Below are 244,979 nucleotides of genomic sequence, written 5' to 3'. Positions count from 1 at the left end.
GATCTGCCATCTCCAGCTTACTTAACTCTGCCAGGCCCAAAACCCACCGGCCCTTGCCAGGGGACAGAGTCCACAGTCACCGGAGTCCCTGCAGTCTGCTGGGAGATAGGAAGGGAGAACTGTCTCCACCCTTCTGCTTTTCCTTGGTTAGGGGCTGTGGGAGCCCTGCAGCGGGGTTGCTTGGGTGCCAAGTGCCGCAGGGACAAATCTTGGAAGGGATAGGCGTGCCCACGGGCCTGCCCTCCGCGACTGACTGTCCCGGGTCTCAGAGCAGCCTCGCCATTTAGCTTTTGCAGCCCCACGCTTGTGGTTCACATGGGCTTGAGTGTTTGTGACCCAAGCGTGAGCTCGGTTTGGGTTTTCTGGGAGCCTCCTGGGCCCCATGTGAACACAGGGATGCTACTGGCTGGCGGGCAGGAATCGCGTGTCCAACTTCTTCCTCGGTGCTGGAGAAGCTCACGTCCAGTGTGCCAGTTCTGTGGCCGTATCACCACCTTGTGAGAGGAGTTAACCCTCAGTCAGGGTGGTATCAGGATTTCTTACCTGTTTCTCTGTGCTTTCCGGTATTTTCCAAAATTGTGCAAGAGTTATATGTTTTATTTTTTTTTAAGTAAGCAAACATTTATTTAAAAATGTAAAAACTAACATGTAGAGGGGGAGGTGCAAGCAGGGCTTTCCCACGGGCCTCCTGACCAGGCATTCCCCCACCTCACAGCTCTGTCTCATGGTGGGACGTGGGGGGCGGGCTTTTGAGGCCAGTCAGAGACCTGGAAGCTGTGGGCGGCAGGGAGAGCAAGGTCCCTGGCTGAGTCGGAGCCTGGAGCCTGGTGTGCCTGGCCCCCCTTCACATCCGGGCCCCCCAGCGCGGCGGGAGAGGGACCCCTGGGAGGTGTGTGTCAAGGTCAGGCCAGGACAAAGCACTCCCTAGGCCGGCCTCAGAAAGAACAGGCCAGCCCGCTAATGGCCGGGGACGTCCATTCTCTGGAGACTGGCTGAGGAGCTACAGCCAGGGTTTCTCCCCAGAGAGTCTTCCCAGCCGCCTTGCCCTTGTGGCCTGGCAATAACGAGTCAGGCCTTCCTCGGATTCCTTCAGTGTGCCCTGGGAAGGCAGGACGTGGAGACTCAGGCCCACACTCACTGGCCCATCGATTTAAGGGCATGAGAGATGAGGGTGGAGGAGAAGCAGAGGAGCAAGCCAGGGCCAGGCCAGGCTCTGTTTTCAGGGAGGTGACTCACTCACAGTCAGTGGACAGCCTGGACTGGGTGTGAACTCAGAGCTGCGAGTTTGGAACTAGAACTGTCAGTGAAACCTTCCCAGAAATGGGTTGCAGGTGGGTGTAGAGGCAATGAGAACTGAAGGATGGGTATAGTTGTATGGGGGGGGTGGGGACAAGAGGGTAAGATCTCCCACTGCTCTGTGCCCTGGGAAGGCCAACACTCTATTCTTAGAAAGAAGCATATTTTAATGAAGAAGTTGAAACCATACTCAAACCCTTGACTTCTGCACGACCAAAAAACAAACTGTGAGTTACCTGAAATTGTAATAATAGCTAAGGCAGCTAATATATATATATATAACCTTGCTCTCCTTTAGGCATGATCTATAAGGTTCTTTTTTTTTGGCATGGGCAGGCACCAGGATTTGAACTCAGGTCTCCAGCATGGCAGGTGAGAACTCTGCCACTGAACCACAGTCTCCCCACCCTCTTAGGTATGATCTAAATTCCTTTGTACCTGTCGTATTTAATCCTATTTAATCCTCACAAAACCTTCCTGTTATACATGTCTGAGGGACTGAGGCACAGAGGGCTTAGGCCAGGGGCCCAAGGTCACAGAGCTAGTAAATGGCAGACCTGAGATTTGAGCCTACCTGAGTGATATTTCTAAGAAACTGCAGACTTCTCCCACAGGAAAGTACTGTAACATGGTGTTTAAATCAGACTCCTAACCCAGACTGCTTGGGTTCAAATCTCAGCCTCAGGGCTGACTATGAAATGGGAACCTGGGGTGGGATGCGTCAGCTCCCCTCCCCCAACAGTCCTTCCTCCGAATTTCCGAGCCCACCTGGCCATTAGCCACCAGCTCCTCCTGCTGCTCTTCCAAGACGGCTATTTGTGGAGTAAGAGTTGTAATTTCACTCAAAAAACCTTCTTCTTTCCTTAGGAAGGATAATGGTCTCAAACCCGGTGATAATAGGAGGTATTTGTGCAGAGAACCTTGTCTCCTCATGCAATCTGCGAATATTCTCTTTGGTGTGTACAGAGAATATTGACAAAGGAAATTCAAATTGTCCTGCTTTCCCTCCCGGCTGCACAGTGAGAAGGGGAAATTGGATTTTGAACATGGCATGAATACTGTCACAGGTGTCCCCAAATATTGACTCAGTGAAGGCTTTTATATCATATGCACATGGTGGGGGCTCAATAGAAAGTGGTCGAAGCCAGGTTGCCCGGGTTAGAAGCCTGTCTGTCGCGTTCTGGCTGCGTGACCTTGGGCTCTTTGGGTCACCACTACCTTTTCGGTCAAGGGGAGGTAATGGTAATACTTATTATAGATAGGACTACCCTCTCAGATTGCTTTGAGGATTACAGCAGGTAATCAGTGCTGTGTTAGACCAGTGCTGGCCCATAGGACACTCCAACCAAAGACCAGCTGCTGCAGGCAGTGGCTTTATGTGGGAAAGTGAGTGGAAAATGTGGCCGGATGGAGGAAGTCGCACTGGCCACCCTGCAGACCTGGCCTCCTCCCAACCACAATTGGCATTGATCTTTCGCAGATTTTTGCATCATAGTGAAAGTCTAGTGACAATTGGTCACGTAATACACAGAATCAGAGAACTTTGCAAGTGACATCAGAAAAGATCTTCTTAAATATGGAAGCCAAGACCCAGAGGGGAAGGGCTTGCTCAGGTTTTCAGAGCTGTGGCCCCATCACAGCTCTGATGTGAGTTCCTTTAGGTGGGAGGCTGCACAGCTGCTCCAGGGTGTTTTCTCTATTGAAGGCTGCTGGTCCTTTGAATAGAACCAACGGATTGCCTTTAGGAAGAAGGAAACACAACTCCAGTTAGCAAGTTTGTCACTGAGGTGCTAGAATTCACTACTATGGAGAAACAGCAGCCATCAGTTTAATGGTCAGAACTCCTAGCCGTGCAACTGATTAACCATGGGGATACTTGCTCTCACTGCTTTATGTTCTAGCCATTGGTGACTGAACAATATGCATTTTCCAGATTATTAGAACCACAGTGATGATATTGCAGGACCCAGAGACACCTCTCTGTTCAGTTCACAAAGTGGCAAAGCAACACCCAGAGAAATAGTATTTGCTTCCTAACTACTTACTGTAGATTTAAAACTGAAACCCAGAATTGCTGACTTCCCAATGGAGATGCCAGCTGTGAGGAAACAGTTCTCTCTCACAAAGCTTCTGCCTAGTGATTTTCTCAGCAGCCATGTTTGAAAAATATTTCGTGAAGTAAAGGTCCTCTACACAGAAAATTACAAAATATTGTTTAAAGAAATTAAAGAAGATCTAAACTAAGATGGAAAAACATTCCATACTCATGGGTAGGAAGGTTGAATGTCTTCAGATATCTATCTTACCTAAATTGATCTATAGATTCAATGCAATGCCAATCAAAATTCCAGCAACCTATTTGAAGACTTGGAAAAGCTAGTTATCAAATTCATTTGGAAGGGAAAGAAACCTCAAATAGCTAAGGATAGTCTAAAAGACAAGAGCAGAGGGGGAGGATTAACATTTCCTGACTTAAAGCTTATTACAAAGCCACAGTCATCAAAACAGCATGATACTGGAGCAAAAATAGAAGTATTTGTCAATGGAACTGAATTGAGAGTGTGGAGATTGACCACCAAATTTACAGTGAATTGATCTTCAACAAGGCCCTCAAATCTACTGTTTGGGGACAGAATAGTCTTTCCAATAAATGGGCTTGGGAAAACTGGATATCAATAGTCAAGAGAATCAAAGAGGAACCATGTCTTACACCTTACACAAAAATGAATTCAAAATGGATTAAAGACCTACATATAAGAGCTGGTACTATAAAACTCCTGGAAGAAAACATAAGGAAACATCTTCAAGACCTTGTAATAGGAGGTATTTTCCTGAACGTTATACCCAAAGCACGAGCAGTGAAAGAAAAAACAGATAAATGGGAGTTCCTCAGAATCAAAAGCTTTTGTGCCTCAAAGGATTTTGTCAAAAAGATGAAGAGGCAGCCAACTCAATGGGAGAAAATATTTGGAAACCATACATCAGATAAAAGTTTGATACCCTGTGTACATAAAGATATTATATAATTCAACAACAAAAGCATAAATAACCCAATTATAAAATGGACAAAAGATAAGAATAGACATTTTTTTCTGAAGAACAAATAAAAATGGCCAAAAAGCACATGAAAAGTTGCTCATCTTATTTAGCTATAAGGGAAATGCAAATTAAAACTACAATGAGATATCATCTTATACCTGTAAGAATGGCTGCCATTAAACAAACAGGAAACTACAAATATTGGAGGAGATGTGGAGGAATTGTAACAATTATTCACTGATGGTGGAAATGTATAATGGTACAGCCACTAGAGAATACAGTTTGGTGGCTCCTCAGAAAATGAAACACCAAGTTGCCCTATGACTTGGCAATACCACTACTTGGTCTATACCCAGAAGAGCTGAAAGAAGTGACATGAACAGACATTGCACACTCTGTTCGTAGTGGCACATAATGATTGCTTCACACTCACTACAAGATGGAAGCGATCCAAGTGCCCATCAACAGAGTGGCTAAACAAAATGTGATATATGCATACGATGTAATACTATGCAGCAAGGGGAAATGAGGTCCCAAAGTATGTAACAATGTGCATGAACCCAGGACATAATGCTGTGTAAAATAAGCCAGACACAAGAGGATAGACACTATATAATCACAATATTTTGACCCTGGTAAAGATGACAATGTCAAGGCTCAGGAGAGCCAAACAAGTTGCTCTGAATAATAGGTCAAGAAGTGATTGGCTCCTAGACAGAAAGGGAGAGCAGCTGCCTCTGATATTTTGCTCTCGTATGACCTGGATGAAGATTTGGGGGATAGATGGGGAATGTGGCAGTCTCCTGCCCACCTTCCCCTCCCTCCTTCCATCTTCTTCTCTCTCTCCTTTTCTCTTTTTCTTTCTCTGTCTCTCTTTCTCTTTTTCTTCCCAAAAATAAAATCACAAGAAAAATAAAGTAACAAATAGCACACATCAAAACAAAACAAAACAAAACAAAACTAGTGCCTGAGTCCCGCCCAGAGATTCTGATTTAGTTTGTCCAGGTTGTGTTGGGCACCAGTGGTCTAAAGTTTAGACGATAGTTGGGTAAGTAGATCATTTAAGATGGGAACCCATAGGTACCAGGAGGAATGTACAGGAATGCTTACAGCAGCATTGTTTACAAAAGTTCAAAATTAGAAAAAATTTAAATGTCCTTCAGTAGGAGAATGGATAAAACATAGGTTCACTCAGTAGAATACTATACAACAGAAAAAAAGTGAACGAAATGGTCTACAAACACCAACATGAATATTTCTCAGATAATGTTTGGCAAAAAAGCAAGGTTCTGAGTGACAGGTACAGTAAACATTTATATAAAATGTACATACATGCAATATTTATATACACGCGTGAAAAAATATTTCATAAAGTCCCGCAACTCTGTCCCTTGGAGAGGTGTGTTCCCCACCCCCCCACAAAGACTCAGGAAAGATGATTTGATGCTTATTCTGAATTAGGACGTACAGACAGGGGTGAGAGCTGACCCCTGGGTGAAGGTGAGGATAAGCAGATAGTCTCCTTTGTCTGGTGTGTGACCTGAGACCCAAACACTCGTTAGAGGAGCCAACCCAGGGCCACTCACATGGGCATCCCAGATGAGCCTAGTTTGTGAGCTGTTTGCTCCCTATAGTAAGTACAGAAATTGAGAGTATATGTTTAGAAAACTTTATAGCAATTGACAAAGCAATTTTATGCTTGCTGATTCTAATAATAATAAATGCAAACATATATTTGTATGCCTTTGCATTTTATTTCATTTTTTCTTGTAATTTCTTTTTACTGTATTTCCCCATAGTATTGATTCACAATCAATTGATGATAATAAGAAAAAAAAATAACGATCTTTCGCCATAGATGGAGTTTGAGAAGCTCTGCTGCCTGGGTTCCTCTTCTATCGATTCTTAGGCAATTGATCAAGGCTGTAGCCAGATGGTTCTGATTTGCAGTAAGGGATGCATCAGCATCTCCTGAAATTTTTTAGAAATGCAAATTCTAGGGCCACACCCCCGACTCATTGAATCAGAAGCTTTGATGTTCTGCCATTTGTGTTTTCAAAGCCCTTGAGGTTATTTTGACACATGCTCAAATTTAAGAACCAATGCCCTAGACTCATTTCCTCAAGGTCAGGAAATGACCTTGTCATTTTGTCTCCCAGAACTGCTCAGGTCCAGACCTAATAGGCACAGAGATGCAGTGTCTACTATGAACATCTACTGCAGCCCAGATAGAGCCTCCAACTGCTCCAACCCCTTCCCCACCCAGTCCCACCCCATCCCGCCTCGTCCAGACAGAGCACCCAAGCTTCTGGCAGAAGAGGAGGAGCAGAAATCTCTACTTCAATAGAGAAGACATCCTCTCTTCCTTCTCCCATCTCTGATGAGTAATCCAACATTGCATATTTTTTAGTTTTTCATCACTCTTTCATTCATTTGTTTATTTTTTGGACCAAAGCATTTTGAGCACTGTCTGCATGCCAGGTGCCATGCTAGGTACTGGGTGGGGTAACAGAGGTGAAGAGAAGATGCAGATGGACAGGGGATAAAAGGGAGGTGGGCAGTGCTCCTTCCTGGGCCTGGTTCTGGCCCTGCCTCCATGAGGGACTCTAGGCAAGTTGTGCTCCACCTCTTGGGGCTCATTTTCTTAATCTATTAAATGGGTGAAGTTTAGACAAGAGGACCACTTAGGACCCTCCTTCTAGCTCTAGCTCTAATGATGCAGATTCTAAAGGAGGCTTGGGCTGAGCCAGAGGGCTAGGTCTGTAGGCATATGGCACGTTCTTAATCATTATTGAATGAGTGGATGAATGAATGGGTAGAAAAATCGATGGATGATCTAATGAAAGAATACATGAATGTACTGATGAGTCAACAAGGGGACATGCAGATGAGTGTGGGGCAGGAGATATGGCATGTGTGGGTGGGTGTGTCTAATTGATGGGGACCTCACAGAGCAGTTTGTCCAGAGTCTCGTTATTCTCCTCCTTCTTTTGGGAGCTTTACTAAGCACCTAATTCAGTCACTGAGCATCTCCTGTACAAATGGGCATGACCGTATTTAAGTTCGCTTAACCTTGTGGGGCACCAGGGCAGTGCAAACTACAGCAAGAATGAGATTCACCTTCCTGCTTATCCCATGGGCAAAACTGAAGGTTAATAAATCTTCTGCTGACGGTGGGGAAGAACACATCGAGGGTCTCGGGGGCAGAAAGCTGCTTAGTTGGGAGGGAAGTAGAGCAATATCTACTAAAGCACAACATTCTTGTGTATCCTCCAGTTCAGTGATCCCACTTCTGGATTTGCACCCCAGAGAAATGCTCACACATGGTACGCAAAAAGACATGTGAAAGAATGTCTTCTGCAGTTCTTCCTGTTACTGTGAAACTTTGGAAACAAATCATAATCCATTAATAAGGGCACAGCATATCCCTGCTCTGAAGCACGAGGCAGCCTTTAGCATAACTGATATACGTGTACACGATAAGTGACACACGTAGATACACATAAAGGACACAGACGTCCCAGCACTGAACCATCTCTAAGGCATATTGCTAGGTGAAGAGAACATTTGTACAGTATGTTAGTCGTTGTATTAGTTAGGGTTCTCTAGAGAAACAGAATCAACAGGGAACACTCGCAAACATGAAATTTATAAATGTGTCTCACGCGACCACAGGAACGCAAAGAGTCCAAAATCCACAGAGCAGGCTGTGAAGCCAACGATTCCGAGGGAGGGTCTGGATGAACTCCACAGGAGAGGCTCACCAGCTGAAAAAGGAAGAGGCTGTCTCTTCTTAATCCTCCTTATAAGGCTTTCAGTGATTAGATTAAGCATCAATCATTGCAGAAGACATGCCCCTTTGGCTGATTACAAATGAAATCAGCTGTGGATATAGCTGACATGATCATGATTTAATTCTATGAAATGTCCTCATCGCAACAGACAAGCCAGCACTTGCCCAGCCACCACTTGGCCAAGTTGACATATGAACCTGACCATGACAGTCGTGTAAACAATCCCACAAAACACGGAAATGTAAACATTTCAAACTAAATGCAAAGTCAAAGATATGGAAAGGCACTCAGGAAACTGATAAAACGTGTTCTCTGGGAGGCACTCGGGATTGGAAGGCCAAGAATGGAGTTTATCTCCCTTATTTGTATTTTTTAATCATGGCAATGTATTGGTATATTTCTTCAGTTATGAAAACGAAGTTTTAAAGTAAGTGTTTATGAACAAACTGCTCTGGGAGGTCCCAGACTCCTGACTGAGCTGGCTAGGAGGGATGCTTAGAGGAGCCAGGGGAAGGGGCAGGGCTAGGAAGGTGTTTCTGGAAACATACAGTCATATAACCAGCCAGAGACAAAGCTGGGACTTGAGCCCAAGGCCTTCTCCTCCTCTCCACAGGAGGCTCTTGGCCTAACTGGGTTTCCCTCAGTATTGGAACTGTCTTTCTCCAAACTCAGCAAATGAACAACTTGGAGTATAAATTTTTTGAGAAATTTCTGTCATTCCAAGCTCTCACTTTTCACTCTCCAAAACGTGGAAACCAAATTGCTTCAGACAATTCACCTTTCTTTACTATCAGAATTCTATCTGAACTCAGGAAACCAGTAGATGTGGGTAGTGAGGATCGTGTCTATTATCTGTTGTTATATAACAAACCACCCCAAAACACAGTGGTCAAAACAACAATAATCATTTACTTGCTCATGCTTTTGCAGTTTCGGGGAGGGCTCAAGGAGCCCAGCCCAGCCCTGCTCCATGAGCTGTCGCTGGGAACAATCATGAAGTCTTCTTCATTCACATGTCTGGAGCTGGCTGGGCTGGCTGGATCAGCTGGGGCCGGGGTGGGCATTTCTCTCTCTCTCTGTTTCCTCTCCATGTGGCTTAGCTCAGATTTTCTCATAGTAGGGTGGCTCCAAGGTAGTGAAATATCTTACTATGTACCTGGCTTCCCGCAGAGAACAAAAGATGGTATGGCCTTCTTAATGCTTGCATGTGGAAGTTCCAAAATGTCATAGACACCTTATCCATTGGCTAAAGTAGTCACAGAACCAGCTAAAATTCAAGGAGAGGGGAAATGGAATCCACCTTCTCATTGGGGAGTTGCAAGGGCCCACTGCAAAAGAGCATGTGGGCTGAGAGAGACTGTTGTGACGTATTTTCAAAAAACAATCTGCTGCACAATTGAAATCATCTCAAAACAGGTTGAAAATAAAGAAGTCAATTTTTATAGGGATGTAGGGTGTCTCAGAGAACACCAGGCCAGGAATTACAGCCTAAGAAAGGTCTGGATTTGGAAAACCCATTAGTAACCTGGGTTGCTTCTCTCTTGGCCTCCCTAGATGTGGTGGATCAAATTGTGTACCCCAATTTAGATATGTTCTCAGCCTTGGTCCACATTTCTATGGATGTGGACCCGCTGTAAGTAGGATCTTTTGATGATGTTATTTTAAGTTAAAATATGGCCCCATTGAATGAGGTTGGGTCTTACTCTGGATTACTTGAGTTCTTTATAAGCAGAACAAATTCACACCTAGTGAGAAAAACCCATGGGGAGGAGGAAGCCGGAACCATAAAGAGAAAGGAGGAGAGAACATCACCATGTAACACATGGCAGAGATGCAAACCAAGGAACCCCAAGGACTGTGGCAAGTCAAAATGCCACAAACCCTAGAAGGGAGCAAGCCTTCCTGCTTTGGAAACCATGAGCCAAAATAAATTCTTGTTGTTTAGCCAACCCATTGTGTGGTATCTGTCTTAGAATACCTGGATTTGCCTGGAAATTGAGACATGAGAGACTATTATCTCTCTTAGGATTTGTTCGGCTCTCCCCGCAGGCCAGCATTCTGTGCTTTTCTAAGCTCATGGACTGCCCCCATGTCCTCAACTACCTCACATTTTGCTGAATCCCAATTCCAAACTCCAGAAAATCTGATTGGTACAGGCTGTGCCAGGTATTGTCCCAAATGCCAAAAGTGAAGCTCAGAGACTCTGAAGGAGTTGCCCAGAGTTGGTGAGTTGGGACATCTGGGATCTGACTCCAGAGCAAGGCTCCTTCCAGGCTGCCTCTGAGTGCTCCCACCCTTTTTCCTTCTCCCTCCCCCAGGTCTGTCAAGCACACCCCTCTGCAGCCCAGTGGGGCTGGATCCAGCCACCAGGCCTCCTAATCATCAGCCTCCTTTGTTCCCCGTTTGGAGGGGGCGACGTTCTGCCACCTGGGGTGGAAGGACAGGTAGAACTGTAATTAATCCAGCTTGCAGAGCTCCAAGCACCCTGGTGGGCTTTCTGCCTTGCTGCTCCAGTTCTGGCGTGGGCTGAGGACTTGGAGCTTGCGAGGCCTGTGTAGAAGGTGGCAGGCAGTGATGCTTGCCCCCACGTCGCAGTTCTCCTTGGTGAAGGCAAGCCGTCTTGCTGGTGGCTCTGATGAGATGGCTCCCATACCTTTCTGGGGGAAGCAGATTGGAGGTCCAGCTGCTCTGCTGGGATGGGACTCCCCAGGGCCACATTTGACATTGCACCCTACCCTACAGCTTATGTAAAAACCTGGCCCACAGATACCTATATGGCTTTCCCGGCCCTGCCCAGGGGCTAGCCTGCTTGAGGAGATCCCTGTGCCCAGACCCCTCATTCTCCCTGCAAGGCCTTGGCAGGTTTTGCTCCCAGCTTGGAATATCTCAACTCCAGTTCTATATAAGGACATCCTCTTCACGCTCCAAGTCTGAAGCAAAGACCACTTCCCCCATGATGCTTTTTCAGGCTTCCTTGTGAGCTCTTTCTACTCCCATTTGGACATCTGCTTCCTTTTGATGTGGGTCACTGGTATTTTGGATGCTAGCAGCAAGACCTGGCACATCCTCATTGTACATCAAACATCAGACAGCTATTTATTTATTGAGTGCCTAGGAGGTGCCAGGCTCTGATCTAGTGCTGCAGAAGAGAAGAGACAAAATTCCCTGCCCTCGTGGAGCTGAGTTCCTGCTGTGGGAGGAAAGCGATGGACAAGATGAGTGAGTCAAATGCATGGTAAGTCGTACAGAAACAAGTGCTAGGGGGTAAAATAAAGCAGGGTGAGTGGTTATGGTGCTAGGGATGGGGCAGGATGGCAGAGTTTAAAAGAGACAAGGAAGGTGGTGGGATAGTGAGACATGAGTGTGTCTGGAGGAAGAGCCTGGCAGGGAGCAGGTGCTAAGGGACTGGGCCTGGAACATTCCTGACACATTTGAGGTCCATACAGTGTGGCAAGAAGAGTGAGCAAGGGCAAGGAAGGGAGAAGGTGGGGCCAGGGAAGAAACGAGGCTCGGTCCTCTGAGGCCCTGTGGGCCATCGGAAGGCCTTGGACTGTTACTCTGAGTGAGATGGGAGCAACTGAAGGGTTGCCACTGTTATCTTACTGTCATTAATGAAGAAAAGTGCAGGATAAGTGATCATGAAATTGATCATTATTTATATTGATCATTAATATTCTTTTTCATTCTTCTCATGTAGCAACCACTGTGTTAAGTATTCACCACTGTCCCATGAGTTGGTAATGTCATTATCTCCATTTACAAATGAGGAAATTAAGACTCTAGGTGATTTAGTAACTTGCCCAAATTACATAGTTTTCAAGTCATAAATAAGGGATTTTAAACTAGTTAAATTGATTAGGTAACTTGAGTCTTCACTCAGGACCACCAATTACAGTGCCTTGAATTATAAAACAAGTGCTCATGGAATCCCAACAAGATGTCACACTGTTCTGTTCAGTACCAAGATGAGGGAATGTAGCACAAACACTGACCTTACTCAGCATCCTTCAGATGAGGATCCATCCATTCATCCATCCATCTATCCATCCTTCCATCCACCCAGCCACCCACCCATCCATTTACTCTTTTTTTTCTATATTGGAGAAGTTGTGGGTTTGTAAAATAAACATGCATAAAATACGGGATTCCCATACACAACCTCACAGCCAACACAAAAATATGGGGTGCTGTTCTAGTTTGCTAGCTGCTGGAATGCAATGCACCAGAAATGGAATGGCTTTTAAAAAGGGGAAATAATTTGCCAGTTTACTATTCTAAGACTGAGAAAATGTCCCAATTAAAGCAAGTCTATAAAAATATCCAAATTAAGGCACCAACAAGAGGTTACCTTCACTCAAGAAAGGCCGATGATGTTCAGGGTTACTCTCTCAACTGGGAAGAGCATATGGTGAACATGGCGACATCTTCTAGATTCCTCTCTAGGCCTCTTACTTCATGAAGCTCCCCCAGGGGCATTCTCCTTCGTCTCCAGAGGTTGCTAGCTGGTGGATTCTGTAGTTCTTATGTCTCTGCTGCTTTCGTCATTCTCATCGCTCTCTCATGGGTTTAAAAAGGGACTCTCTTCAAAATGCTTCCTCTTTTAAAGGATTCCAGTAAACTAATCAAGACCTACCTGGGACAGGCAGAGCCACATATTTGTGGTGATAATCTAATCAAGTTTCCAACATGCAGTCTTGAATAGGGTTTAAAGAAGTGGTTGCTCCCACAAGATTGGATCAGGATTAAAACAGGGCTTTTATAGGGCACATAAATCCTTTTAAACCAGCACAAGTGCTTCAGGAATTTGCATGTCATCGTTGCTCAGGGGCCATGTTAATCTTTTCTGTATCATTCCAATTTTAGTATATGTATTGCCTAAGTGAGAACCATCCATCCTCCTGCCCCCTCCCTCCCAGCCATCCTTCCACCTAGCCACACATCCATTCACTCACTCTTCTCTCCCTTCCTTTATTCATCCATTCATCCATCTATCTATACACTCATCCATCCCTCCATGCCCTCTTCTCTCCCTCCTTGTCTTACTCACGCCTTTTTTAACCCCTCCCTCTTCCTATTCACCCTCCCTCTCACCCATCCATTCAGCATTCACTCCTGTATGCTTAGGCTTATGAGGGACCAGGGCCCCTCAGTTGATTCCTGTTGTCATTTCTTTATTCAGTGGAGAAGGGCAGCAGAAACTGGAGAAGAGTCTCAGATTCCACTCCAGCTCTAACCTAACCAGCCCTGTGACCTCTCTGGGCCTCAGTGTCTCTGCCTGTCTCAGACAGGGTCAGACTTAGAGTTCCCTGCCCACTCTCGGTGTTCTGGCTGTAGGATATGCTCTTATGCAGCAGGGGAGGTAAGCCCCAGGACTGCTTTGCTACTTGCAGATAGATAGTACCTGAGGAGGACCATCTGCATAGGTGGCTCCAGCTCCTTCTGGAGGCCCAGGTGGGAGGTGGTGCTTTGTTGTACCCAACAAAGGACTCCTTGTTCTGCCCTGTGCATGGGGAAGCATGAACCTGTTCCCTGCCACTTTCCCTTGTGTGACCCTGGGTGGGGACCCTGAGCCCAATGCCATAGAAACCAGGCCCAGTGAGGAGGGGAGCTTCACTTCCGCCCCTCATCCCATCCATGCCTGGAGAGCTCAGCCTTGCCCATGGGCTGATATGAGTATGGGGCTCCCCACCTAAGCAGAGATGGGACCTGGAGAGGGCAGAAGGGGCTGCTTCTCATCCAAGTGGGGTGTGTGTGTGTGTGTGTGTGTGTGTGTGTGTGTGCAGTTCTGCGTATTAAGGACAGAATTATGGATTTGTGGAAGAAGAACAAGATACTGCCCCGACCTCCAAGCCCAGCTCACTGCACTGTGCTGTCCTTCAAATCCATGCTCACCTTCCACCTCCTTGGAGAAGTTCAATATGAAACAGCCAGAAGGGTGAGGAAGCGTCACACACCTCCAGACACATGTGCAGTCAGACCTGCACGTGCACCCACACACAGACACACAAGCGTACAGGGTGTACACACGTGCCTGCCTCTCCCTGGGCAGGGCACACCCTCTCTCTGCCAGCATCTCTGAACCAGACCATGCCTGTTGGTGTCTCCTTGCCCTCTCCTCCTGCCCCATCCTTCTGCTCTGGCTCAGTCATCTCTTCTTTGCTCAAAGATAATCTCTTAGGGCACTGGTCCCCCATTGTGGTAGCAGAACAATGCCCTCCAAAGATGTCCCCGTCCTGATCCCTGGAACCCATTAGGTTACATGGCAGAGGAGAATGAAGGTTGTAGATGGAGTTAAGTTGCTTATCAGATGACCTTCAAATAGGGAGATTATCCTGGATTATCCAGGTGGACCCAATGAATCCAAAGGGTCCTTAAAAATGGAAGAGGGAGAAGCAGATAGATGGCAGTGAGAGAAGGACCCTACCCAGTGTTGCTGGCTTTGAAGATGGAGGAGGGGGCCATGAGCCAAGGAATATGGGTGGTTTCTGGGAGCTAGAGGGGGCAAGAAGATGGTTTTTCCTCCAGAAGGAACACAACCCTGCCAAACCCCCACCAAGCTTGACTTTAGCCTGGTGAGACCCATTTTGGATTTCTAACCTCCAGAACAGTAATATAATAACTTTGTGTTGTTTTAAGCCACTGAGTTTGTGTCAACTTGTTATAGCACAGTGGGAAACTCATATCTCCATATCACTTAGGTGGTCCCTTTCTCCCTTGTCACTCTGCTTTGTATCACCCGTTCACCCGCTGATGATTAGCTGCAGAGCCATTATTATTATTTTTTAAATTGTGGCAACATATACATAACACAAAATTTGCCATTCTAACTATTTTTAAGTGTATGATTCAATGGCATTAATTACATGTACAAATGTTGTGCTACTACCATCACTAACTTCTATTCCTAAAATCTTTTCATCTCCCCAGATACTCTTAACCCTTTAAGCAACAACTTGGGATTCCCCCTCCCCACAGTCCCTGGTAACCTCAAATCTACTTTCTGTCTCTGTGAATTTGCTTATTCTAACTGCTTCATATAAGTGGAATCATACTATATCTGTCCTTCTGTGTCTGGCTTATTCCACTTAGCTGAATCCTTTTGGACTTTAGCCACACTGGAGTATGTGTCAGAATTCCATTCCTTTTTATGCCTGAGTAATATTCCATGGTAATGTTATAACACATTTTCTTTATTCTTCCATCTGTCGTTAGACACGTGGGTTATGTCTTCCTTTGTGCAGGACCACTCTTAACCCATTAATGGACAATCTGCAAAACCACACCATCTGCTCTGGCCAGCTATATGGCCCTGGAAATGCCCCTTGCCCTTTCTGATCCTCTATCCTCCCGTCCATACAGTAGGGACTGGGTGAAGGGCCCTTCAGCACCAGCATCTCAGGGTCCTGGAGTTCTCTTGAAGCAAGGGGTGACATGTGGGAGGGGGGAAGCCTGGTGGGTCAGGCTGGGGCCTGTCTCACAACAGCCTCATCCTTGGGGAACAGTCACTCCAGTGTCAGAGGCCATTAGGGATGCCCCTTTTCTGCTTCCATACAAACCCCCTGCAAGCTGGGCTGCGCCCCTGCTGGGTGTGAGCCTGGCTGGTGCTATCATTTAAAGTGGGCAAACTTTTGGGCTCAATTCACAGGCCACAAAGCTTCAAATGGTCAGAGATCCTTCAGAAGACCAGGAATTTCCCCTGGGCCATTCCCCTCTTCTTTCCTGCCTCTACCCACTTGCAGCAGAGGCTGGAGTAGCACTTTACATCCCTCCAGCTTGGGCCTTACTAATCTGACATCTGCAACTCTCTGAGGGCTTTTGCAGGCAGTCAAAGCCAAACCATCCTCAGCCTGCCAGGCCACAGGCCAGAGGGGTGATGATTTATGGAGCTGCCATCGGCTGTGACCCGCAGCGGTTGGTGTATAACGCCACCCTGCCTCACCTTGCAGGTTGGGGAGCTGGGAGGAGTGAGTTCCAGTCTGGCTGTCAGCGTTCCCCAGCTGGACGAAGCTCCACACACCATTTCCTGACTTCCTTCCCTACACCCACAGGATGCTTGCTGGGATGCAGTGAGCCACTTTCCCTCGTTATCCTTACCTGGCCCAGCTTGGAGCAGTAGAAGCAAGGCATTCCTGCTCTCCTCTCTCTTCCTCCTCTGCTGGTTCCCCTCTGCCGCCCTCTTGTTGCTGGAGACCCTGAGCGAGCCTCTTCCCTCCTCTGTGCAGCGGGGCTGGTGCTTCCCATTGATTGGCCCCTGCCCTGCATTCCCTGGCACCCAGCAGCCCAGGCTGGAATGGAGAGGGACCAACTGGCCCTGTGGGGCTGAGGGCAGGGCCCTGTCTCATGGGCTGGGTTAGCAGCAGAAACCACCTTTCTTTACCTGGGGCCTGCTCAGATTCCGGGACCAGGGCTGACTCCCCACTCACCTCTGAGGTGGTGAAAGAGCTGATTGCTCTGATTCAGCCTCCTGGAAAGGAGAGGGGAGGAGAACAAGCGGAAAGAAATGGGACATTAGGGAAGACTGGCCCCAACTTCCGTCCTGCCCTAGTCCCTCTCTACTCTCAACCTGATTCTACCCAGATATAGTCCATATTTCCTACTTCTGGGTTCCAGGGGCAGAGAAGAGTTGAAAGCTGTGGGAAATGCAAATACAAAGGCCGACAAGTGAGGCCGAGCATGGCGAATCCAGAAGCCATTGGGTTACCGGGTTGGCATGCTGCACTGGGGGGTTTGGAATGTGAAAGCAATGGGGAGCCACGGAGGGCTTTATACAAGAGCAAGAGAGGCTCAAATCCTTGTCCGATCATCCTGGGATCAGACTCGCTTTCTCAAGGACCGTGATGGGCTTGCAGCAGGCTGGGAGGCCCTGGGAGGGGAGAATGTTCAGATGGTTCTGGATGCCCCCAGCCTGTCTAGGTGTGAAGGTGCAAGAACAAAACAGGTGCCTCACCTGGCACCCAGCCTGCCCAAGGGTGGTGAATGGTCTATTCTGTCTGCTCCAAAATTAGGAGCTGGGCTCAGGACTTGTGCCTCAGGGTGAGCTTCAGCCTGAGGGTAAGGGGTCTGTGAACCAGAAACCCCAGACAGGAGGCCCTGTTCCTTCCCCAAGCGCAGGAGATCCCGTGTTAGAGAATGGAAAATCAGGCCTTCACTCTATGGCTTCCTAGCTGTGTGACCTTGGGCAAGTTATTTACCATCTCTGGGTCATTTTCTTGTCTATAAAATGGAATTATAATGGAATCAGCTCATAGCACTGTGATGAGGACTAAATGAGATACATGCACTGTAAAGGTTACTCTTTACTTCCCCATTGGCAGGCTGCAGTGATTCATGGAGCTTTTCCTTGGAAAGGCTTTCCAGGGACTTGGAGCCCCTCAGTAAAAATCCACCATGAAAAGCTTTTCACGAAAACTCCTCTTTCTGAGGCCCAGGTTCTAGGAGGAAGGAAGCCTGGGCCAGGCAAGCACTGAGCAACAGCCGAGTCCCAGACAGCTGGGCACAGCCCTGCACCCACCACGGTCAGCCCCCGGATTGTCAGTGGCTCCCAACTGCCTGAAGAGTAAGTCCAAGCTCCTTCCGCAGAGGGGCTGGCACATACACAGGCCTGGGGCGAGAGCTGGTGTGACCCGGTAGGAACTGTGCGTCCCCAGGAGTGAGGCTGCGGGAACAGAGTCTCACTGTGAGGGACTTTTTGGGTCCCCTGCTTGTCCCACTAATGCCAGTAGCACACCCCAGGCGTTTTGATGGTGAAAGACAAGCCGCCTGGTGGGGGCAGTGGCCCTCCCCGGTTAGAACCACTGATGGGAACTGGGACTGGGGTTGGGTAGTGGCTGGACACAGGGAGGAGCCGGGGGCCTGAGATGGAGTGACAGCAGCCCAGAGCTGGGCCCTCGGACTGTCCCCCACCCCCACCCCAGGACAGCAGCAGTGGCCTGGCGGCTCCCACAGGGCTGCACTTCTCAGGTCCTCCCTCTTCCCTCCCACAGCTGCTCCATCCCCCCCATCCCCCTACCCCTTCTCTCCCCTTCCACTGCCACTGAGGGTCTTTGTGTTGGCCGTCAGAGAGGGAACAGTGCAAGGACACCCGGGAGGCCCGCGACATTTCTACATTTGGGGTTTTGTTACCTGTTTATGTGTGAGCCTATTTAAACTTAATTTTTTAAAAAACAATTTCAAATTATGGAAGAGTTGCAAGGAAAGTTCAAAGAACTCCCAAAAACTCTTAACTGGGAATCACCAACTGTTAATGTTTCGCCCTAGATGTGTTTTCCTTCGCTCGCCTTCTCTCTCTCTCTCTTAGTACATTGCTCCCTTTAAACTTAAATTCTTGCCTGTGGACTTCCTAAAAACAAGGATGTCCTCTTACATAAATGCAGTGCAACTGTTAAGATCAAGAAATACAACACTGATACGGGGCTGTTACTTACTCCCTGCGTTACATATTCAAAATTTTGCCAATTATCTCAATAATATCCTTTATAGCTCTCGCCCCTCCCTTACTCCCCAGGCCTGGTCCAAGATCTGATCCAGGGTTGTGTGCTGCATTTCCTTGTTGTGTTTCTTTATTCTCCTTTAATTGGGAACAGTCCCGCAGCCCTTCCTGGTCTTCAGTGACCTGACACATTTGTAGGGTCTGGGTCAGTTATTTCCTAGGTTGTCCCTTCACTTGGAATTGTCTGATGCTCTCTCATGATGAGATTAAGAAATGGACTCATTCCTTTTTTTTTAAACTTAACTTCTAATTTTAGACTATTTTAGTTTTACAGAAAAATTACAGAGATTGTACAGTTCCCACATGCCCTACACCAGTTCCCTTACTAAGATCTTACGTTAGAATTCTACATTGCCACAAGTGATGAACCAATATCAACACATTACTTCTGTATGAATACAAGTTCATATTTTATTCAGGAAAATAAGCCACTTCTAAAAGTAAAAATGATTAATTGCTTAAGTTTTCGACTCTAAGAAATTAAGGAAGTCTCTTGTAAGTGGTTTTGGTGTCTTGCAGATTACATTTTGAAGCTCTGCTTCATCATTTAGTTTATTGATACAGTCATTCATTCACTCGAGAAGTGTTTATTGAACACCTATCGTTTGCCGGGCACTGTTCTAGGCTTTCTGGAATTTGACAGTGAATAAAAGACAAAATCCTTGCCCTTGTAGAAGGGACACTCTGGCGTTGATGTTGTGGGGTTGGGGTGGAGGTGCTGGGGCTTCCCTTCTAACGTGGGCGCAGGCCACTCACCAGCTGTGAAGTTCAACACATTTTTTACTTTCACCAACTTTTAGTTGCCTGGTTTGTAAAATCAGGTAACTCAAATGTAAAAGCAGGTAACTCAAATGGGGAGTGAGTAAATAAAGGCACATGGTACATGCTTCATAAATGACAGCGGTTACCGCCACGACCCTCGATTACCCACCACCAGAAGTTGAAAACAAAGTTTGTGCATCAGTCCTTCCTGGGCAGGTGGCTGGGGAGCAATGCCAGGTGATCAGACTCCAGCTCCCCTGAGGCTGGCTGGGGACACAGATTCTAGAAGTTTCTGTCCCTTTAAGCAGATGAGAAGGGAGAGTAAATTTTCTCCCAGCTCAGAACACTTAAACCAACACGCTTTTATGCTTCCACGAAGGTCTCAACTCTTCTGCCCACTCTGCCTGTGAGTCCATTGTCTCCTGAAGAGTTGAATAATGGGTACCGGGAATTGGTTTTGGTTGCTGGACTGGGAAGGTCATGGGCTCTGGGGACAGAGGGCATTGCGTGAGGGACACACGTGGCAAGGTGGCTGGGAGGGTGGTGAGAGGTTTCTTTCTGGCATGTGTGAGAGAGCGAGAGACAGAGAGAGGGGGACTTCAGCCTCCTTCTCCCTGGGTGTCTGCCGGGACTGTACAGGGTGCCACTGTTCTCTGGATGATTTGGCCACAGGCCGTAGAGCAAAGTATTTTGCTGACCATCACCCAGCAGCAGTGGGGCCTCAGGAAGGCTGAACAGGGGCACTGGGCTGGGCATTCCTGCCCTAAGCCGGGTCATCTCCCCCTGGAAGTCAGGTCACCTACCCCAGTGGGCAGGATGGAGTCTTCTACGCCCAAGTCAGCAATTGGGCCACCATCATGAGTGGCCCTGGGCAAGGGCCCCTGGGCAGTGTTCTGCTCAGGGGCAGGAACCTGGACCCTTGAGCCAGGGCTCCTGGTAGGGGTCACAAAAATGGACGCTCCACCCTGAGAAAAACGCTGTCCAGGGCTGACAAGTTTGGGATTTCAACAGATGCCACTCAGCCTGGCTCTCTGTTGATATTTTTAAGATGCATAATGTAATTCCACCTTGAGTTTGCATAGCCATTTTCCTTTTGAAGCCTCAGTACATCAATCCATTCAAATGCCAGCCCCTCTTCCCTCAGTGTGGAGCCTCCAAAGCCTGCTTCTGGGTCTCCACATGGGTAGACTGAGGCCCCACAAGACCAGGGGCCCCTCAGAAAGTCAGAGACGCTTGACCATCACGGGGCCCTTTAAAGTAGCCTGTACAGGCAGTCCTGCCCTCCACCACATTCACCAGCGTGGCTCTGAGCGAAGTGCCCTGGAACAGGCCGGGCCTGAGGCCAGAGGAGAGGCAGCAGTGGCTGTGCGGTGGCTGTGTGGTGGCGCGTGAGTGTGACCAGCCGAGATGGGCCACCAGCGTCTCTTTCAAGGAACCTGGCAGCTTCCGCGCAGCCTGAAGGCTTGAGTCATGCAAACTGCTGGATTTAGTTTTAATTTATTTGCAGATGAATATCCTTCCCTGGAGGCAGGAGGAGGGGGAGCATACAATCTCTTTTTAATTATTTGGGGCGTTATTTACAAAGCCGTCTGAGCGGAGGCTAAGACCCAGAGTGATTCTGAGCCTCCAGTGAGTTCCTTTCCACCTGCTTTTCCACATAACAAACTACAGAAATTACTGAGGGCCCAGACTGGTCCCAACAGTGTCCCCGCCCCTGCTGCCGTCTGGACACCCCAGCTCTTTCCTGCCCCACCCCCACGCGCGCGCCTCTGAGCCCTCACTTCAGCCCGAGCCTCAGGAACCCAGCTTGTGCCACCTGTGGAGTGCAGTCCCCGCACGGTCGCCATGGGACTGGTGGCCTGACGCTCACGCATGGATGCCTATGTCCCCGGGGTTACCTGGATTCCGGGCTTACTACCTTTGGGGAACCTTGAACCGTGAATCACATCATAACACTCCTCTGCTCAAGCACCAACAGTGGCTCCCATGTCACTCGGAGTAAGTCAGGGCCTTACAGTGGCCTGCAAGCTGGCCACACATACACATACGCACACACTCACACTCTCATCCTCACATCCCCACAGTCAGACATGTACCCACACACACTCATCCCATGACTTGCACAACACAAATCCTCACATATTCTCACACACTCGCTCACTCACACTCCCCCTCACGTACACTCCCCCTCACTCCCTCTTTCACTCTGCCACACAGGCACTGGCCCCCTGGCCATTCCTGGCACTGGCCAGCCACGGTCCCACCTCAGGGCCTTGACCCTGGCAACTCCCTCTGCTTAGAAGGACTTCCCCAGGCTCCCTCTCCCCCTGCCTCCTGCGACACCTCCTCAAGGCCTTCCCCAGCCTCCCAACAGTGGGTGCCCGTGGGCCCACCCAGATCCTGGTTCTCCCAGCTGCCATGCACATGAGCTCTGAACAGTTTGCAGCTGCCCTCTTCTCTAGACGTTGCCCTTGCAGAATGAAAGCTGCCTAGCTTGGGAGATCACTCTACCTTCCCCCTTCTACCCTTGGGGCAGCCCATAGCCAGCGACTGCCTGACATGGGGTGCAGAGGGCTTCTAGCCGAGCCGGACTCCGTGGTGCAGGCCACACCTCAGAGCTCGCCCTGGGACCAGGATGCAGGTACACTCCAGCTAGGCCGCAGCCTCCCCCAGCCTTTCCCCTGCTCTGTCCTGCACCCTCACTCCCCTTCTGTCAGCGTGCCCTCAAGACTCCATTTGTACAAGAATCCTCATCTCTGGCTCTGCTTCTAGGGAACTGGATCTAAAACTCTCTATATAAAACTGCACATCCCATTCTTCACCTACATTCCCCATCTCCACTTCCTTTAGGGCTTCCTGCTTTGTTTTCCCTAACTTATCACCTCCTAATATATCATTTCACTTATTTCTTTTGCTTGCTGTCACTTCCTCCCTACTTACAAGGAAGGCTCCTACTTAAAAAGATAAGAGCTTCATCTGTATTGTTTTCTGTGTTCACTGTCTGCAAACAATAGGCACTCGATAAGTGCATGGAGTAGGAATCACTTACAGCTGTGAGTGCTGTGGTCAGCAGAGAAAGGTGCCCCTGCCCAGAGGAGGGCTCAGGAATGCCTTCCTGGGTTGGGCAGGACGGGAACTGGTGTTGAAAACTGGATAGGGTTTAGATACAGGAGGAAGAAAGGGATACGGATATGAGCCCAGGCATGGGGGTGGGACAGCCTGCAGGGCACCCGGAGAACCAGGGAGTCACCAGTGGAGGAGGGGGGAGCTGCAGGGGAGGACCTGGACTTCAGCTTCTGTCCTGCAGCAAAGTCCTCCATGCTGAAAGCTGCACAGATGCTTGGGTGGGTTCTTTTCCTTAAGATCACCTTTGTCACAGCAGTAGGGGAGTTCTTGGAATTAGGAAGGAATTTTCTTAGAAGAGAGACCCAAATTCTTCCATACCAGCCCCTCCGCTCCCTGCATCCTTCCCCAGACCTGGGATAACCCCAGCTGTCAGCGCCACTTGTCATCAAGGACCCGCCGTGTACCTGGTGCCAGGCTGTGCACATTCACTCATCCCTCATTGAATCCTCACCCCAACCCAGCGGCGTGGCAGTGTATTATCACTCACCTTCTCTAGATGCCAAAACTGAAGGCATCAGTTGTGATACTTGGACGACAGAGCCAGGACTCAAACCTAAGACTGTCTGTCTGCCACCTTCCTGTCCCCTACAACCTGCTATACAGAGGCATCATCTGTGAGCCACCGGCACTTGTCTGCCAGCCCATCCCGCTTTGTATGGCCTGCTGCATCTGCAGTCAGGCACGGCTTGGGTCAACACCTGGCCAGCCACATACTGGACAGCCTGAGGCAGGTTCCTTAACCTCTCTGAACCTCAGCTCTCACACTTGTAAAGTGGGAATAATTTTCATCACTCAACAACTATTTACCGAGCACCATGTGCTGTGCACTGCGGCAGGCACTAAGGGTACAGCAGCAAAGCCAGACATATTCTTTGCCCTCAGGGAGTGTGTGGTCTAGTGGGAATGGCTAATAGGAACCAACAATTCCAAATCATTAAATAATGACAAGAGCATAAAATACAGCACCTCTCAGCTTTGTTCTGTGCATCACATGGCTTGAGGGAGCTGCAAACCATCTTAACATACAGACCTCAGTATGGTTAAGTGTTTTGACTCTTGCAAACCTGTCCCTGGAAGCAGAGTAAAGTCAAGAGGTGAGTGGAAGAAGAAGCAGAGGCTCCGCCCTGGAACGAGGACCCAGGAAAAGGGAATATTCGAGCAGTAGGAACTGCTGAGGATGGCCTCACTGGAAATGACTGGACATTTATTCCAGCTTCCTGGCCGGCTTGATGTACCGGGGCTTCAAAAAGAAAAAGGAAAATAGCTAGGCAAATTCAAGGTGAAATTACATTATGCATCCTGATGTTCCAGCTTCCTACCTATTTTGTTTCTTTGGTGTGAATGGGGAAACTGAGGCAAGGAACGTGCCCAGGACTTGTCTGGCCAAATGGCTCCAGCCCTCGGTGCCTGGCCCTCCCGCCATGCTTGGTACTGTGGTGGTGGGGGGTGGGGACGACACACCTCCAATCGCTGAGAGTCTTGAGAGGACAGACTCCTTTCTCTTGTATGAAGCTGCAAGGTGTGGAGAAGCCTTGGAATGAGTGGCCTGAGGTCCTCAGAGGAAATCCCATCCAGCACCTTAGCTTTACTGCCTGCAGCTCAAAAAGGAATAACATCCATGGCCACACAGGGGATGCCAGGTCCAGCTGAACCTAGAACCCAGGTCCCCTGGATCCTGGCGAAGGCTCTGCCGCGCATGGCTCCTCTGAGAATGCCTTCTCTGAGCCTCGGCTTTCCTATTCCCAAATGGGCTGGTTGAGCCCATGAGCTCCAGGGGCCTGCATAGGAGCCCCTATTTCCTGTCAGCTCTTGGGAAGGGTAGGGCCGAGGGCTGACCCATTCCTGGCGACTCCTGTCTGCCTGCCCCATGACTGCGGGATTCCTGTCACACATTCTCATCTTCCTGCTATGCAATGCAGGAGAGTGCGGCTTATTTGGCTGTCTCAGAGCCAAATAGCTGTGCTCTCTTAATAGACTTCTAGAAGCTTTCTCCCTTCGCTGCTGTGGTAGAAAAGATTTCCTTCTCTATAGTGTGGAAGGAGAAAACAAGCAGTTATGCCTTTTATGTCTTTTGAGATCTAAAATGGGCACTGTAACTCAGGGGAGAGACAGAGCGGGTGTTTTCCCAGTCAGCAGAATTGACAGCCAGAATCTTTCTCAGCTCTGGAAGTTATCATTATGAAGAAAAGCATTGCTTTCTTCTCAACTTAACAGGTAGTCCATTTGAGATCTGACAACAGCAGGAAATGGATTTCTCAATTCCAGCCTGTGTGATATGCAGGCTCTGTCGGGTCTTAGCTGGACCGAGCTCTCCAGCACGGGGGTGCCTTGGCGAGGTGTTTCCTTCCTGACATGCCCAGGCCACCCTCCTGCTGCACACCCATTTCTCTTGCCCACCCAGGCTCAGGCCCATTGCCTCCACCAGAAAGTCTTCTACGTCCCTCTTTCAAAGCCTACGGAGAAGTGCTCTGCCTGTCGTTGCTCTTGGCCCTCCCCTTCCCCTCCCCTGGCCTGGGAGACCCTCCTTATTTATTCTGACCCAACCTGCTTCTCCAGCCTCCCATTTCCCAGCAGCCTGGCCTTCTGGGTGGGTGCTACACCACTGCTCCTACTACCTTCCCACCTGTCCCTCTGCCTGGATCATGTGCTCCCTCTCCCACCCTGAACCCCCAACTCCTTGCCTTTCCCCTCTGCCCACTGAAACCCCTCCACACCCACAGCAGCCTCTCCAGGAGCTCTGCTGACTCTCCCAGCTAGCTGTGCTCACTTTCCCTCTCTCCTGGTCTTTGTCCTGACCAGGTTCTCCTCCCCATCCCTGGACTCCAGAGACAACCAGCTGGATCTGGGTCAAAGTCCACACCCACAGCATATTCCCCAGCTGGGATATCCTGGTCTTCAGGCTGCTGCCCGGATGCAGGAACCCCTTCACCATCCCTGCAAGAGGTTACTCAGTCTCTGCTTGCACACCCCTCAGGGATGGAGACACCCTAATTCACTTGCCTGTTCACTCACTCGCTCACGCACCTGCCTAAGTTCCCAGGCATCCCTGACACTGCGGAAAACTTTGTGCATGGGGAAACTGAGTCAAGCCCCCCTCTGGGGGTGCATTGGTAGTTCAGTGATAGAATTCCTGCCAGCCATGCAGAAGGTGAGGATTGGATTCCCAGCCCATGCACCCAAAACCCAAAACCCAAACCAGGAAACGTGAACCAAATTCCCTAAGCTATACATATCACATTTCTGCCTCTGTGTGTATATGTATAGATACAGAAATACATATGTGTAGGGAGAGGCACTTTAAAAAAATGAAATACTCAGCTGCCACGCCATCATGAAAACTAACACAATTAACAGTCTCATATATTTAAAATAATAAAAAAAGAAAGCCTGCTTCTGCCTTCCTCTCATCTATTCCACCACTGGGGCTGCAACTCCGTCCAGAGAGCACCGTCCCGCCCTGCCCCGCGGCTGCCCTTCGAGTGTGAGGGTGTCGCTTCCACCAGAGACCTTGAGGTCTAACAGTCACCTCCAAGGCTTGGGCCTCCTCCTGTCCCCTCAGACACCCCGACACCAGGGATCACAGTCTGGGGTGGGAGGTCCACCCGCTGGGAGAGCAGGCAGGTGGGCGTTGCCTTCACAGCCACGCCAGGGCAGGCTTTCCGGGAAGCCCCTCACCACCCTTTCCCTTTGCTCAACTCCTCCAGTGCTCTGGGCTGCAGGGAGACCGGGGTCTCCCCGACTTACCTGTCCTGTCTGCCAGAGCTCAGGACATGCCCACAGGTGGAGAGAGGCAGGCGGGGAGCAGGTCTTCATTACCTGTGTACATGCAGGGCGCCCCGTGACCCCACAAAGCCCACCTGCCATCACCCAGGTGTGCGGGGAAGGGGTCCTCGCAGCTTATCCATGCCCAGTCCCTAACTTGCTCTGAAGGAATCAGAAAACCAGATCATACTCTGGTTTGCTCCAGGCTAGATTCTCACCACACTAAAGACCAAATCTGGGAAAGAATCGGCCAGCCTTGTACATCCTAGCTCCTGGAGGTTTCCAGAATGTTCAGGTTCTATGAACCTGTAGGTTGTATTCTAAGACTCTCATCAAGTCTCCATGAATACTCGACACTCCCAAGTCTGGATTCCGGATTCAATAATTCCCAGACTGTAAGCTATTCTTCTTTATCTCCAGCTCCTCCTTTTTTTTTTGTGGCAGTGCTGGTTGTGGGGGATGGACGGGGGGAGATGTCAGTGTGTGTGATCAGAGAGGTCAATGGTCACTGCGAGGCCGTCTGACCAGTCAGCGGATGGAAGAGGCCCCTGGCTGCTGGCACGGTAATGACCAGCAGAGAGACATCCCCACCTTGCCCGGCCCACTCAGTCCACCCAGCCTGGCTGGGTTTTATCCCCTACTCATGCCTGGGCTTCTTCTCCTTTACCCTCTCCATGAAGTCTAGAGCTCAGCTGGCCTGGTTTCCTCAGCCCATACTCCAAGCCCTTTCCCCTCCTTCTTTCTTTGTGCTTGTACCATTTTGGAAATCTATAATGCCTTCTTTGTCTTCCCTCTTCCGGATCCAGCTCTGTGCTATCCCCATCCCACCAGAAGAAGCTCCCCCTGAACACCTTGGGGCACCCCAACCCCCACTTATCACCTTGGGGCACCCCCAAGCCCCCACTGACCTCCTCGGGGGCTCCCCCAGCCTCCATTCACTTTTGTGGGGCTCCCCCAGCCTCACTGACCCCCCAGTTCTGAGAGTTGGAACCCACCCTCCATCCCTTCTCTTGAAGAGCCAGTGTGTGAGCCCCAATTCCCCACCAGGATGGAGGTCCTCCTCGGTGCTCAGTGAGCCTGTGCTGGATTAAAGGGAAATGGTCACAACGTAGCGAACACTTCACAGTGCTTACCTTGGGCCAAGTGCCCTGCTGAGTGCTCAATACATATGAACTCACTTAATTTTTCACAGGAAAAAATCCTCATCTCATTTTGTATATGATGAAACAGGCAAAAAGAGGTTATGTAGCTTACCCATGGTCACACATATAACACGTTAGAGTCTACTCTCTACTGTCTCCTGGGCCATAGCCATGGGAAGGACAGTTGACGGCTGTGGTCTCCGGAGACCCTTCCTGGAGCAAGGGCATGGAGGCCAGTGACAATTTGTTGATTGGACAATGGCTACCTGAGGGGCACACTCTCTGTGCAGCGTTCCTGAGTTGACACTGCTGTGTTCCCACTGCATTGTGGATTCTGCATAAGCAGAAATAATTAAGACTTGACCTTTACCTGGAAGGTCACAGATTTGGGGGAGAAATAAGATGATATGTCTTGCAAATTTACATGGTGCTAAGGGGTAGTGAAGAAGAAGATGGAGTCACCTCAGTTTCTCCTGGGCTACGAGGGAAGAGAAAGATATTGTCAGTATATGGCTGTGAGCAAGGCCAAGGGTATGCACAGCAGAGCAAATAGCACGTGCAAAGGCCCTGAGGCAGGGAGGGCTGAGATTCAGGACACAATAAATTCAGTGTAGCTGGAGTGTTTGGGGTATGCATATGGGACGTGACTGCTGGAAAAATTTGGAGGCTTCCCTGTAATCTGCCAGTCAGAAATGTATGGGGAAGGGTGGAGGTCCCTTCCCCTCCCTTCCCAAATTTCAGCCTTCTCTGCCGAGGCTCAACTTTTCCTTTCCTGGATTTCCTGACATTTTGAGCCCTGATTTGGCTCCAGTGGGACAGAACCTGTTTCTTGCTGGTGCCAGGGCCAAGGAGAGGGCAGCTACATACAGAGGAGGGCCGAGGACATCCTGGAAGGGGTGGGCTGGATGCCTGGGAGGAAGGTGTGTGTGTGGACATGGGGCCCCAGTTCAGGCCTGGCAGACGGCTCAGTGCCTCTAGAGCCAGGGGCACGAGGAGCAGGGCAGGGGGCATGGCAGCTGAGCCCAGCCCGGGGAAATCGCTTGGCCTGTGCAGGGTGCACATGGCAGGGGAGGACTGTCCTTGAAGCTCCAGAATCTTCTCAGGGCAGATGAGACCCTGGAATGCAGGGGACAGGCCTGGAGGGGACCAGTGATGGAGGGACTGAGGGAATGAGTCACTGGGGCAGACAGAGAGATGTTGAGACCAAGGGTAAGACTGCAACAGAGAGTGAGCGGGCAAGAGTCCAAAGAGGCAGAGGAGAGAGAGAGTACAAGAGGCAGAAGGAGAAGAGAGTTGGAGAAACAGAGACAGGGATGGAAGACAGACAGAGAAATAGAGAAGGACAGAGTGACAGGAACATCACAGTCGTCACAGCCCCCGTGCTGAGTGCTCAGTGCCTGCCGGGCGCTGCATACAGCGCTTCTTCCATGTGCGCCTTACAGAAAATGGGGAGAAGGCTGGGGCAGAAGGACAGAATAAAACAACCTCAAGGATAGAAGGACCCAGAGAGGCCCAGCGGGGACAGACCTGAGCAGAGAGCTGAGTGGTTAGGTGTGGTGTCTGAGGTTTCTGTGTGCTTTAGCCTGTGGGGATGTTGGGGCTGGAGCAGGTTGGCCCCGGAGCTGAGAGGAGAGAGAACAGTGCTTGGGGAAGGGATCCCTCACAGGGATCTGTCAGACGAGATTGCCTGTCTCGGAAGGAAAGAAGCAAGGCTCTGGATCTGGGGCTGGGGGCCAAGGGCCTGCAGCAGGAGGGTGCCAGCAGGGGACTGGAGCTCTGTGCACTGCACCAAGGAAGGGTACGAGTACCCCAAACACATGGAATGAGGCTCAGAGGGGAAGTGACTTTCCTAAGGTTATACCACTGTCACTGGTGGAATAAGGACTTGAACTCAGGCCCCCCGGTGCCCAGGGCAGACCCTGTGCCTCAAGCCTTCTGCTTCACAGATAACTTTTTCCAGAAGCAGGGGAATGAATGACCCAGGCATACAGTGGGAAGCTTCCTGTGGGGGCACCGAGCCCGCCTCCTGCCCGCCTTTCCCTCTACTGCTAGGACCCTGGGGCTGCCCAAGTCTTCCTTTGGCCCTCTCCTTGACTTTGTTCCTCAGCATCTTTGCAATTCTCTTTTCTGCCTTGGAATTCCCCGGGCCCTGCCTGTTGAACTTTATGGTCCAGGTCAACTGGCACCTTTTCTAAGGCTCCTCCTGGCTCTCCCTCCAGCCTAGCCTGATTGCTCCTACCCGTCTCACTCTCTGTTGCCTGTACCCCTAGCGTGCCCAGGTGGGCAGCTTGGCGATTCCATGCCCTCCAGCCTCCTCTGTTTAGGTCTGGGAACCCTGGGGAGCCCATGAACCCACATGGGCCCTCACAGTGGTCCCCTGGGTTATGTCTTCCCAGTCATCCCCCAGCAAATTCAGAGCCACCCATCCAAGTAAGTAACCGGTTGCACAGAGATTCCCAGAGCCTTCCCTGGGAAAAGCTGGGGAGCAGGGTCTCCATTACCTGGGACATGGTGCATGGCCAATCAGGTCCGTGCCCGGGGACTGGACATTTCCCCTCCATTCATGTCAATTTTTTTCTCCCATTTTAATTGTACAGTTCAGCAATATTTATTACATTCACAAATGTGCTAACATCACCATCCATTACCAAAAATTTTTCATCACCTCAAACAGAAATTCTGTATCCATTAAGCATTAACTCCCCATTTCTCCCTCTCCCTGCCTTTGGTAACCTGTAATCTACTTTCTGTCTCTATGAATTTGCCAACTCTAGATATTTCGTATAAATGACATCATACAATTTTTTTTGTATCTGGCTTCTTTCCCTCAGCATAATGCTTTCAAGATTCATCCATTTTGTAATACATAGTAGAGCTTCAGTCCTCTTGACAGCTGAGTGATGTTCTTTGGTGTGGTTATACCTCATGTTGTTTATCTGTTCATCTGTTGGTGGACATTTGGGCTGTTTCCATCTTTTGGCTATTGTGAATGATGCTCCAGTGAACACTGGTGGACAAGTACCTGTTTGAGTCTCTGCTTTCAGCTCTCTAGGCAGTGATTCCAGCAGGAAAATGGTATCAGGCAAGGTGGAAAATCCAGTAACCCCAAGCTCTCCAGGGCCTCTCTCCCTTCCAGACCACACGACCTTTCATGGGGATTCATTCCAGTACTCTGAATTTCTGCAGGGTCTAAAGGTAAAAGGGCAGAGGTATAATTTTCCAGCTCTACAGGGCTCTGAAAAAACCTAGTCCCATCATTAAGGATTTCCCACCAATACCAGGAAACTCTGCAGGGATCAGGCTCCTGAGGGCAAAGCTTGGACCCATGCAGGTCCTCCAACATCCTCCAAGCATGGCAGATTGAAGAAGCTACTGTTACTGAAGAATCAGGTCTGAACAATTTCAGATATGGGAAGCTCCGGGGTTCTAGGAAGTGTGAGAGGCAACAAAGAAGTTTGCACAGATCTAAATTATGTAGAGAGAAATAAGAATTGGACAGGGGTATGTTTTCTCAGGTTTTTATCAGGGTGAAGTGAGGGACTCTACCCTAAAGTATGGTTGTATAGGTTGTGCACTGCACAGATTTCTTAGCCCAGGTGGCATGTGGAAGCTGAAATGCTGCCTATGCTCTTTTCACCAGTCATGTGCCAGGTGTGGGGCCACGTCTGCTCAGAGGAAGGGAGGCATACCTTTTTCTAATTTTCACAAAGGCTTCATAGGATTGTGTGTGTGTGTGTGTGTGTGTTTGTGTGTGTGTGCGCGCGCAGCTCCAGTAGATTTATCTGACCTCTGACTGGAACCAGGTCCTAAGTAGCAGTGGAAGAATTGCTTCCTGATTCCAGACCGCACCCAGAAGTGCAGATTAGGCCTGAGACCTGGAGAAATAAAAAAGTCATTACGATAAAATCCCCTAAATCTGTGAATATCTTACCTTACATGACAAAACAGATTTTGCAGATGTAAATTAAGGATTTTGAGATGAAGCGATTTTCCTAGATTATCTGGTTGGGCTATTCACATCAATTTTTAATTATACTATTCTGAGTCTGTAGAACATTGTCATGGTTCTAAGAGTCAGAACTGTACCAAATGGTGCACTCAGAGAAGTGTCCCTCCTCCACCCTACCACCCACCCCAACCCTGTGGGCGACCTAAGTCTCTCATGGTCCCTCTTGGGTTTCCTTTTCTTTCCCCCCTCCTGGATTTCCTTTTGCACAAATAGATGCACGTCTATTGCCTATCTCCCTGTCGTTCTTACATGGAAAGTAGTGACTATAGACATTTTTTTGCACATAGCCTTTTTTTTTCCCAATGTAGAAATACATCCTGGGGGAAGATGGCTGAACAGGATTAGCTGAGTTCACCCCCTGTCCTGTGGAAGGAGAGAAGGGACAGAGAAAAAAAGACGGGCACTGCAGTTCCAGGGTGTGCGTCACCAGAGAAGATCTTCTACATTATACAGGGAGGTTCTGGATGAAAAAAAATGGAGAAATGGAAACGATGAGAGCAGGCTGAGCGAGCTTGGGCGTGGCCCCTCCAGGGGCAAATGGTAGCGCGTGGGGAAGTGTGGGTCCAAAGGAGCGGACTGTCCCCACGCGCCAGGCCCCCCCTCAGCTAGCTCGGGAGATCTCTCCATGCAGCTCCACGGCCGGGAGCTCCTGCGGGGCACTCGGAGCTCGCCTCGCGCCCACCCTGCTCTGCGCAGGGACCAGCCGCCAGGCATTTTTCAGGCTGCCTCTGGGCAGGGGATGCTGAAATACCCAGCCCCACAGCCCAGAGTCATCCCAAGCAGACTCCTGGGGCCACCAGACCCATCGGATCCATAAGTGGAGTCTCTGCTGAGGTGCCCATTTCTCAGCCCCCAGCCGCAGGGGGCTCTCTGCGCGCACGGAGGTCAGCGGACCTGACCGGAGTTGCACCGGCTTACCCGGTGGTCTGGGTGAGGCGGGCCTGAGGGGAAAAGGAGGCCCCAGAGCGCCATCTGCTGGGAAGCCCTCGGTAGAGTCGTATCTCCTTGAGATCAGGGCCTTGGTTTGGCAGGAAATTACTGACAAACCAAGTGTAAAAGGGGACCTTCAAGGCAAACCTAAACAAATACAAAACCTTAGACGAGTGAAGGTAACCAACTTGCAAAACAGCCTTATTAAGATAATCAAATGCCCTGAACAGAACAAGAAAATCACAAAGCACATGAAGATTCAGGCAGATATGGCCCAGACAAATGACCAAATTAAAACACTGGAGGGGACATGGAATTTGGAACAACTAATCAATAATGTTCATAAGAACTTAAAGAATATCAGAAAGACACTGGAAGAGCACAAGAAGAATTTGAAAGAATAGACAGAAAATTAGCAGATCTCACAGAGATGAAAGATACTGTAGCCCAAATTAAAAATATACTAGAGACAAACATCAGTAGATTTGAACAGGCAGAAGAAAAAATAAGTGAGTTAGAAGACAGGAAAATTGAACTCAAGCACAAAAGAACAAATGGCAAGAAAGATGGAAAAAATGGAACGAGATTTCAGGGAAATAATTGACAACATGAAGAGCACAAATGTAAGAATCATCAGTGTCCTAGAAGAAGAAGAGAAAAGGGCTCTGGAGTTTAGTTGAAGAGATAATGGGAGAAAATTTCCCAACTCTTATATAAGATATAAATATGTAAATCAAAGGAGCCCAACAAACCCAAAATAGAATAATCCAAATAGACCTACTCCAAGACACGCATTAATCAGATTGTCAAATGTTGAAGAGAAGTAGAAAGTCCTGAAAGCAGCAAGAGAAAAGCGATTCGCTATATACTAGGGAAACCACTGAGTTCAGACTACTCGATAGGCACCATGGAGGGGAGAAGGCAGTGATGTGATACAGTTAAGATCCTGAATAAGGCTTCCCACAGAACCCACAGAGGGGGCCACGCGGTGCCAGGACTGCTCTTGCTGCAGCGTCAACGTGATGCTTACCTGATTGTGGAGGAAAACACGGAGGAAGACAGTTGTCTGCTGAAGCTGTTGACAATGCAGTCACTGGAGTTCATGAAGTTGAAAGATGTGGTTATAGATTTTACCAAGGAATAATGGGCCCTGCTGGACACATCCCAGATAAAGTTGTTCAGAGATGTGATGCTAGAGAATACCTGTCATCTTCTCTCAGTAGGATATCAGGTCTGTAGAACAGATATACCTCCCATGTTATGTCAAGGAGAGGAGCTGTGGAAAAAAGGAGTTGGATTTTTCCAAATGCAGAATTCAGCCAGGGAAGGTGGTCTTAAAAAAGTGAAATGCGAACCACGCAATATATCTGGAGGAAACACACATCTACCATCCTGTCATCGAAGCAGAATTCTCATACTCAAAAGAAAGGCATTTTATGTAGTGAATTACCTGAAGAGTTTACTCACAGTTCCAAAGCGGCTCAACATGTATTAACTCACAAGGAAAGGAAACCCTACTTCAGCCAGAGAATGCACATTGTGGAGAAACCTATTGAATGTCATGTATGTGGGAAAACCTTCACTCTGTGCTCTAGCCTTAGAGTACATGAGAGAATTCATACTGGAGAGAAACCTTATGAATGTAATCTATGTGGGAAAGCCTATAGAGATTTTTCATCCTTGAGAGTACATGAAAGGACTCACACTGGAGAGGAACCCTATAAAAGCCTTCATTGAAAGTTCTTCCCTCAGAAAACATGGGAGAATTCATAAGGAGAGAAACCTTATGAATGTCAGCTATGTGGTAAATGCTTCACCAGGTGTTCTGGCTTTAGAAAACATGAGAAAATTCACAAGAGAAAGAGACCATAAAAATATCACATATGTGAGGAAATCCTAGTTTATTTTGTAAACTTATACAACATGAGAATTCTAACTGGAGTGAAACCCTATAAATGCCATATATATGAAAGGCGTCAGTCAAAGTACAGACATTAGATTAACTCGCACCATAAATATTTTGAATATGGAAGAGATTTCCACCCTTGAATTATCCTTTAAACATGCTAGAGAACTCACATTGAAGAACAAACATTTGCAATAAATCTAAGAGAGGTTTTAGTCATCCTGACTACTTCCTCAATATGGGCCAGGTCATACTGGAGAGAATATCAATGTCACCTTTACAGCAAAGCATTTCATAAGAGAATCTGATGATACAATGTGAGAGAACTTATGATATACATTTAATGTAAGTGGAAGTGTCTTCATCCATTGCCCCACCTGACAGTCAGGATCTTACCAGAGTATAAAGCCCCTTTAGAAAGCCCCAGATAATTACTGCTGTAGATGATATTCTTGAAAAGTCATGCAAAATGATTTATTCACCCACCAGCATTTGTAGGGTAAGTGAAAATTCATGCCATATAAAACTCTTTCTGGATTCATAATTGAAGGCGTGTCTTCAGTGATCATTTGTTTCTTTGACATTAATATTCTTATATAGAGGAAACAATCCTAAAGTCATTTTAGAAACATGTGCATCTTGATTATGCATTAGAAGATTTGTAATGGAAATGAAATACTTCACGTGCCCTTTAGCACAAAATTCAGCAAGGAGTCAAGATTTTGAAAAAGAATTACTATTGACATTATGTAGCACTCTTATGTAAGCTTCAGTTAGACATTACTACCTATCATAACTTGCCAAACCCCAACAAAAACCATTCCAACCAATCCTAAAGAATACCTAAGGCAATATATAAGATTCTACAAATGTTCCATGCATTAGGATAACTTTCCAGAAAACTACAACCCTCAGATGGGTCCCTGGACCAGATAAGTCCTGAAATGCAGAAGTGTCAGCCTCTCCAGAACATTGGCTAGTTCCATCCCCCTTATTCCATATTATCAACAGCCCCTTCCAACATGAAAAAGTTAGAATGGGCATGGCCCAAAGACCCGTAAAGAGTGGGATAGAAAGATTAAAGGTGATAGTGGAGTTAAACAGAGAAGGTAGCGTTTAACAAACGAATTTAATTGCTGAATCATTAAACTGATATTTCTTTTAGTCTCCAGTATCTTAGAGCAGCTAAAAGAAAAAAATTAAAGTTGTGGAATTGTAACCCATACCCAAACTCATAAATCTGTTCTACAACTAATTGTTGTGCTGTGCTTGAAATTTGTTGCATTTTTGTATATATGCAATTTTTCACAAAAATGAAAAGCAAAGTTTATTGTGATGATAAAGAAAAATATTTATTCCTTTTAGCTTTCTATATTTTGAAGCAGCTCTGAGATGATGGTATGGTAGTCCATGAAAAACTCTGGGATCTGTCCTGTAGCTACTTGTTAAAGAGTGCTTTGAAAACTTGATTTTCTCTTTCTTTGCTTTGTATATATGCTCTATTATACAATAAAAAAAGTTAAAACAAAAAAACGAGAAATGATCCATCTATATGCTACTTATAAGAGATTCATCTTAGATCTGAGGTTACAAATAGATTCAAAGTGAAAGGATGGAAAAAGATATTCTATGCAAGCTATAACAAAAAGAAAGCAGGAGTAACTATATTAATATCAAATAAAATAGACTTTAAATGTAAAGACGTCATAAGAGACAAGGAAGGACACTACATATTAATAAAAGGGGCAATTCACCAAAAGAAATAACAGTCATAAATGTTTATGCTCCCAATCAAGGAGCTCCAAAGTACATGAGGAGAACATTGGCAAAACTGAAGGGAGCAATACATGTTTCAACAATAATAGTGGGGGACTTCAATACACCATTCTCTTCTATAGACAGAACAACCAGAGTATCAACAAAGAAATAGAAAACTTAAACAAGGTGATAAACTAATTAGTCCTAATAGCCATAGCCATATATTAGGACTAATTAGTAGCCATATATTAGGACTAATTAGTCCAAAGCACCAGGGTATATATTCTTTTCTAGTGCACGTAGAACATTCTCCAGGATAGATCATATGCTGGGACATAAAACAAGTGTTTATAAAAACTCTATTAAGATTGAAATTATTCAAAGCACTTTCTCTGATCACAATGCAATGAAGTTGGAAATTAATAACCAGCAAAGATCCAGAAGTTTCACAAATACATGGAGATCAAACAACACATTCTTAAGTAATCAGTGGGTCAAAGAAGAAATTGCTAGAGAAATCAGTAAATATCTGGAGATGAATGAAAATTGTAATACAACATATCAGAACTTATGGCATGTGGCAAAGGTAGTGCTGAGAGGAAAATTTATTGCCCTAAATGCTTATATTAAAAAAGAAGAAAGCAAAAATCAAGGACTTAACTGCTCACCTGGAGGAACTAGAGAAAGAACAGCAAACTAACCCCAGAGCAAAAAAAGAGAAGAGAAATAACAAAGATTGACACAAAAATAAATGAACTGGAGAGAAAAAAAATAGAAAGAATCCACAAAACCAAAAGTTGTTTCTTAGAGAAAATAAAATTGAGGGACCCGTAGCTAGACTGACAAAGAAAAAAATAGAAAGAAAAAAAAAGAGAGATGTAAATAAACAAAATCAGAAATGAGAGGGTTGGTTTGTTACAGGGGACTCTGAATTTAAAAAAAAAACATGTTAAGAGAATAAGACTATGAGCAGCTAGACACCAAAACACTAGATAACCGAGATGAAATGGACAAATTCCTAGAAACACATGAACAACCTGCACTGACTCCAGAAGTAATAGAAGAGCTCAATAAACCAATTACAAATAAAGAAATCATCAATTAGTCTTTTCTACAAAGAAAAGCCCAGGACCAGATGGTTTCACAGGGGAATTTTATCAAACATTCCAAAGAGAACACCAATCTTGCCAAAACTTTTCCAAAAATTTTGAGGAAAAAGGAACCCTACCTAAATCGTTTTATGAAGTTAACATCACTCTAATGCCAAAACCAGATAAAGATGCTACAAGAATGGAAAACTATAGGTTAATCTCCCCAATGAATGAAGATGCAAAAATTCTTAACAAAATATGAGCAAATCTAATCCAATGACACATTAAAATAACTACACATCACAACCAAGTGGGGTTTATACCAGGAATGCTAGGGTGGTTCAACACAAGAAAATCAATGTAATATGGCATACTAACAAATCAAATGGAAAAAAATCTCATGAGCATATTGATTGATAATCAGAGACTCAACTTAGATACGTATAATTTGGACAAAATTATATCTGTATAACCCTGACAAAATTCAACATCTTTTTCTGATAAAAACACTTCAAAACATGGGAACCAAAGGAAACTTCCTCAATATCATAAAGGGCATGTATGAAAAACTCATATCCAGCATAATACTTAATGGTGGGAGATTGAAAGCATTCTGCTTAAGAAAGGATGCCCATTGTCACCACTATTATTCAACATTGTACTAGAAGTTCTAGCTAGAGTGATCAAGCAGGAGAAAGGAATAAAAGGCATTCAAATAGGAAAGGAAAAGAAGTAAAACTTTCATTATTTACTAATGACATGATCTTATACTTGGAAAATCCTGATGAACCCAATGTGGTTGAACTTAAAAATGTAAGGGACAGACAGAAGGGAAGGTAGTTCATTAGTGGGGCTATAAGTAACATTGCCATATTGAAGGTGAATAAGATTGAAAGGAGTTGTATAGTCATGTATCCCATTGATTGACTCTACAATTATATATAAGCTCTTGCACAAACTACTTCATAGATTTGATTCTATTGACAAAGAGTCAACAATAGAGGGTATGGGGGGAAAGTAACAGTGCATGATATGGCCTATGGTTAACAGGAAGACATCAACAGTACCATGGCAATACCAGGTCTACATAATTGGGGTGGAGGGACAAGTGATAAGGGGAAGTTTAGATTTGATATTTGGTGAGGCTGTGTTTACTGGTTCTTTATCTTTTCAGACCAATGAAAATTGTCTAAAATTGAGAGTGCTGATGATTGTACAACAAAGTGAGGATACTGTAAAACATGGACTTTTTATTTTGGACATTATCCATGATGCCCAATAGATGGAGGGGGATAAAGGGTACAATGACAGAGAAGCAGGAAGGTGAGTTGTGATGTATACACGTGAGTGACTACAAAAAAGAACAAAGCCATGAACAGGCAACAAAGTGAATGAAACTTGGGGACATTATGTTGTGCAAAATAAGCCAGAAACAAAACAACAAATATGTTATGGATCTCTTTTAGAAAATACAAGAAAATTGGAGCCTGGATTGGAAGCTCTTACAGCAGTCGCATTTAGTCCAGAGTTGTAAGTGTATTTCTAGATTCTTAGATGCCAGGCTATATGCATATAAGCTGATATTTCCCTGGAATTTTGGGTACCTCTGTGATACCTAAGACTCAGAGTTGGAGTTCTGCAGCTCTGAAAGTCAGCATTGCTACATACAACTGTTAAATGAACTGAAAAAAGAGATCAGGCTTCAATTAGAGATAAAAACGAAGCCAATTTGGTAGGGACTAAGGTAAATTAGAACAAGGGCAAAGGATGATATTGTATGTATTTTAGAGCTTCACCTATTGCATGAGACCAAAGGAAGAGAGGTTTATTGTGTCTAGAATCTAAATCTTCTGTAACACACAATCTAAATCAACCTCCCTGGGTAGGTCATTTAAACAGCCCAAACACAAGGAGCCCAGAATGGGAGTGAAGCCTTGTAATTTTGTATGGCTTAATATAATACCTGGATACATCCCAGACTATGGATAGCTGATAATTTAAAAAGTATTGGCTGTGGGATTAACAATGCCATCCTGACCAAAAGAGGGAAAAGAAGTGTAACAAATGAGGTATTGGTGGTTGAGCGAGTTGAAATAGAGTTGAGAAGCTACACTGTAGGTCACTCTTATGGAAGCTTCAATTAGACATTGCTACTTATCATAACTTGCTGAACCCCAAGCAAATCCATTCCTGCCAATCCTGAAGAATATCTAGGGCATTATACAAGGTTCTACAAAGTTTCCATGCAGTAGGGGAACTCTCCAAACCTACGGCCTCCAGATGGGTCCCTGGACCAGATAAGTCCTAAAATGCTCAGGGGCCAGCCCTTCTAGAATATCAGCTATATCCATTCCCTGTCCCATGTTATCAACAACCCTTTCAAACATGGTGGAGGGTGGGGGGACTGGGATGGGCATGGCCCAGATACCCCTGGGGAGTGGAAGAGGGATCGGGGGTGATGGTGGAGTTGTACAGAGAGGGTCGATTTGACAGGTGAATATGAGTGCTGAATCATTATACTGATGTTTCTTTTGGCCTCTGGTGCCTTAGAGCAGCTGGAGGCGAGAGCCTGGAATTGTGGAATTGTGACCTGTGCTGGACTCTGAAGTCTGTTCTACAGCCAAGTGTTGAGATGTAGTTTGAAATTTATTGCTTTTGTGTATATATGTTATTTAAAGAGAAAGAGGAGTATAACAGAGAAGATAGGATTTAACAAATAGGTATGATTTCCGAATCATTATATTGATATTTCTGTTAGTCTCCAGTGTCTTGGAAAAGCTAGAAGGAAAAATGAAAAATCTGGAAACTGTGACCCATACCAAACTTTAAAATCTGTTCTATAACTACTTGTTAAAATGTGCTTGGAAATTTATTGCTTCTTTGTATACATGCTATATTTCACAATTAAAAAAACAGTATTGGTACAGTCCCTTGAGGGACTAGAGAAAATATGTGGAACTACTAAACTTTCCCACCTGGGAACCCCCTGGTTCTCTCTCAAACATGAGGGACTCCCAAGAACATAGGCCAAGCCCTTGATTCTGAGGTTTGCCCTAATGGAACTTATTTTTGTAGTGGAGAAGCTAAGACTACCCATAATTATGCCTAAGAGTTGCTTCTAGGAAACTTCTTTTGTTGCTGAGATGTGGGCTTTCTCTAAGCCCAACTCTGCAAGGAAAATCATTGGCCTCCCCCCTTTCATGGAATATTACTCCCATGGATGAGCCTGGCCCTGGCACCTTGGGATCAACAATGCCTACCTGACCAAAAGGGGGAAAAGAATGGTAATAAAATAAGGTATTGGTGGCTAAGAGCGTTCAAATGGAGTCAAGAAGCTATTCTGGAGGCTACTCTCATGCAGGCTTTAGCTAGATATTGGTGTTTATCATGGTTTCCCAAACCCCAACCAATGTCATTCCTGTTAACCCTAAAGAATATCTAGGGCTTTAGCTGAGTTCTACAAAAGTTACACACACTAAATTTACTTTTCAGAAACTTAAAACCTTCAGATGGTTCCCAGGCCAGGTATTTCCTGAAACCCAGAGGTACCCATCTCTCCAAGAATATCAATCCAATTCCATTCCCCTACCCCATATTGTTGATACCCCTTTTCCACATGAAAAAGTTAAAATGGGCATAGTTCAAATATTCCTAAAGATTTGGACAAGGATCAAAGGAGAAGGAGGAATTATAACAGAGAAGTTAGGAGTTAACAAATGATTATGACTACTGAATCATTACATTGATATTTCTGTTTAGTCTCCAGTGTCTTTTTTTATTAATTAAAGAATAAAAAGAAATTAACACAACATTTAGAAATCATTCCATTCTACATATGCAATCAGTAATTCTTAACATCATCACATAGATGCATGATCATCATTTCTTAGTACATTTCCATTGATTTAGGAAAAGAACTAGCAAAACAACAGAAAAAGATATAGAATGTTAATATACAGAAAAAAATAAAAAAATAATAATAGTTAAAAAAAAAAGAAAAGGAAAAAGAAAAAAAAGACAAACAAACAAACAGACAGACAAAAAAAAAAAAAAACACCTATAGCTCAGATGCAGCTTCATTCAGTGTTTTAACATGATTACTTTACAATTAGGTATTATTGTGCTGTCCATTTTTGAGTTTTTGTATCTAGTCCTGTTGCACAGTCTGTATCCCTTCAGCTCCAATTACCCATTATCTTACCCTGTTTCTAACTCCTGCTGGACTCTTACCAATGACATATTCCAAGTTTATTCTCGAATGTCGGTTCACATCAGTGGGACCATACTGATGGTTTTTGGCTAGACTCACTCAGCATAATGTTCTCTAGGTCCATCCATGTTATTACATGCTTCATAAGTTTATTCTGTCTTAAAGCTGCATAATATTCCATCGTATGTATATACCACAGTTTGTTTAGCCACTCGTCTGTTGATGGACATTTTGGCTGTTTCCATCTCTTTGCAATTGTAAATAACGCTGCTATAAACATTGGTGTGCAAATGTCCGTTTGTGTCTTTGCCCTTAAGTCCTTTGAGTAGATACCTAGCAATGGTATTGCTGGGTCGTATGGCAATTCTATATTCAGCTTTTTGAGGAACCGCCAAACTGCCTTCCACAGTGGTTGCACCATTTGACATTCCCACCAACAGTGGATAAGTGTGCCTCTTTCTCCGCATCCTCTCCAGCACTTGTCATTTTCTGTTTTGTTGATAATGGCCATTCTGGTGGGTGTGAGATGATATCTCATTGTGGTTTTGATTTGCATTTCTCTAATGGCCAGGGACATTGAGCATCTCTTCATGTGCCTTTTGGCCATTTGTATTTCCTCTTCTGGTAGGTGTCTGTTCAAGTCTTTTTCCCATTTTGTAATTGGGTTGGCTGTCTTTTTGTTGTTGAGTTGGACAATCTCTTTATAAATTCTGGATACTAGACCTTTATCTGATATGTCGTTTCCAAATATTGTCTCCCATTGTGTAGGCTGTCTTTCTACTTTCTTGATGAAGTTCTTTGATGCACAAAAGTGTTTAATTTTGAGAAGCTCCCATTTATTTATTTCCTTCTTCAGTGCTCTTGCTTTAGGTGTAAGGTCCATAAAACCGCCTCCAATTGTAAGTTTCATAAGATATCTCCCTACATTTTCCTCTAACTGTTTTATGGTCTTAGACTTAATGTTTAGATCTTTGATCCATTTTGAGTTAACTTTTGTATAGGATGTGAGATACGAGTCTTCTTTCATTCTTTTGCATATGGATATCCAATTCTCTAGGCACCATTTATTGAAGAGACTGTTCTGTCCCAGGTGAGTTGGCTTGACTGCCTTATCAAAGATCAAATGTCCATAGATGAGAGGGTCTATATCTGAGCACTCTATTCGATTCCATTGGTCGATATATCTACCTTTATGCCAATACCATGCTGTTTTGACCACTGTAGCTTCATAATATGCCTTAAAGACTGGCAGCGCGAGACCTCCAGCTTCGTTTTTTTTCCTCAAGATGTTTTTAGCAATTTGGGGCACTCTGCCCTTCCAGATAAATTTGCTTATTGGTTTTTCGATTTCTGAAAAATAAGTTGTTGGGATTTTGATTGGTATTGCATTGAATCTGTATATCAATTTAGGTAGGATTGACATCTTAACTATATTTAGTCTTCCAATCCATGAACACGGTATGCCCTTCCATCTATTTAGATCTTCTGTGATTTCTTTTAACAGTTTTTTTGTAGTTTTCTTTATATAGGTTTTTTGTCTCTTTAGTTAAATTTATTCCTAAGTATTTTATTCTTTTAGTTGCAATTGTAAATGGGATTCGTTTCTTGATTTCCCCCTCAGCTTGTTCATTACTAGTGTATAGAAACACTACAGATTTTTGAATGTTGATCTTGTAACCTGCTACTTTGCTGTACTCATTTATTAGCTCTAGTAGTTTTGTTGTGGATTTTTCCGGGTTTTCGACGTATAGTATCATATCGTCTGCAAACAGTGATAATTTTACTTCTTCCTTTCCAATTTTGATGTCTTGTATTTCTTTTTCTTGTCTAATTGCTCTGGCTAGAACCTCCAACACAATGTTGAATAATAGTGGTGATGATGGGCATCCTTGTCTTGTTCCTGATCTTAGGGGGAAAGCTTTCAATTTTTCCCCATTGAGGATGATATTAGCTGTGGGTTTTTCATATATTCCCTCTATCATTTTAAGGAAGGTCCCTTGTATTCCTATCCTTTGAAGTGTTTTCAACAGGAAAGGATGTTGAATCTTGTCAAATGCCTTCTCTGCATCAATTGAGATGATCATGTGATTTTTCTGCTTTGATTTGTTGATATGGTGTATTACATTAATTGATTTTCTTATGTTGAACCATCCTTGCATACCTGGGATGAATCCTACTTGGTCATGATGTATAATTCTTTTAATGTGATGTTGGATACGATTTGCTAGAATTTTGTTGAGGATTTTTGCATCTATATTCATTAGAGAGATTGATCTGTAGTTTTCTTTTTTTTGTAATATCTTTGCCTGGTTTTGGTATGAGGATGATGTTGGCTTCGTAGAATGAATTAGGTAGTTTTCCCTCCACTTCGATTTTTTTGAAGAGTTTGAGGAGAGTTAGTACTAATTCTTTCTGGAATGTTTGATAGAATTCACATGTGAAGCCATCTGGCCCTGGACTTTTCTTTTTAGGAAGCTTTTGAATGACTGATTCAATTTCTTTACTTGTGATTGGTTTGTTGAGGTCATCTATTTCTTCTTGAGTCAAAGTTGGTTGCTCATGTCTTTCCAGGAACCCGTCCATTTCATCTAAATTGTTGTATTTATTAGCGTAAAGTTGTTCATAGTATCCTGTTATTACCTCCTTTATTTCTGTGAGGTCAGTAGTTATGTCTCCTCTTCCATTTCTGATCTTATTTATTTGCATCCTCTCTCTTCTTCTTTTTGTCAATCTTGCTAAGGGCCCATCAATCTTATTGATTTTCTCATAGAACCAACTTCTGGTCTAATTGATTTTCTCTATTGTTTTCATGTTTTCAGTTGCATTTATTTCTGCTCTAATCTTTGTTATTTCTTTCCTTTTGCTTGCTTTGGGATTAGTTTGCTGTTCTTTCTCCAGTTCTTCCAAGTGGACAGTTAATTACTGAATTTTTGCCTTTCTTCTTTTCTGATATAGGCATTTAGGGCAATAAATTTCCCTCTTATCACTGCCTTTGCTGCGTCCCATAAGTTTTGATATGTTGTGTTTTCATTTTCATTCGCCTCGAGGTATTTACTAATTTCTCTTGCAATTTCTTCCTTGACCCACTCGTTGTTTAACAGTGTGTTGTTCAGCCTCCACGTATTTGTGAATTTTCTGGCACTCCACCTATTATTGATTTCCAACTTCATTCCTTTATGATCCAAGAAAGTGTTGTGTATGATTTCAATCTTTTTAAATTTGTTAAGACTTGCTTTGTGACCCAGCATATGGTCTATTTTTGAGAATGATCCATGAGCACTTGAGAAAAAGGTGTATCCTGCTGTTGTGGGATGTAATGTCCTATAAATGTCTGTTAAGTCTAGCTCATTTATAGTAATATTCAGATTCTCTATTTCTTTACTGATCCTCTGTCTAGATGTTCTGTCCATTGATGAGAGTGTGGAATTGAAGTCTCCAACTATTATGGTGTATGTGTCTATTTCCCTTTTCAGTGTTTGCAGTGTATTCCTCACATTCGGGGCATTCTGGTTCGGTGCATAAATATTTATGATTATTATGTCTTCTTGTTTAATTGTTCCTTTTATTAGTAGATAGTGTCCTTCTTTGTCTCTTTTAACTGTTTTACATTTGAAGTCTAATTTGTTGGATATTAGTATAGCTACTCCTGCTCTTTTCTGGTTGTTATTTGCATGAAATATCTTTTCCCAACCTTTCACTTTCAACCTATGTTTATCTTTGGGTCTAAGATGTGTTTCCTGTAGACAGCCTATAGAAGGATCCTGTTTTTTAATCCATTCTGCCAGTCTATGCCTTTTGATTGGGGAATTCAGTCCATTAACATTTAGTGTTATTACTGTTTGGGTAATACTTTCCTCAACCATTTTGCCTTTTGTATTATATGCATCATATCTGGTTTTCCTTCTTTCTACACTCTTCTCCATACCTCTCTCGTCTGTCTTTTCGTATCTGACTCTAGTGCTCCCTTTAGTATTTCTTGCAGAGCTGGTCTCTTGGTCACAAATTCTCTCAGCGACTTTTTGTCTGAGAATGTTTTAATTTCTCCCTCATTTTTTTTTTTTTTTTTTTAAAGGAAAGACAGAGAGAAGGAAGGAAGGATAGAAGGAAGGAAGGAAGGAAGAAAGGGAAACATTTTTAAACATTTTCTGGTTTTATTGTATTCTGTTTCTCCGTTTTTGTTACATGGGCTGGGGCCGGGAATCGAACCGAGGTCCTCCGGCATAGCAGGCAAGCACCTTGCCTGCTGAGCCACCGCGGCCCGCCCTCTCCCTCATTTTTGAAGGACAATTTTGCTGGATATAGAAGTCTTGGTTGGCAGTTTTTCTCTTTTAGTAATTTTAATATATCATCCCACTGTCTTCTAGCTTCCATGGTTTCTGCTGAGAAATCTACACATAGTCTTATTGGGTTTCCCTTGTATGTGATGGATTGTTTTTCTCTTGCTGCTTTCAAGATCCTCTCTTTCTCTTTGACCTCTGACATTCTAACTAGTAAGTGTCTTGGAGAATGCCTGTTTGGGTCTATTCTCTTTGGGGTGCGCTGCACTTCTTGGATTTGTAATTTCAGGTCTTTCATAAGAGTTGGGAAATTCTCAGTGATAATTTATTCCATTAGTTTTTCTCCTCATTTTCCCTTCTCTTCTCCTTCTGGGACACCCACAACACGTATATTTATGCACTTCATATTGTCCTTCAGTTCCCTGATGTTCAAATTTTTCCATTCTTTTCCCTATAGTTTCTGTTTCTTTTTGGAATTCAGGTGTTCCATCCTCCAAATCACTAATTCTATCTTCTGTCTCTTTAAATCTGTCATTGTAGGTATCCATTGTTTTTTCCATCTTTTCTACTTTGTCATTCACTTCCATAAGTTCTGTGATTTGTTTTTTCAGTTTTTCTATTTCTTCTTTTTGTTCAACCCACGTCTTCTTCATGTCCTCCCTCAATTTATTGATTTCATTTTTGAAGAGGTTTTCCATTTCTGTTCGTATATTCAGCATTAGTTGTCTCAGCTCCTGTATCTCATTTGAACTATTGGTTTGTTCCTTTGACTGGGCCATATTTTCAATTTTCTGAGGGTGATCCGTTATCTTCTGCTGGCGTCTGGGCATTTAATCAGATTTCCCTGGGTGTTGGACCCAACAGGTTGAAGGATTTTTCTGTGAAATCTCTGGGTTCTGTTTTTCTTATCCTGCCCAGTAGGTGGCTCTCGTGGCACTCATTTGTCTGCGGGTCCCACCAGTAAAAGGTGCTGTGGGTCCTTTAACTTTGGAAAACTCTCACCGTGGGGGAGGTTCGCCAGCCGAAGCGGCTTGGAGGAGTGCCAATTTGAATCTCCCAGCCGGCCTGGGGATCCGAACGCGGGGAAGGTCACCGGCCGCCGCATCCCGGGAGAGCACCTGTCCAAATCTCCCAGCTGGGCCCGGGGCGCCAAGCATGGCGGAAGGGCACCAGCTGCCGTGGCCCGGGTGAGTGCACCATTCCCAGCCGGACTGGGAAGCCACGTGTTTGGAAAGGACCCCGGTCACCGTTCTCCGCAGCCTGGGGATCTCTGATCCAATTCTCCCAGCTGGTCCGGGGGGCCACATGTGGGGTAGGGGTGGCGCCAGCCACCACGGCTTGAGGGGACCGCCTGTCCAATTCTCCCAGCCGGCCCGGGAAGGAGGGAGGGAGGGACTCCGGCCGCCTGCCGCCCCAGCCCGGGGAAGCCTGCGCCCCTTGGCGATCTCACCGGAGCGGGTTCTCCCAGCCAGTCAGCCGTTCCAGAATGGGGTACGCTGTCTTTTTGATCTCTGTCATGGCTCCGGGAGCTGTTCTGTATCGTTTCTACTCCCCTAGTAGCTGTTCTGGAGGAGGAACTAAGACCTGCGCATCTTACTAAGCCGCCATCTTCTCCGGAAGTCTCCAGTGTCTTTAAGCAGCTAGAAGGAAAATTCTGAAGTTGTAGAACTGTAACCCATACTAAACTTTGAAATCTGTTCTCTAACTACTTGTTAAAAACATTCTTTAAAATTTATTGCTTTTTTTGTATATGTATTGCACAATAAATATGTTTATATATATATATATATATATATATATATATATATATATATCCTGGAAGTCACTCCCAACAGTTCTTCCTTTCTTAGCTGCCTGGTCCTTCACTGTGTGGCTGTTCCACAGTTTAGCCATCATTCCCCTCTGGGCATTCAGGTTGTTTCTGTTCATGAGGATACTTCTAGGTCACCCTCTTTTCAAATGCTCCAGCCTTTGACTTTGTTGATGGAGCCCTCACAGCTGGGCTTTAGAGCTTATGGCAGAAAAAGCCAAAAAGACAAAAGGCTGTTAGCTTTCATAGCATGTGCACATTCTTAGTCTGCTTCAAAGATTTCCTACCACTGACACCCACCTCCCACATCCTCTCCTCTCTTGCTTAAACTCCTACTATTTGGATGTAGTCTATACACCCTATGGGAAGGGCACAAAAAATGTCAAGATTGGTGATTCAAAGGATACAAGGCAGGGGCATTTGCCCATTGGTTCTCTGTTCCCATTGTTTAGAATCACTTCAATAGATCTTAAACCCCATACCTCTGGGCTAAGCCTATAGTGAGCATGGGTGGAGGGAGAGTTGCTGCAGTTTCAGAGAGAATCCTGAGGTGGAAAAGTGAAGAGACATGCACCTGCAGACACAGTCTGTCAGCAGGCACAGAACTGTCAGCACAGTGCAGCAGAGTAGGGTCTAGGGCTGTGATGGCTAGTACTGACAGTGAGGGCAAGCAAACTGGTCTCATTTTATGGTTCATCTTCTATCTCCCAGAGAACAGTGTGGGTGTTTTTAAAGGTTTTCTTCTCCCTAGACCATCTGTTTCCTCCATATTGCTTCCTCTACCTATTAGGCTTTTCTTATATGTATGGCGATCCTCAGCTGTCCACTCAAACTTGGAGTGGTGCACTACAATGTTCATCAGACACTCTGTCCTCATAGGGAGCCAATTTGGTGGGGCTATTTGTTTCTTGAATCATTTTTCTTGGATAGATTGGATTCTCCGGAGATAACTTTTCTATTTTCCTGCCAGGGAATAAAACCCCTAGCTCCCAGGAGTAAGGGAGGATGGCTGGGGCAACAGTGTATTTAGCATTAAATCTTCAGTTAATCCTTTTATTTCCAGGAGAGTGCCTCTATCCTCAACTGTGCCTGGTGGTCCTCAGTTCAGACCCCCTCTCTAAGGAACATATCTCCAGTTCTGGGTGGAATGGGCAAGAAGCACCTGTGGTACTGGGATGATGGGTGAGGCATGAGTGCCTGGCTGCTTCTTAAATGGCTGTCAACAGTCCTCTTGTTTTGAATCCACCGTCACCTCTCACTCCCATGCTTTCCAGAAGTAGCCAGTCCAATCTCAGAAGCTCCCTAAAGTAAATTAGGTTCTTTATCAACTCTTACCACTGTGGAATCACAGTGTGGCTTTCCTACATCTGCTGTTAATCACCACTCATCAGTCGGCTTTCCAGCTTTCAAAATGTTGTTGTGATTGTCTCTTCTCCCATTTGTCCCTGTGGATTTATGTGGGTTTTGTGTGTGTGCGTGTGCATGGGCAGGCACTGGGGAATGAATGGATTTATGGCTTTAAAATAATGTTTCCTTCCATTTTTAGAGGGGTTTCAGGAGGGGCAGTGCTAAAACATGTCCAATCTGCCATCTTTGATTGAAAAGTCCATCTGTTTTTCAGATATTTTAAATAACTCACTCCTAAATTAGAGGCTTTGAGCCAAAAAATAATTTATTATTGCTCACGATTCTGTGAATTGGCTGAGCAGTACTGCTGGTCAGGGCTGCTTTGGTTACTCTCCGCGTTGAGTTGGTGTCCTGGCTGGTGATCCAGTGTGTCCCCGCTCACACGTCTGGCCATCAGCTGTCAGCTGTGGCAGTGGGCATCATATGGCCATCACTATCCAGCCAGTCAGCCTGGGATTTCCCATATGGGGTGCCCAAGAGCAGCAAGAGACAGAACAAATCTCAGTGTGCAAGCACTTTCCAAGTCTCTGCTTGCATCACTTTTGCTAATGTTGCACTGGGTAAAGCAAGTTTCATGGCCTAGCCTGGATTCAAGGTTGGGGATGGGGGGAGGGGGAGAATCGTCTCTACCACTTGATGGGAAGAACGGCAAAGTCAATTTAAAGACATATGGCCACTGAGAAGGGAAAAATTGTGGCCGTTTTTGTAATCTATCCTACTCTGGTACATCCTTTGTGAATTCTTAATGTTTCTTCCTGAAGCACTAAGTTGTTTGATGATGACCCATTTGAAATCCATTTGAAATGTAAAGAAGAAAATAAAGCCTTTAGATTTTGTGGCTTCAAGAACCTCTTAGCAAAGGGTGAAAGCTGTAGCAGCAAGAAGTCAATAATGATATGTTTCACTTATTTAATTCATTTATTCAGCATATACTTTTTGAGTATCTACTATGTGCTGGGCACTGGGGATACAGATATGAACTGGGGAGACGAGTTCCTAGCACTGTTAGAATTTATATTCCAGTGCAGAAAGCATATGGAGACAGCAAATGAATCCTATGTAACATAAAGGAAATAAAGGGGGGTACACAATAGTGAATGAACAGGGAAAGGAGGGTGTGTCATTGTCAAGTTCATGTGTCAACTTGATCAGTGGTGGTTCCCAGTCATCTGGCTGGGCGAGCACTGGCCTGTCTGTGAGGATATGTCTGAATATGAGGATATTTCATGGATTTAAGTCATGACCACGTTGGCTGCATCTACAGTTGATTGTGTTTGTAATCAGCTAAGGGGAGTGTCTTCTACAATGAGTGATAATTAATCTAATCACTGGAAGGCTTTTAAGGAAGATTCAGAAGAGACAGTTGTTCTTCCTGCTTCTACTGATGAGCCTCTCCTGTGGATTTCATCCAGACTCTTTGTTGGAGTCACCAGCTTCATAGACTGCTGTACAGATTTGGACTCTTCCATCCCCACGGGTTCTCCAGCCAGCTTCTCCTGAGAGTTCGTTGTGGACTTCATTGGAGTTAGCAGCTTGTTGCCTGCCCTACAGACCTTGGATTCTACATTCCCATGGTTACGTGAAACACTTATATCTACGGATATCTCTTGCTGATTCTGTTTTCATAGAGAACCCTAGCTCATACAAGTTGGAAGGAGGGAGAATCTACTCTAGGTAGGCAGGGCAGGTTCAGGCATTGTTTGAGCTGAGATGTGGAGCAAAAGGTGGTGGTGAGAGGGGCCTCCCTCCCTCTTTCCTCCTCCCCTCTTTGCTTCCTGGCTTCACCTCTTGATTTCTAAATGGTGCTTCTCAAACTCCAATGCACGTGAGGATCAACCTGGGGATCTTGCTAAAAGATCAGGCTCTGATCCAGCAGTTCTGCACTGGGGCCTAAGATTCTGCATTTCTAACAGGCTCTGGTGATGTCAGTGCTATTGGTCTGTGGACCACACTTTACATGGCAAAAGCCTTGATGGAGCACTGACCCTTCTCAGACCCAGAAATTCCAAATTCAGGAAAGGGCATGAGATGGAGGTGGGTGGAGGGAGAAGGAAAAAAGGCTCTGATCTCATTTTGCCTCCAGAGCAGCCTGGGACACTCAGCCAACTCAGTTGTCTGCCCCACCCTTGAAAGGGGAGTGAGTATGACAGCATCACATTCCCCTCATGAGGAACACAGAATTGATGTTTGTGGGATTGTGGGCCCCATTTTCAGAGGGGGACAGTGAGCCCAGGGAAAAGAAAGGGCTCACCCAAGAGCACAGTGAGTGAGGGTGTTTTAGTTTGTTAAGGCTGGCAGAATGCAATATATTAGAAACAGAACAGCATTTTTTTTTGGCATGGGCAAGAACTGGGAATCAAACCTGGGTCTCCGGCATGACAGGCAAGAATTCTGCTATCAAGCCACTGTCGTACTGCTCAGAATGGCTTTTAAAAAGGGAATTTATTAAGTTGCGATTTCATTGTTCTAAGACTGTGAAAATGTCCAAATTAAGGCACCAACAAGAGGTTACCTTCACTGAGGAAAGGTTGATGCCATCCTGAACACCTCTGTCAGCTGGGAGTCCATGTGGCTGGCATCTGCTGGGGTCTTTGGCTTCTGGACACCTCTCATCTGGAAAGGCACATGGCAATGTCTGCTAGCTTTCTCTTCCTGCTTCTTTAATGGTTTCCCGGGGGTGTTTTCTTTCATCTCCAAAGGTCTCTGGCTCTGTGGGCTCTGTTGACTCTAAAACTTTTTCCAAAATGGTTTCCTCTTAAAGGGCGCCAGTAAGCAAACCCCACCTTGAATGGGTGGAGACATGTTTCCATAGAAACACCTTGTCAAAAGTAACCACCTACAATTGGGTGGGCCACATTTCCATGGAAAAAATAAAAATGCTCCCACCCAGAAAGTCTCCCTGGTGGCATGGGAGATGACTTCCAGGGATGAGTCTGTCCCTAGCACCATGAGATCAAAAATGCCATCATGACCAAAAGAGGGAAAAGAAGTGTAACTAACAAGGTGTCAATGGCTGAGAGAGTTCAAATGGAGTAGAGAAGCTACTCTGGAGGTTGCTCTTATACAAGCTTCAGTTAGACCTTGCTACCTATCATAACATGCCAAACCCCAACCAGAACCATTCCAACTAATCCTAAAAAATACCTAGGGCAATATACAAGATTCTACAAATATTCCATGCACTAGGGTAACTTTCCAGAAACCTACAACCTCCAGATGAGTCCCTGGACCAGATAAGTTCAGAAACCTAGAAGGCCCAGCCTCTCTAGAACATCAGCTAGTTCCATTTCCCTATCCCATATTTTGGGCAGTGCCTTCCAACATGAAAAAGTTAGACTGGCCATAGCCCAAGTACCCCTAAAGAGTGAGAGAAAGATCAAAGGTGATGGTGGAGTTATACAGAAAAGGTAGGGTTTAACAAATGAATATGATTGCTAAATCATTAAATTGATATTTCTTTTAGTTTCCAGTATCTTAGAGCAGCTAGAAATAAAAACCTAAAATTGTGGAATTGTAACCCATACCAAACTCTGAAATCTGTTTTACAACTAATTGTTGTCCTGTGCTTTGAAATTTATTGCTTTTTTTGTATATATGTTATTTTTAGCAAAAAAGAAAAAGAAAAGCCGATTGTGATGATAAAAAAATTTATTTCTTTTAGCCTTCTATATTTTGGAGCAGCTAGAAGGAAAAATCTGAGATGATGGTATGATAGCCCATGACAAACTCTGGGATCTGTCCTGTAACTACTTGTTGAAGAGTGCTTTGAGAACTATTGCTTTTTCCTTTCTTTGCTTTGTATATATGTTATATTATACAATGAAAAAGTTAAAAAAAAAAAAAAGAGATCCCCCCCAGCAATATTGAATGAGGATTAAAGAACAAGGCTTTTCTGGGGTGCAGGACAGTTTCAAACCAGCACAGAGGGTAACAGAACCAAGACTAGATACCATGTCTCTTACTCATTCCTTTTTGTAAAAACATTTATTGAAATAAAAACAAAAACAAACAAACACAAAGAACCATTTATTGAATACCTGCTCTGCAGTAGCCTCTGCACACAAAGCTTATACCCACTGTCTCCAAGGAGCTCACTGGTTGGTGGAGAAGACACAAACCTACATAAAATGCTGGGGCTCGGAGGCAGAAGGACAAGTTAGGGGTCAGGGTGGTGATGGGACTATGAGAGCCGCTGGGTGGATCTGAGAGCTGTTTAGGAGGCAGCTCAAGAGGCCTGAGTGAGTGGGGCTGGGGACAGAGGATGAGAGAGGAAGGAGACATGATGACACCCTGGTGCCCAGTTTGGGAGGGCGACATGGTAGGAGAAGCAGATTTGAGCAGAGACAGGGAATTTGGCTTTGGGCCTGCTAAGTTTGAGGGGCTGAGGGCCAGGCAAATGGAGGAGGTAGACCCTGTAGTCAGAGGGCAGGAGAGTGAGCAGGGCTGAAATAGAGGTGCGGGTTGCTCCATGGATGAGCTAGAAGGAATGAGGGATTCTTGGACTGCTCCCAATCACGCACTAGTAGAGGCAGTGCAGAAGGATCTGTCTGTGATGATGCAGAAGGTCTTTCCAATTCATTCAGGGTCTCAGGACCTAAAGACCTGCTCTGCCAGGTGTCGTGAGTCTGTCTACACCTTGACATTTTATTGTACCCCTCAGTCACCCTCCCCCAACTAGGATGAAGCCCAGGTTGGGGGTAAGTGGAGAGGAGGTTCCCCGTCTCTGGACCTTTGTTACCCAGAAAGGTTCTTGAATCAGCAACATCACCATCATCTGGGAATATGCTAGAAATGCATATTCTCTGCCTACCCTAGAACTACTGAATTGGATTCATAAGTACATTAAAATTAGAGAAGCATTGGTGTAGGTCAGTGTTTCCCAATCATGGCTTCACGTTGCAATGGCCTGGAGAGCTTTATGAACTGTCTCTGTCTGGATCCCACCCCCAGGGTTTCTGATTTAATGAGTCTGGAGTGAGGCCCAGGAATCAGGAGGAGGACTGGCCCATCACTGACCTTAGGAGAGTCTCGTGAGCACGCAGGGTGAGGGCCGCTGCCCGAGGCCCTGCCCAGCCTTGACTAGAGTCGGGACTGCTGAAGGTGAGTGGGCTTGTGCAGGTCACTTTGCATCTTTGCGCCTCAAGTTGGAAAAAAAGTCTTGTCCCATCTGCCTAGGAGGGGCTCTGAGGAGGGCAGGCATGGTGGGAGGGCTCTGGAGCGGACCAGGGCCCCTGCCCTTGGAGAGCTGGCTGGCAGGCATTTGGGTGTCTGAGCCTGGAATCCACAGGGATGCCTGGGGGCTGCCTCGGCTCAGCAGCAGCAAACTTTCCCCGGCTACCTCCTACCTGCCAGGCCCAGAAAGGGAGCTGCTGAGGAAGGTGGGGGCAGGGATGGGGGCAGTACTTTCCCAGGGGGTTCCATCTAGTGGTGGAGCCATAAAAGACCAGAGGGGGAGAGTCCCCTTGCTTTGCCTCCAGGTGAGAGGTGGCTGTCGTGGTCTCTGAGCAGAGTGCTGGACTCCTCCCGCTCTTGCCTGGAGATAGGAGCTGGAGAAATTAGGGGTATGTCCAGGCACCCCATTACCGCAGGGAAAACTCAGAATTCAGGATGCATCCCCTACTGCCTTGCTATTCAGTGTTGGTCCTTGGACCAGAAGCAGCAGTGTCCCTTGGGAGCTTGTTGGAAACGCAGACTCTCGGGCCCACAAGACATCTATTAGATCAGAATTTGCATTTTAACAAGATTCCCCAAGTGATTTGCATACACAGCGAAGTTTGGGAAGCCCTAGTTTACTGAGCCCTAGCTGAAATGCAGTGTACAGACAGATTCACAGAGACAGGAGGGTCCAGGGCTCCTCCACTGGGTGTGACCTGGCAGAACCTAGAGAGTGAAAAGGTGATCTGAGCAAGGATCCTTCTCTTGATGCCTCCTGCCATCTCTCACTGCAGGCTGCTTCCTGACCTGCACTGCCTTCTGGTGGCCATTAGCAGTCATTGCTGACTGACATTGCCCAATCTCTGCAGCCAGGATCCTAGATCCAGGAATGAAACTTGTCTGTTGCTGATGGTGGAAGCAGAAGGACTGATCTTTCAATGATATCTGATACAGGGCTCAGGGATCCTCCAAATCATGATGGAAGCAGTATGGAAAACACTGGATTTTAGTCATAGGATGGCAAATGGGGGCTATAACCTTTCTGCACATCGCTTCTCCTCCCTGTGTGCCTCCTTTCCAAGGTGGAGCACGGGCTGGGGGAGAGAGCAAGGACATGCAGGCTGGAGGTGGCTGGCCTAGGGAGCCCTGTGTGGTGGTCACAAGATACAAGAAGGGGTCTCATCCCTCCTGCAGAGGGGCCAGGCTGCCCAGATCCACCTCCTCCAGCCAATGGGGACTTTCGTACCTGTGGCAGGTGCTCCTGGCACCTCTTCCCTGTACCCTCCGCATGCTGGCCTAGCTTCCAACAGCCAGCACTTGCAAGTCTTTGTCTTCAGCAATGCACCTTGCCTAGGTAAAGGAAGTTTAGTCCTCACCCCCCTCTATTTGGGCATTCAGGTTGTTTCCAGTAATGAGGTTACTTCTTGGTCACCCTTTCTCCAAATGCTCTGGCCTTTAGTTGAAAACGCCACAGAGTTAGTTTCCCCAGGAGCAGCACACCCCCGTGATGATGGGAGCTGGTGGACTGGTACCCCAGCTCCTACGGTGGGTAACTTGGAGGCACTTGGTCTGTCTACACTGGCCCCCAGACGTCCCTAGCAGGATTGAGCCCCAGTTGCCACCATGAGCTTGACAACACACCCTTAGTGCTGCCTTCTCCTCTCTGATTTCCTTCCCCACTCCTCTATGGGTGCTTTCTAGGATCACCTCCCCAATAAACTATTTGCACTCAAGTCCTTGTGTCAGCATCTGCTACAGGGCAGATCCAAACCAAGACAGGATCTAACTAAGCCACCTTGTTTTCATGATTGTGGTAGTTATATTCAGTTGTCAACTTGGCCAGGTGAAGGCACCTAGTTTTGTTGCTGTGGATATGAGCCAATGGTACGTGAACCTCATCTGTTGCTGATTTACATCTGCAGTCGGCTAGGAGGCATGCCTGCTGCAATGAATGACATTTGACTTAATTGTCTGGAGCTTAAATGAGAGCGCTCAACATAGCACAGCCCAAGCAGCTCAGTATACCTCATCTCAGCACTCGCAGCTCAGCCCAGGCCTTTGGTGATACAGAAAGAAGTCACCCTGGGGAAAGTTGTTGGAACCCAGAGGCCTGGAGAGAAGGACAGCAGAGATCACCCTGTGCCTTCCCACATAAGAAAGAACCTCAATTGAAAGTTAGCTGCCTTTCCTCTGAAGAACTAGCAAAATAAATCCCCTTTTATTAAAAGCCAGTCCATCCCTGGTGTGTTGCATTCTGGCAGCTAGCAAACTAGAACAATGATCTTTGGTTAGAGATGTGGGGGACAGATCCCCAGACTGGGTGCTTTTCACCTGTGACTTTGGGATTAAGTAATAGGAAGGCAGAGTTGGAGTTAAGGGTAGACCTGCTTTTAGGGGGGGCAGTGGAGTAAGATTCTAGGATGTGGGCCATGGCTTCTGCTCTGGAACAGGCCCTATTCTGCCAGTTTGGCCTCCAGCCCCGGGGCCCTTGCTGGTGAGCCCAAAGCAGATGGCCTAGCTGATGGAGTGGGGCTTGGAGGAGCTGAGGGGGCAGAAGTCATACTGCAGCACCCGGCAGGCTGCCTCCCGCATGCCTGTCTCCAGGTGGGGCCTGAAACACATCTCGGAATCTACCATCTCATGCTGGCAGCACAAGGCTGCCATGGTGCCAGGTGCCCATTTGGTTTGGGCAGGCCAGCTAGTCCTCCCGTGGTGGCCTGGTAAGTGTCTGTGTCAGGACAGGCCAGCACTGAGTTGGCCTGGGTGGGCCCTGGTGGGTGGGGTTTGGTAATGTCTCACAGAGTGGGGTCTCCTTCCGCTACCTGCTCCTTTGGAGGTCCCAGAGAGCGAGGGGATGATGCTGAATGTGACCCCCTGCCCTGCCGCCATCCAACATACCTCTTGTGGACAAGGCCTGTCATTTAACCTGCTCAGCAACTCTGAGGGAGTCACTATTGCCTCCATTATACAGACGAGAAAACTGAAGCCCAGAGAGGGTAATTGACTTGCTCAAGTTCACACAGCAGGTGGTCAACAGAATGGGGCTTGACATTGTATTGCTCCTGGCTTCTTGAAACTCTTTCTAACTTGGCTTATTGGGCTGTCACTCTCTCATGGCTCTCACTTTTTGCCCTTTGCCCTGAAAAGCCTCCTTTGCTTCTCCCTGACCTGAGAACACTGCAGAGCCCCAGGTTCAGCTCTGCACACTTTCTCCCCCCTGTACACTCAGCTGTCCCACCAAAACCTCCCAGACTTAGGTCTCCCCAGAGTCCTGGGCCAGCACATCCAGCTGTCCACCTGGCATCTCCACTTCGAAATTAGACATTCAGTTCCAGCCACGGTGCCCGAGTAGAGAAGTCTCCACCTGCTACCCTAAACCTGCTCCTCCCGGCAGCTTTTCCTGCCCATCATAGCAGCCCCACCCTTTCCGTGACTCTGGCCCTCCCCTCTCACACTTCACATCCAAACCAACGGCAAAGGCCGCTGGCTCTCCTTGCGGTGACTCCGGACTCCAGCCACGGCCCGCCCTCTGCTCCTCGCACCCTGGTGAGGCCCCTCGGGATGTGCCCTCAACCACCCTCTCGGATGGCCGACTCACTCCTGCTCACTTCTGCTCCACACCCGCTGACCTCCTCTCTGTCCTCAAGGTACAGCCAGCTCATACCCACCAGGGGCCTTTGTCCCCACTGCTTCCCTGCCTGACACTCTCTTTCCTCAGACCTTCTCCCTCACTTCACCCCAGAGGCTGCCCCAGGGCCCCTGCTCAGAGAGGCCTTCCCTGACCATCGGCCTAACACAGCACCTACTGTGTGCTAGACCCAACCCAGCGGAAGCTTTGCTCTAAAACACCTCCGTCTGAATCTATAGCTGCATACTACCCTTGCCTGTCTAACCCCCACACTTGCTGGGCTGGCTTGAAGCTGTTCTGTACCCCAGAAAAGGCCACGTTCTTTCATCCATCCCTGAGGGTGCAGACCTGCTGTGAGTGGGACCCTGTGATTAGGTTGTTTCAGCTGAGATGTGACCCTTCTCACACAAGATGGGTCTTAATCCTTTATGGAGTTCTTTATGAGAGGATGAAAGGCAGGAAAGGCTGAGAGAGCTTAGAGACCAAAGCTCCAGAGGAGCTAAGGAAGGACCTACAGAGAAAATCCACTGGAATCAGAGATGAAGATACATTGTACATCTCTGGGATATTGCATCCCAGAAGCTTTAGCAAACGGAGATACCTACCTATACTTGTACCTACACCTGCACCTGCACCTGCACCTACACCTGCACCTGCACCTGCACCTACACCTGCACCTGCAACTGCACCTGCACCTGTGCCTGCACCTACACCTGCACCTGTGCCTACACCTGCACCTACACCTGCACCTACACCTGCACCTACACCTGCACCTGTGCCTGCACCTACACCTGCACCTGCAACTGCACCTGCACCTGTGCCTGCACCTACACCTGCACCTGTGCCTATACCTGCACCTACACCTGCACCTACACCTGCACTTACACCTGCACCTGTGCCTACACCTGCACCTGCACTTGCGCCTGTGCCTATACCTCCATCTCTCCCACCAGGATATGAGCTCCTTGGGGAAGACTGTGTGGCTCACTGCGCTGTGGAGCCTTATGTGGCTCACTGATTGATTGATGGCATCATGAATGACCAGGTAGGGTGGAGTCCAAGGCTCCCGGGCTTAGGAACCCTCTTGCTGCCCCTCCCTACAGCTGGGTTAGGGCCTTATGGTCCCAGTGTAGGGCAGGAATCATAAACTCTGCCTTTGTCCTGGCTCTAATGTGGACTAAAAGGCCACTTTCTGGGTCAGGTCCTCAGTTTCGTCATCTGTCCTGCTGGACTCCTGTGTGGGTTCAGTGGATACATTCACTCTGTGTGCACCAGGATGGGGACGGTGCCCATGCGGGAACAGTGCTGATGGCAGGTGGGGACTTGGTCACTGTGCTGAGGAGACAAGTGGGGGAGATTCCATGCAGCCTGTGCCCTTCCACAGTAAGAGCAAAGGAGAAGCCAAACCACTCGTATTCAGAGGTGAGTGAGTTCTGTGTGGGCTGGAGCAATCAGGGAAGACTTCCAGGAGGAGGTGGGACTGAAGCTGTCCTTCTGGGTTGGTGGGCTATGAAGAAGCAGAGAGGAGGGTTGTGCAGACAGCAGGGGGAGCACAGCCAACCCTAGGTTGAGAGGTGGGGCTGACTCAGAGGGAAAAGGATGTGGGCTGATGAGATCCATACTAGTCAGGAAGAGAGTGCAGGTAATGGGGTCAGGCAGGCCAGTGGGCCTGGGCTCTATCCCTTGGAGGATGTGGCAGTGGTGGGGGTGGGGACAGCTTGGGGGGTACCTGCCTCCCTGTGGCTCACACACACATACTCACACACACACACACACACACACACACACACGTATCACATGGCTGGGGACCAGCAGTAGGACCCTGGGCTCCTCCCTCAGTCACTTCTGGGGCTCCCTGAGAATGTAGACCATAACGCCCTCTCCACTCCTGCAGAAAATGGCATCAGCCAGGCCTGGGGCAGCCAGGCCTCCCACCTCCGTGCTATGAAGAAGAACCCCCGGCCATGCCCTGCCCTGGGGAGGTGGCACAGAGGAGACCTCATCCTGCCTTCAGGTAGCTCCCAGGGTGTGGGTAGAGACCAGACCTAACACCTGGGGCTGGGGCAGGGTTGGTGGTAAGCAGCAGATGGCGGGTGGGCCTGGCCTGGCACACACACCAGGTCCCTTTTATTTCCCCTAGGGTTGCTATCAGGGGCCTGGAAGGATAAATTGTGCCCTTTGGAAAGGCTTCAGACAGATTTTCCAGCACAAACTGGTTTATTTCCAATGGCCTTCTAACTCTGGGTTTAAAACAACTTGGGAAGTGACATTGTCTCAGCTGCAGGGAAGGACAGAGCATCAGGTGAGGACTGAGAACCGAGCCAGTGGGTTTGTAACTGGCCTCAGCCAATTAGGGAGGGTAGGAGCTTTGGCGAGGGGGAAATGATCTTTGCCGCTGAAATGAAGTGTCCTCTTCCTCCTCTCCCTGCTTCCTCCCTGCTCCATTCTCCACTGAAACCACCTGTCCATCTCTTGAGGCCCAGTTCTAATGACCCTGCTTCAGCAGGTCTTCTCAGATTCTTGGAGAGAGCAGTAAGCATCCTTTCCTCTGTATCATTGTGGACATTGCTTGCTATAACTTTCTTGGCACTGGTAACATAATGTGGGCAAGTTTTGCAGAGTGACTGAGTAACCCCTAGAATTGTGCAGTACACACCCTGTGCAACTGTGCATGGCATCCCTGAATCACTTGAGGTGTACTATTGCATTTGCTATTGACTGTCTGACTCAGACTGGGCACCTTTCCCAGCCTCAGTCTCCCCTTGAGTGCACCGAGGAAATTGGGCAAAAGTCTCTGCTGGCTCCCCCTCCTCTAATTCCTTAAGCAGGGAGCAGGGATTTGTAACCTGGGCTTTGCAGTTTGACTTCGGGTATCCATGAACTCTCTCAATTTTGTGTAAAAACGTATGAGCAGTTGTGTGTGTGTGTGTGTGTGTGTGTGTGTGTGTGTGTATTCCTCCCACCACTTCAAGAGGATCCACAGCTTTTTTTTCTATCAGGTTTTATAGGGATTCATGACCCCTGAAGGCTACAAGGCAGCTTAAAGTCCTCTTGGTAGGGGAGGCAGGGGCAGGTCAGAGGGCAGGCCGCGTGCTTGCGTCTGTTCTCTGATTTCCTCTCCAGCATGAGCCTGTGAGCCAGGTGACTCTGGGCTTCCCTTTCCCGATCTATAGGTGGAGAAACTGAGGCCGAGTGTCATAGATTCCGGTCCTGCTCTCTGGCCTGCAGAACCCATGCTCGGGTCCCTGGAGCTGGCAGCTAGCCGAGGCCCTTCTGGGTTAGCGTTGGCAGCTGAGACTCAGCCTCTGTGGCCTCCTTTCCGGGGCAGTGGCCCGGGAGGATGGGTCCCCCTGCCCCATTCAGCTGTTCTTTCCTCTGGTGGAGCCCCACACTCACCCCGAGTGGAAACCAGCCATGGGGAGAGGTTTGGAAGAGGTTTCCAGGTTGAATTTCACAATCTCATTTTGGGCCACACTGCCTGAGTGGATGGTGTAGCAGATCATTAAGTGATCTTGGGGGCCGGACTGTTTCTCGTGGCCCCTTCCCCCTGCGTGCAGCACTCATTCTTGCTGTCCCCTGCCCTGTGGTCTGTGACCCACCTGGCTTTCCCAGCCTCTGACCCCTGGGAATTTCACACTCTCCCTGGACCAGGCCGTCCCCCTGTGGGGAAGCTCAGCCCCTGCCCAGCTGGGTTATGTGGCTGGTAACTCATCAAGAACACGAGAAAGCCTCAAGTCCCAGCACAGGCCTTGCAGGGTGTTCTAAGTTCCCAGGCCGTGTGGGGGTGGGCAGTGTAGGACCTGCTGGGTGGGGGCAGGAGAACACGCAGTGGACAGAGACCCAGGATGGAGAGAGACTGGCAGGCAGAGAGATAGAGAGCTGAGGGGGCATAGAGAGAAACAGAGACTGGGACAGAGAGACAAAGAGTCTACCTACCATGGGTCAGGGCATCTGCACTCTTGGGGTTTGGTGGGAAAACAACCAGAGCAGGAAGTCCCTTTAGGGTGGGGAAGCAGGACTCAGATTTCAAGATTTCATGACCAAGGTCACTGAGCTTGTTCTTGGAAACAGTTCATCCTTAACTCAGTTAACTATTCCCACATGTCTTTGATCCTGTTTACTCCATCCATTGCTCATCAGTCCTTTCTTCTTTGACTAGGGCAGAAGTAAACTTAGACAGGTCGCCTGAAAAATCATCACTGTGATGGGAATCCCTGGGTTTGGACAAATCACTTAAAATGTTGCCCTCCACGAAGAGGCACATGATAAAATTCGTGTAGGACTTATTGCCCACACACAAGTGAGCACGAGAAAAGCTGGGGCCATCTAGGACAGAGGGGCTGCACCAGTGTCGGCATCCTGGTGGTGATATGATAGCGTGAACTTGCAAGCTGTTACCTTTGGGGGAAGCGGTAAAGGGTCCATGGGATCTCTCTGCATTATTTATTATAACTGCATGTGAATCTAGGATAAACTCAAAATAAAAAAGTTTCATTAAAAAAATTACTCTGGGGGGCGGGCCGCGGTGGCTCAGCGGGCAAAGTGCTTGCCTGCTATGCCGGAGGACCTCGGTTCGATTCCCGGCCCCAGCCCATGTAACAAAAACGGAGAAACAGAATACAATAAAACAAGAAAATGTTTAAAAATGTTTCCCTTTCTTCCTTCCTTCTATCCTTCCTTCCTTCTCTCTGTCTTTCCTTAAAAAAAAAAAAAAATTACTCTGGGCGGGCCACGGTGGCTCAGCAGGTAAGAATGCTTGCCTGCCAAGCCCGAGGACCCAGGTTCGATTCCCGGTGCCTGCCCATGTTAAAAAAAAGGAAAAAAAAATTACTCTATCTCTTTCCAAAATTTACTCACGAGCAAAGAGATTTCAGGCAGCAAAGTCTAGTATGTTTTGCAAGTGGGCAGGCCTGGGGCCTCGGCTGGCAGTGCTCGGCCTCTCTCACAGGGGCTATAAAGAGGACAGTGAAGGAAGTCACCTTGGAAAGGCCTTGAGACCTCAGTACTAGCGTGCACCAGGCTCCCTCTCTCTCTTTCAACAATGGGAAAGGTGGATAGATAGTCACATGCCCCCTTAGACCAGAGGGGATGGAGGCGAAGTGCGTCACACAAGGTGGCCCTGGCAGAAGAAATGGGATCCAGGTTAGCATCCAAGGCCCTGGGCCCAAAGCCCAAAGGCCAGCTCGCAACCTCATCCTCTACTCATCAAACTACACTGTTCTCCCACCCTCGTGCACCTGTGTCTCTGCACCTCGTTGAGCTAAACTCTGCTCAAACGTCTCCAGGAACTTGCCCAGTGAAGACATTGGTGGCATCATAAATGGAAGTCTATGCCCCTTAGTGGTGCTGCACAAATGTTCATGCCCAGGAACAGCCTGGGGACCCGGCTAAGAAGCAGATGCTGCTTCTGAGTCTATCTGAGATTCTCCTTTGCTAAAGAGCTTCCAGGGAATGATGGAAGCAGCTTCCTTTGCTCCTACTACTTCAAATCAAAGACAGTTAACTTTTTCCATTGTATAACGTACATCCAAGGCAAAGAAAGGAGAAAGCAATAGTTTTCAAAGCACTCTTCAACAGGTAGTTATAGGACAGATCCCAGAGTTTGTCATGGGCTACCATTTCATCATCTCAGGTTTTTCCTTCTAGCTGCTCCAGAATATAGGAGGCAGCTATATATTTCTTTATTCGAAGGAATAAATATTTTTTATCATCATAATAGACTTTTTTCTTTTTTGTGAAAAATAACATATATGCAAAAAAGCAATAAATTTCCAAGCACAGGACAACAATTGGTTGTAGAACAGATTTGTGAGTTTGGTATGGGTTACAAATCCACAATTTAAAGTTTTTATTTCTAGCTGCTCTAAGATCTGGAAACTAAAAGAAATATCAGTATAATGATTCAGCAATCATGCTTATTTGTTAAACCCTACCTTCTCTGTATAACTCCATCATCACCTTTGATCTTTCTCCCAATCTTTAGGGGTATTTGGGCTATGGCCATTCTAACTTTTTCATGTTGGAAGAGGTTGTCAGTAATATGGGATAGGGAGATGGGACTAGCTGATGTTCTGGAGAGGATGGCCCCTCTAGGTTTCAGGACTTATCTGGTCCAAGGATCCAACTGGAGGTTGTAGGTTTCTGGTAAGTTACCTTAGTGCATGGAACCTTTGTAGAATCTTATATACTGCCTTAGGCGTCCTTTAGGATTGGCTGGAATGGTTTTGGCGGGGGTTAGGCAAGTTATGATAGGTAGCAATGTCTAACTGAAGTTTGTGTAAAAGTGACCTCCAGAGTAGTCTCTCGATTCTATCTGAAGTCTTTCAGCCACTGATACTCTATTTGTTACATTTCTTTTCCCCCTTTTGGTCAGGATGGCATTGTTGATCCCACAGTGAGGCCAGACTCATCCCTGGGAGTCATCTCCCGAGCAGCCAGGGAGACTTTCACCCTGGGATAACTTTCACCACGTAGCGGGGAGGGCAATGATCTCATTTGCAAAGTTGGGTTTAGAGAGAGAGAGGCCACATCAAAGACCGTTAACTTTTAAATTTCGGAGTTGGTATTTATGGGAAAACATTTCAATTGGAACATAAACTCGAATCAATCTTTCATCATAATTTTTGTAATTTTATTGTATCAAATGCAACTTCCCCCTTTTTTGAGATCAATAGAGCCTGTACTTTCAATTTGATGAGGAAAGGGTAGTTTGTCTAATAAATCGTCATCACACCACTGCCTATCCAGTTGGAAAAAATTAAAATCAGACCTCTTATTACAAATGCTCTTATACATTGCTAGTGGGAATGTAAAAGGATACAGCCACTGGAGAAGCCAGTTTGGTTCAGAAAATTGAGCATAGAATTACCATATGATCTGGCAATTTTATTCCTAGGTCTGTACCCAAGAGAACTGAAAACAAGGATTTGAACAGACATTTGTACGCACCAATATTCAGAGTAGCATTATTCACCATTGCTGAAAGGTGGAAACAACCTAAATGTCCATCAGCAGATGAAAGGATAAATAAAATGTGGAATTTTCATACAACGGAATATTATTCAACCACTAAAAGGAATGAAATTATGATACATATGACAACATAGACAAACCTTGATAGCATTATTCGAAAGAAGTCGGACACAAAAGTACAGATATTGTATGATTCCACTTACATGAAATATCTAGAATAAGTAAATGCATCAAGACAGAAAGTAGATTAGAGGCTTCCAGGGGCTGGGGGAAGAGGAGGTCAGGAAGTTATTGGTTCAAGGGTAAAGGCTTTTCTGTTTTGGGTGATCAAAAAAGCTTTGGTATGGATAGTGGTGATGACTACACAACATTGTGAATGCAGTTAATGCAATTGAATTGTATATATAAAAAGGATTAAAATGGTAATTTTTATGTTATATATGTTACCACAATAAAATCAAAAGCAAGAAATGAATTGCATGTTAAAATCCAATGAAATAGGGTGCACAGATGGTTCAGTGGTGGAATGCTTGCCTTTCATACTGGAGACCTGGGTTCCAGTCCAGGACCATGCACCCAAAAAGAAATCCAATGAAATAAATTGTAGAGGGATTAAAGCAATTGGCAACATTGGGTGCTTTATAATTGTCTTTTTTTTTTTTTTTTATGCAGCAACTTTCTCATGCAAAAACAGCTTCTGAAATGCTTTCGCAGAGCTATAGCCTTAGTGTGTGCTCTGTGCCTGCTTTCCTCTCCAGCACTGGGTCAGCATCATTTTCCATGTGGTATTAAAACATACGGAAATCCCAGCTTTTGATGAGTGCCTGAGAGAACACAGAAAGGCTCAAAACTAAGGTTTACTTACCTGCTGCCTGAGTGATTGACAAGTAGAATTGCAGTTTCTCACTGTTGTAAATAGCGTTGCAATCAACATCTTTGTGCATCACACTTTTTGTATATTTTGGACTCTGTCCTTCGACTGGCTTCTTGGGAATAGGATGACTGGGTCAAAGTTTTAAAATTTTTGGTACAAATTAACAAGCTATTTTTGCAAAAGGAAAAAAGTGTCTTTTGCCTTTTAATTTTTTAGGAAAAATGTTGACTTAATTTTTTTCTCTAATAAAATGTATTGATTTTTTCCTCTGGACTTTCATCTAAGCTTAGGAAGTCCTTTCTTATCCAGAAATGTCATAACTATTCAATTGTGATAGCTTCTGGGATTGAGTTTTTTTAACTAGAAAATCTGTTTTAATTAGTCATTAAAATTGATATCATAATACTTAAGGTACATAGAACTGGAGTAATGACAACCATGCTTCATCATGGTCACCATTGGTCCACGTTGCCATGATTTAATATTAATTACATGAAAATATACTAGTCCCAGGACTTGAATATTACCTGTACCTTATATATTAGTCAGGGTTCTCCAGACATAGATATCAAAAAATAAGATAAATAATAATACCTGTTGGTGAGGTAGAGGAGAGGCAAATGGATGAAATGAAGGAGAAATACATATATCTCTATCTATCTATCTATCCATCTATCGAGATATTATGAGGAACTGGATCATACAAGCTTGGATGCTGGCAAGTCTGAAAGCTGTAGGGCATGCTGCAAGCTGGAAATTCCAGTAAAGGGGATTCTGAAGTCTGGCAAGTACGTATTCCCCAGGGGAAGCTGACTGAAGTGGAGGCAGACATTCTGATTTCTGAAATCCTCAGTTCTGGCTTTTAAGACCTCTAGCTGATTGGATGAGGAGATTCCCCAAACTACAGAAGGAAACCTGCTTTACTGATTGTAGATGCAACCAAGTGATTATAGATGCAAACTGATTTATGAAATATACTCACAGTTACAACCAAGCCAGTGCTTGCCTGACTAAACAATTGGACACATAACCTAGCCAACTTGATGCAAGGAATTATTCACCATAACTTGTATTTACCAATGAACTCCTCCTGTATTTCATTCACTTGTCTTTCCTCCTCCCCACCAACAGGAACATTTTATGTATTATTCATCCTATTTTTCATTAAAAATTTTTAATTGAATTTTTAAATTAAATATGCCATTAAAACCATTTTTTAAAGTGTTCAATTCTGTGGCCTCAGTTACTTTTAAGCCATGACCACCTTTCAATGCTAAAGTTTTTCCGTCACCAAACAGAAACTCTTTACACATTAGGGAATTTCCACTCCCACCCACCTCCCAGCCCCTGGTAACCTCTAATCTACTTTCTGTCTTTGTCTCCATGACTGATTCCTAAAAAGATATCTAACCTTTATTTTGGTGTTTGGTGTGAGATGAGGCACAGATGGACTGCTTGCAACTGATTTACCAGAGAAAAGAGTCTTGTTTATAATTGCAAGTTTCACTTTCTGGACTTATCTCTTCATAGGGCAAGGAGGAAGAGAAAGAGCAGATGTATCAGAGAGTGTGGGGAATGCTGAGGAGGTAATTTTTCTAATCTCAAGAAGGAGATTGACTGTTTTCATAAGTGGTTGATTTTTCAAGTGTCCTTTTATCCTTGAGAGGTAGCTAGGAACTGGCTCATTTGCTTGAAATAAAGGCAGAAATCCCCTAAAAGGGAAATTTCCTTCAGCTATTCAAAAACCACACCATAGAAAGATGCTTAAAACGACGTGGACTTTCTTAAAAGACACTGAAGCTGGCCTGCCATGAACAAAAAAAAGCTGTCAAATTGATGAATACAAATGGCAAGATAATGGTACTTAACTGGGGTGTAGTTTTGCCCCTCACTAGACATTTGGCAACATCTGGTTATTCCAACCAGGGTAGGTGCTGCTGGCATCTGGTGGGTAGAGGCAGGCATGCTACTAAACATGCAACAAGGACAGTTCAGCCCCCATTAGGAAGCATACAGCCTGAAATGTCAATGGTGTCTTACATTTGTAGGAGACTTGACTATGAGCAGACTACATAGTGGCGTGAGGAACCCCGACCGGGCCAGAGGCAGGCTGTGCACTGGGGCCAAGAGAACAGAAGTAGTGGAGGGACAAATTGCAGTCAGAGGGTGGAGGCACTGGAATGCCAGGGGCACTCCTATTCATTTCTCTGGATGGCAGTAGCCCTGGAGGCCCTGAGTTGGGAAGGGCCACCTCTGTCCCTCTCAAGGCCATCCAGCTGCAGCAGGGTTGATGGTTTGGGGTAGATGGTATCCCCCGGAGCATGCATCCATGCCCACAACTCAATTCCACAAATGATGTTGGGTATCTCCCATTAGCTTCTCTCTATCCACTCTCCTGCCTTCCCCATCCTATCCCAGGAGGCTGACCTACAGGGCCTAGAGGGCCGGCTGCCTCACCCTCTGGATTTCGGTTGGTTCTGGCGGGATGCTGGAGGCAGGGAGAGTCCTGGGCATTTGCTCCTCCAGCGCCTTTGCTGTGGCTGCTGCAGGAGGTGCTCTCCACACAGCTCTGTCTCTGCTTCCAGAGACCCTTCTCTTTGGCAAAGGGGCAATGAGGGCCCCTCCTCGCCACTAGCCCCAAGTAACTTTGTCTTCCCTCAGCACTGCCCACACATTTGCTAATTCCATCTCCTTAAATCATGCAGCAGCCATGGGCTGGCTCCACCGGCCCAGGCCTCCTAGGAGGCTGCGCAAGTTCCAGCTCCCATTCCCCATTGAACCCAGGCCCCGAGGGCGGCTGCCGGGTGTTCCAGCCTCCAAGCAGGCCCCAGTCTGTCGGCCTCGCTCCGTGTAAGGGCCAGAATTGTTTGTTTGCTTAAACCAGAACAAGGCATTCTTGTCCTTCCTGCTTCCAGGGCAGGAGGCCTAGACCTCGAGGGTAGCAGATTCATTTCGCCTGGTTTGCAGCCAAGTGAGAGGCGTTTTCTGGTGCCAAAAATAAAATAAAATAAAAAGGAGGCTGAGCTTTTCTGTCTGTGAGAGGTTCTACAGCCGGCTCCCATTTTAAAGGGAAGAAAACTGAGGCCCGGGGGTTGACTTAGCCACGACCACATGACGAGTTAGCAGCCAAGAAGCCAGGACTCCTCTGAGAGTTTATCCTTCAGGACTCGCCCTCGTGGAGGACACCCAGATGTGCTCTGATTCCCTCACAGTGGGTCTGCACAGTGGAGCAGAGTGAGTGTCCTATCCTGCCCTGGGTCTGAACTCTGTCCCGCAGGAGGGCCACCAAGGGACTGTGCACTCAGGGCCCGGCAGTGGGGACCAGGGAGTGAAGGCAGCTCTCAGAGCCGGTGAAGTGGGCAGGTGGACGGGGAGGCTGAGGCCTGAGAACTGAGAGGAGAAGCCAGGAATGGGCTCCATCAACACCCCCGGTGGACATGGACCTGTCCCCCAGGAAGCAGGACCCGGGGCTGTGGCCTCAGCTGTGAGGCTCTGGGCTTGGAGGGATTTCAGTCACGACGGATGCATCAGTGTGGCTGCCGGGGTGAGGTCCCTTCCCTCCGGCCCAGACCAGGCGGGGCCGGCGTGGGAGGAGTGAGGGGGAGCTCAGGATTCTGGGGGGTGGAGTCTGGAGCACCCGGAGCTCTCATAAGACCGGGGCAGGAGGAGGGGGCACACAGAGCCATTATGGAGGGCAGCTTCACAGGGGGAGATGAGTACCAGAAGTACTTCCTGCCCAGGGACTACTTGGCCACCTTCTACAGCTTCGACCAAGGCCCCTTGCCCGAGGCTGAGATGCTGAAGTTTAACCTGGAGTGTCTCCACAAGACCTTTGGCCCCGGTGAGCGGAGGGTGCACCTGTGTGGGGGACAAGGAGAAGGTGTCCGGCTCAGCTGGCTGGACTGGAAGCCTGGTCTCCCAGGGTTAGCGGGGCGGTGGGGGTGAGACGGGAGAGGTGAGGTAGGGGAGTGGGGTTTGGGTCACCACTCTGTTTGGGCCAGTTATGCAGGAGGTTAGGTCTGCCCCCCATAGCTCAGGAGCTATGTGCTGGGCCAGAGATCAGGATATGCATGCAGGGGCTGGGAAGAGCACAGAACTCTGCATTGTCCCAAGTGCTCGCCATTAGACCCTAACGGGGTGGGGCAGGAAGGCTCTCAAGGTCATCTAGTTCAGTCCTGTCCTAGTACGAGGCCCCTGAGACCCAGGGCAAAGAGGAGGAGGATGGCAAGGTCAGAGCCGCCCCACACCAAGAGAGCGTATCCCAGATGTGGCTAGGGCACGTATCTGGGAAAGCCCCATGTGGGAGTTGGAGTGCTGGGTGGGGTCTCAGTTCTGCCCCAGACTTGCTGGCAAGGCCCACAGTCTCCAAGGGCCTCAGAGGAACCATCTGTAAAATGGAGAGCAGCATCGGCCTGCCTCCTGTGATATGACCCTTCCCCATCGGCTGTGCCTCCCGGGCTCTCTGGTCATGCCCTCACTCTGAATACTAGACTGGGGAGCAGCCAAGGTGGGCCTCATGTGAGGAGGATGGGACGGGTTAGAGAGGGGCCTGAGCTTGGTGGACCAGGCCAGCTGGGGAGGCAGAAATCAGAGAGCAATCCGGCCTGCTGTGACCCCAAAGGCCAGGAGATGGAAAGTTGGAAGTCACACTTCATTCCAGCTTCCAGGCCACCCACAGCACACCCCCAAGGCCAGCTTCCCAGGTTATCAACTTCTCAGACCCCTTCTTCCTGTTCCCGCCTGCCCCCACCCAAAGGAACCCATCCAGGGGAGGCTCCCAGTCAGCTTTAAAGGGCCACAGCCCCAGAGATCTTTCTCTGAATGCTCCAGCCAGAATCCTCTCCAGAGCCAGCCTGCGATCCATGTGTCTGTCCAGCAGGGACTGTGGTTACACTTTTGGCTGAAAGATATTGGGCTAACTGTTTTTGAACCTTTCTCAGACTCAGTTTTCAAATCTGTAAAATGGAAATACAAACAGTAGTCACTGCTGGTTCTGAGAGTCAATGGAAGCTAATGCATATGTAATCCTTTGTGCTGTGCCTGGCATGTGGGAAACGGTCAGTCCCTGATAACGGTCACCCCTGGTGATGCTTCTGGGCGGGACCAGGTGTTCTCCTCCTTGCACCTCAGCTTGTCCTGGGGCTCCTGTCTTTCCTTTTCCTGCCCCTCACCCAGCCTCAGGGAACTTTTCCCTCCCACAGGGGGCCTCAAAGGGGAGACCCTGATCGATATTGGCTCGGGCCCGACCATCTACCAGGTCCTCGCTGCCTGTGAGTCCTTCAGGGACATCACGCTTTCAGACTTCACTGACCGCAACAGGGCGGAACTGGAGAAGTGGCTGCAGAAGGACCCGGGGGCCTATGACTGGTCCCCGGCGGTGAAATTCGCCTGTGAGCTGGAAGGGGACAGGTAAGGGGTTGTCCTTGGGGTCTGGAAATCAGACCCTCTTTTCAGAAGGCTCTCTGGCCTCTCTGCTATCCCTGACTTACCCGGGGCAGCAAGCACTGCCATCGTGGGGCCAGATGCCTTGGCGTGGGCATGTTTGGGGGGCATGTTTCTGATTACGTGCTGAGATGTGATACAGCCAGGCCTGACCAGACAAGAGACCCATCCTTCCTTCCCTCCTTCCAGTCTGTCTGTCTGTCTCTGTCTATCATGTATTATGCATCATCTATGTCTCTCCATCATTATCATCTGTATCTCTCCATCTCTTTCCTTCTTCCTCATATCATTGACATATAGTGATAGAACCCACCGCACAATCTGAGTATTCAAATACAATAAAGACTTATTTGTGTTTCCTCCCTATTCCTTGCTTCCCCCATGTGAAGTAATCACTAATCTGAATTTTATATTTATCACTCTCCTGCTTTTTAAAAAAACTTAATCATGTATTTATGGATATCTAAATAGTCTATTGTTTAGTTTTAGTACCCTTCAAACTTTATAACAGAGTAGTTGGCTCTGCTTTATCATCTAGTGTTTTCTTTCTTATCAGGCAACATTACATTTTTAAAGATATACACCTTCATATATTATCTGTAGATAATTCATTAATTCATCCACCCATCCAATAGTGTTTATTGCAAACACAGATGGTGTCTATCCATCCCAGAGGTCATCAGGAGAGGAACCACCAGGAATCAGAGAGAGAGAAGCTTCCTGGCTCCGTGCTGGTCACGGGGGTGGGGGGGGGGGTGGGGGAGGGTGGCGCTGAGGGCTGCATTGGGGAGCCTGACAAGCCTTGGCCGAGCACTGCCTTGTCTCTGCAGCGGCCGGTGGCAGGAGAAGGAGGAGAAGCTGCGGGCCGCGGTGAAACGCGTGCTCAAGTGTGACGCCAACCTGGGCAACCCGCTGGCTCCGGCCACGCTGCCGCCCGCCGACTGCGTGCTCACACTGCTGGCCATGGAGTGCGCCTGCCGCAGCCTCGGCGCCTACCGCGCCGCGCTGCGCAACCTCTCCTCGCTGCTCAAGCCGGGCGGCCACCTGGTGACCACGGTCACGCTGGGGCTCTCCTTCTACATGGTGGGGGAGCGCGAGTTCTCCTGCGTGGTCCTGGAGAAGGAGGAGGTGGAGCAGGCTGTCCTGGACGCTGGCTTCGACATCGAGCAACTCCTGCACACTTCCCAGAGCTACTCGGTCGCCAGCGCTGCCAACCGCGGGGTCTGCTATGTCGTGGCCCGCAAGAGGTCTGGGCCCTGAGCTGGGGTGGGGGTCAGGCTGCCGGGGGTCTGGCCCAGCTCTGAGGCCCCGGTCCAGCTATATGCTGTGGAGAGCGGTTAGGATCTGGTCAGGCCGGGAAGCCCCTGCTTCCGATACCAGTATTCCATCTGCTCAAAGTCTAAGATTTAACATCCTCATTTTAGAATTCTTAGTTTCCCATGTATCTTATTCTAGGATCCTAGAAATGGAATATTCCATTTTCTAGTACACCAAGGCTCACAGCTTTTCTCAGATGCTGACTCTCATGCTTTCAGCATTTTTATTCAGAATTTTACAGACAAGGATCCCTCCAGCAGGGGTGGGTTGGAAAACGTTTACCAGTCAGTTAAAAAACTATATATATAAATATATACTGATTTGGGGCAATTGCCCATTTCTGTGGTGCAGATACTGCCATGGTTGATTTCAAGTTACCAATGGTTGAATGACCAATTCATCCAATTCCTGAAAACTCCAGCACGCCACTGCCTCCCAGACCAATCATGGCAGATTTAGCAAAAAAAAAAATATTGCATGAGACATACTTATCCTAAAAAATTATTTATCATTTATCAGAAATTCACATTTACTGGATGTCCTATATTCTATCTAATGATGCTATTCCAGAACCCATCACCCAGCCCCAGAGTGGGAAGAGGCTTAGCCCAAGAGTCAGTGCTGTAGGTAGCACAGGAGGGGCCTTTGTGCATATTAAGAAAAGGCACTCCCAGAGCTGGACACATGACTGTGCTGATTGAGGAAAGATGTTCTCTCTCCCTCTGGGATAAGAACAAGCTGCCCTTTCTGGTCAGATCAAGTAGAGAAAAGTGTCCTTTCCTCAAGACCACTCCCTGGGCACCTATCAGCTCTCCTCCTGTCTCTCTAACCAGCACCTTTGTGCAGGGCACAGCCTGCACACCTGGATACAGAAACCCTGATAAGCATCAGAATGCTTGGTTCTGGTTTCAGTCATGCCATTCATTCTCTGGGAGACCTTGGACGAGTCTTTTTACTTCTCTGGGCCTCACTTCCCCTATCTGTGAAGTGGGAGGAGTGGGACTTTTAATTTGACAGTCTACAAAAGAGTTCTAGGAGTAGGAAGTCACTGATGTAAAAGTACTCTGAAAAGCAAAAGGTTTTGTACAAATTGACCTATTGACATTATTTCCTTATAAGATCAGAGCTGGAATGGCCCTTTAAAATTACCTAGTCCAATCCCTTTGTTTTACATTCCAGGAAGCTGAGGTACTGAGAGGGTAAGTGACTTACCCAGAGACACACAGCAAATTGGAGACATGTTGGGGTAAGACCCCAGATTTTCTGACTCCACTATATGACCCCCTGGCTTGGAAGGGCATGGGGAGCTCCCCTTTCCGTTGGGTCTGTCCCACTCATATTAGCCCCAGTGACACAAGTCCTAGCAATATACCTTTGTCAAGTCACATTTTACCCTAGGGAGAGTCTGAACCCCATCTCTTCTCCAAATATGTGTTTAAGTGGCATCTTCTCTGGGCTTAGCTGGAGAGTCAGCAAATTTGTGTAAGTTTCAGGAAGCACTTAAGGAAATGGAGTGTCTAATGGACTAGGAGGCCCTAAGAATCCGTGTCCAGGGACAGGGGAGAGATAAGGGCTAAAATGACGTCTTTTAAAGAAAATGGACCTTGGTAAGCAGGATGTTTTGAGCCCAAATGAAGTTTCTGCTTAGGTGGCCAAAATGGGGACAGTTTCTACAGGGCAGCAGACAGACAGTACTCAGGAGGAAGGTAGCTACAGGATCTCACATGATCTGCGCTGACACAGGCAGAAGACAGATAATTCAAACCAGAGATTTTGCTCCTTGGGAGGCTCAAAGTGAAAAGCCGGCTGGCTGTCTTGGGGGAAAAGGGTGTGGGGGAAATCTGCAGGGGCTTGTGAGAGCTGCTTGGCTCCTTAAACTGGGCTAGCTGGGCTGAGTGACTGTGCTCTATAACTGCCATTTAAGGCAGTTTGTACTCCTCACATGCTTTAATAAAACACTTTGTTTCACCTTAACCAGTGGGTAGAACCTGTGATTTGCTGATTTGCCTTTAGATTCTCTGAAGAAAAAAAGCCCTATTGTGGTTAGACAAAGGAGCCTTCTGTTTGGGAGCAGGAGAGATAGATTTGGGCCTTTTGTTGACTGCTTTTGTGCAGTAATTCACTAAACTGCTACCTCCTGAGAATGATGGGCTAGGTCTCCTGGGGAATTAGTTGAAGTACAAACAATACCAAACCGAATCATGGTGGCTTTACCATTTTTTTGTCTAACTTCCCATATAACAGTGCCAAGTATTTGTTCAGTAACTCAATGGTAATAGAGCTAGCATCATTGCACTTAACTTGACCTTTCCTCATGGTCACAAGGTGGCTGCTATAGCACCAGCATCATGCCTAGGTTCAAGGCAAGGAGAAACAGGGGAAAGGGGACTTCATCAGTGATCTGTGTCTCTATTTTCAGGAAAGCAAAAGCCACTCCAGGAGCCTCTTAGCAGGCTTCAATTGTGTCTTATGCCTCTTCACTGTGCTACAAGGCAGACTGGCTAATGAAGTGTGTTACTTGTCTAGTCTGGGTAGTGGAGGTGGGCTGAGGCGAAGTAGGTTGGTGTGAGCGACCAGCCTCATACTTACATGAGGAATAGAGCTGGTCCCACCCTTTATTCCTTCACTCCCAAACTAGTTCTCTGGAGCCCTCTCTGCCCCCTCCATTCTGTTCTCTGGGCAGCATCAGGAAGTCCATGGGTTTGGCAGGAACAAGAAACCAGGAGACTCCACAGGTCAATATCATTAGCCTTCTGGCAGATGTCTTCCCCTCCAATCAAAGGGCACCCCTCCCACCCCGGATTGGAGGAAGTATCTTCATCTCTAAACAAAGAGTAGGTACCTCGAATGTAGCTTGGCCCACCAGGCTCCTGGGACTCAACTGGACATGAAAAGAGCTTCTCTGTACCCACCCTCACTCTAAGGCCTATTTCATTAATTCCTTAGTGGGATCTACAGGGAGTTGGGTGAGAGCCTGCTCCTAGAAGTCAGTGACTTCCACCCACATTCCCAGTATCCTCTGTCCATGGGGGGACACCTGCTTCTTGGATGGTTGGTTGCACCCATCCCCAAACCCTTGAGAAGAAAGGGGTTCCCCAGCTCTCTTTGGACCCACCTGGGTGCATTTTATCCCTCATGACCTCTCTTTGTGGGCGGTTGGGGTTTGGGATCTTCCTTGCCTTGTCTCCTTCTCCCCAATGACTCCATTTAAGCCTTTGAGATGTCCTGCATGCATTCTGCAGATCTTCTACTGGCCCTTTCTGGGGTGCTCACTACACCAGGAATGAATTCCTTTAGTGCCTGCCCTGGAGGAGGGGATAGATAATAAATGCAGAAATCATATACTAATATTAATAGCTAACACCCTCGTAGTACTTATTACATACCAGGCACTTTTAAAAACAAGTAAAAGTCATTTAACTCTCACAACAGCCCTGTGCTGAAGGTGTAATATTTACTCCCCTTTTACCGATGAGGAAGCTGAGGCATGGACATTAAAGGACTTTCTCAAATCTGCACAGCTCCAAAGCAGCTGAACAGGCTTATGAACCCAGGCAGTGTAGCTCAAGGGCCTGGGCACTTACCCTGTAACTGCACTGTCATCTCACAGAATGCCGGAATGGCTACCTCAGCCTGGGGCAGTTCGGGAAGGCGTCAAGGATGGGACTGTTGAGCTGGGTTCTAAGATGGGATGGTCCACTACAGTCCACAGGGGAGAAGAGGGCTTGCCATTCTTGGCAGAGGGGAAGAAAGCAGAGGGTGTTATGGCTGATTAGGACTCATCCGCACTTCACAGACATAGACCCTCTGGGTCTGAAGTGAACATGAACAAGAAAACAGAAGACACAGGCTGTTGGGTAGAGAATCTCGGGAGATTTTCTTTCAAATGTAATTTTATTGAGATATGTTCATACGCAATACAATCCATCCAAAGTATACAAACAATGGCTCACAGTATCTTCACGTGGTTGTGCATACATCAGCATGACCAATCTTAGAACATTTGCATTACTTGGATAAAGAAAGAAAAAGAAAAAAGAAAACTCCAAACATTCCATATCCCTTATCCCCACCCCGTTATTGACCCCTAGTATTGTATTCTACCCAGTTTAAAGACTTACAAGATAAGTTGACTAGACAGTGTGGTGTTGCCAGAGACAGATAGATAGATCAGTTCATGGGAGTTTTTTATTGCTCAAGTGCCTCCTATCCCTGCACCACTTTCTGGGAATCAAGTAACCGTCTTGGAGAGAGGCTTCCACAAAGACTCCATAGGCTCCAAAAGAAAATGAGCTTCCCAATCTCCTCCCAACACATGACTGTAACACCCACACCCTTTTTGGTGGAGGTGGTGGGTTGAGCCGGGAAGAGAAAGAAGAAACTTCCTGGAGAGGCTTACTTGTTGCCATTTGTCCTTTGCTGGTGAGCACATCTTTGCACACTCTTGGCAAATGGTAATGCTTAGACTCTATCTGAAAAACCAAGGAGTGTTCACATCTGCTACCCCATGCTCGTCTCAAATCCCCCAATTCATTCATTTCCCTAGAGCTCTGAATAAACCCAATCAGAGGACATGACTAATTCCTGGAGGCATTTTCATGTGTTTATCTAGGAAGGAAAGGAACAAATGTTGGTTCCTCTATAACCATCTCATCAGCTCACATGTCAGCATAAAGGACACAGAGAAGTTTCCCCTAGGCAACAGCCTCTTCTTGTGGGGAATGATATTAGGACTTAATACACAGACATAGAAATGGGTCAGGCCTAGATCTTTTGTGGGATTAGCATCTGGGGGGCTCTGAGCTCTGGGCATGTCTGAGCTCACACACAGCTGTGCAGTGCTTTCAGGAAGTGTATGGGGTCATCATCATTTAAACTCCTAAAAGAAACACCAGAGGTGTAGAAACATGCCATGTTGAAATCTCGGACCATCTTGAAATCTTGGAGAGATTGTTGGTTGTCCTCCCATGTCCATTATCTCCTTCTTCATGGTATTAGAATTTTTACCTGGGCACATGGCCACCCCAAACAAGACTTACATTCCCCAGCCTTCTTTGCAGCACGTGAGACAAGTGACTAAGCTCTGAACAAAGAGAGAAGAGTTTTGTGTTAGCTTCTGGAAATATCCCCTAAGAGTCATGGATTTTGTGCCTTTTATTCTTCCTCTTTTACTGAATGATCCTGCTATCTGGAAATGTGGAGGCTACCATCTTGGACTATGAGACCAAAGCCACATTTGATACAGAAATAAGACAGAAGAAAACTGGAGCCCTAATGGCGTGGAACATCATGTGAGCCCTGAGATAGAAATAAATGTCGATCTTGTAGGCCGTTGCTGTTGCTGTAGTTGTTATTGTGGCAGGAATGTGGCAGAGGTGGTACGGTGTCTCTTGCAGTGCGTCACATAAGGAAGTATGGGATGTCAGTTTGTCCTCTTGCTGGTGAATGGTGACTTTCACTTGGCTGACATGTGTCAGGCAACTTTCTCCACTGGAGAGTGATTATTGTCCCCTTTCATAATTATCTGAGGGAGAGATACTTTGAGACTAGAGAAATATCCTGGCCTTTCTGTATTAGTTTAAGTTGCTGGGATGCAATATACCAGAAATGAAATGGCTTTTATAAAGGGAATTTAATAAGTTACAAGTTTACAGTTCTAGCGCTGAGAACATGTCCAGACTAAGGCACCAACAAGAGTTTACCTTCACTTAAGAAAGACTGATTGTCATCTGGAACACCTCTGTCAGCTGGAAAGACATGTGGCTGGCATCTGCTGGTCTCTTGCTCAAGGTACTGTTGCTGCCAGCTTCTGATGGAAGTGGTTTCCTCTCTAAGTGTCTGTGGACCTTCACTTAGCTCCTCTGGGACACAACTCTGGATTCTGGCTTGCTTAGCATCTCATGGGAAGGCACATGGCGACATCTGCTGGGCTTTACCTATGTCTGGGTGTCTGTCTTTCTCTCTCTGTCAGCACTCCAAGTGTCTCCAAACACCTGTGTCTCTGTCAGCTCTGAAGCAACTGTTCCTACAACATCTGCATCTGATATATTTCTTTCTGCAATATACCAGAAAGAAACCTCGGCTCTGAGGTTTCTTCAAAATGTTTCCCCTTTTAAAGGACCCCAATAAACTAATCAAGAATTGGCAGTCACATTCCATTTAATCAAAAGGTCACACCCATAACTGGGTGCTTTACATCTCCGTGGAGATAATCTAAACAAAAGTTTCCACCCTACAGTATTGAATCAGGATTAAAAGAAATGGCTGTCCCCGTGGGATTGGGTCAGGATTAAAACATGGCTTTTCTGGGGTACATAGTAACTTCAAACTGGCACACCTTCAAATTTGCAACCCCTAGTTTTAGCACCCCATGGATATTCTTGCCTGAATCAATGATTATTAGGCTGTTTGACAAATGGTGATTTTCAAATTCTGCCATTCGTCTCACATTTATTAGTTGGTGTTCCGATGTAAGGAAGCACTTTCCCCTTTCTGTAATTTATTTATTTACATGTATATATGAATTCATGGATTCTTATTTTATTCAGTGGTCTATAGTCTATAGTTACTTTCATTACTTACTTTGATGCTCAGATTTGGTCAGTAGGAGGCCCTTTAAGCTGGCTGCTGTGTTCTTTTTACATACCTCTATCATACTCTGAGCACTTCCTTATAAGTCATTCTTATTTGGAGTTTTCTGTTATTTTCAACCAAACCTAAGGCAAACCAATATAATCAGGAATGGGAATTTAAAAAAAGGACTACGGGATCTAGAGATACCTTCTTTGGCTCTGGCCCTACAGGCCCAGCACTTTGTCTGCCTGGGGCACGAGGTGGTCCATTAAGTAACCACCTCTAAGCTGGAGTTGAACTGGGGAAGCACTGATTGCTGCTTGCCGCAAAGCAGCCTCGTTTTTTGCAAAGGACCCAGGGAGAAAAGAAATCCTGCAACTACTCCCAAGCACTGCCTTGCAGCTGAGGGTCAATCACACTGTATTTAGGAAGTAAAAGGAAAGATCCCTATGACCATCAGTTCAGGTGCATGGGAGATGGAATATTCAGACTGCCAAGCTGGAAGAAGGTACCCAAGTCAGCCCCTTGGAACAAGCAGCCCAAGTTTTGTCCAGAGTGTGGACAAAGAAATCAGAGAACCAGGAGAGGGTGAAAGCAAGAAGCAGTAGTTCAAAAGTTGTTGTTTTAGTTTGCAAAAGCTGCCGGAATGCAATATATCAGAAATGGAATGGCTTTCAAAAAGGGAATTTATTAAGTTGCAAGTTTTCAGTTCTATGGCTGTGAAAATGTCCAAATTAAGGCAACCTTAGAAGGACATCTTAAGTCCAAACTGTAAAAGGGAATTTTATAAAGCTTAACAGTAGCTAATTTTTCCTGCTTAATTTAGCTATTTACATATATTTTAGCTTCTGAAATATCCAGCAAAAGCATTTGTGTCATTTTATATTCACGGCTATGCATTTAGTGTGAGTTAAGAATTATAAAGAAAAGAATTATGGGCCCCATCAGGCTGAAGATAAACAATCCTGGCGCCAAGGTTACTTGTTGTAAAACTGTTAAGAAATGCTTATTGTAAAACTGTTCTTATCTGCTTTTTTGCAAAACAGCACCTGTGACCCATGCTCAACCCCCACCCCCCTCATCTTACCCTTTAAAAAGCTTTTGCAGACTTAGGTTCGGGGCTCTCTGTTCCTGCGTGTTCAGCGAGCCCCACACATGTGTGGAAAATAAACCCCTTGCGTGTTGCATGAGAGAACGTCTCTTGGAGTCCTCCTTTGCGTGGCAAAATTCTCAAATTCTTACACAAACAAAGAGCCGATGAAGTTTGGGGTTTCTCTTTCAGCTGGGAGGGTACATGGTAATGTCTGCCAGCTTTCTCGCCTCATTTTAGAAGGCTTCCATGGGGGTGTTTTCCTTTGCTCCAAAAGTACCTTGAATAAGTGCTGTGTGGGCTCTGATGGTTCTCTTGGCTCTGAGCTTTTTTTAAAAAATGGTTTCCTCTTAAAGGGCTCTAGTACCCACCTTGAATGGTTAGAGATGCATCTCCATGGAAACAATAAAAAAGATCCCACCCAGCAATATTGAATGAGAATTAGAGAACTTGACTTTTCTGGAGTACACCACAGATTCAAACCGGCACAGTTGTGAACAGCAGGAGGCCTCCCCAGAGCATTTTTTTTAAATCAGGGCATCTATAGAAGATGGTAACATTCAGGAAGCATGTTGAGTAAAGGGAAAAGGCTGCTCATGGCAGTGGGAGCCTGTTTTCTCCTGCCAGAGGTCTCCACCCAGCTGCCCTGAGTCCTGAGGAGATAGTAATCTCCTCAGCACATATATAACCACTTTGCAGCACATTGCTGTGGAAATTCCTACTGGGAAGTTCTGGCCTAGCAAATCCTGGAGGAAGAGGTCAGTGCTCCGTAATTGGGCATTCACTCAGGCCTAGAGGCATGTATTATTCAGGGTGGAAGTTAAGTTGCCGAAACAAAAGACACCCCCATGCACTATGAAAAAAAATCAGCAAAGCCCAAGCCAGATGAAAGTGTTTTTCTCTTACTTGAATAGTCTGAATTTCCAGGACACCAAGTGACTCTGCTCTATGCAGCCATTCAGGGATTCAGGTTTCTTTCATCTTATTTGTCATCCCCAAGTGTTGCCTGCTCAAACTTGAGTATGCATTGGAATAAGCTGGAGGTATTGTAAACAGGTATTGCTGGGCCCCACCCTCAGAATTTCTGATCCAGTAGATCTGACCCTGGGGCTGAGAATTTGCATTTGAGAATCCAAATAAGTACTCAGGATATGCTAATCCTGTTGTTTTGGAGACTGTATTAATTTGTTAATCAGAATGCAATACCAAAAATGCGTTGGCTTACATAAAGGGAATTTATTGTTACAAATTTTTAGTTTCAAGGCCATAAAAATGGCCAAACTAAGGCATCCATTAAAAGATACCTTGACCCAGTAAAGGCTGATGTCTGTCACATGGGAAGGCACATAGCTGGTGTCTGCTGGTCCTTATTCCTGGTTCTGTTGCTTCCAGCTTCTAATGCCAGGTTTCCTCTCTAAGCATCTATGAGCTTTCACTTAGCTGCTCCGAGGCAAAACTCTGGGTTCCAGCTTGTGTAGCATCTCATGGGAAGGCCAATGGCGATGTCTGCTCTCTTTTGGTAGTCCAAACATCTCCAAATGTCTGTATCTCTGTTGGCTCTGATGCAACCATTTTCTAAGTGTCTCTGTCGGCTCTGCATCTGAGGTTTCTCCAAAATGTTTCCCCTTTTAAAGGACTTCCATAACCTAACCAAGACCCACCTGGAATGGGTGGGGTCACATCTCCATCAAAACAAAAGGCCATATCCACAAGTGATTGGGTCACTCTCCATGGAAACAATCTAATCAAAGGTTTTCACCCTACAATATTAAATCAAGATTAAGGTCCCACAAGATTGGATCAGGAAAAACGACATGGATTTTCTGGGGTGTAGAACAGCTTCAAACTGGCACAGGGACCACACTTTGAGAATCACTGTCCTAGGGTCTTGCCTTTGTCTTGACCTTCATAGCACATGCCCACAGGCACAGTTGTGCAGTGACTTAAAGGAGAAGAAACAGTATGGAAGAGAGAGGGCCTAGTTTTACAGTGCTGACCCTCTCATTCCATTGGTGACAACTTAGTTCATGGCCACATTCAAATTCAAGGGAGCCTGGAGAAATAGGGTGGCTGGGATGCCATTTTCTCAGTCCAAATATATTACTATGAATGAAGGAGAGAATGGATTTTGGTGGACAGTCAGTGGACTTCACACTTTGTGGGAAATTCACATTCATTTACAGGACCTGGACCAGAATTTTCATGCAGAAATGCTTTCTTGGGGCCTATTACGCTCTATGCTTTCCAAAGAGTGTCATCATATTGTCTCAATCAGGAATTGCTCACAGCTATGTTGGGGCTCTGCGTTCTGCACTTGATAGTGAAAATGCCAGGGTATGGAGCAACTGCCAAGCATATCAGCCTGGAGCAAAGGGACAACTTTACCTGGGAGGTGCCTAAGAAGATTTGGCCAATGACTTTCCAGAGCTGTTCCAAGGTGAGGGTACAGGGACATGGGTTGGGGGTTCAGGAAGGATTATGTATCTCTCTTGGTTAAAGTAGACACAGTCTTAAAATCCTATCTTGTACCTCTGCTTCCACCTCAACTTCTGCCTCGACCGTTTCTGTTGAACAGACCTGCACCTACAACTGAACTCCATCATTCCTAACAGGGAGGATGCTTGAATATGCTTTGGGCCAAGCAAAAGGCCAAGAGCCTCCCTGGGTCGTGGCTGACCCACCTCATTTTGCTGGGGCCCAGTTGGGACTGGGTCTTCCCTCCATCTCCAGCCTCCCATGGGTGGCCATGTGGATGCAGCTTGGGAGGAGAGACTGGGAGGTGGCCAATGAGTTAGGACCACGTGAAGAGTGTGTGGACGAGTTGTTCCTTCATGCTGCCAAGGACAGTGGCCAGGCTGGACCCCTTATTCTGACCTCTGAAGATTGTGGCCAGACAGCTGGGAAAGTCTGGGAGTCACATCATTAGTAGGACTTTCACGGTGTCCTTCCAACTCAACTGGTCCAGACATGTTGCACTTGTTCAGATCCATGATCCCACTTCTCCAACCTGGAGGCCAGTCCCTGGGAAGACATGGTTATGGGAACAACAATGTATATCCCTGTTCTCAGGACCCCTCTGACATAGATAAAAGGCTCAGCCTTGCCCTGATCTTCGGGATTGCTAGTTGGAGGGGGAGCTATTCAGTCATTTCTCTTCCAGGCACATCCTGGAGGAGGCAATCCGTGACCCTCACATCCTTCACAGAACGTCACAAGCTGCAGGCCAAACCTCCGTGTTCTAAATTCTATTCCATGCCTGGGGCATCTGCTGCCAGAACCAAATGGGAAACCAGGCAATCCAGGAGGCTCCGTAAGCCCTTGTGGTTACACTCGCAGATGTAGGAGCTCACAGATTCATAGATGTATATCCTATACAATGATGAATATGGTTTTACACACACACACACACACACACACACACACACAGTCCTTTCTCTTCTCTATGAAAGCTGTGTTATGAAGCAAGGTGATCTAAATTGTCACTACGATGTAAAGACCATTGAATTTCTTTCTCCTTCCATCCTCTCCAACCTCTTCTTTCTTCCCTCCCTTCCTTCTGAACCTTAGGGGAACAGAATTAATTAAAAATAAACCTTGGGGGTGCATGGGTAGTTCAGTGGTAGAATGCTTGCCTGCCATGTGGGAGACCTGGGTTTGATTCCTGGCCGTGCACTCCCCCCAACAACAAAAAAAAATGCAACAAATGGTGCTGCAATAATGTGAGAGTCACACGGAAAAAGAATGAACTGCAGTCCCTGCCATACAGTGTACGAGAAAAAGAGAAATAGAGTTTCATGATGTCATCTAGTTATTTGTTCCTACAAGGCCATCTTTCATTAACTAATGAATCAATAAAAAATATAACAAACGCTTAATAAGCAAATACTCTAACGCGAACCTGACAATTACTTTTATTTACTGTGCAGCCCTCCCTTCCCCTGTACTCTTGTTTCTCCCTCCGGAGGGATCCACTGTTCTGAATTATGTGGTCTTCATTTCTTTGCTTTCAGTTTTATAAAGCTTTACTGCAGCTATATATATCCTAAAAGTTATGGCTGTTTTTTTTTTTGGTTTGTTTTTACATATTAAGATAGTGTACTATTTATTATCTTTTGGGAGTTACCTTTGCCCTCACACTTCTGTTGCTAAGATTCAGAGAGAAGTTCACTGAGTTTCTGAGATGCAAATGAAGTGATTATCAATTACCAGTGAGGCTAAAGCTCATCTTGACTAAAGCTGGCTTCAGGTGGATGTGTGTCTCCCTGAAATTGTATTTCCTGGGTACTGGGTAAGCATGCAGTATAGTTTTTGTTTATTCAGTGGGTTTCATGAGTTTATCTGTGTTCTATGGAACTTGTAAAAGTCCTGTTTTTTTCTTTTTAAAATGATTATAACTATTTATAGTGATCATCTTTATTTTTCTGACATTGTTATTTGCATGCCTGGCTTGTTAATTTTAACTGTTATTTATGAAAAACCCAAGTGCCGTTCATATTCCTATGGGAGGGTGGGGCTCCCTTACAATGCTCTGCGGATACTCCAGGTCCCAGGAACACAAGTAGAGAAATCAGGGGGACTTTCCAGGGATCTGTGGAAAAGAGTGGGACCTGGGATGTCATCCAGGCTCTCCTCCAGATTCCTGGCAGGACACTGTTTGCCAGGACGCCAACTGTTCCCTTTCACTAGACAAGTTAAGGTTATTGTATCCCTGGGGCCAGCAATGTTTCTGGAAAAAGAATGCATTCCTGTGCTTCTCTTGCTTGACCATTCCGTTCCAAAGTGCTAAAAAAAGTTTCACAGTCATGAAAGTGTAACACACATATACATGTGCATTTAATATATTTTACCTGGTTTGCCAGTTGTTGCAATTGTCTAACTGGTCTCCCTGCTTCCATACTTCCTGCCCCTCTGCAGTCTATTCTCAGCACAAAAGCCAGAGCAATCCTGTCAAAACCTAAGGCAGATCTCCTTTCTTCTCTGCTCAAAAACCTTCACCAGATTCAGAGTGAAAGCCCTTATGATGACCACAGGTCTGCATAGTTGGGTGTCCTGTTGCCTCTCTGAGGCTTGCCTCCTACGACTCTTTCCTCACTCCCTCTGCCACCCCTGGTCTCCCTATTCTGCAAACACTCAGGCTTGTTGCTGCTTCAGGGCCTTTGTACTTGCTGTTCCTCTGTCTGGGTGCTCTTCCTCCGAGTGTCTGCATAGCTCATATCTTCCCTTCCTTCAGAGTTTTGCAGACATCAACCTCTAAGGGGGACTTTGCCTGATCACCTTTTTAAAAATTGTAATTTCTGCTCCCCATCAAAAGCCCTCCTGTAGTTCTGCTTTTTTTTTAAACCTATGACATTTTAAAACAAAATGCTATGCTTTGTGTTTTCTATGTTTTACTCATTAAAAAAAATCTATCTCCCTATTCCCCAGCCCTCCTTACACTCCTCCCTCTACAATACTCAACCCCCAGCACCCATCACACCTGGCACATGGTAAGGGCTCACTGAATAAATGAATGAATGAGTTCTTGTTCTTTGCCTTCATTTTACTCTGATCTGCCTCCATGGAGGGAAATCTCTCTTTCTCCTGGCATACTACATAACATCTACTATCTGTACACAAACTCTCGTACTAAATATAAATATGTCTTGTTATTCTCGTATTAAACATCTGTTACTGTGTCTTCACGGCTGGAGCATGAGGTCCCTGGGGTTGAGCATCATGCCATCTCCCTCTGCAGCTCTGCTTTCCCATTGTACACAAAGGCTCTACCTCTCACGGCACTAAGTGTTCAAAAAAGTCTTCTCAAAGAGTCAGTGAGCATCGAGATTATGATGCAATCCTCATGTCACAGCAATTTCCTCGAGAGCCTGTACGATGTGTTGAGATCCCTTCCTAAGCATGGTCCGTGAGACTCAAGTGATCTGTGATGATTTTAGGTGGCGCACAGATGAATGCAGTTCATTTCTCTGATTATGTGTCTATTTGAATGGGTAATAAAAATATAACAAGCACATCAAACCCCAAATTTTGTCATTATTACTCCTTGGAAACACTTTTATTTTAAAATAAATTTAAAAGCTTGCAATAAAAGCATTAAACTGTTGAAAGAAAACAACACATAAGTAACAGTTTAGGTGATGTGCAGCTGTAGAAAAGATTGTGGATCATTGCACTGCGGCAGCTGTAGAAAAGATTGTGGATCATTGCACTGCGGCAAAGATCACTCAGATGACTGAATCCCAGCTTTGCCAGTCCTTAGCCATGTGGGTCTTCAGCAAAATCTTAATCTTTCAATCTCATTGTCTTATTTTAAAGAATAATAACCACTCTGCCTGGATTTGTAAAGATTGGAGATTTGATAATGTGGGTAAAATGCTTGATGCGCATTATGGGAAAGCAGGCACCAAGGGGGAGAGTGACCACTCCTTAATTTCAGCTCCCTGTCCTGGCTTCCTTGCCCCACGCTGTCCAGGCCAAGTTCAGCCCGCACTGGTGAGCCCCCGACTAGGCTCAGCTGCGGTCCGGAGTGGGGACCTCCAGGGGCCACTACTTCTGTGGGTTTATTCCACCAGGAATGAAAGGGCAGGTATTCTTCTCATCTGACGTCTTGGGGCAATGGAGACTCTGATGGGAACAGTGACTTGTTCCAGGCCGTCCAGGAGGTAAGGGGCCGAACCGGCAACTGGCCTCTGCTTCCCTGCGCCGGCCGGGCTCGGGGCTCTGGCTCTCAGAAGTGAGTTGAGAGGAGGCTCCTCCCCGCTCCTCCCGCCAGGCCGGACCGCGGGCTCCCAGGGAAGGGGAGGAGTCTCGCCGGCTCTGATGACAGGGTCGCCACGGCAACGCGGCCATACTGGCCCCAACGGACTGAGGGGCCGCAGGCTGTAGGGCTGCCCGCCCGCCTCGTGGGCAGAGCCGGCAGCATGGACAACCTCTTTGTGGAGGAGGTGGCCGCCTCCCTGGTGAGGGAGTTCCTCAGCAGAAAGGTAACTCCTCGCCCCTCCAGAGCGCTGGACGGTTTTTCTGATTTGGGGGAGGGTGTGTGTGTGTGTGTGTGTGTGGCAGGGAGGAGACGGGGGGAATGTCCTGGAACCTTTGCATCTTTGGGGAGGGACAGCTTTCCCCTTCTGCTTCCCGTCCCAGAGATGCCCCAACAAAAGCGCCCGTTTCCTGAGACAGGGAAAACTACATTTCCCAGGAGCCATTTCTGTCATCGGGCATTTCCTGCAAAGCGGGGCAGGGCTGCCGTGCCAGCTGCCCTCCAAGAAGCACCTTCTTTCCCGGCGGGCAGCGGCTCCTGGGCTCGTGGTGGTGGTGCTGGTGCTCTCCCCATTTTCTCTAATGCCTAAATGAATTCTCAGCTCTGGCATGCAGGCCTCAGCCTCCGCCTGGCTGCGGGGATTCCTGGCTATCCCATCCCAAGAAATACCCCATTAGTAGTGAACTTCCCTCGCAAAGGAACCCAAAAGGCTAAAAATAAAGGTTCTTTAAGGTCGAACTCCTCAGTCATTTTACTCAACAGTGGGATTTCAGCCATTTTGCTAGTTAAAAAAATAAGTTTTCCTATTGTTTTGTCAGAAGAGTTTTTGAGTGGTCAAAAGTCGGGGAGGTCCTTAGCTCATTGGTTCCTGCAGCAGTGGATGTGGGGAAGGGAGGTTGAAGCACCTCCAGGGAGAGCGCCCATTTATTCATTCAACTGGCAGTGGTAGAAGGCTTGCTGTGCGCTGTGTGTTCTGTATTTCCTCCCTGTGTCGTGCTGGGCTGAGGCGAGGAACACTTCTCTGGGATGAAAACACACACAATGTACAAATCTTAGGGCAGAAGAAAGGGGAAGGGTTTTGGAGTCAGGCGGTGGAACTTCAAATAACTGCTATGAGTTAGCAATGTGCGCTTGTGCTCTCCTCACGGCCCCTGAGCGCCAAGGTACCTTTTGCAGGTTTAGAATGAGGTTTTCTAATAGTCCCTGTGCAGCTCCCAAGCATAGCGTCTAGCCCATAGTAGGTGTTTGACTTTGTGTTTTCCCCGTCTCTGATATGCTGCTGTTTGGTTGTTATTTATTTATATACATATTTTTAAAAGTTAATGTGAGTGGCATCATATTCTCTGCATTGTTCTTATGGCTTTTTGTCCTTCCAGCACAAAATCCTGGCCATGTTTTGTATATGAAGGCCACCTTTTGGGGCTGGCCACCACTGTCAGGTCTTTTACATTTGGTTCCCCAAGCAGAATTCAGAGAGGGCTTCCTTGTGCCTTTCCTTTCTTGGCTACAAATGAAATCCTGAGCCCTTGCCCTGGCAGGCAAATATCCATTATACCTTGACCCAACTTCCCACCCCACTCTCATTTCCAGCTTCTCCCGTGTGCTTTCCCGCTCCACCCAAGGCCCACCCCAAGCTCCATTTCCTTTAAGAGGTCTTCTTGGAAACACCAATTGGATTTACTGGGTCCTCTTTTCTGAGCCTCTCTCATTGGTGCTTATATTGTAGTTATTAATATATGTGCCCATCTCAGCTGCTAGACAGAACCACAGAGCTGACCCAAACTGGATGGGATCTTGGAAATCTTCAGGTTCACTTGGCATCCTCTCCCTCTCATTTACCATCTGGGCACACTAAGGCCGTGAGGGTAATAGGGAGCTGCCACAGTCACTTAGAAGATAGTGGGGAGCTAGGGCTACACCCCTGGTCCATCTCTGTTCTTATCGCTTTTTCCTCCAGGGCGGAGAGGAAGTGTTCCCGACACTCTTTGCCCAGGAGGGTGCTTATTCCTTGAGCTTCTTCTTGGTTCTGGGTGCCCTGTTCATTATCTCAAATCCTCTAACAGTCCTGAAAATAGTATAATTATTCTCATTTCATGTAAGAATATCAAAAGACTAGGAGGTGGAGAAACTTGCCTAGGTTGAGTAGGTCTAATCATGTCACACTCCTGCTCAAAACCCTCTACCACTTCTGTCATAATAAGAATAAAATCCAAAGGAAGGCCTTACCATGGCCCACACTGCCCTGTGTGGCCTGGCTCTCAGCTGCCCCTCGGACCTCATCTGCCACCACTGTCTCCTCTGCCTACCACCCTCCAGCCCCTAGTCTCCTGGCAATGTCCGTGTCCACCAAGGGGACTCTCCCTGTGTCTCAGCCACACTGGTCCAGGCCCCTCTCCTGCAGGGTCCATTCTACCTCTGCCTTCCTTTCCCATGGTCATGTCCTTAGCAAAACTGCACCTTTTCCATAATCTCCATTCCAAGCAACTCACCTGTCCACATTTCCAACCTTTCCCCTTCAGTGGCCCAACAAAAGCAATTCTTCAACATCACCCCCATCTGAACCCCAATGTTCCTACCAACTTTTCACAGTCCCTCAGCCCCATTGTTGTCTTTCCCTCTTCTTACCAATCCATCATTATAACATGGCCTCCTCTCCCTTCATCATACCCACCACGTCTGGTTGAATTCTAACTCAACCTATTCCATGCCACACCCACAGAGGTGGATGGGGCTGGAGAAAGACCAATGACTCTGGTGACTGATCTCACTCTAAATTTGTATCCACCCAGCCCCAGTGATTCCTGCCAATTTGATCACATCTCTCCACCAGGGTCACTCTTATCCTGGAAGACCATTCACACTTTCTCTCTTAAACTTTCTCTCTTACCTCATGAGAAAACTTCAACAGGCTCCCACACCCCACTTAATAACCTTCCTGGGCCTGAACCATTCGTTCTGCACCCCCCGCCCCCCACATGGTTACTTTGAATGAGTTCTCTATTCTCTTGAGCCAAGCCCACCCCTCTACATGTGCCTGTACCTTCAGTGAGCTCAAGGACACTGCAGCAGTTATCACCATCTCTTTCTGTTGCAGCATTTGGTTTTCCTCCTCTCCTGGAAATATCAGTATGTATATATATATATATATATATATATATATATATATATATATATATATATATATATATATATATATATATATATATATATACATACTTCCCCCAAAATACCACCTCAATCCTCAAACACTGTCTGCTTCTAGTCTATTTTTCTTCCTCCTTTAATGGCAAACCCTATGAAAGAGCTATGTATTCTTTGATTCTAATTCCACCCCCTCCCCTTTCTCAAACCTACTCTAATCAGGCTTTTCTCCTCACCTATCCATGGAAATAGCACCTGTCAAGGCCACCAAGACCTTTAAGTTTTCAGTACTTGTCTTTGATCTAATGACTGAGTTCCTTCTTGGAAACTTTCTATGTGTCTGCCAGGAGACCACCTCCTTCTGGTTTCCCTCCTGCCTCTCTGGTTGCCCCTTTCCAGACTCTTTGTTGGTTCCTCCTCTTTTCCCTGACCTGTGAATGTTGATGGACTCAAGGACTCAGTCTATGGACTTATCTCTTTGCCATTCATTCTCTAGGCACCTCTGCCAGTCTTACGGATTTCATTACAATTCCCAGATTTCTGGTTCTAGCTTAGGCTTCTCCATAAATACTTAATTTTTTTCCAATTGCCTATTCTTCATCTCTACTTGAATTTCTAATAAGCTTCTCAAATGTAACATGTCCAAGACTCAATTCTTGATTTGCTATACCTCCTGCAACCTTGCCAACACCAGTAAGGTTGGCATCTCCTCCCTGCCAGTTGCTCAAGCATCTCCACCCTTCCAATTCCAAGCTAAACACTTTGGAATCACTCTTGGCTTTTTTCCCGTGTTAGGCATGGAAAAAACATCCAGTCCATCAGCAAATGTGCAGCCTTTCCTGTCATAGCATATAGAAAACATAGCCACTGTCACCCTGGTCCATCTTTCAAGTGAATTATTCAAAAGACTTCTAACTGGTTTCTGCTTTATCCCTTGCCTTCTGCAATCTATTCTTAACTAGCAACCAAGTGATCTTTAGAAATATATGTCAGTATCTGATGCTTCACTTCTCATGCCCTCCATTGGCTCCCTGTTTCATAAAAACTTGACCAGGCCATTCATAACCACGTTCCTGGTGACCTCTCTCACCTCATTGTGTACCACCTTTCCCTGGACATGTAACTCTAGCTGCACTGGCCTCCTTGTGACTGCCTCAGGGCCTTTGCACTTGCTCTTCCCGGCCTGGGACACTTCCCCCAAGTGTCACTCCGGCATGCTCCCTCACTTCCCTCAAGTCTCTACTTTAATGCCACTTAATCAATGAAGGCTTTCCTGAGTACCTTTTATAAAGTAGCAGCCCTTCCCCGTATTCCTTCCTGGCACCTTCTGTCACCTTATTCTGCTATATTTTTCCCATAGAATATTATACTTATTGTCTTTTCACTCATAGAATGTAAGCCCCATGAAGGCAGTGACTTTGATCAAGTCATATCTCTGTCTCTAGCAGCCCAGGTAGTGCCGAGCACATAGTAGGTGGTTTGTTCTCTTCATTTTACAGTTGGAGAAACTGGAAAATAGGAATGACCACTATTGCTTTTTCAGTGGGTGATTATCTGAAAATGTGCCCTTCATCTTTGTCTCCCTCCTCTGTTTTATTAGTAGTGCATATAGCATCTGCCATACTATATATTCACCCATTTGTGTACAGTGTGCTTCCCCAGCAGAATGTCATCTCCATAAGAGTAGGGCTTTATGTTATTCCTTCTTTATCTCCAGCATCTAGAACAGATCCTGGCACATAGTGAGTGCACAGAAAATGTTTGTTGAGAGAATGAAGATTAGGTAGGCTGAGTTAGACTGAAGACTGTCTATGTGCATCACAATCCTAGGAGAGTTTTAAATGTACCAAGACTTGCTGATTTAAATTACTGAAAGATGTACGGAGTTATCTAGCAAAGGAAGACCCTCATTATATGCTGTTCCATGTCATGGCTAAGTCCAGATGAAAAGCAGGTGGTTGCTTTTGAGCCCTGCTGTTCCTTCCAATAGACTCTCTTAATGCACCCAGGCACCCTTCCCTTCCTTTCTCCTACACAAAGTTTCCCCTCTCTAAGGCTTCATTTTTGCTCACTTTGGTTGTAGGCTCCTTTCTTACCTCTTATTTCCCAAATTGACCTGCCTACCTAAATTCATGGTAGGTGGCAGGTTTTGTTTTGTCTTCTTTTTTTTTCTTCCCAGCAGTTAGAGCCTCTATAAAATTGTGAACATGAATGCTAGGGAAGAAGTTGAGGCCGTGGAGGTTGGAATCCATCAAGAGGCAGGAACTGCCTTAACACTAGGCTCAACTTTTTGGGAGCATCTTGTCTCCTCCAGCCCTGTTGCATTTGATGGTCAGGACGGCCTGGGAGGTGGGCTGGCAACAGCTGTTGTTGTTTTTCAAGTGAAGAGCCAGGCTGTTAGGAGAAGGTCTGACTTGCCCAGGTTCCCACAGCCAGCATGTCTTGGTCTTCTGGGAGGTCAGTGTTGAATCTGGAAAGCAGCTTCATTGGGGACTCAGCAAATATTTATTATGTGCTTCCGGTGGGCTGAGACCCAGAATCCTGGACTCACAGGCTGGCATGGTCACCCATCTCGGCTATTTGATTCCACTTGGTTCCCTTGGGTAAATCAACCCTGTTTCCTGCTTTCCCCATCTAAGAAATGAAGGGCATGGATATTGGCCTTTTGCTTATTTTTTTCTTTTGCTTATTTTTCAAGCATCATAGACTGTGACCTGAAATCTAGGGCCAAACCCAGAGTTTCTGACCTGACTTTGGATGAGCTCCCTACCCGAACTTCACTTTCCTTATGTGTAAAATGGGGTAACAATTCCAGCCTTACCTTAGCCCACAGGTTCCTAGAAGAATCAGGATGATAATTGTTGTGAAGGTGATGCCAAAGTAAAAGTTATGTAAAAATAAACTTTTAAGTCAATATCCTTGTGCGTAAGACAGGATGAGAATTGCCATAACTAACACAAATAGTCTTTTGTTTATACTCTGCATTAGAGAACTGTAGGTTTTGATTTGAAATGGTTGAGGATGATTCCGGTTTCTTCCCTCAGGGCTTAAAGAAGACATGTTTGGTCATGGACCAGGAGCGCCCACGTTCTGATCTCAGCATAAACAGCAGAAATGATCTGCGCAAGGTTCTGCATCTTGAATTTCTCTACAAAGAGAACAAGGTATGTGTGTTTAAGGTGTCGTGTGGCATTCTGGAACTGAGTTTGGTGGTTTCAAAACACGCATGGGCCCTGCCAGCCCATCAGAGACGTGGCAGGGAGGCTTGGGGAATTCTTGCTTGCTGTGTCTGTGGTCGGGGAGAAACAGGCCAGGCCAAGGGCTGACAAATACCAAGTGTGAGTTGGTTTTCTAGCATTTGTCAGACTGGGGCCCTGTCATTGACAGTACGTGTACGGATGTGCGTGTGTGTGTGTGTGTGTGTGTGTGCGCGCGAATGCGCCAAGCTCATTTTGAACTAGAGCCTCTGATTGAGCTCAGCCTTAGCAGTTATTCTCTGAGCTCTCTCCTTCCCCCACGAGGCTATTTTTAGTAAGACTGCACTTAAGAATATAAGGTTCAGCTATACTAAAATTTTCCATTCCCTGCCTGTGTAAGATTTTCCTTCTACAGTTCTAAGTTACACCTTATTCTTATGTCCACTAGTGACATGTAATTCAGGCAGAGGGGGGCTTGGGTTGAACTAACCCATGTGTCTTGGAGTTAAGACAGTAAATGGAATGGCCCTTTATGGGACTGGGTGGGGGTGGGGAGGGCCATTCCCTGATTCCCTGGGCTTGCTCCCTATACCCACTGTTATAGACTCTCGTCCACCCTATAGTTCTCCTTTGCTGTGCCTATCAAGTTTGTAATGCGGTATCTGTGTGATTGTTTTACTCGTATCTGCCTTCCCCAGTACCTTGGATGCAGAGGGAGGCCGAGATGGTGTCTGATGTACTTGTTATTGAATCCCCATATCTATTGCATCCCCACCAGATGGTGCCTGATGACATTGTAAATATGTAGTGTCCTTGTGGAATAAATGGATCAGTGAAGGAATATATGAGTGCATGGAGCTATACTTCTAAACTAGTGGCTTTTTCTCTAAAGAGATTTACGAATGGGCTCTCCAGCAGATGTTGCTTTGCAATTGGACAGTGTCAGGTATTGGAAAGAAGCTGCTGTTTAGTAGTTTAGTATTCATCACAATTTTTTTCTTCCTAAAAAGCAATAAATGATTTGAAGAAGTGCAATATGAAAACAAAGATGGGAAGCTTCTCTTTTGAAGGTGGGTGAAGAGGTCCTGCCTTCTTAGCCCACCTCACTTACCCCTGTGGCAGCCCTTCAGGACCCAGCTAAGCAGTGTTTAAACCACTGACATAGTGGGAACCCCACCAGCAAGTGCTGTGAGCCAGAGAAAAGTAGCATGTCCAAGGTCTGTAAGAAATAAAAAGTGGAGTTACATACCAAAATAAACAATACAATAGTCCTGACATTTATAATTACCCATATAGTTTCTGGTTTCTTTTACCAGAGTTCTTTATTTGTCTGTGCTGCTTTGATCCACTGTCTAGTGTCCTTTCCTTTCAGTATGAAGAACTCCCTTTAGCATTGTTTGTAGGCAGGTCTGGTGGTGATAAACTCCCTCAGCTTCTCTTTATCTGGGAATATCTTAATCTTGCTTTCATTTTTGAAAGACAGTCTTTCCGAATATAAAACTCCTGTGGCAATTGTTTTCTTTCAGCACTTCATATATTTCATTGCACTGCCTTCTTGTCTCCTTGGTTTTCAAAGATAAATCAGAGCTTAATCTTTTTTGGCACTCTATTGTACATAACACATTGCTTTTCTATGGATGCTTTCAGAACTCTCTCTCTTGTCCTTGGCATTTGACAGTTTGACTACTATGTGTCTGGGCATGGTTCTCTTTGAGCTTATACTGCTTGGGGTTCATTGGGTATCTTAAATTTGCATATTCATATCACTCATTAAATTTGGGAGATTTTGTGACATTATTTCTTTGAATATTCCTTCTAACTCTTTTTCTCTTTCTCCTCCTTCTGGGAATGTATGTTGGTATGCTCAATAGTTTCCCACTTCTCTGTTTGCCTTTTAAAATTATGTTTTATTTTTGCTTGTTAGCTTGAATCATTTCTATTACCTTGTATTTACGATTACCGATTCTTCTGCCAGCTTCAATCTGCTATTAAAACCCTCTTGGGAGCTTTTCATTTCAGTGAATGTGCCATCAAACTCCAGTTTTTCGGATTAGTTTCTTTTAAAAACTTCTGTTTATTCCCTCACTGTTTTCCTCAGATCCCTTTGTTCTTTCATTGTGTTTTCCCTTGTCTCCTGGAGCATACTGAAGGTTTATAAAAAAGGCCTTGTCCAGTATGTCCAAAGTCTGGTCTTCTTTGCTGATAGTTTCTGGATTTTTATCTTGTTCCTTTGGCTGGGCCATCATTTCCTGTTTCTTTGTCTCTTAATCTTTTGTTGCACAATACATTTTAATATTTTAAAATGTTAACTCTGGAATTTAGTCCCTAGGCTGACTACTCTTTAAGTTTGTATCAACCTAGTGATACGGCAGAGATTTCCTTGAGTGCTAGGAGCTGAGAAAAACAAACCAAGGCAAAAAGCACCTCTCACAGTCTTTGAATATTGGTTCTACTTTACCTGAAATTCTTCAGAGTTCAGGACTCCTGTCAAGTAGGTCAGGCTGAGGCTGGTATTGAATGCCCCCTCTACTCCTTATGTAATAGATTTTCTCCCTCTCTTGGGGTGCTCTATTGTATGGTTTAATTCAGTAATCCTTTGCCCCAAGCTGGTTTAACTTAATATATTTACACACCAAACAATCCATCCAAAGTATACAATCATCATATAGTTGTGCGTTATCACCACAATCAATTCTAGACCATTTTCATTATTCCAAAAAAAAGGAATAAAAAAAAATCCTCAAATATCTCATACCCCTTATCACTCCTATTTTTTTAACAGTTGTATTCACACACCATACAATCCATCCTAAGTGCACAACCAGTGGCTCTTGGTATATTCACATAGTTATGCATTCATCACCACTTTCAATATGAAAATATTCTTATTTCTTCTAAAATAGAAAAAATAATCCCATATTCCTTATGTCCCCCTACTATTGCCATTTAGCCTTGGTATAGTGCCTTTGTTACAATAAATGAAAGATATTGCAATATTACAGTTCACTATAGAGCTTAGTTTACATTAATTGTATTTTCCCCATATAACCCTCTATTATTGACACTTGTAATAGTGACATGTTTGTTCTAGTTCATGTAAGAATGTTCTTATATTTATACAATTAATCACCAACATTGTGCACTTTAGGTTTCACTAAGTTATACAGTTCCAGTTCTTATCCTCTAGCTTTCCTTCCGGTGACGTACACGACTCTAGCCTTCCTCGTCAAACATCCTCACTCTCAGCTTTGCTAGTTACCCTTATAGTAATGCGCTAACCCTGGAGCATCTTACATTGCCATATTGGTCGACTGGCCCTAAATCTCTTATTGAAAGAAAAGATGGAAAGGCTGGAACGACTAATTTATTTCTATTCTGCACGAGTATATAGCATTTCCCCCTACCCCCCCAACCCTCTTCATAGTAAACTACATTTAGACTTAGACAAAATAGTGTTATTGGTCTCATACTAAAAACTAAAAGCATCCCCTGATTTTAACTCTCTGAAAGATCTGAATTTGGTCATAACTCCTTTGGCTGTGGGTCTTGGTCTCAGAGTTCTGCTGCATAGATAAGGGGAATAGAAAAGGGGGGGGCATTGATGGCCCGAGGGTCTCCTACGTGGAGACCCTTTGTCCGGTGCTCTATCGCCTGAGGGCAAAGTACTGAATGACCTGTGTCTGACCACAGCTTAGCAGGGCCTGGGTATCTCCAGGTAGTGGGGGTTGGAAATTGCCCTGAGGCCGGCCTGTGGATTAGTAGTTGGGTAGCTGTGTCAGTCCAAATCACTTAGGGGAGTTCTAAAAGAAATCAAGGCTTCCTCCTTTGGGATCCAGGCTTAGTAAATTTCATTAGGGTCGGGAATTCTGGTATTTTAAATAAGATCTCCAAAGGTAATATTTGGTGCAGTTAGGGATTGAAAAAAATACTGATACCATTTATTTCCAGTTACTACTAAAGAAATTTATTCTATCTTTTTTTTTTTTTTATAAGGTTGGGGTGTAAACTACATCAGCCCTGACTGCCTCTCTCTGTTCTCTATGGTAACCTTCTGGTGCTGTGGTCAGTTTTACCCTGGCATCCAGTGTTAAATGCGAGCACACAAACTAAGAAAATTTCCAGGCCCCAAATACTTCTAAACTTGTAGAGTTAGTAATCCGTAAAAGTGTAATTTTTTTGGATGAAAGTTTATGTATTTTATAAAGTTATTTCTAGGAGAAAAAAGGGAAAATTTGCTTGGGTATTCCTCTGTTAATATTGCATTTATAATTGTTCATGAGTTGTCTGAGTCACGTATTGTCTGCTAGTTCTTTTAGGGTAGAGGTTGTATCCTTAAATCTGTGTCCCTAACTAACATATGCCTGGCATATAATAGAGACTCAATAAATGTCTGATCGAAGGATGTATGAAGGGGTGACAAGTTGATAAACATATCAGAGAATTGGAATAATTGTCTTTTGTACCTTGACCTATGCCAATACATACAATTAATGATTTTTTTTTTCTTCCCAATGATAGGCAAAGGAAAATCCTCTAAAAACAAACCTTGAACTCATTACCAGATACTTTCTGGACCATTTTGGAAATACTGTTAACAATTTCACTTTAGCAACACCAATTCCTGCACTCTCAATTCCAAAGAAAAATAATAAGTTGCCATTGAGAAGCTCAGAGACCACGCTGGTAAATATATATGACCTTTCAGATGAAGATGCTGGATGGAGAATGTCATTGTCAGAAACAAGCAAAGCCAGGTAGCCATTCCCAGTTATTTTTTTTATATTAGTTTCCTATTGCTGCTATAACAAATTACTATAAATTTAGTGACTTAAAACAACAAGAATTTAATATCTTAGAGTTCTAGAGGTGAGCAGGCCACTGAACAGTATCTGGCTTAAAGTCAAGGTGTCAGCAGGGCTGGTGATTTCTGAAGACCCTAGAGTTGAATGTGCTTCCTTGCCTTTTCCATCTTCTAGAGGCTGCTGACATTCCTTGGCTCATGTACCTTTTTTGGCGTTATTCTACCTCTTGCTTCTTTTGTCACATCTGTTATTCTTTCTGTTCCTCCTGCCTCCTTCTTCTGAGGACCCTGGAATTACACCAAGCCCACCTGGGATAATTCTGGATAATCTCCTCATCTCAAAGTCCTTAACTCAGGCACACCTGCAGAGTTCCATCTGCAGGTTAGGTGACATATGCTCAGGTTCTGGGGATTTAGGATGTGGACATCTTGGGGCCATCATGCAGCTCACCACACTGTGCCTAAACTTCTGGTCGTGGAGTACTTGTTTTTCTCTAGTACTTATGATTCAAAATATTTATTTTAAATTCCATGATTTGCAAGGTTCAGGGGCTTGTTTGTCTGTATTTGCTTAAAAACAAGTAGAGAATTCTAAAAGATATTGAAACACTGTAGAGATGGAAAAATCTAAAATGAAACAAAACAAAACAATGGGTTTTGGAATTCTTAGGAGGAAAATGAATTGGCCACCAAAGGAGTGGCACTCCCATCTCTGTTGGAAAGCTGTTTCTTGCTTGAGCATGTCCAAAGCTTAGGGTTAAGCTGCCAAAGAGGGGGATGTCAATTAAAAAAAAAATTATTCAAGACTTAAGAAGTGAGAGGAAATGAGGGTGCTGTGAAGAAGGCGGCCCCTCCTTCAAAGGCACATACTGCCTGCTGAGAAGTTAAGTATTCCTGATTCAGTAACAGCCTGCAATATAGTGGCTGAACCTCCTGTACTTTACCCAGTTAGCCAAGCTCCAAACTTGGGTGTTGTCCTTGTCTTTTCCTGCTCTGTGATTTTTCTATATCTTTAAGTCCTGTCATCTCTTCATCCTTAATGAGGCTCCATTCTTTCTTTTTATTGTTTTAAAAACCCTGATTGTGGTAACATAAATAACATAAAATTTGCCATTTTAACCATTTTTAAGCATGCACTGAATTGAAGGGCATTGGTTGGATTCATAATGATGTGCAGCCAACACCAGATACCAAATGCTGGACTCAGGCCTTCCTCTGCCTTACCCCGCTGCCTCAGGCCAGCCTCTCATCCTTTCTCCTGGAAAACTCCCACAGGTGTTTCACTGGTCTCCAGACCTCCAGTAATCTCCTCACAACCACCCTCCACCTAAGATCCTGTGAAAATCTGGCCTTGCTGCCTCCCTGCTGAATGGCCTTCTGATGTTCCCTTTAACTTCCAGGATAAAATCCAAACTCCTGAGGATAACCCATAAAATTCCTTCTGTGAGTCAGCCCCTACTGCTGACCCAAATATGTCCACTTTTACAGGCCTTGGTGCTAGTGCCGGAACCCACACCAGACTATCTCCTACCTACTCATTCTTTCAGACTCAGGCGCTGCTTGCCCCGGAAACCCTTTTAATCTCCCCAGACTGATTCCAGACCCTTCCCCAGTCATAGCACACATGATGCCTCTCTCATGTGTGACCCAGTGTCTGTTTGGCATACGGTAGGTATCAATTCCCGTTTATGCCAGAGTCCGCTAGTAGGAAATACTGGCCTGAGTCAGAGCAGGGCTGGGTTCCCAGTTATGTCAGGTAAGACCCCTTTTGCTTGGGTCTCTTGCTTTTTCTCTTTGGCTTTCTTTCTCTTTCTCTCTCATTCTCTCCCAATGCTTCTTGCTTGTTCTCACTCACTGCTGCTCACCTTCTTTTCTCTCTCTTACTCACTTACTTGGTTTCTCTCACTCACTCACCCTCTCTTTTCTCTTTCAATACCAAGCCTCCCAAGAAAAACAGCCATTAGCATGCTGCCTTCATCCCTCACTTCACAGTAAGGGGGAGGGAGCCAAGGTTGTTGCTTTTTTTTTTTTTTTGTATGCTGTAGGGCGGGGTCACATTTCATTCTTTTTCCATGTGAGTATTCCCTTATTGCAGCACCATTTGTTGAATTTTTTTGTTTGCTTTTTGTTTGTTAGTTTACTTGTTTGTTTTGTTTTTGGGGGATGTGCATGGGCCGGGAATTGAACCCGGGTCTCCGGCATGGCAGGCAGAACCCTACCACTGAGCTACCCTCACACCCTCACCCCCACCCCCACCCCCCTTTTCCCCGGTTGCTGCATTTTTAATGTACCCCTCTTGATGGCATGGAGTGAGGCTGACTGCCGCAGACTTGGGGCTGTATGGAAGGGCTGCAGTTTGCCTTCATCACTCAGGTCCAGAAGAGCCAAATGTTCCTTACTTGAGGTGTTGAAGGTCCTACTAAGGATCCTCAGGGAAGAAGGATCCCGGATTTCATTTGCTTGCTTTGTAGGCTGGATTTGCCCTGCATTTTCTAGTTTTTATTTTTAATGATACTACACTGGGTCTGGTTGGAAATCATGTATTTTGGTAATTTACTATGAGTGCCTTTTGAATTTTGAATTTATGATTGCTGTTACTGATTCCTTGGGGAAATTGGTTTTAATGGAAATATTCCTTTTTTTTTTTCAGACATGACAATCTTGATGGGGATGCACTTGGTAATTTTGTGTCATCCAAAAGGCTCCCATACAAAAGTAAGCCCTTACAGACTGTCCCAGGTGAAAGCCCACCCTTGGCTCCTGCCTGGGAGAAGTTGGAAGATCATAAATCACCAGAACCTTCCTTGGATATGAAGAAGATGGGAGAGAAGACCAGGTCAAAGTCAGGCCTGATTGTCCGAGGCATGATGGCTGGGCCCACTGCCAGCTCTCCACAGGTGAGGAGGTTGCCCTTTCTGTGGCGATGAGAGTGGAGAGGGAGCATGGCGCAGGGCTTAAGATGTCACCTTGGGTACCCCACAAGGCAGCTGAAGCAGAGGGAGTCTGTGTGGTAGCATGGGAAGAGCCTGCCCCTGTATTCTTCCTACCTCTGCTATAGATTCACTGTGGAACCTGGGACCTCTCCTTCCTTGATCTCGGTTTACCCATCTTGTCAACATGCTAGATGGGCTGAGGGCTCCCTTAGGGTCCTTCCATCTCTGGTGCACTATGGTTTTTGTCATCCTTTGCCAAGTGAGGAGGCATCTACTCAGCTTTGTCACCTCCATTCAGAAGTGGAGGATCTGCCCAAGACTAGAGAAATATTTTTATTTTTTAAAACATGAGAGTTAAAAGCAAAAGAACCCTCAATCTTTATAGTTTCATTTATTTTGCTTTTTCAGTTCTCTTTCAGGAAAAGCATTATGAATATCTGATATCATAGTTTTATAATCTCCCTTAAGGAGAGACCATGGTAAGATTGCATTGGGCATGGAAATTAAACCCAATGGGAGAACAAATGTAAAAGGAGTTGACAAAAATGAACAACAACAAAGTTGTTATTTACAACACAAAAATCAAACTCAAGGTGTGGTATCATTCAAGCCGGGAGCCTGAGTGCACACACAGCAGGGAGCCTGTGTCTGGGGCTGGACACCCGCAGCCTCCTCTACGTACTGTGTGTTTAGACATTGGTTGTGGCTTTAGATGCCTGCACTACCCTCCCAATTTTTTTTGAACTAGAACAATCTTCTCCATGTCTGCCTTGATCTCGTGGCATCTTTAGTCAAGGATTCTGTTTCTCTGGGCTGTGGTCTGTTGTTAGTCCAGCTGTGTAAGGTCTGCCTTGCTCTGGGATTTCATGACTCTCAGATGATACTGCAGTCTGGGAGTCCACCCTACTTGAAAAAGAACATGCAAAAACTGGACCACGTCCAGAGGAAAGGGACAAGAAAGGTGAATAGTTTGGAGGAAATTGCAAAATATAGAGATGTTTAATCTTGGAAGAGAAGGCTTGTTGAAGGCTTGTGGGGAAGGGTATAAGACATTTCTTCAAATGTGGAGGTGGAAATGGCTTGGTCCTAGGATGGCAACTGTGGCTTCTAGTAGCCTCTTGCCACTCCCTGATGGGATGCCTGTTCAGACAATAATTATCAATGATGTAAAGCACAAACAAAAGCTTTTTGGGCCCTCAATTTCAAGAGCCAAAAGAGATTATAAGACCCAGAAGTTTAAGAATCACTGATCTAGTTGAAACTCCCAAGCAGTGCCACCCCTACCCCCAGCAGGGAGTGCATCTAGACTCCCTTTACTATAACCAGTAATGTCTCATCCCTTCAAAAAGGTCCTATTCCACTGATGAGAAGGCTCTGACTCCCTGAGAGCTCCTTATACCACCTCCCCCACTGGCCCCAGCTGTGCTCTCTGGAGACACCAGGCAAGTCTAAACCATTCAACTCAACAAAGCCTCAGTGAACACCCACATAGCACACACATGACAGAGTCCCCACTCTCAGGAGGATGACATCTCACATGCTGCTCCAGTCCATCCATTTGATAGTAACTGTCTAAGATGTCCTTGTGGTTCTGAAGCCACATCAGGCTTGGTAGGAAAAAGAGCACCAAGATGAACTAGCAGTGTCTGAACAGGCATCCCATCAGGGAGTCCTTTAGAATCTGGCTTATTTTACTCAGCATTATGTCTTCAAACTTCGTCCATGTCGTCATATGCTTCCAGACCTTATTTTGTCTTACTGCTGATATATATATATATATATATAAACATTGGTGTGCAAATGTCTGTGTATTGGTATTGCTGGGTCATAGGGCAACTCAGTATTTAATTTTCTGAAGAATCACCAAACTGTTTTCCACTGTGGCTGCACCATTATACATTTGCACCAACAGTGAGTAAGTATTCCAGTTTCTCTACATCCTCTCCAATGTTTGTAGTTTTCTGTTTGTTTAATAGCAGCCATTGTTATAGGTGTGAGGTGATATCTCATTGTTGTCTTGATTTGCATGTCCCTTATAGTTAATAAAAATGAGCATCTCTTCATGTGTTTTTAGCCATTTGTATTTTCTCTTTGGAAACATGTCTATTCATATCCTCTGCTCATTTTATAACAGGGTTGTTTGTTCTTTTGTTTTTGAGCTGTATAATTTCTTTATGTATACAGGTATCAAAGCTTTATCCAATATGTGCTTTCCAAATATTTTCTCCCATTGAGTTGGCTGCCTTTGCACATTTTTGACAGTCCTTTGAGGCTCAGAAGCTCTTGATATTAAAGAGTTCCCAAATATCTATTTTTTCTTTTGCTGCTTGTTCTTTAGGTATAAAATTTAAGAAGCTACTTCCTATTATTAGATCTTGAAGATGTTTCCTTGAATTTTCTTCTAGAAGTTTTATGGTATTGGCTCTTACATTTAGGTCTTTCATCCATTTTGAATTAATTTTTTGATGCATTTTTTTAATTATTTGATTACAAATTTAATTAACTACATTTTATAATTAAAATACAAATACAAATTTAATACAATTGATCTTTTAGAATACATGAAACAGGAGCAGGTAAAATGTGCAAAAATATATAAAATATAGACCTTATTACAGTTAAATTTAAAGTGTAAAATTAAAGTGTAAAAGAAAAACTTAAATTTTAAAGCTTAAAAACACCGACATCAAATGTTCAATTAAGTTCTTAATCACCTATAAATTTGATCTTTACTTTCCAAAGCTTACAGTAATGTTGTATTTATTTTGATCATTTCTTAGAGTTACATTAATTTTATAATACACAAAAGGAAAAAGAATACTTTCTCATACCAGTCAAATTTAAAGGATAATTTTCATGATGGATTTGTAATAAGGACAGGACATAGAGTCAGCTTCCAAGGCTATTCAAGCTAAAGCTTGTTGCCCATTACTCCATGGGACTTTATGAGTTTATACTTTCTTCATTGATTTTTACTTTCCTGCAAATAATGTAGTCTCCTATTTTTCTTTGGCTAGCTTCATGTAACTTTATTTCCTATCATTGTAATTGATCAGGCCTATTAGCTTTATTGAAATACACACATGCATTATTAGTATAGTCAGCAACATAATATTATCATTAGGAATAGTTGTGATATTAGGATATTATAATTGTTAAGGTCTTAGAAGAGTCAAATCTCAGGAGGCAAGGGAAAGACTCTTTGAAGACAGGATTTCTCTCTAAGAAAAGTTTCTAATTCAGCATTTCACAAAGTAGAGTTGGACTTTCTTTCTCCCTGGTGACCACATGTGACCTCAGCATTCACTGAGCATTTCTGTTCTGGATAGAGTTCTTATTTGGGGGTAGGGGAGGAAGCTATCTGATTTGCCCATTTTTCCTTTTAGTTACCTATCTCTCTCTATACAGAGAAAACTATGCAGCTACACTTAAACAGACATATGCTTAATAAAGAAAAATAAATTTATGTCAGCACTCCTTTCTTTCATAGTTGGGTATTTTTTCATATTCTTTATATTAACTTTTATTTCTCTGAGAATCAATATGGATTCTACTAATTCACTAATTTCTACAGGCTAAGTAGTGTACTGATTAGCTCTAATAATTATTTTATTATTTGGATTATATTCTTATTCAAATTGAAATTCATTTATATATATCTCGTAAATGATCCATTTAAAATTATTTTTACCTTCTCATAATAAGCTTGTAAATAAGGCCTAAGTTTCCTGTCCTCAATAATGATATATAAATTTGATGCCTAAATATGATATGAGACATAAATGTGGTATATAAATGTGATAAATGAATATGATTTAACATAAATTAAAAATATGACATTCCCAGTATTATAATAATAGTATACAATGTTATCATACATCAGTAATATGGACATATCAGTTATTTAGTCAATATTCCATAGCCTAATAGGAACTGTACAATCAGCACATTTCCTGAATAGAAGTAGGATTGAATGATATACATATGTTTTATAAAATATTAACATAAAGCTTAATATGGCTAATGAATGAGGTTAAGGAGAGTCACTTAGGGAACTGGTGAGAGAAAAGAGATGGGAACTCAAACCTTCCCCACCTTGGGCTCTTGTCTTCAAATCACAGTGTCAGAAATGAAGACTGTTCACATGTGCTTAAATTCTCAGGTATGAGAATACAAAAACTGGTTTAGAAAGATGAGAAAAAAGACAGAAACTGAGAGCTATGACTTGTCTCCACTACTCATAGCAAAAAGGTAGAACCCTTTCCTCTCCCAATTCATATGTTTACCATGTTCAGTCTTTGTGGAGAAGCTATGACAATCTGGAAATAGCGTGATTCAGCGGACACAGCAGGATGTTGGGGAAGTGAGAAATAGAATATGACCTTTCATTGAGAATGAGAAATGAATGGATGTGACCAATAACTGGATGTTGTTGAAAGCAAAACCATTCTTGTTTCAGCTCAGCACCATCTCTTTATTTGACCTTGAGTGGGTACTTTAACTTTGTTGGTCCTCAGTTCATTATGTCTAATGATGGTACTGAAGCCATTTGATAATTCAACAAATATGCTCTGATTATCTTCCCTATACCAGTTACCATTCTAAGCACTGAGAATACAATGGTAAAGAACAGACACTACCATGTCATCATGGTGTTTAGAGTCAGTGAAAAGATGGGAACTAAAAATTATAACAGACTGTGTGACTTCTGAGCTGTGATCCTTTGACATCAAAATTACTTAAACCTACAGTAGAGAGTTTTGTGATGCAATAAATGATAAAAGGCCCCTTTGCTGTAAATCTCGAGAGTACCTATTAACCTTTTGTTGTTTTGTTTATAATCTGTACATTACTAATGTATTTACTTTCCTTACCCTCAGTTTCTCAAATGGAGATGGATTAAATGGTGAACTTTACGGGGGGATAAGCAACACTATATCTGCTGGAAAATAACAAATGCCCCAGGTTCATCTCCTAGTCCTCCAGGGAGTAAAAATGAAGGAAAATAATCAAGCAACTTAGTAAAGTACCTTTGGGAAACTCTTCCATCATACCCTGGAAATGTGAATAGAATTATGTTTAGGTTAAATAGCATGCTCTGGATAGCTTCATTTAAAATCTTGACTGTTCTAGTCTTACACTTATTACATATAGACCCACTTGCTATGGAAGAAACTGTTTGCAATTATTTTTGAGGTTGGAGGATAGAACTCTTTGTACATAGATTCTCCCAACATGTTTGTATCATTTAGTATAACTTTCATCTCTCAGTGAGTTTTCATATTCAGTGTTCTTGCTTGTAAACTGAATGTTCTGATCACCTGAAAGAATGATGGATCTTTGCAACTCTGAAGCTGGAAACTCAAGAGCAAAATATAGGGGAGAGACTTTAAAGCACACACTTACTCCTCTGAGCATAAAATCAATAAAGTTTGCATTGATTTACACAGTTTTCAAACAACTGGGCATAGTCAACACTGATATTGCTACTCCTAGCAAACAGGCACTTCAATAACTTTTTCATTTTATTCAAAAAATATTAGAATTTGAACTTAATTACAGTGTAAAATTAATGCATCTATGGTTTGTGATTAAGGTATTTAAAGTTATTTTTCCATCAACAGAAACACAATTGTACAACATTTATAATAAGAAGCGATTCATTTATTTTTGTCTAGCAAAAAAAATCTGGGAACTGATTATCCATTTATTCCAGATATGGTATATTCAGCCCTTGTGTTCTTAGCTCAAATGACTGTCTAGATTTTTGTTCTAAAATCAAAGCTGCCAGGCATTGGTCTTGTTTAGAGTGGTAAATTTGCCTGCCTTACATGGTGAAGAGTGAAGTCCCACCTTTGGTAGCTCATCATACAAGTTATCATCATGGCCAGTATATGTGATAATGTGAAGTTTAATGTGACATTTGTCAGTATCTCCAAACAGGGCTATTGGTGAGAGATTTTTCATTCATGTACTTATGGATGGCTAAAAGAAATTCTTGTCTTGCTAGGGTCTCCTTACATTGCCCCTCCTTGCATATATAAGGTTTAGAAGGAAATCCAGAATATACAGTAATAATGTACCCAATTGCAAAACTCAGTGTAATATCATTTCCAGAAAACACTCCCACAGACATGAATCACTTTTATAATGGTATAAAGTTTTGAAAGATGAACTTTTCTCAGGGTCTGATTTTGAGAGCCCCAAGAAAAGGGAAGCATACAGCCAGATAACCAACTCCAGCTATTGATTGGAATACCTGGAATGCTGGGGTCAAGCTCTGAGAACAACTATTACTCTTTAAGCAGCCAATAAATGAAAGCAACCAGTATTCTCCTTTTTCATTCCATGCCTATGCAGGGGCAGAAAATGTTTGAAAGAGAGAAAAAGTAACTAATCAGGCAGTAGGGATAATTCCCTAAAAAGGGATGTTCTCCAAGAAAAAGGTGCAGGGCCCAGTGCAAGTGGTGACTGTCATTCAGATAATTTAGACTCAGGGGCTAGGATATAAGCAAAGTTTTCAACCTACAAAGTACAAAGCTTGGCCTCTGTTCTAGTTTGCTAGCTGCCAGAATGCAATATACCAGAAATGGTATGGCTTTCCTAAAAAGGGGATTTAATAAGTTGCTATTTTTCAGTTCTAAGGCCATGAGAATGTCCAAATTAAAGCCAGTCTACAAAAATGTCCAAATTAAGGCACTAACAAAAGGTTACCTTCACTCAAGAAAGGCTGATGAAGTTCATGTTTTCTCTCTCAACTGGAAGGGCACATGGCAAACATGGCAATGTCTGCAAGATTTCTTTCCAGGCTTCTTGTTTCGTGATGCTCTCTCAGGGTTGTATTCCCTCTTCATCTCCAAAGGTCTCTGGTTACATGGGCTCTGGCTCTCATCATTCTCATGACTGTTATGGTTGTTCTCCAATCATTCTGAAGCTTTCTCTTTTAAAGGATTCCAGTAAACTAATCAAGACCTACCTGGAATGGGTGGTGGTCACTGTCCCTTAAATGTATTCAACTTTAGTTTGTTGAGTGCATCAACATAATCCTTTAGTTTGTTGATCAATAAAATATGTAATAAAGGATGCAGAATTCAGAAAATACATTACAGTGGTCTTGGGTGCATGGGTGGTTCAGTGGTAGAATGCTTGCTCTCCATGCAGGAGACCTGGGTTCAATTCCCGGACCATGTACCTTTTCTTTATAATCAGATAATTTTTCTTTGAGTATTTTCCCCCTCTATGCCGTACTTCATGATATCAGATATTTCTTCATGTAGATGTAAACTGTCCCTGAATATAATCTATGTCGCACCTTGAATTATGTTCACATCAGCAAGTTCTCCTGTAGCTTGTGCAGGTGCTATACCTGGTAATTTCCCTGATCATACCTCATGGTACCTTTCCTCCTAGAGACTGGGTCATACTCTCTGTCTTTGTAGTTTTCTGAATCTCTCTTGGGTTAGTAAGGGTTCCCTGGTGACTGCTGCAGCCTCTGGGATGGCTTCTGGTTGGGGGATGGGTGGGGGCAGCGAGGGGAGCATGGGGACAACAAGGGGGTGGGTGGGGGAGCTGCGGACCCAGGTGCAGTTCCAGGGAGAGGCAGAGGGAACTGGGGTCCCTGGGGGCCGGGGCTGCAGTGAAGGGTCAGCAGAAGCCTCGTGGTTGAGGTCTCTGGCATCGAGGCCATTTGAACTGCTGCATTATGGGAGTTTGACCTCCACCATGGCCACCCCACCACCTCCATGTTCTTGAATTAATTTTTATATAGGGTGTAAGGTAGAGGGGTTGTCTTTCATTCTTTTGGATATTGATATTCAACTCTCCCATGTCCAATCATTGAAAAGATTATTCTGTTCCAGTTCAGTGGATTTGGGGGTCTTATCGAACATCAGTTGTCCGTAGATTTGGTGATCTGTTTGTGCACACTTGATTCGATTCCATTGGCTGAAATGTCTCTCTTTCTGCCAGTACCAGGCTGTTTTGACCAATGTGGCTTTATAGTAAGCTCTAAAGTCAGGAAGTGATAGTCCTCCAGTTCAGCTCTTCTCTTTTAGGATATCTTAACCATTTGGGGTCTCTTTCCCTTCCAGATAAATTTGGTAACTAACTTTTCCAAGTCTTTGAAGTAGGTTGTTGGGATTTTGATTGGTACTGCATTGAATCTGTTGGTCAGTTTGCTTGGAATTGACATCTTAATGACATTCAATCTTGCTATACATGAGCATGGAATATCTTCCCATCTATTTAGGTAATTTTTTATTTCTTCTACTAATGTTTCATAGTTTTCTGTGTACAAGTCCTTTATATTACTAGTTAGGCTTATTCCTAGATACCTGATTCTTCTGGTCATGATTTTGAATGGGATTTTTTCCTTAATTTTCTCCTCAGATGGGTCATTACTTGTATATAGAAACATTACTGATTTTTATATATTAATCTAGTATCCTGTTACTTTGCTGAGTGTGTTTATTAGCTCAAATAGCTTTGTTGTAGTTTTCTCAGAGTTTTCTAAGTATGGGATCTTGTCATCTGCAAATAATGAAAGTCTTACTTCTTCCTTTCCTATTTGAATGCCTTTTATTTCTTTGTCCTGTCTAATCGCTCCAGCTCAGACTTCTATACAATGTTGAATAATAGAAATGCTTTTAATCTCTCACCATTAAGTATGATGTTGGCTATGAGTTTTTCATATATGCCCTTTATGATACTGAGGAAATTTCCTGCGATTCCTACCTTTTGAAGTGTTTTTATCAGAAAAGTATGCTGAATTTTGTTTAATGTTTTTTCAGCATCAATTGATAGGATCATGTAACTTTTCCTTTTCGATTTGTTAATGTGCTGTATTACACTGATTGATTTTCTTGTGTTGAACCACCCTTGCATTCCTGGTATTAACTCAACTTGGTCTTGGTGTATAGTTCTTTTAAGGTGTCTTTGGATATGATTTGCTAGTATTTTGTTGAGAATTTTTGTGTCTATGTTCATTAGGGAGATTGGTCTGTAGTTTTCCTTTCTTGTATCCTCTTTATCCAGTTTTGGTATTAGAGTGATGTTAGCTTCATGAAATGAATTAGGTATCATTCCTTTTTCCTCAATTTCTTTGGAAGACTTTGAGCAGGACTGATGTTAGTTCTTTTTGGAATGTTTGATAAAATTCACTTGTGAAGGCATCTGACCCTGGGATTTTCTTTGTAGGAAGAATTTTGATGACTGATTGAATCTCTTTACTTGTGATTAGTTTGCTGAGATCTCTTTCTTCTTGAGTCAGTGTAGTTTGTTCATTTCTTTCTAGATATTTGTCTAGTTTTGTTTATAGTATTCTCTTATGATTTTTAACAGTTCTTCAGGATTCATGATAATGACATGTCTTTCATTTCTAGTTTTGTTTATTTGTGGCCTCTTTCTTTTTTTCTTTGTCAGTGTAGCTAGGGGTCCATTGATTTTATTGACTTTCCCCAAAGAGCCAACTTTTGCTTTTGTTGATTCTTTCTATTGTTTTGTTGTTGTTATTGTTCTCCAGTTCATTTAACTCTGCTTTAATCTTTGTTATTTCTCTTTTATTTGCTTAGGGGTTAGTTTGCTGTTCTTTCTCTAATTTCTCCAAGTGAGCAGTTGAGCCGTCAATTTTTAATCACTCTTGTTTTTAAATATAGGCATTTAGGGCAATACATTTTCCTCTCAGCTCTGCCTTTGATGCATCCTATAAGTTTTGGTATGTTGTATTCTCATTCTCATTCATCTCCAGATATTTAGTGATTTCTCCAGCAATTTCTTCTTTGACCCACTAATTATTTAAAAGTGTGATGTTTAATCTCCATGTATTGGTGAAAGCTCTGGTTCTTTGGTAATTGTGATTTTCCATTTTAACTCTGTTGTAGTCAGATAAAGTGCTTTGGATAATTTCAATTTTATTAAATTTATAAAGACTTATTTTGCTTTTCTGCAACAGTTGACAGTTTGATTAGTATGTCTCTTGGAGTGGCCCTATTTGAATTTATTCTATTTCGGGTTCATTGTGCATCTTCTATTTGCATATTTATGTCTTTTATAAGGATCAGGAAGTATTCCCTGATTATATCTTCAATTAACCTTCCCCAGCTTTTACTCTTTTCTTCTTTTGGGACACCAGTGATTCTTATATTTATGTGCTTTTTGTTATCCATCATTTCCCTCAGATACAGTTCCATCTTTTCCATCTTTTTTGCTATTTATTCTTTTGTGCACTCTAGTTCCACTGTTCTGTCTTCTAGCTCACTTATGCTTCCTTCTGCTTCTTCAAATCTGTTATCATGTGTCTCTAGTATATTTCTGATTTGGTCCATTGTATCTTTCATCTCTGTGAGATCTGCCATTTTTCTATTTAATCTTTCAAATTCTTTTTTATGCTCTTCTAGTGTCTTCCTGATATCCATTATGTCTTTATCAATATCTTTGACTAGTTGTTCCATATTCTGTGTCACCTTTGGTGTTTTGATTTGGTCATTACCTAGGCCATTTCTGCTTGGACCGTCACATGTTTTGTGATTTTCTGTTGTGTTTGGGGCATTTGATTATCTTAATAAGGTAATTTTGCCAGTTGGTTTCCTTCACTTGTCTAACATTTTATACTTACTTGGTTTTGCATTGAAGGTTCCCCTTTGTACTTAGTTTATCAGTAATTCCCAACCAAACCAAGGCCCAGATCTCATGTAGGGGATATAATTCTACTTGAGGGTCTAGTAAAAGCTAGGTAGGGGTGCACAGCTATTTCAGTGGCAGAATGCCATTGGCCACATGGGAGACCTGGGATTGATTCCTGGCCCATGTACCCCCCCAAAAATCCCACACCTCAGCAGTAGTAGGTGCCGAAGTCAGAAGGAGATACCCCAAGATATATTTGGAATGAAATTGGACTGGTGCCCACAGAAGGGAAAGAAAATAAATAAATGAGAAACAAAAAATAAAAAATCAAGAAAATATATTTAAATAAAAAAGAAATAGAAAATAAAAAATATTAATAAAACTAATAATAAAAAATACAGAAAAAATATATTAAAAAAAATACAAAACCTTGGCAGATAGGGAGTTTGCCAGACTACTCCTACTGCTTCTTCCCAGCAGGTAGCACTCATGAGGCACCTTCTCCCTTCAGGCCTGCCTGCCCCTTCCTGACTGTAGTGGCCAGCTGGGAAGATGGTACGTGGCAGTGGGACAGCTGGTCCCAGTGTATGGGTCAGGTGAGCCGATTGCTGCACCTGGGTGTGTAGCTGATTCAGGGCCCAGCACCCAGTGGATCTGCTGTCCACTGTGCCCAACAGAATGAGTATTGATGGCACCCAGCTTGGCAACTGCTCCCAGCACCTGGAGGCACAGCTTTTCACGATGGCTGGCTGTGCACGCCTCTAGGCCTCCCATGGGTGCTGCCAGCTTTGGTGCTGCACAGGGAGGTTTCCCATCCAGCAGCTGGGGCAGGCTGGAGCAGAGGGATGGTCAGTTGCCTCCAATCTGCACTTCTTACATGCCACCACCCACCCCTGGTGGGGGTCCCAGCTAATCAGACCCACCCTGCTCTCCTGTCCTGATCTCCCTGTCACTTACCTTCCTTTGATCACTCACCCCCCAAGACTGCAGTCTCCGTCATTTTTTTATGGTGATTTTATTTTATTTAAAATATTTTTTAAATACCAAAAACACCAAACAAATGCAAACATTCATAACCTTTGATCATTCCATTCTACATATATAATCAGTAATTCACAATATCATCATGTAGTTGCATATTCATGATCATGATCATTTCTTGGAATATTTGCATCTATTTAGAAAAAGAAATAAAAAGAAAACAGAAAAAAATTCATACATACCATACCCGCCACCACTCCTCCTCACGATCACCACCATTTCAATCTAAATTTATTTTAACATTTGTACCCCTTATTATTCATCTTTATACCATATGTTTTACTCGTCCGTTGATAAGATAAAAGGAGCATCAGACTCAAGATTTTCACAATCACACAGTCACATTGTGAAAGCTATATCATTATACAATCATCTTCAAGAAACATGGCTACTGGAACACAGCTCTACATTTTCAGGCAGTTCCCTCCAGCCTCCCCATTACATCTTGACTAACAAGGTGATATCTATTTAATGCATAAGAATAACCTCCAGGATAACCTCTCGACTCTGTTTGGAATCTTTTAGCCATTGACACTTTATTTTGTCTCATTTCACTCTTCCCCCTTTTGGTTGAGAAGGTTTTCTCAATCTCCTGATGCTGAGGCTCTGTTCATTCTAGGGGTTTTCTCAATCCCTTGATGCTGAGTCTCAGCTCGTTCTAGGATTTCTGTCCCACATTGCCAGGAAGGTCCACACCCCTGGGAGCCATGTCCCATGTAGACAAGGGGAGGGTGGTGAGTTTGCTTGTTGTGTTGACTGGAGAGAGAGGCCACATCTGAGTAACAAAAGAAGTTCTCTTGGGGGTAACTTTTAGGCCTAATTTTAAGTAGGCTTGACCTATCCTTTGTGGGGTTGAGTTTCATATGAACAACCCCCAAGATTGGGGACTCAGCCTATAGCTTTGATTGTCTGCACTGCTTGTGAGAATATCAAGAATTCAACTAGGATAAGTTGAATTTTTCCCCTTTCTCACCATTCCCCGAAGGAGACTTTGCAAATACTTTTTTATTCACTGTTCAAATCACTTTGGGATTTATCAGGGCATCACTCTGGACAAACCAACAAAATCTCATGTCCTGCTCAAGATTCCATGTCTCTGTCATTTTTTCCCTGTCCCCTATCTTGTTTTACGGAGCAGGGATGAATCCAGCCTACACTACCGTACCATCTCCCAGAAGTCTGGAATATTGTTTTTTGAAACTCCCCAAAACTCAACAAGTGACAGTTTCTTAATGTGGACTCTGAAACCTTATCAACTAATTTTTCATACTTCATCAACTTCCATTGGGCTGTCTTGCACTTTGAATGACTCTTTGATTCCAGTATAATTTAGTAACATGATGCACTGGTCATTTGGAAAAGACTGATTTACTGAGTTATGCAGATTTTCTATATGCCGACACAGTTCATTTTACAATATTAAAAAAATCACATTTGTTGATGTTACCTCTCAGCTCATCAGAAAATATTTTAAGTATTAGGAAGCCCTTTCTTTATTAGTGACAGATATAGGTTTTCCAAAATTGTAATTTTTATCTAAAAACTTATCTTGACAAATGATTAACATCAGTTTGTTTCCCTTGAAGTAACAGGCTCAATCTCTTTCCAGGAAAATGTTCACCAAATACCCAATTGCAAAAAGCCATAGCTTGTTTGTCAGTTGTTCTTGCAAGTAAAAGTTGGGCTCCATGAAAACATAGCTAATTCAGCTCACAACTGAGAGAATCACACAAGTACTTTTTCTCAAGATACTGTAATACTTCTGAACCCAGCAGAGTGCTTTATATATACCTCCTATTTTGTCACAAAGAATATGTGCTATTAGTTGGGCTTTAATAAAATTAATATTTTTTTATGCTCCAGTGAAGACATTCCTGAGTGAACTTAGCATCTCATTATTTATTTATTTTTATTGCACGTGTGTGTCAGTGAAGAATACAATGAGCACTGCTGAAAGTTTGGTTCTACTATCTTGATTTGTGCTAACGGTCAGCAGTGTTTCCCAGTTCTGCTTTTGCACCATCAGTGCAGATGTCATCACAGTGAAAAATGCACATCATATCATAATATTATGATAAAAATAGTTTTGAACCTCCTAAAAAGGTTTGGGGACCCCAGGGGTCAGTGGGCCACCCTGGACCAGGTAATGCTAGGACCCTGTCTTAAGGTGAGATTCTGATCATTAAGTACATGTAGATGGGACCCCTTCTTAACTGGGATGTGAGCAAGCTGCCTATGCTTTACTCCTAAGAGAATTGTTGTAAACCTCTCCTTTTGGTAATTGTTTTGAGAGATATAGTTTTCTCCTGGGATATGTGAATCCTTTTAAGGACATTGAAGGATGGATTGTTGTAGAATTTTCCCAGATTTTCTGGAAGGTATTTTTTGAGCCTTTGAGCCTTGAGAACAGAGTCTGTTCTCACCAAGGATAAGGTGAGGGGCTGGGTTCCTTTTGGCCAGAAGTTTGAGTCTTCTTGGGTGGTGACTAATGTCTTCCATCTTTTGTGGCAGGGGATGCTCTGGGTAGCTTTTCGAGGAAGTTTTTTTTTTTTTTTGGTGCCAGTAATTTCCACTAGGCCAGAATGCAATAAAATTAGCTTTTCTTGTTCTAGCTCAGACTTTGCCACTCAGCCCTTGATTATTTCTGGAAATGCTGAGAGGTCTGGAATTTTAAATGAAGGAAAAACCCAGCAGCTTTGTTTTTGTTCACCCCTCCACTGACAGGTAACAATATGAGTTCCCATTTTATCAGTTAATACACTGATAGTAAGAGAAAAAATTTCAGCTAATGCCTTTGGAATTTCTTCATTTCCAAAACTAAGCAAGTCTTCAGCACATCCTTGGTATAGGTCACTGGGCTAAGAGGTCTGAGAACACTAGAGACAGTGAGAAATTGCCTCTGCCGTTTCTGATCTACAGGCAGGAAGGGATTAAGACTGTATGTAAGCAGCCGAGGAGCAAATAAGCATAGCACCTGCTAGCCTTTGTTGAGTGCTGCCATGGTGCCTGGCTCTGTGCTGCTCCTTACACTGTTCTCCCATTGAGTCCTCACCACGATTTTGTGGGCAACAGATAGTAAAGGTCCATAATCCCTCATCTAAAACCTTTGGGCTAGATGTGAATTCAGATTTTATTTTGTTTTTAGAAAAGAAATACAGTCTGTAAGCCATATATAATGTAGTGCCTGCAGTCGGGTTTAGGACAGCACCCTATAGCCAAACACATTAGCATTTCTACATCTAAACTGTATTGTAGCATTTCTACAATCTAAACTCAACTGTAAATCTAAAATCAACAGTAAATAAAAAGAATTTGCTGCAGGATTCCAGAAGGAAATTTCACATTCAGAGGTTTTGGGATTTAGAAATGACAGATAGCAGATTGTGGATTGGTTGTATTAGGGGTGAGAGAAATGAGGAACAGAGAAGATAACTTGCCACATGTAACACAGCTGGAAGGGGTGCTGAAATTAGACCAGCATCTGACTCAGGAGCTACAGTTTTCCCTGCTCCCTGAGCCTACTGTCTGCGAGGGGTGTGGGGAGAAAGGCTGGATGGCTTTGGCAGGTAGAGTGCGTGGAAGCAGCAGTGGGATGCTCACATTTAAGGATCACCCAAAAGGATAAGTAAAATCCAAACAGAAGGAGTTGGGGGCGGGGAGAAGACGTTCCTTGGGGGGGGGGGAGGGGAATATCATGGGCAACTGCTTGAGGCAGGATGTGGTATTTTTCCATCTTCCCTAGAAGGGATCCTCACTGCTTGTCATCCTTGCCCCTTTCAGGATTCCTTCCGCAAACGCTCTCTGAGGCGGTCCCCGGCCTTGAGCAGCAGGACCCAGTCCCAAGAGGAAGAGAGTCAGAAGGTGCCTGAGCTCTCTACGTGCTCCCCCATCTGTCCAGCACCACAGGAGGTCCTGGCCACGAGCAATGGCTCTCCCTCCAGGAACCCAGTGGGTCAGCTTAGAGAACTGGCCATGGAAAAGCAGAAAACCGTTCCCAGCAGCCCGCCCCACCTGCCAAGCAAAGGACTGCCCCAGTGGGAGAGGACCTGGTTGAAAGACCCTTCAGAGGACGGCCCAGCAGTGAATAGTGGCACAGAGGCAGACAGGGTACCCTTGAAGTTCTACTTGACTGGAGGGAATTCCAGGATTACGCAGGAGAGACTGGAAAGGGTGTTCAAACAGCAGGGAAGCCAGCCCCTGGCCCTCAGGTGAGCTTGCAGTACTAAGGTGATGGCTTTTCAAAAAGAACCCTTACCTCTCACATGTGTCTGGTCCCTCTTGGCTCCTGAGGGGCCTTCCCAGATTCTCTCATGGTCTCTCATGGCCCCTTTGCCAGGGGCAAGATGGAGCCCAAACTCTCAAACCAAAGAAGCTATAGGGGAGGTTTCCTTGAGCCTTCTCACTTCTCAAAATTGAAGAAGTCTTTAGCAGATGGTCCCAAAGCTAACTTGCAGCAACATGGTCAGGCTGATGTGGCCTAAGAGATGTCTCCTGTGGAAAATCAGAGGGTGAGGGGCTCGTGGCTCCCACGTGGTGGCGAGTCAGCTCTCACAAGGCTCCCTTTGGGCAATATTTTCTTCCTTTTTACATCTATCCTTATTCTTTCTCCTTTTGTTCTTTTACATAGTTTTGATGAGTCGTACATTGGTTGATTTTTCTTGAAAAAATGTCATTAGAGAAGTTGTGAATTTACAAAACAATAGTGTTTAAAGTACAAGATTCTCATATACCACCCCATTACCAATACCTTGCATTGGTATGGAACATTTGTTACCATTGATGATAGCATTAAAAAAATAATTGTACTATTTTCTTTAACTGTAGTTACCTTGTTACAATTGATGAAAGATTGTTAAATAGTACTATTAAGTATCACCCATAGTTTCCATTAGTTGTATTTTTTCCATATACCACTCTATTGTTAACACTGTGTATTAATGCCATACATTTGCTATAGTTCATGAAAGAGCATTCTTATACTTGTACTAATTATATCCATTGTCTATAATAGGGTTCACTGTGTTATACAGTCCTATGTTTTATCATTTAATTTTTGTTCTAGTCACATATATGGCCTAAAGTTTCCCCTTTTAACTACATTACCTGTATATTCAGTGCTGTTAGTTACACTCACAATATTGTGCTACCATTACCACCATCCATTTCCAAACCTTTACAATCAACCTTAATAGAAATTCTGTACAAATTAAGCATAAAGTCCTCATTCTTGTAAAACCAAATTCTAGATTTTAACTTTATGAGTTTGCTTATTAGAATTAGTTCATATCAGTGAGATCATAGAATATTTGTCCTTTTGTGTCTGGCTTATTTCACTCAACCTAATGCCCTCATTGTTCATCCATGTTGTTGCATGCATGAGGACTTCATTCCTTTTTATGGCTGAATAATATTCCATTATATGTGTATACTACATTTGGTTTATTCATTCGTCTGTTGATGGACGCTTGGGTTGCCTTCATCTTTTGGCAATTGTGAATTATGCTGCTGTGAACATCAGTGTGCAACTATCTGAGTCTCCACTTTCAATTCTTCTGGGTATATATCTAGTAATTCTACACTTAGCTTTCTGAGGAACCACCAAACTTTCTACTACAGTGGCTGTACCATTCAACATTCCCACAAGCAATGTTTCTCTATGTATGCTGTATGGTGGGTAACATTTCATTATTTTTCTATGTGAGTATCCCATTATTGCAGCACCATTTGTTGAATTTTGTTTGTTTGTTTTTGTGGAAGTGCGTGGACCGGGAATCACACCTGGGTCTCCCATATAGCAGGCGAGAATTCTACCTCTGCAGTAATGTTTTTTTATAGTAACCATTCTAGTGGGTATGAAATGATATCTCATTGTGGATTTTTGATTTACATTTCCCTAATAGCTAGTGATGTCAAGCATTTTTGTTTCATAAGCTTTTTAGCTGTTTGTATGTCTCCATTGGAGAAATTTCTATTCAAGACCTTTGCCATTTTAAATTGGGTTATCTTCTTATTTTGAGTTGTAGGATCTTAAAAATATATTTTGGATACTAAACCCTTATTGGATATATGGTTTCCAAATGTTTTCTCCCATCAAGTAAGTTGTCTTTTCACCTTCATGACAAAGTCCTTTGAGGCACAAAAGTTTTAAATTTTGAGGTGAACCCATTTGTCTATTTTTTCTTTCATTGCTTGTGCTTTGGGTGTAAAGTCTAGGAAACCATGGCCTAGCACAAGATCCTGAAGATGCTTCCTTACATTTTCTTCTAGGATTTTTATAGTATTCGTTCTTATATTTAGGTATCTGATCCATTTTGAATTAATTTTTATATATGATGTGAGACAGGGGTCCCCTTTATTCTTTTGCATTTGTATACCCAATTTACCCAGCACCATTTGTTGAAGAGACTATTCTTTTCCAATTGAGTGGACTTGGTTGTTGTGTTAATCAGGGTTCTCTAGAGAAACAGAACCAACAGGAGAGATCTGTAAATATGAGATTTATAAAGGTGTCTCATGCAGCCGTGGGAATGAAAGAGTCTAAAATCCATAGGGCAAGCTATGAAATAGGCATCTCTGATGAAGGGTTTGGATGAACTCCACAGGAGAGGCCTGCTGGCTGAAGAAGCAGTGAAAGAGTCTCTCTTCTTCCTTAAAAACCTTCAACTGATTGGATTATATTGCTGTGGGAGGTATGCCTTAGTTGATCACAGATGTAATCAGCCACAAATGCAGTAAAATGATGATTTAATCAGCCAGCCACAAATTGTCCTTGTAGCAATGGTCAGGCCAGTGCTTGCCTGACCAAACCACTGGGCATAATTATCTGGCCAGGTTGACATCAGAACCTAACTATTACAGCAGTCTTGTAAAAAATAAATTGGCCATAGATTTGAGGGTCTAATTCTGAACTTTCAATTCAATTCCATTGTCAATATATCTATCCTAAAGCAAATACCATACTGTTTTGATGACTGTAACTTTGTAATGTATTTTAAAGTCAGAAAGTGTGACTCCTCCAAGTTTGTTCCTCTTTTTCAAGATGTTTTTGGCTATTATGAGCTTGTTAGCCATCCAATAAATTTGATGGTTGGCTTTTCCATTTCTGCAACATGGAATTTCGATTAGGAATGCATTGAATCTGTAAATCATTTTGGGTGGATTTGACATATGAATGACATTTAGTCTTTCAATCCATGATCACAGAATGTTTTCCATTTATTTAGAGCTTCTGTGATTTCCTTTAGCAATGTTTTGCAGTTTTCTGGGAATAATTTCTTTACTTCCTCGGTTAAATTTATTCCTAGATATTTGATTCTTTTAGTTGCTATTGTATATTTAATACTTTCAATTGCTATTGTAAATGGAATTTTTCTTGATTTCCTCCTCAGATTGCTCATCACTAGTGTATTGAAACACCACTGATTTGTGGGTGTTGATCTTGCACCCTATCACTTTGCTATACTCATTTATTAGCTCTAGTAGCTTTGCTGTAGATTTTTTGGGATTTTCTACATATGGTATCATGTCATCTGCAAACAGTGAGAATTTTACTTCTTTCTTTCCAATTTGGGTACCTTTTATTTTTTTTTCTTGTCTAATTGCTTTGGGTAGAACGTCCAGCACAATGTTGAATAACAATGGTGACAGTGGGCATCCTTGTTTTATTCCTCATCTTAGAGGGAAATGATTCAGTTTCTCCTCATTGAGGATGATGTTAGCTGTGATTTTTTCTGTTTTTTTCATATATTCCCTTTATCATGTTATGAAAGTCCCTCCTATTCTTATTATTTGAAGCATGTTTATTAAGAAAGGATGTTGAATTTTGTCAAATGCCTTTTTTGCATCAATTGAGATGATTATGTGGTTTTTCCAACTTGACTTATTGAGATAGTATATTACATTAATTGATTTTCTTGTGTTGAATCAGCCTTTCCTACTTGGAATAAATCCCACTTGGTCATGGTGTATAATTCTTTTAATGTGCTGCTGGATTCCATTTGCAAGTGTTTTGTTGAGGATTTTTGCATTGTATATTCATTGAAGAGATTCATTTTTAATTTCCTTTCTTGTAGTATCTTTGTCTGACTATGGTATTAGGGTGATGTTGGCTTCATAGAATGAGTTAGGTAGCTTTCCCTCCTCATTTTTTTCTTTTTTTGAAAAGTTTGAGCAGGATTGGCACTAATTTTTTCTAAAATGTTTGGTAGAATTCACATGTGAAGCCACCTAATCCTGGACTTTTCTTTTTTGGGAACTTCTTTTCTTTTTTTCTTGTTTTTGAGATTACATGAGTACATTTATTTGAAAACATCTATGTACCTGTCCTTTATATGACAGGAGGGACAATCATTTCTCTATAGCCGGAAGTGGAGATCAGTCTTTTGTAAAGATATAATGGTAAGAACACTGTTACTGAATCAAGTGACCACACTGACTCCTATTTACCAGGTTTGTGACTTGGTCCAGATAATTTAGTCTCTCTGAATTCATTTTCTCATTTATAAAACTTATAAAATGGAGACAACATTATTGACCTATCAAGTTTCTGTAGGGGTTAAGTGAGATAACCTCTATGTAAATGCTGAGAATATTCTTGCATAAAATAGTTTCTCAATAATATTTACTGAAACTGAGTGAGCAATGAGCTTTATTGTAGACTTGCATTATAGTTAGAGGATATTGACCACTCCAAAATGAATGGATAAATAAACTAATGTATTTACTATGCTATCTGAATAGAGTGAGCATATCAGAAAGCTCTGCAGTACCTTCAGGAGCACAACTTTTGCATGAACTAGAGAAGTGAGTGCTCTTCTAGAGGACCCTGGAGATCTGAAGGCTTATTGTTTTGCTCCAGTAGAGTACAAATAATCTCTAAAAGGCCTCTGCACTAAGATCATCCAGAAAGTGCCTTATCTTTCTGGGTGATATCCAGTGATTTCTTGGGTCAAAAATTTCAATAGGCACTGAATCCCAAGCATCTTCCAGATAGCCATTTGTCTATGGCTCCTCTTTAATTCATACTGCAAAGTCTTTTCTGTAACCCACTTCTTACCTGACCCAATAATTTTAGTTATACCCTATAACATGTTACTAACCTTCCAAAGACTGTGAGAAAGAGTTTCACTAATTTTTATCACAGACCTGCAAGGACACGGTTCCTTTGTGATCTTTGGTTCTTTATAAACTAAAAAGGAATGGTAATTTAATGCAGTCTGACTGGGTTTTTAATATAATTTATCTCATTTAATTCTCTCAATCATCCTATGAAATAGGTCACCACCATTTTATAGAAAAGACAGACTCAGAGAGATAAGTAATTTTCCAAGTTCACACACTTTATTGTTCAAATTCATTTCTTTTGATGAAAACCTAATGCTCTTTCTATGATAGAAAAGTTAACCTAGATCTTGCACAAGTCCTGGAGGTCCATCTCAGCCTCTTAGAACAATACTACCTTTAAACAGAATGAGGGCAGGCTGTTTATCATTTGGTCAACTGCATCTATGACAAATTTTTGTTTATAACAGTCTGGAAGTTTGGAAAATGTGCCCTTTTGGAGGCTAGTGACTTTACAAAGATGAGTAAGCTCAGAAGAGGAGGTGGTAGTATTGAAAGAAAAACCACATCTATCTTCAAAATACCCTAAACTCCTTGAGTAGGGGAAAATGGTTGAGAAATCAGGACAGGTAGATCCAGTACAACAGGCAGTATGCTGAGTGATCTTGGAACCAAGAGAATTGCTTGGGAATAGATTTAGGGACTAGATGGAACAAGGAAGCTGGAGCCATACATCTTATACCACTGGGTCTGGGGCTTGGTTAAGTGTCTTCCATACTTCTCATTGTTATTTCCAAACAATTATCCTTCTCTCCTTAAGTCCCCAACTATACTGTCCATACTCTCTGTTGCCATCACTACTATCCCCTGGGCCATTCCTTCCCATCTCTTGAGGGTTTTAGCTCCTGGCTCACAGTCACTCTCTTCAGCACTAATCGGCACTAGTGTTGTCATAATCTATGGTGACTTCAATATCCACATAGACCATGCCTCTAATGCTCTAGTCTCAGTTCCTTCACTATCTACCTCATCCACCTGCTCCCATTGGTATCCTGTTACCTATTACTATAGCCTCTTCATCATTCCAATTTTCAAAATTCAGTACCATCTATGTTTCCAGGAATTCTTTCAAGTTTTCCAGTGGAAACTTGATTCCATTGATCCTGTTACCTTTTCACTGTCTCTCAACCCATTCATGTAGGCTTTTGGGGGCTTCTTGATGACTGATTCAATCTCTTTACTTGTGATTGGTTTGTCGAGGTTGTCTATTTAGTCTTGAGTAAATGCTGATTGTTCACTCCTTTTTAGTAAGTTGTCCATTTTATCTGTGTTGTCTAGTTTATTAGCATATAGTTGCTCATAGTATCCTTTCATTACCTACTTTATTTCTGTGGGGTCAGTGTTTATGTCCCATCTTCCATTTCTGATTTTATTTACATCCTCTCTCTCTCTTTTTTTTTTTCAGCCTAGCTAAAGATTCATCAATGCTATTGATTTTTTCAAAGAACCAACATCTGGTTTTGTTGATTTTCTCTATTGTTTTCATATTCTCAATTTCATTTATTTCTGCTCTGATGTTCGTTATTTCTTTCCTTTTGTTTACTTTGTGATTAATTTGCTGTTCTTTCTCTAATTCTTCCAAGTGAACAGTTAATTCCTCAATTTTTCCTTTTTCTTCTTTTTTTTTGTTGTTTTCTTTATCTTTTTTTCCTTTTTTTGATATAGACATTTAAGGCAATAAATTTCCCTCTCAGCACTGCCTTACCTGTGTCACATAAATTTTGACATGTTGTGTTTCATTTTCATTTACTTTGAGATATTTACTCATTTGTCTTGTAATTTCTTCCTTGACCCTCTGGTTGTTTAAGAATATGTTGTTTAGCTTCCATATATTTGTGAATTTTCTTGCCCTCTGCCTGTTATTGATTTCCAGCTTTGTTCCATTATGATATGAGAAAGTGTTTTGTATAATTTCAACATTTTTAAAGTTATTGAGACTTGCTTTGTGACTCAGGATATGGTCTATCCTTGAGAATACACATGAGCATTGATAAAAATGTGTATCCTGCTGTTGTGGAGTATAATGTTTTGTTAATGTTGCTTAAGTCTAGTTAATTTATCATATTATTCAAAATTCTTTTTCCTAATTGATCATTTGTCTAGATGTTCTATGCATTGATGAAAGTGGGGAATTGAAGTCTCCAACTATTATGGTAGAAGTGTCTACTTATCCATTCAGTGTTATCAGTGTTTGCCTCATGTATTTTGGAGCACTCTAGTTCAGGGCATAAGTATGATTGTTATGTCTTCTTTTTGAATTATTCCTTTTATTAATACATACTGTCCTTCTTTGTCTCTTTTAACTGTTTTACACGTGAAGTATAATTTGTCAGATATTAGTATAGCTAGCTCTGCTCTTTTCTTGCATGAAACATCTTTCCCCAACCTTTCACTTTCAACCTATTTTTGTCTTTGGGTCTAAAGTAAGTCTCCTTTAGACAGCATATAGATGGGCCCTGTTTTTCAATCCACTCTGCTAGTGGACAATCCACTTTGTCTTTTTGATTGGGGAGTTTATCGATTAATATTCAGTGTTATTACTGTAAAGGCAGTACTTTCTTCTACCATTTTGCCTTTTGGATTTTATGTCATATCTAATTTTTTTTCTCTTTTTACCTTTATTGATAGTCTTCATTTCTACACTCTTCTCCAGACCTCTTTCTTCTGTCTTTTCTTATCTACCTGTAGTACTCCCTTTAGCATTTCTTGCAGAGCCAGTCTCTTAGTCACAAATTCTCTCAGTAATTATTTGCCTGAAAATATTTTAATCTCTCCCTCTTTTTTTCTTTTTTTCTTTTTTTAATACATGGGCAGGCACCGGGAAATGAACCTGGGTCCTCTGGCATGACAGGCAAGCATTCTTGCCTGCAGAGCCACCGTGGCCCTCTCCCTCATTTTTGAAGGACAGTTTTGCTGTTTCACCTATTTCAGACTGGTAAACATTATTTATCCAGTAACTGATGTCCCCCAGCAGTTGTTCTATACAGTTCCTGGCTATTTACTAGCTGCTCTGGAGGACAAACTAAATCCCATACCTCACCATGCTGCCATCCAGCTCCTTATTGCCCCTTACTGATTTAAAAAAAAAAAAGTTTTTATTGAGAAATCTTCACACACATACAGTCCATATAAGGTATATAATCAGTGGCTCAAATCATCACATAGTTACGTATTCACCACCATGATCATTTATAGAATATTTGCATCACTCCAGAAAAAGAAATAAAAAGAAAAAAGAAAAATCTTATACATCCCATACCCCTTACCCCTCCTTCCATTGACCACTAGTATTTCAATCTACCCAATTTTTTACTCTTTGTCCCCCTATTATTAATTTATTTTAATCCTTATTTTTTTACTCATCTGTCCATACTCTGGATAAAAAGGAGCATCAGACACAGAATTTTCACAATCACATGGTCATGTTATAAAAGCTATGTCATTATACAGTAGTCTTCAATAATCAAGGCTACTGGAACACAGCTCAACAATTTCAGGTACTACCCTCCAGCCACTTAAACACACCATAAACTAAAAAGGGATGTCTATATAATGCATAAGAATAACCTCCAGGTTAACCTCTCGACTCTGTTTGAAATCTCTCAGCCACTGAAACTTTATTTTGTCTCATTTCTCTCTTCCCCCTTTTGGTCAAGAAGGCTTTCTCAATCCCTTAATGTCAGGTCCCGGCTCATCTTAGAAGTCATGTGCCATGTTGCCAGGAAGATTTACACCCCTGGGAGTTATGTCCCACATAGGGAGGAGGGCAGTGAGTCACCTGCTGATTTGGCTTAGAGAGAGAGTAACAAAAAAAGGTTCTCTGGGGGTAACTTAGGCATAATTATAAGTAGGCCTATCTTTTCCTTTGCAGGAATACATTTCATAGGGGCGAACCCCAAGATCGAGGACTCAACCTATTGAATTGGTTGTCCCCACTGTTTTCAGGATATCAGGATTTCGCCAAATGGGGAATTTGAATATTTCCTTCTTTCTCCCCAGCTCCCTTAACGACTGATTGATACATATTGATTTTGTACCCCACTGTTTTGATGAATTCATTTATTAGCTCTCATAACTTTATTCTTGATTTTTGGGGAATTTTCTATATATAGGATCATGTTATAGGCAAATAGTGAAGATTTTACTTCTTCTTTTCCAGTTTAGATGCCTTTAATTTCTCTTTCTTACCTAACTTCTCTGGCTAGAATATCCAGTACAACATTAAATAACAGTGGGCAGTGGGCATTCTTGTTTTGTTCTAGATCTCAGAGGGAAAACTTTCAGTCTTTTACCATAGAGGATGATGTTAGCTGTGGCTTTTTCATGTATAGCATTTATCATCATGTTGAGAAAGTTTCTTTCTATTCTTAGTTTTCTAAGTGTTTTTTACCAAGAAGGAGCATAGATTCTGTCAAATGCTTTTTCTTTCTCAAACAAGATCATCATGTGGTATTTTTTTTTCATTTTGTTAATGTGGTGTATTACAATAATTGATTTTCTTATGTTGAACAATCCTTTTACACTTAGGGTAAAATCATGTGTATAATTTTTTAATGTGCCATTATATTTGATTTGCAAGTATTTTGTTGTGGATATTTGCATGTATTTTTATAAGAGTAATTGCTCTGTAATTTTCTTATCTTGTATTGTCTTTATCTGGTTTAGTATTTGGGTGATGTTGGCCTTATAGAATGAGTTAGGTAGTGTTGCCTCCTGTTTAATGTTTTAGAACAGTTTGAGCAGGATTGCTATTAATTCTTGGAATGATTGGTAGAATTCATCTGCAAAGCCATCTGATCCTGGTATTTGATGACTAATTCAGTCTCTTTACTTGTAATTGATCTGTTGAGGTTCTTCTATTTCTTCTAGAGTCATGTATTCATGTGTCATTGTTCATGTGTTTCTAGGAATTTGTCCATTTCATCTAGGTTGTCTACTTTGTTGGCACACAGTTGTTCATAGTATCCTCTTATTATCCTTTTTAGTTTTGAGGGGTGAGTAGTGATTCTCCCCTTTCATTTCTGATTTTATTTATTTGCATCTTCTCTCTTTTTTGTTGTCAGTGTAGCTAAGGGTTTGTCAATTTTATTGATCTTTTCAAAGAACCAACTTTTGGTTTTGTTAATTCTCTCTGTTTTTTAATTCTCAATTTCATTTATTTCTGCTCTGTTCTTTGTTATTTCTTTGCTTGCTTTGGGCTTAGTGTGCTGTTTTTTCTTTTCTTTTTTTTCCCTTTAGTTCCTCCAGGTATGCAGTTAGGTCTTTGATTTTAATACTCTTCTTCTTCTTCTTTTTTTACATGGGTAGGCACAGGGAATCGAACCCAGGTTTCCAGCATGGTAGGTGAGAACTCTGCCACTGAGCCATTGTTGCCCACCCTCTTCTTTTTTTAATGTAAGCATTTAGAGCTATAAATTTCCCCCTCAGTACTGCCTTTGCTGCACTCCATAAGTTTTGATATGTTGTTCTCATTTTCATTCATCTCAAGATATTTACTGATTTCCCTAGCAATTTCTTATTTGACCTACTGATTGTTTAAGAGTATGTTTTTAACTTCTATATATTTGTGGATTTTCTAGTTCTCTTCCTGTTATTTATTTCTAGCTTTATTCCATTTTTAAATTTATTGAGACTTGTTTTGTGACCCAACATGTGGATTATCTTGGAGAATAATCCATGTGCACTTGAGAAGACTGTACATCCTGCTGTTTTGGTGTACAATGTTCTGTATATGTCTGTTAGGTCTAGTTCATTTATCATATTATTCCAGTCCTTTATCCTTATTGATCTTCTGTCTTGACGTTCTATCTATTGATGAGAATGGTAGATATAGTGAAGTCTCCAATTGTTATTGTAGAGGTATCTATTTCTCTCTTCAGTTTTTGCCTCATGCATTTTGGGGTACCGTGGTTTTGGTTCATAAATATTTATGATTGTTATTTTTGTTGATGGAGTGCCCCTTTTATTAATATATAGTATTATTTGTCTTCTGTCTTAAAGTCTATGTTGCCTTATATTAGTATAGCTACCCCACCTCTGTTTTGGTTACTTTGGAATATCTTTTTCCAACTTTTCACTTTCAACCTATTTGTGTCTCTGGGTCTAAGGTGAGTCTCTTGTAAACAACATATAGTTGGGTCGTGCTTCTTTATCCATTCTGCCAATCTTTATTTTGACTGTGGTTTAATCCATTAATATTCAGCATTATTTCTATAAAGGCAGTACTTAAATCAGCCATTTTGTCCTTTGTTTTTTTTTTTTTTTTTTTTTTGGGTGCCTGGTGTGGGAATTGAACCTGGGTCTCTTACATGGAAGGCGAGCATTCTACCACTGAACCACCTATGCACCCTGTCCTTTGGTTTTTGTATGTTATATCTTTTTTTTTCTTTTTGCATGGGCAGGCACTGGGAATTGAACCCTGGTCTCCAACATGGCAGGTGAGAACTCTGCCACTGTGCCATCATGCCCACCCTATATGTCATATCTTTTTTTGTTTCTCTTTTACTTCATTGCAACTTCCTTTTCTTTATCTTTTCTTTGTGATGTATCTGAATGATCCCTTTCTCACTTCCGTTTCTGTATATTACTACATCTATAACCTACTAATTTGAAATGATACCAACTTAGTTTCAATAGCACACATATTCTCTGAATCTTTATTTGTTCACAGTACTCCAAGCCACTCTCTGCTGTCTTTTCCTTTCAACTGGTAGAGGATGCTTTTTGTGGATGAATTCTCGATTTGTTTATCTGTGAATATTTTAAACTCTCCCTCTTTTTTTTTTTACATGGTCAGGCACAAGGAATTCTACCTCGGTTTTGAAGGACAGTTTTGCCAGATAAAGAATTTTTGGCTGTCAGTTTTTCCTCTTTAAGTACCTTAAATATATCATACCACTGCCTTCTTGTTCCATGGTTTCTAATGAGAAATTGGAAATTTTACTTGTTAAGGATACCCTGTATGTGATGCGCAGAATTTTCTCTTTATCTTTGGCATTTGGCATTCTGAGTAATTTGTGTCTCAGGGCAGTTCTATTAGGATTTATTCTATTTCAAGTATGTTCTGCTTCTTGAACATGTATATTTTATGTCTATTCTAAGAATTGGGACATTTTCAGGCATCATTTCCTCAGATAAATTCTTTCTGCCTCTTTTCCCTTTTCTTCTCCTTCTGGGACACCAATGACACATATGTTTGTGTGCTTCATGCTGTCACTGAAATTCCTGAGAAACTGCTCAGTTTTTTCTCTTCTTTTCTTGATCTATTCTTCTGATTGTATGATTTAGATTGTCCTGCCTTCTAGATCACTGATTCTTTCCTTTGCCTGTTCAAATCTGCTGTTGTACGTCTCTAGTGTATTTTTAATTTCTACTTTTTTCCTTTTTATCCCCATAATGTCTGTTATGTCTCTTTTTGTATTTTCAAATTCTTCTTTATGCTTACCCACTGTCTTTCTTAATATTCTTTCTCTCATTATTTTCCTTCATCTGTTTGAATTGATTTAAAAGATTTGTTTGAACTTCTTTGATTTGTTGTTCCAAATTCTATGTTTCCTTTGTTCCCTTGACTGAGCTTTATCTTCTTGTTTCTTAATATAACTTGCAATTTTTGCTTACATCTAGGTAGGCATCTGCTTATCTTGATGAATTAACGCTGAAGATCAGTTTCTCCTTCTTATCTAGGGTTTTATTGTTGGTTGGTTTTGTGTTGAGGCTCTTCTTTGGTGCTTAGTCAAGCTTATTCTGGACCTTTAGAATAGTCTAAGTTTAACCAATCAGATTTTATCAGCTCTTTTTCATCTGACCTTGCCCTGGATATGTGATACAATTTATAAGATTGCACATTTTGTGCAGTTGTTTCACCTCCTCTGTATTAGTATAATCAACTTTTTTTTGCATGTGATTTGTACTTTTGAAGTTTTATTTATTAAGTTCTTTCATGCCCTTAGGTTTCAAAGATATTCTCCTGTGTGTTTTTTCTATTAACTTCATAGTTTAGCATTGACACTGAGGTATTTAATATTTGCATATACTCTTGAATTAAAATGTCTTTTGCATTTGTTAGGATGAAAAGATCCACTTTTATTTTTCTCCATATAGTAAGACACCATCTATCCTGCAGTCTTTGCCAGATACCTCTGTGAAGCCACCTTAATTCTTTACTAAGTTCCCGCATAGACATGTCTCTGAACTCTTTGTTCTATTTCATTGGGTTGTTTTTTTTTTTGAGCCAAAACACCCACAACCACACTTTTTATTTTTAATTTTTTTTGTTACCATACGTCTTTAGCTATGGCAGAGTGTCTTGATTGGGCCAGTCCGCCTTCCTAACCCTTTCATTTGGTGTTGACATAGCTAAATACAGTCCTTTATTCTTTCTATAGGCCTTGTTTCTGTTCACCCAACATGCCCGGCTTGTTCCTACGTGAAGGAGAAATAGCTTGTCCTCCTGCTGTGAAGGCCTTGCTCCCAGATGGTCTCATGACTCTCTCTTTCTTATCAACCAGAGGTTCTGCCCCCAGAGTGGTTTTCTCTGACTACCTTCATCCTCCCCCCTCACCTCTGTCATTTTATTATCTTCACAGGGCTTGCATTACCTGAAATTTTATTTCTGTATCTATTATTTGTCCCAGCCACAACAGAATATAAGTTTCATGAGAGCAGAAACTTAACATTTTTTGTACCTAGAAGAGTATCTGGTACCTAGTAGGCACTCAGTGAATATTCTTTAAAAATTACTTATAGAAACATCAGTCACAACATGGTCCATTGACTTTTCAGATGGGCTTATTTAGTACAACAGTGTTCTTAGTATTTTAGGTAAATTTAGTCTTTTAATTCTCATAAAAGTTCTATTAGGGAAATACTATTATAATCCCCATCTTACAGATGAGGGAACAACTTCAGAGAAGTTACTTTATTTGCTCAACTTTGTATACCTTACAAGAGGCAGAGCAGGGATTTGAACCCAGGAACCTAGCTCCATTTATTCATTTAAATAATGAATAAATGGTCTTACCTCTCTCCTTGAGTAGAAATCTTTCCCGTAGTTTCTAGATGGTATTGGTCTTGAACTCCTCCACTGCTGGGGAACTCACTGGTTCCTAGGACTTTTTTTTTTGCGTGATTCTAACTGTTAGAAAACTCTTCACACCAAGTTAAAATCTCCTTGCCTATAGTTTGACTTTTTATTTTGCCCTCCAATGCACTATAGCAGGGAACAATGTCTCAAATCTAATGAATGGGAGAATTGTTGGGCTTCAGGATCTGTAGAAGATGATGGGTTGATTAGAAAGAGGAGTGGCTGGAGAGTCAGGAGGCCTGGGTTCTAGATCTGGCTCTGCCCTCACTCACTGGCTGGCTCTGAGTTGGTCATTTCTTTCTGGGCTTGTGTCCCTGACTGCCAAATGCAGCCCCTGGGGAGATGATTTCCAAGTATGCTTCCAGTTCATGCATGCTGCTGGTCTGTGATCCTTACTTCCAGCATGATTCTGGCCCCTCCGCTTCAACCATCGGTTATTTACCGAGAATCCACTGTTGTCAGGGTACTGAGGAAGTAGGGCACATGGGCTGAAGGATCTGGTGATCTGGACTGTCCTCTATAACTGCCATGACCTTGGACCAGTTATTGAAATCTTGGAAGATGACATGAAGTTTGTCTTATAGGAAGGGTGGTGGGTAGGGATGCTTCCCCCATACCAGACAAAGCATCACCAGAGGTGTCGAATGTGTATTCAGCAGTGTTGCTCTTGATATTGGTCAATCAAAAATATTTCTGGGACCTTTCTTTTAGCTGCTGCTCTTCTCTATGTGTTGGGCACCACACCAAGCACCATTTTATATGATCTCATTTGGTCTTTATAGTAATTTGATGAGACAGATATTATTGTTGGTTTTAATTTTTTTTGGAGGGGTGGGTGTCTTATTAAATAGTATTCTCCTCTTCCTGAGATCTGAAAATATTGATAAACAAAGGATATCCGGTTGGTTGGGTCTAAAGTATATGTCATCTCTGTGACTGATCAAGGTGAAGGTAGAGAAGAGAGCGGGTCCTTGCTGTGATGACTGTGAGCCAGAAGTAGGCATGGGTCCATACCTCCTGGCTGGTGGGGTTGGCCCAGGGTGGTTCTCCTCACAGGGCCTCCTGGTGGGGAGGAGCCAGCCCCCGGAAGCACCACTCACACCCAAGAGAAAAAGGAGTGGAGCTGAGCTGAGCTGAGTATCCCCTTTTTATTTCTTAATTACCACCAAACTTACCAGTCAGATCAGTCACACTTCCTGCCCTGGGGCAGAGTGAGTAACAGAGCAGGGAATGGACAAGATGGGCACAGCAGTAGAGGCGCTCTCCAGACTCCCAGAAAACACCCCCCCCAGCAGTTACTATCCTAATTTCACAGATGAGGAAACTAACAGGTTCAGAAAACCTAAGACACCTGTCAAGGTTCTGGATGGATGCAGGTCCAAGGCTTGCAGCTGGGCAAATGGCGTCTGCCCTGGCTTTCAACCTTCTCTCATCCCCTCAGCCAGGGCACACAGTGCTCAACTGTCCTCAGCACTTGGAACCAGCACCAAAGTAATCCCAGTTGATAAACCCATCACGCTCCTTGCCCCCCTCACCTCTTGGATTCAGTGTCCCCTCCAATCCCTCCATCATTTGTTTATTCAATTCAGTGGTGTGACTCTGAGTCTTAGTGTATATCAGAGCCTATGAGCTGAGGAGCTCAAGGTCAAATGAACACGTGCATATATCACTCTTATAAAACATGACAAAGGGAGCTGACAGCAGAGCTGGCTAATACGCATAGCACACACTCCATCCTCTGCTCTAAGGAATGTGGAGAGAAGGTGACTACTTGGAGCCTTCTAGGAGCCTTGCTAGGTGAGGCTCAAACGTGGCCATAGAAGGCACACATCCAAGGGTTGGGAGAGGGAGCATGTGTAGGTCATGGGGGTTAGTGCCAGGAGAGGGGTGACCTGCTGAGAGTTGGGGGCACACATGTCTGTGCAGTCAGGCCCTCTGACTCCAATTCCTTACATCTGATGCTGTTTCCTTTGATGACAAAGATGCTTAGAAAATGTCATCTGGGGTCCCACTATGGTGGATATGGCCATTCGGGGCCGAAAGTCACTTGTCCCTGGCTTGTCAGGGTTGCCCTTGTTGCATTCCTCTTCATGATACTTCAGAATAACTGGGACTCTGGCCTAAGGGTTGGGAAATAGCAGGCACTGCCTGCAATCCTTGCCTCTGCCTCTTGCCGTGGTGCTTGTGTTGTGGGCAGATTTCCTTTGCACACTCTGCATCTTTACTCACACTATCACCTTTCTATCAATTACACATGCACAGAGTAGACCCTCAAGAAAGTAACTGCAGGACTAAAAGCATGGGGAGTTAGCTCTGTATTTACAAGGCACTGGAGCTGGGTTTTACAGTTGATTGTTAGCTGGTTCAGACAGTTGATTGTTAGCATCTCTTCTCAACTCTGCCTTCAATGACGGAAAGTTGGGAGTTTAAAGCTGGCCATGCTAGGAATATTTATACTGCAAACACTAAAAATCAGTGTCCTTATTTCCCAGAGACCCAGCTATTTTGTTTTCTAAACATTTTCCAGCACACTGCTGGTGAGGACCTATTATGTGTCAGACAGTTGTGGCTCAGCGTGAACAAAGCACCAAGTCTTTGCCCTCTTGGAGATTATACTTCTGATGCGGAGAGGCAGCCCACAACAACGAGACAAGCAAATATATAATATACCCTCAAGCGATAAGTACTGTAAGGTGGAATAAATCAGGAAAGGGGGAGAGGGAGCCCTGGGGGTGGGGCTGCTATTTTATAAAGGCATAGCCAGAAGAAACCACTCTGAGAAGGTGACATTTGAGAGGAGACCAGAAGGAAGTCAGGGAACAAGACCCTTGATCCTGGAAGTAAATGCAAAGTAGAGAACAGCTGGCCCTGAGGTGGGAGCATGGTGTCTGGTTGGAGCCTGAGTGGATAAAGGGGGAAGAGGAAGAGGCTTGATAGGGCGCCTCAAGAGTCTGGTTGCGTAAGGCCTTGGAGACCACCGAAAGGACATGGGAGACTGGAGGAGTGCAAAGGCATGGTGTGATATGACTTTTTAAAAACCCTCCTTCTGCTGCTGTGTTGAGATTAGACTCAAGGAGGCAGGGGCGGAGGGGAGGAAGCAGAAGACCAGTTAGGAGGTGATTGCAAGAATCTTGAAGAAATTCTAGATGGTGGCTTGGCTCAGGGTGAGGAAGGTAGTAAGGCATTGGCAGGATTCTATGTACACGTACACACACATTTGAGGTTGAGTCCACAAGGTTTGCCCCTGGACTTAGCTGTCTTAGCTGTGTGAGACAGAGGAGGTGAGGGGGACCCCAAAGGTTGTGGCTGGACAATTGGAAGAAGCGGATTGCCATTCCCTGAGATGAGGGAGAGTGTGGGAGAGGCATGTGTAGGCCGTGGTTACTGGAACATGACCCAGGTCTCATCAGCTGTGATACTTCTATCTGCCGGTGGTGTTCCTCCATTGACTGGCCTTCCGGTAGCCTGTGGGCCTGGGGCCATGGGCTGGGAGTCCAGAGATGTGAGCAATGAGCTGTCCTGGGGCTCCCATTCAGACTCTGCTGTTCTTGCCATGACAGGATGATTCTCTTCTGGCCTTTTATTTTATTGGAGCTGTTAAGGGATGGCCTTTCACACCAGGATCTTTACTCAAGACCAAGTTAATAGGATTGCTCACAGCAATATTCTCTGATGACAATAATAGCAGTTTCCTGTCCTGCGTTTAAGTGGAACATTTATTTTTCCTGTTTTGCTGGTTGAGTTTCTGCCTTAATCAGGTCTCCAGCCCTCTCCGGGCCTCTCTTCTCCTGTCTGTGAGTGCAGGGGTTGGGTGGGATGCTCTTTGGGGGCTCCTCCGTCCCTGACACCCCTCACCTTACAGCCTATACATGGACTTAAGATGCCCAGTCCTCTCCCACTAGCTTCTTTCTGGCCTGAGAACCACAGTCTACTCAGCTGAGTGCTGAGGTTCATCTTGTGAAAAGGGAGAGCACATAAACCCAGATTGTGGGCTCTTCCAGTCTCCCATGGGTGCATAGTAAAATGATGAAGGGCTCAGCAATCTGGAGTCACCCCTGCCCCAGGCAGTAGGGTGCTAGTGCCTGATGTTCTGCTGTTCTTGGCAACAGTGTTGGGAGCTGGTAGATGGGGCCAACTGCTGCATACTTAAATCCTGTCATCCCCAACGCCTTTGCCTATTACTTGTTGAATCATTTCTGCCCTGGGTCAGGTTACCTGGGTCAGAGGTTCTGAAACTGTGATCCCTGGATCAGCAGTGTCTGCTTCACCTGCGGACTTGTTAGGATTAGAGTTCAGACTAGTCAGAACTTTGGAGGTAAAGCTCAGCAATCTATGTTTTGTCCTTAATTTTTATTTTCTAAATATAGGATCACATTATCTACACATAGAGATAGTTTGATTTTCCTTTCCAATTTAGATGCCTTTAGTTCCTTTTCCTGCCTAATTTCTCTGGCTAGCACATGCAGTACAGTGTTGAACAGCAGCAGTGACAGTGGACATCCCTGTCTCGTTCCTGATCTTAGGGGAAGAGCTTTCAGTGTTTCACTGTTGGGCATGAGGCTAGCTGTAGGATTTTCAGATATGCCCTTCATCATATTGAGAATAGTCTGCATTTTGACAAGCCCTTCAGGTGGCTTGCTGCAGGCAAAGCTTTGTGAACCTGTGTCCTGGAAGCAAAGCTCAAAACAGAGATCCAGTTGTGTGTAATTTACTGGGTAGGTGCTCTCAGGAGGAAGGGAGTGAGAGAAGCAAAGCAGGGCAGGGCGGGAAGTGGCTCAGCAGGGCTGTGGGTTTCAGCCTCATCCCACAGGGAGATGTGAAGCATGAATTGCATCAGAGTTGGTCCCTTGTATCAGTCAGTGGCTATGGGCTGCCCAGCCTGGGGTAGGGTGGGCAGTGCAAAGCCTCCTGGGGTGAGGTGGTGCCCCCTTGGCTAAGGGCAATTCTCTGGGGAAGGGTGCAGTTGTAAACTGCAACCAGCCAACATTCATAGCAGCAGGGGGTGGAAGCACCCAGTCAAGAGGATCTAGCTGGGGCACCAGAAGCTTTCTTGTCAGCTTTCAGAGCTCTTTCTATGCTCATCCAGTCCTCAGGTATTATAATAAAAATCACTTACAAAGGCTGTTCGTGGACAGGTCATGGACATCACCTTTTGGGTTCGTGATGCCCAGTGAGGCAGGTTCAGCTGGGATCATTTAGAGGTGAGGATGCAGGCCTCAGTGGGGAAGGCTGGAGTGAAGACCCTGTTTCCAGGCCCACAGGCTCCAAAGTGGTGCCTGCAGCCCCTTTGCAAGAGCACCATAATAGCCCATCACTGGCTTCAAGGCTAAGTTACATAAGTTTGCCCCAATGGTATCAACCAGACAGGAGGGGTTTCTTGAGCCCCTTTTGGTGTCCACACCTTGCTTGGGACTGGGGGTGCAGAAGTATAAGATGACTACTTACTTCCTGAAGCTCGAGGCCCACCGTGAACCCACCGGGTAATTGAGGATTAAATAGTGGCCCTCCAACTCAGCATCAAGGGATTGAGAAAACCTTCTTAACCTAAAGGGGGAGGAGAGAAATGAGACAAAAAAAAATGTCAGTGGCTGAGAGGTTTCAAACAGAGTCGAGAGGTTATCCTGGAGGTTATTCTTATGCACTTTATGGATATCCCCTTTTTAGTTTAAGGTGTAGTAGAGAGGCTGGAGGGAAGTGCCAGGAACTGTAGAGCTGTGATCCAGTAGCCGTGTTTCTTGAAGATGATTGTATAATGATATAGCTTTCACAAGGTGACTGTGTGATTGTGAAAACATGTCTGATGCTCCTTTTATCTACAGTATGGACAGATGAGTAAAAAATAAGGATAAAAATAAATACATAATAGGTGGAACAAAGGTTAAAATTAATTGAGTAGATTGAAATACTAGTGGTCAATGAAAGGGAGTGGTAAGGAGTATGGCATGTATGAGTTTTTTCTTTTTTCTTTCTTTTTCTGGAGAGATGCATATTTTCAAAAAAATGATCATGGTGATGAATACACAACTGTGTGATGATATTGTGAGCCACTGATTGTAACCATGTCAAGAATGTTCATATGTCAAGAATGATTGTATGTCAAGAATGTTGGTGTGTCTGTTCATTGTTAATGAAAATATTTTTTAAAATTGTGGCCCTCCCAAAGGAGTGGGAGATTGGGGTGCCAGTTAGGGAGTGCTGTTGAAGGCAGTAGGGTCCTGGGCTTGGAGAAGCAGTTTCCTGCAGAAGACTGTGTGGTGAACCAGTAATATTGGCGAGGAATGGCTGTGATGTCAGCTCACAGATCTAGGAGCAGATGGGCCTGCCTCTGTCTCCTATGGAGCTCTGCAGCCTTGATACAGTCATAACTCCAAAGCCTTCTTGTCGCACCCCTGCCCTCGTGTGGAAATCAGTAGTCAGTTACAGGGATTTAGCTCCTCTGATGTCAGCGATGTGCCTGACAGTTTTGGGTTTTGCAGGAGAATGGACAGTAGGTGGCAGCAGAGCTTCGTCAATCCTTACACCTTCTGCCACTGCTGTCTGGTTGCCCTTGTTGCATCATTCCATTCTGCTGATGTTTGCCAGGCCCCTACTGATGCTCCATTCTACTCTAGGGGAAGAGATGGGGGTGAATCTCGATGCCCTGGGTCCCCATCACTCTCGGGGGCCCCAAATCAGGAGCGGTGACTGGCAAGCACACAGATGCTTGCCTGTGTCCTGATAGGGAATAAATAATCCCATCTGGGGCTTGGCAGAGGCTTAGCAGAGGATGTGGCATTTGTGGTTTATTGATTATTTACCATAACTAATCATCCTGAGCCTGACAATATCTGTACCACATGAGACGAGTAATGGGTAGAATTTCCATTTTAATTTATCTCTGAACATGATTTGGACTTTATGTCAGACTATAGAGGTTTGCGATTAGCTGGCTCTTGAGACATATACAACACCCAGCTGCTTTGCTGTGTGCCAGTACCCTGCTCACTCCCCCCACTGCCCATGTGATCAGGCTGGCCTACAGTTCTGTTCCCGGTAACCTGACCCAAGACAGAAATGATTCAACAAGTGATAGGCACAGGAGTTGGGCTTCCGGCTCTGGTTTCCCCACCTAGCTGTGGTCTGGCCTCAACCTCTTGACTGACGCTGGAAACCACTCTTCTGTGGGGGTTTTGGCTGCCCTCCATATACCATCACTGTTGTCCTGTTCTCAGCTGGTTCCCCTCCCCACTTTTCATCTTGGGGGCCACATCTTACTCTGCCTGTGTGCCCCTGTACACAGCCGAACACCAGTCTCCTTCTGCATGCTTGCCCCTCCCCAACCAGTGCAGGAGATTAAACGTGCACATCACAGGCCACTCTGAGCCTTTCAGCCATGAGGTCAATGACCCCTACTCTACGTGATAATTGTATCTTTGGAGTACCTTCAGTTCCAGGGCTTCCGGGTCTTTGATCCAATGCATATCTCAGGGGAAAGCAACTTCCCATAACTCACAGATTTTCTTTGAGATCAAGAAAATGTAGCTATGAGGTAAGAGAAGTACACACCTCTCCTTGGAGGAGCAGGTGATCTCACCCTGTCTATCACTGGATATCATTGTGGCAGCTCTGAGACCCTCCTCTGACCATGCCTTGGCCCTTCCCAGCACTGCCTTGGGGGAGATGATCTGGCAGAGAAAGCAGCTGCTGGGAGGTACAGGGAAGCTGTTGAGAGATGTCTGGAGGAGCAAGGGAGTGTTATGGAGTTTCTTCTTTCCTTTGTGCTTTTCTTCTCACTTCAGGATGGTTGTCTGCTGGACTGCCAAACCAGCAGCTAGCCAAAAAGTTCTGGCCACCAGAATTTCAAAGAGAAACCCACATAGGGGTCAACAGGAGGGACAGAACTGGGGTGAAGCAAGGGAGGCATCTAGGATGCAGAATTTAAGGATGCCCTCTTCTTAAGGAAGCACTCACTCTCAAGGTTGTTCAAGTGCAGGGTAGGTACCTGCCTAAATCAAGAGTGAGTGCCTCCTTACCTTAGAATTTGCACCATTGAATGTCTTGTTTGTCTCACTGTAATCTCTGCCCTGGTAAACAGTCTGACTGCTTCTCTTTGTTCTACTGGCTTTTGGGAAAAACCTTCAAGTTTATTTCCATGAATTCTTTGAAGAATCAAGTTGGGCCTTATTTATTTATTTGTTTATTTATTTGTCTTTCTCCAGTTATATCCCTAGGCCTGGTAATAAATATTGAACAAATAAGATAATATACTTGGGATGGAGAGTAGATGGAAAAATTATGCTGATCTGTTTGGATAATGGCATGAGATCTAAGCTGATAGTCTTTAATATAACTAGAACAATTCAAACTGTATCCTCATGTTTACTTGTTGATATTCATTCTTTCGCTCATTCTTTTTTAAATTCATACATTAATTTAACCAACTGGTCATCCTACTAACCAACCAACCAACCAACCATCCAACCAATCAACTAACCAACCAATAAACCACCCAACCAGTCAGCAATCCAACCAAGCAGCTAATGAACCAACCAATTATCCAAGCAATCAAACAACCAACCAACCAAACAAACACAAATTGTGTATCTCCCATATTTAAGTCATCTTGAATATTGCCTTCTTCAGGAAGCCTTCCCTGAACGCTTCCCTGCCTCTGTACCTGGATGGGACTGCTCTTCTCTTTGTATCTCTCTTACTGTCTCTGTCACACTGGAATGAATTTCTAGGCTACCTTATTTCTCCTACTGACTGTCAACTGCCTGAGTATGAGATGAGTTGTCTGCAATGCTGCCTCCTCAAGTGTTGCTTAACACTATTCTGATAAAGAATGGTGAAGCTGAATTATTATCTTTGCTGGGGGTGGGGATGTGAAGACCGAGGCCTTCTTCCTACTCACATAGCTCACACAGGGGCAGGATCAGTGATTTAGGAAAAGTTGCCTAGAAATATCAGATAGTGTCTGACCAGGGCAGATGGATGGTGCGGTTGAGGTGCCATAGGATCATAGAGGAGGGGTTGGGTCCTGCTTGAGGTAAGGCTAGGCTGAGTGAGCCCTGAGGACTTGGGAGGCCAGCCAAGATCTTACTTCTGTGCCTGGTACATACTTGTTGCCCTTCTCCACCTTCCTCCTAGAGTGAGGTTTGTGGGGACAAAAAAATTGTCGGGGTCTCATTCCTTAAGTCTGAAGCAGCTTGCTCACTCTTCCTTGGTCCTCATTTTTGGGACATGCCTTGGGTTCTGCCACGTTTGCCAGACATTTTTGCATGATAAGCATTTGGGGTGGCTCATGGAAAAGAGCCTAAGTTCATAGCTTTCCCTAACATTTGGAAAAGGGCATGGATTTAGGGAAAAGATGGGCATCCTTGTTTCCACCCCTAATATAACTCCAATAGGCCGTGTGCCTTGAGGGCTTGGGTAGGGCTCCAGCTGATATCTGCCCCTATCAAAATCTGTTTCTTCTCGCTGGAGTGTGGACACCTGCTTTCATGATTCCCAGTGGTTTTTCCAAATAGCAGCAATTGAGATGGAATGCTGCTGTGACTCACTCCACTTTGGAAGGATGGCTTTTGATGCTGAGTTCCGTCAGGAGAATTTTGGGCAGAGTTCTTTATATCACAAAGATGACCTTCCCGGGAAGCTTCCTGTAGCTAGATTCTGAATGTGTTCCTCATTCCAGAAAATTCTACTTTGTTTTCCCTGCTCATTCCATGAGGAGTTACTAAGCCATGAGATTTCTCCTATTTCCTATTGAAACCAATTTTGGGGCCTTGGGTCCCTCAGAAGTAGGGCCTTTTCCTGATAGAGTAAACAATTTCTGATCTCAGCTAAATACATGCTATTTAATTTATAAAATTCAACAAACATTTATAGAGTGTCTCTTGCTTGTTTGAATGGTGCTGGGGAGAGAGATGGTGAAGATAAGATTTGTTTCCTCTAGAATCTGACACACTCATACAAATAACTATACTATGAGATTTAAAAAGAAAAAAGGCATGAGTCCAGGGATAACTAAACCATTGACATTTATTAAGCAATCATTATTTGACAGGCACTGTTTGCAAGAACTTTAGCTGTATTTCCCCATCTGATTTCCACAGCAACACATTATTGGCCCCATTTTGTAACTGGGGAGACTAAGGCATCGAGTGACCAACTGGTCTGAAGTTCACTGTAGTTAACACATAGTGGGGCCAGGCTCAGAGCCTGGGCAGCTTGACTCTTGGGGCCTCAGTCTTAACCACTATCCTCAGCCACCTGCCTGAGGAAGAAGGAGCTGCCAAGTTGCTGACATTTGCAAGGATTTAGGAGATTGGTCTGCTAATTCAGGGAGTGGAAGTATCCCAAGCTGAGGGAACCATGTGATTAAAGACACAGAGGTAGGAAACTTGGAGTTGAGTCAGGGAGCTCTCCGGTGCAGCTGGAACACAGATGCTGTATAGGGCTTGGAAGAAGGTAAGACTGGAGCCTTGAGTGCCAGGTAGAAGAATTGGAACATCTTCTCTAGGCAATACAGAGGCATAGAAAGGTGCTTTGCATTTTTTAACCTGTGAGAGCTGTGTTTCAGGAAGATTAATCCAGAGGTACTGCAGGACCAAGCCAGGAGACCTGACCTAGGAGGCAGGATGGTAAATCAAAGCCAGAGCCTGATGGTACAGAGTGGGGAGGTGCTGGGGACCCTGACAGGGAGGATGCGCAGGACTTGGTGTCCTGGGAATTCATGGGCCTGGGTGGGGGTGGGGGTGAGGGGCCAGGAGGCATGGAGTTAGCAGAGGCAGAGAATTTGAAGGGGGAGGCACTGGCTTAGTCAGAATGAAGAAGAGAAGTCTCTTTCTATACATATCCAGTTAAGCTTTTGTTTCCAAAGTCAGGAGTGGAGCAGATCCTGGGCAGTGGTGGAAGAGAGCCTGGAGATGGGCGTCTGGGAGTGCTGACATGCTGGCATGGGGTGGACAGCTGAAGCCTTGGACGGATGGAAATTGCCAAGGGTAAATGAGAGAAGTGCCAAGGTCAGAATCCTGTGGTGGGAGACCCATAGTTTGATGTGAGTCTCACTCAAGGTGAGGGAAAAGGGATTTCAAGAGGCAGAAGCCTGGCAGCTTTGGAGAGACTGGGAAGGTTCTTGGGTATGGTGGGGTTTCTGGGTAACTGTGGAGAGAGCACTTTCAGTGGAGTACTAGGGGTGGAAGGTGAACTGTAGGGGCTTGAGGAAAAAAGAGGGAGTGAGGACATACACAGAGAACAAAGAGCATCTGTTAAAGATGGTTAGAGGTGAAGGGACGCTTAGGGACTGCCTGGCAGCCCAAGAGGGGAGAGGGTTAAGAAATAGTTTTTTGTCTTGTTAATAGAATGGGGAGTGATGCAAGCAAGCTTTAAGCCAAGGAGCCAAGGGCTGGGAGCCAGCACAGAGGAAAAATTAATCATTGCCAGAGACTCTGAGGAGGAGGGCGTGTGTGCTTAGGTAAGGATGGGGAAGAGGGCAGCATGGACAATAACCAGATGCATTTTTTGCCACGCTCCCTGATGATAATTGAGGTCCACAGGATGGGCCTGGGACATTGCAAGTTCCCAAAGTGCCTTTTAAATCCCCAGTGAAAGAGTCAATTCTGCTCGGGAGAGTTTTTGAGTTATTGAAGTTTATTTCAATTAAACAAAGCTTTGTTTAGTCAAGTAATTAGGAATTACTATTGAGAAACATGGTGTCTTACTGTATTCTGAGACTTTGAAACTTGGCTTTCCATCTTTAACATATTAAGTAACTCTTAGCCTCGTGAAGTTGAAAGGGCCCTCCCTGGTCTGCCAAATTGGAAGGTCTGGCTTAAAATCCCAGCTCTGCCACTTACCAACAGGGCAATCTTTGGCAAAGTGTTTGTTTTCTTTTTTAACCTTTTTGCAGCTTAGTTTCTTCATCTATAGAATGAGATGATAATACCTATTGTATAGGATTGTTATGAGGAATAAATGAAATACGATATTAGCTTTTCCTCTCACTGTTTGGTTGGCCTACACACCTGTTCCTTAAATGGATGAATAGATGGGAATTCTTTGAGAGAACGATGAGAAGTAAGGTGGGAGCTCGATTATGGAGGATTGTGATGGTCAAAGGGAAGTGTTCAGATTCATTGTGTGGGCCAGTGTCAAGGGAAGGGAAGAAAGAGTGTGGCCTGGCCTTCTAGACCCAGTCGTGCCGCGCTCTCTGGTGCTGGGTCAGGCTCATGCCGTGTCTCCCAGGAGGCCCTTCCTCTCCTTTGCAGTGAAGGTCAAGGTGAGGCTGAGTCCTTTTGAAAGTGCTGGAGGTTGATGCAGCTGTGGATTCCTGCCTTCCTCTTTTCCAGATGTCCTTCTGAGGCCAGGCCTGGCCAGAGGGCTGACACCGTGAACTGTCCTTGCCTGGGCCCACCTGACTGTGGTCAGTCCATCCTGCTGCCCTGGGCTCAAGCTTCGTGAAACACTTTGAAGGAGTGAAGAGAAATAGTTCGTGAGAGGAGGGCATCGATCCTACAGTTGATGATGTTGCTTCCTTTGGCCCCAGTTTTCTTGGTTTGGCCTTTTTCTCTTCAGATAAAATTTCTTTTGGATGAAAAAAGAAAATCAAACCAACTAAAATAATCATTGAAAGAAACCAAGATTAAATACCACACTGCCATCTGAGGGCTAGAGGCTGTTTTGCGGGACTTTGGTCTTGGTAGTATAGATCCCTCTCCATTATTTCATGTCCACCTTGCCAGAGAGCAGTAGCACATCAAGGATTCATGTTCTGGAAGCTACAGTGCAGTGAATAATTGCACCTATAAGGGAATTTGATGGGTATCTAAGAACCAACCTCAAGAGCTGCCTATGCAACCCATCCCCACAGAGACTTCTGCATCCCAGAGGCTCCCTTGCCACCTCTGCTCACTCCCTAACAAATCACAGGCTGCTTTCTAGCCGTGATGTGGATGATCAGACATCCTTAAAATCCAGTACACTCCTAGGAGTGTATTAAAAGAAGACTAAAACTTTTGAAAATATCCATTTTAGATAAAAAACAAAAGCAGAGCATACCCATTTAATATTTAATAAAGACATTGCAACTGATTTATTATTCTTCTTTTTAAAGACGAGAGCTCCATAGAGGTACACTTACCAGACGCATGGATGTGGGAGAGCTTAAACAAAGATTCTGGTTTTTGGAAAGTGTTGACATACAAATAAACCCCTCAGGGATTATGTAGGAGTTTGTCTTTAGAAGATAGAGGCTGAGGAAGTTAGGGGGAAGTACCGTGATGACTGTACTTGTTTTCAAATGATTCAAGAAAAAATAAAACTGTGTGTGTGTGTACAAGTGTGTATGTGTGTGTAAATTTGAAAACAGAGCAAGAGGGAGAGAGGGAGAGAATAAGGCAAATATTACAGGCTTGTCACCGTCAGTGAAGGTTATACTGATGTTTATTGTATTAGTCTTTCAGTTTTCCTATAGGTTTAACAATCTTCAAAGAAAAAGGGAAACACAAAACACATGGAAAAGACAGGAAAAATTAATAGTCAATAGAATCTTTCTCATCTCTTGGTAAGGAAGTATGACCAGGTCATAGTGTGTCCCTAGATGCTGGAATCTGGGTGAGATAGATGGCACCAAGCACAAGGCTAGCCCGAGAAACCCCAAGGGAACAACTCCAGCGTTGACGTTGGGCTTGTGGGCGGTGTGGTGGCCCCTTACTGGTTCTCTATAGGCTTCCTCAAGCTCCTCGACAAACCCCCCCACCCATCCCCCACCCCCATCCCCTATCCCCCATCCCCCATCCCCTATCCCCCATCCCCCATCCCCTATCCCCCATCCCCCATCCCCTATCCCCCATCCCCCATCCCCCATGGCTGTCACAGAAACAATAGCTTACAAATACTTTCCAGATGCACAGAAGGCAGCTTCTTTCAGTGTTATCCTGGTAGAGACTGGGAAGTGGATTCTCTCTCCTTCCCCAGATCCATCATTAAGCCCCACACCCTGCCAGGATGCCCAGCCACGCAGTTGGGGTCTCAGTGGCCATCCACAAACTGGCAGGACAAGCTTTCCACGTCCTTCTTTTCCCAATCCTCTGAGAGTTTTCTCCAAACTCCAAAGCCTTTGATCAAACCCTGACATTTCCAACAGGAGACTGCCAGACGTGGTCCAGATGCTTCAGATGGTTTTGTATTTGTTCTGGAAAAAGCTCCAGATACTTCTGGTCAGAGCTCTTCCTGTCGGCTGTGTGGCTGGGCCATTTCTCGCCTACGCTGTTCAGAAGGGACTGCAGTCTAGAGACCCCTCCAAGCCTGTGCCCTGCTCCACTGGGGAGAGGCAATGGCAAAGAAGGAGGGGTGAAGAAAGGAGAGGGGTAATGGGGTGGGAGGGCGCAGGCTGGAGCAGCGAGGACTCGGGATTTGGGGGTGGGTGGGGTGGGTGGGTACTTCTAGCCTCCTGCCTGGGTTATTTATATTCAGATCCTTTGGAAACCAGGGAAACCAGAGCCTGCCCAGAGGGCTTCATTCCATTTCTGCGGAAGTTTCACTGTTGAGGAAAGGGGTCTGTGCTGCTTTGATTTCCCACCTCTTACAAACTCACGTGAAATGTTACCTCTTAAGGAGCTGGGGAGTAACTTCCCCTATGGGAACATTTTATCTTTGCCCCCTTCCTGACTCTCTTATGCAGTACTCTCCTGCCTTGGGGCTTGGGGAAAGTTTCCCCACTTTCAAGTGGCTGTGTAGCCCTGCCCCAGCTCCCTGAAAAGATGCCCCCACCTGCCTGCTCCCCGCAGTGAGACACCTGTGCTGAGCAGCTCGGTATCCTCATTAGAGGCAGGAGGCTGGTATGGGATGCTCACTCTGGTACCTGGGGACCCTCAGACTCCACTTCAAGTGGAAACAGCCTCCAGAAGAGGCAGGGGGTGCTCATGCCTGCTGACTCGAGGACACATCTAATTTTAGCCCAGGGTCTGCTTGTCCTGAGCTGGAGCTGGCTCACCCATGGAAATTCCACAATGCTCCGTCCGGTTTTGTATGTAATTGTGGTGAAATGCTCCAAGTTTGCAAAACCAATTCAAGTCAAAAGCAGCATGTTCCTCTCTCTTTTTTCTAAGAAATGTCCAGAAAACAATCAGCCTTCTGTGCTTTGCAGTAGGTCAGAATTTCCTGGAGTTTCCTTTTTTTTTTTTTTTTTTTTTGTGATGGGGCAGTGCAGGGTGGAAGGAAAGAGAAGCGCCAGGAGCCAGTTTTGGCCTGAACTTTGTCTGCCTGGTCTGTGGCACGTTGGCGAATCACAGTCTCTGGGGGTGGAGGAGGCTAAGGGTTATAGAATTTGGGGATGTGTGGACCAAGAAGAGAAATAAATTTAAAAACTTGGGGACCAACTTCTGCCCAACCTCAGCGGCAGATCCAGACGTTGTGCGCTTAAAACGTAAACAATTTGTGTGGCCTCTTTAAGACAAAGAATATAAAAATATCTTATTTTTGCAAATTTTACAAAAATATGAGAACTTGCGGGAACTTCGGCAGGACGCTGAAGTGTAAGCCCACCAGCTTCATGGTTAAATCAGAGGCTAATCAGGTTGCTTTTTTTGTCTTCTCAGTAAGTAAGAACATTAAAACAACTTCATACAATTTAGAAAAATTGGGATGGACGTAACCTTGAAAAGCAGGCAGGGCCAAACTTCAAAACAAAATAACTTGGCTTTGAGCAAACTTTACTTTTTAAAATTTAATTTTAATGCTATTCATTTCACCATGAGCCTGTATGATGTGGACTTGTTTGTGGTAGGTGATTTCCAATTTTGGGGGGCCTCAGTGTCCTCATTTGTAAAAATAAGACTAAAAAGTCTCTATTCTGCCTTCCACACAGGACTCTTGAGAAATTAAATTAAAAAATAAAAAGTGTTTGCGAGGGCTTTGAAAACTAGAAGGTGCCACCTAGATAAGCAATTGCTAGCCGATGTAGAATAACTAGAGGACATCTGGAATGCTTAGAATGTCACAGAATGGGAAATGGAAGCCTGAGAAGGTATTTGCCCAAGGCCTCTTGGGAGAATGTCATAGTAAAAATCAGCCCTGTTGAAGTATAAGCCTCCTCCCTTTTCTAAGAGTCAATGAACCCAAATTTCCTTATTTTCAAATTGCTGTGAAGTTAACCTTAGACCCAGACAGTACTGTTTCCAGCATGCTATCCATAGCTCTTTTATTAGAGCTTAGGTGGGGGAATGTTTTGTGAGTTTGAAATGAAAAATATTTCATCCCAGAAGTTGCTTTAAGCCACCCATTGGCATTTTTAACCAAACAGAGCCTAAGTGGATTTAATGTTTAATGGGAATCAGAGAAAGTCAGCCTCTCTCATTGGTGTAGCTCATTTCCCTGGAGACTTTGGCCTTTACTGGGACACTAAAGGGCAGGGTTTGTGCCAAAAAAGTGGCTTCTCCTAGCAGCTAAGTAAACATCTCCAAATAGCTTTCCAATCCACTATGGAAAGCGGTCGGGTGGCGGCTCTTATGTAATGTCTTTCAGGCAGCACGCTAGAACCTTCCCTTTTAGAACTCCAAGTGTGACTGTGGACTCCCTGGGACAGGGCCAAGTTCGTAGAGGCAATCCTTTCCACCCTGGGCTCGCATACTAGCTGTGGATGGGCAGGGGTGGGGGTAACACGATCCCCTTTGGGCATCATCCTGGGAGTGAGGCTGGGCTGGGAGGGGGCTGTGGCAGGAGGCAGCCCTGGCCATCCCAGGTGTGCAGCCTGGGACCCCTCAGAACGTGGGTCTGGCATATCAGACTCTGGTACTGGCCTGGTCCTTGAGCTTCCCAGGGTCCTCTGGATGGGTGGGCTTGGTTGAGCCAGGCTGCCACGTACTGATGGGGACAGGAGAGGGGCCAAGGTCCTGATGAAGGCGGGTCCTGGGCTGGCAACATTTGGCCTGGGGGCTGAATAGCTGAGAGAATGGTTACTCAGTGGATTTGGTCATGTTCCAGAGACGTGCTCCACAGAGACCACGCTTCCCTCCAGAAGATATTATTCTTTTTCCTTGAGTAACGTCATCTCTACCCATCTCTTCACACCCGTTTGAGCAACTCCTGCCTCTCTGCACCAGTGGCCTAGTGGAGCGAGCCCAGCCACACCCAGGAAACCTCAACTGAGAGAATGGCAGAGAGATCCAGTGGGGAGAGGCACAGAGCCTGCTTGTATGTATCTCTCAAGGGAAGAGCAACCTGTCCCTAAAATGTTTAAGAAAATGAAATCATTGCCCATGACATCCGTTTTAGGGTAGAAGAAAATGCAATGGAGACGAGTTCTGAGCCTTATGTACCAGTCCTGGCTTTGCCTTGGTAAGAGTGCTCCCCCCTCAACCCCTGCCCTCCCTTTTCCCTCAACTCCTCCTACCCCTGTCCCGCCATCCCGCCCTGCCCCTGCCTCCCCATGAGGGCCTCAGGATTAGACCAGATGGTCCAGATCGGCCTTTCCAAACTGGTGAGCCTCATCCAGGTGAACTCTGAGTACTCTAAGCTTCCCGAGGAAGCATCCATTAAATACTGGTGGGTGTCCTTGCAGGAACCCACCCAGTCCAAGATGTTGGTAACCAGGAGAGATTTTTTCTCTGTTCCTAGAATGTCCCGGAATCCAGCCTGACTCACAGAATAGATCTACAGGAAGTAGAAATGTTGGACTTAATTTTGGATCTTGCTCTGGCTCTGAATACATCTTTCCAAGGGTGTGTGTCAAAGTTTGTAGGGACAGAGCCATACGGAAAGATAGTTAAGCTGAGAAATCATCACCTCTGAAGAACAATGGCTTGGGAGGCTGGGGCACTGTGTGTGTTCTCTCCAGCTCAACAGTCTGGACCGGCTCTTCCAGGAGGATGCAAGGGTCATTGCTGTCCACTCTCCGCCCCCAACTGCCCTCACCCTGCGATCCCTATCTTTGCCCAACCTTCGTCATCACAGACCCGGATGGGGGACTCAAGTAGGCAGCCCCATGGCCAATTAAGGATTTTCACAAGTTTCAGGAAGATAATTTATCTGGGTTGAATTGTTAAGGCAGATTGTTTTCACAGCGTTCCAAGCAGAGAGTTTTCTCACAGGAAATGTCAGACCAGGCAATTCTAATCAAGTTTTCCACATCCTTAAGAGAAAAGAAAAGAGAGAGAAAAAAATCATTCCCTTTATATGTTGAAGGTCAACAGATTGAGAACTGGCAACGGTAGGGTTTAAATTGAGATCTGTTAAAGTTGCTATGTATTGTGATTGCTGCGCATGATGACTTCTCAATAACTCAACCCCATAAGCCCTCAAGTTCTTTTTGGCTTGATTTAAAAAAAACGCCAGCCGGCCTGCTGCTGAGGGAGGTAGAACATTTCACCCCCCGCCCCCCAGGCTGGGATGCTGACTAACCCCTTACTGGATGGGCACCAATGAAGTGGGATGCTGAGGATACTCCTCCCTCTCCCTGCACCTTGGCTACTTACCTGTTAACACCAAAGCTCATGCCAGGTGGGGGCTAAGTCTTTCCAGGTCGAATATACTAAGATTCTGTAATTCATCTTCACCTGGGGGAGCTCAGCTGAGGCTCTATAGGATGCCAAAGGGAACTGGAGACCAGGAGAATAAAAAGAAAGAAAAAAATTTCTTTCTCTTACAGAGAACTTAGTTTTATTTTTTTAATTTCTTTTTAAATCCACTTGCCCTCAGGGATCCAACTCACAAAGACAGTCCAGCCTTAAAGGAGAGCCTTTTGCATGCAAGGGGCTATGGAAAGTCCTCCTTTTGGGAAAGCAGAAAAATAACACAATACAGGAGCTCCTCTGAGGCCGTGTCCTACTGTCTGTCCGTGCACACGCAGTCTCGAAGCACCTGTCGTTGGGGATGGGTCCTGTCCGAAGAGCTGAAACCAGAGTCACTAGATATCATGGTCCTTGTAGCCCCTTGAAGATGAGTCCGGCAGAAGTGAAGTTGAGACTAGAGGCAATTAGTTTATTGCCAGGTGATGCTCTTCTCCCGGGGCATGAGGGGGTCCTATGGAATGTCTCATCTGTTCACATGCTGTGAATCATCCATCCAGTGAACAATAGTTCATTCCAAGATGATGCTCTGTTTGCAATGGGATGGGGCAGGAGTATCTGAATTCAGTCAGGAATTTGATGGAGCCTGGCCCTGGAATTGTCAGTTTTACTTGCCTTATTGCATTTACCTCTAGTCTACCCCTGGTATAATATTGATGACCTGTTGGTGATGTTGGACATTGTCATCTTGTTTCTGACTCTTGTAGGAATGCTTCCAATGCTGCAGTACTAAGGAGGATATTCTATAGGGTTTGAGCATATATATTCATCACCTAAAGGAAAACCTTTACCTTGCTTTGCTTTGCTGAAAGTTTTCTTTTCTTTTGTTTTCTTTTTTAACATGCATGTTTATCCGCTGTGTTTTTCTGTATCTATTGAGATTATTTTACCTGTTGCTTTCTCTAACCTGTTAGTGTGGTGAATTACATTCTTAGATTTTCCAAGGTTAAACCTGCTGGCATCGCTGCTTGGTCATGATTTCCTTCAAACTCATGGCTGATGCCTAAGTCTATTTTTGATGTTGTTTTACTGTTTACTTCATATTTTCGGACATCATGTTTACACGTGTTAGGCTTTTGGAATCAAGGCTATTCTACCCTCATTTATTGCCATCTCAGCTAATACCCAGTAGTTACCATACGTCAGGCACTTTTCTCAGTACTCGATGTGTGTTAACTCATTTCCTTCTCACAGCAACCATGAGGTAGGACTATTTTTGACTCCATCTTATAGGTGAGGAAGTGGAAGCACAAAGAGGATTGGAAACTTGCCCGGGCTGCACACAGTTTAGTGGTAGAGTGGAGCTCAGAGCCGGATTGGTTGGTTTCAGAGTCTTAGTTCTTAGTCATAGCCATACAGTTGAGAAAGTAAGTTGGGGAGATTTTCCTACATTTGATGCAATGCATCAGCAAAACTATTTGGGTCCGATATTTTGTGTCTGTGTTGAAGTGGGAGTTGGAGATTTTAAATTCTTTTTTTTTTTTTTTAAATGATTATAGGTCTTTTCTTGTCTTTATTCTTGAGTGAATTTTGCAAATTTTTCTAGAAAATGGTCTAGCCTGTCAATTTTTAAATGTATTGGTTTGAGCTTATTCATATTATTTTCTTCTTCTTGAAAAAATTCTATGTACAATGTTTAGTTATAGCTCCCCCCCTTTCACTCTTAATACTGTTTGTTTGTACTCTTTTCTTTTCTCTTTATCAATTTTGGCAAAGGTTTGTCTTTTTATTAATCTTTTCAAAGAACCAGTTTAGGATTTTTAAAACATATCATTATTTTTTGTTTCATTAACTTCTTAATCTTGTATTTATATTTTCCTCTTTTTAACTTTTTCTTGATTTACTCTGTTCTCTTTCTCAAGTTGCATGCTTAGCTCATCGCTTTTAGTTCTTTCTTCTACAGTAATAGAAACATTTATGCCTCACATATCTCTCTAAATACCACTTAGTGACTGCTTCCCACAAATTTGTATAAGTTACATTTTCAATGTTAATCACTTTGAAATATGTTCTAGTTTGTACTATTTTTTCTTTAAAATTTATTAATGTATGTGTTCTTTTGGGGGATGGAAAGGAGTTATCTTTTATTAACAAATTCTGTTATTACTTTGTGACCAAAAACACAAGCTCGGAATTTTTTGAGACATGATTTGTGACCTACCACATGGTCAATTTTTTTTTTTTTTTTTTTTTTTTTTTTTAGAGGGAGGAAGGGAAGGAAAGACAGAGAGAAGGAAGGAAGGATGGAAGGAAGGAAGGAAGAAAGGGAAACATCTTTTTAAACATTTTCTTGTTTTATTGTATTTTGTTTGTTTGTTTGTTTTTTACATGGGCTGGGGCCGGGAATCGAACCGAGGTCCTCCAGCATGGCAGGCAAGCACTTTGCCCGCTGAGCCACCGCGGCCCGCCCTACATGGTCAATTTTTATAAATATGTTATGTGCGCTTGAAAATAAGATATATTACTTAACAGTTGGGTGTATTAGATCAAACATGTTACTGTGATACTCAAATATGCTGTTTTCTCACCAGTGCTTTTTTTTACTTGATCTCTTAGTGACTGAAAGAGATGTCTTACCATTTTGTACCATGCTTATGGATTGAACAATTTTTTTGTAATTCTGATAATTTATTGAGGCACTGTTATTAGGTATATAGAGGTTTATGACGATAAGTTTTCCTGGTAGATTGTTCCTTTGTTACTGTGTAATAAGTGGGATCATCAATAGTAATGCTTTTTATTCCTGAGTCTCTTTTTGTCTGATAGCAATATAGCTACATCATCTTTTAAATGGTTAGTATGCAAGTGGTGTATTTTTCCCATGTTTTACTGTCAAACTTTTATCTAATGTTTTAGATGTGTCACTTGAAACAGCACTAGTTACTTAAAAAAAATTCCAGTCTGAGTGCCTCTGTCTTTTAACTGGCAAGTTTAATTTGTTTGCTTTGTTATAGTTGCTTATATGCTTGAATTTACTTTGTCCTGTTATATTTTAAACTTTCATTTTGCTACACTTTTCCTTCATTTCCTTTGCCCTCGTTTTTTGTCTTCTTGTTAATTAGCTGACGCGTATTTATTCTCTTTCGGCTTTGGAAGTTATGTTAGTTTTTCTTTTAGTGATTACTATTTAAATTGTAATCATAATCAATTTAGCAAAGTTTAAATTCAATCTCTCTATTCCCTGATAAAAGGCAAGGATATAACTCTGATCAGTTCCTCGCCCCATGTTCCCTGTTTATTATTCTCGAGTGTTTTAGTTTCACATTGTTTTTCACTACCTCCAAATTGGTCGTAGTTATTATTTTTACTGTGAGTTCTCATTTAGATTTATCTAAATGTTGAATGATTCCTTTTCTCACAATTGTTCTCATTCCACTCTTTCCTTCTGGTTTCAATTTCCTTCTTCCTGAAATGTGCCCTTTAGTAGACCATAGAGCCAAAATGTGCGATAGTAAACTTTCTTAGTTTTTTGTCCGAGGATGCCTTCAGGCTGTCCTTAACTTTAGTGGCATTTTAGCTGGGGAATTTCAAACTTAAACATTATTTTTTATGCAGCACTTTGAAGATGTTATTTCATTGCTCTATGGCTTTACGGTTGCTATTGAGAAGTCTGCTGTTAAACTTGTGTTATTCATTTGTAGGTAATTTACTTTTTCTCTACAGTTTCTTTTAGGGTTTTTTCAGTCTTTGGTATCCTTTTGTTCCGATATGACACAGCCAAGCGTGAATTTAGTGTTATGTGTCCCTTCGGAAGCTTGTTAGGTTTCTGTGAGGATTCATGTCTGGAAAGTTCTTAGCAATTCTCTTGTCTGTGAGTTCCCTTTCTGACGTTCTCTTTGTTCTCGCCTTCTGGAATTCCTTTTAGATTTAAATTCTTTCCTCCAGGTTCTTTGTTTGCTCTTTCATATATTTTATCTCTTTTCTGGTTGAATTGCATTTTGGGTAATAGCATTTGACAGCTCCTAGTAATGAATGATTTCTTCACTTTGCCTAATCTACTTTTAAGCTTACCACAAATTTTTCCCATTTTTTACTTAAAAGAAATCCCAAACCTGCAGAAAAGTTGAAAGAGCAGTACAGTGAACACCTGTATACTTAAATTCAGCAATTGCTAAGGTTTTTCTAACACTTTTTTTCTCTTCCTCTTTCTATGCAGATATGCACATGTGCACACAATATATACTTATATGCACGTTTTAAAAAATAATAAATTTTATTTTGATAGCAGTTTTAGGTTTACAGAAAACTACACAGAAAGTACAGCGTTCCCATATACCCCCTCCCATATACATGGTTTCCCTTCCCCTTTTAATAACTTTTTGCATTAGTGTGCTTTAGTTTTTACAATTGGTGAATCAGTATCAGTACATTATAACTTATTGAAGACTGTTGTTTATATTAGGGTTCACTCTGTGTGTTGTACAATTCTATGGGCTAGTAATTAATGGGCTTTGACAAATGGGTAATGTCACAGATCCACCATTATGTTATCATACACAACAACTTTACTGCCCTAAAAATGCCCTGTTCTCCTCTGATCTTTTTACTGTCTCTATAGTTTTGCCTTTTCCAGAATGCCAGGTAGTTGGTATCATGCAATAATCTGCCTTCTCAGACTGGCTTCTTTGACTTACACACACTTTTTTTTTTGATGAATGATTTGAAAGGAAAATTCAAATATCATGACATTTAACTCTTAGATATTTGAGATTCCATCTCCTAAAGAAAGGGGTATTCTCATGCATAACCACTGTACCAATATCACATCCAAGCAATTGCACATTGATTCGATAATGTCATCTAACACAAAAACAATAACCAGAATTTCCCCAACTCTCCCTAGAATGTGCTTTTAGGCTTTTTTTTTTTCCTAATTCAGGATCCATTCAAGTTTCACAAACTGTATTGGGTAAACTGGCTCCCTAGTCTCTTTTAATCTAAAACTGTTCTCCCTCCATTTTTAGTTTTTCATGAAGAGTCTAGGCGTATGGTTTTACAGAATGCCCACATTCTGGATTGTCTGTTTCTTTCATTGTTGGATTCACATAGGTGTCATGTACTTCCTATCACATCACATCATGCTGTCGATTTGCTTCCTTAATGGCGGTGCTAAGTTGGGGTCTGCTGATCTCTCCATCAGTATAAACGTAACTTTCTCATTTGCGATTAATAGGTAATCTGTGCCTTTGTGACCACATGAATATCCTGTGTTGCAAAAACCTTCCCTCTTGTGGTTTTAGCATTCACTGACGATCTTTACCCACAATTGGTAAAAATTTTCTAATGTATCATTCCTTACACGTGTATTATATTCCTTCTACATTTATTAGTTGAAATTGTTGTATGAAAAAGATCTTCCATCCTCTCTCTCTCTGCCTGGCTTCTCCCCTCCCTTAGTTTCAGACTTTTGAGTCTAGATAATCACCATGTTATTATCCATCACCACTTATGAACACTTATTGACACTTACATATCCATAAATTTTTAATTTCAACAACATTTTAAAGCTCATTCTTTTTTTCAGACTGTCCTCTTTTTAATTGTTCTATTTTACAGACTTTTTTTGTTTTGGGTGCATGGTCCAGGAATCGAACCCCAGTCTCCCACATGGAAGGGGAGCATTCTACCACTGAACCATCCGTGCACCCGAGGCTTTTTTAGATTGTTGTTCTGTTGACTTGAGTTCTTGAGTGTCCTATTTATTATGCCTTCTGGTTTTCATTCATGGTGCAACATTTTCTCATGTGTTTGTTAGTTTATTCTTTTGAGCATATCTTCTGTGGGACGTTTTTTTTTTTTTTTTTACCTCCTCCCCCCAACCAGGGAATCTTGTATAACCTAGTTTGTGTACCTGCCCCTCCAGATAGTTTCATACTGGTTCTGTTACTGAATATGCTGGGGCATTACTTACTTGGGAAAATGTTTAGGTCAATTTCTTATATTCTGATTATTGTGCCACACTAGTAGGGCCAATTTGGATTCTATTCACACTGGGCTCGGGTTTTTCTTCAAAGGTAGTATATGGCAAGTGATCACTCAATGCTTTCCTTATTCCCATGAGACAACTTTTCTTTTGGAATCCATAACTATGTTAGCGATCTTGTGGCCACCCTCAGGCACTGAGGGGACCACTTGGGAGGTTTGGACTTTGTTCCATGGTGCACAGGAAGCCATGGAGGTTTCTGGGCAGGGCAGCGAAGTGTAAAACAGAGGAAGGAGCAAAATAGAGGATTTGGAGCCAGTGACCTAGGTTTGAATTCCGACTCCTGCACTTCTGACTTGTGTGACCTTGTGTAAGTCACCAAGCATCTGTGAGCATCACTCTGTCATTCAACTCAATTTGGGAGAGAGAAGACATCAATATTCATTACCAATATTGTTTTATGTTTCAAACTGGTTAAATATTTCTGAGAGTGTTGGATGCATGTGCACTAAGGCATCTTTGGGACTACCATGAGCTGTTCCCCTGCACTGGGCATGCCAGCCTTCCCAAAGCCCCTGTACCTGGTCACATCTCACAGTGAGCCAGGGAGGTCAGAGAGGCATCCGTTAGGAGACAGACAGGGAACATGATGCCCTGGGAGGCTAAGTGACCTCTCAAGGTCATGCACAGTAGGCAAGAGCAGAGATAAAACCCTGGTCTCCAAGGGCTCTTTCCATCCAGCCACGGCTTCAGTTATCCAAGGATTGAGCCGTAGCCCATGTAGCCCTGAATACCTGACATGCCCTGACCCTTGCCCTCCCTGTGGGGCATGAAGAACAGCTGGAGTAAGTGGTACAGGACTCAGAGAGAGCAGGCAAGCTGGGTCCCAGCATCCCGGCTCCTGTGAATTCATTAGATGCCCACTTTGACACATGCCTCTGGGTTATATGCACACTCACTTTTTGAAAAAAGTGTTTTGAACTGCTTGATTTATCTTTTTTTTTTTTGTTACTCATAATAGTTTTCACTCCAAAGCGAGAACATGCTCTTAAAATGACCTTTTAAACTTTGTGATGCTTACACTACAAAGAAACACATGAAAGGAACAATAAGCGCATTCTCTAAGTGTGAGCATAATTGACCGTCTCCTCTAGTGATGAGATCTATGGGAAATGGGCACAAAGCGTCTGAGCTGGGCTCTGAGCTGATGGATGGCCTCTGGGTGGAAGTCTCATGACTGGGAAGAGAGGCCCTGCTGTACCCTGCCCACAGGAACACTACCCCACCCTGCCTCCACAGCTCGTGGCCACCCCCGGGCGCCAAGGGGACCACTTGGGAGCTTTGGATTTTGTTCCATGGTCCAAAGGAAGCTGTGGAGGTTTCTGGGCAGGGCAAGGAAGTGTAAGTAGAGGAAGGTGCAAAATAAAGGATTTGGAGCCAATGACCTGGGTTTGAATACCGACCCTGGCACTTCTGAGTTGTGTGATCTTGTGTAAGTCACCAAACATCTGTGAGCGTCACTATGTCATTCAAATCCATGGAGACAGAAGACATCAGAAGAAACCTGCAGCCCTTTGTTCCTCCTTGATTAGAACTCCTACCATTCATGTTAGCTTCCTATTGATGCTGTAACACATTGTCCCAAACTTAGTGGCTTCATTGATTCTCTTATAGTTCAGAAACAGAAGTCTGAGATCAGTTCCACAGGGTTAAAGTCAAGGTATTAGTAGACTGGTTTCTTCTGGAGGCTCCAGGGAAGAATCAGTTTCCTTTTCTTTTTCAGCTTCTAGTGGCTGCCTTTATTCCTTGGCTTGTGGCCCCTTCCTCTATTTTCAAAGTATATCCCTCCAATCCCTATTTCCATCATCATGTTGCCTTTCCTTCTATGTCAGATCTCCTTCTGCCTCTCTCTTATGAAGGGCATGTGATTACTTTGGGCCCATCTGAATAATTCAGGAAAATCTCCTCATGTGAAGATCCTTAACTTCATTACATTAGCAGAGTCCCTGTTGCCACATAAGGTAACACTCACAGGATCCAGGGATTAGGATGTGGATCTCTTTGGGAGGCCATCATTCAGCCTAGCATTTCATGTCATACTGCGATTGGTATCTATTCAGTTTATATGGTTGGGGCTCCTCTGGGCATGGAGCTTGGTCTGGCCAACAGCTGTCACATGTTTTGTGGGTGAGTGGGTGAAGAGAGGAAGGAGTGCATGCTTTGGGGTTGAGGAGGAGGGAGTATCCCAGCTGGGCTTTTGAAGATTAGTGTGAGCTTGCCAAAGGGCATTCTGATGGAGTGAACAGCTTCTGGAAAGGCACAGAGGCATGGGCTGGGAAGTGCAGCCTGGAGAGTGTGCTGGCCGTGTGGAGTGTGCAGGGAGAGGGGAGGCTGGGGCAGTAGGCGGTAAGGCCGTGGGGAGTCTTGTAGGCAGTGTCTTATGCTACAATTGCTGTTGAAACAAGTTGCTGCGAAATTTAGTAGCTTAAAACACCCCAACTTTTTTCTCTTACCGTTCTGGGGTTCAGAGGTCCAAAATGAGCCTCATGGGGATAAAATCAAGGTGTCTCCAGGGCTGGTTCCTTTGGAGCTTCTAAGGGAGAATCCATTCCTTGCCTCTTCCAAATTCTAGAGGCTGCAGCATTCCTTGGCCCATGGCCATGTCTCTTCAATCTCTTGCTTCTGCCATCATATCTTCTAGTTTGGAAGTCAAATCTCTCTCTGTCTCCCTCCCATAAGGACTCTTATATGGTATTTGGGTCCCACCTGGATAATTTCCAGATATTCTCCCCATCTCAAGACTCTTAATGTCTTCTGCAAAGTCCTCTTTGCTGTGGAAGGGAACATTCATGGTTTATGGGGACCAGGATGTGAGCATCTTGGTTGGGGGGATGGGCATTGTTCAGTCTGCCACAGGCACATGATTGTTCCTGGACTTTAGTCTTCAGGGAAGCGAGTAGTACGATCATTACTTCCATTATATTTAGAGTCATCATCTGGGTTCAAATTCCAGTGCTGTGTGACCCTGGGAAAATTAGTGAACTTCTCTGAGACTTGTAAATTAACTTCTTCATAAAGCCATTCTGAGGAGCAGGTGGATTTTGGTGCATGCAAAGGACTTAACCCATGTCTGAAATACACAAAGGGATCAAAAAATGTTTGAAGTTATTATTGCTAGCATTTTAGTAAGTATTAGTATTGTTGATGATGATGATAGGGAACCTTTGAAGAATCTCAGCAGGGCAGCAGCGTGGACAGGTTTGCTTTTTAGAAAGATGACCCTGACAGTCATGTGCAGATGTGGGGGTGGGTTGGGGTAGGAGGTGTCACACTGGAGGCCAGGAACCCAGTTAGGAGGCTGTCAAAATAGTCGAGGAGGGAGATGGAGAGGTAGAGAGCATAGCTGGACTCAAGAGAGACATACAGGACTTGAGGTGTTCATGTAAGTCTCTGCTCCTGGCACCCCTTGCTTGAAATGGTTCAAGGGGGGATCTTAAAGGCCACCTAGTACCAGAGCCTCAGTCTTTACTTTTCAGACAGGGACACTGAGGCATGGCAAGGGAAGGCACCCCGTCTCAGCCTCCAGATGAAACAGTGACAAAAGGGATAGACAGAGGCACAAAGGAGGTCCTTAACCTTTCGCTGCAGGGCTCCTGGGGGTGGGAGAAGTGCAGCTGGAAGTGATCAGCCACACTGATGAAAGTAGCTCCTCATCGGGGGTGGGACGGTGGTCCCGATCCAGCCCCCACGCTGACTCACTCCCCCTTTTACATCCTTCCATCACCTCTTCGTGCCCTAAGTCCTCTTCCCAGCCCAGCCTTCCGTCCTTCCCAGCAAGAACTCCTGTGTACTCCTGGTAGCACAGGGGCATAGGAATTTTGTGGTTTTGAATTGAGTGAGATGAGCCTGAAGGTGATGTGGGGAGAACAGGGGGAGGATTTGGACCACAGGGGATGGAGGGAGCACTCAGGAGGAGGATTTGGACCACGGGGGAGGGAGGGAGCACTGCCTTCCAGCATCAGAGAAAGAATCCCTAGACCCAGCCCAACTGGTACGTGAATTCGTGGATCTGGGACTGCAGATCCAATGCTGTCTTCCATTCACGCCCCTTCATACATCTTCAAGAGGAAACCAATTCAATAGAATGTACCATAGCAAGATTGCAATTGTTACTTCAATCATATCTTACCCTGCAATGATGTTGGAGGAAAATATATTTCAAGGCCATGTTCAAAAGAGCTGTCATTTTTTTTTTAAATAGTAAATGCGGTGTTCAAGAGAAGTCTCTGCTCCTGCCGTCTCTTGCCAGGGACGGAGAGTGATGTAATACTGTTATTTTTAATATAGTTTTTTATAAAAAAAGTGATTGAATGTTAGTTCAGATCCATGCCTGCTTGAGGGAAAAACATTCTAAAGATAGCTAAAATAGAGGTAGACTAGTAAGAAAGTTCTCCGTTCACATACCTGAATTTATATATCAGAATTACAGGGCAGTGTTTCAGATAGCAGAAGGATACAGGACAGGTTCTTTTAAATACCCGGATGCATTTCATAGGTTGCGTATAGATGGCTGTGGAAAGCTTTGCAGGAAAGCTGGAAGGAAGAAAACAACAAGAAATAGAGATGAGATTTAAAAAATAAAATCCGTGCCATGATTATAGGAACTGATTTGTGTGTCTGTGTGTGTTTTCTCCTCAGCAGTATCACTGTTACATCAATAACACAGGCTTGCATTCAGCTCCTGATGATTGTGAACAAATGGTGTCGACCATCCTGTACTGGCTGGGGTGGGTGTATCTTTGTCAGAACCCAGAATTGAAGGGGACCTCGGAGACCATCAGCTCCCTTCCACGATGGAGGCCGTGGCTCAGAGGGGGAGGCAGGGGTGCAGGGCTGCACAGAGAGGCAGGCCAGGGCTGGGGGTGGGGGGGCTGCTCCTGACCCCTTGCTAGGGCTCCTTCCATCCTTCTCTGCTGTTTTTTATTTCCCTGCCATTCTTTAATACACTGACATTTTCTTTTTTTTTTTCCAGGAAAGATCAGTTCCTGGTGTCCGACAAAGCAGATGTTAAGCTCAGCGTCCTGCAGCTCGGTAGGTACAGCACATGTCCCCATGCTGTGCCCGTTGGGGTCCCAGGGTCTCCGTGTGTGCCCTGGCCAGGGGCGGCAGGCAGTGGGGCACTCTTCACAGGTGGCCTCTGAGTAGAGCAGGCACTCAATAATGTCCCTTCATCCACTACCTCTCTCTCTTTCCCAGAGAAATCCTTGCAATAGGTTTGGCTATTTCTGCATCCCTGCTAGTGGCCAGGGGATCCCTTTCTGGATCTGTAAATTCTTTTAGGAACATTCAGAATCTACTGAAGTCTCTAGAGGACAGTTCTCAGTAGAAATATTAGTATAGTTCTGTTTGGGGAGGTCCACCCCCCCCTTTTTTTAATTTATAGAAAATAGTATTGAGGTATAAAGTACAGTGAAGTGCATAAAATAGTGCAAATCCTAAGTGTTCATTCAGCTTTAGGAATTTTTTTGGGTTTGTGTACATCGCTAATGATAATTCCTCTCCCTACCGAAATATAGAACATTTCCATGCACTCTTGATTTTTAATACTTATTTTTAAAAACGTTATTGTGGTAACATTATTGTAACATAACCTTTGCCATTTTACCATTTTAAGGGTACGATTCGGTGGCTTGAATTACATTTACAATGTTGTGCTACCATCCATCCATTACCAAAACTTCTTTGTCACCTAGAACAGAAACTCTATACCATTAAGCAATAGCCCCCACCCCCCACCCCCCACCCCCCGTTTCCCAGGCCCCTGGTAACCTCTAGCCTTCTTTCCATCTCTGTGAATTTACTTATTCTAGATCATTCATATAAGTGGGCCCATACAGTACGTGGACTTTTGTATATGGCTTCTTTCACTCAGCATAATGCTTTCCAGGTTCATCTGTTGTGGCCGGCACCAGGACGTGGCTCCTTTTGTGGCTGAGTAGTGCTCCATTGTGCGTAGGGAGCACATTTTGTTTATCTATTCATCGGTCGATGGACAGTTGGGTTGCTTCCATCTTTTGGCAGTTGTGAAGGGTGCCCACCCTTTTGTTTTGAAGCCCTCTTTTTCCTCTTTCTGTAATTCTCTGCCCAGCCGTGACTGACACGGGCGGGGCTTGGTAGCGCTGCTGTAGACCCGAAGGACCCACGGCGCAAACGCGGACGGGTGAGGCTCGGGCGTTCTGGACGCTGGTCCATCTTCTGAAAGTTGTGCCTTAGCCACTGGCAAAGGCAGCAGTGTACTTGTTGGAACGTTTTGGCACAAAGTTGCAGTTCACGTGCTTTCCCTCTCACTCTCAGAACTCCCTTTTAAACTGATGGAAGAAGGCAAAAAGCCTCTGGCAGAGTTACTGGTGTGAGCCCAGCAGCCTGATGCTGCTCTGATGAAGGTGGGGAGCAGGGCGCCACCTCGACAGGGACGCGTTTATGTTGGGTAACTCCAGAGCTGGCAGCTCCGCAGAATTTCAGTCATCCCAAAGGGCTGGGGGGTTCCTTGGGCTCCACAAGAAGGGCAGGTTTCTGTATGGGGCTCTGCCGCTGCCCTGGTGGAGGGATGAGGGCAGAGCCAGGAAACCTGGGGGGGGTGGGGGGGTGGGTGGGCAGGGCCTTTCTGTAAAGCACCACACCTTAGTGTGTGCTTTTCCTTTGCAAGGAAAGCCGCTCTTGTTTGGACACAAAGCGAAGCAGTTCTTTAGCCTTCAGAGCCAGAGAGCTTTTATTAGAAGGAAGGCTTTTAGCAATTCTCTCAGAAGCCGAATGTTTGAAGTGTGTGTGGGTGGGTGTGGAGAGAATATGTGAGGGTGTGTGTGTCAGTGTGTGTGAATGTGTGTGTATGTGAGTGTATTTATTTGTGTGTGAGTGAGAGTATGTGTGTATTTGACTGTGAATATGTAGTGTGTGTGTGTATGAGCATATGTATGAGTATGTGTGCTCGTGTGTGAACTTGAGCATGTGAGAGTATCTCCTCTCCTTCTAGAGGGAGGCAACCCTCTCCTTACTAGTGGATCAGCTAAGATGTAGAAATGGAGGAGATATAAGATAAGAGATCGTGGAACCTAGTCTTCCAGGAAAGTCTAGAAGAGAGGAAAGGAAGCAAAAGTCTTGGGAGGAAAACAAAACAGAATAAAATTTGATAAGAGGTACAACATTCCATACCCCACCTCAATTTATTTTTTTCTTTGGGTTCAACTCAAACTTTTGTTAGCAGTTAGGTGCCAAGGGCATATGCAAGGCTCTGTTGGAAGCAGATAAAGCTGAACAAAAAGTGATCTTGCCTTCTTGGGGGCCAGGTTGGGTAGGGCAGAGGAAGAGCGATGTACTCTGATAGCAACACCCAAAGCAGACTATTGGCAGGCAGTTTTAAATTTCTTCAAGAGAACTAGACCAAGGTCTGTGGTGGGTTTGGGAAGCTTCCCTGCTGAGGTGGCATTGAGCTGGGCTTTCAAAGATGGACAAGGTTCTGGGAAACAGAGTTGTGGAAGGAGCAGCATGGGCAGAGACCCAGGGGCTGGGAAATGGAGATCGGCTTGAGGGGACTGGTCTATAGTGGGGAAGGTGTGGGTGTCAGGGGGCGATGTACTGGGCCGATGTCTGGGGAGGGTGAGGATGGTCTTAAGTGCTGTGCTGGAGTCCGCCTGGACATCCCCAGGCAGGAAGGAGCCGTTGAAGGTGCTATGGGGGTGAGGGATCTATCCGGGGTGTGGGAGGGATGACTGGACATGTGTGGAGGATGGACTTTGGTAGTAAAAGCCTGAATGTGGGGAGATGGAATTGGGGCTCTTGGAATAGTCCAGAAAAGAAGCAGTGGTGCCCCTGTGCTACCCATGAAAATCTGCTGGTAGATTTTGCTCAAATACCTCCTCTTATGGGAAGTTTCTCTGACCCTTTAAGCAGAATTAATTGTCTCTTACACTCTACTCTTGAAACCTTTGCACTAGCCTCTATTGTATACTGATGTTGTATTATAATTTGTTTGAGGTTATATTTCACCCCTCTGGACATTTTCTGCCCTACATCATCCCAGAAGTAGAAAAATGATGATATATACTGACAGAGAAGGAAGGAGGGACAAGATATGAGACTCTGTAGAGGCAGAATGATTGGGAGGCTGCAGCGGTGGCATGGGAGGCCGGAGAGGACTGAGTCTCAGCCCGGGTCGCTGGTAGAGGGGAGGAGCGGAGATGGGGTCATTGATCAAAACCAGAAGCTGGGAGGTCGTGCTGGACACAGACACCTGGGTTTCTGGTGTGGGTGCCCTTCTAGGAGAAGATTATCTTATAGTTAGTGGGAAACTCTGGGCAAGAAAGAAAGGGGCTGAGAGCCATTCTCCCTGTAGGAGCCATACAGCAAGCAACATTCCCTTTGGCAACTTTAACTCCCCCATGAAATGAAATGCAATTACGTATTTCTTTTCTGCAAAGGGTAAATAAAATGTGCAACCAGACATTAATACCAGAGCCTTAAAATAGCACTCTCAAACCACCGGCATTTGCAAATGGTTTTGTCTGCATGGCCAACATGTCATTCTGGAGCGTTGTGTTTACCCTGCACGTGTTTTTACCCTGCACATCTGGGCCTGGGGTCCGCTCCAACTCCGCATCTGGGTTGAAGTCCTGAATCAATTCCCTGCATGGGGCCAACTTCCTCCCCACCAAAGCCAAATGGAGGTTGCCTCCTTCCACCCCTGAGCGTGCTACTCTGGGGTCCCCAACCTCCATCCCCGTATTTAACTCATGCCTGAGCAAAGCATGTTTTCAGACAACCTCGGACTAAGCAGCAGTCTCCAAATAGGTTTAAATACCTATGCTGCTAGGGAATCTTCTGGCCCAACGCAGTGCAACAGCCCGCAGGGCCTACTAGAATCACCCCGGTTACTCTGCTCTTTGTCTTGGGTCTCAGAGCCGAGGGTTTAATCAATTTCACATTCCTGTTCCTCTAATATTCTTAGCATTGATCTTTGCAAAGCCTCTCCAGTGGCCTCCTTCCCTCCCTCCTTTCCTTCCTTCTTTTCTTCTTTCCCTCATTCCCTCTCTCTCTCCTCTCCTCACTCCCTTCCTTTCTTTCCCTCTAACTCCTGCCTTTCCTTCCTTATTTCCCTTTGGCCCTAACCCCACATTGCCATGACCCTCCTCCCCTGTAAGCAATTGTTCTCTTGTGTTTATATCTTTTTATTTGTGTATGTTCTTGCAAGATGTGTAGTATTTCTTTGGGTCTATGTATTTCTAATTTATGTAAGTGGTATTGTGTTATATATCTTATTTGGTTTCTTCTTTGTCTACCTTTTTTTTTTTAAGCTCCATGCATGTTACTGGGTGAGTACCTGGTCTTTATTTTAGGTAGCTTTCTCTAAGGTCATGTTCACAGGAGACCCTAATTCAGAAGGGTCCTCACTTAAATTCCAATCCCGTTTTATTTTTGCTTTAGCAAAAGGAAGAGTCTGCCTCCTCAAGCAGTGGACTATAACTCCAGGAGTTTGCCTTGTCCTGGCTCTCCCCCAGGGAAGGAAAGGAGGCTGTAGAATAAGATAGAATAAGATATAAGATATGAGTCTAGGGGGTGCAAGGGTAGTTCTGTGGTAGAATTCTCGTCTGCTATATGGGAGACCTGAGTTCAATTCCTGGCCCATGAACTTCCCAAAAACAAACAAAGGAAAGAAAGAAAGGAAAAACAAACAAAAATTCAACAAATAGTCCTGCAATAATGGGATACCCACATGGGAAAAGAATGGCACGTGACCCTGGGCATATAGCATACAAGAAAAAGAAGATATGAGTCCTGGAGATGTTAGCTTTTAACACCAGCCTGCTCACCTGACCCAAACAGGCCCACTCGGGCAGGCTTCCTCTCTGGTGCATACTGATGGTGCTAAAACCTTAGCTACCCCCTGGAGTCCACTCTGTTCGGCTTTGTCTGCACAATGTCTGGGAGTTGTTTTTACTGCTTCTAGAGTATCCTGGTAAAGGCAGAAGCAGTGGGTGAAATGGTGAGAGGGAGCAGACTGGGAAGGTAGGAGACTGGTGCTGCCAAAGATCCACCACGGATCGCTTCTGTCGCCCCAGCTGTAAGACAACTAAGGCCAGTGTGTGGCTTAGCATCCCTTCTGGCTAGAGGTCTGGAAAAGGCAGAATGACAGGGTGATCAGGAGCTGGCCCATTGTTTATACCCTGTCTCAGCCCTTTCTATCTGCAAGACTTGGGGCCAGTTACTTAACTTTTCTAAGCCTCAGTTTCATCATCTCTTAAAGGGGGTAGTAGTACCTCCTATGAGGTAGCTGTTTTGAGACTTAGAGGAGAAAATCCAAGTGACCAATAAATGTAAGGTGTAATAGTAATAATTTATTATTATTATTATTACTTTATCAGGAATGGTGGCATTTTCATTCCTAATTACATTCTCAGGTTTGTCTTTAGGGGAGCGGACTTGTCTGTCATGCCCACCTTTTGTAAGAATGTGTCTGAGCCAGGCTTTTCTGGGCCCAGCTCCGTGGGTTCGGCCTATGTTCTTGCTTCCCTGTGCGTGCACCAGCAGACCTTCCTGCTGGACCAGAAGCCAAGTCCCACCCGCCGACATCTTTGAGCCATGGACCAGGGTGGAGGATGGGGACTGGGGACTCTCACTCTGCTTTCTTTCCTTCTGATGATGGGTATGGGAGCACCTAAGTGGGCGGTGGGTGGGATGTGGCATGGGAGCCCTCCTTCCATTCAATCCTCAAACTGACCCGTGCTCACAGTGCTAAATGAGTTCATTTTCTCCATGAACCATAACAAGGGAGCTGACATGGCCATGCCTTTCTTTCAGAGGATGTGGAGGATGAATTGATAAAGGAAGAAGTCATCCTGACCCCAGCACCATCAATGCTCAAGCTCCAAATCGTGTCAAAGCCAATCGACCTTTCAGTAGCAAAGGCAGGTATCAACTTCAAGGGTATGAGCAGAATTCCCTGTTGGAGTCAATCTTGGTTTGAATTAGTGTAGATGATGTGATTTTGATCTTTCTGGCCCAATCTTTCTCATTATAATCTCTCAGTCACTGTTAAAATAAAAAATTGGATTTTCTGTAAACCCACAACTTCTCTAATAATAATAATAAAAAACAAAGTTTGAGGAAAAAATATAGAAATTTGGTTGTGATGCAGATGAATACTTTAACTGAGAGTCAGGAGAACTCCATCCTAGTCATGGTTCTGTGTGGGCAACTCTAATAGCAACCTTTCACTCTCAGAAAGAAAGGTGGTGGTGGTGGGGGTTCTCTTCCCTATTCAAACATTATAGGAGTCATAGGATTCAGTTCTTCTTTTGGCTCAGAGCTTCCTCACCACATCCCTAGAAGGCAGCTCTAGGATGTGACAGGAACAAGATAATTGTCTTCATTAGAATGGTTCCAGCTCCTGTGCTGGTTTCCTAAGCTGGGCTCAGGCATGGTGGCTTTGAGGGAAGGACATAGAGGTGCCAATGATTCTTCAGCACCATCCAGGCTCTTGCCATGGCCCCCTGGGGGTAGGGAGCAGGTTCCTGGCCTCAGTAGCCTCCTCTGCAGGGATGTCCTGGATTCCCCACTATCCTCAGCTGCCAGGATGGCCTCAGCACCTTTCCTTAGCGATGGTTCCTGCGGGATGGAACATTGCTCCTGCTATTCTCCACTGGCCTTTCGGCCAGGATCTAGGAAGAAAAAGTAAAACTCCTGGGGACAAAGCAGGCCCCCTTCTCTTCCCACTTACTGAGTATTCACTTAGCACATAGATCAAAGAGTAGATTTTCCTAGAAGCGTTTTCCTTCCCTTTACTTCCTTCTTTCTTTTGGAATCAGAGGCCATCATATTTAAATGGCCCCAAATCTGGGAGTAAATGTTCTGGCTGTTGGTAGCCACAGGGCTATGACTCCTTGCAGGGTGTATTTCCATTCTGGGAGGAACCTTAGAAGCCACTAAGGACCATCCAGCAGTAGCTTCTCCAAAAGTAGCTGGAGAAACTGAGGTTCACAGAGAAGAAACAGGGACACATGGCCCCCAGAGCAAGCAGAGCCCCGGTCTCTAGGCTCTTAGCTCGTGTCCTGTCAGCCATAGTGACCCTAGTTGGGAGCTGTCATTCTGTGATTTGAGAGAACTGAGATGGGGCTCAGTCAGAAATCTCAAGCCTCTACAATTTCTAGCTCTCAGGAAGCTCAATTCCAACAAATGAATGATAGTGGTCGGCACTACAAGGGCTGCTTGGGCCTGATAGAGGAACCCGCTCTTCCCTCTTTACTTTGTGTAGCCAGCTCAGATTTGATGGCGTGTAGACAAATGCTCTGTCAGTGATTTTTCTTATACTTAATGTAAAAGAAATAAGAACTGATTCTGGAGGACCAGAATCTGGGTCTAGAAAAGGCCTGACCCAGAGATCCAGGGGAGGTGCCTACAGAATCCACCTACTGGTCCTGGGGCTCACTTGCAGCTTCCAGACCCTTTGGATTTGTCACTATGGCAGAGAGGGAGGAGGTGGCCGGCACCAGGAAGACCATCCTCGTGGGAGCATCTCTGCTTTCCCATCTTAGCACCTGTCAGGGGGAAGGGTGCCTGTGCTTCTGGGTTCTGGAGGGTGATATTTGGGTTGGTGAGAGATGAATGGCAAGTTCAGTGACAGCCAGAAGTTTAGAAAAGACAGAGGGAGGTGGTGGAAGCCCTTCACGGGGCTGTTTGATGTTCAAGCAGAGTCTGTGGGGACCACTCCCGGATGATGCTGTAGAGGGGATTCATACACATGGTAAAAGGTTGCACCAGAGCAGGAGACGGCAAACTTTCTGTAAAAGTCCAGATAGTGTATCTTTGGCTTTGTTAGTCTGTCCCAACCACTCAACTCTGCTGTTGTGTGGAAGTAGCCACAGGCAATATGTAAATAAATGGGTGTGGCTGTGCCCAATAAAACTGTGGGCTATGGTATGGTGACCCTGAACTAGAGGGCTGGCTCTTGAACTTGTTTGCATAGTTAATCACCTGGGGGAGCTTTAAAAAAATACTAATACTGGAGTCTCACCCCAAGGGTTCTGATTCAGTTGGACTGGTGTGGCCTGAGCATGAGAATTTTTAAGAGCTCCCTAGGGAATGCTAATAGGCGGTCAAATTGAAAAACCACCCATCCTTTCTGTTGGCGACTACAGGACCTCTTAAGGAACCTAAAATTTCTTCCTGGATCAGCACAGGCTGATTTGGTTTACACATGTTCCAGAGGTAAGGCCCTCAGGAATGAGTTTCTTTTTCCTCAAATATGAGGAGAATGGGTTTGCGAAATAAAAAGATGATAGGTCATTCTGTATGAAACGGATTGTCCAGCTAGAATTCAAGATCAACTATGGCAGGAACATATACACTGAATATCATATTATTATTATTATTTTTAAATAACCAATAAAACCCTCTCTTCTTTTTTCATAGGAAATAAAGATCCTTCTATTTGGTACATGCTTTTCCTGTTTCAATGAAGAATGGAAACTTCAGAGTTTTTCCTTTAATGACACAGCTTCGTTAAAATATGGCATTGTGCAGAACAAGGCAGGCTGCTTTTTGAGTTTCCAGGGGGCCTTTGCTGGGCCCATCCTGGGTGGGGGGTGGGTGATGCCTGATTTTTGGCACAGCCCCCGGGCATTACCTGGGCCGTCCAGTGCCAGCCAGCCCCACATTTGCCGAGTTGCTCAGTTAGGCACTTTAAGTGTGGCGGTCAGAGCAAGGGCTGGGGAACACAACCTATCACTTTGGAGAGGTTCAAGGGGAATGTGATCTAAGGAGCAATTACTGGGAGTGCTGCATGATGTCCTGGGTGAGAGGGAGCAAAAAAAGGTGCCCAGTCTGGGCTGTGGCATTGGATGGGCCTCCTTAGGCTGAGAGTTGGGAGATGTGCAAAGAAAGAAGGCATCCTAGGTGGGGCGGGCAGCGTGAACACAGTGAGGCTGTGTGAACATCTTGGGGCCGCAGGAAAAGGCAAAGGTACGAGGCGTGTGGAGCAGGAGGTATATGAGGAGGAGGGGGCAGGCTTAGCTGGGGGCCAGATTGTGGCAGGTTTTGGATGCCGTGCTAAGTTGTAAATGTGGTTTATACATTTGCAAGATATGCGAGATATGCTCATTAAGGACCAGAAAATACTCTAAGTCTAGGATCAAAGAACAGCCACATGGAGCAGGGCAGCTCTGCCAGATTCCATTTCTCAAGCCTTAGGCTGCCTTAGGCCTCTACTTTCCAAGACCACCTGCTTCTGCCCCTGCTAGCTCAGCCAGGCTCAGCAGGTCTTCTTGCCCCTGTGCTTCAAGGGCACCTGTGGCCCATGCTCTGTAGGCCTCTATACCTGGTTGGGGGGCTGCTTGTGCTGTTCAGTCCCATGGGTCTTTGCTGGCCAGAGCCCTGTTCCCAGGCCCTGGGCTAAGCCCTGTGACACCTGCTGGGAGCAGCGCCTAAAGGAGACTTCACCGTGCAAGGTGGAAGGGGGCAAGGGCATGAGTAATAGGAAGAAGTGCCATGAGGGGCAAGTGGAGGCTGCCGTAGGGGCTCACTCCCCGCAGAGATGGTTGGGACAGGCTCCCTGGAGGAGGAGGCCTTTCACTTGGGCCTTAATGAGTGGGTGGACAATGGACACTTTTAGCGTGAGGAAATACTCCCCCCATGACTGGAAGTGTGCTGTGATATCCCTGGCTTCACGCTTGGGTGGGCTATGAAGAGCTGCTGTCCTCCTCTCTGACGCTGCAGCCCTTTTCCTTCCCCTTGAGGTGGGTGCTGGGCTGAGGCCATTGTCACCCCTTCCATCTGACACTCAATAGGAGCAGTCGCCATGTCTGTTTTGGAGGGAGCTCAGGGTGGTGGGCCCAGTGTGCTCTGTAGCCCGCGGGCAGGGGGCTGATTGTGGTGGAGCTCCGCCCGGGGCCAGTTCTCCCTGGCAGTAATGCGTGCCATTCTCTGCAGGGTGGTCCCTGTGGAGTCCTGGCGGCTGTCCAGGGCTGCGTCCTACAGAAGCTCCTGTTTGAGGGAGACAGCAGCGCCGACTGTGCTCGGTAAGTTGACCACTCACTCCAGCCATATCTTCTTTTCTCAAGCCTTCTTAGGAGTGTCCAGAAAAAACAAGCAAGGAAGCTTGTGTGTTCCCTGATATGTCCCGTCTTCTGAGGGTAGGGAGAGGAAAGGGAAATGGCAGCTAGCTAGCAGGGCCTGAGCTGACCCCTTATAAACAGACATGTGTGCATTTCTAAAAGCAGGGAGGGTTGGGAAGTCATGTTCCCTGTGGTGGCCGCTGGAACAGCATTGGAAAAACGAAGCCCACCCCCTCCTCAGAGGTCAGACACAGCAGCTCCCTGAGTCCTTTCCATGCCTAGGCCACCCTGGTGACCCTTCGACGGAGTCCAGGTCCCCCTCCCTCCCGGGTTATCTCATTTCTTCCAACATCCATAACCGCACATTCCAGCCAGCCCACAGTAAATTTCTTCCACTCACTTTCCATTCCACATGTTAAGTGTTTGCACATGGGCATCTCATTCTCCCACATCCAGCAGTCATTTCTGAAACATCTTTATGCAGGCCCAAGTGATGACACAGAGATGAATAAGATGCATTCTGTCTTCTCCAGAAATGTTCTGGAGGTTGAGGGACAGACAGAAAACCCCATGGTGGGTGCTAAAATAGTGGGATTGGCAAGGTCCTGGGAGAGGGCAGGGCTGGGGAGGCCTGCCAGTTCTCCCCAAGAAGGCGACCCCTGCCTTCCTTTTCCTCCCTGTGTGCCTAGCTTGTATTGATTGTCTTCAGAGCTGGAGAACTTCAGGTACTTTTTTAAAAAAAATCAAAATATACACAGAAAAGTAAAAGAAAAATCGTGCATGTTTTGCTTGCTGAATTATTACCAAATCACACACCTGTGAAAACACCATGCCGATTGAGAAGTATTTCCAGCATTCCAGAAAAATCCTCCTGCTCAGTTGATAGCCCCATTTTCCTCCCCAAAGTTATAATTAAACGTATTCTAAAACCACAGCTTCGTTTTGCCAGGTCCTGAAATTTAGTTAAAAGCAGTTTTTTCTGGGATAGGCATTTCAGAGCCTTTTCTTTTTGTAAAGCCACGTCCCTTAAAGATAGGAAGTCTTAGTCCTCATTTATTGGGTGTTCAGATTCCTGGGAGAGACACTGGCTCTCCAGACCAGGTTAGATTTTTAATTTTTTAGATTTATTTAGATTTTTTAGATTTTTAAATGAAATAATAGCTTTTCACACTTGGCATTTTGTAATTTGTCTAACAGTTTTTACAAAGTAGTTATCTGCATTTTTTTTCTCCCAAACTGAAAGATGCTAATAATAATCTTTTATTTGCACCATGACATAATATTTCCACAGCAAGATCTCATGTCCTTGTTCTCTTTTCATCGCCCTGGATCCATCCGTGGTCATTCCCGGTCTAGGCAAGACCATTCTCCACTACTGTGCCAGAAGTGCAACCCAGAGGAGTGCTAGGAGGTTTGGGTTTTACGTCGTGGCAGAGGTCCTGCCGTCTGTTTTCCCCAGAGAGGCCAGCACAGTGCCCCGCATCCAGGAAGGCTCCTGGCTGGGAGGAACTCACTAAGAGAGGGACATCTGGCTGCCCTCCACACGTGCAGGGATCCTCTCTGAGCACACGTGTACCACCCCCCTGCCTTCCTTCCTTGCTTGGAAACAAGTTCGCAGAGGGTGTATCATGTGCTTGGCGGGAAATAAGGGGCTGCGTAAGACAGGCTTGGCTTACCTCATGGCATGTGCAGTCAAACAGGAGGGAGTCAGCAAAATAAAGAGGCAGGTATCAGGGACGTGCTAAGGGATCACCCCAGGCAGGAAAGGGGTCTGGGAAGGCTTCCGGAGTGTGTGTGTGTGACATTTTCTTCTTTCTGAGATCTGATCTCCCCTTCCCTCTCCACACTTGCTGCACAATCGTATTCTTGCCTCACTTTCCTCCTCCCAGCAAATAGCTCCACCAGGTCCTGTGAGCTCAAATGCTTTGTCTGCCGGCTCCTGTCATTGCACAGGTCTCTGCTTAGAAGTCACTTATTTAGAGAACCCTACTCCTGCCTCTCATTACCCCACCACCAATTGGTCCTTTCGTTTATGGATGTGCTTACTTGGTCTGCCTCCACCCAGCAGAACATAAGCTCGATGAGAACAGGGACGTGGTTTGGTTGGGGGGCTCTTAGCTGTGTTCCTGGCAGCCAACCCAATGGTTAGGCCACAGGAAAGACCCGCACAATGCTTGCTGAACGAATTCCTGGACTGTCAAGTGAATGAATTGCCCAGACCAGCAGGGAGGAGAGGTGGGAAGGGAATTCTGGTAAGGAGTGCATCATGTGCAAAGGCCTGAGGGTAGGAGGGGCAGGGAGAGGAGCTGAGTATTGGCTGGATGGCTGGTCCCAAGCTCAGAGGGGCAGGGCAGACCCGCTTGGGCCTCACTCAGGTGGCTGGCTGCTCAGAACAAGCCTTAGCCTTTGCCCTGAGGGAGATCTCTCTTTTGGAGCTGCTTTTGAACTTTGATTTTGGACTTCTCAGGGAAAGTTGAGCATCATTTCCCAACAGTCGGGATGTAGTGTCTAAGTTGTTCTAGGAAGGGCTGTTTTTCCAGGGCACGAGGGAAGCTTGGTTCCTTGACCCCACCTCCTACCTCCTTCTAAGGGGTTGCTGAGAGCTTCTTCATTCCACAGGCACATCCTCCGGGATGCAGCTCTGCTCTCTACACCAGAGAGGGGAACCCTGGCTTGGAAAGGCAGAAAGCCATCCAGGCTGGGCACCCAAGGTGTCTCTGGGTAGAAAGAAAACTGCACCAGGAGATGGGAAGTGAGGAGCCCCTCCACCTCCCATCTACCCCTGCCCCAGGGAACTGAGGCCCCAGGGAACATGCCTGGTTCAAGCACCAGCAGGGCAGACAGCTCTGCTGGGGGGAGAGCGAGAGAGGAGGGCATGCACTCTTAGCCCTGTGGAGGGTGGGAGGGGTCCCAGTCTCCTGGAACCACGAAGTTGGGTCCAGGCCAGATCCGTGGCCCTTGGAGGCTGCATCTGCGTGAGGCTGTAGGTGAAGGGTGGTGGGCTGAGCTGGGTCCTGGGCGTCATAGGGTGGGCAAAGGAAGAAGAGGGAGGAAGAAGAGCCATCCAGCTGAGGATTATGTGTACAGTGTGCCTGCTGGGAATGGGTCTGTCTCGGGGGTGGGGACAGCTGCCTGACTGGACCAGAGGAGGTCTGTGCTGAGCAGCCAGAGAGTGGGGCCTCCAGTCAGGGCCTTCTTTTCTATGAAGCACTTCAGGCTGAGCCCAGCCACTGACTTCCTTCTCCCATGGGTGTGGAGTGGCCAGTGCCCTCTGGAGAGGCCTTGGGCTCCTAGACTGTTGAGTCCCTAGGGTCTCTCATCCAGCCAGAGGGGACTCAGGAAGAGGTGGCTTGAGGGAGACAAGCTGGGGTGTCCCAGAGGCCCGCTCCCCTGACCCCATCGAGGACTCTGCTCATCTTTGTGGGTACGGGGAACTATATGTCCTCCACACCCCTCCCGTCCCATCTCTCCTCCTCACCCTTCCCCTGCCCTGGCCTGAGATTTGTGGAGGTTGGGAGCCTGCCCCAGCGGCTGGAGGGAGCCAAGGGGTGCAGAGGGGAGAGCAGAGGCTATCTGAGTGAGGGGCCACTGCCCAGGCAGGGAAGTATCAGGAGGCCTGAGCCAGTGGGGCTGCTTTGTTGGGGCTCTGCAGGTCACAGGTGGCAGAGAGCAGTCCTCTGCAATCTGGGCTTCGGGCGCAGCCTGTTGGTGCTTGTGCTGGGGTGGATGGGTGGGTGGGGTGAGCTTGGCCCTGGGCTTCTTGGCCCTGTCCCTGTGGGGTGGTGGAGAGAGCATGGGACTGAGGTTGGGAGTGGATTGCAGTCCCTGGGTAGTGTGGGCCTCACTTTCTCTATTGTAAAGTAGGAATAGCAAGCTCTTTCCTGCATAAATTGGATACAATAAGAAAATGCAAAGTCCTTTGTAAGTCATCAAGGGCTGTGCAAGTAAGTGGGAATATCCAGGACCAAAGGGGAAGCTGAAGCCTGGCGAGGAAAGGATGCTTGCTCAGGGTCACACCTGTGTCATGGCAGAGTCAAGGTGGCACATGGCGCTTTATCTGCCACACACACTGCCGAGCTCTGAAAGGGATACTTGAGCCATGAGAGAGCCAAGAGGGCAGCAGGAGTCCATATGGAAGGCTGGTCTGAAGCACCCACACCTGGACACCTAGACAGATCCTCAATGACCAAGGAGTGGTTCTGTATTTTATGAAGAGATCTCCATTTTTTCCTATTTTGGAAAAAAATGAAAACAGAAGAGTCCAGAGAGATGAATAGAGCAGACACCAGGGGACCCATTGCTTATAATTGACAAGGGATAACACTGGTCATCTGTGCTGAGCCTCTTACAGTGCTCAGCTCCTTGGTTTCTTGATTTATTTCTAGCATTTTCATATCAGTTGGTTGGGTCACTGATGAGCCTGCATGGACTACGTGTGGTGGGTTGGATTTGAGGCTTCAGCACCCCCTTTTAACTCTGAAATTTCTGGATTTCAGTAAGATCCAGCTTAAGAAAATCAAAACAAACCAGGGCCAACTCCTCTGTTCTCTTTGGGAACACCACGAGTACCTGGCTGGCTGCATGCCTGCAGCCCTGGGATTTCGGTCCTCGGAGAGCCTGCAGACCTGGGCGGGTTGAGGCCCCCTCTTTGGTCTTCCCTCCTCCTCCCCTCTGCTTCCATGATGGGGAAATGGTTCTGTGAAAGCAGAAGGAGGATGTGATTGCAGTCTCCAGGGAAGTCACGCTGAAATAAAGGCTTCTTGGCAGGGTTGGTGTTTTTTCTGTAGGAGTGTCTGGCCTCATTAAGGCTAATTCCATCAGGCCGCAGCCAGCCTCTCCTTGGTCGGAAAGGACAGTGCCAGGCAGCAGGACTCAGTGATTTTCCACTTGAGGAGGGGCTGTCCTGGCCGTAGAAAGAGATGTTGAGCTCTTTATTCCCTTGCAGGCCCAGAGAGAGCGACAGACAGCCAAGGGCCCTCGGATGGTCCAGGCTCAGTGGGGTGGTCCCAGGGAGCTGGCCGTTTCCCCCATTGTCCTTGCGAGTGTGGGCTAACCATCTGAGGCTCAGAGGAGGAGGCCCTTGGCTACAGGACACTGGCTACAGATCCAGGCTCGGGACCCACCCCCTCCAGTGGCTTCGACCCTGAGAAGGAGCAGACAGGGTGGGATAACCCAGCGCCATTCACTTCCCCGCTTCCCCTGAACCTTCTTTAGTTTCTGGCCACAGTGCATGTCAGGTTGGACAGGTGAGGCTATTTGGATAATTAGAGCACAATCTGAAACACCTGAGTGATTTAGGCACCAGCAGGATGCGTTATTTCCCACTACCCCCTGCCATCCCTAGACGGACGTCTTCATCCTGCTCTCCCTGAGCAGTTCAACCCTTCAGTTTCCCTCCTCTTAAAGAACTTTTCTCGGTATCGTGAAGAACCTGATCGAGTATCAGATGGAGTAGCTGGACGTGATGAAGGCAGTGCAGATCCATCATTGGCACTGAGATTTCTCAAGCAAAGGCACAGACCCAGCTATCTGGTGAAGGGTCAAGTGATTCGGGCATCACACGTCCTTCCTCTGTATTGTCGCCTGTGGGTAAAGCCCTCTGGTACACACTCACAGACTGTGTCTCGGAGAGTTTGGTGACATAAAACCGAGTTAGGAATGATGCTCTGAGGGCATCCGGCCCAGTGCCCTCATTTATGGGTGGGGGAGCAAGGGCTAGGGAGGGTAAGGGGCTTTCCCAAGGCCCCATGAGCCAGGAACAGAACCTAGACCTACTAACTGCCGGGCTGCTGCACTTTCCCCAACTCCATGGCATTTTCTGGACAGCCGAGTCTAAAAGGCCAAGTTGGAGTTGGCCCAGCGAAGAGACTGGGGGAGTTGCCGAGTGGGAGCCAATTAAGGGAATGAGAACTTTTGTATAGGAAAGTGGAGGTTCTGAGGATCTGTAATTAGATCCTGTAAGAGCAGGAAGGCAAGGGCAGTGTTGGGGTGCTGGCAAAATGGGCTAAAGGCAGAGCGATGTTGGCTCCCAAACCAGGTGCATGAGAGCCCAAGCCAGTTGGTTATATCCCCAAGTTCTCTTCCCTTCTTCAGTGTTGTTTAATTTTTTCCCCAATTTTTCTGACTGTGTAACTGTAGATAAATCATTCAATCTCTGTGCCTCGGTTTCCCCAGCATGTGATAGGGATAATAAATAGTACCTCCCGCAGAGTGTTGTTTTAATGACTGAATGAAATACTACATGTAAAGTGCTTATAACAGTGCCTGGAAAACGATAAGTACTCAATATATATTGACTTTAAAAATCTTATTGGTCACTATCCCGACAAGTTTACTGAGGGTTATCTTCTCCAGTAAGTTAGTGTGAAACATGCTGAATGTTTCAAAGGTGAGCCCTTCGTTCCAAATCCAGGGTTTTTCTGTCTGGGTGTTCTAGGCAGAGTATACAACAACCTGAGCACCTGTTTTCATGACTCCTAACCACGTTAGGGATTTTAACAGGGAGAAAGCTGCTCACACCCGTGTGGTGGGATGAACGCCTGGTGAATATGTGGGGGGTGGGGATTGGACAGGGCAAGAGGCGGCAGGAGTGCTGGCCCAGCCCTGGCTTTTGCAGCTCCGTGGAGGAGCTGGGCATCCTGGTACTGGACAAGGGTGGGGACAGGCTGGGGCACTCGGGATGTGCAATGCCCGGACGTAGCAACTTGACCCGGTGAGGGCAGGGCCTGAAACGGGAGCTATGGGGGAGGTTGGAGTCCACATTCGTGGTCTTTACTGGCTCTGCCAGTCCTCAGCGTGACCGCTGCTGAAACAGAACAGTGTTCTGTCAGCTTTGTTTCCATAATGAACCATGACGACGGCTGCTGCCCCCGGGGCCTCCGGCAGCCGGGAGGGTGACAGCGCGGGAATCATTTCCTCAGAGGAACATGATGAGCTTCCGGACGCTGAACCACTGTCAGGCAGTCTGGTGGTTTACTTTCTTAAGTGCCCAAGGGCTTATTGTTTGTCTCATTAGCTCCCAAGGATTTCCCAGTGTTGGGGAATCTGTGTCACTTTCACATCAGCCCACGTGAGGACTCGATGTTTTCATAAAGACAGTAATAATAATAGTTGCCACTTAATGACCATTCGCCACTTGCTGGGCACCAGGTCATCGACTTCACAGACATTGTTGTGTTTACAGAGCACGGCACTCTGCAGGAGGTCCTGTCTTTATTGCAGTGGATGGATGGGGAACTAAGGAAGGACCTTGGTAGATGGCATGGATGGAGACCCTGACTGTGCGTTCCAGGCACTGGGCACTGACCACTGGCTGCCCCCCCTGGGGGCGGGGTCCCAGGCTCCGGGCTCCCATTTTCTTGCAGACCAGCTGCTCCTCCATGGCCTAGCCTGGAGCTCAGGTATTATCTGGTGAATGGAAACATGGAAATACCCCTCTGTAATCCGCTGAACCCCCCGCAGAGTCTTCATCAAGCCTCTTTTGTTCATTAGAGAGAGAGACCCACTCAAGCTAGCTTTTGTAGGGATTTAGAAAAAAATGACAGAATTCAGGAATAGGCGAACAGTACAGCTTTACAGACCCCTGGACGTATGAAATTGGAAGACGAGTCTATGTTTGGCTGTTTTCCTTTCTTCCTTGCTTTTCACTTCATGCACTAGAGGACTCTTAATTACCATTTTAATCCTGAGATCTCTGCCATTTTCCATGCTGCTGACCACCCCACCCCCACCCCCCACCGACCTTCTCAAAACTCCTGACTCCTAGGACTGTGTGACGTCACCCCGCCCTGTTCTAGTTCCACTCTTACCTCTTTGTGCTTGCTCTGCATTAACCCGTGTTCTCTCCTGCTGCCTCTCCTGATGTGTTAGTGCTTCTCAGACTCCCATACTTGGCCACCTTTTCTGACCCTCCCGAGAAACCTTAGCCACTCAAAGTGCAGAGGGCTTCTTACATGCTGATGATGCACAGTCCTGCTGCCAGCCCTGGCCACTCCTAGGCTTTAGATGTATTTGGCATCTTCACCTGGGGACCTGTATGCACCTTAAGTTCAGGAAGTCTGAGATGGAATGCAGCATCTTCCATGTCCAGCTCTCTCCCCTGTACTCCTTAGTGGGTGGCACCACCATCCACCCATTAAAATGGGAGCTGATCGATGAATCCTTCCTCTCCTTCATGCCCACACCCTGAATCTAAGTCGCTGGCAAGTCAGGTTGCTTTCCTCTCGCACAGAGGCCTTACTTCCTAGTGGTTGGTGGAAGGGAAAAGCACCTGCCTGGATGAGATGTTGTTCCAGGGGCCTGGGTGGCAAGACTGGTCATGGCCAGGCCAGGACCATGCCATGCATTTCCTGGGTTTTACAGCAGCTCCAGGTAAGGCAGCTCAGGCTCCTGGACTCTGCTGAAGCTCAGGACCTTTTCTTACACACACCTTTGGGCCCTGCCAAGCCTCAAGAGCCCCCTTAGCTCACTTAGGTGGTTTCTTCTGCCTCCTGCTCCTCCAGACCCATCAAAATGTCTCTCCTGCTAGGGTCTTCATCTGAGGAGGCTCCTCCCCCCACCCCAGGCTCTTGCCATGGAATCCCTGGGCTGTGCCTCACCGCTGGGCAAAGGAGCAGATAGACATCTGCTGGTGGATACAAGCCAGGGGCAGCTCCAGGAAATTCAGCTGCCCCTGGCTTGTATCTCCATCAGCATAAACTCATTCCCTTTTTTGTTCTCAGGCAGCTGCAACCTTCAAACGCCCACAGGACCCACTGCCTTGCCTTGGCCATCGCGGACATTCTGTGGCGGGCTGGGAGCCAAGAGAGAGCTGTGGTCACACTGTAAGTGGTTCCAAGGGCCATTTTGCCAGTCCTCAACCTTGGCTGGCAGAGGTGCCAGCCAGTTGGCTGTGTGATGTCCTGTGCTTGGAGAAATCACCCTTTGCCGTGGGCTGTCCATGCTGAGGACATGTGCTCACAATCCTCCTAGCTGCTGCCCAGAGCTACATGTCAAAAAGAGCCAAGCGAATGGGCCTGGAGTTGGGGGCAGCCCACAGTGGACAGAGGCCTGGGCTTTCCGCCTAGCTCCTGGCACCCACCCTGGTCTCCAGTCTTGACCTCAGGGTGGGGGGCCTGTCTCTGCCCCACCTGCCTCCCTGGTGTTCTGTGAAGTAACTGGTCTGAGAAAACCACTGACCTTACAGCCCAGTTTCCCTTTTTCCTTTCATCCTGAGACTGCAAGGAATCAACCCCTAAGGTTGACCAGTCACCACACCACTGATTTGCACTGCCCTTCCCAGTCTCCAAAACACGTTCTCGCTTGCTCTTTCATCTGGCTTCCCATTCTATTGAAAGGAGACCCAGAAGAGGTTGCACACAGCCTGAATTCCATTGCCCTGACTCAGGACCATCTTTTTCCTGCCTCCCTCCTATCTGGGAGGATGCCATCCCCACACAATCCACAGGCTTAGTGTGCTGGCCCTGCAGCCTGGCTCTCAGCATAGAAGCCTTGCCTTATCCCAGCTGCATGGCAACTTTTGGGGCCAAGGTCCAGTCTGGTGGGACCTAGTGGTCAGTACAGCATAGTGGATATGAGAAGGGACACTAGAATCAGGCTGTCAGTGCTGCTATTTCCATATGTGTGATCTGGGGTGATTTATTTAAACTCTCTGTGCCTTATCTGTTTACTCATCTGGAAAATGGAGATAATAATTATTGCTTAAGGTTGTTGTGAGAATTAAATGAATAATATAAATCAATGATATGTGTGATAACATCATAGAAGTGAAGTGCTTAGGGCAGTGTCTGGCACTTACTAAGTCCATGTAAGTGTTAGGTGCTATCATCATCATCATTGCTGTTACTATTGGGAGTGTCTCTTTGTTTCACTTGCTCCAGTAATTTTATTAACCGTGGCCCTTAGGACTGGCTTGGAGCTGAGATGGGGAGAGAATTCAGTTTCTCTCTATTATACAAATTGGGAAACAGAAGTCCAGAGAGGGGTAGTGGCTCATTCAAGGCCACACAGCAGGCTCATGGCCCCAAACCAAACCCTCCTTCTAGTTCACGCCTGAGTGGGCTGCATACCCCATGGATACGGGTAAACAAATGCTCAGTGGGGTAGGGGTATGGCCTGAGTGAAAACAGAGACTGAAATTCCTCCTGTCCCTGAAAACCAAGGGCAAGTCAGCATTCCTTAGTCTGGAAATGTATTTGTCAGTTGTGAGTGAGGGTTAAGCTTCCTCCTGCCAGGGTTTTTGGGTTTGGTTAGTTCAAGCTCTGCCTCTGCTGCTTTTTTTCCATTCCCTTAAAAAATTATATATATGTATATTTTACTAGTGGAGTTCTCTGGATGTAGACCAGTGGGTGAGTTCAAACAGGGGAAAAACGAGAACGCCTTGGCTCCCTTCTTTTCCCCAGAGCTACCTTTTTATATGTCCTCATCTCACAGCTCACGTGGTTTCTCCTGGCTGAAGGGTGTGTCTCCTCTCCACGGAAGCACTCATGATCTCTATTTCCTTTTTAGGGCTTCGGAAACACAGCAGTTCAGCCCAACAGGGAAATACAAAGCAGATGGAGTCTTAGAAACAGTACGACTTTCTGGAAATTTATTATGCAAGCTTTGGCTTGGTTGGGGACTGTCTCCTTGCATATAAGGAAATCCTTCCTCAGCTGGGGGTGGGCCTGCCCTGCTTGCAGCCCAGACCACTGAACCCTGCAGCTGGGGTGGGCATGGGGGCAGAGGTATGGCGCCTTTGAGGATGGGCTCTTGGCTGTATGGCCAAAAGGGTGACCTGGACTTTGTCATCCAAAGGTTTTACAGAAGTTCCACTGACAGTCTGCCCCTAATGTCTTCTGGTTAGACCCCAGCCTTCTCTGTGTCCCTCTTGATATTCCTTCAGCATCTTCTCTAGGATTATTATGGGAGGGTAATAGGAGTGATGATGGAGAGGGAGAGAGTTTTGAGAGTGGGGAAGAAATCCATAGGCCAGTGTACCAGCTACAATGCCAGACCTAACCCTTTGGCAGATTTGCTAAAAGCTAATTTTTCTAAGACAAAGTAAGGAAAAAGGAGAGAGAAGTGTGAAAATTCAAGGAAGGTGAACATTTTCACCAATCAGCTCCCTCATCACTGAGGGTTTTTTTTTGACTAGTTGGTTTCATTGGCCTAGTTTTGGGCACAGAAGCCTCACTTTATTGAATGCTTTCTGTAAAAGTGTTTTCTTCCTGATCTGCCTGGAGAAGTCAAGGAGGGCTGTAACTCTTGCTTCCTTTGGTATTACACTCAGGGCACTGCTTGATGGGGCTTTGTCCCAGCCCTTGTGATTGGGATGTGACATCTCCCACCCCCCACACCGCCCCATCCCCTGGAGATAGCAGATATTAGAGCCTGGTCCTCACCTAGTGGGGTCATGCCTAATGCTGATCCTTTGCTTTAGTCCCACGATGTCTCACACCCTGGGGTCTGCTGCAGGGCAGACAACTCCAGGAACTCCAGCTGGACAGGGCCAGACTTTCCATTGCACACAGGTGTGGGTGGGTCTCTCTGTCCTGGGATCTCAAGAACGTTGTCCTCTGCCTGCAGGGAGATTTCCAAGTGGGGTTTTGTAGCTGCTGAAGCCAGAAGTTAATCCAGGGTGGGTGCCGAAAATGGGACTTGGACAGTTCACCATGTGTGTTTGTTTCTTCTTAGCTCATACTCCACAGTTTGACCTGCTATGAGGAGCTGGTGACTTTTCTTCAACAAATCATCCATCAGGTATGAAAAATGACTTCATTCTGTAGTATGTACATCCTAAGCCCTCTTGTTTCACTTGGAAGGAGACTCGAGGGAATTGAAGTCCTACCCCTCGTCCACATTCCAGGAGTGGCGAGGAGACCAGGAAGGCACTGATGCAATGGGGGGATTTGGGCTGGAGAGGAGTGGACTTGTGGGGCAGAGGCTCCAGTCTCTGCCGTTGCATCCTCAAGGGTGGTGCAGGACACAGGGTTCAAGTTACAGCTATAATTAGGACTGCAGAAAACAGAGCTGGGATGGGTCAGGGTCGGAATATGAGGAAGCACCCATGACTGCAACTCGAGAGATTTCTCTCTGTCTGAGTATGCCTCTGGAAGTAATGAACTCTGTGTCACTGGAAAGGGTAGACACCAGCTGGAGAAGTTGAAGAAAGTGGACCCTTGGGCTGGGTTGAAGGTCTGAGGAATGTTGATGGAGCCACTCCCAGGAGGGGACATTGCTCAGTGGCCCAGGGAATGCTCAGGCTGCTGGAGGAGACCCACGTACCCATTGCTGGCTGAGAGATGGGGCAGAAGGCAGCCAGGGCCTTAAAGTGGCACAAAGGGCTGTGAGAATTGAGGATAGGGCTGTAGTGTTGCTGGCTCTCGGGAGATGGGTGTTGTGTGTTCCAGGGGTGAAGATCGTGGTCTCCGGAGCTGGCTGGCCTGGGTGTGGATCTGTGTTACACCCCTGCCTAGCGCTGTGACCCTGGGCCACTTGCTTAACCTTTCTGTGCCTCAGTTACCTCATCCATAAAGCGTGAATGATAACAGGGCCTGCCCCATAGCATTGTGCAAAGCATCTAGAATGACCTGCCTTGCTTGATGTACTCAGTAATGTTGGTTTTGTTGTTGGTGCTATGGTCACCATTATGTGTATTAATTATGGCAATCTTGAAAGACATGTGGATGAAAGGGGAAGCATAACAAGGCCAGGGGCCCCGATGACCTCTGAGGTCCCTGCCGTCCACCAGGCCTCATGATCCCATGTGTCGGGATGGAAGGTGAGAAGAGTGTTAAGGTCATTCTCTCCTGGTGCATGGACATGCTCTCGTTCCTCCTCTCTGCCTTCCTTCCACACTCTGGGAAGTGGACACAGGTCCACTCTCCTAGGCTCCAGGGAAAGCCTTGGGGGGTTGGTGGGAAGCCTGGAGCGTGGGGATCTTGTCTGATGTGGGACCAGGCCTAAAGCTCCTGCTGTCAGAATGCCCTCCCCTGGCACGTTTCCCTGAACAGTCAGGGTCCCATTGAACAGCCTGGGACAGGGCAGGGAATGGGTCCTCAGGTAGGTGGGGCCTGCCCCGAGAACAAGGGAGGAGCCATGAGGTCACTGAAAGTTGATGAGCCTGGAGTCCTCCCACAGCAGAGCAATTGCTGAGGCCAATGGCTCAGCCCAAGGAGTAGCCTCAGGCCCTCCCCACTGGGCTGGGCAGAATGACTTCGTTTCTGCCTGTCTGCTCTGTCTAGCCTGTCAGGGAAATGTGAGGGAGGGGCTCTGACATGGGGTGGGGGGACGGGTCCTGGCGTCGGCACTGGGAGCCCCGGCTGCCCTGTCCCTTGGTCCCTTTCCCTGGCTCTCTCTGGCTCTTCACTGGAACATGCCACCTGCCATGCTGCGTGTTCACTGCCTGGCCCAGCATGGTGGGAGTCCCTTGGGCAGGGACCCAGCCACCTCCTCTGGCTCTGTGGAAAGTCACTGGACCTCCTCTGGAAAATGGAAGGTGGAGTGGTGATCAGATCATTTTCAGCTCTTACCATGGTTCTTCATGAAGAAGTGTAAACACATGGGAAGGAATGCTTTCCACATCAAGTACCTGTCCATTAAAATAAGCAGGAAGCTGATATTAAATACATCCAGAACCTTGTGATAACACTGTGATTCATATGAGACAAGCAAAGCCTGACAGCTTCCATGTACCAAGGGCCCCTGTGTTCATGCTGACAGGGCAAAGCAGAGTGTGGAGCACTGAGGCTGGGAAAGAGAAGTGACACATGGGGCTTCATGGGGCAAAGACGAGCCCGGTGGGGATTGCTCAACCACGTGGAGTTCTGAACCTCCACCCCTTGCAACAGTGGACCTGGGGTGGCCCTTAGAGCCAAAGTCTTCAGCATCCGGTCTATAAAACGGGGCCCCCCTCCTCCACCTGGCCTGTACCCCAGGAAGTCGGTGAAGCCCAAGCCAGACAGTCACTGTGAAAGGTGCCCAGAGAAGGGGCTGGCTCACGGGCCAGAAGCCTTCTCCTTTCTGTAACAGCCTGGGCTCAGAGGAGTCCCCCTCCTGGGCTTAGCTTTGGTCCCTACTTACAGGTTGTCGATACTTGGCCTCCGCACTCTGGCAGGCGGGGTTTTTCCCTTGCAGTTCAATTTATGTTTCTGCTGGAAGCAGCTGAGCTGCCTCAGCACTTCCCTAACCAAATTCATTTTTCATGGCCTGGACCTAAGAGGGGTTCATTGTGCCAAGCCTGGAAATGAGCACTGAACCATCCCTGCCCCCAAATAAATAGCCGCCTTGCTATGTTTTCATTACCACTCACCCTCAGGGCGAGGTATCTGGCCAGCCCCACGCGAGCTGGGGAAGATGTCCCAGCCCCTACTTCCGACTGGGCTGGGGTTCTCCCGGGCCTCCGAGAAGTGCGGGAAGAATGGCCCCTTTTTCTCAGGTGGCACCCAACATATTTTGCTGGACTTTAACGGTGGTTTCCGGCCCAATTGCCTGCCTGAGCCTGTATTTCAATGCAGGCGAGTTGCCCTGTGGCCTCCCATGATTTGGCCACTTGAAGTCGATGAGACAAGTTTAATAAATGTTTTTAAAGTACAACGGAATGTTGGTGCCATTATGTCAAGGGCAAGAAGCCCCAAGCAGGGGTCCTTTCCCCACCCTCTGCAGTATTACCTAAGCAGTCCACAGGGCAGTCATATCCAGGGCTCAGGGCACAGTCTCCTGGAGGGTTCTGCAAGGATGGTGGAAAATGCTGGCACGTAGTAGTAATGAGAATTCTCCACATTTACAAAGAGACTTGGGGCTTGCAATGGGCTTCTGCATTCATTACTTCATTGCACTCCTGCAAATAAATAGGCAATGCAGGTGTGGTAGAGGGGAAGCAGACCAGGAAAGCTGCTGTGGCTTCCCCAAGAGAATGTGTGAATCCATGGCAGGGGTAGACAGGCATTACAGAAGAGGAAATGGAGATTAGGGAAGCTTTGCATCTTCCCCAAGATGAGATGCAAGTCTGTGCTGGAAATAGATGGGCATTAATAGAAAGGGAAGCTGAGTCTAACAAAGCTTTGTGACTTCCCCAAGGCAGCATGCACATGTGTAGCGGAGCTGTGACAAGGGCATTTGTGGCCCATGTCCTCCGGGCCCATGTCCCCCCAGGAGGCCACATCAGCATCACTTGCATTTGTTAGAACGCCTCCAAAGACATTGTCTCCTAGAATGTCCACAGTAACACAAGGGCATACGCAGTGTAGACATTTGGCATTCTTATTTTGCAAATGGGGAAACTGAGGACCACAGAAGTGAAGTGATTGTGCTGAGAACACAGAGTTAAGATGAGTTGATTTAAGATTATTATTTATTCATTCATTCTATTTCTACTTCCCAAAAAGATTTGAAGTTGCTTATAAAAAAAGATGTACTCAGGGTTCTACTGTGTTCCAGCCATAGAAAACTGGCTGTTTCTTGCTGTTTGGTCTTTGTACTTGCCTGGAATAGCATTCCCTTCTCTTCCGATTCCTGCTTATCATTTGGGTTTCTGTTTAGACATCACTTCCTCCAGAAAGTCTTCCACGGCAGTCCTCCTCGCTTGAAATCTTAAGTCTGTAAAAAGTCCTTCCTGTGTGTTTCCTGTGTATTTCCCATCAGAGCAGAGCCCCTTCCCCAGTCTTTTAAAGTTGATGAAATTTCTTTCTACCCTGCGTTTCTTGTTGGTGAGGGCAGATCTGTGTCCACCTTAGTAGGGAGGATCTGCCTGGCACAGAACATATGCTCAATTTTTTTTTTTAATGATTGATTGGTGACTACTTGAATCACTGAAAGAAAGACTATATTTTGAGGGAAAGAAAAAGTAATTTTATCAGAAGCTTGAGCTGACATTACTCAATTGAGCACCTTATTTGGCTCTGAGTTTCCTGGCGGCCTAGGTAAAATTGGAAACATAATAAATTATACAATCCTCTTTGTATATTATACTGTTATACCAGGAAAGACAAGAATTTTCCTGGTTCTAAGTCCAGAAAGAACCTGATCAAGCAGATCCTCACATAGTTGTAATTGCAATATATTCAGTTCACAAGAAGTGGTGTTATTCCTGAAATGGGATGATGAAGGCTTTACACTGACTTGAGACGAGGAGAAGGTGTTTCTCTGGGGGCTCGGTAGTGACGTGGTCCATCCCAGTCGGCTGCAGTCCACTGGGCTTACTGGACAGGTGAGCAGAAGCCAGCACAACACGGCTGACATGGGTGTGTTGTCCTGTTCTAATGCTTTACACAGATGAACTCATTCATTCATCACAAAGAGCTGAGGACAGTAGCTACTGTTATTCTTGCTTTACAGATGAGGAGATTGAGGACAGAGAAGTTAAGAAACACAGCTGTGGTCACGTAGCTGGGAATGGCAGAGTCAGGATTTGTCAGGCTCCAGAATTTGTGTGCTGGGACTCAGGGACAGGCGAGTGAGGTCCTTGCCTTGGATGCAGAGTTTATGGGGGTGTCAAAAAACTCTGTAATCCAAGTAAATAATATTTTAATGAGATTTTTTAAAACTCAAAATTCAGCCTCCCACCCCCGAAACTATGATGAACAAATATCAGAAATGTTAAGAATTTCTGGATCTGACCCTGAACCTGCATGGCTCACCTCACTTGTCTCACACTGACCCCGAGGCTGCTCTGACTTTATCTCTCTGTTGCTCTCTGCACTGAGCCAGCTCTTCAGAGGAAGGGCTCTGGAGTCAGCACACCCCCTGGAATGCCACCTGTGCTGCTTCAAGCTCAGCTTCTGAGTCTCAGCTTCCTTACATGGTAGAGGGCAACAGTGATATACTCATAGGTCTGTTGAGTATTAAATGCTGTGACGTATGTAAGACACCAGCCCGGTAACCCACACTGCTGTGATTGCTGCTGTACCATTAGCCTGGAGGACTCGGAGATTATAGATGTGCTCTATGGGGGCCACTAAAGCTGGGGGCATCCCATCCTTCAGGGGTCTGCCTCAGAGACCCAGTCTACCCTCTGGGGCCAGGCTGGAGGCAGGCTGGCTCAGGGCTCGGCTGCTCCCTGGGGTGTGGCCCTGCAGCAGGGCCTGGGGCTGAGAGGGGAGAGGCAAGGATTTGATGGGGTTCATTCCTTTCTCCCCTCCAGTTCGAAGCGGGCCCCTACGGATGCATCCTGCTCATTGTGTCTGCCATCCTGTCCAGGTCTGTGGAGCTGTGAGTATCTCCCTCCCTCTGAGAAGGGCCCCAGACGGAAATGCCTTGGGCTGGGTTTGCCTCCCCAGAGCCCAGGGCAGTGCTTGGCGCATAGCGGGTGTTCAGTGAACATTTGTTCAAAGGATGAAGGACCCGCTGGAGCCTGGAAAGTGAGCAGTTTCATTCTACACTCCCACATGTTCAGAGTTGCCCTCTCCGTAGTTCTTCCATGTGTGCCAGGGATTTTGGGGGACTACTCGAGAGCACCCCTGCCCTCACAGAGCAGGTACCTACTTGGGCATATGTGTAAGCTGAGACCCGGGAGAAGTCCTAGGGTCCAAGAGTGTAGGGAAGGGAAGACTCACTGTTCGTTAGGGCAGATCTGGAGGCAGCATGGAGGAGGTGAGTGAGCGTCCAGGGCCAGCCTCTGAGGAAGTGAGGCAGGCTGGTGTCAGGCCAGGTTGGAAGGCTGTGTTACTGGGCAATGGCCATGGATTCTTTTGTTTGACACACTCAATAACCAATTCCCGAGACACTGTAGTTTCAAAGAGAGAAAAAGTTTATTACTAGGCACGTAGTAGAAGAGCAGATAGACTGGTGGCCCAAAATCTGTCTCCCCGAGTTTAGGGGCTTCAAGGTTTTTAAGGATTTTAGCAAGGGGAGATGAGGTCATTACAATTTCAAATACCAAGTTCAAAGCAGAAAAGGAGAGTGTTCTTATCATTTCAATAGGAGAACATAGACTGAAAGGAGGGAAGGCAGAGCTATCACTTCAGTACTAAAGGTGTGAGCTGCAAGAAAGAGACAAGAGAGACTAGCAGAGTCTAGCTGATAGGATTTACAAATGTCTGGGACTGAAACTAGTTAACGTCTGACTTCAAATTCTTCGTTAGCATTAGGGCCTTTTTCCTACAAGAAAATGACCAGGTAAAGAGAGTACCAACTCTTACATCCACAAAGGCACAAGATAAGGGCTTTTGCAATCATTTCAGATATCAGGGCAGCTGAAGTATGGTTTAGGAATATATATTGTCTACTCCAATATACCAGAAAGCAAAAAAGAAATATCTGTATAGTGATTTAGTGATCAAAATCATCCCTTAACTCTTAATTTCTCATTTCCAGCTGCTTGTGCCCAAACCCTCCCACTTGGCCCCTGGAAGCAGGGTGCCCGGCAGGCAACAGCAACTGGGCATCCTCCTCAGATGCAGCCTCCTCAGCTGGCTGCCGTGCCTGGCTTTCCTCCCTTGCAATCACTTCCCAGGAGTCCTTCTAGGTCTCTTATCTGTGTCTGCAGCGGCTTTATGTTACCACGGAGGATAGAAGATGAATAGCACTTTAATAGTTTTGCAAAGTACCTTTGATAGCCCCATTCACTTCCAAACCCAGGCAGACCCTGGAAAGCATGAAAGAATTTTCATTTTGGAGGGTGCTTGGTGGGGGAAGTTGGGGCACAACCCTAAGCAGGTGGTCCTGGGAAGTAGGAATGCAGACCGAGCAGCTGGGGAGACCTGGCAGAAGAAGGAGACGTGCTGGCCCTGACCTGGGCCTCTGCAGTGGGTGGGGGGAGGCTGACGCATGGGCTCCATGGCTCGTGCAGCCCGCTGGTCGGCCTGCTGCTTGCTACTACTGACCTTATTAAATGTGTGTGTGTTCACAGCATTTTCTAGCAGAATTTTCCTCCTAATCCTGTCATAATGATATGATTCATTCCTGGCCTGAGCTCACGTGCATGGAGACCATAAGCCGCACTGCCTGTTACCCAGGCCTGGGTTTCCTAATCCCTGGACGGGCAGGGTTGGGCAGGGGGGCCCTACGTGTATGCATGAGACTCCTTTGCTCACTGCAGGGAAGCTGAGCTCTCAGGAAGGGCCAGGCCCTGTGAGGAAGCCACACTGTGTTAACCCTGTGCCCTCAGCTTCCCCATCTGTACAGGGGGCCCCTTTGGCTCTGGATGTCCAGGATGCTGTGCTCTGGCAGTCTCTGCTCTGGTGGTCCCAGGGATGGCTGCCATAGACCCCTACTCACCAGCTTCAGAGCCCACTGACACTGTTTACATGGGTGAAGGCTCTCAGGGCCCAATGCCCAGGCTACTCTTCATGTTGTCCAAAGCTGGGGTTACTTTTGCACCCCTCCTCCCCCCATCCAACCAAGCCGGGCCATCCCCCAGCCCCCGGGGCATTGGTGTGAGGTAGGCCTCTGACTGGATCTGCACAACCTCATGCTGAAGGGCCTGAAATCACAGTCCTGCCGTGCCCCTCCCCTTCTGCCACCAAAACCACATGCACCTGCACAGGCTCTCTTAAGGTCCAGCTGGAGTCACCTCTCTGTGCTTCTTCCCAGGGAAGGAGAGGATGTGTAAATAACAGCCCCTTTCCCCCGTGGCCCCTGAGGACCTTCCCTGGGTCCTGGAGGCAGATAGTTTTCAGGCCTCCTACTGGGGGCTGGGGCAGCCTTAGGGGGCATGGACCTCCATCTCCCAAAAGGATCTGGAGAGAGAAGTGCTTCAGTGTTGGACTCGACAGGTGCTGGTTTGCTTTTGTCTTATCCCTTCAGTGTCCCCTCCCCATCCTCTATGAAGAAAACAGAGGAAATTCTAGTTGGCAGTAAGGATAATAGCAAGCAACATCTATTGGGGCTTCCTATGTGCCAGACCTTTTGCCTTTAACATTTTACAAGTGAATCTCATTTAATCTCCATAACAATCTTATTAAGTGAGTGCTATTATGATGTCTGTCCCCCATCACTACTTTTCAGATGGGGAAACCAGGGCTTTCAGAGTTAAGTAGCTTGTCCCAAGTCAAACCAGAGAGTACCTGGTAGATCTGGTCCACCCCAGGCAGCCTGGCTCAAGTCTGCTGTTTTGATTTGTTGTTTAAAGACACAAGCTTGGGAGCAAAAGAGGTTTCAGGGCCTAACTCTTTCCTCCTCTGGACCTGAACTTCCTCTGTAGGATGGGCTGGTGACACCTGTCTCACAAGATTGAATGAAGCATTAATTGCATGGTCCCAGGGGCAGCAAGCCTAGAATAATGGCTGCTGCTTGGGGGATCCTAGCCTGCCAAGCCAGGTGCTCCCAGGGTCCCTTTTGGTCTTTCTTTGCCCTCAGTCTTGTTGCGGTGGTGGCCACGTGCCACCTCGGTAAACAGCCACGGGAGGTCCTACAAGCTACTACCAGCCTATCCGCAGGGACACTCACCCTTGACAAGCACTTCCTGAGCAACTGCTGGGCTCCTGAGCCCTGTGGGCCCTTGCTTGAAGGGAGCATAAGAAAAGCCAGTGGGAAGGCCAGTCCCTGCCCAGGGTGTGGGCAGTCCAGAGCATGTACTTGCAACAGAGACCCTGTTCCCTCATATTTGTGCAAATTCGAGAAAACTTACTTAGAGCATCTGAGGGTATCACCCTGGGGTAGAGCTGAGCTGTCCTCCCTGAGGTCCAGTGGGCTTCCTAAAAGGGGCAGGAGCCCGGAGGAGGAAAGATGGAATGATAGTGAGGGTGCGGGGGTGTTGTGCAGACATTATTTGAATTACACTAGCATTCCTGGCATCTCCGAATGTTCCCACGAAGGAGCTGTGTGCTCTCACTTTCAGAAGGGGAGTTCTGCACTGTGGTGCAACACTCACTGACGGGTTCCATTACACCCAAAGGGCGCTTCCCTCCACTTCCTGACACCGCCCCATCCCAGCTCTGGGAGGTGGGGGTGGGGGTGGGGCGGTTGTGCCCAAGCTTGGCTGAGCTTGTGGAATTCACTGGGCCCAAGTTTGTGAAAAACCCACCCTCATTCCTGCCTATCCTGAGGGGTTAGCAACTTGCAAAGTCCTTTCTTTATGGATGTTTGGACACCAGGGTGCAAATGCTACACAGCACAGCCTCATGTTAGACTGGGCTCAGGGCAGCTGGTCCAGGAGGCCCAGCTGGGCTGTCCAAGGAAAAGCAGCCACATGTTGTCTGAGGTGCCTGGCGGGGGACCTGGGCTCCCATCTCGGCTCTGCTACTCACAAACTGTCACTGTGCCTTAACTTCTTTATCTGTGATAGGAGGCTAGTGATTTTTAAACTTTTTCTGTAGAGAAACAAAAATCTTTCTTGTTTTTCAAATAAAACTTTATTCTGAAGCTTGCTCTACAAAGCAGAGGCAGCAGAACTACTTTGGTTAAAGCAGCAAGAGGAGAGAGGGTGAGCCCTGTCTTCCCCTGGCCTGTCCTCCAACCTGGCACCAATACCTTCTGCCCAGCCATGGCCCTTGGGAGCTTTCTTTGGAGAAGCCCAGCTCTGCAGGCTCAGCTGGAGAACCCCAGGAGCCTACAAGCTCTAAGTGCATTCCAGCTCTAGCGTTCAGCTCCACCTTTGCCAAGGAAACCTTTGAAGCTGTCTCAGAGTGATCCTTTACTCTCTGGGCAATTGAAGCAGTCCTGTAGCCAAATAGATAACAGAGTTTTCCAAATCACATGCTGTTCAGCTAGGGAGTAAATTCTTTACTATCCAGGGTGTGTATGTGCTTGTGGTGGTGTGATGTGTGTGTAGATGGGAGAGGTGGTGAAGCTGTGTGCCTGGAAGTGAGATAACGAGGGTGTTGGTGGCTGGGTTTGAGATTGTGCAAGGGGGCAGCTTGAGTGTGTGTTTGTGCATATGTGTGAGAGAGAAAGAGAAAGAGACAGAGAGAGCGAGTGAGAGAGCATGCAGTCCCTCCTCCTTGCATGGACTCTCTGACTTGTGCCTGGACAGTCTCAGAGGGGTCCACTCTGAGCACAGGTTCTGCCTTTGCACCAGTGTTAGTGCCTCCTGCACACTGGCCATTCTGGCCCAGGCAGAGCCAGGGCGAAGGCACCAGGGGCAGCTTCCAACCTCAAAGGCTAGAGGCCCGTCACCAAGCAGGCCTCTGAGGTTTGTTTACCCTAGGGCTATGTGCAAAGCCTTGTGAAAGTTCCATTTTTTTCTTTCCCACTTGATTTCAAGTCATTTATTTTATTTTCTAAGATCTCAGGTTGCTTACAGTAAATCTCAGGCAGGCCTTCCTGCTGCTTTCCAAACCGCATGATTTCAGCCTCTCCCCAGAGTGCTCTCTCAAGCCCCAGGGATGCTCGATGCCCTGGCATTAGGGCCAGCTCTGAGCCAGACCTGGGTGGCCCCACTGGCAGGTGCTGCAGCCCCTTGGTGGGGCCAGTGATGTGCCACGGCCCAACCAGGCCTGGCATGTGGGATGGCTGGCAGTGCTTGCCCCATGGCTTAGGGCAGGGGAGGAAATTGCTATGTGAAGAAAACTTTTTCATGTGGTGGACACTTGGCACTCTTTACGTGGCAACGAAGGCAATCTCAAAAGCCCCAACAAGGAGTAATCTGTCATTTACAGAAGTGATTTCCGAACAGCAGGAGCTAGTCACCAAGGGCCAGGGGATGGCACTGGGCAGCATCCACAGCAGTGACTCTGTTGCTTTTTGTAGCGCTCTCCAAGAGATTAAAAACAACAACAAGAAAAGGCTTTATTTCTTCAGGAAATAGCCTAGAAATAAGTGTTAGCCATGAGCGTTGGTAATTCAATGGCAAGTGACAGAAACTCAATTCTTAATCAGCTAATGCAGAAAACAGCGCTATTAATTGGTTTAGGGCAGAAGTGCAGGGCTGTAGGAATGGCTGGATCCAGGAACTGGACAAGTGTCTTTGGGACTCAATGCCCCTTCTTCTGCCTCTGTCCTGGCTGTGTTCTCAGGAGGACCTTCCCACGTGTAGGCTCTGGCACCCCCGGGGAAAGCGCCTTTCCCAGTAGCATCTCAGCCTCCTCCTTGGGACATGCCCTGCCCATTGTGGGGCATGTGAGCAGGGGGGCTGTCCCCAGAAGACAGTTAAAACCAAAAGAGGTCCAGCATGCTGGCCAGGAAAGGGGCGGGAGAGTCATAGAAGTTTGGGATGCATTAAAGAGAGGGAGAGCAGATAGGGATTTGGAGGCAGATGTGAATTTACATCAGGCCCCCAAGAGCTCCTGTGGTAAATGAGGATAAATGAATAAAAAGCTTTTGGTTCCATCAAGTGCAAGCCTAGCTCACTAGGGAGAGGCCATCTCAGGGAGGTGAAAGGGAGGAGGGTTTGTGACATCAGGCTCCGAGCAGGGACTCATCCCTGTGGTCCTGGCTTCTTGGTGGGTCCAACGAGCTGTCCTGAGTGGGAGGGGACAGGCAGGTTGCCTGCCAACCTTCTCCTCCACCCTCCCTGGGGACCCACCCTAACTTTTCCAGCCCAGAGTAATGTGGCGCTAGCAGAACCACCCAGGCCTGGAGCCCCGACTCCTGGGCTTCTGTCTCTATGCAGCCCACAATAGGCCCCTTTCCCTCTCAGCCTGGGTCTCTTGCCTTTAACCCGGATGCCAGGAGGGCCTTTTCTGGATGCAAGGGCCTTTTCTCTCCCGATGAGCTGAGAGCTTCTGACTATAGCTGGGAAGCAGGAGGAGAGGAACTTCCTCAATTAACTCCAACTCAACTTTAACCTCGATTCAGATTAGGGCAGAGGCTGTACTAGTGAATGCTTTTGGCAGAGCTGTCTGAAGAGACCTGGGTAATGGGAGTGGGTGGGGTGCCCAGAGGACCTGTGGGTTCTTATGTCATAGTGGGACCCCCTCATGGAAAAAGCGGATGCTCCACCCAGACTCTGCTTCCTGAAACTGACCCCGTTTCCTCTCTCTCATCCCAAGACAAATTCAGGCCTAAAATCTTTCCTTGGGAGTCCCTGCTCCTCTAACCCCGACCCTACCCCTCCCAGTGAACAGAACTCTTTCCTGTGGCCCCTGACTGGTCGGAGGGTGCCAAGCACAGGGCTCCTCTTGGGGACCCCAGGAGGTCCCCTCAACCTGCTGGCTGGAGGCTCAGGCTCAGCAGGAGGTGGAGGAGAGGGAGCAAGCTTTCACAACCATCCTGGGCCTTTGAGCTCTTGTGGCAACTCGAGGGACAGCCCCATAGACAAAGGGCCATTATCCCATTTCATAGATAAGGGGACCGAGGCTCTGAGGTCAAGTGCAGGTGAGGGGCAGAGCTCACCCCACACTTGAGTCTCCTGGCTCCCATCCTAAGACCTTATCTGTGCCTTGCCCCTCTCCCCAGCTGTGTTTGCTGACTTAGAAGGAAAAGTGGAAAATGGGATCCCAACTACGTTCATACCAACCTCATGCCTATCTACTCTGCTCCACTCTCCAGTTAATTTCAGCTGGCAGGGTCTAGGCCCAAGCTAGCTGACTTTGCCTGAGCCAGGTCCTGCTGCTCCACCCCAGAGGGCTCGGGTGCCCAGAGGAAAAGGACAGGCCTTGTGAGGAGAGAGGTACTTAACCTTCTAGAAGAGGCTTTGCTGCCCTGCCAAGCTCGGATGCTGGGGTGGGGCGCCCGCTCCCACCTGCCTCTGCATGCCTCCTGGAGCCAGCGTCTGGAAGCTGTTCCACCCTGGCCTCCTTTGTAACTCCTCTCGGGATGAGCGTGGGCAGGCTCACTTGATTTAAGACCCATTTGCCCTGTGCCCAGTGGGCCAGGCAGACCCAACCTACCCTGGCTAGCCTTTGTGGTTCTCACTGCTTGGGGCACAGCAGGCATGCAAACACCCCTTAGCAGGTGTTCTTAGAGGGAAGGGGCAGGACTCAGGGGAAGAGAGATGGGGAAGATTTGGTGATTTGCAGAGGAGGCGACATTTAGCAGGGCTCTAAGGGATGGGTGGGAAGGGTTTAGCAGAGACACTGTTGGAGGCTGCATGAAGTTTGGTTGGGAGGGAAGGTGCTGGCATGTGGGGCAGGAATGGCAGGTGGTGAGATGGAAGGCAGCTGGGAAGGCTTTGGCCAGCTCCCATGGAGCTTGAGCCACTTTGCTTTCACCTTCCTCCAGGCAGGTCCCTGTCTCTTCATCTTGTAAAGCTTTCACACATGTCCTACCCCCGAGTTCCTCTCACTACCTGAAGAATGAAATAGCAGCTGCTCCCTTGAGCCTGTGGACCTCTCTGCAGTTTGCCTTGGAAGACCTCTTCATGGCCTCATACTTTATCGAGGTGACTATTGTTCAACCCATCAGGGAATGAGACATCTGAGGTTTGCTGAAGGTCACACGTGCAGGTGACAGAGGGGCTGACCTCCAAGTGTTCTGACTCATTGTCTGCTCCTTCTCGGCCTTCCCAGGAAAACAGTCGATACCCATTGTATCCAAATACTTTACGGATATCCATGATTACACTTTGGCCATTCAGAGCCCTCTGTTTATTCTGAGTTTTTGGCCATGATATGAATGGTTGAGGTTGCAAGAGGCATGGCCTCTGGGTCATTGTTTTTTTGTTATTATTGTAAACAGAGGGGAAAGGAAGTGACATTCACTGAATGTGAAATACTTTATATATTTTGCCTCATTCAGTTCTCACAGCAACCTGTGATAAAAGGAGGAATCATCATCTCCATATTGCAAAAGGGGAAACTGAGGCTCGAAGATGGGGTCAACTGGGCAAAACAACACAGGACTCCCTGACTTCAAAGCCCAGGTCCTCTTATTTGTACCACTGCTGCCCTTTTCACTATTGGTGTCCTCCTCAGAAGTCAAAAGAAACTCACAAAGGCCTGGAATCTCTGGAGGTCATTCTGGGTGCTGGGACAAGGGGGACAAATGATGGAAGAACAGTTGAGGGGTGGAGTCCCTGGAGGCAAGATGGGTTAGGAGGAAATGGCAGGGCTGCTCTGGTGGGGCTGTAGTGGTGCCCCTGGGGACCTGGCACCCGAGTGGTCAGGCTGAGAGGGGGTGGCTGGTTAATTGGGTTAATTGCTGCCTGTTTAGGTTTTAAATATCAGAGCCCCCCCTCCCAGGCACATTTGTTCAGATCCCAGAGTGTCCCTAGAGAGCCTTGTTCCAGTCCTCTGCTTTTAGAAAAGACTCAGAGAGAGAAATGGACTTGCCTGTGGTCCCTCGGGTGGTCAGAGGCAGAGCTGGTTGCTGGTCCCAGGCCCTTAAAGCCCACCTTGAGGACAGAGGTTTCAGTTGAATGCCGGTGACCACAGACCAGGTTCATCTCTCTAGGCCACTTGGGCACATTTTCTTTTTTATTTGGAAATTTCTGTATGAAATGCCCAAATACACGTGTTCAGACACACATGGAAAGGATGCTGACAAGGTTGGTGGACATGAAGCCAGAGGCTCTAAGGTGAAAGGCCAGGCTGCCCCTGAGCAGGGAGGGTGGGGCCCGGGGACTCCCCTCTCCAGGACTGGAGCACCCCTTGCTAGGGACATAGCTTCAGACTGACTGTCATGTGTCTCAGGCCACAGTAGACATGGTGGGGACATAGTCCTGGCCTTGCTAACTCTGTGTGACTATGAAACCACAAGTGCCTTCCACTCTCTGGGTCTTGGTTCCCCCTTCAGTGAAGTGGAGATGTCAGTTCTTGTCCTCCTGGCTACACAAGGCTTTAGAGAGGACAATGCATTTGAAGGTGTCTGAAACTGTATAGACTGAAGGCTCACATGGGTTAAGCCTGCTTGGCATTGAACTTCTGCCACCTGAGACCTGTGGGCTTTATAGCCAGCAGGGTCTGGGTAAGGTTCCAGGTCCTCAAGCTGGGCTGATGTCTGTCACTAGCCTTGGGCAGACTGTCTTCTCTCTTTAGGCATCAGTCTTACCTTCACAAAATGATGAGCCTGGAGGTTCCCTCCAAGTCCTGATATCCTCTTTGGACTCCCCGATGGGGTCAGATGTGAGAGCATCTGTCTTTGCTGGAGCTCCCAGGTAGAACTCTATGTCCCCAGGCCCTTTGTCAATGGGTGAACTGGACATCACCAAGGACAGGCCTTTATGCTCGACTCTTGGTCCTGGGACCCTTTGGGTCCCATGCAGCTCGGCCTAAGAGCCTCAACCTCTCTGTGAGGACAGTGAGCTCTGGTGGTTATTGCTGAATGCTGCCCCATGTACCAGGGCGAGAGGCAGCCAGGAGCTGGCCCTTTGCTCCCAGAATGCTGAGAAGGTTGGGGGTGGGCCTACCAGGGTCAGCCTCTCCTCTTCAGTTTCCAGCACCTGGTCAAGTTCACCAAGGCTTCCCTCTCTCTGTGGTTCTAGGACTCTGATTTCAAGAGTGCCAGGGCAGGACAGCTTCAGGGAGCACCCCAAGGACCAAGGAAGGGGGCCTTACTCCCAGGGGAGGGACCATCATGATTATCACTGGGAGCCCAGAATAGTTAGGAACCTCAGAGCTCAGTCGGGTCCCTATGTTGGAATAGTTCACTTAACTCCCATGTGCTGAGTGTCCTTGGACACACCTACCTCCAGCCAGAGAAGCTATGCCTCGGTGGTTCCTGTGTGGGGCTTCCTCACACAGGATTTCATTTGAAGAAGGGGCTCTGAGTCTAAGTCATGTTGGAAGGCACTCATCTTGTCCAGACCCCTCATGCTGCAACAGGGGAAACTGAGGCTCAGAGAGGAGAGGGGCTGAATTGTAGTCATGTGGCAAGCCAGAGCTAAAGCCCTGTATCCCATGCTGTGCAAAGCGGCTTCTCTCCAGACAGACCAGAGGCTGTTGTTACTTTGCTCAAGGACTCCTCACAGCTCTCTGGGGAATTCCCTTAGAGGGAGGCCTGGGCATCTAGATTTGCCAAAGTTGTAAATCTCTTAAGCTATAAGCCTTTCCTTGGCATCTCCTGAATGCCCTAATGTGCAATACAGATGTTCCTCCCTTTTAAGATCCAGGCCCCATGTCTGAATTTCCCATCATGTTTGCACCTAAGGATGCAATTACCATTTCCTGCCATTGTCCTTTCTGCTTGTCCTTCTGCTCCCAGCTGACGCAGGCTCTCGAGCCGGCTGGTGAACGCGAGGCTGTAGGATTATGGAGATCGGACTGCTTCTGAAGGCTTCAGGGTGGCTCACAGCCAGCGATGCTTATCGGCCCACCCAGCACTGCTTTGACGTTATTTTCTTTTCTTCAGAAGATGCTTGTATATGCCATAGAGCAGGTTTCCATCAATTCTTTGGCCTGAGCTAGTGCCTGCCCAACACTTTGCTTGCCCATGAGATGCCCCAGGTGGCTCCTTCCCAGGCCTGCTGGGTGAGCCCCAAAGGCACTTCCCAGAGGACCCCTGAGCCTCAGTGGTTCTGGGTCAGGCCCCTAGAATGGCATTCCCAGGTGGCCTTTTCATGCAGACCACAACCTTTCCCAGTTTGTCCAGTTATTAAAAAAAAAAAACAAAACATAAGAATGCTTTTTCCCCACAAGGGCCATGGAGCTTGAGTTTCTAAATCCATTTGGGAAGGGTGCAAGGACCCAGGGTGTGTGTTTCAGGTTTCTGGGCTTATGGCAGATCTTAGATTTAAAGCATAAATGAGACAAGTCACGATGGCTAAATCCTTCCTACCCCTGGGCTACCTTTTGGTGCTTTCTTAAGGGTGTGGAAGAAGGAAGCAGACCCAAGGGTGGGTGCATCCATGGGGGTGGGGTGGGGATGAGGAGACTTGGGGTCACTCTCCCTGATCTCACACTACCCTACTGGTGTTGACCGCTCCTTGTTTGTTTCTGTGTCTATAAAATACCTCCTACCTTGTAGGGTGGTTGAAGGGTAGAAATTGCTGTGCACTTAGCATCTTCAGTAGAGACAGCTCCTTTCCTGTTTACCCATCACACAGCTGTGTTCAACAAAGCAGCTTTGTTAGTAAAAAGGAGTGATGTCCTCATATTAGATTTTCTGGCACCGTAACTAGATGGTAAGGAAGGTTTTGAGATCCAGGGAAGGTTTTTTGCCTCCTAGTGCTTGTCACTTCACCTGTGCTATGTGATAGGGTTAGTGCTATGTGACAGGGTTAGTGCTGTGGCACCCTGATTTGGTTTTGTGCCAGCACTGTTCAGCCCTAGAAATTTTTTTCTTTTAGCAAATGGGCCTTTTGCCTTGTGCCTGTGGGGTGGAGCCACAGTGGGAACAGGTCTTGGAGAGACAGGCATCAGCACCTGGCTGCCTGGGGATCCCCCCCCAGCTCCATCCCCCAGAACCGAGCCCACATCCCTGAGCCTTGGTTTTCCAGAAGGGATTTAGAGAACAATGTGTGTACCATGCCTGGTAACAAGGTCTGTGCTCAGATAGTAGAGGTCACTATTTGGGAACCCAGAGAGCCCTTAGTAATCATCTAATTTAATAGACTTGCAGGCTGAGGCCCTGAGACAAGGGGGAGTTGTGGTCCCCACTGTTAGGAAGCAACAGCATTGCTATTGCTTCAGGTGCTAAATCCAGGGGCCCTTCTGCTGTATCACTTTCAGTCACCATCGTCCAAGCATGGTCAGGTGGCCTGGGGGAGCCTGAGTGGAGACCGCTGCCCAGATAAGGGGCCCCAGACTCCAGCCCCATGCACTTCTGGGCAGCAGCCTCCTCCATGGAGGACACAGAACCCAGAGCCCCAGAAGCCCTCAGATCCAGAATTCTGTGCCATAGTCTGGAGCCCAAGTAAGGCAGAGGAGAGTTAACCCACCTTCCTCTTGTGTTTTCCAGCATTCGCCAGGACTTCGACACTCCCACCAGCCATCTGATTGGAGCTCACGGCTACTGCACGCAGGTAAAGGGGCACAGTGGGTTCTTTTCCTTGCTGCATCCCTCCCTACTATCTCTGCCTGCCTTGACAGGCCAACCTCTACTTAGCTTCTCTGACAGGAAGACTTGGGAAGAGAACTCAGTTTAGCTTCTGTTGTGCCAGGAGCTTGCTGAGTGCCTGTATTAGTTAGGGTTCTATAGAGAAGCAGAATCAACAGGGAACACTCGCAAATATAAAATTTGTAGAAGTGTCTCACGTGACCACAGAAACGCAGAGTCCAAAATCCGCAGGGCAGGCTATGAAGCCGACGATTCCAATGGAGGGAATGGATGAACTCCACAGGAGAGGCTCACTAGCCGAGGCAGGAAGAAGAGCCTGTCTTCTGAATCCTCCTTAAAAGGCTTCCAGTGATTAGATTGAGCATCACTCATTGCAGAAGGCACTCCCTTTTGGCTGATTACAAATGGAATCAGCTGTGGATACAGCTGACGTGATCATGATCTAATTATATGAAATGTCCTCATTGCGACAGAGGCCAGCACTTGCCAAACAAACCAAACAAACAGGTACCACCACTTGGCCAAGTTGACACATGAAGCTGACCATTACAGTGCCCTTCTGTGTACAAACCTGCAGGGGATGCAAGAGAGGCTGGACTCAGCCTGGAACACCACACAGCCCAGGGCCTAGGCACAGGCTGGGGGTTGCCGGCCCAGGTGAGATTTGGTAGCTCTGTGCACCCTTCCTATTTGCTTGGAGTGCTGTCTTTACAGCAGCCCTTCCCTCTGCATCTTCCCAAAGGAAACCTCTAGTGGCCTCATGGGGAGTCTATAGCATAGTTGCTTGTCTCTGATCCTCCCCATCACCAAGCTGACACCAGGGAAAGGATCCTGTCCAAGATCCCAGCTAGTAAGCATGAGTCGAAGGCCAAATCGTATACCTGGGCTTCCATCCATCCCTGTCTTAACACCGTGAAACCTCCCAAAGTGGCCACATCGGCCACCATTAAATCTGACCATCAGCGGCATATGGGGGTCAGAGTGTGTAGCACAGGCAGCCTGGACCAAGCTGCTCAGTCTTCTGGACCCTGCTGAGGACCTAATTGTGGGGCCTTTCAGTTTGTCCAGTAGAGGGACAGTGGGGCTACCTGCTGCCTCTTTCTGGAGGAAGGCCTCAGGGTGAATGGCTGTCCTTTGGCTGCTTGGGCTGGCCCAGCTCTCACACTGGGTACCCCTTCCACAGGGCAGAGAATGCTGCGGCCCACAGGTGGGCTGTGCAGTGGGTGGAGACATGCCAGACCCAGTGTGCGGGTCTGGGTTCCAAGACGTGTTCTCTATCTTACTCACGGAATGATTTGGTGTAATTTTCTGGCCCTCCTGGAGCTTCACCCAGCTTCGTCATTTGTAGAATGAGGCACCTGGACTAGACCCTTCCTTTTTTCTTTTTTTTTTGTTGGCATGGGCAAACCATGCCAAAAGAAAAAAAAAGAAGCCGGGTCTCTGGCACAGCAGGTAAGAACTCTGCCACTGAGCCACTGGTGCATCCCCCTAGATCCTTGCTTCTTAAACTCTAATGTGTGATCACATCCCCCAGGGGGATCTTGTTAAAATGCAGATTCCAGTTCAGTGGGGCCAGGCTGGGACTTGAGATTCTGCACATCTAACAGGCACTCCCAGTGAGGGTGACACCACTGGTCCTTGGGACCTGACTTTGAGGAGTGAGGGGTTAGATGACTGCCATTGTCCCCCCTGCCTACCTCGGGAAGATGTCCTGCTGCAGTGGGGTTTGAGGCACACCTCGGATGGGAGGAAGCAGGAGCCCTTCTTTCGGTGGTGAATCAGATGGGGAAAACTTGAACCCAAGTGCAAAAGGCTGCCTCTTCCTTCCCAGCTGCCGACCAGAGGTACAATATCTCAAAACAGACATTTCCTCCAAACTCTTTTCTTCTTTCCTCGGCAAGGACACAATGAGGGCCCCTCAGTAGCCATTAGATGGGGCCTCTTTTACTGTCACTGGGGCAGAGGTGTTGGTGTTCACAAGGGATTTATTAACCCTGGATGTTGTTTTCACAATTCAGGGGAAAACACTCCATAAACTCTGCCCTCCAGGCCATAGCCCTTTCCCACTTGCGCTGCCTCCTTCTCTCACCCGGAACCCCAGCCCTGACAGAAGGAGGATAAGGTAGAGGGATCTTGTTCGTGCCCATTAGGATTCTCCAAAGAAACAGACCAACAGGATATATGTGCATACACATGAAAGGTCTGTTGTAGGGTATTGGTTCACACAATTGTGGAGACTGGCAGGTTTAAGACGTTGAAGTCTTGGATCCCAAATCCACAGAGGAGACCAGCAGTTTGGAAACTCAGAGAGGAGTAGATAGCACAGTCTTTAAAATTTTTTTTTATTGTGAAATATAACATATATACAAAAAAAATTATAAATTTCAAGGTTTAACAAGTAATTATAGCTCAAAGTTCAAAGTATGGTATGGGTTATAGCTCCACAATTACAGGTATTTCCCTCTGATAGCCAAGTCTTGAAGCAGAATTTCTTTTTCTCTCTGGAGGCTTCCTGTCTTTTCACTTAAGACTCTCAACTGATTAGATGAGGCCCACCCACATCATTATGGAGGATAATATCCTTTACTTAAAGTCAACTGATCATCACAGATGCTAATCACCTCTACAACAGGCCTCCATAGTAACGTCTAGGCTAAAGTTTGACCGAACAACCAGATGCCATGACCTAGCCAAGTTGACACAAAAAATTGACCCCCATGGCTCCGACTGATGAAAGGCAAATGCCGGGCTCGCTGGATTCCTTCCTCCATGATGCAGCAGACCACTGCCTTTCACCCTGGTTCTCTGTTCAGGCAGGATGGTGCCACGAGGGCAGTGAACGAGGGGACAGGGCTAGGACACTGGACAGGGAGCCAGGAAAAGTGGTAGATGAGTGTGCATTGTTGTCCCTAATCAGCTATGTGTGGCCTGGCCAAGTCCTTTCCTGTCTGTGAACCTCATTTTGCCCACTCAGAACAGGAGGTTGGACCCCTAGACACCCTGCATACGGGCCCTTCCAACCATGATGGTCCACACTGACACAGGAGTCCTGAGCTAAAGGAAACCGCGCTTCCCCTGCCCCTGGTTCTGGGGTTGGAGTGTTTGCTGGTTTCTCGCCCGATGTGGCATGAGTCACAGGGCAGAGAATGCCTAGTGCCATGCACTGAGATGCTGGCAGAGATGAGCTGGCACCCAGACTCGGCTTTCCCGCTTCTGCCTCTCTGCTCTGGCTGCTCCCTCTGCAGTACCTTCCTCCCCTCCCTCACCCTCCCCTCTTTAAAGCCCCACCATAGCTGCCAAAAGCTTAATACTGCCTATAATTTAGTCAATGGTATTGTCCATTGTCAGTTTCCTGGTTATGATCACGTACTCAGGCTAGGTAAGATGTTATCATTGGGGGAAGCTGGGTGAGGGGTACATGAGAACTCTCTGTTCTATTTTTACAACTTCTTATGGGTCTAAAATTTTTTTTAAATATAAAATGAAAAACCAAGAACAAAAGCCTCCTTCAAGACTCAGCCAAACTCCACTTCTCCATGGAGCCGTCCTGACTTGGTCCTGTGGTCTTGGGTTCATCTGAGCCCTAGGTGTGCTTTGCACTCATTTTTGCCACCCCAACCACCTCCTGGACTGTGCTTCAGGCGCCTAGACACACACTCGGCCTGAAGTCAGAAGCCATGTCTTGCCCTCCTGCAGGAACCCCGGTGCTTGAGCCAGGATCCTGTGCGCAGCTGGTGCTCAATAAATGCTTACTGAAAAAAGAGTGATGAGCGCCTAGAGTAGCTTTAATGAGAAAAGCTGTCAGTTTTGCTCTCAGGGTTTGTGGAGAAATCAAGTTACAAACCTTCCTGATTTCAGCCTCTCATCCTCCTCACTTTCCTTCCTTCTCCAGCATTTTTGTTGTCCCCAATCTCCTTTTACCCTCCCACCCACCACCATGCTTTTAGTGGCTGATTCAGAGACTTGACAGACTTTTCCTCCTTTGTCTCATCAACAGGAACTTGTCAATCTGCTCCTGACCGGGAAAGCTGTGTCCAATGTTTTCAATGATGTGGTTGAGCTGGATTCTGGAGACGGGAACATCACGCTTCTCAAAGGCGTTGTCGCACGCAGCAATATAGGCTTCTTGTCCCTCTTTGAGCACTACAATGTGTGCCAGGTACGAGATGCTCACGGTCTCCAAAGTGAGGGGGTCTGGCTGCCGGGACCACTGAGAAGGAGGGGGGAGTGGGAAGGAAGTCAACTCCAGTTCCCAGAACTGGCCCGAATTTGGATTTGGGGAGAAGTACAGCTTCCCTGCTGATATACATGGGCATACACTTCAGACCCAAAGCCAGCTGGTACCATGTTCTGGGAAAGTCTGTTTGAAAGGGATACTTAGAGATTTTATTTTAGAAATTTATAGTATGATTGTGGGTGCCGATGGCTACAGCTGCTGTGTGTGTGCACGTACATGTGTTGTCTTCTCCAGGGACAGGAAACTTGAGGCTTTAGCCTCACTTGGTCTGTTGGTTTGGGGTGTGGACCCCTTCACCTCCTCTCACACTGCAGCCAGTGACTTGGAAAGGGCCAGACCCCAGGTGAGGCAGGACAGGGGAGGGTGACTTTGTCTCCAGGGAGCATTGGCAGGAGCTGAAAATGGCTGGGCAGGGAGTACTGGACTTCCAGCCCTGTCCCAGCCTCTCGCTGAACCTTCTCTGAGAACAGGGTTTGCACTTCCTTCAAATAACCCTGGCAGCTTCTGAGTCTGTTATTCTGTGGTTGATTCTATGCAGAGGGTTGTCCTGAGGGGAGAGCTGTAGCCCTTTACAGGGGGGCCACCCTGGAAAGATTCCTGAGGATAGGGAGGAGGCCTCATTCATAGAGTATGCCCAGAACCGGCTCAAAGACCAGCACAATGAGGCACTCAAGTGACCGGGTTGTAAGCCAGGCTCGGTTTCCTCTCGCCCTTCCTTCATGACCACATGCCCGGGTTTGCTGCCCTGATGCCAGCGGACCGACTGGCGAGGCCCCATCCCCAGAACCCCTCTCTGAGGGACGCTTCACAGTGCAGAGGAAGCAAACTCATGGGTTCAAGAAAGTTGGGAAGAAAAGAATGAGTTGAGCCCCCGTCAGGAGGGAGCCCAGGAATGTGGCCACGTGGCCTGGCAGAGCCCCTGGGGCTCCTGCGTACCACCCCTGGGTGGGCTCTGAAAGTATCTGGGCCAGATTCCACAGGCCAAAAGAGGTCATCTTGGCTGAGCTTGTGGAAACCTCAAGGTTTACCATGAGCCCAGTTTCATTCCAGTGTGGAAGGCGTTGGTCAAAAAGCAAACTATTTTTTTTCCATCTGTTGAGGGTAACTGATGGGAAAGTAATGGGGGTCATCCTTCCCCAGAATAGAATTACCTTGGAAGAAATCCAGGTCTTATCACAATCTCTCCCTCCTTGAGGCCTCCATGAATCCACCTAGACCTTTCTTCGCTGGTTGTCTGTTCAGCGTGTTCAGCGAAGAGTGGGATGTTTTTCTCCTCTGCCTTGAGTCCAGTAAGCTCTCTGAGGTGGGACCTCAGGCAGGGCCTGGCAGCTTAGACAATGCGCTGTGCCCTTGACTAAGTCCTCTTGCCATCCCTTCTGTCCCTAAGTTCCTAGGTCCTACTCAGTTAGCTGCCTCTGATGAAGAAGGAATCCCAGGGGGTTCAGTTCCCAAAGCCCAGACCTGAAGGAAGAGCCGGGTCCCCTGCTCTGGCCAGGCCTGCTCTCCTCCCCCAGGCAGCACTGAACTGGCCAGGATCTGAGAGGATCTGGTGTTTGGAACGTCCTGGGGCATGAAGCCCGCAGGGCATGGGGGTTGCTCTTGTAAGGCTGGAGGGTTCTTCACGAGGGAGGCAGAAACCAGGCCTGCCTCTCACTCTCAGTCATCTCCAGGCTCGGGCTTCTGCCTACAGCCCCTGTCTGAGAGCCAAGGTTCGCGCGCCCTCACTGAGCATGTGCAGGCTGGGAGGGGGCTACCTTGAGTGAGCAGGTTGGATGACCTGCACTCAGTGTGCTCTGGACCAGAGCAATGCGCCCCCTGCCGTCAGGTATCAGTCCACATCCTGGCTGTATCCTGCTAGACCTCTGCAGGTCTTTTGGTGATCCTATTGGCCTGTCTTGCTCATCCCCACCCCAGAGCCAGCCCGGGGTGGAGCTCAGCAGATGGGGTCTGGGCTGAACTGCAGACTGCAATTGGAAGACCAAGCCCTCCTGCCTCCTGGTGGTGGTGGTGATTGACAGGTGAGGGAATGCACCAATGGGGCAGAGTGTAATTTCAGCTTCACCCAGGACCTGCAGGGCACAACCATTGCTGCCCTTCAGGAAGGGGTCCAGGGAGAGACCAAAACTGACATTTGGCAATGAGGGTTCTAAAAGCTCCATTCTCTTCATTGCTCGTGTCTTCCAACTCAGCAAACAGCACCATCCACCCAGTTACTCAATCTAGAAACATCCCATCCATCAGAGGGCCTGTGGCCTCTACCCTAAATTAGTTCTCAAGTCTGTTCATTTTCACCCAGGTCCAAGCCACCAGCCTTGCTGGTCTGGGTAACTGCAACAACCCAGCTGGTCTCCTTCCTAACTCTTCTCTTCACTAAAACCAGTGTGATATTTAAACCCATTCACTGGATCACATCATTCCTTTGCTTAACACCCTCCAGTGGTTTCCCAGTTCTCTTAGAACAGAATCCATAGTCCTTATATCCCTTATAAGGCCCTCCAAGACCGTGTCTGTCCCTGCTCTCCTCTCTCCCTCACCTCCTGCTTCCCTGCCTCATGTGCTGGGCTTCTCTGAGATTCTTTCCTATCTCTTGGTCTCTGCGTACTGTGCCCTCCCTTTGCTGCACTTTCCCTCCCTTTAAGCTTTGCTGTAAATAGTATCTTCTAAGACGGGCCTTTCCTGACCTGATCACTCTCTAAATAAGAGTCTCTTCTTGTGCCTCCCCCACCTTGTCATTCTCAGTCATATCTTCATCCTTTCCTTCATAACCCTCTCCTTGATTTTAAATGCCACATTTCATTGTGGGTAGGGTGGCAACTTTCCCCACAATTTAATGTTTCTGAAATGTTCCTGCATTATTATAGTTAATAGTGTGTCAGACTTCGGTTGTTTATTTTAATTTCCTAGTGATTAAAAAAATAACGGTGAATCTAATGGCATCTTAGATTCAGTGATGTGCATTTTCTGATTACTTGATTATCATCTGTCTTCCCCACTGATCTGGTAAACTCCATGAGGACAGGACTGTTCTTATTTCTTTCATTGCTATGTCCCCAGTGTTTTGCATGGTGCCTAGGATGAAAGCATAAATCACGTTGAGGGACTGTTATCCTTAGAGACAACAGACCGTTAACTGCCAGCAACCAAACACTTGTCCCTTTCATTTAGGGCTTCTGACTCAGAAATCCATGGATGGATTTGGGACATTCACCACGTCCCTAGAAGATTAAACATCATCATTTAAAAGTAAATCCCTACTTGTACTGCACATTCACCCACCAGGAGAAGGCCTCAGACTGGGCTGGAGGAAACATGCCCACCTTTATCCCAAGCCCTTGGTCTCCTCTCCACGCATCCAAAGGAAGTGCACTTCATCTTTGGGAAAAAGTCACCTACTTGGAGGAGGGCTCCTGGATGAGAAAACTCACTTATCAACTCTCTGGGCAGCTGTTTTTTGCCCTTAATCTTTTGACTGTTGAATATATGGCATGTTGCCCTTTTGTCCCTCTGTTGTAATATTCAGGATGGCTTATGATGCAAGAGCCAGTTTCCTGGCTGGCCTGCCCCTCTTTCTCCTGCAGTGAGTGAGCACTGGGTCCCCAGTCTGCAAGGCTCCCTACTCCAGGTGATGCTGTCCACAGAAAAGCCGCTTTTGAGCCTGGAACAGAAGCCAAATTGCAGTGGGGTTTAGGCACGTCCAGCCACGTCCTTTAAAACATCTAATTCCCCCACGTCCCACTGAGGGGCGAGTCACGGTTGAATTTTTCTCCACGGCTGTTAGGGCTTTTGGAGATGGATGGTAAAACCTAGAAGGCATGGGGTTGACTGGTCAAGGTCATTTACAGGGCTAGGGCGAGGGGCTGGCTAAGGTCATACAGGGCTAGGGTGAGGGGCCAGCCTCTCAATCCTGCTGCTCGGCCCACATGCTCCCACAGCCTAGTGAGGAGGTCAATAAGAAAATGATTAACTCACTGTAAAGATCAAGCTCCCCACCCCCCACCTGGAGGATGTGACTTTTAATGGTGCAGTCCTTCCCCCACAGACCTGGTGCAGGGCCTTCTGAGCACAGCTCCTGGCAGAGCCTTCTCTAGCCCAGAGTGAGCTCCATGGCGGCCTTCAGGGGGCCCCGGGAATTCTGCTCAGCCACTCTTCTGTGACGGGCCCTGGATAAAGTATGTCCTTCTCCCCACTGGAAAAATAATTCCCATACTTTCCTTAATCCACAGGCTATGGCTGTAAATACCTGCACATGCAGGCACTCACTGGGGCTGGATTAGGCAGGAGTCAGTCTGGCCCTCGGAGTACAGAGCTGGTTAGATCAGGGGCCCCCAGGTCAGGAAGGGGTGCTGCCAGGGGAGGCGTGGGGACAGGGAGGGCACAGAGGCCAGGGAAGGCCAGGTGAAGGGCAGATTGCCCAGCACCCCAGCAGGGGCTCCACGGAAGACCCTTGGCCACCTTTTTCTGCTTTCCGGGCAAAATGCTATCCCGGCACTGAGGGCTCACATTCTTATTCCGTGTTCTCTCTCTTCCCCAAATACCCATGTTCTCCTTCTGTGAAATTCCCCTGCTTGAACTCTTCAAGGGAATACCTCCTCAGTTGTAGAAGAAAGTTTAACCACCTTCTCCTGCTGTTGCTCCATCCCCCCTTCCCTTCCCACCGGCCCCAGGGTTCCCTGCCCTGCTCTGGGCTCTCACTCCTGCTTCTCCCCATGGCTCCAGGCCCTACCTGTACTTTAAGATAGGTTCTAGTTCGAGCTTCACTTCATTTGCAGGTGCCCTCACCCATCAAACACTGGCTTCTGTTTACGTGTCCCCCTGCTCTCCTGCGAAGGTCTCCCCTGCTCTCCTGCGAAGGTCTCCCCTGGTGTGCAGAGGCAGTGACATGTTGTCAGGTTGAGCGGTGTGCTCAGTGGAGATGGGTGGGTGTGGAGCCCTGTGCCCCCCTGGGAGCGGGAAGTGGGAATGATTCATGCTCGCTGACGGGGTGCTTTGGGATGATGCAGGATCCCAGGGAGGAGGGCTTTAACTGCACTCTAGACCAAGGGATGGCGAATGCAGATTCATAGAGACTTGTGTTGGGATTGCTTTGAGGACTGGGCTGGGGCAGGCAGGTCGTGGGAAGAGCAGGTGAAAGGTCATTCACAAGGTCCCGGCGACAGGGGCACATGAGCAGCCTTGGAGCAGAGCTGTTGGAGGCAAGTGGGTACCAGCTGGGTGTGGGACACGAAGCAGGGTGGGTGATAGCAGGCTTTAGGCTGGGGTGCTTCCATCTGACTACAGCAGGAGCTGGAGTAGCAGTAGGCAGAGCCAGCAGGAGCAGCATCTGTGAGCAGCATGAGAGTTTCCCAGCATCTTGTCCCAGCTGAGGCCCTCACTCTGGGCTTCTCAGAGGCCAGCACCTTCCCAGGGTTGGACAGGAACCCTGGCCCCCGTCCTTGGGGGTGGCTGGCAGCATCGAGCACCTCTGTCCTCCCCTTTTCTGCATGCAGGTGGGCTGCTTCCTGAAGACGCCGAGGTTCCCCATCTGGGTGGTGTGCAGTGAGAGCCACTTCAGCGTCCTCTTTAGCCTTCAGCCGGAGCTCCTGCGTGACTGGAAGACTGAGCGGCTCTTTGACCTGTACTACTATGACGGCCTGGCCAACCAGCAGGAGCAGATCCGGCTGACCATCGGTGTGCTGCCACCCAGCCCTGCCACCATGTGACCTAGACCCCATCTAGGTTGTCCAGGACAGATGACGCCCCTCGAGTGGCAGCACTGGGACCAGAAGGCTAATACCAGCAGTGGCTCCTGGAGGCGGGGCCAGAGTGGGCCTTGAATAATGGGATGGTTTTAAGGGGATAAGGGGCCAGGGGAAGTTGAAACTACCTTGAATACTTGTGAAGTGTGGATTTTATACTTCAGGCTCCATAGAAGGTTTTGGAGCAGGAAAATGATGTGTATTTTAGGAAGAATATTCTGGTAGCTGAGGAGGGTACAGGGTGGGGTAGAGATTGGAGGTGGGAAACCAGTGAGGAGGATGGTAAGGTCTCCCAGCTGAGAAGTGGTGGGGCTGGAGTGGGGCTGCAGAAGGGCAGACAGGAAGTAGTTGGGTCCCAGGAGTTGGGGGCCCTGTGTGTGAGGATCTGAGATTCAGGTGAATGTAGGGCTTTGGGAAGTTTGTGTGCATAGGCTTTGGGCTGATGTGCATGTGCCTTTTCTCTCCCTCCCACCTCCCAGACACCACACAGACAGTCTCTGAGGACAGAGGTGATGACCTCGTTCCACCCCTCGAGCTCTGCATCAGGACCAAGTGAGTTAGACCTGGTTCTGGCTTTGGCTGGAAGGAGGGAGGTGAGGTGTGGGTAGTTGGGTCTGCAGGAAGGGGGGCATGTTGCTGATCACTCCAACTCAGAGTGGGGTGGTGAGGTGCAGCCCCGCAGATTGGAAAGACGTCATGCTTGGAGCTTATGCGTAGGTGGGGTTTGGTGGTCACTGTGGCCCCAGTGGTGAAAATGCATGATTCAGGCATGTCCTCTGACAGCTTTGAGGATGGACACATGGCAGGGTTGGGGGTAAGTGGGTGCCTCTTGAGGCCACACTTATTAAGTGCTCAGACTCCAAGGAGGAAGGATAGGTATGTTTACCCGGAAGGTGGGATGGCCAAGCCTGGCCAGGATGTGGCTCCAAGGTGCTCCCACTGCCCTGGGGAGGAGGCTAGAGGAGGCTGCCTGGGCCATCCTGCTGGTGCCAGGCATGGCTATCCCACCCTGAGTGGAGGTGCCCTTCGCCTCCTCCAACCCAGCCCCTCTGTATCGAGAGGGGAGACTGATGTTTGTGTCAGGGGAGACCACTGCCCAAACTGCACAGTGTGTCCCAAGTGCCTGAGTGGAGAACGACTGGGCCTCAAGGCTGAGGTCTGCCATTCCAGAGGGCTGGGAGGTTGTCACTGAGCTTTTGGGTCATGACTTGTAGGCCTCAGGGTGCTGTGCCTGGTGCGGCCTGGGAGGAAGGCAGACTGGATCTGAGTCCCTTCTGGGGTCAGGAGACCCTGGAGGGTTCTGGAGCCTGGCCACCTGCATTTGAATCCTGGCTCCACAGCTTTCTGGCTGTGAGCCACTGGACGTCACCTGTCTGTGACGTGAATGGGGACAGTGGCAGTCTCTGCTCACAGGTTTTTGTGGGATTAAGTACTTAGGAGGGTCCTAGAGGTCATCATTTCAGTCTCAGCTGCTTGTGGTTGGCCTTACATCAGGCTGAATCGCAAACTCCCCTGTTTGTGAAGCGCTTGGGGGTTGGGTGGGGTGGCCAAGGCCGTGGCTCTCATTGCCTGTGACCTGGGAGGGCCTAGGGCGCTGCCTGCCCAAAGGCCAGCCAGACCATGGTAGGAGCAGCAGAGAGAGAATTCCATGTTGTTAGTGGGAAGACCAGGAAGGGGAAATGGGCGGGGTGGCTGGGACATTCTCGTTCCAGGCCCTGACCATTCGCTCGTTCGTCTGCTGCCTGTCCCCTGGGTCGGGGACAAAGCATTCTTGCGGGGTCATGCACCGGCGCATCTTTCATCAGGAGGATTAAGGGCACATGCAGGGCGCGTCCCTTTCATGTACAAAGGGCCACTCATTCAAAGTGATGAGAGAAGGCATGGCGATGGGGATGGGAGATGGCAGCGGCCTTGGCCCCTTCCGCAGACTGGCGTGGGAGGTCAGGGGGCATCCTGCCTGTGGGCCGCCTTGCATGGGGGCCTGCCAAGCAGGGCTGTGGACTCACCTCCCAACCCCTCTTTCTCTGCACCTCCTTGAGGGGGAGACCCGCCCCCGAACCTTCTGGAGTAACCCCTTTTTCTGCAAGTGGAAAGACTAAAGACGCCTCACAGCATAGCTCACCCCAGTCCCTCCAGGCACAGGTCCAGGGATTTGGACCTCATGGGCTCAGCCCTAACTGCAGCCACTTGAGGATGACTTGGGCTCTGGTTGTCCCTGAGGCAGCCCCTCACCCAGAGCTGGAGTGACAAGGAACTCAGTCCAGAGAGTGTGCAGATGGGCCTGGGGCTTCTTCTTTCTGCAGCTGCCCCTTTCCTTGTCTCCCTGTGGCCAGCTGCCAGCAGGTAGCAGTGAAATGGGGTGGGAAGCTGGAGAGGCTGTGAGTGAGCAAAGGGTCAGGGCCAGATGGGGTCTCTGCCCTGCCCTCACCCTCGCCCTGGCTCACTGTCTGTGAGTGTGGGCAGGGCCAAGCCTCAGTATCTCCTAGAGCAGGGCTTCCTGCTCTTTCTCACAGATACAACATACAGCATGAAGGGTTAGGGAAAACTGGCCTATGGGCCCCACCCCACGCAGCTCCCTGACTACGTAGGGGATTAGTATTTTGGCATCCAGGTATGGACGTTCATGGCTCACCTATTGGAAAATTTGCTCTAGAGCAGTGGTACTTAAACCTGACTGCATCAGAATAGCCTGGGGTGGAATGGGGTGAGGGAGAGGACTGTTGTCACTCTTATGGTAGGACTGGGGTGGGACCTGGAGAACTTGCATTTCTAACAAGTTCCAGGTGATTCTGATGCATTCTGGACCACATGGAGAGCAGTGGTTATAGGGAATGGTGAGGGCAGTGTCTACCCCTAACCCTCATCCCAGCTGCCCTGTGAGAGTCAGACATCAACTAAGCCGCTGCCTTGCAGCGTCTGGTGGCTGTAAAGGCCTGGGCTGGGCCCCTGCCCTCCTCCCACCCCATAGGAGGAATGTCTAGCCCTTGCTAGGACTTCCCTGGCCCCAGTCCCCCATCACTTGCCCCACCTGGGCAGGTCTGCCTGGGCAGTTGACACAGTGAGACTTTTCCCACTGTTGTTCTGGGAGAAGCCAAGAATGTGAGTGAATACTGGGAATACTGTTTTCCCCACCCTGGTACCCATCAGATAACATCCCACAGTAATGGGAAACAGCAGCCAGCCCTGGCCTCCTGGAGGTCCGTTCCACAGGGTTGGATTACAAAGGCTTTGCGTTTTGTTTCCGTCCCAGATTCTCAAGCAGCTCAAAGAGAGAACCTTGGGAAAGTGGCCTCTAAGGTCAGTGTGGACCCGTTGGAGATGGGGGTCCCGCTTCTAGGGGGACAAGTCCTGATGTTCCTTAGGAAGTCCTTGCCCTGTCAGGAAGGAGGAACATACAGTGCTGTGGCCTGAATTCAGGTCATCGTTTCAAAGGCAGAGTCTAATCCCAAGCACCTCCTTGGACTCAGCTAATGGCTACTGACCCACTGGTTCATCTCACTGGACTTACTGGAGGAGAGGCTAGACCACCTGGGTGGGTGGATGGGTACCCCTCCCATCACTTCAGCCCTCACAAGACCCCCAGAGCCGGACCCCTGGCAAGAAACAGATAAGTAACCCCATGCTCCTGCCTTCAGAGAATTCACAATCTAATACAAGTCATGTTCAGAATCAACCCTGTTCTTTAGAGTTAATCTAAGGAAAGCTGCACTGCCCACTCTTAAACCTGGCTCAGTTTTTCTGTAAAGATTCCCTGCCCTCACCTGACCAAGCACAGAACTCACCATGCACTTGGTCTTCTGGCAACTTGCTTGGACCCAAAGGGTACTTGTCCATCACCCAGTCCAGCCTCTCCCCTTATAGAAAGGGACACTGAGATGTCCAGAGTGGAGACACAACAAATGCAGATGAGCTTAGGCCCTCATTGTCCCCAGACCAGTGGAAGGTCACTGAGCGGGCAGTGTGACTTCCCGCTGTCTGGCTTTGTTGCCACGGCAATGTTGCACAAGACCAGACTGCTGGTTATGCCTTCAGACAAGAACATCCTAATTTGAACCATCCTTGCGTCCCCATGCCATCTCTACTCTTTGGTGTGACGCACATTTTGGCCTCAGAGAGTCTCCCCTTACTTTTGCTTGTGTCAGTGATATGGGGCCTGGCCACTCCCACCCCCATGCTGTTCTCTAACCATTGCAGCTAAAACAGACTCATTTATGGTCATTTCCAAACAAGACAGACAGTGACCTCTCTCAGGCTTCCAGCCTAGCTAGAATGAAAGAAAATGAAAAGGTTGTCAGCAATCCAGAGCAAAGAGGAAAGAACTCATAACCGGGGCCTGGGGCTGAGGCACAGATGTTTCTGTTTGGAGACCTAGAAAAGAAATTGGAAATGTAATTCCAGTTGTGAAGGATGCCTTGGAGGGGCTGGAGCAGAGCACTCTCTGAACTGCCCTCTGCCTGCCTGAAAACATTGTTGCAGCCTTCCTGCCCCTGTTGACACCCTTGCCCCACGCTTCCTGTTCACATTTCCTATCATCAAAGGAGGCTTCCCAGGTGCTCCATCTGCACCACCTGCCACTCTCCTGCCCCCAGTGCAGCCCTCACACACCCATCTCTGGTTTTCTTTTTTCTGTTGGGTTCTCAGGACACTGCAGTGGGAAGAGCATGGGATGGGGAGTCCGGACATCCCAGTTGAGTCCCAGCTCTGCTGCTGTCACATAGTATGACCTCTACAAGTTCAGGTTCTGCTCTGAGCCAAGTTTCCCCATCTGTCAACTGGGGATGGTGATCCCTTCCCTGAGCTGTTGTGAGGTTCTGAGTGAAGAGGTGCAGAAGTGTTCTCCTTTCTCTGAAAACTGTAAAAGGCTCCAACATGTATGGGGTCAGTCAGTAAAATTGGGTAGTCGTGAGCTGGACAAGAGGAAGCAGAGGGGAAGGGACAAGAGAGTACGGGAGTGGATCATGGCTTTGTACTTGACTCATAAACCTAAAGAACACTAAAGCAATTTCACTTAGTTCCTTCTTACCTGATCCGTCATGTCTGACTGACAACAAAAATTCCAAGGCAAAAAACACAGTCCGAAGAGTTGGAGTTAAGTATCAGAAGCAGACTTAGACATGGCAGATATGTTGGGGCTATAAGACCAGGAATTAAAAATGATTATGATTAATACGCTAAGGGCTCTCATGGAAAAAGTGAACACCATGCAAGAACAGAAGGGTAATGTAAGCAGAGGAGAATCAAAGGGAAATGTTAGAAATAAAAAAATTTGTAACAGAAATGAAGAATACCTTTGATGGGTTCATCAGAGAACTTGAAGATATGTCAGTAGAAACTTCAAGAGCTGAAATGCAAAGATAAAAAAATAATAAAAAAAAATGTAACAGAATATCCAAGAACTGTGGGACAGTTGCAAAAGACATAACATACACGTATGGGAATACCAGAAGGAGAAGAGAGAAAGGAATGGAAATATTATTTGAAGTTATAATAGCTAAGAATTTTCCAAAATTAACGACAGACACCAATAGTGTTTATAGCCTATATAAATGAAATGAATGACAGCAGTAATTTAAGGAACAGGAGGGAGGAAATTGAGAATACTATGTTATAAGCTATCTACACTATCTATGAAGTGGCTTAATGTTGTTTGAAAGTGGACTTAGGTTAGTTGTAAATGTATGTCAAAAACTCTAGGGCAACTGCTAAAAAGATTATTAAAAATATAATTGATAAATTGATATGTTAGGAGAGGAGAGAAAATGAAATAATAAAATGGTCAATTGAAAGTGGGGAAGGCAAAAACAACAACAGCAACAAAAAAAGAACAAAGGCAATACACAGAAAATAAGTACAAATAGGGTACCTGTTAATCCAGATGTATCAATAATCACTTTAAATGTGAATGGTCACACCAATTAAAAGACAGAGATTGTCAGAATGGATTAAAAAAACCAACAATAAGATCCAACTCTCTGTTGTCTACTAGAAACCCACTTTAAATATAAAAACACAGATAGATTAAAAGTAGAGGGTTGGTGAAAGAAACACCATGCTGACACAAATAAAAAGAAATCTGGAGGAACTATATTAATTTCATACAAAGCAGATTTCTGAGCAAGGTAAATTATCAGAGATAAAGAGGGTTGTTATATAAAAGTAAAGGATCGATTCTCCAAGAAGACATAACAATCTTTAATATGTATGTACTTAAGAACAGAGTTTCAAATTATATGAGGCAAAAACTGATAGAAGTGCAAGGAGAAACAGGCACATCCGTTATTATAGATGAAGACTTCAAAACCCCTCTGTCAGGACAGTACGAAAGTGGCTCAGTGGCAGAGTTCTCGCCTGCCATTCTGGAGACCCGGGTTCAATTCCCTGTGCCCGCCCATGCAAACAAACAAACAGAAAACTCCTCTGTCAGCAATTGACAGATCCAGCAGGCAGGACCTCAGTAAGGACATAGTTGAACTGAACAGCACCATCAATCAATGGATCTAATTGACATTCATAGAATACTTCATCCAACAACAGCAGATCACACATTATTCTTAAACTCTCATGGAAACTATGGAACTATTAAACCTTACCATCAGGGAATCCCCTGATACTGTGTCAAACTTTAGGGACACCCAAATCAATAGGCCATGCCATCGATCATGAGGCTTACTCTTATGAAGCTTATGTAGGCAGCATAGATGCTTAGACTACCTATAGGCATGCCTAAGAGTTACTTCAAGGAGGACCTCTGGTTGTTGCTCAGATGTGGCCTCAATCTCCCTTAGCCCAACTCTGCAAGTGAAATCATTGCCCTCCCTCTACATGGGACGTGACATCCAGGGGTGAAAGTCTCCCTGGTGACGTGGGAGATGACTCCCAGGGATGAATCCAGACCTGGCACCATGGGATCAACAGTTACATCCTGGCCAAAAGGGGGAAAAGAAGTGCAATTAAAAAGGTATCAGTGGCAGAGAGTTCAAGTTGAGTCAAGAGACTACTCTGGAGGTTGCTCTTACACAAGCTTCAGTGGACCTTGCTACCTATCATAACCTACCAACCCTCAACCAGGACCATTACAGCCAATCCTAAAGAACACCTAGGGCAATATATAAGATTCCACAAGGGATCCAGGCACTAGAGTAACTTGCCAGAAACCCACAACCTCCAGATGGGTCCCTGGTCCAGAAAAATCCTGACACCTAGCCTAGCCTCTCCAGAACGTCAGATAGTTCCATCTCCCTACCCCATATTAGCGATAAACCCTTCCAATATCAAAAATTTAGAACTGCCATAGCCCGAACAACGCTAATGAGAGGTATGGAAAGATCAAAGGTGATGGTGGAATTATACATAGAAGATAGGACTTAACAAATGAATATGAATGCTGAATCATAGAATTGATATCTCTTTTAGTCTCCACTATTTTAGAGCAGCTAGACATAAAAACCTAAAATGGTGAGACTGTAACCCATGTCAAAGTGTGAAATATGTTCTACAACTAATTGTCATGCTGTGCTTTGAAATTTATAGCTTTTTTTGTGTGTATGTTATTGTTCACAAAGAAAAGAAGGAAAAAAAAAGTCAATGGTGATGATAAAAAAGTATTTAAGTCCTCTAACCTCCTATATTCTGGAGCAACTAGAAGGAAAAATATGAAAGGATCATGTGGTAGACCATGACAAACTCTGGGATCTATCCTTTAACCACTTTTTGAAGAGTATTTTGATAACTATTGCTTTTTTATTTCTTCGCTTTGTATATACGTTATACTATACAATAGAAAAAGTTAAAAAAAAAACTCTCATGAAACATACACTAAGATAGACCATATCCTGGGCCATAAAACATACCTTAAAATATTTAATTCAAATTTACCTTAACAAATTTAAAATAACAAATCATTCGAAGTATGCTCTCAAACAACAATAGAATTAAGCTAGAAATGGCAGAAAGACAACTGGAAAATCTCAAAATATTTGGAGATAAAACAACACACTTCTACATAACATGTCAAAGAAGAAATCTCAAGAGAACTTTTAAAACATTTTAAACTAAATGAAAATGAAAATACATCACATCAGAATTTGCCAGAGACAACAATAGCAGAGCTTAGAGGGGGATTTATAGCATTGAATGCAAATGTTAGAAAAGAAGAAAGATCTAGAATCAATAATCTAAACTTCCACCATAGGAAACTAGAATAAAAAGAGCAAATTAAATCCAAAGCAGACAAAAAGTAACAATTAAAATTAGAGCAGAAATCAATGACACTGAAAACCGGAAACCAATAAAGAAAATTGACAAAACTAAAAGCAAAGACCCATAATTTTGAGAAACATCTAGCCAGGCTAACTGAAAAAAAAGAAAAAACAACACAAATTACTAATATCTTAAATGAAAGAGGAACTCTCACAATTGATCCTATGGACATTAAAAGTGTATTAAAGGAAGATTATGAGCAATTCTATGCCCACAAATTTGACAACTTAGATGAAATGAACAAATCCCTTGAAAGATATAGCCTACTAAACCAAAACTCACAAAAGAAGAAATAAATCATCTAAATAGGTCCATATATATTAAAGAAATTGAATCAATAATTAATAATCTTCCCAAACAGAAAGTGCAAGGCCCAGATGATTTTACTGGTCAGTTATACCAGAAATTGAAAGAAGAAATTATGCCAGTTCTCTACACTCTCTTCCAGAAAATAGAAGCAGCAGGAACACTTCCTAACTCATTTTATGAGGCCATTATTACTCTAATACCAAAAGCAGACAAAGACGTTAAAAGAAAGGAAATTAGAGACCAGTGTTTCTCACATACGTAATATTTCTCACATATATAAGAGCAAAAATCCTCAACAAAATATTACCAAATCAAATCCAACAATATATAAAAAGAATTAAATATCACAACCAAGTAGAATTAATTCCAGGTATGCAAGACTAGTTCAACATTAGAAAGCCAATTAATGTAATCCATCACATCAATAAGCTAAAGAAGAAAAATCATTTAATTATATCAATAGATGCAGAAAAAGCATTTGTCAAAATCAACACTCATTCATGATTAGAAACTCAGCAATCTAGACATAGAGAACTTCCTCAGCTTGATAAAGAACATATACAGAAAACCTACAGCTGATGTCAAACTTGTTAGTAAGAAAATAGGTACTTTGCCCCTAAGATCAGAAACAAGATAACATGTCCACTCTCACCATTCCTATTCAACAATGTCCTGGGAGTCCTAGCTAATGTAATATGACAAGTAAAAGAAATAAAAGTATACAGATTGGTAGGGAAGAAATAAAGCTGTCTGTGTTCAGAGATGTCTGTGTAGAAAATCCCAAAGAAGTGACAGAGAAATTCCTTGAACCAATAAGCAATTATAGCAAGGTTATAGGGTGCAAGGTTAATATACAAAAGTCAGCTGCTTTGTGGGGGCACGGGTGGCTCAGTGGTAGAATGCTTGCTTTTCATGCAGGAGACCTGGGCTCGATTCCTGGACCATGCACCAAAAAAAAAAAAAGTCAATTGCTTTCCTGTATATCCAGAGTAGACAATTAGATTTTGAAATTAGATTTTGGAGTTAGTTTGAAAACATAACTCCATTTATATTAGTCCCCAAAAGATGAAATACTTAGGTATAAATCTAAAAAAAATGGTACAGTATCTATATGAGGAAAACGATAAAAGTGTCCTGAAAGAACACAAAGACCATCTAAATAAATGAAGAGATTTTCCATATTCATTGATAGGGAGACACAATAGTATTAAGATGTCAATTCTTCTCGATTTATAGATTTAGTGCAATCCCCATAAAAAAAATACCAGCAAGGTATTTTGTGGTTATTGACTAACTGGTTCTAAAGTTTATATGGAAAGGCAAAACCCTAGAACAGCCAATACAATATGGAAGAATAAGTTGGAGTATTGACGTTATACTCAACGTCACTTTCAATCTAAAGGTCAGAGATGTTGATGCAAAGTAGCTCAAGCAAAGGACAGACTTGAAGAAAGACCAAGTGCCAAAGCCCAAAAAAAGAAGAAGGAAATTCAATGGGAAACTAGATTATTTTGTGAAGATGGAGAATGTTGGGTTTATGATAAACCATTACTAAAATATCTTGGTGTTGCCAAGCATTAGGTTGGGAAAACGCAACAAACAATCTTCCTTTGGGAAGAAGCAGAAGTTGTTCATGCCCTTCTTACTGCAGTGGTTCCTGTCTCAAGGATGCTGCACTTCCTGAAGCAGATGTCCAATTAAAGCAAGAAAAGCTTCCCTTTTTCAGGAAGAAGCTTCCCTTTTTCACTTCTCTGTGGCAGTGACAATTTCTTCCTTTTTTAAAAAAATATTTTAATTAAGATATCTTAACACATATACAGTCCATCCACAGTAGACAATCGGTGGCTCACAATATCATCACATAGTTGTGTATTCATCACCATGATCATTTTTAGAACATTTGCATCACTCCAGAAAAAGAAATAGAAAGAAAAAAGAAAAAACTCATACCTCCCATAGCCCTTACCCTCCCTCTCATTGACCACTAGTATTTCAATCTACCCATTTTTTTTACTCCTTATCCCCCCTATTGTTCATCTATCCCTCATTATTTATTTATTTTTATCCTTATTTTTTTTTTTTTACTCTTCTGTCCATACCCTGGATAAAAGGAACATCAGACACAAAGTTTTCAGAATCACACGGTCACACTGTAAAAGTTACATCATTATACAATTGTATTCAAGAATCAAGGCTACTAGAACACAGCTCAACAGTTTCAGGTACTTCCCTCCAGCCACTCCAATATACCATAAACTAAACAGGGATATCTATATAATGCATAAGAATAACCTCCAGGATAACCTTTTGATTCTGTTAGAAATCTCTCTGCCACTGAAACTTTATTTTGTCTCATTTCTCTCTTCCCCGCTTTAGTCAAGAAGGCTTTCTCAATCCCTTGATGCTGGGTCCTGGCTCATCCCAGGATTTCTGTCCCACATTGCCAGGGAGATTTACACTAGTTGGCTTAGAGAGAGGCCACATCTGAGCAACGAAAGAAGGTCTGTGGGGGTGAGTTTTAGGCATGATTATAAGTAGGTTTAGCTTCTCCTTTGCAGGAATAAGTTTCACAGGGACAAATACCAAGATTGAGAGTTCAGCCTATTGAATTAGTTGTCCCCTTGCGAGAATATCAGGAATTCCTCAGATGAGGAAGCTGAATATTTCTTCCTTTCTCCCCAGTCCCTTAAGGGAACTTGGCAAATGCTTTTTTTATTCTCTGCCCACTTACCTTAGGATGTACTGGGCCATCACATTAACCTGTACAAACCAACAAGATCTCATTCTCTATTCAATATTCCATGTAATTGTGGTGTTCAAATAAACTGATCATACAAGTTAAATTAGATAATGTGCTACCCAAAATATAAGTTTTGCACCAAATAAACATCTCTCCCTTTTGTTTCACACAGAAGTTGAAGTTTTAAAAATATGGACCATATCATCCTTTACCTGTATTCTGATTTACCTTAGTCCTATCCAGATCAGCTTCATCATATCTCTGGTCAAAGTCTGACAGCAACTTTTTAAAATAGTTTCATAGCTTCAGAGCTCTAACTCTGAGTCTCAGGTGTCACACAAATACCCAAAGTTTCTGGGAATGAACAGGTTATACACAGATAGCTCAGTATCTCAGAATTTAGAAATAATAATTACAGTTCCTGAATATATGTGACTGCTGTAAGAATTTATAATCTAGGAACCTTCACAGAAGGCCCCAACCTTATAATCTATGCTCTCGACTTCAATTCTCCAAGTTTGTATATTATAGTTAGTCCATATGAGTGAGGCATGAGAATATTTGTCTTTTTGTTCCTGACATTTCCATTCAGCATACAGTCCTCAAGTTCCTTCACCTAGTTGCATGTCTCATAACTTCATCCACTCAATAGTCTGTTGTGTGTGTACACCACAGTTCCCCCTTCCATTCTTCAGTCATTGTACCCTTAGGCCACCTCCATCCACTGCGAATTCATGAACACTGCCGCCATAAACATGAGGGTGCGAATGTCCATTCGTGTCCCCACACAACAGGGTTTCAGGATCATATGGCAACCCCACCCCTACCCTCCTGTGGAACCACCACACTGCCCTCCAAGGGGTAATACCTCTCAGCTTCTCTACCAACAGTGAATATGTACATCTCTTTCTCCATTTTTTCTCCAGCACTTGTTTCTCTCTACTCACTTTTGAACAGTTTTATTCACACACCATGCAATCCAACTAAGTAAATAGCCACGCCTTTGCCACCATAATCTATATGAAGACGTTTCCTTTTTTCCCACAAAGAATGCATATCCCTCCCCCATATCCCCTGCTTGTTGACTTTTAGTTTTGCCATAATGGCTTTGTTACATTCAGTGGAAACATATTACAATGTTAGGCAGTGATGATTTTGACTTCTGTCTTGAGAAAAACTTCAGACCTTGGAAACATGAAGCCTACTCCCTCTCCAAACTGCACACCTTGGAAAGCATTTATACATCCCTGTCTTTAACTCTTCACTTTAACATTGTTGCTGAGATAACAGCATCTTTTTCCTAGTTCCATGTGTACAATACATACACACACACATATATACATATATATATAATTCCTAACATCAGATTTTGCACAAATATTCCATCTATTATCAATATATACTCCTTTGAGTTGTTATAGAAATTTGGTGCTACATACCAAAATCAAGTGTTAGGAAATTTCATGGTCTTGTCTACAATGCCTTTTATTTTGGAGTTGGACTATTGTTAAATTATACTTAACCAGACTACAGTTTATACTCAGTGCTTCTTAAGGCTTCATGAAGTAATTTTAAAAATTGCAGATCTACTGTGTTTCTATGTGCTCAAAGCTCTTCACTAGCCTAGGGGCACTTAGGATAAAGGCAATCCTTATAAGACCTACCAGACCCCAGTGGCACCACCCCAGCCCTCTCCTGCCCCACTCTCCCTGCCTTTCCAGCCTCCTGCCACACTGGGCTTCTTTCTTCATTTCCAACACCCCAGGATCCCTCTGTATCTAGGTTTTCCCACCTGCAGCTGATGTGACTGGACCCAGATGTACATAGGTCCCTGACATTGGCAGAGCGGCCAACAGTGCCTGGCACAAAGCAGTCTTTTGTGAAGCATTTGCAGCACGAATGAGTGAAAACCCTCTCTCCCTTTGTCTCTTCCACTGCTTCCCTGGTGCTGGGTGTATTTGTGTTTCTTAAGGGACTGGTGTGGGTTTGTATGTGTATATGGAGGGGTACAGGGTAGGGTGGAATCTGAAATCCTCAAAGGGACTTCAGTAAGTGAAAGCAAGACACAAGTTCCTATCTGCCCCCTGCTCCTCTTTAACCCTCCTTCTCTTGTTATCTCACCTTTAGGTGGAAGGGGGCATCGGTGAACTGGAATGGCTCAGATCCCATCCTGTGACCCTGAGATGTGGGTCAGCCCCATGTATCCACTGCTCATCTTTGGGGGTGACAACTGAATCCCACACCTCAGGGACAAGTCTCTGAGAAGCATGTCATCCCCACCTGGGCCAGCATGGCTTTCTCTTCTGTGAAGGGCCCCACCAAGACTCTGATAAGAAGCCTGGGGTGCTGCTATATGATGGCCCCTACCAGGGGGCAAGACTGCCAAAGGACTGGAAGGAGGTGGCCAGATCTTTGCTGCCTTTTGACACATCCTTCTCTTGCTCTCTTTTGGGCCATCCTCTCTCCCAGGCCTGTGATGGGGGACCCTGGGCACTCATTATTTCTGGTAGTTGGTTTTCTATAAAGCAGGAGTCAAATGTTTGCTGAGACTCACTTGTTCTTTTCCCGCACAGGGAACATGAGGTCTGTTAATGGGTGTATATGTTCTAGAGCCCCAAGGAGCTGTGGCTAAGAGGCCACCAGACACAGCTCTCTGCAGGCAAGCTATGCCCTTTTGTCCTATCAAGTTCCATCCTGCCTTCTACTTGATCAGCTCTAGGTATGAGTCACTGGGCTACATAAACTCATGTCCAGGAGCAGCTCTGGCCCCCAGGGAGCCCATCTCAGGGCAGACCTAGATTCCTTGTGAGGCCACATGAGGATTGTCAGCTGAACCTGGCCAAAGGTATGCAGGGAAAAAGAGCCTTCTAGAAAGGGACCCCTTCATCAGAGGGTGATAATAGGGGAAGGAGCAGTGGGGCTGCGTGTGGTTCCCACGTGTGGCTACAGTGGGACACATGGCAAAATAAGTGACTGAAAATATAAGTGGGCAGAGTCTTTGGAGAACTTCATATTCTAGAGCGAGAATATGGTAGGTGGGATGGGATCAACACCATAATCCATTGTGAATGGGAATTGTACCATCTCTACCCCGTTCATTCCACTACTTTAATCCTAAAGATTTAAAAAAAAAAAAAAGAGAGAGAAAGAAGATGTAGAAATGCAGTGGTAGGCTGGTAAAGAAGAAGTGGAGGGAAAGTTGTGTCAAAAGCCTTGGTTAGGCCAGCATGTACACCCGAGGGCAGGCCAGGACTCTTGCCCATCATTTGCTTATCTAGGGCTGTGACCAGTCCCCACTGCTTCTCCCCTCACACTTCTGACATGAGCTACCAAACTGTGCATGTGTGGCAATAACATGCAGCCCTGCTGCCTGCTGTCATGCTTAGCACTGGCAAATCCACTGTGGTGGTGACTTCCCTTTGTGGAAAAGGAGATGTGGGTATGGATAGGCAGAAGACTTTGCAGGTACTAAAATGAAAATGCATAAAAAGTAATGATAAATCTATGGTTTTGGACAGCAATATACAAAGATATAACTTGCAACAAGTACAAGAAATGGTGAGGGGATGGAGGGGTATAGGAACAATGTATGCGTATACTATTGAAGTCAAGCTGGTATAAAATCAGATATGATATATATTTAGGTATTAAATTTTAATCCCACAGAAACCACAAGGAAAATAAATGAAAAATATATCCAGATAGAAATAGAATGGGCTCAATATGCTATAATACAAAAAGTCAAATAAATATAAAGTAGGCAGTAACAGAAGAATTGAGGGACAAAAATGGCAGAGGACTTACAAAGACCAAATAGCAAAGTGGCAGAAGAAAGTCCTGTGTTAGCTATAGTAACTTTAAATATAAATGGATTAAATCTCCAGTCAAAAGGCAGAGACTGGGAGAATGGATTAAAAGAAAAAGCATGACCCAACCATATGTTGTCTACAAGAGACTCATCTTAAATTTAAAGACATATGTAGGTTGAGAGCAAAAGAATGAAAAAATATATACCATACAAGTAATAACCACAAGAGAATTGAGATAGCGGCACTAATATCAGCTAACATAGACTTGAAGTAAAAAACTATTACCAGGGACAAAAGGCCGACATTACAGGGTTCTTTCAGCAAATAAAGAACCAGTAGAGATTGACTCAGTAATAAAAACATATACCAACAAAGAAAAGCCCAGGTCTTGATAATTTCACACAGGTATTTTACCAAATATTCTAAGAAGAATTAACACCAATCCAGCTCAAGTATGCCCAAAAAATTGAAGAGGAGGGAACACTCATTTCATTTTATGAGGCTGTGCCAATTTGAAGCTGTAAGGTACTCAAGAAAATCCACGTCATTTTTTCCTGATCCAGTCTTGTGGAAGCAGTCATGTTTCTTTTAATTTTGAGTCAATATTGTGGTGAAAAAATTGATCGAATTGTTTCCATGGAGATATGACACACTGAGTTGTGGGTGTGGCATTTTGATTGGATTACTTCCATGGAAATGTGACACACACAATTTTGGGTGTGACCTTTTGATTAGATGGTGATGTGACTCCACCCATTCAGGGTGGGTCTTGATTAGTTTAGTAGAGTCTTTTAAAAGGCGAAGCATTTTGGAAAGAGTTCAGGGCTAATATGAGACTCAGACCTTTGGAGATGCAAAAAGAAAACATCCCCAGAGAAGCTGTTTGAAACTAGAATCCAAAGGACCAGCAGATGCCAGCCATGTGTCTTCCCAGTTGAGAGAGGTTTTCTGGACCCATCGGCCTTTCTTGAGTCATAGTATCTTTCTCAGCATGCCTTAGTGTGAACATTTTTATGGTCTTAGAACTTTAAACTTGTAACTTAATAAATTCCCTGTATAAAAATCAACCCATTCTGGTATATTGCATTCTGGCATCTTTAGTAAACCAAAACAGAGGCCAACATCACCTTCATACCAAAGCCCAGGTAAAGATAGTGCAAGAAAAGAAAACTACAGACCAATATCTCTTATGAATATGGATGTAAAAATACTCAACAAAATACTAGCAAAAACAAACAAAAAACAATGCACATTAAAAGAATTATGCACCATACTCAAATGGGATTTATTCCACGTATGCAAGGGTGGTTTAACATAAGAAAAAATCAATGAATATACTATACCATATTACAGAATGAAGGAAAAACACACATACATATGGGTGAATCATCTCCAGTGACGCAGAAAGGCATTTGACAAAATCCAGCACTTCTTCTTGATAAAAACACTTAGAAAACTAAGAGTAGAGGAGAACTTTTCCAACATGAGAAAGGGTTATACGAAAAGCCCACAGCTAACATTCTACTTAATAGTGAAAGACTAAAAGCTTTCCCTCTAAGTTCAGGAACAAGACAAGGATGTCCACTGTCACCACTGCTCTTCAACATTGTGCTGGCAATTCTTTCAGAGCAATTAGGCAAGAAAATGAATTAAAAGGCATCCAGATGGGAAAAGAAGCAGTGAAACTTTCTCTGTTTGTAGAGGACATGGTCCTATATACAGAAAACCCTGAAAAATCCACAGCAAAGCTCCTAGAGTTATTAAATGAATTCAGCAAAATGGCAGCACACAAGTTCAACACCCCCAAATCAGTAGTGTTTATACACACTAGTAATGAACACTCTTAAGAAGAAATTGAGAAAAAAATTCCATTTAGGATAACAACTAAGAGAATCAAATATATAAGAATAAATCTATCTAAGCCTGTAAAGGACTTGTGCACAGAAAATGATCAAACATTGCTACAAGAAATCAAAGAAGACCCTAATAAACATCCTATGTTCATGGATTGGAAGACTAACTATTGTTAAGATGCCAATTCTACCCAAAGTGATTTATAGATTCAATACAATCACAATAAAAATTCCAACAGTCTTCTTTGCAGAAATGGAAAATCCAATCATCAAATTTATATGGAAGGGCAAGGGGCTCCAAAGAGCAAAAGCCATTTTGAAAAAAGAAGAATGAAGTTTGGAGGGTTCACACTTCCTGATCTTAAAACTTATTACAAAGTCCCAGTAATCAAAACAGCATGATACTGGCAGAAAGATACATATACAGAACAATGGAATTGAATTGAGAGTGCAGAAATCAACCCTCACATTTATGGCTAAGTGATTTTTGTCAAGGGGGAAAGAACATTCATTTGGGAAAGAATAGTCTCTTCACCAAATGGTGCTGGGAAAACTGGATCTCCATTTGCAAAACAATGGAGTTGGACCCATACCTTCCACCATATACAAAAATCAACTAAAAAATGGATCAAAGACCTACCTAAATATAAGTTCCAAAATTATCTATCAAACTTCTACAAGAAAATGTAGGGAAACATCTTTGAAACCTTGTGTTAGGCAATCATTTCTTAGACTCTATGCCCATAGCATAAGAAATAAAACAAAAAACAGATAAATGGTAACTATCAAAATTTAAAACTTTTGTGCATCATAGGACTTTATCTGAAAGTAAAATGACAACTACACAGTGGGAGAAAATATTTGGAAAGCACATGTCTGATAAGGGTGTAATATCCAGAATATATAAAGAAATCCTTTAATTCAATAACAACAACAAAAAAAACTCAATTGAAAAATGGACAAAAGACTTGAATAGTCATTTCTTCAAAGAAGATATACAAATGACCAAAAAGCACATGAAAAAAAAGCTCAATGTCATTAGCCATTAGGGTAATGCAAATCAAAACCACAATGAGATACCATTTCACACCTACCAAAATGGCTACTATTAAAACAAAAAACAAAAACAAACACTAGAAAAGATGAAGAGAAATAGGGACACTCATTAATTGCCAGTAGGATTGCAAAATTGTTCAGCCACTCTGGAAGACAGTTTGGCAGTTCCTCACAAAGATAAGTATAGAATTACCACATGACACAGCACCTCCACTTCTAGGTAATTACCCAAAAGAATTGAGAGCAGGGACTCAAACAGATATTTTCACACCAATGTTCACAGCACTGTTATTCATAATTGCCAAAAGATGGACACAACCCAAGTGTCCATCAACAGATGAATGGATAAACAAAATGTGGTATATTCACACAATGGATTATTATTCAGCTGCCTTAAGTTCTGATACATGTGACAACACAGTTGAAACTTGACAGCACCACGTTGAGTGAAATAAGCCAGAAACAAAAGGACAACTACTGTAGGATTTCACTGATATAAAATAGTTAGAATAAACAAACTCATAGAGTCAGAATCTAGAATATAGGTTACCAAATGGGATAGAATTGGGGAATAGGGAGTTAAGGCTTAAAACACACAGAGTTCTTATTTGGGACAATGGAAAAGTTTTGGTAATGGATGGTGGTGATGGTAGCATAACAAATTGAACATAATTACTAGTGCTGAATTATGTATTTGAATGTGGCTAAAAGCGGAAATGTTAGGTTGCCTATATGTTCCTAGAACAAACATTTAGAAGCAAATCTATAGAACTGCACAATACAAAGAGTGAACCCTAAGTTAGACCATGGACTATACTTAATAGTGTAATTATGAAAATATGCTTTCATCAAATGTAACAAATGTACCACACCAATGTAAGATATTAATATTCAGGTCCTATATGGGAACCCAGTATTTTATGCATGATTTTTCAGCAATATGACTTCTCTAATAAAATAAAATAGAAAACAATGTAGATCAGCACCCGTATTCCCAACAGCTAAAAAGTGGAAACAACCCAAGTGCCCGTCAGTTGATGAAGATAAACAAAATGTGGTATATGCACACAAAGGAATAATATCCAGCCATAAAAATGAATGAAGTTCTCATATATGTTACAACAGAAATTAACCTCAAAAACATTATGTTAAGTGAAAGAAGTCAGACACAAAATAAAAAATAATGATTCTACTACATGAAATATCCAGTACAAGTAAATCCATAGAAATAGAAAGCAGATTAATGGTTCCAGAGGCTGAGGAGAGGGGGAATGGGGAGTGAACGCTAATGGGTAGTGGGTTTTCATTTGGGGTGATGAAGATGTTTTGGAACTGGATAGAGTTTGTGGTCATATGATATTGTAAATGTACTAAATGTCACTATTTTAGTCTGGTAATGCTGCTGGAAATGCAATATACCATAAATGGGTTGTCTTTTATTCAGGGAATTTATTAAGTTACAAGTTTACAGTTCTAAGGCCATAAAAACATCCAAACTAAGGCATCCAGAGAAAGATATTTTGATTCAAGAAATGGGTGATGATGTTCGGTGTTTCTCTGTCAGCTGGGAAGGCACATGGTGACATCTTTCTCTCTCAGCTTCTCATTTCAAACAGCTTCCCCAGGGACATTTTCTTTCTGCATCTCCAATTTCTCTGTCTGTGTCAGGGCTGAGCTTTCTCCAAATGGCTCCCTCTTAAAAACTCCAGTAAGCTGATTAAGACTCACTTTGAATGGGTGGAGATACAACTCCATTGAAACCACCTAATCAAAAGGTCCTATCCAAAAGTAAATCTGCCTCTACAAGATTGGATGGGAATAAAGAACATGGCTTTTCTGGGATACATACCAGCCTCAAACCAGCACTTCCACCCTCTGGATCCCCAAAAGACATATTTTTTCTATATACAGAATATGTTCATTCTATCACAATACCACAAAAGCTTTAAACCATTTCAGTAACAAAGTTAAAAACAAAAACCAGTACAAAATCTTATCAAAGTCAGTTATAGGCATGGTCTGGTCTAAGGCAAAATTCTCCTCTGGCTCTGGACCTGTAAAATTCAGAACAAGCTTTCTACTGCTAATACACGAAGGAGGAACAGTCATAGGATAGAAGATCCCATTGCCATAGGGGGAACTTGAAAGGAAAGTAGGGGTCATTGTACCCAAAATGTTCTGAAAACCTGCAGGGCAGACTCCATAAGATTTCAAATTCTGAGAATCATTCATCTTCAAGGCTTTAGAAAGTGGCAGTCTCACCATTTCCAAGGGCCTATGCAGTGACCTTGTTCCCCCAAAACAGTGGAGTGAAGGTTGCAACTTTGGGGAACTTTGGGGAAACTGCCTTTTTTTTTTTTTTTTTTTTTGGCTCCATCCTCTCGAAGTGTAGGGGCAGCACCCAGGCTTTCTGCCATCTCCAGGGCACACACTCAACCCCACCATGTGGTGACAGCCAGGCTCTCTCCAATTCCCAAGGAATACAGGGACCTTCCACCTCAGTGAAATTTCTAGGTATCCAGAGTGATATGGTGCGTGCCAAGATATCCCTTCTAAGATGAAGGATAAACTGTTGCATCTGGCCCCTTCCATAACCAAAATAGAGGCACAATGCCTATTTAGCCTCTTTAGATTTTGGACAACATATTTCTCATTTGATGTGCTACTCTGGCCAGTTACGAAGTGACCAGAAAAGCTGTTAGTTTTGAGTGGGAACTGGAACAAGAGGCTCTGTGACAGGTCCAGACTGCTGAGCTGGCTTCTCTGCCACTTGGTCATATGATCCAGCAGATTTAATGGTGCTGGAAGTGTCAGTGGCAAATAAAGATGCTGTCTTGAGCCTTTGGCAGGTCCCTGTGGGAGAATCACAATGCAGGCCCTTAGGATTTTTGAGTAAAGCCTTACCATCCACTGCAGATAAATAACTCTCCTTTCAAGAAGCAGCATTTGGCCTGCTACTGAGCCTTAGTAGAGACTGAACGCTTAACCACGGGCCACCAAGTCACATGAGACCTGAGTTACCTATTGTGGCCTGCGTGTTGTCTGACCCACCAACCCATAAAGTTGGGTGTGTACAGCAACACTCCAACATAAAAAGGAAATGATATATAAGAGATAGGACTTGATCAGGTAAAGGCACAAGTAAGTTACATGAAGAAGTGGCCCAAATTCCTATGGTCCCTCTTCTCTCATATTACCTTTTCTTTACCAGCCCAGAGCTATGGCCTCTTTGGGAGGTGCTTACAGACGGATGACTAAGGAAGATAGAACTTGGGACTGGTCTACATATACTTCCACATAATATGCAGGTACCACCCAGAAGTGAACAGCTGCAGCACTACAGCCCCCTTTCTGGGATTTCCCTGAAGGCCAGTGGTGAGGGGAAATCCTCCCACTGGGTGGAACTTCTAGCGTTGCACTTGGTTGTTCATTCTGCTTGGAAGGATAGCTGGCCAGAGATGCATTTGTATACTGAGTCATGGGCAGTTGCTAATGGTTTGTTTGGATGGTCAGGGACTTGGAAGGAGCTTGATTTGAAAGTTGATGACAAAGAGGTCTGGGGAAGAGGTGTGTGAATAGACCTTTCTGAGTGGGCAAAAAAATATGAAGATATTTTGTGTCCCATGTGAATGATCACCAGAGGGTGACTTCAGTAGAGGAAGGTTTTAATAATCAAGTGGATAAGATGACCCGTTCTGTGGATGCAAGCCATCCTCTTTTCTCAGCCACTCCTGCCATTGCCCAGTGGACTCATAAACAAAATAGGCATGGTGGTAGGGATGGAAGTTATGCTGATAGAACAATAGAATGTTCTCTTGAAGACTCAATTATGATGCCAACTGGGTGACAGTACCTTGCAGAGCTGAGGCAGTGTTCTCCCGGAGGCTCTGTATGCTCTAAATCAGCATCCACTCTATGATATTGTTTCTCACATAGCCAGGATTCATGGGTCCAAGAATCAAGGGGTGGAAATGGGAGTGGCACCACTCAATATCACCTTGAGTGATCCAGTAGAAAAATTTTTGCTTCCTTTCCCTGAAACCTAAAGTTTTGTTAGTCTGCAGGTCTTATTTCCAAAAGGAGGAGTGTTCCTACCAAGAAAGGGATACTTTCTTGGCCTTTGAACTGTAAACTAGCAACTTATCAAATTCTCCCTTTTAAAAGCCATTCCATTTGTGGTATATTGCATTCTGGCAGCTAGCAAATTAGAACACTGACTATCAAGGGGAAATAGGACTGCAACTACACAATGCAAGCAAAGAAGTTTTCCTGGAATACAGGAGATTCCCTAGAGTGTCTGTTAATACTATCATGCCCTGTGATTAAAGTCAATGGAAAAGGGCAACAATCCAGGCAGGACTACCAATGGCCCAGAAACTTCAGATATGAAGGTCTGGGTCATACCACCAGGAAAAGAACCATGACCAGCTGAAGTGCTTGCTGAGGAAAAAGGGAGTGTGGAAGAATGTAGTGATAAATATAAACTACAACCATGTGACCAGTTATAGAAACGAAGACTGTGATGCATGACTATTTCCTCCTTGTTTTGTTGTAAGCATGTTTGTATTTGTACATAAAGCAAAGATCTTGTTTTCTTCTTATCATGTAACATAAGTTGTATTGTTCATATTATAGTATTTAAGTCATAAGATATGAAGTTTAACAGTGAATGCTACTTAAGGACTTGTACCCTATTCTGGAGAGATTTAGTGCATTCTAGTTGTATGCAGGTCAGTTGAGTACTGTTAGGCTGAACATATGTCTGTTATTGTGTTCTATGTAGAGATTAAGAATGGTTTAGGGTGATGTGCATAACTGCCAAGCTGACAAGAGGTGGATGGACTGTGATGGTTAGGTTCTGGTGTCCTCTTGACCAGGTGATTGTGCCCAGTTGTCTGGTCATGCAAGCACTGGCCTGACCATTACTGCAAGGATATTTTGTGGCTGGTTGATAAATCAGAAAGCTGGTTCATTAAATCATCAGTCAGTTGATTGCATCTGTGACTGATTATATTTATAATCAACTAAGTGGGTATCTTCCACAAAGAAGAGAATCAAATTAGTAGGATTTAATCCAATTAGTTGAAGAATTTTAAGGGAAGAATTTTAAGGGAGAAAATTTCACTGTTTTTTCAGCCAGCCAGCCTCTCCTGTGAAGTTCATCAAGACCCTTCATCAGAATTGCCAGCCTTGTAGCCTGTCCTATGGATTTTGGACTCATGTATCCCCACAGTTATATGAGACACTTTTATAACTCTCATATTTACAGATCTCTCTTGCTGGTTCTATTTCTGTAGAGAATCTTGACTAATACAGTCACTAAATTGTTCACTTAATAAATAAATAAACAAACAAATAAATGGGGAAAAGGAAAAACCCTAGCTCAGGGCAGCCCTTCAGCAGCTCCATAACTTAGCCTTTCTGGTCGCCAGCCTCCGTGGTCCTTCCTTGTCCAGGATGCAAGTAGCTTGAAGACTGTATTCTGTCTGCCAGGCTGGCTAAGAGATCTCTTCTTTGTAGGTGCCAGGCATATGGTGGGGGGTGAAGGATTGGTACAGAGTCACAATAACTAAAGACCCTGCCTTGTGCTCTTTCAGTCTGGGCAAGCTCAGAGGCCTGCCTGTTGGGCTTTGGGGAGATGCAGGGAGGAGCCGGCCAGGCTGGGAGGGAAGGGCGAGGGCAGTGAATGCTTTGTCCATGCTGTGTTGAGGCCCCAGCGGAGTTTGCTATGTAAACTCCAGTGGCCATTCACAGCAGGCTTCCAGCAGAAATGCTTCCTATATATCCCTGAAATGTTTATCCATTTGTTTTCCTTGGCCAAGGATGGGCTGCTCCAGCTGAGCTCCTAGGAGGAGGAAGTCAGCTTCCCTGCAGCAACCTTGTTTATCAGCCTGGGAAGGAAAAGTGTGTCTTTTCAAAGAAAGTCACTTAACCTCCTGACCAGGGGTCCCATTGGCAGGGCTGAGGAAAACAAAATATTCCCATCATTGCTTGAGAAGTCCAGTTCCAACAAAGTACAAAAGCATGTTTCCAGAAGCCAAGATGTAACTATGCACGTGGTTTGAAGCCCGTGGCCTTGGGCTTTCTGGAATGGAAGTAAGCAAAGCCTGGTATCATTTATTCACAAACTCGGAAACTAGACTGAATCTATGGTACCAGCCTCCAAGCTTGCAAGAATACCAGCCCATCCTGTATCATACACTGGGCAGTATCCATTTGGCGTCCATAGTTTCCAAGGGAAACCATGGTTTCAGAGGGTCTAAAGCTCCCTAAAAATATTCAAATTTTTGTTTATATTTACATAAGTATAATTTCTTGGGGAGAGGGTCAAGAGTCTTCTTCATGATCTTAAACTTGGTATAATACCCTCACCTCTTCCCAGAAAGGTTGAGGATGATGTCCTAGAGTTAAGTGCCTTCTCAAGGGCTGGGCCTTGGCTTGGGTGCCCATCTCAGCCCCATATCTAAACTCAGTAAGGTGCCAGCTGAAAGCAGCTTGATCCTTCTTATTACTTTCCAAAGAATTCTCTTTCTTGATTTAGTGTCTGGTCTCTGCATAAAAGAGCAGACAGATTCCATTGTTCTTCTGGACCACTTGAATAGTAAAAGAATAGTAAAAGACTACTCCAATAGCCCTCATCCAATTTAAAGCTTCTCCCTCTCCCTACCATGGCCAAACTTGGGAGACGGAGTTGTGGTCAACTGTATTCCACTTTCCCCTCTTGGCCCCAGAGCCCTTCCAGGACCCTTAAGCTGCTTCTAGCTTCTCCAGGGAAGAGATGTGGGCAGGAAAAGCCTCCCTTGCCCTGTACATTTGTAATTGGGCATTGTATACACACTTTGCAGGGTTCACTTAGCAAAAGATGGTTCTTTCTCTTAAGGGGAGACCTCCCATCCCTAGGGCTCTCTCTTGAGTCAGGCCATCCGTCTTCTAACTGCTGCTTATGGTGGCCCCTCAGCCCTGTCCCCCTCCCCCAGCTTCTGTTGTCTACTCTTCTGCTAGAGTCAAACTCCCTTCCAAGCCCTCACCATCGGTCCCTTTTAAGACCTGCATCTTCTTTCTGTAGGATTTACATTGAAACCATTCAAAGCACCAATAATTCTTTGCCCCCCACTTTATGAAGGTATAGACCTTTCCCAGCTCCACCCTATGTCTCTGCTCAGCCACGCTTTGGGGACAGCAACTTTGCAGCTTCTCACCTTTGCACTTCCCCAAGAGGGAGGCAGGTACCTTTCCTGAAAGCTATTCAGGAACACATGCCAAATTTTCATATGGTTTTCTTGAACCTTCCTCCCTTGGCGTTAGGAGAAGAGACACATCCCCTTCTCTCCCCAGATGTCTTTGTTTACCAAGGCTTCTATGTATACCCCAGAGTGGGTTGGTTTAAACAACAGGAATTTATTGTCTCATGGATTTGGAGGGTATAAGTCCAGCATCGAGGTAGTTGCAGGGCTTGCTATTTCCTGGAGTCTGTAGATTCCAGCAATCCTCCCTCACTTAGTGAGCCCTCTCTCCTTGAATCCTCTCCTCTGGTTTCTGCTGACTTCTGGCTTCTGCTTGGATGTCCAGTTTCCTCTCTTTCTAAGGACTGCAGTCATATGCATTAAGGCCCACTCTGATTCAATTTGGCCTGATTTAAGTAGTATCTTCAAAGACCCTATTCACAAATGAGTCCACACCTTAATAATAACATCTTCGAAGATCCTATAAACAAGTGGGTTCATTCCCACAGGACTGGAGCTTAGGACTTGAACATGTCTTTTCTGGGGTATAAGATTCAAGCTCCACCACCATGGTTGGGGGAGGAGGGTCGCAGCACACTGACGCCTTTCTCCAAGAAGTGTTAACTGGCTACTAGCCTCTTCCACCTCCAGTCCCATGTTTTGTTTACCTTCTCTTATAAGCTGGAGGACAGTCAGGGGCCAACATTGACAGAACCTTTTGCCACACTCTGCAAGTTTTGCAGAGGGCGCAGATAAGAATAGCAGTTTTTAGTAAACCTGCAAGAATTCCTTGGGAGCCAGACCTGGGCTGAGCCTTGGAGGGAAACTTGGGGGATACCTTAAGGCAGGGGTGCACCCAGCCTCCACTTGACTGCTCCCCAGGGTCTCCTTGTCTGAGGGAGAACAGCGGCAAGGCCTAGCTCATCCAAGGACTTTAGCCGCAGCCACGGGAGAGGAGTGGCAGTAACCGCAAGCCTCCCATGAGAGCTGGGGGTGGTTTAAGAGGCAAGTCTTAGGGCCCCACAGGTGCTGTCTGATGGCTCGGCTCCACTAAGAAAGTGATGGCAATAGTAGGGCTTTTCTGACCCAGTCTAGTCTCTGGAGGCTTGCTGCTCGAAGCATGGGTTTTAGACCAGCAACAATGGCATTATCTGGGAGCTTGTTAGAAATGCATTGTTAGAAATGCAGACTCTGAGGCTCCACCCCACATCTACTGACTTATAGACTTTGCACTTTAACAAGATCCTCAGGTAAATCAACTGAAGTTTGAGACGCTCTGCTCTGGAGCTCACAATTGTGTTGGGAGTAGGTGGCAGCCAGAATGCCAGGACTGTTTGCAGTTATTTCTCTTTACCCGCCAAAGTCCTTCCTATCTCCTAATTGTATGCAAACATCTAAGTAGTCCCATAATGAAGAGGTACTGAAGAGATTTCCTTCTGAGCCTGTGGTTTCCTTCCTGTGTGGCTTGAGCCCTTGACTTCTGCTCTCTGGGCTTCAGTTCCTCACCTGTAAAGTTACAAGCTCTTAGAATTGAAGGTTAAGTGAAGCTTGGCCCACAGGGCTGCAAACATCATAAGGACACAGTATGTGTTTGCTATTAATAGTTCTTTTGGGGCTAGGAGAGGAGGAGGTAGTATCTAACCTGGGTTTTGAAGGACAGGCAGGGTTTTGATACATGAAGAATTAGACGGAAAGGGAGAATGATAGCAAAGAGAGTGTCTTGAAGTTCATGATGTCTGTGGTTCTCAACTGGAGAGCCCAGAGTGTGGGCACTGGGAGAGGAGGCGGAGAGCTAGGAAGACCTCAGCAATGGGCTGTGGGGCTGGGACATTTTCTCTGGAAGGCAGGAAAACTCAAGCTGTGCTTCAGACTTCTCTCTGGCAGGGATGTGATGTGCAGGGCAGAGGCAGGAAGGGAGTTCAGGGGTTAATGCAGTGCTCCCAGGGACTGTCATTTGGGAAGAAGGCAGCGGGGATGGGGGTGAAAGGGCATGGAAGGGACGGGCAGCTGACCACCTGTGTTCTTGGAGGCTTGGATGATTGACACATGGACTCAGAGCTCTTAGAGGATCCTAAAAATCGCAGGTGGCAATCAGGATGCTAAGTCAATTTGCACTTATTTCTCTCTACCCACCTAAGTTCTTCCCTCTCCCTAGGCATACCCTTATTCTCATGGAACTTCGGGAACTGTAATTATCAGGCAAAAATGCCAGGTATTTGCAATAGTGGAGATTCAAAGTCCAGGACTAGGGGGTGGGTGAATGGACAGGCAGACTGCCCATAGGTAAGGGCAGAACACTGCCAGTTCCTGCATGTTCCGCAAGACAGGAGTCAGTACCCCCACTGGTCAGCAGCTCAGATGTGACAGAAGCCAGCGGCTTGAACTTTCTGCTCTTCTCTCATGCCCACCTCTCAAATTGTGACTCTTCATCCCAGTTTCCTGCCCACATACTCACAAAAGACCATCCTAAGTCCAGTGTCCCCGAGTCTTCTAATTTGCTAGCTGCTGGAATGCACTATTACCGAAACGGAATGGCTTTTAAAAGGGAGAATTTAATGAGTTGCTAGTTTACAGTTCTAAGGCCAAGAAAATGTCCCAATTAAAGCAAGTCTATAGAAATGTCCAATTTAAGGCATCAGGGAAAGATACCTTAGTTCAAGAAGGCCAATGAAGTTCAGGGTCTCTCTCTCAAGTGAGAAGGCACATGGTAGACACAGTCAGGGCTTCTCTCTTGGCTGGAGGGCACATGGTGAATACAGGTCATCTGCTAACTTTCTCTCCTGGCTTCCTATTTCATGAAGCTCCCCAGGAGGCGTCTTCCTTCTTCATGTCCAAAGGTCACTGACTGGTGGGCTCTCTGCTTCGTGGTGCTGCAACATTCTCTCCTCTCTCTGAATCTCTCATTCTCCAAAATATTTCCTCTTTTATAAGACTCCGATAAACCAATCAAGATCCACCCAAATGGGTGGAGACATGTCATCCCCTTATCCAGTTTAACAACCATTCTGGACTAAATCACATCAACCAGGGAGATGATCTCATTACAATTTCAAATATACAGTATTGAATAAGGATTACTCTACCTTTAAGAAATGGGATTTATATCAAAACATGGTTTTTCTTAGGGGGCATACTTCCTTTCAAACCAGCACACCAAGGAAGTCAATGAAGGTTTTCTCTCAGTAGATGGGAAACTGAGGCCCACGAACCCTCTTGAGCATTACTCTTACATGGGGGCCTTTTGGAGTTCAGCCAATTGCACCATCTTTGGGCTGAAGGGACTAAGCCTGACATAGGGCAGGGGCCCAGGGGAAGGTTGTTGACTCCAGCCTGCCTCTCCTTCTGGCTCAGCCCTTCTGCTCCATTTCCAGTCTCCAGCCACCCCAGAGCACAGCAACTACCTCCCCAGCAAGCTCCTAGCAGCCTGATGCCTTCCCTAGTTGTCTATGATCCACCTGGACCCCTGCCCCCACCCATCTGTGAAATCCTACTGATCCTACCAGGCCCTGCTCCAGGACTCCTCCTCTGGAAGCCTTCCTGGATTACCAGCTGAATGTGCAAGCCCCACACTTTGAGGGCCCACCACCCTCAGTTCCACTACCTCAGCCACTTTCCTGGCCATTGGGTGTGTGTCACCTGGGCACAGGTTTCCTACTGTGCTACCGCACATGTCTTCTACTGGGCCTGGGGCTTCTCCTCCAGCCCTGCCCCTACCTCCCTGCCCACATGGCCTGTCTGTAGACACTTCACCACTGGGTGTGGGGTGGGAGAGCTGGACCTGTTGTCTCTGAACCGTTGGTTCCAGGTGTGTTTTTGAGATTAAACCTGGCGCCTTTCCTGTGGGCCTTGATAGGGGAGATCCTGGGTGCTTATCTGGCATTTTTTGTTTTAAAGGCACCGTCGATAGCTGTGAGGTTCAGCAAAGCCCCACCTCTGTGCGGAGCCCTGGATGATAAGCCCAGCACCCGCCCAGATCCCTGGGCCCTGACCTTGGTGCTCCTTGTTGGTTCCCCCAGGGCACTCAGGGGCCCGTGATCAGCACCATCCCTGGCCCTGGCCCCTCTGCCCTGCCCCTCCCACAGCTGGGCTGGTGAGAGGGTGCTGTGAGTAATTACATCAGCACGACAGTGTAAACAGAGGCTGGGCCCCTGTGTGGGAATCTTGGCCTAAGGAAAGAATGTTCTATTATTGATAGATCTCCTGTTACCCTATCTTCCAAACTCCTGGGCACAGATCCTTCCTGGATTTAATTGACATGTATAGCATAGTGGAGGGGACTCTGCATGGACTGGATAAGTCTAGGGGGCTTCTTGAAGGATTAAAAGCCAGACCCTGAAGGAGGGTAGGTTAGAAAGGGAGCCGAGGGGACTCTGGGGTGGGGCAAATCTGTGAGGGAGGACTGGCCTGGTGGGTCTGGAGGTGGCCAGGAGGTTAGGACATTAGGGTTGGATCCTATAGGGCTTTGACTGTTGGGCTAAGGGGCTTGAGCTTCTGCCTGTGAGCACTGGGGAGCCATAGCCAGTTTCAGAGCAGGGCAGTGGTGGATCCAGGCTGTTTTAGAAAGACCGAAGAGGGTAGATCACAGGGAAGATGTCAGACTTCTGAGTTAGTACCATGGAGAAGAGCAGCAAGTGGGAGACACCTGCATTTTAGTGCTGCAGCCTGGAAAGTGAGGTGCAGGATGGGGCATGCATCAGGCCTAGAGTCCAGGCCCCTGTCTCTCCCTGGCTTTCTGAAGGTGGATCTCAGCCTGGGGTAGCCCATTCACTTTCTGCTCCTGTGTCAGCACTGGCAGCTGCAGCCCTCCAGGGAACAGTCTTTGCAAAACATCCCTGTCTCATAATGGAGGCTTCCTCCACCCGCCTGCCTTGGCAAACCATGAAGGATGGGGCCTCAATGTGAGGAAGCCTGCCAGGCCTTTGTTCTGGCCCCAGCCACGGCAGGACCTGCTGCCCATTGTTTTCTGTGCTGTTGGTGGCCTTGAACCAGCTGGACCGGACTGACTGGCTTCCTTGGGCCCAAACACCTCCAAGTCCACTGTGCAGGACAGCCAGGCTGGCAGGATGGCTTCCAATCTCTCTCTCTGCCCATGGGGGCATCTGCATCTCCATCAGTGTCCTCACAGTCTGGGACTCCAGTTCTAGATATTTGGGATGGCAGTGGGCATTATGGAGACTGCTCATCCTCTGAGGACCAGGCATCTGTATCAGGTGGGATAGCAGACTGAGAACTCCCAGACCCGGCATGGGACACCTGCTTCCTCTGCCTGTACTGTCGTCAGGGGCCCGGACTCTCCAGGACCTGTAGGTCTGAAGACCCAAAGGTCTGTCTGTCTGTTGTTCTCTCCAGACTTTGGGGATCCTTGCTGCCCATGGTGTCCACTGTGGGAAAGGGCCTGGGAAGGGAGGTACAGTGGTTATACCCTTGCACCTGGAGCTGGACTGCCTGGGCTTAAAGCTTAGTGCTAATTTATCAGCTGTGGGAACTTCGTTGAGTCATAGAAAAAGAAAAAAGAAACACAAAATGGAAAAATAACTTGGCTGAGCCTCGGTTTCCCTATCTGTAAAATAATAATAATCCATATGTCATCAAGTTATGTGAGGATTAAATATGAAGTGCGTAGTTCAGGGCCTGACACTTAGTATGTGCTCAACAAATGCTGGCTCTTTTAGTGCACTCTGGGTGGGGAGTGGAGGGATGGGACAGGTCTACCTCACTGAGATTCAGGAAAGGTGAAGCATAGAAAAAGGTAAGGGAGCTGGGAGGTTGGACCTTATCCACGATGATTGGTTCCTGGAGATCAGTCCCTCACTGCATATCTTTCCAAACCCACACTCAAAGGACAAGTCCTTCTCCTTTCGTATGGCTCTCACCAAATCCCACAAGAGCTCCTGGGCTAGCAGGAGTCATGCCTTCTTCAGTTGTCCATATATGGCCATCCCTTCCCACTCTGGGCTTTGGTTTCTGTTTGTTAAACAAAGCAATTGGATAAGGTGACTCTAGGTGGCTGGGCCCACTCTTTCAGCAGTGACCACTCCCAGGGGCAGAAAGCTCCAAGATATGCAGGAAAATGAGTCTATGCAAACCGAGATCCTCGTCCAGGGGTTCAAGGCTAATGGATGGCAGACCTGGCCTCTAAGCCTAGACAAGTTCTTCACACTTGCTCCCCTCCCCTCTGAGTCCTCACTGGGACTCTGGAAGGCCACCAAGCAGGGAAGAGAAGAGGCCGGGCGTCCCATAACCCCTCCTCTCCTATCTTCCCTCATTTCCTCCCCAGTCTCCTGCCCAGGCCTGAGGCCTTGGGAGCTCTGGAAATATCTGCGAGTGTCCTGGTTTCTATACTTACAGCTATTGTGTGGGTTAGCCCAGCCTTTCCTTCAATTCAGATCTCTTCTCATGGGCAGCCCAAAGAGAATGATGGGTCAGAGCCCCGGCCTGGCCCTGCCCAGAAGGAAGCTTGCCCAGCCAAGGCAGGAGCCGGGATCCACCTGGAGTCTCCCATGAACTCCATCGTCGGTTGCCTCCAAGCTCTTGGCTGTTTTGGCAATCACAGAAAATGCCGTACGCTTTTTTCCTTCTTCCACCCATAATGCAGACACACCTTGGGTTTATTTGTCTAAGGATTTTTCCATTTCCTTTTCTGGAAAGTCATTGGGGTCCCACACTTCCTCTTTACTGCAAAGGAGGCTGGGAAGAGGGGCCGTGTCCCAGGTCACCCCAGGAAGGAGTGAGGATGTGTGTGACCAGCTGTGCTCTCCGTTACACCCTACCCCTGCTCCCGTCTTCTGGCTGAGATGACACTCAACGCCACCTGGGTTGGCCTTTAATAAGAACGTACTTATTCTGCAAGTTGTTACAGGTTGAATTGTGTCCCCCACATGTTCAAGTCCTAACTCCTGATCCCAAGAAGGTGAATATGGGATTAGTTCACATGAGTTCGAACTGGATTAAGGTGGCTCCTAATCCAACATGAGATACGTCTTTACAAGAAGAGGGAAATTCGGGCACAGACAGACAGACGTGGAGAATAAGGCCATGTGAAGTTAGAAGCAGAAGTCGGAGTAGAGCAGCTACGAGCCAAGGAATGCCAAGGATTGACAGCAAACGCTGGAAGCCAGAAGAGGCTGGAAAGGGTTCTCTCCTTTGGCAGCATGGCCCTGCCAACACTTTGATTTTGAACTTCTAGCCCTCAAAACCATGAGAAAAATACATTTCTATCATTGTAAGTCATCTGGAAGGTGGTACTTCTGTAGCCCTCTTTGCAGCCTGGGAAACTAAGACCCGAGTGACGGCCCCAGGGCTGGCCAGTGGCTTCCCCATGGCCTTGTAGCACGAGGTTGAGGAGCTCTCTCCTCTCCCATGTCTCGGCCCCTAATCATCTGAGCCCCTCATGCAGCCGCTTCCTCCCCCCAGCTCTAGTCTGCCCTGTTCTCTGACGGTCCCAGGGGGTGGGAGGACCCCGAGGGTAGAGTCTACATCCTCTCCACTGTGGCACCCACAACCCTGGTGCTCTCGAGGGCAGGGTCCTCAAGCCTCTTCCTCTTTCTCTGACCGTCTGTCTGTGACCCTTGGGAGGGGAATCAGAGGACCACTGTGACCCTGTATCAGGCTGTGGCGAGAAGACAGACTCAGCACCCGGGCTTGAGGTGAAGGAGGGCAGTGCACCATTCCACCTCCATCAGCCGGGTGGAGAGGAACCGTGGGGTTACTGCTTCTTGCCTGTGACTGTGAGGGACCCCCCCTCCCTGGCCAGGGTCAGACGCCTACCCCATCCCACCCCTTCTGCTTCAACCTTCCTCTGCCACACCATCTCTCTTCCTTTACATAAGCAAACCTGTTTTCCTCCTCCGGGAAGCCTTTCTTGATTACTGGGAATAGGTGGGGCTATCTTGCAGCCACATCCCCCTTACCCCTTCCTTTGGCTCAGGCCTGGGCCTTGGCTCTGCCCTCTCCACAAATACCCAGAGCTACTCATCGAATATCATAGCTCCACGGTTTCCCTCTGTTTTCAAAGGGCACTTAACTAGCAGGTATCTGAGCCAATAAGTGGTAGAAGGATGGCCACCTCTGGGCATTGGTCCTGTTGCTGACCCAGGAAAGCACCCCACTGAGATGCCTGGGCTTAGTTCTTCCCATAAATATACCTATTTTACCCCAAAAACACAGCCAGCTTTTCAAATCTCTGATGGTAAAATCTGATTAATTCTCTGGGCAGCCAGGCTCAGAGAAAGACTTTCTCTTCATGACAGGCAGCCATTTTTGTTATCCTAGAGGAAAAGCTTGTAAACACCTCTTTCCTCTCTTGCCATGTCTTCCAGGAAGCTCAGATGGAAACTGATGCTCAATTACAGTCTCTCTCTCTTTCCGGTAGCATGCGCTCCTTCCTCCCTTTCTGTGGCTTTAGTTGAACTAGCCAGTGATAAGAAGTTTTTCTTCTAATTCATCCTCTGGCTACTCAAACTGTGATCCTGGCATCACAGCATCAGCATCACCTGGGAGCTTGCTAGAAATGCAGATTCTTGGGCCCAGCCCAATCTTGTTGAGACAGAATCTGCATTTGAACAAGATCCTTCTGTTTTTCATGCTCACATTAAAGTCTGAGAAGTGCTGACAGGATGCTCAAATGCTTTTGAAACAGATATAAAGGGTGTGTAAAATAAGACATCTAATACCCCTCCCCTTTCTTACCTTGACTTTCCTACCCAAAGGAAAACACCCTGCCAAATCCTGACCCCGAACTGTCAAAACCAGCCCTTGCTTTGATTTTGCCCCTCAGTTTTGCTCTCTTAGGGTCAGATTACTGAGGGCTGTGGGTTGGGGGACTCCTCCTGGTTTGTCATCTGTGGGGATGAGGCAGGCAGTGGGTAGGTGCCCAGGGCAGAGGACCCACAAGGGGCTGGCTGGCTGTCTCTCGAGGACTCAGGTCACCCTCCTGGAGTGCTAGGCTCTGAGCAGTGGCTGCTTTGGTCACTTGCAGGGCCATGGGGGTGTCCCTGTACGATCAGGCCTAGGCCCAGTGCTGCCACCATGATGAGGCGGGGGCACAAAGGGTCTTATGAGAGCCGGGAGTGGCCCATGTGAGAAAGAGCTGCCCAGGGCTGTGGGTTCTTATGTCCATGCTTGCATCACTGGGTAAAGGGGACACACTTTGGTCAGCAACCCTGAAGGGCAATGCTGGGAAATGTGGCAGCATTATTGGGAAGTGACACAGAAGGAGGAGCTCTCTGACCATCACAGTTGTATCACAATGAGCTAGGCTGCCGGAGAAGACGAGGTCTCATTAGGCAGGACATCAGGGGTCCTCTGGCAGGGATGTTGTCAAGGGTATTCCTCAATCTAGAGATCTAATATTTTAGGCTGCCTTTGTGATCCCTTCAGATCCCCAGATTCTATGATTTGAAGTTCCGCCTCCTCCAGGAAGGCTCCTGTGACTTCTCCTGATCTTGCTGATCACTCCCTTCCACCTAGCTCATTGCCTGGCCCAGGGGCCCTTCCTAGACTTACATGTGTGAATCCGGGTTCCCCAACCAACCTGAGAATGCAGGGACTGTATCTCTTTCCCTGAGCACCTTTCTCAGGTTGGCCAGGGAGAGTGTGTATGTAAGGAGGGAGGGGGACCAAGACCTACTGCGGGAATGCAGCAAGTCCTTCCTCCTTTCACTGGGTACTCTGCTGTTTTTTTTTTAAGTTTGGGGATTGGGAGAGGGGTGGTCTAGGTTTAGGTTGATTCACTGTATGTGACACTGGGAAATACTTCAGCCCTTGGCTTCGGTCTACCTCTCTGCAACGTTCTAATGGCCTGGGAGTTCAGAGGAGCTCAACCGTGGTGGTGGAAGGGCCCCAGGCCCCTGGAGGGGTGGCAAGGAGCCGTATGCGTTGACTTCCAAGGACCGAAAGGCACACCTCCAGGGC

General features: G+C 45.8%; 2 protein-coding genes, 1 long non-coding RNA gene and 1 other non-coding gene across 6 annotated transcripts; 3 read left to right on the top strand and 1 right to left on the bottom strand.

The window, feature by feature from the left end:
• Positions 1 to 12,909: 12,909 nt before the first annotated feature.
• LOC143653528 (U6 spliceosomal RNA) lies at positions 12,910 to 13,016 on the bottom strand. Its single transcript, XR_013161349.1, has one exon. It is a non-coding gene; the product is annotated as a U6 spliceosomal RNA (small nuclear RNA).
• A 56,060-nt stretch (positions 13,017 to 69,076) lies between these two features.
• INMT (indolethylamine N-methyltransferase) lies at positions 69,077 to 74,169 on the top strand. Its single transcript, XM_077120551.1, has 3 exons — positions 69,077 to 69,277; positions 70,638 to 70,845; positions 71,709 to 74,169. Exons 1-3 carry the CDS (start codon positions 69,124 to 69,126, stop codon positions 72,136 to 72,138), a joined length of 792 nt encoding a protein of 263 aa, XP_076976666.1. The 5' UTR covers positions 69,077 to 69,123; the 3' UTR covers positions 72,139 to 74,169.
• Positions 74,170 to 86,242: 12,073 nt separating this feature from the next.
• On the top strand, positions 86,243 to 223,659 carry MINDY4 (MINDY lysine 48 deubiquitinase 4). Of its 3 annotated transcripts, none has more exons than XM_077120529.1 (18): positions 86,243 to 86,838; positions 92,798 to 92,917; positions 97,469 to 97,704; positions 100,402 to 100,648; positions 116,126 to 116,553; positions 160,048 to 160,106; positions 165,867 to 165,973; positions 168,477 to 168,593; positions 169,992 to 170,080; positions 178,837 to 178,938; positions 180,623 to 180,686; positions 181,790 to 181,855; positions 187,236 to 187,291; positions 199,748 to 199,811; positions 203,844 to 204,005; positions 209,570 to 209,750; positions 210,298 to 210,370; positions 223,254 to 223,659. In XM_077120529.1, exons 1-18 carry the CDS (start codon positions 86,776 to 86,778, stop codon positions 223,300 to 223,302), a joined length of 2,283 nt encoding a protein of 760 aa, XP_076976644.1. In that variant the 5' UTR covers positions 86,243 to 86,775; the 3' UTR covers positions 223,303 to 223,659. The 3 variants fall into 3 exon arrangements, with proteins under 3 accessions (XP_076976644.1, XP_076976636.1, XP_076976627.1); XM_077120521.1 differs by lacking the exon at positions 223,254 to 223,659 and adding an exon at positions 213,069 to 214,611 and having other exon boundaries at positions 187,236 to 187,303; XM_077120512.1 differs by having other exon boundaries at positions 86,245 to 86,838; positions 187,236 to 187,303.
• On the top strand, positions 140,867 to 143,618 carry LOC143650126 (uncharacterized). Its single transcript, XR_013159387.1, has 4 exons — positions 140,867 to 140,996; positions 141,409 to 141,550; positions 141,890 to 142,002; positions 142,877 to 143,618. It is a non-coding gene; the product is annotated as an uncharacterized LOC143650126 (long non-coding RNA).
• Positions 223,660 to 244,979: the final 21,320 nt, after the last annotated feature.

Source organism: Tamandua tetradactyla, chromosome 1 (genome assembly GCF_023851605.1).
Source record: "Tamandua tetradactyla isolate mTamTet1 chromosome 1, mTamTet1.pri, whole genome shotgun sequence".
NCBI classification, from domain to species: domain Eukaryota; kingdom Metazoa; phylum Chordata; class Mammalia; order Pilosa; family Myrmecophagidae; genus Tamandua; species Tamandua tetradactyla.
This window is presented reverse-complemented; position numbering and strand designations above follow the sequence as displayed.

Excerpts from the sequence above, each read along its gene's own strand:
- MINDY4 (XM_077120512.1), top strand. The coding sequence starts at position 86,776 with ATGGACAACCTCTTTGTGGAGGAGGTGGCCGCCTCCCTGGTGAGGGAG. Across the intron at positions 165,974-168,476 it reads TCGACCTTTCAGTAGCAAAG|GAAATAAAGATCCTTCTATT; the intron begins GCAGGTATCAAC and ends CTTTTTTCATAG. Across the intron at positions 178,939-180,622 it reads GAGAGAGCTGTGGTCACACT|GGCTTCGGAAACACAGCAGT; the intron begins GTAAGTGGTTCC and ends TTTCCTTTTTAG.
- INMT (XM_077120551.1), top strand. The coding sequence starts at position 69,124 with ATGGAGGGCAGCTTCACAGGGGGAGATGAGTACCAGAAGTACTTCCTG. Across the intron at positions 69,278-70,637 it reads CCACAAGACCTTTGGCCCCG|GGGGCCTCAAAGGGGAGACC; the intron begins GTGAGCGGAGGG and ends TCCCTCCCACAG. Across the intron at positions 70,846-71,708 it reads TGTGAGCTGGAAGGGGACAG|CGGCCGGTGGCAGGAGAAGG; the intron begins GTAAGGGGTTGT and ends TTGTCTCTGCAG.